At 35.4% G+C, this 288358-nt stretch overlaps 14 protein-coding genes and 3 pseudogenes across 30 annotated transcripts; 10 read left to right on the top strand and 7 right to left on the bottom strand.

Moving 5' to 3' along the window:
- Positions 1-2035: 2035 nt before the first annotated feature.
- On the top strand, positions 2036-36846 carry LOC128208120 (protein sidekick-2-like). Its single transcript, XM_052911481.1, has 37 exons — positions 2036-2569; positions 6363-6641; positions 6924-7220; positions 7682-7790; positions 8209-8423; positions 9149-9302; positions 9713-9960; positions 10969-11127; positions 11589-11882; positions 12109-12261; positions 12534-12716; positions 12970-13265; positions 14192-14427; positions 14728-14828; positions 15619-15717; positions 15937-16128; positions 16492-16652; positions 17042-17254; positions 17631-17868; positions 18460-18575; positions 18852-19041; positions 19871-19969; positions 20222-20413; positions 20829-21033; positions 21351-21454; positions 21881-21951; positions 22299-22527; positions 22800-22915; positions 23375-23561; positions 25721-25855; positions 26184-26339; positions 26565-26690; positions 31421-31603; positions 31904-32035; positions 32470-32638; positions 32939-33092; positions 33339-36846. The coding sequence occupies exons 1-37, from the start codon at positions 2458-2460 to the stop codon at positions 33684-33686; spliced, it is 6651 nt and encodes a 2216-aa protein (XP_052767441.1). The 5' UTR covers positions 2036-2457; the 3' UTR covers positions 33687-36846.
- Positions 36847-44314: 7468 nt separating this feature from the next.
- LOC128242571 (zinc metalloproteinase nas-14-like) lies at positions 44315-50224 on the top strand. 5 transcript variants are annotated; one of them, XM_052959779.1, is made up of 9 exons: positions 44315-44560; positions 45397-45552; positions 46079-46124; positions 46572-46672; positions 47418-47468; positions 47893-47968; positions 48558-48690; positions 49054-49235; positions 49576-50224. In XM_052959779.1, the coding sequence occupies exons 2-9, from the start codon at positions 45442-45444 to the stop codon at positions 50133-50135; spliced, it is 1260 nt and encodes a 419-aa protein (XP_052815739.1). In that variant the 5' UTR covers positions 44315-44560; positions 45397-45441; the 3' UTR covers positions 50136-50224. The 5 variants fall into 5 exon arrangements, with proteins under 5 accessions (XP_052815739.1, XP_052815749.1, XP_052815771.1 ...); XM_052959789.1 differs by having other exon boundaries at positions 45434-45552; XM_052959811.1 differs by having other exon boundaries at positions 44318-44560; positions 46572-46657.
- Positions 50225-51285: 1061 nt separating this feature from the next.
- Positions 51286-53344, bottom strand: LOC128245610 (uncharacterized). Its single transcript, XM_052963818.1, has 6 exons — positions 53247-53344; positions 52745-52792; positions 52349-52424; positions 52074-52099; positions 51889-51915; positions 51286-51714 (listed from the first exon to the last, which is right to left on the bottom strand). The coding sequence occupies exons 1-6, from the start codon at positions 53316-53318 to the stop codon at positions 51502-51504; spliced, it is 462 nt and encodes a 153-aa protein (XP_052819778.1). The 5' UTR covers positions 53319-53344; the 3' UTR covers positions 51286-51501.
- On the top strand, positions 53303-57341 carry LOC128245622 (uncharacterized). Its single transcript, XM_052963828.1, has 4 exons — positions 53303-53650; positions 54354-54401; positions 54776-54886; positions 56668-57341. Exons 1-4 carry the CDS (start codon positions 53540-53542, stop codon positions 56782-56784), a joined length of 387 nt encoding a protein of 128 aa, XP_052819788.1. The 5' UTR covers positions 53303-53539; the 3' UTR covers positions 56785-57341.
- Positions 57342-60454: 3113 nt separating this feature from the next.
- On the top strand, positions 60455-62300 carry LOC128214842 (nodal homolog 4-A-like). Its single transcript, XM_052921523.1, has 2 exons — positions 60455-60812; positions 61182-62300. The coding sequence occupies exons 1-2, from the start codon at positions 60455-60457 to the stop codon at positions 61970-61972; spliced, it is 1149 nt and encodes a 382-aa protein (XP_052777483.1). The 3' UTR covers positions 61973-62300.
- A 13-nt stretch (positions 62301-62313) lies between these two features.
- On the bottom strand, positions 62314-94456 carry LOC128207043 (TNFAIP3-interacting protein 1-like). 8 transcript variants are annotated; one of them, XM_052909866.1, is made up of 18 exons: positions 94381-94456; positions 88423-88473; positions 87836-87894; positions 83120-83421; positions 82410-82516; positions 80496-80981; positions 80096-80239; positions 77177-77238; positions 76160-76334; positions 74095-74180; positions 73601-73778; positions 73022-73159; positions 72504-72740; positions 71683-71751; positions 71065-71269; positions 70613-70783; positions 69479-69507; positions 62314-68783 (listed from the first exon to the last, which is right to left on the bottom strand). In XM_052909866.1, exons 4-18 carry the CDS (start codon positions 83328-83330, stop codon positions 68607-68609), a joined length of 2475 nt encoding a protein of 824 aa, XP_052765826.1. In that variant the 5' UTR covers positions 83331-83421; positions 87836-87894; positions 88423-88473; positions 94381-94456; the 3' UTR covers positions 62314-68606. The 8 variants fall into 8 exon arrangements, with proteins under 8 accessions (XP_052765826.1, XP_052765829.1, XP_052765827.1 ...); XM_052909869.1 differs by lacking the exon at positions 94381-94456 and adding an exon at positions 94094-94211; XM_052909867.1 differs by lacking the exon at positions 94381-94456 and adding an exon at positions 93598-93773.
- Positions 94457-94730: 274 nt separating this feature from the next.
- Positions 94731-108555, bottom strand: LOC128207120 (dynactin subunit 4-like). Of its 2 annotated transcripts, none has more exons than XM_052909879.1 (13): positions 108412-108555; positions 104397-104467; positions 104082-104260; positions 102819-102862; positions 102519-102620; positions 101983-102056; positions 101510-101622; positions 100838-100947; positions 100544-100617; positions 100054-100210; positions 97630-97727; positions 97113-97191; positions 94731-96041 (listed from the first exon to the last, which is right to left on the bottom strand). In XM_052909879.1, the coding sequence occupies exons 1-13, from the start codon at positions 108547-108549 to the stop codon at positions 95907-95909; spliced, it is 1374 nt and encodes a 457-aa protein (XP_052765839.1). In that variant the 5' UTR covers positions 108550-108555; the 3' UTR covers positions 94731-95906. The 2 variants fall into 2 exon arrangements, with proteins under 2 accessions (XP_052765839.1, XP_052765849.1); XM_052909889.1 differs by lacking the exon at positions 108412-108555 and adding an exon at positions 105664-105800.
- On the top strand, positions 105933-137333 carry LOC128207028 (meiosis regulator and mRNA stability factor 1-like). 3 transcript variants are annotated; one of them, XM_052909833.1, is made up of 25 exons: positions 105933-106006; positions 109526-109908; positions 110249-110366; positions 111755-111918; positions 112123-112292; positions 115317-115396; positions 116125-116567; positions 118882-119068; positions 119529-119758; positions 120472-120650; positions 121485-121565; positions 122031-122178; positions 124576-124751; positions 125272-125438; positions 126092-126309; positions 126741-126879; positions 128766-128857; positions 129276-129321; positions 129886-130088; positions 130424-130567; positions 130867-130950; positions 131261-131464; positions 131902-132166; positions 132416-132640; positions 132857-137333. In XM_052909833.1, exons 1-25 carry the CDS (start codon positions 105940-105942, stop codon positions 134191-134193), a joined length of 5550 nt encoding a protein of 1849 aa, XP_052765793.1. In that variant the 5' UTR covers positions 105933-105939; the 3' UTR covers positions 134194-137333. The 3 variants fall into 3 exon arrangements, with proteins under 3 accessions (XP_052765793.1, XP_052765787.1, XP_052765804.1); XM_052909827.1 differs by having other exon boundaries at positions 105958-106073; XM_052909844.1 differs by lacking the exon at positions 105933-106006 and adding an exon at positions 108579-108667.
- Positions 137334-156009: 18676 nt separating this feature from the next.
- On the top strand, positions 156010-156825 carry LOC128214850 (putative deoxyribonuclease TATDN2). The gene is made up of 2 exons (XM_052921536.1): positions 156010-156182; positions 156432-156825. The coding sequence occupies exons 1-2, from the start codon at positions 156010-156012 to the stop codon at positions 156823-156825; spliced, it is 567 nt and encodes a 188-aa protein (XP_052777496.1).
- Positions 156826-157624: 799 nt separating this feature from the next.
- LOC128214859 (uncharacterized) lies at positions 157625-160269 on the top strand (annotated as a pseudogene).
- A 1384-nt stretch (positions 160270-161653) lies between these two features.
- On the top strand, positions 161654-166505 carry LOC128214865 (uncharacterized). Its single transcript, XM_052921558.1, has 3 exons — positions 161654-162341; positions 162804-164347; positions 165662-166505. The coding sequence occupies exons 1-3, from the start codon at positions 162021-162023 to the stop codon at positions 166503-166505; spliced, it is 2709 nt and encodes a 902-aa protein (XP_052777518.1). The 5' UTR covers positions 161654-162020.
- Positions 166506-166656: 151 nt separating this feature from the next.
- On the top strand, positions 166657-170616 carry LOC128214869 (uncharacterized; annotated as a pseudogene).
- A 7110-nt stretch (positions 170617-177726) lies between these two features.
- Positions 177727-198300, bottom strand: LOC128222856 (UDP-GlcNAc:betaGal beta-1,3-N-acetylglucosaminyltransferase-like protein 1). The gene is made up of 12 exons (XM_052932007.1): positions 198233-198300; positions 194163-194279; positions 193352-193454; positions 192298-192362; positions 191850-191915; positions 188368-188463; positions 186621-186716; positions 183097-183221; positions 182312-182447; positions 180603-180671; positions 180125-180199; positions 177727-178216 (listed from the first exon to the last, which is right to left on the bottom strand). Exons 1-12 carry the CDS (start codon positions 198245-198247, stop codon positions 178136-178138), a joined length of 1044 nt encoding a protein of 347 aa, XP_052787967.1. The 5' UTR covers positions 198248-198300; the 3' UTR covers positions 177727-178135.
- Positions 198301-199615: 1315 nt separating this feature from the next.
- Positions 199616-225277, bottom strand: LOC128242187 (N-acetylneuraminate lyase B-like). Of its 2 annotated transcripts, none has more exons than XM_052959270.1 (12): positions 225210-225277; positions 207357-207422; positions 206574-206599; positions 206146-206207; positions 205070-205140; positions 202622-202764; positions 202231-202306; positions 201860-201952; positions 201255-201394; positions 200817-200942; positions 200291-200333; positions 199616-199970 (listed from the first exon to the last, which is right to left on the bottom strand). In XM_052959270.1, the coding sequence occupies exons 2-12, from the start codon at positions 207415-207417 to the stop codon at positions 199807-199809; spliced, it is 1005 nt and encodes a 334-aa protein (XP_052815230.1). In that variant the 5' UTR covers positions 207418-207422; positions 225210-225277; the 3' UTR covers positions 199616-199806. The 2 variants fall into 2 exon arrangements, with proteins under 2 accessions (XP_052815230.1, XP_052815222.1); XM_052959262.1 differs by having other exon boundaries at positions 206574-206605.
- Positions 211048-213830, bottom strand: LOC128242201 (copine family protein 1-like). The gene is made up of 5 exons (XM_052959282.1): positions 213392-213830; positions 213027-213121; positions 212598-212714; positions 212082-212213; positions 211048-211763 (listed from the first exon to the last, which is right to left on the bottom strand). The coding sequence occupies exons 1-5, from the start codon at positions 213594-213596 to the stop codon at positions 211398-211400; spliced, it is 915 nt and encodes a 304-aa protein (XP_052815242.1). The 5' UTR covers positions 213597-213830; the 3' UTR covers positions 211048-211397.
- LOC128242208 (ras-related protein Rap-2a-like) lies at positions 215197-221782 on the top strand. Of its 2 annotated transcripts, none has more exons than XM_052959295.1 (2): positions 215197-215344; positions 221121-221782. In XM_052959295.1, the coding sequence occupies exon 2, from the start codon at positions 221123-221125 to the stop codon at positions 221780-221782; it is 660 nt and encodes a 219-aa protein (XP_052815255.1). In that variant the 5' UTR covers positions 215197-215344; positions 221121-221122. The 2 variants fall into 2 exon arrangements, with proteins under 2 accessions (XP_052815255.1, XP_052815263.1); XM_052959303.1 differs by lacking the exon at positions 215197-215344 and adding an exon at positions 215895-215972.
- A 47522-nt stretch (positions 225278-272799) lies between the features above and the next one.
- On the bottom strand, positions 272800-275717 carry LOC128214877 (ras-related protein Rap-2a-like; annotated as a pseudogene).
- Positions 275718-288358: the final 12641 nt, after the last annotated feature.

A 288358-nucleotide genomic window follows, 5' to 3' on the forward strand; every position in this document is an offset into this window, starting at 1 on the left:
AGTGCCTGCTTTGATATTTCAACCTTAGCTTTATAAAAAGAGCCACTGTTGCTAAATACTAATCCTAAATATTTAAAACTATCAACCACGTCCAATGGATTGCCTTTATACAGAAATTGATAATTACGTCTTCTGCCTTTATGAATAACTAGAATTTTAGACTAGAAAAGCCGACGTAAATCACACGTCTGGCAAACTGACATCGCTTTTCGACACCAGTGCGGTGTCCAAACTTAGCTTAGACTAGGACTTGCCACATGTTACAGATCATGGACTAACGTGTGTTTTACTATCGTGTGCCACAGCTACTGCGAGCGATACCAATTAAGTCACTACATTATATTAGAACTAAATCGCAATCCGGTGCCTCAGTGCGAGGACACACAGACTTCAATATCATGCTTATGGGTCTTGATATTATGATATTCACGAAAATGATACTTCCAATTGCTTTCTCTGCAAAGTGTTTTTTCAAAAACAACCTCGGATGTATGCCGGTACATCTGTTGAAGTAGTCCGTATTTTTTTTTAATAAAAGCATTAATTAAATGTAGTGTTTAAGAGTTGTATTAATTGCTCTCAGTTTAAATTGATTGCCAGTGAAGTGTATTATTGCAAACATAATTACGATTCCCAAGAGTTAAGTCATAAAATTTAACTACTAAATAAGATTACTACGCGATCTATTTGCAGCGGACTTAAACGTACCACTTTTTAAGTATGTAAACCGTCCATATACATCCGAGGTTGTTTTTGAAAAAATGGCCGAGGAGCTCCGAATGTTTATCAAAGACGACTTATTCCACGGTCCTCAAACTGAGTAGGAAAATTGACAAACCTAACCATGAAAGAGCAGGTTACCCCTATCATCGGATTCTGATGCTTGTAGGTCAAAAGTATCGGTTGTAATGACGGCACCGTTTCTACATTCAAATTGATAATACTAAATTGTTTTCGACAATGATATATAGGTGCTCCCTACAGACGACCTACCCTGTCACAGTCCGCGGAATCAACTTCGAATTTATATAAATAATGCCGATGCAGTTGTCCGTAGTCAATTTGCAAATCTGACCGTTGAAATGACATTTTAGTCGCCCTGACATCAGATCAATATTTTAAAGAACGTACTTTATCAAAAGAAAATAGACAAAGGAGTACGTCAGACAGTGTCGAGGGGTGAAAGCGAAAAGGTTCTATCTGCTTCTTTATTTAATGTCACTTAGAACCTTTTCGCATTCACCCCTATTCATGGGTAATAAATTAATTACTCAATGTTTATAAATCGGTGGTGCTTGGAAGTTTAATGTATACAAAGCAATGAGTCTCTTCATATTATATATCATTGTTTTGTTCAGATTAAGCAGATGGTGACGTTAATTAGTCTCACTGATGTCAAATATACATATACTGCCGTAATCTCGTTGGGTTAGACATCAAACCGATGTTTGAGGTGCAAATCACATGAACTGTTAAACTAAACATAAATCCGACGTAAAAAAATTAGCTATAATGAACTTCGTTTATTGTGACAGGCACCACTAATAAATTATTTATTCATTCATTTATTCATTCATTCATTCATTCATTCATTCATTCATTCATTCATTCATTCATTCATTCATTCATTCATTCATTCATTCATTCATTCATTCATTCATTCATTCTATTTATTTATTTATTTATTTATTTATTTATTTATTTATTTATTTATTTATTTATTTATTTATTTATTTATTTATTTATTTATTTATTTATTTTTATTTATTTTTTTATTTTTTTTATTTTTATTTTTTTTTTAATTTTTTTCACATTAATTAAATTTTCCTCAAGATCATTTGTGAAAATAATTTATTTCAAAGACTGTCTCCCTTTTGACAATGCAGATCAGAGATCACGCAGGTCTATTGTACGATGTCCAGCTAACCGTAACCCATACATGTACATACGCCCAAGTACCTGTCATTTCAGACGCACCTCATTGATTGCTCATCATTTCTTGACCAATCAAATTTCGTTAAATTGTCACGTGCGGTCCAATTTCCGTAATTTGGAAAACAATAAAGGTGTATTGAAATATTGTTTATATTTGTAATAGTTAAATATTTTTTTACATAATTCAACTTTTTACATTTGGAATAAAGGATTTACTTTGTCGATTTAATGGACGTTCATGCAGAAAGTGGATTTGATTGTGTTTACTTTGGATATATGAAACATGGCCGGAAATTGACTTAATTACCTGTGAAAATAGCGAAATATCGTTGAACAAGTGGTGAAATTGTACTCAAACGTGTCTATTTTTTTTAAAAGTTATAGTTAGTTTAATTTAAACAGAAGTACAACCACCATCGATATGATGTTCAACAGTCAACACTGACCCGTAATAAACATTATGTAAGTGTCATGGTATTTCGGACTTTTCCATTTCGGACAAAGTGAGAAGAGACACTTGCAATGAAAGAGATATTCCGAGACCTTAAACGAACCCCAGACTGGCTGGACCATGTCTGGGCAGTTTCCACCATTTTGTTGGTAATGGTTTCACAAGCTGACTTCCAAAGTACAGGTGAGGAAAGAGGTGTTAATAAATGTTTACCTATATTACAGGTGTACATCAGAGTACATGCACAGATCGACCATTTTATGTACAGTAAAAGAGTATTCAGGCTATCCGTCTTTAAACATGCATGCAGAAGGCTAATTGAGCTATTTTAGAGGCGAAACATACTCAATATTTTAAGAAACTTACTGTCTATATGTATATATTGCAGTGTTCATATCCGGTGAATATACAGATGTACTTTATAGTTTTGGACATTATTTGTTGAAAATGAGAATGAATGCCTGTATGTTTGAAGTCACCATATTGAAGTATCAATGATTGTATCTAAATTTAGGAACATTTTATGTAGACTGTTTATGTACATTAACTTCTACTTTAATATTTTGGAGACACTTTTGTGATATTGCCCTCCTACATTCTATGTAATTATACATCATTACATATAATTATCTTAAATGTTAAACATGAGTCTGGATAAGGGACAACATACAACTCTGAGACTTATACAGCTTCACGTTTCCACTCTCATGCAACAGTATTAATCTGAATATTCAGTAACAATAAGAAACCTGTTCAGTGTTTCATTTTCATATTCAGGGTCTGATTTATAATGATGAATATACTTATGTTCCATGGTGTTGCTTGTAATTTATAAAAATATATATATATTTTTAGAATCGTACTGAAAATAATCAGTGCAGTATACCTCCATCTGTATGATGTATTTTATATTTAAATTAAAAGAACTACTATGTAGTATGTATTTACATGTTTAGAAAAAAACAGACAAATGAATGTAATTTATTAAGTCTTAAAAAATATCTTAGGATACGTACAAACTCATGAAGCATTTTTAACTAGAATATATGAGCAATAGATGCATGCATTGATTACAAAATAATACATGTTGACAAGTGCATTGACAGGCAATTATCAAAATATTATGCATAACTAATGAAAACAGTGATTGCTTGTCAAATAAGCTGACATGTAGACTATGTCAGCAGTAATCAAATGAAGCATTTATATAATAAGTCTTAAAGAATACAGTATGTATTTATATTAGGGATGCAAACGAATATTCAAACAAACGTTTGTTATTCGAATGTCAAAAACGGTATTCGAATATTCGAAAAATTAGTGCAAAAAAGAGAATAAAAAAGCTTTTGCCTACAACACTGTTTTTGTTGATAAAGTAAGTTTGTCTTGTTTTTACAACGACTGGCCTCTAATGCCAGAGGTGTCAATGTGATGACAATACGCTTAACACGCGTCATATGTCATTTAGGGACATATCGTCAGGTACTATAAAAAGTCCCCTCCCCCAATGTTACAATACTGGCTAGGAATCGACTTTAACACCAATGTGTTGTCTTGGCTGCAAAGTTGTGCAACATAGCTCAAATCGCCGTGATGATATTAATGCCATGAGCTACAATAATGTTGTTATATGTATGTGCTTTAATCGGTCTTCCATGTTTTGTTACAGTGTTCGTGCATTGAAATGTAAATGTATAATAAAGCGATTTAGGATACATTTCCGCTATTGTTGTACAATAGATGAGTCAAATCCACATAGGATTTTTGTTTTACTTTTTACCATTTCACGATTTTGTTTGGGTTTTCCATAGTTATATTTTGTTCATTTTGAGGTCAATCTCAGAACGAGGCTGCTCGTCCTATGGAAAGGCCCTCCATTGGTGCAAAACGCTATTTGACTAGGAATCCATCTAATTTCACATTGTTAAAAAAAGTAAAGGCTACGGAATTGAAATTATTCGATTGTCTTGTCTGTTTGTTCAACATGTATCGCTTTTTTCTTCCTAAAAATGAAAAATAAATCAAAGGCTCATTTGGGGAAAATCCGCCGTGCTAAGACAAAGTAGGATAAAATGTCCAGCTATTACTTTAGCAAATTATTATAGTAATTATCTATATCTTCTAAAATATGTATGTTGATAATCGAATATTCGAATATTTGATCGAAAGAATTACCGAATATTCGAATATCAGTTTTGCCATTCGTTTGCATCCCTAATTTATATATGTAGTGACAAAGAACAAACATTTAAATACCAGATATCATGTATTACTGTGCACAATACACTTTTGACATTCAGTAATGTAAAACAATGAGCCTTTCTAGCACAGACTAAACTGGCCTAAAGTCTGCATGCATGACCTGAATGAAGTTTGTTTATTTAGTTTGTTCATTTAGTTCCAATGTGCAGTCCAGTGATTTAGATAAACAATGTGGTTTTGTAAAAATTGTATGCCACGCAAAACATATATTTTTAATATAATACTAATAGTTGCTATCCAGTTAACATATATTTCAATTATTTAATTCAATAACAATGTTGCAATAAAACAAGAAATTGGGGATATTTTTTTTTAATAAGTAAAGGGGTACGGTTTAAATAACCATGCCAAGTTTAAAATATTTCCGAATTTTTGTTTTGGGAGGGCTTCATATTGATTATAAACAAAAGGGATGCCCCTTTAAAGTTAATGGCAATAACTTGTACATTCATTAGGAAACATGACTCTGTGAAAGGAGTAAAGTGATACAACAGGCTGTAAAAGATATGGTATTGTACCCATTGGCAGCATACATGTGAGAGGGCTATTTAGTGAGGGTTTGTAAATGAATGGTCATAAATGATACAGCTTGAACAATGAGGCAATTGAGGTTATCTAAACAAGACAGTGTCTGGCTTATGTAAAATATGTGTTCCATTGTTTAGCAAAAGCGTTAAGGACTGTGCCTTGTGCTGCTCATTAGCCAGTGCAATTTAAAACAATATATTGTGAATGTTTTATCATGAATGTTTCCTCAATAGAATATAAACATAAAGTAAAATAGTACATGAATGCTTAGTTATTAGAACTTTGGCATATTTTTTTATAATACATACATGTGTTCCTCAATGTTTAGTTGTTTACCATACAAAAACTGTAGTTTTATTACTGTGACTCACTGATTAAGTGATAAATTGTCAGAGAAGTGTAATTGAAACTATATTTGTCTTTATAAATATTCTACTGAGAAGAGCTATAGTATTATTTGATAGAAAAGAATAACATGATATAATGACATAAACTGAAATTATCAGTAAATGTATAATCTTTAAATTTTTATCATCTGTATTTAAAGTGTTATTACTGTTAAAGGTGACAGACCTTTCAAAAAAAGTGTTCTGAAACTGAAAATTTAATATCCTCTGAGACTCAGCGGTCTGCTTTTGTTAAATAATTGGTCTATATTTGTAATGAGTGATCAATGGGTTTGCCATCGATTATTGAGTGGTTAAAAAAGTTAATTTAGTTACCAATAAATGCAACACTATCAGGAGTGCTGATTGAATTTTAACCACCTGGTATTTGATAATTTGCTGAAACAGTTTTGAAATAAAATTTAGAACTTAATTGTTTGGTTATTGAAAGAAAAATAAATACACAATACATATACTATAGAGAAATTAATGTCCAAATTATAATCCTTATGAATGGTTTCATATTTTGAAGCAGTTTTTAAAATGATCCTGATTTAAATACAAGTTGTCTATTTATACTCTACAATAAATTGGTAAAGTGGTCAACATTACATTTTTCCAATTAAAAGACAGTATACTTAAGTCAGCTTCTCATCAATCAAGTGTTTTTTGTAAGTATATACTAAACAATCTTCAACCATTACTTAAATCAAATGCATACTTAATGTGATGCAAATGCACATTTCACCCTGGAGTCAACATAATCAAAGCATTTAAAGGTATCCGATTTGCAATTTCAGATCAGACATTATACCCTCCCACCAGGTTCTATGAGACCCCAGATGGGGGCATGCTGGGAACCCTTTGGGGTGTGAAGACCCTCACTTGTCGATCCAGCAGTAACCCAGCTGCAGAAATCCGATGGCTCAAAAATGATCAGTATTTTACAAATGCCAGTAAATCCTTGTACCAGCTAAGATTAAAAAACATAACAAGATTGGATGAAGGGGAATATCGATGTGAAGCTAGTAATTCTCTGGGGGCCCTTCTCAGTTCATCAGCGAGTGTGGAATTGGCTTGTAAGTTTCATTTTTTCACTGTCAAGTTTTGACAATTGTTTTTTTAAAATTATATATAAAAAAATTTAAAATTATATATAAAAAATACTTAGCTTAGCAGTCTAATTTAATGAAAGGCCAATTGTCTGTCTGCTAATATGTTGTTATGACAGTCTTACAGTCGCTATTTACATCATTGCCATTGTAATATAAACAGTCTGAAGAACTTGACCAAGCATCTTAAAATGTTTGAAAATCATAAAAAAGCACAGAAAAATTGCATACCGTATATTGTACTTTCAGACTTTGGAAAGTTTTCGGATGGAAACCAGACATTTTCCATCAGCGTGCCATCCGGTGACCCAGTAATTATCCCAATGCCGTATATCGAAAGCAACCCTCCAATGCCCTCAATCACATGGTTCAAAAACGGGGAGCTCATGAACACGGACAGCGAGCGGCACCAAATCACGCTGAATGGATCGCTTATTCTGTTAGATTGTGGAACACAGGACAGTAACTCCCTGTATCACGTGAAAGCTCTGAATGGAATGAACAGTGTGGAGGAATCAGGACCTTCATACAGGGTAACAGTTACAGGTAAGAAGATTTAATTTTACCATTTTGTTATGTTACTAGGTGATAATTGGTAAGGAATGAGTGTAATTGTGTAATGCATGTGTCCAATTATACTTAAGATATAAAAAAGTGAGAAATATAAGAGTATATGTGCATAGGTCTCACTGCCTCTCCAAAAAAGCTGCCAATTTTGCCTTGAACCTTTGATATATAATAGCTCTTGTGGTTGTGAGACTACTTCATATTATTATAGAATTACTTGCATGTATTGACTAAATGCAAAATTGAGTGCTTGTCCATAACCATTCTCATTCATCAAAGGTTGGACAATGATAAATTTATACGCAAAGCATCATCGCTCTGGTGTACCAGGATGATCCATAACTGTCAGTCTAATATTATTGATATTTACTTTAAAGCTAACATGCAGAAAAATTAAATCTGACATCCATTTCTACGAACGATTTTTTTTTTTGTTGCAGAATCTGGTATAACTACATTATCTGTTGCGCTGGTGTTTGGTCCAGAAAACAAGACAGCCATCCAGGATAAAGATACCAGTGTCTCGTTTGAATGTGTTTTCAATGCAAGGTAAATAACATAAATGCATTTAGGGGATATCCGAAGAAGAATGATCTACTATGGTCAAAATTAGTTAAACTTCACTTGAAGACCTAGTTCTTATTATCCCCCCCTTCAAAGAAGAGGGGGTATATTGCTTTGCACTGTCGTTGGTCGGTCAATGGGTGGGTCGATCGGTCTGTCAGCAGACCAAAGCTTGTCTGAGTGATAACTTGACAATTCCTGGACCTATTGTCATCAAACTTAACATGAATGTTGGGCATGACCAATAGATGACCCCTATTGTTTTCTATTGATATTATCAAATTTTATTATGTCTGTTCAATTTGGTCATAGCCACACCACAAATAACATGTACATAAATCCTTAACAAAAATATTTTTCATTTCTTATTGATATAAAAAAAACTTCTTTATTATTTTTACAGACCAGCATCAGATCTTGTCATTAACTGGTACAGAATTACCAATGAGAGCAAGCAGGCAGTGATAGGCGGTAACGACTATTTGTTCACGCAGATAACCCGTCGCATCCTGACAATATCCAGCCCGCGACTCGAACACAGTGGACAGTATCAGTGTGAAGCTAAGAAATCCAGTGATACAATTCCAGTGGTTGCTAGTGCCTTTCTCACTGTGTATGGTAAGGACTCGCATAAAGAACTACTAAGTTTATTTTTTATATGTAATTTGAATTTCAGAAAACCAGGGCTACACATTACATTGTACCACTGGAGTTGTTCTTGTGCCTTTCTGAGTGTGTATGCTAAGTGGCAGTTTAGTTAGTGATCAGTTGACTGAAATATTTTTGTTCATGTATATTTTTATTCCATGCAAATGAATTTTATATATATATATATATATATATATATATTATATATATATATATATATATATATATATATATATATATATATATATATATATATATATATATATATATATATATATATATATATATATACACTTCAGGACTGTTGACTTAGTTTAAACATATTGGGTACTTGAAAAGTTTTCATACAAACAGATCTCTGTACATTATGCTGAAATAAAATATACATGTAGATACTTGTTCAGTTCCAGGGCTCAACTCAAGACAGACATTAATCCATATAGGAGCTATGACCTAAAAATGTTACTAGCGTATAACTATGTCCGGTTTTCTGACAAGTGTCTACAAACATGTGCCATACTCTGGGACATGACAATTGAAGTGATATGTTATAATGGACAACTATTACACATGTATTAATGTAAAATACAACTAATAAAAGTAATTGTCGTGAGTAGAATGTTGCATTTTATGAGGTTGTATATGTTCAAGTCACAAATTCCTCATGTAAATAACTGGATATGATTTTTCAACAGAGAGCCCAACATTTGGCAACACCCTTTTCCCTCAGGAAATCAACCGAGACTTTGGCCAGACCGTGACCATGCACTGTACCGCCCAGGGGGTCCCTACACCCGAGAAAGTCTGGTACTTTAACGCTCTACAGCTCGGCAAGGACTTTAATTCAAGGTTAGTCTGATCTGGAGTTTCTTCATTGGCACTGTATGGACAGTTATTTTGGTTGGATATATTTGCAAAAATATATAGTTTCCTTTCAGATAATTATTATGAGACTTTTATAAGAAAACATTTTAGAATCTTTTACCCCATTGTTATTTGCATTAATATTAAAATAATATTTTGAACTCAGACTTATTTAAGCTCATCCAGAAAGATATATTAATTGAAACTAAAGAATATTTATAGTACTACATATCAGCTGTTTTAAATAATATTTAACGTTAATTTAACTGCTGTATTTCTTGGTAGAATCATTCCCTCTGAAAATATTTCTACAAAGAAGTATCTAGACTAAATTTTGGTTTCTATAAACAGTTATAGTGTTTTGTAACAAGTATGTTTGTATCCGGTGTTTACAGTAGTTTCACACTGCACCCTAACGGCTCCCTGACGGTGGAGAAGCTGGACATGGATCATGCTGGCGTGTATCAATGCTTCCTGCGTAACATTGCTGGGGAAACCTCCAAGGCCACGTGGCTCAAGGTGAACTCGTCACCCCCAGAGATGATTATCCCGCCCCAGAACCTGACCATTATTGAAAGGAGTGAGGCGCTGCTTATGTGTAGTACAAGAGGCGCTCCAAAACCTTCAGTTACGTGGACGAAGAGTGAGTGATGAGGATTTTCAGCTGCTGCAGATAAATAAAAATGCGAGGTTTTTCAGGAACACTGATGATAATGATGATGCTGGCCGTCATTCAAATGACCTATAAAGGGATATTATTTTTAGCTTGACTATTCAAAGAATAAGGAGAGCTTTCCTAGTCACTCGAGCGTATAAAGTTTGTGTATCACCTCAAATATTTTCAAAGTCCATTGACATATGGCTTTGAAACTTTGCACACTTGTTCACCATCATGCCCCCAACCTGTACACAGGAGGAGGTATCTCTATCAAGCATTTTGACAAAATTATGCCCCTTTTTCTACTTAGAATTTACTTTAAAGTTTGCGTACCACCTCAAATATTTTCAAAGTCCATTGACATCTGGCTATGAAACTTTGCACGCTTGTTCACCATCATGCCCCTAACCTGTACACAGGAGGAGGTAACTCTATCAATTATTTTGACAAAATTATGCCCCTTTTTCGACTTAAAATTTATGTTGAAGTTTGCGTACCACCTCAAATATTTTCAAAGTCCATTGACATCTGTTCTTACTATTGACCATTCAACAAGCTTTTTTTAATTTACAAGTTTTAACTACACTTTAACAATATCCTCCAGGATGGATATTATTTTATATTGTCAATCACTGAGAATAGTCGAGCGCACTGTCTACTGACAGCTCTTGTTACTAAGTTTTCTCAATAGATAAAAATACACATGGTTGCATAATCCTAAGAGTTATTTCAACATCTTTGAAAAACAACCTCTTACAAGTGATAAGGTGAAGAGATTGTCCAATCTGAGTCATGTTAACTGCAATATAAAAGAAAACTTATTGGTAGCATTTGGTTGTTCAGTGTTATTTGCAAACAAAGTCAAAGTTTGTATACGTGAAAAAGTATTTTGCATAACCAGTGTTTACAAGGTGTGACTGTGAATGACCCTAATATGTTTTTCATGTCTCTAAAATACATTATCCCTATCCATATAATTTTGATGCTTTTCAGCCACAAGTTTGGGAGTGTCAGAATCAGCACAGGGTCTGATCCTGGATAACGGGAACCTCCTGATTGGTTCGGCTGCCTCTTCACACTCCGGAATGTACACATGTAATGCAACCAACAGTATGGGCTCCATCACAGCTTCTGCACACCTTAAAGTTTATGGTAAGATTTTAGTTATTAAATCTATTCTCTTATTATTCATCAGGTCCAAAAATCTTTGCTTCTTTATGAATTTTTAGACTTTAGGTAGAAATAATAATTATGATATTTACAATGAACCATTTTTCATTTATCAAAATCAAATTTAAGTATTATTTTGGCTGATTGAAATAAGCTACTTAAATCTGTTAACTGGATGAAGTTTCGAGTCATGATTTAACAAAATATTGCCACAGTTGTGATTTATTTGCTTTAAATGTGAATATGTATTGAAGTAATAAAATTATTGTTCCAATAAAACATGAAAGGCCAGTGTTTTGTAAGAATGAACATATATGTTTACCTGTATAAATGAATAAAGGTAACTGTATATCTAGGGCATGTGGTTTATAAAATGCTTGACTAAATCTGTTCCTATGGTGTCATCCTCCACTTAACATATGTGTTTGAACTACTTGTTTCAGTGAAAACTACAATAGACCGTCCTCCTCAGAGTGGGCAGTTCATCAAGTCATCAACAGCAGACTTTCTGTGTGGTGTTTCAAAGGACCCTAGCATAGAGGTCACATGGCAGTGGGTGTTCCAAGGTAGATTTGGTGCCTCTGACCAGATCATAACCTCAGATTCACGCCGGAACATAGATCCAGAGGGAAAACTGACCATCAGTGGTGTGAGGCCAGATGATATTGGGTCATACACTTGTAATGTGTTCTCAGCAGGAGGCAATGATTCAAAAACTGTGTCCCTTGAGGTGATTGGTAAGTACATATTTAGGTGTGTTTTGTTTAGTTAAATATTCTTTTTCTGCAAACATTTCCCTTAGAAATACTTTTAGTTGACAAGACTTAGTTTATAAAATGTGACAAATCTGTGCAGATATGCTCGTATTAACCATCAATGTATGGAATACTATTTAGGATTAACAGAAGTAAGTACTCATCCTCATAAATGAAGTTATTAGATTTATCTTTACTACAATTTCAGAGCTTCCTTACTCGCCTGTGATCACAATGGTGACCCTTGACTCACGAGATGTGCGGGCGGTGGTGGTGACCTTCACCCCTGACTATGACGGGAACACGCCTATTACCAAGTTCAGCATCCAGTACAAGGAAGTGAGGGACCCTCCAGATGCAGGTAAAAGTGTAATGCCTTGCTAACTGTTTTGATGTACATACTGGTAGATAAAATATTTATAAACAACTGCTCTATCACTTAATTTATGAACATTATATTGAACATAATGTATAATTTTCTTGATCTTACTTTCATACATCACATCTCATTTTAGATTTGGTATGTACATGATGATGTTTCATCTTTATTGTGGTTATAAATGAAAAATCAATTAATTTCTTACATTTCCTAGAAAGTTCCTTACAAAATAATGTTACACCGTGTTTTTATAGGCGACAATACAGACACTTGGATAACATCGATCACAACAATTTCTTGGGAGGTCCGCCAGGCGACAGTTAGTGGTCTGCAGCCAGCCAGGAAGTACCAGTTCCGTGTGTTTGCATCTAACAAGGTGGGGGAGGGGCCTCCCAGCCAGCCTGCACCTGAACCACCCATTGAAATGCCTCAACAACGTATGTTTACGTTTACTGCCTCTGCATAGTAAATAAGCTTAAGACTCTTGATTAAGACTTCTTTTGCTGTATGTCTTAAAGGAAGAAAAACAATGTGCATTGAATAATTCAATTTTTTGAAACTGTTGGGAGAAAGGATCTCTGCTTGAATTATGATGTGTAGTCATCTTAATTTTGACTTTACAAGCATCTGATATGATTGTTACCTAATACTAAAAGCCTTATATTTCTTTGATGACATACTGTTTTTTAGCCCCAAGTGAGGCACCGATAGGCTTCTATGGTAGATCCACTAGCAACGAGTCAATCACACTCTTCTGGCAACCTCCAAACGTAGACTCCCTTAACGGCATACTCCTGGGGTATGCGATCCGCTACAAGCCGACGGGGTACTTGTGGGAAACTTCGTCACAGAAGAGGAATGTGACTCAATTGCCAACAGGAAATCCCTATTATGAGCTGACAAATCTCGCATACTTCACGCCATATGATATACAGATTGCAGCCTACAATATCAAGGGGATTGGTGTTTATAGTGGCACCATTACTGTAAGTACTCTTTATTATTTTAGTACAACACAGAATGCAATTATTTGCCTACCTTCAGTTAATATACATTTAGTAAACACCTTTAATCTAAAAACATTGTTTATTCGAAATTAACGCTAGTATTTCATCTTTGTTTAATTAAAAATTCTAATAATAATCTGAAATCTCTATTTCAAAATGTTTAATTATCATTATTATAAACATCAGAAATAAATATGAGATCAGCGATTTATTTTGGGTGGTATAGTTTGTATTGAATAGCTGATTTACACAATCTAAATATCATTTGAAATGTCTCTCTTAACATATACACTCACCGCATTACTCACTCGACCCGCTACGGAAAAATCCGGAGAAGGGCCCGGTAAACATGTTTCATATAGATTATGCTATGTAAAGAATGCATGCATATGCTCCCATTTTGTTTTTAAATTACATGCATATTGTTGTTTTAATGAAAAAGTATTGTAGCAAATTATTTCTAATTTATCAAAAAATAATTGAGCATACTGGTATATTTATACTGAATAATCATTAAATAAGACGCAACATGGATCAGTTTAGCTGACATTGCAATCTTTACGACTTAATATTTAACATCAATGTCGAAAACAATGGTTATATGAAGAATACCGAGTTTAATTTGAAAGAAATGAGCATTAAACACGGTATTTCTACCTTATGAGACTATAGTAGACTACAGTAAATCTTTTAGCATTCACCAATCATTTAATATTTTTGCGCTGCCTGATATTAGATACACGGTTACAATCTTGTTATCAGTAATTAATATTTTCCATAAAATTTATGCATTATTTAGTAAGTAGTTAAAGGTTTATTAGTCAAAATGTTTGTTATACATGACTGTGTATGTATTGATTTTGAATAAGAGTTTGACTTTAAATACAAACATCTTTACATGTCAGTATGAGACCCTGGAAGGGCACCCTACAGCCCCACCCCAGAACCTACAGGCTGTTGCCCAGAATTCCACAGCCATTCATGTCACATGGACCCCGCCCAATTCACAGAACCTCAACGGGCGTAACCTTGGTTACAAGGTTGTCTACAAGGTCAAGGACTCTGCTGATCTGCCAATGACCTTGACTGTGCCACATAATGTCTCCAATCCTATAGGCACGCAGATGGTCTATTTAACCAAGTGAGTGATTATGTGTAATTAATGCCAAAAGTAGTGCTTTCAAAATTACCTTTAGAATAACATGTGTAAGAAATGGACAAAACCATAAATTAACCTCTCTACAGGACATGTTATTAATATTGTTAAAACAAAATAGTTTGCCCTGTTGGATTTTAATTTTATTTTTATTCATGAAAACAAATGATTTATGTCAATGTTTTCCTCGTATTTAACTTAATAAATATTGAAATAAATACAGAAAATCACCTTTCACTGGTTAAGCATAAGTATTAGAACAATATTTATTTGTTCACATTTCAGTCTGCACAAGTTCACAGAGTATGTGATCAGTGTGTTGTGTTTCACCGGGGGAGGGGACGGTCCTGTCACAGTCCCTCGTACTACAAGAACGGAGGAAGATGGTAGGTGATTAGAAGCTTTCGAAAAAATATAATTGCTGTTGATTTTGACTTTAAAGCTTCACTCTCACAGATATACCATTTTTATAACTTGTTTATATTTTGTCTTTGAAAGAGCAAATTTTTTTGGCAGAATACTGCAAACCAATAATAAAAAATTGCTAACAAAAGCTCAGATCGCAGATTTTCATATTTCCGTTCAAAAATTAATGTTTTATGGCTTAAACCATTACTAACGGTTAAAGAAAAAATGCATAAAACATCAATTTTTGAACTTAAATATAAAAATCGGTGATCTAATTTTTTGTCAGCAGTCTTATATGACTGGTTTCCATGGATTTTTGCAAAAAAGGCTCCTTCTAGGACATAAAATAAAAAGTTGTCAAAAAGTTCAATCTGTGAGAGTGCAGCTTTAAAACATGGAATTTTACCTCAAAGGTTAAATCTATATTTGTTTCTATGATTTATTTTATTTTTTAAGTGTTTAATATGTGCCACTTCTTGTTAATCAATCAGTTTTTTAATTGAAAACATAACATAATATTAAATCCTAGATTCTTGCCAATGGTTGAAAAAAGGGTTACAGATTTGCAATGATACAAGTAATCAGCCCAAACCAAAAAGTCACCAAATAGGACCATGTAAAATTTTAACAATTGACCGGAAATTGGTGTGAAATTATTGATTAAGTGGATATATATGTACTTTGTAAGTAAGAAGAAAGAGCTATACTCATGGTAAAGTCAGCATCTTATGGTGTTTTTAAATTAAACATGTATGCAATATGTTATAGTGCCGTCCCAGGTGGGCAGTTTGACAGTGTCGGACATCGCTGATAACTCTATGACCATCCACTGGACACAGCCCACTGAGGTCAATGGTTTGCTTCAAGGTATGTTGGCCAGGTTGAATTGTTGAGAATGTAATTTTTGTTTAATGATTGACTTTGGTTTGTAAAACTTATTATTGGCGAGAAAAAAAAATGCTTTTTTGTTTTATTTTATTCTTAAATATCAAAATGTATTCGGCGTATTCAGCCATGTACTTTGCCAAAACAACCAAAATTTGCAAAGAGTATTTATATAAATAATGTTAACATGTGCCTTTTCAGGCTACACACTGATGTATGAGAAAAAAGACAACACAATATCAAGGATGACCATACAGTTGGACTCCTCAGACACATTGTATCGGATCACCAACCTTACTGCTGAGACAATGTATACAATATACCTGTATGCCTCTACAAGGAAGGGACCAGGGCCTACACGATCTGCAGATGTCAAGTCCGGAGTTGAACCAGGTAACAACTAACCACCATTCCTTATAGAGTACTACATTTCTTTCTACATATTTAAGTTAGACCTGAATATGCTTATATTTGCTGTCTTTTGGACATAAAAGTGTGTTAAGTGTTCTTGAAAAAGTGCTAATTATGTAATTACCTAGGCTCAGATATGATCGATAATGGTGTTTTCCAAACATCAAATATTTCATCTACATCTGAAAATTGAAAGTTAAGATTGTATAAACATATGTACACACATAACATTCTGGTGTAGCAACACTATTAGAACTACAATTTTGATTAACCTTGTAAATCTGAGTAAGTTTTCAAGATTCTTTGTCAATATATGTATAATTATGTGCTTGTATATTCCAACAGAGAAGCCTTGGGCCCCAAGTGGTCTGGGTGTGTCTAACATTGAGGCGCGGTCAGTACTGCTGCAGTTCTGGCTAGGGTTTGATGGTCGCACCTCCATCACACTGTGGATTGTAGAGGCACAGGAGGGTCCCGACACTGACCAGTACAAGGTCATTGCTGAGGTACGCTGTGCATATGTACAGAATGTATTTTTTTTTCTGGATACATTTTATTTTTGATGGTATGAAATCAGCATAAAGCTGTTTTATTAGGTACACTCAAAGCTACTGTCAGTGTGTTTTTTTCATGTACATGGATTTTTGGTCTTTTTAATGCCATGTGAAAAAGTTAGACAACAATGCTTTGCTTAGCCAATTGCTATTGAAATACTGAAGATTTGTTATTCATGTCAGGGTTATCAGATGACTTTAATAGTATCGTCTGACTGCATGAGACCCAGTCCAAAGTTCCACTGTGTGTATGAATGTGTGACAGCTTCTCAATTTAATTATTTTCTCTATTAATAACCATTTCACTTTCACCCATGTTCTAAGTTGTTACTTAATTTCAGATCCATGACCCAAATGCCCCATCCTTGAAAGTAACCAACCTGAAACCATACACATACTACCGGCTGCGTATGGTAGCAGAGAATATTGCTGGTCGTAGTCCCCCAAGTGAGCCCACGCGTCTGTTCCAGACCCTGCAAGCTGAGCCCGGTGTTTCCCCTGGCAACCTCACTGTCCGTGCCCTTAATGCAACAGCCCTGCGAGTCAGCTGGACAGTAAGTTTAGGGGCAAAATAAATGTGGTTAACTGCTGCCTAGGAGAACAAAATGAAGTTTCCATGTATATGTGTAGGCTTGTCTTGGAAAATGAACATAGTGCGGTTTTAAATATAAACTCTTAATGCATTTGCCTTAGAGTCAGTGGTACAATGGGTTTAGACATCAAAAAATGTGAAATCTGGTTGAAAATGAGTGCCTCCCAGTAATTAGCGCACTCTTTTGCTGACATATATGCTAGAGATATTCTTGGTTATTTGTTAATCATTATTTTCTTTGAATAATGCAGCCAGAATCCTTTTAATAATTATAAATGATTTTATGAAGAAATTTCATTTTGGGTTATTGTATTTTCATAAGCCTGCCCTTTTTACAGCCCCTTAAGAACAGTGACTGGAATGGGGAAGGAAAGGGATACAAGATATTTTACCGTCGCAAGGCTTCCTTGACAGACGACTGGCTTGTAATGACCCTGGACATGAGCGTGAACATGAACAGCGCAATCCTCGTGAATCTTGAAGAGTGGGTGGAGTATGAGGTCAAGATACTGGCTTATAACGACATCGGTGAGAGTATATTCAGCCGTGTCGTCGTGGAAAGGACTAGAGAATCAGGTATGTTGTAGGGAGGGTGAGCATTGTAAATGTAGATCTTTTAATGCTCTAAAAGGGACGCATAATTATGTTAGTCACACTGAATATTTGTCTGCCATGACTTTTAGGTCTCCACTGTAACTTACTCCATTTTATTCAAACATTTATCAATCTTCACAGGATTTTTCAGCAGCATGTGTTGCTCATAGATTTTGTGCTGTCATTGAAGTCAGGCTCTAGTCTAAAAGGTTAAGGTCACTCTGACAAAGCCAAATCAGGAGCGTTTGTCACATTACTGTGACAGCTTTTGTGTAGGTTAAATAACTGTTGGGTTTTTCATTGTGCTGCACAGAAGGTTCAGCTGTTAATCTCAGCTTAAGTATATATGCAATTAATTATTCAGTGACTGAAACTGTGTGTGAGTCCAACCGTTATTGCTTGTAAGGTCTGGTGTTGATGTTTTAATTGTATCCAAACATAGATTTGCATGACAGCATAGTTGCTTATTGGCCATATATATGTTCAACACACACCTCTAGTAGTTAACATTGTGAAATCTGATATTTCTCAATTTAAACATCAATTTGACCAAGAGCATTTATCTTTTCACAGTACCTGGCAGTGGCCCCCAGCTAGTAAATGCGACTGCTGCATCCGCCACCAGTATCAACGTGACTTGGGGAGAGGTGCCTACCCTCCAACAGAATGGAATGATCCTTGGATACAAGGTAATTGAAGTAGTAAATAAGTGTTCAAGATGGAACATTTGACATTGCCAATATCCTTGTTGTCAAATTTTGCCTAGACGATGATTGTAAGTTCAAAAGCTCACATTAATTCTTAATAATTTAAGAAGAGTTTTTAAATTCTTGCATCATTTTTATGAAGATGTTAAAAGATCTCCACTGGCTATTAATCGAGATTTACATAAAACATGTTATGATTGACAGTTATTGATTTTGTAATAACATCAATCCAAATAACTTATTGACCTCTTTTTAAAGGTGAACTACCGGTCCTCAGAGGCAAATATCGTAGCCTCGTACCTAGACGTCCCAGGTAATACAACCAACAGCACCACAGTTGACAATCTCCGTAAGTTTGTGAACTACACAATCAGTGTGCTTGCCTACACAAGAATGGGAGATGGATTACTCAGCCGGCCAGAGGTGGTCGTACGCACACTGCCAGATGGTAAGGACCTCCGATATTGTTAACTTGTCTGGGGTGGTGTTCATAAAGCTTCTTAAGTCATTTCCGAACTTAAGTCACTTTCCTCAGTTTATTATCGCTTCAGTCATATGAAATGAAAAATAAAAACACATGATTTCTTTTGACCTTATTGGGAAAAAACCTTTAATGTTAAAACCACTAATACATTACTTTTCATTTGAATTTTAAGAAATTGACCTAAGTTAAGAAATGACTTGAGAATTTTTTTTTGAAGAAAAAAGTTATGGTATTTTAATAGCTTTGGGGTCATTATAATCGTTATTAGCATCGTTATTGGCATCATCATGGCATTGTGGTCAATATGCACCATGTTGACCTTGGCAATTACACAGAAAACATTAAATTAAATTAAAACTGGTTACACATATGCGCATGTGTAGCTTGAAGCAAAACTCAGATATCAATAATTGTTGAGTTGTGCTCCTTTTTTCTGAAAGCAAAACAAACTATCAAATAGTAATGTGCGCTTAGGTTCTCATGGTGTCATTTATTAAACCTATTTAAGTTGAATCTATATAATGCAATTATCTAATTATCAAGTTAGTCTGTCAAATCAGCTCATCAAATTCACTTATATAAATGAGGTGTTTTGAAACAAATTAGTCAAAAGAGGATTCTTCTTATATATGGTAAAACTTTTGCCCTTCATTGGAAGAAATTGTAGTTAAATCATTTTTTCACATAGATTTATTCATGGGAAATGAGAATAGTTGTTTGCATACTAAAATAAATTGTCTAAAGTACCTTATAGCCCTCCCAGTAAAGTAATGTTTTATGTTGTTGATTCCAGTTCCCGGTCCTCCTCGTGTGATCTGGTTCCCATACGTGTCATATACAAACGCAACCATTGAGTGGGAGGAGCCCTCTGAGCCAAACGGCATTATACAGAGTATGTGGTTTGGACATTCAATTGTTATGAGTTGTCAAAGAGTTTGACTCAGCATTTTAGATGGTTGTCTTATATTAACTGGAAGCAGTTTAGTGATAATAACTGGCTGTTGTATACTCATATTTTAGATCAAGCCTAGAAATTGAATATCATACTTTCAAGTTGGTAATTTTATGTTCACAAAAAACACTTCATTTTTAATATGGTTTGAGTGCTCAAGTGAAAAACTTATACCCTTTTTACGTGATACAGATTACAAGGTGTTGTGGCGAGTAGCTGGAAGTGATGATCCATTTGAGAACAGGACAGTGGGAGCTGGGGAGCGTAAACAGACCATGGTGAACCTCCAGACACAGGCGTATTACGAGTTCCAGGTGACGGGGCGTACACAGAAGGGCTGGGGAGAAACCGCCACGGTTGAGGTGTTCACCATGAGCGATAGGAGTATGTTATTTGTTTATTTCATGATAACAGTATCAAATACCTTTAAATTGACTGAAAATGGGCCAATTGTTCAGAACTTTGTTGGAGCTAACAATGTTGTTAATGTTGTGGGGTTGTAAACCATAGAAAAGCAATATTAAGTCAAACACAGACTACAAACAGCGGTGGATCAAACTTCCTAAAGTTTTGCCTTAAACAACTTTTTTTGTAAAATGCATTGCACGTTTGTTTTTTTGAGAGTCGTTTTTGCCATAAAAGTGCCAGGTTTTCAGTTTTTGTGAGATTTAAACGTTAATTTTATTCTGATAGGTTAATATATACTACTCTGGAATTTTATTGGATATTCTCTGTGATCTGCAGTATTTCTAACAAAATTTGAGACAACTGTTTAAGATGTACAGTATTCTTTATTCAGACCCGCCGCATCGACCTAGTAAGCCAGAGATCCAAGAGTCATCTATCCAGGCTCGGTCAGTAACTATTAGCTGGAAACCGGCCAACTTTAACGGTTATGGACCCATCCGTAACTTCACCGTGCAGTACCAAAGCCAGCCCAATGGTTTGTGGACCAGTGTCGAGGGAACTATACTTCATACAATGACCACATACACAGTGAAAATGTGAGTGTGATTATTTTTTTTGGTTCAAAATTGGGTTTAGTGCAAGCAGCTTTGCTGATATTATTAAAATTTTGGTCTTTTAAACTTTCACACAATTATGCTCTCATAATGTTTATTCCTTTTTCTGCAATGGACTTTTTTTATGAAGCTGTGTAAAAATTCTGGCACATTAAGTATTACCGGGAATCATTACAGATTTTTTTTTTATGACAAGATGCATGAGAATATTTGTTTCTTGCTTTTTCAGCTCTTTTTACAACACATTTAAAGCAATAACTTGTAATTGAGGATAAATTTGACTTCTCTGCTAATTCTAGGTTAAAGCCAAACACACGCTACGTGTTCCAAGTTGCCGCCACCAATGACGAGGGCCGGAGTGCATTCAGTGACGAGTCTAGTGAGGCTCTAACACTGGAGGATGGTACGTGTTCTGTGTACAGGTTTCATTAATTTTGCATGGTCTTTATTTTCATGATTTTTTTTGTTTTGGCCTTTTTTGTGAGTTTAAAATACACGACTTCACTATCTAGTCATCGAGAGGCATTGCTAAACTCATAGTTTCTCTAGGTTTTAAGTTCATGATAATACTGATTCATGAAAATTGCCAAATTTAAAGTGTTGTAAATTTTAAGCAATCTGTGATATGCACATTATTTTGACATGTGTACTCAATGAATTCAAGTTCACAAATCTTGGGGAATTGCAAAAATAAAGTACATGTAATTATTGTTTTACTTACCTCTTTCTTAATTATATTTGCTTTGATCTCATTTATGTTAAAAATTACAACAAAAATTGAACCAAATTTGGTACCAAGCCATTAAATCTTCCATGTGGGATTTTACAGTACCAGAAGGAGCACCACGGTATGTGAAGGTTGAGAGACTGACTACCACGTCTGTCAAAGTATCTTGGGAGGTAAGGAAGCTTCTTCGGCACCTTGATATGCATAAATGCTTTTTCCACTTTTTAAGCTTGTCTAGGACAATGACTTTGATCTTTTCTATATGATCTTTTCCATATTATTTAGTAGGTTAATGTGCTTATGTTGACTATCATCACCCTCTGACTCATGAAGGTCTTGAATTAATTTCTTAAAAATTCATGTAAGATATGATACATTGCCATTTAATTAACCATATAATTGAATTGCAATAATCTGTTGTACATTCTGACTGTGAGTTCTTTTTCATGTTTTTCATTTAAACAAGAACATGTTATCCTTCAGCTTTAATAATTCCCAATATTAACCTCCCTTATTTCAGCAACCCCTCCCGTCCACATGGAATGGCCAGTTAGAGGGCTACTTTCTTTTATACCGGCAAGTAGAGAACACCAACTACCAGGAGCTAGAGATAGATGACCTTAACACAATAGAGGTCACATTGTCTGACCTACAGAAGTTTGTAAATTATGAATTCCTGTTGAAGGCATTTAATAAGGTCGGACGGGGCCCGCCGAGCACTCCTGTGGTCGTGTTTGTGGGAGAGGCTGGTAAGTTAGCATAGACAGAAAATTAATGAGTGAGAAAATTAATGAGTGCTCCTGTTGTAATCTTTAGAAGGAAAAGATTTGTATCAACTAATTTGTGGGTGTCTTATTCGTTAAAACAATCATTAACAAAACTCATAGTTGAAATGTTCATGTCTAATGTACATTGTAGGTCTGATACGATAAATACTTTAAAAAGAAAAAAGAAAAGCAACAACAATTACCTTTATGTGTAAATCATGCATGCACCATGTACAAAACATTCTTGTTTCCAGCCCCCTCTGCGGCCCCTGTCAGTGTGACTGCAGTGGCAATAAACCCTACAGAGATTGAGGTCTCCTGGCAACCACCCCCTCTCAACACACAGAATGGAGAACTGTCTGGGTATCAGGTACAGAACATTAACAGAAATTTCAGGACGTTTGTTTTTATCTCCTTTGTTTTCAAAGAAAAAAGTCAAGGTATTGTGAAATCCTTTGCGTTGTTGGTGGCATGCAATTCTTTTATTCTCAGCCATAGCTCATTTTTTTTAAATATTTTACATGAAACTCTGTACTGATGTAACTAATGACCAGACCACATGTTTAGCAAGGCTCACAATGTCAGCTTTAATAATTTTCAAGTTATCTCCTTGTTACACTGAAAAAACAATACATTATCAATTGACAGTTGGCATCCGATGGTTGTGCTCATATATAAGGACTATCATGCTACAGCCAAAGTCTTTGTTGTGAATTATGCAGATTCCATGTTTGATACATATTTGGGTGTTTTGAGGTGTTCTGTCAGATGATGATGATCAGCAAGTCATCCCTTAAAAAGCTAACACAAACTTGACTCCTGTTTCCAGATTGCCTACTGGCTCAACTCCTCCAGCTCTGACACAGCAAAGAGGCAGGCAGTTCAGGCTTCAGAGGACTCACTGGTGATAAAGGACCTGGCAATGTACTCAGACTACGGGATCACAGTGCGGGCACTTAACCTGGCCGGGGAGGGGCCACATAGTCCACCTGTACACACAAAAACTAGCGAGGGATGTAAGTGATTTTGCTGATTAAGATGTTGATAACAAAGAGGTCAAGGGTGAGTTTGTGTGAATGCCTTTTTTCTCTTGTCTGAACACAATTGTTTTTTAGCTCGACTATTTGAAGAATAGGTGGGCTATACTACTCGCCCCAGCGTCGGCGTCCGGTTAAAGTTTTAGGGCAAGTTGGGAATTTCACTTATAAGTCCAATACCCTACATTCAATTGACTTAATACTTCACACAGTTGTTCAGGGTTATCACATGATGAGGTTAGATAACTCCATATTATTCTTTACACAGATTATGGCCGCTGATTGACTATGGAACTTGGGTTTAAGTTTTAGGGCAAGTTGGAATATTTATTAATAACTTCTATATCCTTTGTTCAATTGACTTAATACTTCACACAGTTGTTCAGGACCATCCGAAAATGAGGTTACATAACTCCATATCATCCTAAATACAAGTTATGGCCCCTGATCGACTTAGGTTAAAGTTTAAAGGCAGGTTAAAGTTTTGGGGCAAGTTGGGATTTTCACTTAAAACTCCAATACCATTCATTCAATTGACTTAATACTTCACACAGATGTTCAGAGCCATCACATAATGAGGTTAGATAACTCCATATTATCTGTTATACAAATTATGGCCCCTGATTGACTATGGAACTTATGTTAAAGTTTTAGGGCAGGTTTGGCTATTGTTTAATAACTTCTATACCCTTCTTTAATTGACTTAATAGTTCACACAATTGTTCAGGACCATCACCCAATGTGGTTACATAACTCCATATCCTTAATACAAGTTATGGCCCCTGATTGACTTCAAGTTTTAGGCAAGTAAAAGTTAAGGGCAAGTTTGGATTTTAATAAAAAAAACTTCTATACCATTCATTAAATGCACTTAATAAAATTCAAAATTATTTACGACCATCTTACAACAAGAAACATAACTCCGTTTTAAGCCTAAATACAAATAATGGCCCTTGAATTTTTTTATTTTTTTTTTAATTTCCTTTGAAAGGCATATTTGTATATTCTTAACCACATTTTCATAATGGGAAATCAAGTTATTTGAATGACTTGCGTCATTGTTTGGGCGGGCTGGTGGGAGGGCAGCATCAAAGTCACCTTATGTATCAAATAATTTTAGTTAGGTTTGACATAGAGACCAAACTTGGTATTATAACATCGTTATTGTATTCTAAGTCAAAGCGGCGTAGTCGAGCACCCTGTCTTACGATGGCTGTTGTTTAACATTGTAGTGGCTACAATTTTAGACCAATGCTTCTAAAAGGTAAAAATCATTGTCTGAAATGGATGAAACCTTGGACAAGTCTGTATATGGGTCATCTCCTGTCAAAACTAGGTCACATGGTCAAATCTAAATGTTAAAAAAGAAAAATCAAAGTTAGAAAAATACCTTGTATAGAGACTGCTTTTATCATGCAATCTTAGTCAATTTTATAAGAATAATTGCCTTGGTGAAATGCCATGGCCAGAGTTCCAAATATTAGGTGAGCTTTCCATGGTTATACTTTGGTCTTGTTGTGTTTTGAAATCAAAATATCTAATCAGCCAGTAAAAACTGAAGATTGTATTAATGACAATACTGGGTAATATTTGTAATTAAAAGGCTAAATAATATATGAAAAATAACCTTCAATACGATAGCATTGCAAATGATCATGATTTTGCTAAAATTAAACCAGGAGTAAATCGTCAACACACAAAAAACATGAAAATCCATCTTGAATTGAAAGTGATCTTCAGGGATTCCTTACTCCCCTTTCAATGCCAGGAGTACTTGGTAGTCTCTCCATCAGTGATTTTTCAATTCCTATTTCAGTGCCAGGAGTACTAGAAAGTCTCTCGATCAGTGAATCCCAATTTCCCTTTCGATGCCAGGAGTACAGGGTAGTCCCTCCATCAGTGATTCCCTTTTTCCTATTTCAGTGTCAGGAGTACTTTGTAGTCTCTCGATCAGTTATTTTTGCATTCCTATTTCAGTGTCAGGAGTACAGGAAAGTCTCTCAATCAGTGACTCCCGATTTCCCTTTTCTGTGCCAGGAGTACATGGTGGTCTCTCCATCAGTGATTATGAAATCCTATTTCAGTGCCAGGAGTACCTCGTAGTCTCTCATTCTGTGAATCTTGAATTCCCATTTCAGTACCAGGAAAACCGGGTAGTCTTTCATTCTGGAATATAACATTTACCTCCCTGGATGTCGTCTGGGAGCCGCCGGTGAAACCCAATGGCAAGATTGCCAACTATGAGCTTGCTTACACTGAGATGAATGCTGTCGGTAAGTACCAGTACCTCATACAGTAGATTGTTATCATTTTGCAAGCGTTTTATTTTCCGAATTTAATCAGATTGTGAAACAAAGCCAAATATTTAATTTAAGTGTCAGGTGATTGATGTTGTCACAAATAAAAAGCATCACAAAATTTGCGTATCAATGACTTTATGAAATTTAAAACATTTACAGTTGGAATTTAAATTATTAAACTTATTTTAATTTTCTGCAAATGAAAAGTAAACACCTTGGTATTGTAGTTCATATATTATCTGATTGTTGAATAAAATACAACTTAATTAAGTTAACAACATTTACAACTTGTATTCTGCAGGTCGTCAGGTTAGGTTTAATGTGTCAGGCACACTGACGTCACTCACGATAAAGGATTTACTTGAGGAAGTAGAGTACCATTTCACCATCGTCGCCCGCACCAGCGTTGGGTCAGGAGAGGGGATTGACAAGAAAGTAGTCCTTACCTCACCACAAGGTAATGTTGTTTTTCTGTAGGTGTTAATTTATAGTTTCGAGGAAGTCGAGTACACCTCCTTCATTGTCGCCCACATCAGTGTTGGATCAGGTCTGGGTCTTGACATGAAAGTAGTATGTACTTCAACTCCAGGAAGTACTCATACAATGTACATTGTATATTTATATGGTATGTAAATTTTATCTTGTGAACTCTTCATTCATTCAGCTGAATGATACATTTCAGGAGCACCAGCCAAGCCAACGGACCTGACATACCAGATCAACAACAACGATCTCATCCTCAGCTGGCTCGATCCAGCTAAAGGCGACTTTGATATCTATGGACACACCATACTGGCCAACTCCTCAGGTAAGCCAGCCACTTGTTTGACCTTGTTCATGTTGGTTTGTCCTTCATCAGCTGATGATGTAGGTGAAATGCTGTGAATTCCTTTGATCCCGTGTTCGTTACACTGCCCCTCCTTTTTGGGAGTGCGAACTTTCACTTTTAATCAACAATGTGTTTAATTTTACTCACCAAATGTGTCTAACCCAAAGGCTAAAGTAGGCTCAACATCCCAATGTGTTTGAAAGATGTTTGCATTAATGTTATTATTTTAACAATAGATTTTACAAAAGCCACTATGATGGCAAAACTAGCACTAGTTTTCATTGATATTCAATCTGTATTAATGTTATGACAAAATGGATAGCACTATGTGAAAGTATAATTCTGAAATTTGAATGTTGTGTGGGCCTACTAGTAGTCGAGGTAAAGATCAGCTTTGAAGAAGAATTGTGTTATTCTTTTAAACTAGGACATAGCAACCTTATTTGGTAGTCTCATGTGAAACTACATGCATGTTCATTAATGGAAATATACTTGTGAAAAAGTAATTTGAACTTACAAAAGGTTAATATAGCCTTTAAAGGTCAATTATCTCAAAGAAAGCTAGTGTTTGGACTTGATCCATGTTCTTTTATTAAACAGGATCTCAGTTAAATTGTAGGCTACTGGATTTATCCCGTAGTTTTCATTGTTTTATTAAGTATTTAATGTGGCAAGGCTGGTTTGCTTGACAGGTGGATGTTGCTTTGAATGGAGATATCGAAGAGATGGTAGGTAGTATGTAACCACGCATGGCTCCGCTTGCACGATGCCCAGTCACAGCTATCACTATGTCATTAGTCATAATATCATTCAGATTGGTTATTATATTATTTAAGCCTGGCTCCCACTGTCATGTTTGGGTTACGATTGACCATTATTTAGAAAATTGTTGTGTCTCTTTTCCATTTGTGATTCCATTCTGAAAGGAATCTGCCTGAATCTTTGTGAGTTTTGGGTGATCCTGGTGAATCAGGATGAGCAATGAAATTGACTGCTACAATTTACTATGATTTTTTGCAAATGTAGAGCAATCATAGTGCAGTCGTAATTCAATCCAGCGTATCCTTACTGGAATCAGGTAAACATTCATGACCATTCATGGGTTAGCTCAGATGATTATAGTGGATCGTGACTTTTATTATATGATGATTCAGTATGAATGGACAGTACAGCTCTGATTCAATTTGATTTTCTATGCAATTGAGGATTGTAATATATTGAAGCAATCATGAAGAATCGTCATGTCGCCAGGATTTGTAATCGCACTATAAGGCAATCGTCAGCAAGGATTTGTAATCACACTTTAGGGCAGTCATCAGCAAGGATTTGTAATCGCACTGAAAGGCAGTCATCAGCAAGGATTTGTAATCAAACTATAAGGCAGTCATCAGCAAGGATTTGTAATCACACTATAGGGCAGTCTGCAGTGAGGATTTGTAATCACACTATAGGGCAGTCTGCAGTGAGGATTTGTAATCACACTATAAGGCAGTCTGCAGTGAGGATTTGTAATCACACTATAATAGGGCAGTCTGCAGTGAGGATTTGTAATCACACTATAAGGCAGTCTGCAGTGAGGATTTGTAATCACACTATAAGGCAGTCTGCAGTGAGGATTTGTAATCGCACTATAAGGCAGTCTGCAGTGAGGATTTGTAATCACACTATAGGGCAGTCATCAGCAAGGATTTGTAATCACACTATAAGGCAGTCTGCAGTGAGGATTTGTAATCACACTATAGGGCAGTCATCAGCAAGGATTTGTAATCGCACTATAAGGCAGTCTGCAGTGAGGATTTGTAATCACACTATAGAGCAGTCATCAGCAAGGATTTGTAATCACACTATAAGGCAGTCTGCAGTGAGGATTTGTAATCACACTATAAGGCAGTCTGCAGTGAGGATTTGTAATCACACTATAAGGCAGTCTGCAGTGAAGATTTGTAATCACACTATAAGGCAGACAGCAGTGAGGATTTGTAATCACACTATAAGGCAGTCATCAGCAAGGATTTGTAATCGCACTATAAGGCAGTCTGCAGTGAGGATTTGTAATCACACTATAAGGCAGTCTGCAGTGAGGATTTGTAATCACACTATAGGGCAGTCATCAGCAAGGATTTGTAATCGCACTATAGGGCAGTCTGCAGTGAGGATTTGTAATCACACTATAGGGCAGTCATCAGCAAGGATTTGTAATCACACTATAAGGCAGTCTGCAGTGAGGATTTGTAATTGCACCATAGGGCAGTCGGCAGCGAGGATTTGTAATTGCACCATAGGGCAGTCTGCAGTGAGGATTTGTAATTGCACCATAGGGCAGTTGGCAGCGAGGATTTGTAATTGCATCATAGGGCAGTCTGCAGTGAGGATTTGTAATTGCACCATAGGGCAGTCTGCAGTGAGGATTTGTAATTGCACCATAGGGCAGTGGGCAGCAAGGATTTGATATCGCACCATAGGGCAGTCTGCAGTGAGGACTTGATATCGCACCATAGGGCAGTTGGCAGCGAGGATTTGATATCGCACCATAGTGTAGTTGGCAGCGAGGATTTGATATCGCACCATAGGGCAGTCTGCAGTGAGGATTTGTAATTGCACCATAGGGCAGTTGGCAGCGAGGATTTGATATCGCACCATAGGGCAGTTGGCAGCGAGGATTTGATATCGCACCATAGGGCAGTTGGCAGTGAGGTTTTGATATTGCACTGTAGGGCAGTCGTGAGCGAGGATTTTTAATTGTACCATAAGGCAGTCGGCAGCGAGGATTTGTAATCGCACCATAGGGCATCGGCAGTTAAGATTTGTAATCGCACCATAGGGCAGTCATAAGTGATCATCCTAAATAAGATAAATCTGGGCAATATTTTTCTGAATCCATCATGACTAATGCCTCTACAACAAGTCAGCAGGAATCAGGCTGAACTCTTGTAAGTGAGAGCCAGGCTGAAATCATGTGTGGACATTGATTTCATGTATTGGTTTAGTAAAAATGCATGTTGGGAATGCATATTCCTGTAAGTGATGACAATGTTTAGTTGTTTGCTTCCTTTGGAAATGTCAGTCACTAAATTTCAGAACTGTTAAAATCAACACAAAAACTATATTGTCCATATTTTCATTTAATGTTCATACCACCAATTTATCTTTTATTTCAGTATTACCATACCTAGCTGTGCAGATTTTCTTTAGAATTACTAGTTCTTCTACGTTATGGTGTTATTCTCTGTATGATTTGTTTTGTTCTACTTCCTGTTGTTTGACATTTGCTGAGGATGTGTTTATGTCATTATATGTATTGATTGTACGACATTTTGCCATTACTTACATTCTGTTTCCACGCTTACAGCATTCTGTTCATTTTAAGCAAGTGAATCATGTCTGTAAAATGTGCAGCAGTCATATATTTAACGGAAATCTTCAATATATCTATGATTTTGTATTATGCAGTTAAAAACTTGTAAAACTTGAGAAACACAGATGTTAAATAGTTGTCAGCACTCATTCATAGTTGTAAGGTTTGCATGTTTTCAAATAACTGCCAGCCCTTTGTTTTTACGGAAGAAAAGCATTTTTTTTTATTTGCTGACCAGCAAAGCAGATTTTTAAATTCTATTTTATGGTTTAATATTTTATTTTTCATCCAACCTACCAAGTATGAAACATTTACATAACGCATCATGTTTGTGTATTCCCAACTTGCCTGGACTTATACTTTATCATCATTAAAACATACCTTGGTGAATGATTTTGTTTGAAGTAGTGGTTTTTTTAGCTAAATGTAGATTAAAAATTATAAGAAATATGGTACTAAAAACATGAATACACATATATAGTTTGGTTACTGTATTTAGTTCTGAGTTTCAAATTATTAGTTTTATTAGGGACTTATGCACATGATAGATGGGGTAGAATGAAGCAAATTAGAATCTACCTTGCATTAAATGTTGTAGGTATTTTAAAACTATTCAAAGAACTATTGCCAGAGCTACAGATAAGGGGTGTAATTGGAGAATATATGGTTTAAAATGCGCCAATTATGATATAAAGTCAAAGATCTGTTCATATCAGTAGCAATTCAAATTGTTTTAATGGTGTTCCGTTACTACACTCAATTTTCAACCATTTTCGGAAGCAACCATTCTGACCATGTCGAAGATACTGCTAAACCGGTCTAATGAGTCACTTCAACTCCTATGCAGTGATTTCCCTTGATGAGCGTAGTGTTTTACAATGCAAAGGGAAGGAAGCACCATCCGTATTTTTAATTGATTAAATTCTGCTTTTAGGATCAAGCCTGTCTTATGTGAAATACTTACATGTTTTCACTTCAATGTGCCAGTAAACTTTAACAATCACCATTTACCTGTATGGAATGAAACCAAGGTGTACATTACATTTTACAAAATTACATAAGGCTGTACACTACTATTTGAGTAAAAGTTATCTGTTGCTCTGTATTGGTATTGAATGGTAAAATACCAGTGACATAAATCTACATGACTTGTATTTTCAAAGCTGAAAAAATAATGAGACAATTAAAATAAATTGCCTTTGAAAATCATTATATATGCACTCTGTATAGATTTCTCCTAAATGATATGAGCAGGATGTATGCACACATTTTAATCGAATGGTATATGTTGTAACTATTAAATGACTCGTATTTTCTATATACCAATTCGTGAACACATATTTTCCTATTCCAGAAACCTCAGAGTGGACAATAGTTAGTCAGCTACTGGGGAATGTCACTAGAGCTACCATCAACCTACTTCAGTTTAACCCCGACCGCCAATATCAAGTCAGAGTTGTGGCCCTTAACAAGCGAGGGAGGAGCCCCTACAGTGACCCCTCTGAAATATTCAACACTCCCGCTGCCCCTAAAGCTGGTGAGATTTTTCGTTTTCTAATTTATGTTACCATTTTATTTTCAATGGATCATAATTGATATAAAATCATTCCATAATACTTCAGTAGAGTTATGAGTTTGATCTATTTATAGATAGAGAACCACAAGTCTGGACTAGAAGAAAATGCTTATATAGATCATTATTTGAAAATTGTATAAACATTGTTTGTTTTTGTGTAAAACCATTGGGTTTATATTAAAAACTGTGTCAGTCAAGGTAACCCTATGACAATAATAATAAAAGAGCTGGTATGGTTAATGAATTATATGTATATTGCAGTGTCTTCTGCCAAGGCGTTCCACTACCAGCCCTGGTTCCCAGTGATTGTGGCGCTGGCGGGCGGCATCGTTATCCTCGTCGTCATCTCTTTGCTCTGTCTTATCTCTCACAGGAACAAGTCACGCAAGGCCCGTAAGTATCAGAACATGGTGTAGTTAATTATTATTTTACATTTCGTTACATTTAGTATAGCCACTAAAAAAATCTGTTTTTTATTAATATTTGTATTATCATTGTTCATGTTGCACACTTGACTGAGTGTTTTATTTTGTTCATTGGATTATGTCTATTGTGTTCATTGGATAATGTCTATTGTGTTCATTGGATGATGTATATTGTGTTCATTCTCTGGTAGATAATACGTTCTTGTTCTATGCTTCTAGTAATTTGTCACAGATTTGCCTGTTACTTCTAACAGAGCAGAGTAAGCTGGGCCAATGCACACAAATCAATTCTGGTTGTATGTCACAGATTTGCATGTTACTTCTAAGAGAGTTGTGAAACCCAGGCCATGTCTCTGATAGCAATTTTAGTAATATCACATGATTACCTTTTCCTTTGAGTAGAGCAGCGTAAGCCGGGCCATATGACGTCCACATCCAACTTGGCTCCCTCTACGGAGCCTGAGGAAGGTGGATTCAGCGGTCTCGAGATGACGAGGCAGTCAACACATTCCCGCAGACAGAAGTTTGCTGGCATCAGACCAAATGGCTCTGTTAATAACATTTATTCAAGGTAAAATAGCAAAAGTTAAGAAGAATCTTATTCTGGTCAGCAGCATTATTAGCATAAATAATATGTTTGCTGGTTTTGAAATAAAATGATATTGTTTGCACTAAAAAGGCATCTATTTTTTAATCTTTGTAACTGAGGTGAGATCATAATAAACATGATGTACAATAAATAGAGTTAGAATTTATAAGAAAACTTCAAAAGTAATTATAGTAAAAAATAGAGTTCAATAATGCACATACCTTGAAATGGACAGCACTATTCAGGTATTTTTTTCAAACATTGTAATTATATATAATCTAGATCCCCGCCACGACCAAGTCCTGCTAGTGTTGCCTACAACAGCAACAGTGATGATGATACAGCATCAGCAGCAAAACCCCCGCTGCCAGATGATGATGATGATGACGACAGCAGTGTCACTGAAAAACCTTCAGTGGCAGACTCTGATTCAGAGGTATTTGCATTATTCATGACATATATAAAGCATTATGTTTTCAATGCATATATGTTCATTTCAGGTATACCAGGCTACATCATTCCGATGGTTTATGTTCATTGTATATAATGTTTCAATTTTTTGTGTCTGAAGTTTTTGTTACACAAAAAACTAATTTTGATATAATGATTAACTTTTGCAAAGAGAATTTAGGTTCATTGTTTGTGTTGATCTGTTGTTAATCAACATGTTCCTTTGTTTCAGGCAAGTGATGAGGCTAGTGATGATGACAGCCTGTCATTCCCACCTCCCCCATCCTCATCTCCCCCACCCCCTCCGTTCTCCGCGGTGGGGGCCACAGGCTACGCTCCCCCCACATCAATCACCCGTAACATCTATGGGGCGGCACCAGTAACACCAGCTCCAATTAGTTCGAACTGGCAGAGTCCAAATCCAAGTGCCAATGCCAATTCATCGTTTAACGCATATCAGTATACAGACAGTGAGGCTGAGAGTAGCCACTATGCATTCAGTCTGAATGGCGGACAGATTATCATGAACAACACTGCAGGGTCACGGGCCCCTATGCCAGGTTTCTCATCATTTGTGTGATGATAGCTGAAGTGTTTCAGTGATACAAGTTGTGAATAATTATGGTTTTAAATTTGAAAGTATAAGTGTTCTCATATAAGGAATGATGGTGTTAAAGGTTTTGAATTAAGAAGATTATGCTGTTGCTAGAATAGAGATGTTTTGCATTTGGAGCTAAAAAAATTGCTCCTACGTAATTTTATCCAACACAGTAGAATTCCATTTAAGGTTTTTTAATATTTTTAAAACCAAAAGCTGTGGTTGTAACACCTACATGTGTATTTTGAATTACAAGACAGTGACTTGCATGTTCAAGATGCTTGTGTCAAGAAAGCTAAGCATTTCTGAAGTCAGAGTTGGATCATGTTCATAGTGATGTGTTAAGGACAGTGCAAAACAGAAATGTGTTCTCTGATGTAATCTGGATTTTGTGATTTCGTGAGAATAAAAAATATTAGTTGTTTGTAACAGTGTGAAGAGTGTTGCTGAAACTGTAGAAGTGTTAAGTGTGTCTCTCCATTGGAGATGAATAGAACTCTGGAAGTTGTAAAACAACATGGAGAAATATAATATGATGCCTTAGAACAATGACTGTGAAATCATTTCTTTTTATGGGGATTAATGTTTTGCATAATTCTCATGCCAATGAAAGTGCAACAGAATAATCATGGTGTGAAGTGAGGAAAACTCTTCCCTATAAGAAATACTACATGTTCCACTTAATTGAAATATGTGAAACAAATTAATAATTGATTTTCCATAAAAATTAAACCCCATGAAAATCAATGTTCTCACAGATCTGAGCTATGTTATGCAACTTCTACTAAATCTACCTATTTCGATTCAGATAGCCAACCACATTTTCATTCCAAACCAACCATATTTTCCTTCCAATCATTAAAGTATGTAAGGTCATTTCATATTTTCAACCATTCTAAAGTTCATATAGAAATATTCAGTCTAGTGCAAACAAGGAAAAAATTCAACTGCACATTAAAGGGACTCGCAAGTTTGATAGGATCTGACATAGAAATGGTTTGTCAACAAACTGGTTGTAACAATACGGTACTAAGTGATCATCAAGACTTCATATAAAAATGTCTTACGGTGTCTGACCCACAAATAAACTTGTTCTGCTATAGCTCCATTAACCTTAATGTTATTTTTGTTGTTGCCTGCTGTTCCCATACAAATTTGGAAGGTATTTGCTTCTTGATATCTACCGGTAGTATATTAAATGAATGATCCGAAGTATGACTGTATATAATACATGAAGTTTTTCTCTTTGAAAGCCAACAAATTTTTACTGTTATAATATCTTCGGTATTTGTTTAGATTTTTTTGTTTCTTCTCATTTTTTTTTTTCAAATGATACCAAAAAATACAGGATAACAAGTATCCAATATTCACATGTTTGTGGGTTGGATTTTTTAATTTCATATAAAAAGATGTTAGCTCACTAATGTTTTGAATGGTGACTTTGATTAACAGCGTTAGAAAGGCTCTTAAAAATGAGTTAGGCATTGAATCTTCAAGCTTTATAAAGAGTTTAGGCTGTGAATCATCCAGCTTTAGTTTCAAATAGAACTACCGTATGAAATAATTATGTTAATTTGAAAAAATGTGACAGTTGCATGAAATCTGCGAGGGTGTCCCATTTAATGCAGTTGTTTTTTCTGCATAAAAAATCATGTCACCAATGCATGGTCATCGTCATCAAGAGTCTTGTGGAAGATCATTCTAAAACATCAAGAAAAAAAGATTGATTGTGTTGGGTAAAACCTTATCATTCTGTGTAAAATAAAGTCAGGGATTACTTTTTCAATGTTTTTAAAATGAAAAAGTCGATGAATATTGCGAGACGAAAGAAAATGTCACTATTTCTTATACTGGACTCTTTAGTCGACAATGTCACCACAACGTGTTAATTTCCAGCCCTCATATATTTTTTTTAATGTAGAAGTGCAAATTGTTCACGTCATTGACCATGTATATTTAAAATGTTTAGACATTTTTTTCGTAGTATGGTATGCATAATAAATTGGACACCTGTCATCATTGAAGACCAAAGTATGATAGCATGTTAATTTCGGTATGAATAAATGCATGTTAGATGGCATTTATTACACTGAACAGTACATATACTGAACTCTCCTTCTTTAATTTTAACAGGGGATTTTCATTTTAAGATAAGTTACATTTCGATCATGATAAAACTAGATGATATAATCTTCAACTATTTGAGTATTTATTTAAACCGATATAACATTCACAAATTTATGGAGACTTTCACAGATTTATAATGTTTTGCATTTAGTGCAAACCTATATATAATATACCTACCGTATTTATTGCAAGTTCATATAAAATGCCAGGAGCCATATTCATAGAGAATCTTAGTGAAAATTTTCAACTTAGTGAAAAAATAATGTTGTTTTTAGTAGAATTTAAAGATCATTTGAAATATGTTTACACCAAATGAATAAAAATAAGCAAGAAAAAGGTACATTTATGAAAAAAATTGATTGAAAATAAGGGGTATTTCAAATATTTGTTGCTACAGTATCGAAAATATTTGCTTCGTTGAAAATTGTCACTAAAAAGCTTTTAGAATACCCGGTAGGTGCTGGAATAGAATAAAAATGATCTTGTTTCTTGGGAGTCACATTAAGCACTTTTCAAGTGTGGTTTATTTATATTTCCTGTAGTTTACTTAAGTTCATGTGGGGACGAGAAATCATTTGGTATTAGATTTGTAATATAATATAGGCATTTTCCACTGTAAAATTGTGCACAGACATTATGCTAGTTATTAGATGTTGTGGTAGCATTCACTCGTTGACCTTATACAGCTAGACAATTAGACATTCCTATATTGTTATCTTTTTCCATTTTTCATTCCAAGTTCATTTCAAGTTCAGTTCAAAATCATTCTATGACTCTAATAATATTCTTGCCTTATTCATTCTCAAGTCATTTCAAGTCATTACTATTTCATTACTATTTTCAACACCAACCTCCATTATTATTTTTTATGTCATTCAATTCTTTGGATATCGTTCAAAGAATTGTTTTTCTTTGTTCAGTAATATAGAAGTGCACATGTATATGTTGATCTAGGATTACGAATACCGTATTTATCCTTGTAGACATGCATACACTAATAAACAAAGGAGGGGTCTTTTTTGTCTGATTCTGAGACTTGAATAATACTAAATCTGACTGAAAACTTAGAATGCAGTTTATTTCGCTGTTTTTTTCCCAGCAACCTGTTTTTTTCCCAGCAACCTGTTTTTTTTTCCAGCAACCTGTTTTAGTTCCCAGCAACCTGTTTTTTTCCTGTACACGTTCTAGGTAGTTGTATTTAAACTCACTTCCCACCCAACCATTGTACTGCAGTATGTTACACAAAGCTATAATTATAAACAACAATTATTTATTTGGCTCATATGAGTAGCACAAGGGGTGGGTGGGTGAGTGGGAATGATTTAGATACTTCTGTCAAGACCAACATTATACTGTATACAAAAATAACATAACCATATATAAATTCTGTCAACTCAGTTGTTTTATTCTATGAAATTGTCTGACTTTTATATGTTGCTGAGCAACAATGAATTGCTGACATTTTACAAATATTTTCTAAAAATGCATTAGAAGTATTGGATGTGTTGTGAAATGGTATTTGATTTTATTGTTATAAGTTAGATAAGATTGTATGTTTTAAATCACTTGTTTTAATTGTTTCTTAAACATATGAGGAACCTAAACAGTCTAAAAGAAATATGAGAGAAATGATAGGCCAGTTGGGAAAATAGTTCCTATTTACTGGACAAAATGGTCTCCGTCACCTTTTTAGGAATTAATTTTTACATCTTAATTTGGATTAAAATTGATATTTTACATAGTATTGTCAATGTATTGTACAACTAATTGATATACAAATGATGTGAAATATCTGATCTAGTAACTAATAGTATGTGTAGGCCAGGGACATACTTACCTATATAAAATAGGCCATGTAGGCCGAGGCGTACATTTTCCTAGAAGTGGGCCTACACAGTGTTTCTAGCCAAGCTACACCTCTGTAGGCAGATGTTATGCCTACGTCTCACCAGCTTATATATCAATAATTCTCTTTAAAGGTATCAGATGTAGATTAAAGCCTATCATTTTGTCATGCCATCAGTCTTTAATCTATCGAGGGCTTAGCACAAGACTGTTGTAACACCTTCCATTTCTATACTGAGTTACAACGGTCTTGCACTTAGCCCTGCGCAATGTTAAATATTAATCCCTGGTGACGCCATATAGATACATTATCATTCAAAAAATGTAGTGCTAACTGATTCCTTTTATGTTAAAGAAATGATAAAAAATACACTACAGTGAAGTTATGGCAGTTTTGTATTTTTGTTTATTATTTGAACTTATAATAAAACTTTTCAATCTTTTAAGATCCAAACAGCATGTTTCCAATATTTAAATAGATTAAGTATTCATGTATCCTTCCTCTTAACATTTAATGGTTTCAAACGATACCAAAATGGGGTCACCAGATATCAAGATTACCAGTTATTAATCGTCAGATACAGTTACATGTGGTTGGAGGCAATAATGTTTGAACTGTGATTCCATTCCATAATTTACTTGTATTTTTCACATTTCCATATTTTATGTGTAACATATCAAATTTTTGAATTGATTTGTATAATTAGATTTTATTCTGATGTATTTTTGCAACAAATAAACTAATTTAAAAGTCTAACAAATTTTTTTCTGAATGTTTAACTTAGCTCACCTTAAAAAACTTTGATTTTTTTTGTCTTAAACTGCTTGGCCCAGACCCTTGATAGTTTGTATGTGGCATCATACAGTGGTCCTCCACCAAGTTGATTCAAATAATGCCCATGGGGACAACACTGGCCAAACCCTGGGGTTCCCAAGTTTCCTATAGACTTATAGGGAAATTCTTGAAAATATTCTTGTCTAAAACTAAATGGGCAAGACCTTTGATATTTATTATGTAGCATCATAATTATGATGGCTTTCTAGTATGTTTGTTCAAAGTATGCCCCTGGGTTCAAAGCTGGCACGAATTTGAAAACAATTGGATGACCTTGACTGTGACCTTTTGACCTACTTTCTTTTTTAAGCCATATCAAGAACATTTGAACCATGTGTATTGTTTAAATAACAAATATCAATGTCGTCCTCCGATGACATAGACTGTGACATTTTGACTTACTTTCTTAATTTTAAAGCTACAGCAATAACAATTGGACCATGTGTACACTTCTAAAAACAAAAATCATTGCTTGGGTGACCTTAACTGTGACCTTTTGACCTACTTTCTAAATTTTGAAGCTACAGCAATGTATGCATTTTGCAAACATATATCAATGTTGCCCTATGATGAGCTAAACTGTGACTGTTTGACCTACTTTCTTATTTTTGAAGCTACAGCAATGGAATTTGGACCATGTATACATCTTAAAACTTGAGCGATTAAAGGCCATCATGACACTCTTGTTTGTAAACAGTTATTGCATCTAAATAAGGGAATGTTAGAATGGATGCCCCTCTGACCTAGGTTAGGGAAAGTAGTTTACCTGGAAGTATGAGTATGGATCTTTTTCACTGTGGAAGGCCCTTGTGGGTTCACAACCCTTTTTTCCAATTTTCGCAATGTCGAATGTATTTACATGGAACCAATTATGCTGTGAAGAATCTCAGAAAGACGCATTTTATCGATTATTTAAATGTTTTTTTACCGTTAAATAATACATATTGTTAACATTTCTACACGAGTTGGTTATTGTTAATGGCTCGTGTGCCGTTCAGCATGCATGCTTAACACAATTTACAATCCATTTTGCTTACCAATCTTCGTGAAACTTAGTCGGAATGCTTGTATCATTTTATGAAATCCTGGACAGACATTAGGCCAAACCCCGTTAACCTTAAGGAAGCGGTTACTTTTCTCTTCAATCTCGGCTAGTTTTTATATGTATATAAAACAGGTCATGTTTAAAGATATGTGTTTTAACATACACTACAGTCCAGGTTACTACGAGAAACAAAAACATGCTTTAAATGCTGTTGAATCAAGGTTATATTGGAATATGGGGCACGCACACTAAGAAGTCCATCATGGCCATGTCGCTGTTGACTCTAAACTCTATCGTTTCTAGCCGAAACTATTATTTATTGTTTTATATATGAAATATAGGTCAATTTTAAATATAGGTCACTTGGTCAAATATAAAAAGAACAACATTGAATACTTCCAACAGGACACTTTTTTTCCATTAAATGTTTTAGGAATGTTTGTTTTTGTGAAATACATGTATATGTTCTTGTTAATGACCTAAATATTGACATGTTTCAAGTGTTATTATAAATTATGGCCCACATGGCCATGCAAGATAACATACATCTGTCAAAACGTGATACAGCAAAAAAAAAATAATAGAATTAGTATATAAACAACACAATCAATCTTCAGTTTGGATTGTGTATAAGAAAGATGCATCATTAATATCTTTGTAAACATAGCTAAGTTAAGCAAAGTTTACTTCAGTACTAAGATACAAATACAATTTCAAAAGTTCATAATGTTATAAATAATATGAATAAGATTATGGTTTTTCATTTATTATGGTGGCATATTACTGCCGTAAAAAAAACTAAAAACATTTCAGAATTGTTTTGTGTGAAACACTTAATTGGCGCGATAATTATCATGTTATCTAGTTAATTTTTGCGTATTTTTTTCTTTTTTTAAAGATAAATAACAAATACTAAAAACAGGCTTGAAAGTGCCTATATTAGTCACGCGATTCGAAATCAGGTGTATCGTCAGATTTACTTTTAGACATGACAAGATAATAAAAACACATTGGCTACAAAATGGGATGTATGCGGTTATGGGGTTTACTGAAATAGTGACTATTTTATATCAACACGTTCATAAGATTTCAACATAAATGTGAATTTGAAAATTGATTATTAATTATCATTACGCATGTGATTAAAGTAAGGTGACTAAAATACCCTGCCTTACTTACCTACAACAAAAGGCATCAACCAATATCGGGTTTCATTTAAACTTTACTTTAGTAAATATTGCATGATGAAAGCAATGTTTATTTATACGAGTATATAAAAAAAATATCAGTTACTTTTATGAAACTAGCTAATTGTATTATAAATCTATAATGTACATTACATATTCATTGTTTATGACAGGCAAAAATCGTTTACAATTGGAGGCCTCTTAAATATTTTTTTGGATTCGATATTTATTGCCTGTGAAAAGAATTTGTACATAAAGTAAGTCAGGCTTATCGCGCCTACAGCATGACAAGGCTTTCAGCACTTTGTTTTTTACTCTCTTCACCATTGTAAACGTGTGTACATGTAGCAAGAACCATACCAAGTGGTGTATATAAACATGTATACAGTCGAACCCCGTTCGCTCGAACTCCCAGGTACCGGCGAAAATACCTCGAGCCTCGGAAAATTCGAGCCAAGCGGGAATGCTTACATTCAGTGTAAAGAAGCTGGTTCTTTATATCCAGTTCGAGCCATCGATGATTTCGAGCAAAGCGAGTTCGAGCCAACGGGGTTTGACTGTATATTACATCATAATGTCCAGGCTGTGTTGTTTGGAGTCGTTTGTATACAATGCTAGAACATTTAACAGGAAACAGTGTCCTGAATAACCTCATTGAATATCACGAATACTTGGCATGCGAACCAACTGATAAGTATGCATTTAAAATTCAAAAAAAACTTTCTAAGGCAACGCCAAATCTATGTTCTGTTTCTGACGGATTTACCGCACCTATTTTTCAGAAAATGCAAGGACAAGATTCACAACATCGCTCTAGTTCTTCCCTCAAAGTTAACGAGAAGTGTCTTCAAAAAAGATACTCGGCATTGGTAATGGTTTGAATATTTGACCACACTAAAGATTGTTTCTGGTTTATTTGTTGAACGGTAATGGACTTTTAGGCGTTGTCTACTTAAGAAATATAATGCAATACAGTGTTTGACAAAAACGACATAAATTTATTATCTTGCACACTTTTTCGGATATTGAACGCGTTTCAAGTGGAGACGCTTTGATTAAACTATGTCCAGTACGGCGTAGGCTGACCTTCAGCCTTGTCTGATACCCAGCGTACTCTGCACAACAAGTGTACGATAATAAAATGGTAAGGGCAGGTAACCTAGGCTAACCTTCAGCCCATTCGAAACTCCTCGGCCATTATTTTCAAAAACAATAATGTTTTTGAAAATAATGGCCGAGGAATTCCGAATGCCTTCAGCCCTGCTTATCGGCCAGCCAGATCAATTCCGAAATTGTATCATATCTTTAGCATTCTCCTTCTTGTGTTTAGCCTTAAAGCTGCACTCTCACAGATTTACTGTTTTCACAACTTTTTTTTCATATTTTGTCTTGGAATTATAATTTTTTTGAGTAAATATCTGCTAACCAGTGATGAAAGACAGCTGACAAAAGATTAGATCGCAGATGTTCATATTTCCATTCCAAATTTAATGTTTTATATCTTAAACCGTTACTAACGGGTTAAGAAAAATGCATAAAACATCATTTTTGGGACGAAAATATGAAAAGCTGCGATCTGATCTTCTGTCAGCAATCTTTTATCATTGGTTTGCAGATACTTACGCAAAAATTTGCTCGTTCCAAGACAAAAAAAAAAAGTTGTCAAAACGTTCAAACTGTGAGAGTGCAGCTTTAATATATTATCAACCATTCTTTTCTTGGGAAATCGTTCGCGAAAAAAAATTTTCTTCAACTTTTAAACAACCACACCAAGAAGATTTCAATTTACAGTTTTACAATGGGATTTTTAGTTTCATTTAACAATGACCAATGATTTTTTTTTATTATATTCAGTTCATCTCACAGAAAGTCAGGGTGAATTTAGTCGGCCGGAAATGAAATGCATAAGACCGCTTTCTTGTGAATCTTTGGTGAAACACAGAACACTTAAGCCTGTTACTTCAGGAAGACAGAAACATGTTTATCACGGTTATTGTTACTGCAAGCACAAAAAAAGACTTATTGACATTATACACGAGCGCTCGTGTGAGTGTATAAATTGAATGACGAGGAAAGTGGGTGAAGTAACTATTGTGTCCGATTGGGTTAAGGTAAACGTTCTATTAGCAGCGTACGGTGTAAGTGTATTTATTCGCACGCTACATGTAGTTATGCACATGCCAAACGTAACCACGGTCCCCCGGTTCTGGGGATATACCGGGGATAGCCGGCGGCGGTGGCGGCGTGGTTATACCGTTCATATGAGTCAATGTACAGACCAAAAACAAAGGAAACACTCTCAAACAATGTACCAAAAGTTAAATATATCATTGAGTTCGTCCACTAACGATAGCTCCAATTTCTTTTGGCCCAGATGTGTCGAACAAAAAAGTTAATTTGTGTGGCCTTAACACATTAAAATTATAGAAAATGAAAGCCGTTGATTCGCCTTTCGTGAACATCGTAAAAGAACACGTCCCGAAAGCATGCACGTTTCGAATTGATCACAGTTTAAATACGTTACAACTTTATGTGACAATCTAATCATCGCATGCACTATTGTTAACAAATCGATCTAGCGAATGAAATGCCCTTTCCTAAAGATGGTTTTTATTTCGCTGAGAAGTCTGAACAGTGCATGTGCATGTAAATGTTCAGCACACGTTGGCTGGTCGATTCTGCATCCATATTCACTCACTTCCTGTGCTTGTATGTAGAAAAGATTATTTGAAACATATATAGCATTTATAGTTCTCGTGTATAATACCTTTTTGCATTATGATTTTGAGAGGGTTCTCGAAATGTAGGTAAGTTATGCACCAGTCAATTGTCATCCCCCCCTCTAGGTCCGGAGAAGATCGGGGATTTTGACTTTCGGTCCAGCCAAACTGCTGATAAAATTCCCGCCAGAAGCCCCCGCACCCTGGAGACATTCCTCGCTATTTTCGGCGCAAAAACAAAACAACCGCATTCATTCGGCACTGCGTCCCATTTGCCCCGCTATCCCGTGTATACCCCCGGACCTGGGGGGGGGGGGGGCGTGGTTACAATTGACTGGTGCATTAGTGCGATATTCCACACCATGGTACAATGTTTGCTGACAGGCATTTATTTTTAATAGAGAAATTGCCATTATTGCCATTCCAATCTATTCTCCGGCTGAAATTAATCTTTTTTTACACACGAGCCGTTTTTGGTTCAAGTGAAATTGCCTATACAGACAATTATCCGCACACAAGAGAGCAGTGTAGGCGTCCGTTTTGTATAATTGTAGTTTTTGATAATTATTTCTCATTTATTATTGTTCACGGCAAATTGGTGTGGGCCTATAAGATTTTATGCCCATGATAAAGATTCAGAATCCTTAATAATCAATCAAGTGAATGTACTTAAATATGCGATGGAGGAGGCTAAATTAATGTCGCAATACGCAGTAGCATTGTATCATTAGCTAATTCCCATCCTTTGCAATAATCAAACAAAAATACTGGAAAATAGTTTGAAATACCAGTCAATAAATTCGTAAAAACCGCATACGCAAATGTATCTATTAAGATAGATAAACAAAGGAAATGATCATTTATTCGTATATAGGTGTATAACATCAATCCAACCAATCGTCATTCAGACTGTTTTAAGCTGTGTGACAAACTTGCCGCTGGGAGCACGAGGAATTAAAACTATGTCCTCCTTTAGCGAACAGGGACCTTATTCGCCAATCCTCAATGTTGAAAGAAAATCATCCGGGATTGTTTCGTTGCTAGCCGGAGATGGACTTTAAAATTATTTTGTTTTCATTTGGGAGATATAAAAGCAGGTGAGTGTGTCTGTTTATGAAGTTAGGTCTATGGTACATATCTGACCCAGTGACAAATAAATATAAATGTTCAGGGACGGACGGATCGCACTTCTATTTGTAAACATTGGCAAAAACTCGGGCACTAAGGTACTGTGACAGACTCTTTCTTGTTTGTATTTGTTCACTATGTACTTAATCGTTCACAGTCGTAATATTTTGTTGACTAAATCGCCTGAGGATATTTTCTCTATGTTTTTACTCATTGCAGTACTTGTCAGCTGCTCCTGGGAGAGCAATTAATTATTTCCAAGATTGGTCATTGTCACGGCTGTTAATCCTCCAATATATATACCAGTGGGATTTCATGCATTTAAATGACTAAATCACGATCGCAGTTGATAACTTATGGTAAACAAAGACGACTGAACACCTTGTATACAGATTGCATCGTATCATCAACGATCGTGACTTGACGGACATGCAGGAATGTAGTTTTTACTGACAACTCTTGGATATTGTGTCTGAATCGGCACTTAAGAATAACCGCAAATGTTCTCTGCGTTGTTTACGTGGGCAAATCAACATTACTGTGGAAAATAATTATTTATTTTTATATCTCACATAACTTTAATAATTTATCTTGCAATTTTCTGAGAATTGCAATATACTTGTTTCACGGGTATTTAAAGCCTTAATTATTTCATTAACTTCAATACACAGACTTCTTGAAACCACACCACTGTCACTTGACAGTAACGTCACAAATGCAGAAGATCTGCTAGCATTTCTTAATACTCCAGCATAGAAAGCTGATATTAGTTTTTAGTATTGATATCAACTATTTTATATGTCAGTGACAGTGAATATATAAGAAGCCAGAACTGTTTCCAGTGAGCATCATGTCGTTATGGAGACCGGTGCTAGTGACGTTGGGGATACTATCGGTTGTCAGGATGAGAGACACACTTCCGGTGCTACCAGACGCCATTTTAAGTAGCGGGGAGCAAGCGGTAAAACACATTTAATTATATCGATACGCTGCTTGTAAAATAAATAATAAGGACTTAAACACATCTCACCCAGGTTACAGCTCATTTGAATGTTTCTATTTTTCTCGTTCTAAATTGCAGTTCCATCTATGTTAACACGTATCAAGCGCTAAGTCTTTAATGATACTTAATTGTGTAAACTCGCCTATTTTATACAATTAGTGTATAAAACCCTACGTTCTTAGCATGCATGTTTTCACATTGCCAACCAACCGGAAATGTTTATGTGGAAAGCAGGTAACTTTTTGGTGTGGTTTCCTTGAAGCGGCAGCCAATTAGCAGTTATTCATGATTGGATAAACATTGACCAATCAATGAACGTTAAGGACAACTTTTACCAAACCAAAAACTAAACCGGTTTTAAACAATTGGCTCCCGACGGATGTACCTCATATAACCAGTTTCCTCCTAGATTTATAGTTTATATTTGCCGTATGAATAAAAACGAATCACATAATCGTAATATTGGAATGGTTGATCATTTCAGGAACGTCCAGTGCCAATTGCCAACCATGATCCGCTGGAAAATATCGGTACGTGATTGAGGGAACAATTTAAATCGGGCATACTACAGTCAATGCTGTACACCATTGGTCATTAAAGTTTGAACCCATTGGTCATCTTTACAATGCACGTATCGCACGATCTCTTTTTTCGAATGGATATTTCAGAGTAGTAAAATAATCTATTTAAAAAGTTTATGTGTTACAGTTAAGGCAAAATTTGTTTGATTTTGCAAGTAAAACCGCAAGTGTAATTTGTGACATGTACTTATTATTGAACTATACTTCTTGAAAAAATATCGACTGTATATCGCTATCCTAATGTACATAGTGTTTTGAAAACTAACACAATTAAATGCTAAATAAATAACTTTATAACTTCGAAGAATGATTCTTTAAAAATCATATGCCAAATCGCTTGACTTAATAAACTTGCCAAACCAGTATAAGTACATGTATGAATGACCACTCTTGTAGATGTTGAGATGCCGACGAACAACTTCCTGATCGAAGGAGACGTATGGATCTCGAGGCCATCCCCGAGGGCGGAATATCCAGCCATAGTGAGCCTTTTTCAGGTCTTCTTTAGCATCCAAACAATTTCCAGATTGTTATAATATAGTTCGCAAAGGGCGATAACCGACTTCTGTTTTTAATCTTCAAAGACATTTCAATATCAATTTGGGTCATTCTTGGAGACAATGTCGGAAATAAAAAAAAGTTTATTCTGGCATATTCTCTTCTCCAACTAACAGTTCGCTTTGGACGAAGAGTTGATGCCAATTTGAATCAAGTACTTGTACACTAGAAATGGATGTTTCAAGTCAATTGCGTGTAACAAAACAATTAACAGTTTATGTAGCATTTCTCGTACACCGGAGAAAATCGTGCTGTCAACAGTCTGAGTTTTTGATGATTGTTGACTGCCGCTCCGGAGGTCATATAATTTTAACGCCATATCTTATTGAACAATTATGACATTTTGTTATTGCCTTAACCATCCTAAATACCGAATTCCCTGTAAATAATCCTAGTACGTTTATCCTAAGGACACGGTAATCAATTATAAAAACAACAGACACTTTTCGATAAGTTCATGTCCAATTTGAAATAAAACAGTTTTGACATTTGCTAATCAGACAAATTTAGGAGTTTGAAATCTTGTAAGTGTCATAGTTTCTTTTGTGTGAAATGAACTTTTAGCCAATATTTAAGATTAACACAAAGTTCAGGGGGAAAATGTTTTTTTTTTTCAATTCGCGACGTTTAACATGCTAGTAGAATAACTTCCGTAGTATAAAGTGCCGTTCATTTTTTTTTCAGACCAAAGATGCCGGACTTGGCGCGAGAGTCCCTAGCATAAATTCACACCAGGTTTGCAAGACTTATAATAACTATGTTCTCCAAATTGAGTAAGTTATTAAGTAAATGATTTTCCCAACATCGTGCCCAAGTGCCAATATACACAAGTACCTTGACTGCTCAACTGTTTTGGAAGACGTTACCATACGATGCTCAACATTTAATGATCAGAGGGCTGATAAAACTTTACATTGGTCTGGCGTTTGAATGTTGGTGAACGTCGATAAGTATCTTATTGACACATTTTCACTGCCATTCCTTTATCAAAAGGCATCAAATGTCTGAACAGCAAGAATTCCCTATCCAATCAACAATTCGAACTCGTTGATTCGAACAATTACATTAAATGTACGTTTTCACATCATTTTGCAAGAAGCATTATTAATTTGCAACTATAAGTTAAATTAGTTAATACATGTATATTTCTATCCAACAGTCTCGCAATTCCCTGGATTCCCCTGAGATGCTTTGGATGAATCAAACCGTCCCCTACCAATTTGACGTTCTTCTTAGTAAGTGCTGACGGCTCTGTGTTTTTTAGTGATTGTTGAATGTCGGGCCAGAGGTCATCTTCTAAAAAACATATTTACTGGAACCATTCTGATATAGTATTTGCCTTTACCATCCTTACAATGCTCATCTCTGTTAATAATCTCGTTTATCCAAAGAACATGGTAACAAGGTAAAAGCAGAGCAAGCTACATTTATAGTTTATTTCTGTAGCATCTGTGTACATAATAATATTATAATGCATATACTCTTTTGCACATACAACGCAATGTACACAGCCATTATATATACAACTGTATAAAAATGGTTCTCTAGCACAAACGTTTCACATGTTTCAGCCTCATAACTTTGCTTTGAAGCTTGTAAGATCTCATCTCATGACGTCCAATATGCCACTACAAGCCTGGATTCATTTTCTCTGTTGCGATGGAAATGAAAGTGATAGCATTCGATTTTGCATTGCATGAAGATGTTAAAAAATAAACAATACATGCCAAGCTTGAGCACATAACAATGCGGCATTTCTCCTTGCTCGTGCGTTGTCACACAACGTATTTTGTGCAAAGTGTTACAGTTAAACTTTTTTTGCAGACGAAACTGAATTGTTAACCGTAAGGGAGGCGATCTCAGACATACAGGGGCTGACCGGGGGTGACTGTGTCAAGTTCGTACCAAAGCGCCCCAGCGACCGCGACTTCATTTACATCACTTCCAGGAACACCGGGTACATGCACCTAGACAAGATGTGATTATGATCCCTAGTGGGTTGTTGCCGTGTTCCATTGTCTATGTCTGCCCTCAATATTGCATTGTATCTAAATATAGGTCAAATTATGACTTTCTACCCAAATTTGAAATATATCCTGTCTGCCACAATCGTAGATAAACAAAACCGGGCCTTCATTTACTTTATACTTCCGTCGTATGTCAAATCCAACCGGAGGTTAAGCATCCAAGTACGCATTGACTGTTTACTTCTTTATCTGCGTAACGGCGCGGACCAATGATGACGTTGCTTGACGCCAAAATCGCACATAGTAGACAACTTCATGTTGTGTAATGATAGTTTACTATTATTTCGTTTTAGCTGTTTCAGCAAGGTGGGAAGACAAGGCGGGAATCAGACGGTAACAGTGTCACGTGTTTCCGCTTGTGTTACACGTGGCATCGTCATGCACGAACTTTTGCACGCGCTTGGATTCTGGCACGAGCACACGAGAATTGACAGGGATGAATATATAGAAGTCGTGGAACTAAATATACTTTACAGTAGGTTACCACATTTGAGACAGCCTCTGTTGTACACATATAGCACCAATGCGGACCTATGGCCCATAAGTACTAACCACGAGTTTCTTTATGATTTTTAAGTAAAATGATAATATATGGTATATTTAGTTCTGACTTCCATAACTTAATGTAGATATTTATTATGTTCACTACACATTACACGAAAGGTAATATATAACGTGTTCGCTGAAGTTCTTTACCTAGGCTACGGTAAATTCGATTATCGCTGATGTCAGTCAAAAGCTCCTCAACGATAACTTCGATTATATTCGATTATCGCGGCATAATTAGATGTTAATGTATTTTTTTTCCATTTCAGATCACAAGACAGACTTTCATGTTAATAAGAACGCGAAAATTCTAGTCCCAGAGTATGACTACTATTCGGTGATGCATTGTAAAACAAACCAGTTTTCTATCAGCGATAACCTTAAAACAGTTCGTATTAAAGATCCTACAGTAAATGAAGCTTTAGTTGGACAAAGACTTAACTTAAGTTCCAAAGATGTTTTGAGAATAAAGCTTTTATTCGGCTGTGATACACAACTAACAAAGTCGCCATCTAGTCGTGATATTGATCCGTCCATTGAGGATTTATTTGGTGGTGCTCATTTTAATTCGCCGGAATCAACATGGCAGTACCGGGATCATTGGACAAGTGCAAGGTTCAACCCAAAAGTGACTCCAGTTAAACGTTGGCCAACGTCTTTCAATAAACCAGTGTCGGGTAATATATTTAGCGTTACCAGAAATGCATATTCTAGAGGTACAGATAGAACATCGAGAACCACGAGAGTTAGAACATCTCTGTCGACAGCAAATACAAAAAGATTCACCGACTTCTTATTGCAGGACAATGAGAACCCGAGCCTTCGTTAGCTGATCGTTGTCAAACAACGCAGTTCAAATTGTTTTAAATTGTTTAGTTTTAAAATTGTTACTGAGTATTAAATGTTGTTTATCAAGAATTATCTTACCCTTAAACATTGTAATCGAGTGTAATAAAGATTAGATAAGAAATGCTCAAGTTAAATAGCAGTCAAAGCGAGTTTGGCCAATCTTTGACAAACCAAGGGCAATAACTCGAGGGTTAAATAGTGCTATCTGACTGTTGGTCAAACTTTGTCATCTTATTACACCCTTAAACATTTTAACCATATTTGGTAAACATGGGAATCAATATGAAATGCTCTAGCTAGAGAGCGGAAAGGCGAATTTGGTCAAACTATGACCATTGAAATGCCATAACTCTGAGGTAATTAAGTGATCTGGCCGTTGTTTGAACTCAGTCGTGATAGTATGCCAATAAACGGTGTAACCGAGTTTGATGGATAACACATGCTTAAGTAAGAGACCAGAGATGTATTCGTTACGCCGACGACGCGGACGACTCGTCGGACTATAAGATCCCTATATGATAATGTGTCTGTCAAGCTACGCAGGCTACATAGTAAAAACAAAGACAGATCGATAGAAAGAACACTTTAAACAGTTTAAAGATGTTTGGCAATTAAAAAGCATCGATATGCTTTTACATACGTCAAGACCGATAGTCCTATTGTATATCTTGAGTTTATCATTCCTGCCATTGCGTTGATTAGTTATCATTTATAAATACTGTACTTCCCTTCAAATGTCCTTGTTTTCTAAGTAGTACCTCATATTGCTACTTCAGTCCTAATAAATCCAAACTGATACAATGCACCTCTTCATGGTATGTTAACACTATGTTATACGCAAACCTGGACCAAAATACCAACACTAGGGAGCAATCATGGCAATGACATTATTCATGCCATGTCCATCAACTTTAAAGACAAACCCTTGAACATCGGACAATCTTCGCCATGAAACTCGTGCACGTGCTTTATAATACCATATACCATATTCTGATGGAGTCGCATAGGATGATTTAGCACTTTTGAAATAACCTAACCGAGTTTAATTGACAATTGAACTATTATAGCTGGTGTGTTCATTCCTGGCTCTTATTAACCACGTACTTGATATAACTTAACACAATAGAAACTCACATTTCATGTGTAATTTTATGAATAAACAAATAGTTTTACAAACATAGTTCATGTAATTTTGCACGTTTTTAAATTTGAATGTTTAACAAAATGTTCAAAGAGAATATATATGTATCACAGTCTGTATTTCCAGCCATTGTTGGATTGTGCCATTCCCTAAACGAAGGCTCTGCCACATGCATGTCATTCAATACTCCTTTTCCTCCTCCTCTTTATTTCCCGACGGTGGGTCCCATGGTTGTGGGCGTTACTATGGTCCTCCAAGTCATTGTGGTCCCGGTGTAGGGGGTGGTGGGGAACGTGCGGTGGGTGGGAGGCGGCGTGATGGGGGGAGGGGCTTTATGGAAGGCATAGACGTCAGTGGTTATGGCCTGGAAGATGATGATCGACGACACCAGGAATATGTACCAGTACTTGTCTGCACTCTGAAAGAATCAACAATCGTTACATGTGTGTGTGTCAGAATGTTTGCTAAAATATAACCTGACATTGCAAACACATATTTCTAAACATAAATAATGCATGACGGAATAAGGATAGATAGGTGTTCTCAATTGCTATGTATGAAATGCAAAAAATAGTAAGAAACAGTTTCCTACCAATTCACTCTTTCTGTACCACCAATTCTGTAATAAAATTTAAGGCAGTTACACACTAGTATTCATTCAAATGAAACGCATAGAATGACGGCAAGTCAATGCATATTCGTTATGTGTATGTTGTTATATTATAATCTTGTAAAATATATAAAAATAGTTGAGAAATATTGTTATAATTTACTTACACAGACTATACTGACCATTCCACTGACTGAAAAAAACACACACTTATAATTAATAATCATTCTGATTTCATCCAATTAAGCACAATATCTTCGAGAAACTTGAATTGTATATGGTTGTGAGAATTAGGGTTTCGAAATCCTAAATGCATTGAACTAATACATATGATATTTCGTAAACTAGAAGAGACAGATGAACGAACTGCCCTGATTTTAATGTAATTGTTAATATGCATGCGTGTAAACATGACATATTTTTATGACATAACTATACTTACGTAAAAGATTTATTGCAAGCAGAAAGTGTGAGCTATCTTCCTTGATTCCTTGAACTATGCATATAGTAAATGAGATCTGAAAAATAATTTCTTAATCATGTATTTTCAAATTTCGTTGACACAGTGCACCGATCATATACTTATTTTTGACAAAGAAATGTGTGAAACGATTTTAAAAGTGTTTCTAAATAGAGCTATCTATTATTTGGCTAAAACGATAATGCGCTCCACCTTTAATAAGGCCCATAGGAAAATTAGAGTAGTTTCCATCCAAATGATCTAAAACAATACTTATAGGAAGCATTACATTTAAGTATACGTTGGTGTATAGCTAAATACTTGTAATTTAGTATCATGAGTATGGAAACGTTTCATAACAATAGGAACTTGAGATACCAGAACCATCAGTAGCGTCAACACGTTGTATAGGCGGAGAATACATATCTGAAAAAGCATAAACATAATTATTACCTATTACGAAATGATATACATGTACATAGTTCATTTATAGTCACATGTTACCAGATATTTATTAATGTTTAATCTATAAAATGAGAAGAGGTAAATTTAATATGAATTCTGCACGCTGCATTAAAGTACATATTTATTGAGTTCACGGTAGCTGGTCACCTATTAAAAATCAAATAAAACCACACAAACTGCGGTTATCATTATATACAGGTTTAATAAAAGTATCATGTTAACAGCATAAAGATTAGTTTATCATGACTAGATACTAAGTTGTTATCAGTTTTAACGATTGAAATACATGTTCAATCATTAGTAATATAAATATGTCGTATACAAAGATTCTCACATTTAAGTTTTATACCAAATGAGTTAATATATTAGAGATACAAATACACACATTTTGGAAAACAAATAAAATAATACTCACAATCGTTGGAGATACTTCATAATAAATAGCATTCGAATCAACTCCTGTAACTTTTCCCGACGAGTCCGCCATTTTTGTTTGATCATATGACTATGAATGTGAGCTGTGTTATGATTGGTCATGCAGAAAGTATTCACCAATTGATGCGCGTGATACATCGTAAATCAAGGCAGTTCTATTTAACAAATATGGCGGACGTATGATATAGTGATGATACATGAAATGAACTTAAAAGAGTGAACGTAAAATAAATCTTATTGAACGAGCAATAAAGGTTTAAATACCGCCTTGCAATGTCGGAAAAGGACGCCCTGACACCCAAACGGCCGGAAGTGGCCCCCGTGTCCTCGATCCCGGAACAGACCCGGGCAATCTACTATGACAGCACTCAGACTCCAAAACAGGTAGGTAAATATTTTGTTCTTGATATTATCTGTGGTATTGGTAGCATTGGTGACATGTTCATTGAGATATTGAACCATGTTACGTACGTCCTAAGCGTATCATAACTGTGTAACAGTTAAATTATTTTACCCACTAGTATACAAATCAGGGGTTGATCCAAGATTCGACGTTAGAGGGGCGTAACTTAGGGATGTAACCTTTTGACTAGCACCCCTCTCTCAGAACCTAAATTCATTTGGTATGAAGTCTTTGAAAGGGGGGTTGGGGGTACTTCCTCAATAACATTTTAACAACCTCTTGTCCGAAATGGTGCATTTTTGGCGTTTTTATGCCCCTACCCCCTTGAGCCGCTAATGTTAAACATGGTCAACTATCGCTGTATGAAGTGGGTGGTAGTGTCGCTGTATGAAGTGGGTGGTAGTGTCGCTGTATGAAGTGGGTGGTAGTGTCGCTGTATGAAGTGGGTGGTAGTGTCGCTGTATGAAGTGGGTGGTAGTGTCGCTGTATGAAGTGGGTGGTAGTGTCGCTGTATGAAGTGGGTGGTAGTGTCGCTGTATGAAGTGGGTGGTAGTGTCGCTGTATGAAGTGGGTGGAAGTGTCGCTTTTGTTTATTTATTTTTTTTATAATCGATAGATGCATTTTAGCAATTTCAGCCGGAACACTTAGACAACATATATTAACTTCTGTTTGTTCCTTTTCAGAGATGTCTACAAATGATGTTTGTAGGCCTGGTAACAGTAATGGTACTGGTGAGTATTAATCCGTAAAACCCATAGCAATTCACGGCACGTTCTCGTGAACAATCGGTAAAATAAATTACTTTCGGAAGTATTATTTCCTTTAACTCAGTGTCATTTGACATTAACAGTACCATGGCAGCAGCAACAATAAAAACAACAAACACCAACAGCAACAACAACGACACATATCTTTCTATAAGATTTATATTTTCAACATTTTTTTCGAATACATATATCGGCCTCTTCTTGTTGCCTTCAGCTTTCTGTATGTTGTCTTGCTACATCTTCTATTGAAACATTACCTTCAGCATGTGTTAATTACTTAAGACATTTAAAACGCAATTTAAGCCGTTTTAAAGAATTTTATACAATTTTCAATCCAGGTGAGTATGATACTGAGTATCGTGCAGGGGGTGAAGAACGGCTCGTATGGCGCCATCTACTTCATGATGGGCCTCTGTCTCTTGGGATTCGTCGCCATTGAGGTCATTCTGGTAATAGTTTTCGCCGAGTCTTACTCTGACGTCATTTCAGTTAAGACTCAATATCACGAAGACTTAAAGCTGCACTCTCACAGATTAAACATTAATTTTCGAACGGAAATATGAAAATCTACGATCTGATTTTTTGTCAGCAATCTTATATTATTGGTTTGCAGAAATTTATGCAAAAATTTGCTCTTTCCAAGACAAAAAAAAAAAGTTGTAAAAATGGTATATCTGTGAGAGTGCAGCTTTAAGTCAAATCTCAATCTCAACTCATTTTAACATATAACATCAAAATTTATTGAAAAATATATATGTGTTTTTTACACATTTTTAAACAGTATTATATCATTGAATATTATTATTAAAACCTTCGGTCTAGATTCCTAGGGAAAATAGTCAAAAATATACTTGAGTACAATTCATTGCCTTTTAACTATTACTCAAGTATATTTTTTGGCTCTAGAATTAGTCTTCTTTGAAATATTGTCAAAAAACTTTCCATATCACATTCTATGAGAAAATACGTTTTAAAAAGTATAAAAACATGCAAGATTTTCATTCGGAACTCCTCGGCCATTTTTTTTTCTCAAAAAAACAACCTCGGATGTATATGGACGGTTTACATACTTAAAAAGTGGTACGTTTAAGTCCGCTGCAAATAGATCGAGTAGTAATCTTATTTAGTAGTTAAAATTTATGACTTAACTCTTGGGAATCGTAATTATGTTTGCAATAATAGACTTCACTGGCAATCAATTTAAACTGAGAGCAATGAATACAACTCTTAAACACTATGTATGTACCGGCATACATCCGAGGTTGTATTTGAAAAAATGGCCGAGGAGCTCCGAATGGCAAGATTGACAAGAGCGATGGTACCCTTGTCACGGAATGGCACGTTTTGTACAGTACAGAAAGAGTTTAACAAAGTTTCAAACGATCAAACAATACTAGTATCAATCAATTTTAACTACCGAGAAAGATAAAAAAGAAAGGAAAAACGTTCTAATACCGTTGTATGTGCTACTGTACAAGTAAACACACGTAAATACGCTTGTTTGATGAAACTATAATTTGGAGAAATTGATCTCTTAACAGTTTATGTCTTACAAGACAAGTATAGCAAGATGAAGCGAGTCTTGTTGTTTTCCAGACTTTTTGTCGCTCCTTGTACATATTTCATAGTATTCTTTAAGCTTTCAAAAGTTATTAAAACTCCTGCAGATTACAAAAGTGTGTCCATTAAAATCGTGTTAACTCTACTTACCAGAAGTACAATTAAGATAATGCAATAATCAGACTAATTGCATTAAAAAATGCAATCACCATTATTGTTGCAATATATTGTTTGCCAATGTTTGACACAAAGTCTTTGTGGACGCGTTTCGGACAATCAAGACAATTGCACTTGGAGCGCAAACTTTCTCGCCAAAGTTAGTTTAGCCGACCGCGCCCAGAATGGTGTCGCTGAGGATGGCTAATCCCTGGATAATCCGGTCTCAGACCGCAAATTTTTTTGCTACTGTCGCCCGATTGCAATTTATCCGTCTCGTTATGACAGATAATGGCACTTAGCGATTTGTTTTATAATTTGTATTGTATTTCCTTAAAAAGCCTTTGTTAATGTGTTGTTGTTTTTCATAAAAAAAATGATATTCAAAGATACCGCCTTCACTAAACGGCACGTCTGCACTGTTATATTTTACCGTTAACAGTAATCGTAAAGTTAACTTTATATATATATATATATCGTTCTCCACATTCAAACTGTTCTTGTTTTTTTCTAGATCATTTTTATTCGTCGGGAACACCTTGACCGCAGCAAACTCTGGTTCCTGTACTTTGTCGGCAGTATTGTGATCTTGGAGTCTATATTCACAGACGTTCTTGTTTATAAAAAGTGACGAATTTTGTTATTGCATAGATATCCTAATTACACTAGTCTTCATTTATAACATGTACATTAAATATATCTGGGGTTGTATTCATTAAACATCTTAAGCCATTTCTTAACTGAAGTCGGTTTCCTTATATTTTCATAGTCAAATTTAAGAAAAGTATAATTTGTTTTAATAAAAAGGTATGTTTATTACATACATTTAATTCAAATGAAGTATTACAGATATAATTAAGTCATGATATCATATGACGAGTTAGATACTTAACTCAGGCAAAAAAGATTCCAGTTATGATATGACACAATATGTTTTATGATACTGGCCCCATTCTCATTCATCAGAGGTTTGATGATCAAAATATCTTAAGTATTGTTCGCGTAATATCATCGCTCTGGTGTACGAGAATGACTGGCCCAGGCCTACAGAGCAGTTTAAATCAAAGTGTTAATAGTTTAGATGCTGTTAAATGGTGTAGTCTAAAATGTTTGTATTTATTTCTGCTGCTTAATGTGGATGCTCCCATGGTAATTCATAAACTTCCAATAAAATCATCAACAAATGTGTATATGTATTCTATTTATTAATAGACAATACAATTCATGGTAATTTAGGATGAAAACCTACAAGGGTGAGAGTGGTGAAGGTGTCCGCCTCTCAGCCAAGCGGTTGAAGGTTGGGTCCCCATCAGGGTTCCCTTCTCAGGGCCTCTCGAAATGGGCACCAGTTCTGTTTTCTACCCAGGAAACGGAATCAAAAGTGATTCTATAAGCCTACAGCTTTCAGCACAATCGAGGTTAAATAAATGAGTATACACTTAAGACAAACACGAATGGATGTATCGTACCAGTCAATTGTAACCACGCCCCCCGGTCCGGGGGTATACCGGGGATAGCCGGAGAAATTGGCCGTGTTTTTACCTTTCAGGTGGCCCCGCAGTGCCGGGTGAATGCATTGGTTTTGTCTTTGCACCAAAAATGGCCGGGAATGGGCCTTACTTAGAGTCCCTGGGGTGCGGGGCATTTGGTGGTGATTTTACCAGCAGTTTGTCCCCGCAGGATGGGGATCTTACCCGGGCTTGGCTGGACCGAAAGTCAAAGTCCCCGCTATTCACCGGACCTGGAGGGGGGGGGGGGCGTGGTTACAATTGACTAGTGCATAACATTCACCGAATGTCACTAGTTCCAATACCTACAATGACATTTTAAAATGACAATTTGAAATAATTTATTCAAAAGTTGAAATGTGTCTTTAAATTGTCGATAACATTAAATTAACCACAAAGATACCAATTACCGAGCGATTTTGACAACCCAAATGTTTGTGGAAGAAATCCTCTGAAAGCTTAAGTCAAGATACAGGGGATTTCAGTGAACATGATATAACTTTGTGTCTTTTGATGGCGGTAATTCATGATAAGATATATAAATGTATCCACATGACAGCGATCAAAAGGGAGGGCGACCTTTAAAAGAGTGGAATTATTGTCAAAGATAATAAACGGGAAAGTAACGATTATCAACATCTATATATACAACATTCCATCGGCAGTTGGGGATACTACATATCATTCCAGACCTTGAACAATACATATATACCATCGGTAAATCAAAGTAAAGAAAAACGTGACTAGGTTAAGAATATAGATGTTTGTATTTAGACTAATTGTGTTCCATTGATACAACTTAGAAATGAAAGAAGCCAGACCGAATCGGGTTCGTGTGCCGTTCCTACGTTAAGTCTTGTAATTGAGAGATGATATATTGCATTCTGACGTATTTGACCATTTAAACAGTATGTTTCTAGGTCTCGTGTTCATGCCCCTCATATTCTATGCCACATATATTTTTTCTTACATCTTTTAATCATGAATTGAATAATACCCAAGACAATCGATTGATTCATCTAAATCATTAACAAGAATATCAATAATATCGTTAACGATTGTGTTTAAAGCCATTAAGGCAAAACTATTACTTATTGGCGATGAAATGCCAATTATTGGTTGACTGTTACATCTTCAACGTTAGCAATGATGGTGTATATCACCAGTGTTGTTTCAGCCAAAGGGTTTAACAATCCGACCAATCAACGCACTGATAGGTTGGAACCAAACTACTGCTCAGCCCGTCTGGCGAGGAGGACCAGTCTCTGACATGGATGGGAAAACGAGACCGTATCAAAACAGTTCTGATTCAGAATAATACTTTAACAGAATTGAAAAAAATCAAAGCAAAGTTATAGGGAAAAAAGTAGCCAACGAAGTGCGTTAAGAACATATGTTAAAATACTGTTTTATTACATTACTGAGTAGTTGGAAAATCGTGTCAATTGGTCCACTTGTATTCAGTATATTTTTCATTTCATTTTCTCCCAACCAAGTTAAGTAGATATTGGCCTATGCTAGAAATCTTTATCTTGTCCAAAGGCAAAGATAAAAAAGAACGCGTTGTAAAAAAATATCCGTTTTTTCTTCATGTTTTAACTTAGGTGTGTGAAAAACGTTAACCATGGGCGCTTGTTTAAGATAAACCTTGTTTCCGCAAAAGACCCTACGCTCGTGATGGGATGAACATATCTCACACGAGCGGCCGTTGAAGATACTAATAATCTTTAAAAAACATTTTTACATTCCGAATAATTGAATTTGCCCTTGAAAAACAACAACAACTAAATGTAACTTTAACATGCACGACTACTTAGTAGAAAGAACCAAATAATAACAAAAACACTGGACCCATTTTCAGTGAACCGTTGTAGAAGTTTGGCGAGTTGGTTGGGGAAGCACAGGTCATTTTGACAAACTGCCATGAATGTGATTCTGTTTGTTTGTAAGCATTTTCGGGATGACATTCATTCTACCAAATGCATTTAAATGGCATTTAAAGAGTGCTTTCAATTTTTCAAGAAAACATGTAAAATTGTATTTATTTATTTTATTAAATTATCAATATATTTGCAGAATAATTCAAATTAGAGTAAAAGTTCGGCCGATCCGTCTGGATATAACTTGTACTCAGAAGGAATCATTGCCTTGTTAATATGAGATCGTGATCTATGGTGCTTTAATGATAAATATGATTTCACTATAAAAGTATTAACGAAGCACCGTGATCAAATAATCTTCTTAACAATTGGATTATGATGAGATTATCATGATTGCTGACGGCGCCCATTTCGGCGGCCGTCTCTTTAACGTGAGAAAAACATTAAACGCTGACACATATAAAAACAGAATGTTCCAAATGTTTGGTATACCATAATATCAGCTCATACCGTAAACATCGAAAGAAATTCACCACCAAATAATATTAAATCTATTGAAACTATAGTGGGCGGACAGTTGGAGTCATTTCTGATAACTGTTTTCACAGGACTTATTTCATCAAACGGACTTTAACAGGCGTCAAGAGCATTAGGAATAATTCTGAATCAAAACACACCGAAATCGCTCTGGAGACAGCTCGGGATCGAATCAGCAGATAGATAACAGAGTGAAATTTGGAGAAAGTTTAAATCCTCCTAAAGTAGGGGATTTAGATTCCACATCTTTGAAACTGAATCTTTAAACGTGGGCTCTGAGACAACCACCCATATGACACTCTGGAGAGGACGAACCCATAAATAACATTCCAGTGACTTTGCAATATAGTTATCAGCTGTAAGCAAATATACAAGAATGTGCAGACTGTTTAAAGCAATCGTGCTCTGTTCTGTGCTGGAATTGACCGCGGTGTTAGGCTTTGTATTAAATGAAAATGCAAACGTAAACATAGGTACGGAATCTCTTTTGGAGACGCTGAGGAACATCCGAGACAATGAAGAGTTGGCAATAAAACCGGAAGATTTGCGAGCGCACATAGTCCAACAGACCCACGCACAGACGGACATCCACTCGCCGTCCGTGGGATTCATGATCGGGGTCTTCGAGCAGCTTCTTCAGGGCGACAAGATGGCGACCGTTCTAGGTCACACAGACGCACATACAACTCACAGGCTCCATCAGGCCGACACTGTTCGCAGCTTTAGTACCATACGTAAGTTTAACCACATTTAATTTTAACAAAAGTCTTTTTGTTAAATGTTTGATTTTTTTATTGTTATTTCAAAATCACTTCGAAATTTCTTAAATATTTTATTTGAATTATACTAATGATAATTTCAGCAGTAGGAATACAAATAGCCACGTAATTACTGTGGCCGCTTGTATAAAATAAATATATTACAAATCCAATTTTGGGTAAAACTGTCAAAGCAGTGTATTTACTTTTCTGTATGTCGGTTTCAACTTTGTAAACGAGGGCGGAATGGCGGGATTCAAAGCAATGCCTTCATCATTTTCTTGCATTTACTGTGTTTTTTTTCCTTTATTTTCCCTTAATTTAATTGTTACATTATTATTTCAGGTCTGGAAGACGAGAGCGTGGGTTTCAACATACCGCCACTCCCGAACCACGAAACTATCAGGTTGATGGAGTTGCGTTTCCTTGGCAACGGGTTCACAGAGAAACGTCGACGTATGACACTCAGGGTGCGCAAGAACAACAAACTAATTCATAAATACAAAATGTTCATGAAACGCGGGAAATCAAAGTTTGTTTTACCCGAAAGTGCGGCGTCTATAGTAGAAGATTACAAAGGAAACATGTCAGTTAAATTGGTGATACAAAACTTAAGAGACATGGCCAATTTGGAGCCCATTCTCGTGATTTACTCAAATGACAATGGCCTAATGAAATCTGCAATGAAATCTTTAACGCAAAACTCAAATGATGATACAAAGTTAAATACTGCGTCGTCAACCCACAGGCGATACAGAAGGTCAAGTTCAAGACAGGAGAAGAAACGTCGACGAAAACCTTGGCAGGGAAAGGTTGACAATGCTGAGGTGTGTAAATTAAATGACTTTAAGGTAAACTTCGATTTAATCGGCTGGGGACCTTGGATTATTCATCCAAAAAAGTTTAATGCGCGTGCGTGTTACGGACAGTGTCCAGAACCCATGGGTTCGGAATACACGCCAAACAATCACGTGATGTTACAAACTTTGATGCGTTTGAAACGCCCCCTTGCTGCGCCGGCACCTTGTTGCGTAGCAACTAAAATGCGCCCTCTAAGCATGTTATATTTAGAATATGACGACGTCGTCGTACGTCATCACGAGGACATGATAGCAGCCGAATGCGGGTGCAGATAATAGTTTCTATGCAAACACATTAACAAATCAAGTTGTGCAATGTTTTTTTTACTTACTTATTGCTTGTCAAAATATACATTTAAATGTATCAGTGTCATATAACATTATCATCTTTCATTGTGAAAAAACAAAACAAATCCGCGTGTCTGGTGTAATAACAGAAAAGCGCTGACCACATCCGACTTGTGACATGTATACATAAAACCTCATGTTCGCTAGTAACGTTTGTATACAACTATAGTTGGCAGGTCACGTAACAAGTGCTATCCATTGTATTGTTTTATATACTCATTCTGTGTAATAATTGCTTGCCATAATAAAATAAATTAAAAATAAGACTATTCAATTTTTATTTGTTTTTATTTCCCTTTTCTCCCAAAAAAAGAAAAGAGAAAGGGATATTAATTGGGGAATACAACGTGCATACATGTACAATGTAGATATCTATCACAAGCGGCACATCAATCAAGGGAAACGGTGTTATTATAAAGTATGAACATTGTTACATTGAGTTTGAAGTAATTATTTTACAGCTGTAGCTTGTTTTATTGGCTGAATACATGTAGAAGAAATTAAAACGAATATTAAGTTGAAGTAAAAAGGCCCTAAAGTGACACTAGACACATTTTCCGAGATAACACTCCTATTTGTATATTCTTAAATCGAATAGTACTCAATAATAACGAAATCGTTGTTCGAAAAATGTAATATGGGCTGTTGCAATACAAATCTCAAATCAAAATTCTGTTATAATATGAAATAACAAACAACAAAACAACAAACTAAATGAATGTTTCAATTAACTAAAGAACGAAAAAAAAATCAAATACGAAACAGCTAACATTGACATAAAGGAAATCTTCTTTACAGAATGGATGAGTAAGATTAACTGATTTTTTCCCTTATTTAATAAAGTATTATTTCTACAATTTTTGAAAAAAATAATTAGCTATTGGTGTAAATATCATACGCAGTTTGGCTGGTAAAAGTACGCGTGGAGTCCTCCACACACTTTTACCAGCCCAACTGCGTTCATATCCCCGATAATAACATTAATACCAAAATTCTCTCTTCAAAATTTTACACCACAACGTCCATTCCTTAAATGAACTGCCTTTCGGCAATTGCGAATATTTTCCGATGAACGAAAGATCTTAGAAATGTTTGGATCGCAAACTATCGCATAAAAATATACATGTAAATTGAATTTGGTCATAAGAATTACAATATAAACAAAATTCAATTGACATGTACATTTTTATACATTATATATAAACCAACATGTAAGAAAGTGAAAATTCATAATATGTGAAATGTATTGTTGTCATTAGTGTTTCAAGTTGACGTTGAAAAGTGATTTGAAATGATTGATCTTTCTCGCGTTGATAAACTGTTGACGGTAATGGTCGGACCATTCTATTTACAGTATGGGCAAGACAGAATAACTGAAAGGTTTTTTTAAATGCAATTAATTATTTTTCAAACAATTCTTGAATAAAAAATGAACTATTTAAATGTACGTAATGAATTGCGGGATTAATATCATTATCGGGGATATGAGCCCAGTTGTGCTGGTTAAAGTACGCATGGAATGCATCGGACTCCAAACTTTAACAAGCCCAAATGCGTTCATGTCACCGATAATGACACCGCACTACACACACTTTAACCAGCCCAGCTGCGTTCAGTTGGGCTGGTTAAAGTGTGTGGAGTACGATGTCATTATCGGGGATATGAACGAAGTTAGGCTGGTTAAAGTACGCGTTGAATGCATCGGATTTCACACACTTAAACAAGGCCAACTGCGTTCATATCACCGATAATGACATCGCACTACACACACTTTAACCAGCCCAACTGCGTTTAGTTGGGCTGGTTAAAGTGTGTGGAGTACGATGTCATTATCGGGGATATGAACGGAGTTAAGTTTTTTAAAGCACGCGTGAAATGCATCGGACTCCACACACTTTAACAAGGCCAACTGCGTTCATATCACCGATAATAACATCGCACTACACACACTTTAACCAGCCCAACTGCGTTCAATTGGGCTGGTTAAAGTGTGTGGAGTCCGATGTCTTTATCGGGAAATGAACGCAGTTGGGTTGGTTAAAGAACGCGTCGAATGCATCGGGCTCAACACACTTAAACCAGACCAACAGCGTGCATACCCCGTTTATGACATCAATCCCGCAATTCATTCCTAAAATATGGCAACAATAGACGGTAGCATTGTGTGACGTCATTTTGTTTACTTTGTGAAGTCGTTTGTCTACACTTTATTGCATAAAATACTGCGTAGCAACATTGCCTGAACTGGAATGGAAATGCTTTTTCGTGCTATATATCACTGTAGTTTCCAGATATTTCAAATTAATCCCTAGTATTCAGCCTGTATGACAGCCTGTGCTTTATTCACCAGTAAAACACTCACGAATATGTTTAGGAAATTGAGTGTTATACCGGTGGAAGGAGCAGTTTAAATTTTGGCTTCATGTTTTCGCATTTTTGCATCGAAAGAGCAAAGATAAGAAAAACGTGCCAAGTGGCGGGGTGAAAATGCGAAATAAGAATGCAGCGCATTTTCGCTGAACCAATTGGCGCGTTTCGCCCAGACGTACGGCTGTTTTTCACATTTTTGCAGCTAGAAAGGTCAAAACAAAATTGACAGAAATCAGCCACCATACAAAAAGATACATATAGTAATCAAATCGTGAAGGCTGGATCTTGACAAAAAATAGTGGTATTTTCACGCTTATATCACGAGGGCCGAACATGAAATGTATACAGTGCTCTTATCACCCCTATATCGAAAACAAGTAAAATGCATTTCTATTCTATTTGTTTTTGGATGTTATGGATGAGTTTGTAACGCACTTTTTATACAGCGTAGAAATGACGTCATATAATACTACCGCTAACTTTGATGTATTTTACGTTTATTATATGATCTTACAAACAACCTGTGGCCATGATTATTTTTAAATAATTCCAACAAGGCATTTCCTGGTGGTAAAGTGTTGTCTTCCAAAAAAGTATGTCAGGTGTCACTTTATCAGCTTTTGTCTCTGCACTACATACAAATAATTAATATTAAGAAGCTCCACATATATACACATCTAAACATATAAAATACCTTAAACCACTTTTATTTTTCAAACAACTTGACAATATTCTGACTTTCTGATAAGAAAAGCATAAGGATGTTTGCCTTTACCAAGAAACAAAATGAGATCAAAATGCCTTTTAAACTAACACATGATGTCATAACTGTTAAAAACGTAATTTGGAACTTATTTCGTGAAACGGACATATTTACAATGCATACATTAACTGATGTCGCAAAGGTTAATTTACATATTATAAATAAAACATTACTTGATTATATCTCTTATAATAGCAATTAAAAATAAAAGAAAACAGATTTGTTTTGTTTGTCTGTTTAAAAGTACTAGCATTACAAATTAGGACAGATATAATGAATCACACTGTCACTATCATGTACTCCCTATATGGCATAGAGTGGAAATAAAACAAATTACAAGTTACAAATGACAGCATTTTTCCAGCCTTAAAATCAAATTTACAAATGCATTGCTAAACTATCACTAAAAATACCCCATACATGAAAATTATATTCTATATGTATATTCCTTATATGTATTATAAAAAATAACCATATAAACTTATTATAGGAATTAGTTAAGTGTTACAAATTTCTTATTCCACTCCGTCTATTATGTTATTCATATTAAATTTTAGTGTTGCATCACATCAAAATAAAATATGTGAGAAAACAGCATTAAACATAATTATTAATTTCATAAAACTTTTTATTATAAAGATTGTTTCTATACAACACGACACAACAAAAATATATATAAAAAAAAACAAAAGCGAATCCCCTACAATTCAAGACCTTTTTTTTAAAATAAGCCCTTTCACAGTAACCCAATGCCTAGTAGAAACACCAACAGAATAACACCTTTATTCCAGCCATTTGCAATATTTCCAAAGGTCACTGCAGCAGTAAGTCTACATAAATCTGCAAGTTTATGCGCTCAGTATCTCAGTTACTAGTAAATCCATAATTGGCTTGAGCGTAAACATTTGTGACACAGTTCCTATACTTAAGTCACAAAACTTGGCCATGACTCTTGCACACTCAAGATCTCTTGAACTCAAAAAACACAGTAAATCCCAATAGCTTTAACTTCTCACTATAGACCACTATAAAAGCAGAGAGTTACATATCCTTGTATCCAGTATTGGTCACAGTGTCTCTTAATTACCAAAATTAGCACTGAAACATTTTGTGTAGCTTTAATTTCTCACTATAGAACACTATAAAAGCTGAGAGTTAGATATCCTTGTATCCAGTATTGTTCACAGTGTCTCTTAATTACCAAAATTAACACTGATACGTTTTGTATAGCTTCAATTTCTCCCTATAGAACACTATAAAAGCAGAGAGTTATATATCCTTGTATCCAGTATTGTTCACAGTGTCCCTTAATTACCCAAATTAGCACTGACACAGCATCTATCTCTCCAAATATTTTATGTGAAATGTCTTTATGTCCATATAAATGTGTATCTTAATACAATAATGTTATGCTGATAGCTGCATTTAAGTCTGATTAAACAATAATAATGTCAATCCCCAGTAAGTGTATCCAATACATACAGTATGTCAATTTATGTCTGAAACTATTATAATCACTTTGTCCTTTTCCCTTGAACTATTCACTTATCACCAAACTCCTCTTTGAGTAAATTAAAGTATGTTGAGGCATTGAAATCTTCATATAGTCTTATGTTGAGGCATTGAAATCTTCATAATCTTCATATAGTCTAACAGTTACATCTACATGTAGTCAAGTTCAACTGAGATAAGGTGTCACATTTGGCCACAATAATGTAGATATAGGTCTCAGCCTCATATCCTAATAATTACATCAACTCTGAAACCCAAGGAAAATACATGTCCAATATAATTCCAGGCATGTCAGAATGAAATATAGCGAGCCCAAAACAGGCTGCTTCCATTAGAGATGAGAGGAGCTCTCTCGAATCTCCGGCATTGGTGGATTAGGGCTCCTATCTGTATCTGGTGATTTTAACTATAGCATGGCACATGTTGGGCATTATCATAAACAATTAATGTTACGTTGATTAACATGCAAAATCGAAAAAAAAAAATGTAAATTTTCATTCCCCATTCAGTATATATGCATATCATTTACAGGAGAAGGAAACAGCAAAACAAGCATAAATTTGTTGAAGTTATTATCTTACATTTGTCTATGTCTCCAAAATATGAAATAATCTCTACTCATTTTTTGTTATCACTGTTTAATTGAATCCACATTTACACTTTTAGTGTAACAAATGTGTTGCACAGTCCTACTCAGCATCTTTTTTAAGATGTTTCTTTGTCGAAATATGACTTTCAGAGATTGAGAGAGCAGGATAAAAAGTGATGAAGACCCGTGTGGTGATGGCTGACACCTTATCTGGCATACAGTATACGAATCAATGATAATAAATGTACAAATGTCAGCTTAGTAAGAATGAAAAAATAACATAAGAAAATACAGGTCATACATTGTTTGCTTGTTATAACAATCACTACAGAATGTAAATTTTGTCATCTTCTTAACACAATCAAACAAAAGTCTAACACCCTTGCAGCTGGTCATTAAACCATAAAATATTACACAAAATAAGAATAACAACAGCAATAACAACAAATCATTTAGACAGTCTGTCTAAATCCAAATATGAATGCCTCTTTAAAAAAATACATTGTAATAAACATCATGAAGCTCAAGTACTGTGAGGTCAACTCAGTTTGAGTTTGGAACGTTGCAGTATTCCAATTGCATATTTCTTTTATGTCAGCTTGGTGACTGACATATTCACACAATACTTGAACAGCACAAGCATTGATTTGAACTCTCCTACCTCCCTTTTCTGTCCAACAACCTACAGGGTGTTTATAGTTAGGAAAACTGTCTGCTGATGAACAATTGTTAATACATTTCATGTAATTATTACTACAATAGACTCATATGTAAACTGGGCTTATTCTGTTATAAAGATTGTTAACTGATAACAACCTCCATATGATTATTATTAATGACTTGACCATAGTAGGTAATCATATGGTTTTCACTACCATAACTACCCTTTTAAATAAAGTGTGTGACAAATAAAGCCAAGAAAAGTCAATCAGTCCATATAAAAACGGTTATCACACAAGTAAGAACAATATAACAAGGTTAGACACCATGTTATATATAATTTATAATAAAACTCAATTTGCCATTTTTGTAAGACAACATATTTTAAATGATTATTGGGACCCTATAAACACCCTGAGGCTCTGATTCACATAAGGATTTAGAGAAGCACATATATTACTCCTCTCGGTGTATACACGTGTACATGTATATCGAACTATGAAACGGCATCGATATTTTCCGCTCACTACCGAAATCAACCATCCCCATGTATATGTACATGTGTATGAAGTGATCTGTGCACGAGTTGCACACGTTCACCTCTCTTTGGTAACGCATCTATCTCCACATGTAGCAACATGTAAGTTAATTTAGCGTCCTCTCATCCTTCAGCCAATCACGTTGACATCTCTTGGAGGTGGCCCTGCTGTGAATGTGTATGGATGTTGCTGTTGTTGTTGCTGTGGTTGATGCTGTTGTTGTTGTTGCTGTGGTCGGTATTGTGGTTGTTGTTGTTGCTGATTGAGGTGTTGATGCTCCTGCGGATCACCTCGGGCAAACAGTTTCTGCAATGGGACAGGAAAGCATTCAATACATGTTACAACAAAAGCACTGCCAGCAGATTTCAACGCTTACCCATTTATATCAGTTCTCTTAGTGATATAATAGTAACAGTCATCGAAATTAGTCTTTTGGATAAACAAGCCCACATTCATATACTAATGCTTGGCATTACGTTTTTGAACAAGCAAGAAGTTGAGCAAGCCCGAAAAGCATTTTTCCAGTGTATGCCTTGCGGGCTTGTGCTAATTTCGACCACTGTAGTCAACTCAATATATATCCACAAGGGTGAAGTAAATAGCTGTACATGATTGTTATAATTATTACTGCCGTGTACATGTGTATCAAGTTTCATGTCACTATTGTGAATGGCCTCAAATCTATGCATTTGCACACCAAAAAAGGCATTGATATTCCAATATCTTCCAAAACTAGCAAGGCTGGTACATATTGTTTTTAAACAATTCAGTCCTGGCATATTGCGTTTACTTTGTTATTAAAATGAAACTTGAGACTTAAGTACAATGAACCAGTAAGTACTTTTCCCCTTTATTATATCAGGAAGTGTTTCATTACTATTCAACTTAGGCATAACTTAAATCTTATCTACAATACAAACAAGCAACTGTTTTCCTCTAAAGATAACATGGGCTTATTTAAGAAGTAAAATTTTATAGAATTAAAACCAGGAAGTACAGACCTCAGATCCGCTGAAGTTAAAAGCCCCATCTGAAAATAAATCAAAAGTAAACATCAAAATTGTAAAGTTAATTTTATAAGAGTACTTTCACTTAACATTAAAATTAAGAATACAGTAAAAGAAGAAAGGAAGACATGAGTTATTATATTTTCTTTGTAAACTTGACGGTGATTAATAAGATCACATGAAACTGAGAAATGCAGTCATCTGACACATGAGGACACTTGATCAACTGTCTGGAACAGTCATATCAAATCATGTGAATAGTCATTACTGTTTTTAAGGATGTAACAGTCACAAAAATGAATTTGTGTGGAACCTATTTCACATTTCACATTTTCACATCAGCTTTGAAAATCATTGTTGAAATATGAAATGCAACATTTGCTTATTTATTTTTTTATGATTTTATACATACAATTTACTCTATACGTGGGTTTTTAAAAAAATAAGAGGGAAAGTGCAAGTATTTCCTTAAGCATAATTAGATGCGCTTACACTTCTCTGATATGTAATAAGAATAAAGCTTCTGTATGCCTCAAAAAATATATTCATAGATCTGTTTATAAGTGAAACAGATAACACCATGGGTGCTGCAGTCACAAGAAACTATATATAAATCTAAGGGTTGATTGCATTTTATGCTGTATGAATGCAGTAAGGCATGCAAGCAAATTCCATAAAACGTTCATACAGCATAAATAAAAAAAAAAAAGGGAAAAAATGTGATCAGTACTTCATTCAAATTTTATAAATGTTCATTAAGAAAGATTAAAAATTTAGCAGTATCTTCTGCAATTGAGTATTTGTCCCTAAAGCAATGAAACTGACAACATACATTGGTAAAAAATAAAAAATAGCTGATACTTGTTATATTGTATATCATTTGTAAAATGACGTCTCACTACCATAATCCAATCGAAGCGCAATATTGAACTAACATTTATGTCATATCTCATTGCATGTTATACTATTTTTATGTTGAGGTTCATCTATACAAAAAACTTGGCGAATGTAAATATATATATATATACATATATGACAATTGACAAGTTGACAGTATATTTCTCACTTGAGTCATAATTACTATAAAACCTATGTCTCTCACTTAACCATAGGTGTTCATGTACATACTAGGCTGAGGGCTTTGTATGTATCCACAGATCTCACACACTGTCCGCCTCGGGTAGTTGATGTAAGTGCACTGTTTACACGACCAGGCGCCCTGCATGTGCTCCATCTTGGGCTCATCCCGGGTGACAGGCATTTGCAACACCGGGTCACGGGCTTGGGTGTATTGTGAGTCTGTGTGAGGGACAAGAAGTAGAATCAATCATTAAAAAGCAATGAATGATATAATAAAATACACATTCCACATAAACAGACTTTATATTGTGGAACTCCAGTAATCAGTTGGCGGATGTTTCAAAATTCATGTATTACATTACAACCAAAAGACAGGAATTTCTTTTGTGTTTTAATTTGGTTTTAATTTAAAATACTTTTAATGCATTCCATATCACTTTCTATAACACTTTATATAACCCTTTTATGGTAACCTTGAATCAATAACAATCATAACTTACGTTGCACAGGGGGGGCTCTAAGACCCTGTGTCTGCGGACTCACTATGTACTGTTGTGGGTGGGGGTGCACAATGGGTGGGTTTCGCACCTCTTGCCCAAACAAGGTCTCTGACCTCTGTGTTGCCCGTGGAAACGGCTCCAATCTGTAATCCACTGGCATTGCTCCATACTGGGGTGAAGGAGGGACCTGATGTCGCAACATTTCCTGCACACGAAGAAAATATGACAATCCTTCAAATTTATTTTTGACAAAGTATGATTTTCAGTTGATATAAGTCTTTTAAAACAAACACCATTTCTTTTCCACCATTTGCCTAATCAATATGAAGGAGGTGACCGTAGATTATTCAAATACTATGTAGTGCACAATGAACTAGTTATACTGGTAGATCTGTATCAAATTTTATTTGAAGTAAATTATAGGGTTTATAATTTAAAATAATTTGCAGGGGTGAATCCAAGGTTAAATCATCAACAACTATCAATAATTGTTTTCATTAAAATTATAAAGTTTTAAATTAAAGTTTTTATAAGGAACTGTATTATTTCTTGTATTTTAATGAGATGGTAGGAAATAAAAGGGGCAGAACTACAGCATCTCTTCTGTTCATTACATACCCTCAGTGTGTCATTGTCTCGTCTTAGTTTCTCATTCTCATCCTTAAGGTTCCTTTCTGAGTCCTCTGACTGAAAATATTAAGGTAAAAGTATGGAATATAAAACATACAACAAAATATTACATGTATACTTTCTCATAAAATTAGATAATGTTGCTACATCTCTAAAACTAAATACCTTTTAGCCCAATTGTGGCTATGTATCAGAAACTGATAACAATCATTTCTTTCATGTTTTTCCATGAAATATCTGTTTTTATATTTTCACTTCTCTTATAGCTTTTGGTTCTTGTATTATTTAATCTTGTATGCTGGGCTGAAAAATCACCAGAAATGACTTCACAATGTATGTTTCACACTTGATTTTCCTCTTCATTAAAACATTAATTAAATTGTCATTTTTCTCAAATATTTACAGAATGGAAACATAACATTTGATGAATTTCAGTGTAAGATCAAATTTATTTCACTATTGACCACAGAAAATTATATTTACAATCCTGCCACTTGAGAAAAGTTTGCTTTTTTTGTGATCACTGTGAATTATGAAATATGGATTTTACTCTAAAGTTCAACAAAGTTCCACAATATAATGTAAAAAACCCACTCCTAACATACTCTAAGTATAGAGATGAAGGGATGGCATCTACAGTTCAAATATATCATACACAACCTTAACTATTCAATGTGTTCAATACCATTTCATTCTAAAAAATAACAGAACAACAGTATCTTAAATAGAACAAATTATTATATTTTCCGATGGTATCAAATATTATTTTCGTTTTTAGATGATCCTTAAAAAAAAACATGAATTCTCACTTTGACTTGAAGGGCAGTGTTTTTCTGTTCCAATTGTCGCAGACGTTTCTTCAGGCTCTCACATTTAGTACGAAACTCCTGCATCAATGCCTGTGCTTTGGCGCGATCCTGCCTCTCCCGGTCGAAATCCTCCTGGAAAACAAGCACCTGCTGACGCAGTACGGTGAGTTCTGTCTCGTAGTCGTGGCTTCCAGGAGGCTGGACAGAGGCAGAAGTGGCTGTAACTATTGGCCTTTGCTGAAAATGGAGAGAGTAAAATGAAGATTTAAGTTAACATTAAACATAATGACTAAAGGTTGTTGGTTTTTATTATATCATATTAAAAATTTACTTGAATGGTTTTAAATGACTAATTCAAATGTATACAACATTTAATTAGTCCTTTATATAACAGTTCATTTTAAAATTTTATTAACTGCTCTTCAATAATAACAACTAGATGATTACTTTTTCAAAGTACTAGTGTGCATGGTAAACAATATATCTAGTCATTTGACAAGGTAACAATCAAGAAGTACCCTTAGTTCAGTATCTAGTGCCTGGTTTTGTCGTCGTAGACTGGTAATTGTGTCTGTCAGTTCTGTAACCTGGGCCTGAAAGCATTCCACCCGGTTGTTTACTGACTGTAGTTGGAGAAGAACTTCCTCCTTTGCATTCTTAAATCAAAGGGTCAGTTTTTGTTAGTCATATTAAAGAAGAAGGATTCAATTATAATAAATCTTTACCAATTCATTCAGAATGAATGTATGTTATAAAATCTGCAGATAAAATAAGGAGTACATAAAGCAAATTACAGATTTTACATTTAGTAAAACAAGCTCTTGGGAAGTAATGCTTGTTTGTAAAATGAGAAAAAAACTTATATCTGGTGATGTACTTATACCATGCACCACAGTATCAGGCCTTTCTAGTTGATAACTACAATCACGAAAATACACAGCTTAATCTTTCAATATACAATAAGGTACATGTTAACAAGTGTCAGATATGGTAAACACACGCATGTTAAACTACATGCACATGTTTCTCATGTACAATTCACATGACAGATGTCCCAGTTTAATTCCGGACACTAAATTAACTAATATTCAACACACCTCCTCCTCTTCTCTGTTTTTCTTTGCTGTCATCAGCATCTTCTCGTAGTCACGTATTTTTGTGTCCTCTGCTAGTTGCAGATCGACTTTTTCCCGCTCCAAGCGGTCACGCTCCTGTTCCAAGCCTTTGATCTTGGAATCAAAGTGAGTCTGCAGCTTGTTCCATTCATTCGACCACCTACAATTTTTTGATTTTGTTATAACAGGTGTTATTCTTTATTATTTAAATATAATTCTTTTGCAATTCTTGGTCAAATCTAATTCTTCTGGGCTCGGGTCCCTGATGTTTCAGTTGTTCTAGTAAAGCTAAGAGGCAATGTCACATAGTGAAATTCCAGTAATAAAAAAAAACTATTTTTACAATTAACATATCTATTTTTATTTTATATACATTTTTGAAACAATATTAAATTGACTGAAGCAGCAAGCAGTCGTTTATTTTTGTCCAACAAAAAGTAACAATATTGACTCCTACAACTATTGTTTCCACCTACCTTTGGTTAGCCTCTAGTAGCTGTTGGTTGGTCTGTTTGAGGGCTGCAAAGTCGTCCGGATTAGATGTGTGCTGCTTCATTTCGCTCTGTACAGGGAGATTATGTTCCATATTTAGTGTTTGATATGCTTTATTGACAAAAAAACAGTTTTTAATTCTACTAAAGTATTTCACTACCCTGCCTTAATAAAATTTAGACCTGTGTAGGGTTTGGTCTTAAAAAGCTTTTAATTATTTTTTTAAACAGTAACACTTTTCACTTCATTGTTATGTTTTGTATGTATGAAGAACTGTTTCATATGTCAATACAAAGCAATAATGTGCTATCAATTTATTTTGGACTGAAACATTACACAACATCTTGTAACTTACAATATTATGAAGTCATCCAAAAAATGTTTTAAAGTTTATATATGTATATAACTAATAATCAATCTAATATGAAATACACATGTACCTCTGTTATTTGAAGTGTATATTTTAATTCCTATCTGTGTTTGCTATTTTATGCAGGGTTAGCATTTTGTATTCATATTGCAGGTTTATATAGCAGCTTAAGTAGTAAACTCCATTAAGAGTCGGTTTTACTCCTGACCTAATTTTCTAATTATAGTTACTTGTAAACTTGACTGGGTTTCCCGCTTGTTCTTGTTTCAGATATGCAATCGGTTTATCTTCATAAACAACATTAATATATATATCAAATTACTGTTGACTTTGGTATTTACTACAGATAAATCAGAACTGGAATTATTCAGTTTCAAATTGATTTAACTACAACAGAATAATGAGAATACATGTAGTAATCAAATACTACGCAGTGTAATATGAACTAGATTATACTGGAAGATCTGTAATATTTTATTTGAAGTGAAATTATAGGGTTTATAATTTCAAAATAGTTTGCAGTGATTTGATTTGATTTGCGCCCCTCCCTCTAAACAAAAGGAGGGGTAAAATCAACAATAACTATCAATAATTGTTTTCATTAAAATTTAGGAGTTTCATTATATTAATATCAAAATCCAAACCCTCTCATAATGGCTTAAAATTAATGAAAGTGGTCAAAATAAGTACTAGTAATATTCTTTCCAGGCTTTAATTCAACTTCACAATTTTGTTTACTATTGGTCATTATGAAACTTCATTACCTATGTATGTTCATCATTTCAAAGTAAAACAAAATTGGATTTGATGTTCATTTCCAATAATTGAAAATTTAAAAGCTGTTTGAATAAAGGTATCCCAACAATCAAAATAACAGATTTTGTGAAAAATTAAGGCTGTCCTATGACTCACTTTTAATTGTCTTTCTAAGCAGTATTTTTTAAGCTGGCATAAAAAGACACAATTTTACATTAAATCATGTAAGAAAGCACTTTTGTCCAATATGAGCCAAATGTTTCATATTCGAACAATGGAAATAGTTTTAACTGTCATGTTTCTACTGTTGAAATGCACAACTGGTAAAATAATACATACCCCAAGTATATATTGGGACCCCCATGCTGGTACTCAGTAAATTTGCAATGCATTATAACGTGAATTGACTGATTTGCAAGCGAAATAACACTGATTTCTAGTTTTTCATGACCCCTTTATATGTAAAGGAAGATCCACTTGTGTACTAAACACTAAACATATAATTTTTTATGTGTCTTAAAGATAAAAAAAACTGGCTGATCGTAACCACTATGTATTCAATAAAGTGATCAAATCTGGGGTAGGGGTACACACAATGCAGTAAAAATGTAAAAAAATGTTTAACTATGGTAGATCCAGAATGTACCGGGTATAGCAAGTTTTTAAAATCTTTCATCTACAAAACCTATAAAGATGGAAAAAAGCCAAAGACCTGAGACGGTAAAAACATGTTTTGATTCACTGTTATATGTTAGAAAACACAAAAAAGAACATGCCTGACACTAAGTGGTTACTCTTCAACTGGTTTTATTTGCCCTATAGCAGAGCTTATTGATTTCTTTCATTATGAATACAAATGTCAGAACTTGGACTAATTCATGCAATGTTTGTCTTTACATTTGAAACAAAATTACCCAACATACCTCTACCTGCGGTTGTTGCTGGACATGAACCCAGCCCCCTTGGGACGGGCTGGGGCTCTCCGACTGACCCCTAGCCCCACTGCCTGATGACTGTAACTCGTATTTCTCTCTCTCTAGTGTCCGAACACGCTCTAGGAGTCTATGGTTGTCATCTTTAAGTTGTCGCTTGGATTCCCTTTACAAAGATGTGTTAGTGTCTGTTAGCAATTATTCTTTTTCATTCATCAGACCCGTTATCATTTGGATTACAGCCCTATTGTCTTAATGAGTTAGAAAGATGTTAAAAAAATGTACATCATCATAATCATCATCATCATCATCATTATCATAATCATCATCATCATCATCATTATCATCATTGCCCCCACCACCATAATCATCATCATCATCATCATCATCATCATCATCATCATCATCATCATCATCTTCATCATCATCATCTTCATCATCATCATCATCATCATCATCATCATCATCATCATCATCATCATCATCATCATCATCATCATCATCATCATAATCATCATCATCATCACCACCACCACTATCCCTATCATAATCATCATCATCATCATCATCATCATCATCATCATCATCATCATCATCATCATCATCATCATCATCATCATCATCATCCCCACCATCATCATCACTTTACTATTTATATATATGGTGCCTCACAGTCTGTAACCCCTTAATATTGTAAACATGGAAAATTTATACAAGGAAGTTTATTTTTCAATCAACACTTAAATCTATGCACGTACAATTTATGGCTATAAATAAAATATGAGGTTTTCTGGAAGTTTGGAGGAATTTCAACATGAAAAGAATATAAATTGATGTTATTTTTTTTTTATAATATATAAAAAAGATTCAGTGCTATTTACAATGATTTTCTTCCATCAATGTTGATTGCAATGAACCTAAGGTGTACAGATTTTCAAACATTTTCAACAATATTTTCTCTTTTTATGGTAAGATTCCACAACCTTCCTGAACAACCCTTATACTTACTCTGAGTCCTTGTTTTTCCTTATAAGGACGTTGAACTTTTCCATAAGAACTGAGTTTACTCTCTGAAAGAATGCTTTTAACTGTTAACTTTGAAAATATACAATATACTTGTAAGGTTCCAATGTCAAAAGAATAGGGTAAGTAGTACAGATTTTGTTTATGGAATTTGCTTAGAAGAAAGCCCATCTACTCAGTACAGTAAAATTGGCCCAATGTGGAAAGGCCCCATTTTTTATATTAAACTCCAGATGAGAACACTTTTGGGTCATAATGGCCAATAAACATGATCCCATTTCCAACATGATGGAAATTAAATTTAAATTTACCTTGCGAATCTACAACTATAAAACTAGGCAATATAATAGTGATTCTATCTTATTCATATGCATATTCATGCAATGTATAGACAACAAGAGCTGTTGTAGGACAGCGTGCTCACTCAACTGTCTTAGAAATGAATGCATTAATGATGTGTTATGTTGCCTGTTAAAAACGATCAAGTAAAAACAGTCAATCAACGGCCATCATTATTATCATATGTATTTAAGTTAATAATTTAATATGGAGTTACATTACCTTATAGTGTGATGGCCTTTTAATGAACATTATTTGATATCGGAGTAAAAACCTCAAGGTGCCCTAAAACTTTAACCAAATTTAACCAAACCAAACATCGTCCACCAAGGCCCATTTTTGTCTTTTGGATAACATGGAGTTATGTTACCTAATTGTATGATGGCCATCAACAATTGTGTGTGAAGTATGAAGACCAGTGAATAAAACAGTAAAGGAGTTATTAGTGAAAATCCCAACTTGCGCTTAAACTTTAACGTCGATGAAGGGCCATAATTAGTGTAAAGATAATATGGAATTATGTAACCTAATTGTGCAATGTCCTTGGATGACTGTATAAAGTTCATTGAATGGACGGTATTCTTATTCTTCGAAAAGTCAAGCTAAAAATCTGATGAAAATTATTGAACCTTACTCAACGCCCATTTCATTTTTTGTATAAACTCCATTCTTAAGTAATAATGGAACTAAAAACGATTTCTTTATGTTTACTTTTCTCATTGATTAATCAATAAACAACAGTTAACATTAAACCACAGTGAGGAAGTTGACAGTGAACAGGAATGACATTATTAACATTGGGCCGAGTGTTCAGAACTTTTTTAGAGTAAACATCAAAACATTCACAGATACACTTATGATCTGCAGTATTTCTAACCAGATTTAAAACAACTGTTAAAGGTTAACAAATATGTTGCTTATCACGTTGTGAACTTTAACCATGTAAGTTCTGAACAATCGGTCTATAGATACTTAACTTAAGATGACCATAAAATTTGTAAATATCAATATTAAACATATGGAAATATGTTATACCAAACATGCTTTTTGAACCCTTGTTAAGTGGAAGGCACTTGGGATTTTTTTAATGAACTAGAGCTGTCAACGAATATCCCCACATGCTGTCTGGTACTCAGGAACAGTAAACTATTTCTTTGAAAAGGGGTCATAACTCAGTCGAATATCAGTGGTTTGTAACCAAAGTTTAACTTAACCTGTATGTTATGGTGTTTAACATGATTTCATTGTGTAACAAATACTTTTAAATCTGCTAATATTTTTATGGATTTGGATAACACATTTTTCTCTATTTCTAAGTTGAAAAAGGGGCCATAACTCTGTCAAAATGAGTGGTTAGTAACAAAGTCAAACTTGACCAGTATGTTATGTGGAAGAACATGTGTAGAATTTTTTTATGTTGACCCTTTCATGAATTATGATCCAGACAAGACAGACAGGCCGACCAACTGACTGACCGACCAGCCCATTATTGTATACTCACCCTAACTTTGAATTGTAAGGGTGTAACAATTTAAAAGATTAAGCGGGAACTCAAAAAGTACAAATCTTACAGACATATTTCGCTGTGCATTAAGAACAGAATGTTGCCATGAAGATCTATGAGCTTTATGATAGAGTATCTAGCTGTTGGCTCGTGATTGATGGTAATTGTAAGCAATGAAGCCCCTTTGAATGTCCGTTTCAAAAAGCCACTTCATGCATTGACAGGTATATTCAGATAGTGCCAATCATGATTTACCTATGATGACAGACATATTTAAATATATCGTTGTGTATTGTCTTTTGACTTAATGCGTTTGTCCCTCCAATCATAACGTGATAGGCCAGCAAAATCAAACTCTAAGTGTTGAAAGTTTACATAGAACTGATGCAAAAGCTGTAATGTTTGAAGGTTCTCAGTTCTACAGCACAGAAAGTAAGTACGGTATGTCTTAAATATGTTCCATGCTTGTCAAAGTTTTATTTTCCTAAGTGAGTGTTAAAATTGCATAATTTATAAAATAAGTGTTACACTCATTAATAATAGATAGTATAGAAATTTTCAAGGCTTGGTGGTGAATAATTCATGTTAATATTTCAATGTATTATAACATTTAATTGTACACTGACGAAAAAAATGACATATTTTTTTCTATGAGTTTACAAAGGTCCACTGGCAAATTGACTGCATTTTGGCTTGTTGTGACATGAGAGCCTTTTCAGACATAACAAGATATCAGCAAAATTAAAGACTAGAAGAGCTGGGAAAAATACCCAAGCACTATTGGAAAAAACCCTTCGTTCTCGACATTCCCAGCATAAAGAATGGATACACGAGAGAAAACTTTCCAAGGTTTTAACCAGTACTGAGTACTCAAAATTTCGCAGAACTACCCTCATAATGCTAATAGTCAGGCAAAGGAGCTAGGGTACCAATTTTTAATATGTTTTTGTATGACACACATAACAAATGCTCTACTTCTGAGCTATTGAATCAATTTTGAGTTTATATGCAATAGTTTGGAACTACAATGTAAGAGACAACAAGAGGAGGTGTAACTGTACCTTGTACTGTTTAAGGCGTTCCATTTGCTTCTGTACATTGCTCATTAACATCATGACATTAACAGAGTCTGGGCTGCCCTCGTCAAGTTGCCGGAGAGATTGGGTGATCCTCTCAATATCTTCATCCTCGTTTGATATTTGACTCTAGAAGTGCACAATTATTATTTATTATTAGAAAAAGGGTTAAGCTTAATTGAGTACCAATATTCATTCAACCTTCTTTAATAGTTAGAGGGTTAGTAAAGTAGTAACAATTATTATATAATTTATTATATCAGGGAGCAGATTAAACAAAACTCCTAGTCAAGTTCTATACTTTAATAATGCAACAAACCAGAAAATGGAGATTTATTTTTAATAAGAAATTGTCACTAAATAGTTAAGAACTTATGATACATACCTGTGTCATTTTTGGAGGCATTTCATGGCTAAATGTCATAAGATCCTGGCGAGAAGAAAGACGAGCCCCAGAAAGGTCATTACTGGATACATTATGGAACCCTAGCCCTGTTATGGAACTAGAACTATCAGGCTGTGAATCCTCTGGAGGCATGCTCTCCTGCATACCGACCGAGTCACGAAATGGTAGCCGAACATTGTTAAAGTCATTTGATTGAAAAGATCCATGTATCAACTTTGAACCTCCGCTAGACTTTGAAGGCTCAGTATTGACTACATCAAAAAGGTCCTGCGTAGTGACTTTCCTGTCACTTTGGCGTAATATATCCTCAGAGATTGCTCCAGTGTATTCAGTGCTCTCAATTGGTTTACGCATATTCTGTGTGTTTGTTCCTTTGAGTTCACCTCGTTGAGTCCATTGTGCAAGGTCATGTCCATTGTTCGGGCCAAGGTCGTTTCCAGGTGTAGGGGATTCACTTTTGTGGGGCTAAATGGAACAAGGGACAAACATGTGATTATAGAACGATACATGACATTTATTATTTATATTCAAATAAACAAATCCTTTATTAGATAAAATTATCGTCATGCAGATTATTTAAAATCAATATCTGCTGATTGATAAGATATAATTGAGAAATAACTGATAAAAGAGATATTCAAGGAGACACGTAATTTAACATTGCATCAGAAGCCAAAATTAGGAATCGCATAATGCAGCTTCAACTGTCATTATGGTATTTGGTGGTCACTCCTCTTACTGATAAATAACTGATCACATTAGTAATATTGGTCCTTGAAACAAATGCAGTGGTCATGACTGTTTATGTGAAAGCAAGCATTTGACACTTAAGCCTGACATTTTTTTATTTCACAGTCAAAAATAATAGGATAGAAAGCTCAGTATCATTTAAACACGTGCATATTGCACTGAACCTGTCTCTACGTTGCCTGGGTACATTTACACTACTTAACAAAGAAACTACAAGAAATTTTCAAAAATTTATCCAAAACAGAGAGAAATAAAATATTGGCCAGCAAAATGTATGTGATGGTTATAAAAAATAAGAGCAGCAGTCTGAGCTGGTTGAAAGAAATTAGGTTAGGTCAGGAAACAAAACTTTTTTTAGACTTAAGTAAGAATTGATATGTTGAACAATATACCTTATTTACTGGTTATATTAAACTGGTCCACACCTACTAATGGCATCAATTTCTTCAGCCATGTGTCAAATTGGCATCAATTTCTTCAGCCATGTGTCAAATTACATAAGGGAATTAACTTATCATTACTATAGCTGCCAAAGCAGAGGAGTGACAGTACCCCAAACACAGGAATTGCAAACAATTTCTTTGTAAGAGGCCATACCAGGTTATTGTACACTGCATTTCATTTCCACTCATCATGCTTGACCAAAGTATATTGTATAGTTAAAATTAAGCTGCTGACAAGAAAAAGTAACAAAGGGCAATAGCTATGTCACTAGCTAAAATAGAGTTATGCTTCCTCTCATTGTGCTTTAAAATTGTACAAATATTTAAAGGTTAAATCAAATTCCATTTCAAGTTATGCTCTGGACAAGAAAAAGAAACAATCGGCAGTAACTCTGTGATTAACTAAAATAGTATACGTTCTTGTATGCTCTTATTGTTTGTAACAAAGGGCAATCACTCAAAGCACTGCCTTACTTCTCATTATGTTCTATCATCGTATAAAGTTAAATTAAATTCCATCAAAAAGTGTTCAAGTTAACCTCTGCACAAAGAAATTGCACCTGACCAACAGACCAACCACAAGGTGGCTCGATTGTATCCCCTTTAAACTTTGTTCTTCAGGGGTATACTAAATAACACAATACCTTACTCTGGACTACAGTATGATACAGTATATTCTATACAAATAATTCAACATTACCTCAGTTTCCGTCTTCATGGTTGGTTTGTCTTGTAATTCCTTAAGCAGTTGATTGTGTCTCGTCTGTAAGGCTTGAAGTTCGTCTTTGTACTCTTTCAGGATGTCACCTGCCAAACACAAACATGAGAATAAGGAACTACTTGTAACACGCTGAATTATTACCGGATTGTAATGAGCTGTCAATGAACTACAGAAGCACTGAAAGCTCGGGCTTATGCTTTGATCAAAGGGCAAAACTAACCAATTATTAAAGACAGAGTTATGGGCCTTGATACACATAATTGGGGTATGCATCACTTGTGTTATATGTATTTAGATTCATTTCATATTTAAAACATTATAGTTATAAGCAAGGTAAAAGTTTTTGCAAGATGTGAACAACACTGCGGCTTTGACTATACAACTTTTTGGGTGAAAACAAGGTGATCAGTAATGAAATGCATTTTACTAAAATTTCTGATGATGCAGGGTTTAGCATTAAAATTCTGTACAGGATATATAATAAAGAACTAATTTTGTTTCTAACACGTGCTTGCTTCCAACATTTACATAGTGTCCTGTTTGCTTGTATAAACATCATGCTGGTATTATTAACTATTTCATAAACAAGTATCAAACAATGACACAAGATAAAGTACAATGACACAAGATAAAGTACAATGCATTTCAAAATTGTAAAAACAATGAAGAAAACTGGACCAAGTACATACTCAGTGTTAGGTAGGACTTGACTTTTCTCTGAAGTAAGCTGTTGTCTTCTCTGGTCTGCTCCAGTTCTTCTGTCAGTTGTCTTATCTTAGCTTTAAGGTTGTTTATTTGACTTTCAAGATCCTCTGAGTCACTGGTTTTACTGTCTTTGAAATAGTTTAGTGAGGTTTGAACTTCTTTTGTTTTCACATCGACATCCTTGGTATTAAACATTATCTTTTTGATACATAATACACTAATAAGTCCTTTTCTTTATTCAAAAGTTTTTTTGTTTTTTTTTAAAACGAGCCTCACAAAAGTGAATCTGAAAAAATAGAGTGGTTAAATACAATTCACATCTTCGGCTATTAACATCCTGGTAACATGTAGTAATGGCAAAGTTATGGGGAATTTAAAAAGGTTCAGGAAGCAAATACATTCTACTATTAAAACCTATTAAAACCAATGCGTAATGAGATTCAAATATAAACTTAAAAAGTTCTATTTCATGTGAAACTCACTGTTTAAAGAAGTGAAATATCATTTTTATTTCACTGATAAAACTCCATAAACCACCAAAAATCATAGTATTATAATCATGTGTGTTTTCATTATACATGTTGCAAGCATGCAACTCATTCACATTTCACACACTGAAAACCAGGGAATGATGAAATCTTGAAATTACCTGCAGCTGTACATGTCTCTCTTTAAAATGTCTATATCCGGTGAAATGTTTATCAGTTACACTAGTAATACCAACATTTAATTTAACGTTTAATTCAGCCAAGGAAGCCACAAGTGGCATTTTTAATACTTTGTATTTGGCATTATCAAACCAGGAAAATGGAGGTTCCCAATGAGAAGGAAATGCCCATTCAAAGTGATATCTACCACTGAGCTTTCTGGGTTGTCCATATCTGGTTGAGTTTCTATATATGGGTCTTGTGTTAAAACCTTAACAAGCACAATAGAAAAATTCACTTACAAAGAATCAGTTTTACATTAAAAACTAATAATTCAATTATGATACTTTTTTTAAAGTTAGCTTAAATTTCTGGAGCTTATAACAAGCATTATGTTTTTAATTTCATGACTGAAACAATTTTCCAGGCATGGCAAAAGAAGTGTGGCATAACTACACACCTTGCCCCCAGTACAATACCTTCAAATTGATACCGGTAGTCAAAGGTTGTCCAACAAAGCCATGCAAACGAATAAACAATACTCAAGACTGTGTTTATGCAAAAATTTACATACATATATGCCAGCTTGTATGTGTATACACAATCAAATTGACCCATGCAGAACAAACAAAACACAATTGCATCATCAATGCAAGCAGCAGGGTAACCACTTATGCTCAGCAAAGATTTTTCTCTTCAAAACATTTGCAATTTTCATGTTGGCATATGTGTAAAGAAAAAACAAATTGATAATTATATGCCCTGTTTTGTTGGATAACATTGAACAATAAATGTTCATGTATACATGCATGTACTAGTTATACGGTGTTAAGGAGGCAAATGTGTTGATTTGATGATGGCATAGTGCACTTTAAGTCTGGAAAAATTGGGTGAAATTAGCAGGTAGTTGGTTTGTCAAATGGCATGTTTTATGCATATTGGTTTTAAAATGGCATTAATGTTCGATGAAGCTGTATATTTTCTTTAATAATCATACTATCCAAGGAAAGCCAGTTTGGTTCAGATTTGACAGTTAGCTAGTAAAGGAACACTGTTAAGACAGTTTTTGCCAATTCAAGGGTGAAAACACTCAAGTGACAGAGGCTGGTTATCAAACCTGGCTATATATTCTGTCCATACAAATGCTGACCAAATTTGGTAAGGATTGTAAAAAAAGGCTGCTAAACTAAAGAATTTAGTTAAGTTGATCGCACAAGCTTATGATGTACTTGCTGCTATCTTGCCGACTCAAAATAAATCTTCTCTTATCTTTTAAAGTCCAATCTGAGGTTATTTATATAATTGAAGGGTGATTACTCTTGAGTGACTCAAGCGATATGGCTGGTTAAAGTTCTACTGGTTGAGAAGCAGTTTCCGACGGAAAGCAGTTTCCGACAAATCGCTTTTTCGCGTACTTTCTTTTGATCTTCATCAAGAAGGTATTGCAATTCAATTACCAGTATAGTTACTAGGCAATCAAAAGTTGAAGTTTTTACCGAGACACGTAAATAACTTTTATTATTATTTAATATTTAATGTTTATTTTTCAATTTGTACACAAACTTGCACGTGGGGGATCGTCATGCGCAGCGCATTGCGCATGCGTGTGAACCTAATTTGTATATCTATGAATAGCTACAAGGTTGTCCTTAATTGACTTATACAAACGATGATCATTGTGTACATATTTGCGAACACTGTTGTCATGCTAGTTTCACACCAACATTCACTAGAATGATTACAAACACAAGTTCTTATTAGAAATGAAACAAAATATCATTGTTATTTAGTGTCTGCCTGATTTCCAGAATGATGATTGACTGGCGTAAGTTTTTAGGCTTAGTTTTTGGTAAATGCTGAAAAATTAAATAATAGTTCTCGTATTATAGTCTTCTATTTAGTATATTGAATAAATGGATAAAAAAACACACAATAGGCACCCAAAATCTGCCGCGTATTTGATTTGTCGGAAACTGCTTCTTGTCAACAGCTAATTAGAACAGTGTAAGTACCCTCTTGGCGCCCCCATTAGATAATATGTGACATCACACATGTGAAAAATATATCGACAATAGCAGCTTGAGCTGTAGTTATCTAAAATGTGAACAATTTAAGTAGGAATTTCAACACGTATGAATAAATCATTAAACACTTGTAAAAACTGTCGGAAACTGCTTCTCAACCAGTAACAAAGACACAAACTGAACAAGTTCAGATATAATTGTAATACGTCGCTTTTTTGTTTATTAGCCTAACAATAAGACATTTTTTGTCTTTAAGGTAATTGGTGTGTGGTCGTGGCCTCTGAGCAGTTGCACTCATACGCACCCTGTCCCTATGTGGACGCTGGGGGCCAATAACAAGCAATCCTTCTCTCAGATGGGGCTTAGCTACAATAATGAGCGATCAGGGATACTTGTTTTTTTTATTATTTTGACATTTCTTAAATGTATCCCTATAACGAGTCTGCCATATTTAAAAAAAATCGTCAAAAGACTCGTTGACGGCCATTTAGGTGGACTAAGATGGGGCTTAAAATTGGTTCAGTGGGACCGAAATTAAATTATTTCTCTCCCAAATCACACGTCATGTAAAATTCAATACCTGTAAAGTACGACTCGTTCACTTCATAAACTGATAATCAATCGTAAAACTGACATTGTTTCCATTTTCATTTCCGTCTTCGTCTGCATCCAGCTGTTTACTTTAATGATAATGAAACCGGAAACTAACAATTTATGGGAAATTCCCATGGTTACGTTCAACTGATCTTTATTTAAAAGGTGGATACTTGCTTTAAAGAGCTCTGTCCGAGTGTATCGGGAGCGCGTGCGCTCTGGTTCACATCTTGTTCGATGAGAAAATGTAGATCTTATTTAACCTATTTGTGCATTTAAACATGTGACCGTTTGTTTGCGAGTAAGTTTCCGACATCTACTACGAAAAGGAAATGCTGCGCAATAGCTGCGCGCCAAGTTGCTGCGTGTCAAGTCGCATTGACTTTACAGTACACACTGTACAGTGCCGAAGACACAGTTATTCAGCCGAGGAATGTCTTACAAAATTAAGTTTCGTTGACAAATTATTGCTACTTTTTAATACTAAACCTATTTCTAGAAAACAGTTTCGGTTCGGAATATAAAACAAAATCAAAACGGATATTTCCGGATGTAAATATATCGTAATAAACATAACTTTACCGTTCAACGTGTTTTCAAGCTTACTCCATGGGTATCATTAAACACAAATATCCACAAATGTGGGTTTTAAACACACTCCGGCCATTAAATGGCCAGAGGAAAATAGAGAGAGCAATAGTTCGACATTGAAAATGTTCATGCATATAATTATATCGAAACAAGAAAATCCCCAATTTAAAAATAGGACATGCGTAATATCCTACGTTGTTATTTGAATGGCGGATAACCATCTTTTCAAACTCAAACCATTTGCTGCATGCTGGTAATGAAAACTCTGAACAGTGGGTTGTTTTAGTATTTAAAAATAACTTATGTGACAACAAATTGGCATGTCCTCACCACCATTGTCCTTCATGCCCCCCCCCCAGGGGGGGGGGGGGGGGGAGGGGGTCTGTCTTTCGAGCTCGTGATGTCAGCGGTGAAGTTTCCTTGGTACTTAAGACCGTGCCCAGAATCAGTGAGTAGTGTCCGCCCGGTTAGCTCAATCGGTAGAGTGTTGGACTGTGAATCGGACAAACCGGGTTCGATTCCCGGCCGGACCAAGTCACTTCTGTTGTGATTGTTTATGAAGTCCTTTTTACGACCATTCGCACTGTACCACTGCCCCTGGCATGTACAACAGTTGTCAGTTCCTTGCAGAGGTGAAGGCACCTAGTACTGGTTAACCGCCTGATAGTCTGCCCAGGATAGGTGTGCGGTGGTTGAACTGTCACTCTGGGACTCTTCAATGTGCTCACGCCGGGAACCGGAGTATAAACTACTAACACCACCACCAGTGAGAAGTTCCGTCGGACTCGGAGCTGATCTCACGATCACCGGCAATGTGAACATGTATATAATAATAAATACAAACCTGTATATACGTCAAGGAGGTAGCGACATCTATGGAAACTCAGGGCTCCCGTTTATTTCCTGGAAAAAATGAACTCAATTTTATGCCCTCAGTATACAGTCCATGTGAACTTTTAATGGCTTAATGACAGAAAAAATAGGCATGTGATAAAAACAAATCAAATTAAATACGCTATAAAAATAAGAGGAGGTCTACGTTTACGTTTTAGTCAATACTTGTTGGATCGCTGGAAGGGACGTACGCCTAAACTTACCCCCTCTTATTTCAAACCATGGACCGCCCCGTAAGCTGATTATCTTTGATTTCATAACTGTGACGTAACAGCCACATAACTCTCCTTATTGGACGGCAGTTAGGATGCGGGATTACCTTAAATGTCATGCTGTATTTAGAACTTATTATTATACTTAGAAAGAACGTGGAACAATAAAGAACTGACATTCGAACGGTTGTTGTTTAATAACTTAAAAACTTCCAACAGTTTAAGTGAACACTTAGAGAGTTCTGTGGCTGTTACGGCACATAACACAGACATAACAACGTTTATATGTGCGTGCATTAAAAACTAAATGAAAATGGAATGTTACCGTAGCTTGCGCCGGGAATTCTGCGTAGGTTTTAAAAGTCAGCGCCATTTGCTGAAAAAAGAAAGTGTAAAATATTTCAGAAGCTAAAACAGAAATCTCGTTTTGTTTAGAACAAGATTTATTACAACTCTTTAAACAGAAATCAATATTACCATTACCTGGATAATGAATAATTCCATGGTCACCGGCACCAGTTCTTAATAAATTTAAACAAACTTAATACAACGACTGTAACAGTACTTCTTTTACTTAATTGGTTGTGTTTGTATCTTGTATCTAGGCAGTTATTTGGTTATACTAAATTGTAAATATCGAAAGATATACGGTTGCCGAATTTCAAACAGTTGCGTTAACCTGTTTTTAGTTTTAACAATAGTATAATGGATCAATAGACATGCCATGATATCATTTCCCAAATTAAATTTAATGCCCGTTTATCAACCCCCGCCGAATCGAAGGTTACGTCAGGGGATATTGTCCTAGAGTTGTCCGTCCGTCCGTCCACCAATTCGTCACATTTTACCTAGAACCATATCGTGCTCGAATTGGTCAGACGATGTTCAAACTTGGTCAGAATGTCCCTTCATGAAATCTAGACCACTTATAAGTGTTGGTCACATGAGATAAAAACTAGATCACTAGGTCAAATCTTAGGAAAATATTTTGACCACACTAGAGACATTATATTTGGTCCAACTTTATCAGAACGTTTTTAAACTCTTGAAATAACTTAAAACAAAAACAAAACAATCAGGGAATTACATTTATGTTTGGAGCGCACTAAAGACATAATATTTGGTCTAATATTCATGAAACGACTGTTTTCCTCGATTAACTCTAGGATTGTTTGAAACTATGCCATCTAGTGTCAAAAGATGGTCAGTAGGTCAAATATAAGAACTGATGCTAGGAACATACTATACAATTATGAAATTTAATCTGATTATTTCTTTCATAAAATAAATGACTAGTTTGACTACTTGGTCGCATGTGGTCAGAAACTAGGTTACTAGGTCAAATCTTTCAAAAATCATGTCCGAAACCAAATACTAGTATTGAGAGGTCAAACATTGTTCAAACTGTGGTCAGAATCTTAATCTAGGTAGACTTTAAAAGTGGGCCATATGGGGTCTCAAATCCAATGTTTGTAAGAGTCCTTCACTCTGAAGCCGTATTTCATGTTTTGATTGGACTATTTCACCAACAGATGGTTTGATTTCCATGCCATCTACTTTGTCTAATCTAGGGAGTGGGGGGGGGGGGGATTTCCATGCCATCTACTTTGTCTAATCGAGGGAGTGGGGGGGGACTTCCATGCAATCTACTTTGTTTAATCGAGGGAGTGGGGGGGATTTCCATGCCATCTACTTTGTCTAATCGAGGGAGTGGGGGGGGGATTTCCATGCCATCTACTCTGTCTAATCGAGGGAGTGGGGGGTGGGGTGGATTTCCATGCCATCTACTTTGTCTAATCGAGGGAGTGGGGGGGTGGGTGGATTTCCATGCCATTTACTTTGTCTAATCGAGGGAGTGGGGGGGGGGGGGGTGTTAACTCGACGACTTTGCTTGTTGGACCAACATTTTCCCTTTGTAAGGGGGCGTTTATATGGCCATTGAAAAAAATGTGTTGAAAAAATACATAAATTATATCGATAATGCTTTAATTTTTATATATGACTTGTAATAGAAAAAGTTGTTTAAAGGCATTCGCGAAGGTGCTCTAGACAAAATTAGTGAACAGGTGTTATGACTGATTTATTCTCGACGATAAGTCGGCCCAAACCATACCAAATATTAACCCTAACCATTTCACAATACTCATGGGCTCGTCATGGAAATATGTTAATAAGCTCATCGAAGCTTATCTAAACTCTATCAATAAAAGTGAGTATAATATGTCGACTCGTAACAAATCCTAGTATGAAATAGTTATGTGATTATTTCGTCTTCTTAGCATTTCAGTAGGAAGAACATTATATATTTAAATAGTTTAAACATATTTATTTTACAATGATTGCGAAACAAGTTATTACAACATTATATTAATCACTCTCGTTGGCACGATTTTACGCCAGAGTGTGGTCTTGTGTTGTGGGGGAAACCGGAGAACCCGGAGAAAAACCACTTGTCCGGCTTGGTGACCACAAACCAAACTCACATGCGACCAAGCCGGGAATCGAACCCGGGTCGCCTAGGTGAGAAGCGAGCGCGCTAACCACTGCGCTAACCGGACAACAATTTATATTTAAATAGTCAGTGCGCACGAACGAGCCTTAAAATAGCATAATAAAACCAAGAAATGACTAACTAAAAATTGTTGGGAATATGTTTTTGTTACTAAGGTTTTTATTTACTTAATAGTTTTTTCGTTATCAGAGCTTTTCTAAATAATTTTATTTGAATCTCGCGATATAAACGGGGTATAACCATACCGCAATATTGAACATCCTAATATATACATGAGTAAACTGGACGTAATAAAATACTCATTTTCAATTGGCCAATTACTTATTTAACTGCATAATGGTTATATATTGAATAGCTATTCAAATTTTCTTTCCACGCGTAAAGGCGGTGACTCGAGTCTCTTACACATTTGTGTTTAATAACAATATAAAAATATAAGGTCAATTTTAACTTTTAACTACAATGTGACATACAAACCGAAACAGTTCTGACTAACGCCATGTTTGTTTCTTATTAACTAAACTCAGTCATAGTGTCTAAAAGAAATAAGTTTAAATGAAAAAAGTAAAATACAAAAAATAAGAAAATGATCAGCATGTGTAACTATGCGCCAAGAGAGAGCGAGAGCGAGAGAGAGAGAGAGAGAGAATATGGCAAAAAAGCGAGTACCTCCAAAATAACCACTGTAGTTTCTTATTCCATGTTCAACAATATTCTTGATGATTTCATTCAAATTAAGGACAAAATTTGTTCAAAACCCAACACCTAATTCTATCTTTTTACTTCCTGGTGTCTACGTGTTTTAAAGGTCGTTACATAATGTTTTCACATACTGCCATAGCATGCTTGTACTCGCCAATATGCGTCTTTAAAGGGGCTGTCTCACGTATGATAAAATAGCGAAAAAAAAGGAGAAAATTTTCGAAAACTTACATAAACTTGGCATCGATGTGCACAATTCATTGAAACTTACTAACTGAAGTACCACATAGTTTACAAATTATTTAAGTTTAGCAGTTATTTCGTATTTTTCCATTAAAAAATATTACTGGGTATGTCTACCAGGTAGAATTCATTCCTTATGCGTGATTGGCTAGTCGGTGTTATCACGTGATATTACCGAGGTAGGTGTAAAGCTTAATTATGTCACCCGATTGGAATAAGTGTTTAAAGCTCAGTGAGTAAGACGCTGGACTTCAATTTTGGCGACGCGGGTTCGAACCCGGTCTCCGACACATCTTTTTTTTTACATTTTGGTATTTTTTTACAATTATGATATCAAAGCGTAACACTTTCTATTAGATAATTGTCCTGAGATTCGTTACAGAAAAAACTTTTTTTGGTGTCTGTGACACAGTCCCTTTAAAGCTGCACTCTCACAGATATACCATTTTTACAACTTTTTAATTTTTGTCTTGGAAAGAGCAATTTTTTGCATACATATCTCCAAACCAATGATATATAAGATTGCTGACAAAAAATCAGATCGTATATTATCATCTTTCCGTTCGAAAATTAATGTTTTATAGCTTGAAACTAAGAAAAATTCCTAAAACACCATTTTTTCAGCTTAAATATAAAAATCTGCGGTCTATTTTTTGTCAGCAGTTTTATATAACTGGTTTCCATGAATTTTCGAAAAAATTGGCTCGTTCCAATACAAAACTAGGGACCCCAAACGCAATCCCATGAAAGGTATCCATAAACTCTTCCTATAGACCAAGTTTGGTCAAGATATGTCAACCCTAACTAAAGTTATTCAGTTTTTCTATTTTTAGTAACAGTGACCTTGACCCTAGGGACCCCAAACGCAATCCCATGAAAGGTATCCATAAACTCTTCCTATAGACCAAGTTTGGTCAAGATAAGTCAACCCTTACTGAAAGGTGAGTTTGACGCGGCCCGCCCGAACAACGACGTTCGTCATTCTTATAACCAGGTTTCACTTTGTGAAAACCTGGTTAAAAATGTCAAAACATTCAATCTGTGAGAGTGAAGCTTTAAATGAAATGTGACCAAAAATGTGATCGTTTTCAATAAAACACGGCAATATGTCACATTAGTTGCCTATAAATTGGTCAATCGGAACTACTCGGCTAGTATCAAGATATGGCGAAGCTTGCCGGAGATGGCCGAGTTGTTACGATTGATAAATTGGTGTCAACGCTGTTAGTTCTCTTTATGGATACTATTAATAACTGATAACCTGTCCAAAAAGCATATCGAATTATAAATTTGATGCGGTCATCAAAACAAAATAGAGTGCCCTTCATTTGGAAGGGGGAACAGCCATAAGTCTGGACTATAATGAATCGTATCAGAATTACAGGGTAGCTCCACCCGCGGATGTGAGTCAGTCAACCACCGTGACTTTCGGTGAATTCTAAAAAACAGTACGCATTAACTTAGTTCTGACACTTTTTTTACTGATATTTGGGTATATTCTATTAAAATATGAAGTAATGGTTAAACAAACAATAATACATATTCACACACGCGGGTATCTCGAGTCACTACAAGTTTTGTGTGTAGTTTTAACTCCATTGTGACGTATACAACATAACAGTTCTGACTACCGCCCTGTTTGTTTCTTTACTAAACTCAATCATAGTTTGAATATAAATGAATTTAAAAGGAAAACAGAAAATCTAAAATAATACGTAAAAGTGGTATTACGCAGTTGTGTCTGTAAGTATCACCAGATGGTGCGAGAGGGAAAATGATCACATGGAGAGTGAGTGATAAGTTGATGATGAAAACGAGATCGCTTACCTTTAAACCAATTACTGTAGTTTCCTATTCCTTTTTTCAACAATACTCTGGTTATTTCATTAAATTTAACGAAGCAATAAAATCCAACACCTTATATAACTTCCTGGTCTACTTTTGTTATTCACCGTCTTGACACGCTTTATTGTTCTTATCAATATCCAATTCTAATGTATGTGAATAAACGTTTTACATTACAAGTTTCATCTCCATACTTACAAGTGTCCGAAATATGCGTATATGTTGGTGTCCACACTGTATTTTAATACTTCTAGTTAGATAACATTTACATTGATATATATTGGATAAAATCTATCCTATCATAAAAGCATACGATGGTTCAATTTAAAGCTTTTGTAAGTATGTTCTATGTCCTTCTATAGTACGGTCTTGAAAATAATATGTTACGCATTTTCATATGGAAGTGACAACACCCAGTAAAGTCAGAACTAAATGTAGAACCACCCACCAGGGCACTCCAATTGTGAGTCAGTCAACCACAGCGATACTCAGTGACTGTTGAATATATTTGGATCAATAGGTATCCGAAATATGCGTTATTGTGCATATGTATATATATATATATATATATATATATATATATATATATATATATATATATATATATATATATATATATATATATATATATATATTATTATATATACATGTATGTATAGCATATTCAGCTTCTGACTATAATGCAAGGTCTTACCTCATGACTGGGAAAAATCAGCCATCATGATAATGTACAGAACAGTAGGAGCTTAGTTAGTACCAGTATCAGCCCATTATTCCAGTTTCTTTTTCAATAGTAAACACCTGGTATACTTAGGATGAGCGCATATTGGCCAACATTTTACCGAGGTAACAAGAAATTTCTTAATGAGAGCTCCATCTTGGTACAGACACAAAGACGAACAAATACCTCAAGGCAAAATAAGAGTTAAATTTTATCATTCTAGAGGAGAAAAAGAAAATGAGGAAAACAAGATCAATTACCTTCAAAGAAACTTCATTGTATATTCTATTGCTTCAATGACAGTCTGGATGATTTCAATAAAACCAAGAAAGCATTGCTCAAAATCCAACACCTAATCACTTCCTTGTCAAGTCGAAACACTTCAGAGCATTATACAAGGGCTTTCCCTGTGACAAGGGAAAATCAGCTAACATTTTGTACAGAACAGTAGGTTCTTAGTCAACACAAGTATCAATTATTCAATAGTAATCATTTGATATATCTTTAAGAATAAGCAGCATCACACAAAGGTATCCTATGATCAACTTCTTAGAATCTACAAACTGTCAATGTCGCTAGCTAATAAACAATATACAACGAAAAACACTCATTAAGCAATAAAATTTTATTTAAGTGAATTCATAACATATAGAGCACAGTACAATCAGCACAACATTATATATGTAATACATACATGTTGACAATTACATTCAGGAATAAGACCAAATATCCACAAAAAATGCAAACTGTCTTTCATAGAAAGTACTTCCTTTTTCATCTAAACATGATTTTAAAGTATTAAGTTTAAGCACATTTTAAGGTCATGGGTACATTGAGTTTTCAAAAAGAAGGGCTTGACAGACATTCCACATAAAGCAAAAATGCAGAAGGTGACAAAACCTAAGGCAATAGAGAGAAAAGTCTCTGTACAGAACGGAAATGTGGATAATTTTAGTATATACCAAACTATTAAATTCAACACCCGAGATAGACCATTACCATAATGACTACACCTTAACATAAGCTATTCAAAAGCATTGCTGATCACTTATGCATACAAAATGAAATGCAAGATCACAAAGTTCTACCAATATTAAATGGCAATTACAAGAAAGTAAATTTTTATTTTTTTTCATAATGGAGCCACTTTATCAGAACATGTCACGCAAGATAAAATTTTCCATTTGAGTTTTTAGATAAGTCAGAATCTAATTTTAAACAAGTCGTTATTAGTCAGTTTAGGAAAAGCTTAATTGATTTCTAAGTAAGACCTTCAATTTATTTTGTGGGAAATCACTTCACATTTAATTGCTTATCTTGTAATCAAGAGATGTTGTTGTAGGCCCATTGAGAATGACCTCATGTGAATACATCAAATGCACTATGAAGGATTTCTATGAAGTATTTTACTGGGCCAGTTTAAACCCAGTTTGTCCTACATACTTGTAAATCTAAATAACACATACAAAATACATGATAGGAATCAAGTCTTAATGTTTATTGCACAGTATTACATGTCATTCTATTCCATAATATATTTATAAGCACACAATGATGAACTCCTCACACCAATATAAATCATTCATCTACATGTAGGTAGCATGATTTGTTCACACAAGGATAAACACATTTAAATCTATAAATCACAGAATTTATTTACCTCAATAAATGAAATCTTAAATTACTTTTTATTCTTATCTTATAAAGGCTAACAGATTAATCCTTTACTCAACTCAATAAGGTCTTCCTTCTAAAAGGAACATTCAAAAATCAATTCATTTCAGAGTTATTTTCCCTGTTGTAAGAGGGTCCCAAGGTTGACATTAATCCTATGTTCCAGCCAGACTGTCTGTTGTTCCTGGTTCTCACTGGGCAGGGTGGTGGCTGTGCTTCTGTAGTTGTGCTTTAAAATAAAACACACCTGAAATATACAACATGGTACAGAGTTATTTCTCCTGTTATGAGATGGTCCCCAGGTTGACAATGATCGGTATTTCAAGCCACTGTCTGTTGTTTCTGGTCCACAGTTAGAGATCTGTGTTTATGAAAACAACAACAAAATATTACCAGTTAAGTTTAATATTAAAGTGATACTCATATTTAAAATCAGCACACATTTATAACAAACATACATTTTGAGTCATAAACCTTTAACCACTTACTATTATTGCATTAATGGAAAATATTAATTATTGATAAAAGGATTGTAGCCGCTGACTGGTGGGTCCTAAAAATTTTACAGTGATCAACTATCTTCTCCTTAGGTGTACATACGGTATTTTCTGCAACTTTCTTTCAAATTATACTGAGTATTCTTCATAAGAACCATTGTTTTCGATATTTATTCATCCTTTTCGGTAAATCCAATCAATTGCATTATGTTGTACTGCTATATGGGAGTAAGAGTGCATCTTTAAGCCTTTTGTTATAATTGTCGGCACAGTATTTTAATGTGCACTATTTGTAACAAAATTGTTTTCTTTATGTCAAGTATTATTGACATTCCAATGTGTTGAATCATAATGAAAAATGTTAAAGTCTTTTAACCTTGATACTATTAAGGCCAAATATGTATCATTACACAAAACTATAGACAACTCAGTTTGTGATTCTATCAGAAAAAACAAATACCATGTATGCATAATAAGAAAGACCCTTTGATAATATGGATGTTAAATAAATAACTGATTGATGGATGCATGTTTTTCACTTCAATTATTCAACAAGTCAATGCAACTCGTTTGTACAATACATATATCAATTATTTCTTAACTTGTTTAATGCTTAATTCTTGGAATTTTAGGCGACCACTTTGTGTAAGTCACCCCCTCGTGAGAGCACTTGACTGACACCCAGAGGTCGGTACTTCCTCACTGCATGTGCCATTCATTAGAATTCAAACATATTTTTGTTGTTATTTCTGGGGTATTTAAATGTCCTGATATTTACTGCATGCTCAGTTACTTTATGCCACAAGTACAAGCTTGGATACCTTCACATCTCCCTCTGGCTGCAGAGGTGTCACCTTGAATATCACCCCTAGCTTGTTGGCCTTCCGAAACGCAACAACACTGAAACATACATGTTGAAATGAGGCTTAATCTTCATAAATCTCCCTTGAACAAGTACCTTTCTTCACTACAAACTGCGCAATATCTAAATATTCAATCTCATATTAAACTGTACAGTAAGTAAAACAGTATGAAAGTCAATATATAGATATGCCTATCCTAAAAAAAATTAAAAGGCCATATTATTCTCCTGAGATACATCTATCAAATAATTTACAATATTGAAGAACAGTGAATGAGTATATATATAAATCACCAAACAAATCAGAACAACCTTTGTTTGAGTATAATAACAGACTGAACAACATATCTGACAAGCAATGATGTAGTTGATAAAATGAATTCTAATGAAATATACCATAAGTTTGGGTACCTTCAACAAATGTTGATTAAATTAGTCAACAAGTGAATATGACAAAAGCAGATTCATCTGCTGACCTTGAGTCGTCCTTGAACTCCTGCTGGCTGGACATCTCGTCGTACATGGTTGCATCATCACGATGGGCTAATACAAGCTCTTTCTTGGGAACATCAATCTGGAAAACATTCAATATTTTTTTTTTGTCAAAACAATTCTAGATTTATCCTGAACATTTAAAATTTGGGGTTAAGCTAGAAAGTCTTGCTAATGTGTCTTTAAGAAAAAGGATTCATCACATTGAAACTAATTCTTACTTTTGTCATGATTTCCATTACAAAAACAAATAATTAGATACCCTAAGCCTAGATTATATTAAATCAGGTGGCCATTGGATAGTGTCTTTTTCGTGATGAATTGTCCATATACTCTGACTATGTAAAGGATAATATTTGAATCAGGAAGAACTCATATATTAATAATTTTCTACTGACATAAATATATATAAGACATGGTCATTGTTTAAACATTCTTCCGTAAGGTAGTAAAGTTAGTATTTAAAAACTTCAAAGCTATGTCAGCAAGTGGGATGTAATATTCATATATAGTTATTTTAATTGACATTCTGATAAGAAAGTAAATTAGCACTCCCGAGACAAATATATAGTTTAACTGCATAGTTTATGAAGGTTGATTTAGTGCTTGAGTTTTGTTGTGGTAACAACCTATTTTCCCCCAAGTATTACAAATACACCTACTCCATAAATCTCTGTAATGGGCATTGACTATTGTAGAAGACTTTGATAAAAAAGTTTTTTATTCAAGTCAATTCTGAGAGGTGTATTATTCACTTCCTTTATTAGTTCATCAGGAAACAACGTTAAATTGAGTATTTGAATAGGTTTTATATTTGCAACTTGATTCATGATTGTTTGATAAATTTCAAACTTAAAACCCTCACAGACTTAAAACAATCTGTATTACTGTTTAGATCTGTTTATAAAGGGTAGTGGATAGATCATCTTGAACATATTCATGTCTTCTACTCAAATCTACTGTATAAATAAACTTAAATCATTGCTTAACAGTTGACCCAAAACTACAGATATGAAATACAATACTGGTAATGGTAAAAGAAAATCTACGTCATTGCATATATATATCTATTTTAATGACATAATAAATTTCACAACACAAACACAACAAACTAGATTCAGGGATGAACAATGAAATGAAAAAACTCCCATACAATGTGAAAAGAATGTTCTATGGAAGTCAATGGGTCTTTTCTTTCTTTTATTTGTTTAAGCTCATTCCAAATTTTTAAATGTAACACGAGGTGTATACTACTATTCTTATTTTCTAAAATTCATAAGAATGACGAAATGCTGTTATCTTATCCTTTTATTCATGAAACTGAACTTCCATAGAAAGCATTGTTTCATATTTAAACTAAGGTCAAACAAGTGCATTGTAAACAAACATTACAGGACTGGAGCAAAACATTAATGAAAAACAAGTATGGTTTTGTTTTAGAGATGTTAATAAATTTGATATCTTATTGACTACATAGATAACAAATTTTAAAACAAACATGATATAAAATAATCAATACAAACCTGGCATGTATTCAACAGGTATCATAATAAAGATTAGGTCATGGTGGAAAACTGAGATATAGATTACAATGTAATTAATGTACATGTATATACCCAATATAGAAGCAGTTCATGTGTTAATTCTTTGAAAATTGGAGTCCTTTACTTTAATTGTATTTTATACGCACATAACTGACAATGTATTTGCCTTATAATACAAACAGACAGAGCCAACTATTGGGAAAATGTTTTGTCGAAGTCAGGTATATGCATGTATATGTAGGTGTCATACATGGCACTACGACAGTGTGCCATATAACATATGAGACTAAATGACTATGAAAAACAAATCCCCAGTAATGAATGACCAGGAGGTTTATAAGGCATAATTATGTACACTGTTCTATGTGAGTAGCTTGGATGTATACAATATATTTAACATGTACAAAGGATGACCAACATTGAAGTTTTGCACTTTGATATTTCTGTCACTGACAATATTGTTTTGAATTTCTGTGAAAAGCACAGGCTTTATTCTAACAGTATCCTTAATGATTAAACAATATGTGAAACCCACAGAATAGTGTTACTTTAAAATAATAAAGAGTAACCCACTTATTAACATGACTTGCTTAAATGAACACCAACACTGTACTTATTGAAGGATTAAAAATATATATGTTAACGATTATAAGAAAAGTGTTGTTAAAAAACTTAGCTGTACTACATTTCGACATGGGCTTGACACATTTCTGTACATTATTTGATAAATTGTTAGGGCGTGCATGTGTACTAGATGTGTACAAGTTTCTTTATTAGTTTAAAAATTGAGGAGAGTACAATTATAATACACCACAACACACCTTGGCTGTGACATGCAACATCTAGTAATATATAAACACAAACCTTAGCAGTGACCTCTTCCCCAGCATTGCCCTCCACCTGGAGGAATTGTATCTTGGTGTTGGTGTTCACTGGATTTGTAAAGGTCAAGGTCACCTTGGTATCTTTCTTGTGGCGAAACTCTGCTCCCGGCACCACACGTATCTCCGGGATGTGAAGGCTGGGGAATGTAAGGTATGTTCTTGTAATATTAAAACAATTTTAATTCATATGAATTCAGTTCAAATCATGAATGCACCGCCTTGATGCTATGGCTCCAGTATAGTCTTACATACTGGTATTGACATTACCAGTACATGACATGTAGTGTAATTTATGTTCCAAGAACAATATAGACCAGTAATATCTAAAATAACCATGTGTAAATATTCACTAAAGACAGCTGCAAGTTTTCAAAACAATATTTAACTATTTCTTTCATCATCTTTTCAAAACAGTAACTTCTTGGTTTGTTTCATCAACTGAAAATTTATATTTATCAACAATAACTCACATAGCTATCAGTTGAATCTTGAACTTGGTCGAGAGGGGATTGAACTCTGGCTTGCTCAGATTGTGTTCACACTCCTGAAAAAATAATTTTCGAAGTGTTTTAAATTTTAACTAGTTAAAGGGTATAAACACAGGTACTTTTTCAATGGCACATAGTAAAGTAAGATATATTTATGTCAAAACTAAACAGATGAAGCTTAAAAGCTTTTCACATCTGCATTAATTATTTTACTTAAGCACCAATTTCTAAAGCAGAAGCAGTTGACAACTTTCAAAATGTGAGATAAAACCTGACCTTGCAGCGTAACGACCTGCGTATAAGCAGGTGCTTGTGTCCAGGAAAGAGGTCACCTGTCTCTGCAGGCTGGAACTCCACACTTGACATACGCTGATGCATCTTAGTCTCTGGAAACATTACAGAACGGTGTAAATGAAGGGTTATTGAATAACAACATGACGGCATATACCTTTTGTATAAAGCAGATCTCTTTGCTGTTTATTGCTTTCCACAGGAAACAAATGTTCTTTAGACTTTTTTTTAGACAGAATTCATGAATTTTGAAATTCTCAATCACAATTCCTTTCTCTTTTTAAATAAAGATTGTCATAAAGTCTGGATTAAATTTGCCCTCACTTCCAAGCAAGTTAAAATAAGAAAATATTGGTATATATGGTGTAAAAGAAGAGAAAAAGCATATAATTCACAAGAGCATTGCAGAGCAAACAACATTGCATGACTGTTATTGTTTTCAATAGTACAAGGGGCATTAATTGACAATTATTGAGTTATGGGCCTAACCAACAATACATGAGCATATTGTTTCCGACAACATGTATACCAAGTTTCATTTGATCTAAGACGGTTTAAGAGTTATGGCCAAGATAAAAGTTTTGGAACATGGTTGATGCAGACAAAAGGCATTCACAATCTTCCAGTTTAACATTCCCAATTCCTTTATTTTCCTACTTTTCTCAAGAGTGATGGGCTTGGTGAAGAAGTCCTCATCCAAGGGAGGAAACTCATCCACTGTATCAGGCTCCTTCAGGATAGTCACAGTTACCTCCTCATTCTCCTTCAGTCTGAAATAATGCAAGGAATTATGCACATGCCTAGCATACAAATAAAAGTCATTAATGTTGCATGATCTATAAATACCTACTGATGCGTTTGTACCTTTTCACATTTGACATAGAAAAACAACACAGTACAAAAGTGTAAACATTTTACCTCAATTATATTTATAATATTACATTTGAATCTAATAAAATTTTAAAATGTTTCGTGTATCGTGCTGTATTAAATGTATTTAGCCAGTTTTGTGCATTGCTAAATAGACAAATGTAAAGGCAATGTAAATGACTCAGTGAAAATAGAATGAAACACAAATAAATTCTATATTATTCATGCTTTTAAGGCAGTACTTAGAAATCAATACTTACGTGCCAGTTGTAGGTGGCATAAGTCCTTTACGCTTGGCAGCAACAGACACCATCCCATACTTGTCCATACTCGCCTGGTGCAGAAAGAACTCTTTCAATACATACATAATGATACATAATGACATATTCAAGTCATCTGTCTCTGCAATGATTTAACTTGCTTGGGAATATATATTGGGAATATAAGCATGACATGTCCTAGTTAATGTCAATTGAAAAATAAAGATCCAAAAATACATATTCATACTCCAATTACAACTAAATAATGAAAACAGCCTATAAATGGCAGTATTGAGTAGATGCTACATACAATGTATAACCAACCCCCACTGCTGTTAGATTATTTAAGCACATTTTACATCCCACCATTGGTGGGTAGAGGGATTGTAAAAATTTATTGATTAATTATCAATATATCAAATAAAGACACCAAACTTAACCCAAAAGAAATGGAATGCAGAGATATTAAACATCACAGTGTCTCTAATTTCAGAGAGATATCTTCCCATATTAATTTATGACAGTGATCTACTTACAGCGTACATGAGATGGCTGCGACGGCGCACATACTTCTTCCTCTCCTTCTCCGCCTTCTCTCGCTGGGCGAGCTGCTGGTAGTGCTCCAACAGACTTGATAACTGTCAGAGAGAAGCAAAGCAATGACAGAATTAAAAGTGCTCCAACATGTACTGTTATGATAAGAGATTATGTTAATTGACAAATTATTACTGATATGTCTTATCCTCTAAGTCTAACAGAGTTGAACTAAATGGCAGTATTTTGAAAATTACTTGTGGGACCAAAGAAATGATTTCAATAGGCAATAATATGCATACCCTAGCAGCATAGGGATTCTCCATGTCTTCCCAGCCTCCACTCACTGAAAAATGATTTAAAACAATTATAAAAATAAATCAGGTTCACAATGAAACATTAATTATTTTAAAAAAACATATACTTAACAACTTTTGTAATTGGTCAGTTTTAAAATTCCAATACATACAAACATGTAGGAAATCAACTAAAAATAGAACAAAAACAAGAGCTGTCACAGTATGTGACAAATGCCCCCGAATGTGACATTGACCTATGAACAAGGTCAGTACATGAAAAGTTAAAGATCAAACAAATACAAATGGCAAGTTATTTTAAATTGCCTCTGAACATAAAAAATACCACCCATACTTGACAACCTACATTCTTATGTCCTTATATTCAGCATTCCATTGTGACTAAACACTAAGTGTATCTTTCACCTTAGAGGTAGGGACATGGGTCTTGCACGTGACACGTTGTCTTGGTATGTCGAACACATGTGGCAAGTTATTTTCAAATCTGTCCATACAAGAAAAAGTAACAGCCCGGACATAACAACCAATACTCTGTATCCTTATATGCAGCACTCCATTGTGAATAAACACCTAAGTGTGACCTTGACCTTAGAGGTAGGGACACGGTTCTTGCACACGACACATCGTTTTTGTTTTGTCAAGATTTTGTTTTGTGAAAAAAAAACCCAGAGCAGTTTAAACAACAATGAACAGCTACCAATTTCAATTAAACTTTATTGCAAAATTACTTTCCCTTTAAATTGACTATAGCAGACAATTAACAAAGCAAAACAATATTTCATCTGCAACACGCTGTTGATGTGTTTAATTAGAAAAAAAAGAAGGTATTAGAATTGTTTTAATCCATATCTATGTGACGTTTTTGGTTTTAAGGGTTATGATTTAAAGATACAAATTCTCTAATATTGTTATTAATCCTCAGTGAAATGTTAGCATTATGTTGCAAAGTCATTACTTATGCAATGCATACAGGATTATTACCTGAACCATATTTAAATCACTTCTTTTTATTTTAGAAAAAGGTAAGGTGACCAATTAGAATATTTGTTTAGTGTAAACCAATACTATGACACCACATACAAAGAAAACATCATTACAAATGTATATGACAAACTTTACCCAAGTGTCTATCCACAACAATAACATGTAGCTTAATGTCTTCATCTTTGTAATTTAAACAGCATATGTGTATATGAGGTTTTTTTTAAATATTAAACCAAATACATGATACTGGCTGTAGTCCTATACCTGTGGGTTTGTCTGGTATGCCACCATCCCTTGTTGTCCAGCGACAGAATCCACAGGCAAGGTAGAACATCTTCTTGGGTGTGGACTTTCCAGGGTCATCTGGGTTGGAGACCATCTGGCTGGTGGCCCGTGGAGTCAGGGTGTGCCCACAGCTTGGGCAGTCAAAACAGTTTACACACCTGCAAGAGTACACAAGATGAAGAGAGATTAAATATATATAATAGATAATAAATGGACAATTTTATAAACAACTTTTGCAATCAATATCAAAACACCAACTTTTGAACTGAATGATCAGAAATGTTCTCAGCTCACCTGTTTTTCTTTAGCTTGGCTTCTGCAGATGGCATATTCTCTAAACAGTTTGGGCAATAGGGAGAATCAACCTGAAAATACATAGTTCAAATCACGGGTGACTCTAAAAATGATAAAGACTGGGTCACAGGAATCATGCTTGTTTGCCATTATACAGTACACTCCTCGCGGAACTACCACTTTCCTCGGTCACTCCGAGGGTTTTTCAAATTCATCCAGACATCCGCCGAGTACGTAACTGCTTTCCTTGCTAAAATCAGCCCAATTCTAGAATTTGGCAAATCTGAAGACCTGCTCCATGGTTAGGAATTATGAAACAAAAATTGCATTTGGTATAATTTCCTTAAAATTCCATGTGATATTTTGTACACTTAACATAATCAGTGGTAATAATGATGCCTCCTAGTCTCACAAGGGCCAACCTGAATCCATCAAAATGGATCAACTCTTGTGTGCATCTGTTCCAGAGACCCATGGACACTGGAAAGAAGCTGTAAAAATAGGCTGAATTTTGCTTTTTTCTTGCTTACAGCGGAAGAATTTGCTGGTTGTGCCTCCTTGTGGGTTCCTTGAAGGTCTAAGTGGAGGAGAAGGCTGGATTTAAACATGGTTATTTCGAATCTTGTGTTTTTAGTGCTTAAGGATTGCCCTCACTATCTTTCAACATCTTGTTGATACTACATGTCCTGGAGTATATGTGTTTGACAAAGTGAGTTGCCCTTCAATCAACAATCTCTAGTTGACCAGGCACTCAATATATGTCACGAGGTCAAAAACAGGTATGAAAAGCGCAAACTTTTCCTTCTTGATGACGTTGTTGTCAATAATATGATTAATCTATAAGATATTAAGGAGATGGATACCAACAGGTACTATTAGTTACACTGTCAGTTGCTGGGGGGGGGGGGTATATCACATACCCACCCAGCTACTAACAGTGTAACGAATACATCTTACCGAGTACCTTTAATAATAAGATTATATTAAAATATAATGTATTTGTTATGAAAATATTCAGTGACGCTTAAATATTGTCTCAAAATTATATTTAAAGAAATACAAAAAGTTTATGTAATCAAGTTTATTTGGAATGAATACAATAACAATGTAAAAATAGTAATAACATTGTTTGACAGCATATATATATTCTCACTGAGAATTTCGCAGTAAGGTTACATTAAATTATAACTGTACAAGAAAGATGTATCACAGTTAATAAATGTAATACTAAGTAAAACAACAACAGTTAATTGATTTTAACAATTACTTGAAGGTAACTCCTCAGCACATTCGCAGATTTCTTGTTGCATCAAAGCGTCTCTTCTGAATTTAATTTTAACCTTTTTTGAGAGATTCGTCACTTGTTGTGCTTGTAAACTGTTTTTTAGTCGCCATTTTGTAACCATTGACTCATGTAAACAGTCCGTTACACACAACAGATTGCTTGAATACAATGGATATTCAATAACGTGCATGAGTTAGCTACCCTACAGTGAAAAAATAAGCCGAGAGAGGTTACAAATTTTTCGGCCGCCATTTTGTTATGTCTTTTGCAGAGTATGAAAGTTACAGTGGGTGGTATGAAACATACTGGAAATTACAGGGGGCGGGTATGGATTATACACATCGTGCACGTGACCTCTCTAGGCCAATCAGATAGCGTCATTCATGTAGGAGGTGAGATATATGGCTATACTTGTTGAAAAGAGTTTTACCATGGATGGTATACTGACTCTAGAGAATTGAACGTGTACTGTGATACTTTCTGAATTTCTGAATCAGCCATTCACATTCCAAGTCTTAAGGCTGTCAAAGTCATTTTGTAGCTGTTTGGCATCAGGTTATTTTAAAATGTTATGATAAATCACAATGTCATCAACAAACAGGTTGACAGTTGACTAGATCCCAGTGAGCATATATATGATACTGAAGGAAAACAATATGTGACATGACATTGCTAAAGATGATGTGCTTGAGCATTTTGCAAGCTTTATCCCGTAGGACAAGATCTCTCTTACTCTGATCATAGCTTCCTTAATTTAATAAGGAAAAATTTGCGACAGCTTTATTCAGATCATGGGTGTAGTTTTCCTTCCTGGTGGGTCGATAAGTTGAACCAATAACTAGTTGTTCTTTGGTGATTCAATTGTTTTGAAAATAGTTTGGTTTCAATCTAAAAGTTCACTGATAATATTGTAAAAATAGTATTGTTCTTTATAAGAAAAACTCTTCTGCCAGTCTTGTCAGTACTATTTTAGAAGATACCAGGGTTTCCACCAGGCCTTTAGGACTTGTTAGGCAGCTTGCCTTCATGCGGCGAGGCTAATTACCGACATGTGTTAATTGCACCAACATGCCGAATTCCCGCAGCAAAAAACCTTATCAAAACAGTAATCAATATTGAGAAGACTCAACTAAGGCTTTTGTAATAGTTTACTGATACTGTGTTGACCGTATAATAGCCTGCTTAGCTCTATAGTAATGGTTGGCTAAACACCAAAAGGCGTGTCTAGAATAATTTGCCTAACGCATTCACGTTCATGTCTTTGCACAGCTCTAAAAATAAATTGGCATCAGGTGTGAAATACAAAGGACCAGGGCTTCTAAAAGTCAGGAACCTCAACTGGTCCGGACCCGGCGACAGCGACCCCAACCCACCCCCCAAAAAATGCCCTCCCAATCTGAAAAAAAGTCCAAGAAATTTCAGAAAAATTATGTCACACATTTTCGCGATGTGAATTCTGTCAACTTTTTTTGCATCGTGGTAATTCATAAGCGATGCTATAGAGCCATCATAGCCGATTTAAATAGTTATTGATAACATTATTCATGAAATAGATTCTCATCAAATTCTGCGGTGTTTCTAACAAGGAATACTGTGATCGTAATTAATTGCAACTGGCGAAAGAGCGGTACGAGGACAAAAGTGAAGCAGTGTTAAAATTTATTTGCATAATGCTACTGCTGTGGATCAACATTCAACTTAATTTTTTTAATTAACATATATAACTATATGCATACTCAGGTCTTCTATAAGTTTGATATTGACAACGGTTTTTTCATTACATTCTCTTTAAATGAAGTCAGCGGCACTTCACAGCTTTCAGACTGATGCATGATGCTGTTGATATATAATAGCACAAACAGGTTAATTAATTCAGAATTTTAATGCTTTCGCAGATTAACAATGACAATTTCATAAAAAATATAATGATAATGGATTTTCGTAGCAAAAGTGTGACGATTGTTCCACAAGAAAAATAGACGGTGAATCTAAACATCTGACATCACTTTGATGTAATGAAAAAAGAGAAGTCAATAAACACAGACAGTTATAGCCCTCACGGTTATGTGCCCTAGCTACAAATGGATGTACCCTGGTAGTTAATGCACCAGTCAATTGTAACCACGCCCCCCCCCCCCCAGGTCCGGAGGTATACCAGGGAAATGGGCCGTGTTTTTACCTTTCAAGTGGCCCCGCAGTGCCCGGTGAATGCGGTGGTTTTGTCTTCGTGCAAAATATAGCAGGAAATGGGTCTTACCTAGGCTCCCTTGGGTGTGGGGGCATTTGGCGGGGATAAACTATCAGTTCGTCCCCGCAGGGTGGGGATTTTACCCCGGGTTGGCTGGACTGAAAGTCAAAGTCACTGCTATTCCCCGGACCTGGGAGGCCATGGTTACAATTGACTGGTGCATAAGACTGTGATATGACATTGTTTGTAATACATTGACAAAAATGGCTGTCACTAGAAAAAAAAAATGCACACATTGAATTAGTGTAGTGCATTTTTTTTTCTTTTTGACTGAAATTGACATTTTAGGAATAAGGATTGTGAATCGTATTCATAAAAGAAACATGCTATATAGAAATTGAAACTGACTGCGCTAAAACAAAAAACAAACAGTCTTAAATGAAATTAAACAGATATAGATATATAGACTAATTAGTCCGAAAAATATACATGTCCGAATAAACTAACATTTCCCTGAACAAAATTTCACAGTAACAACTCACCTCATGCAGTACACAATCACCGCATCTTATTTTGTAACAATGTCGACAAAGATAGAGACGATAAATGGACTTCCATTTTCCACAGGCGCACAAATATTGCACGATTTTGTTATCACACAGGGAGAGTATACCTGTCATTTTGGTGACGTCGTGTAAAATACTGTCGTGAAAAACGCAAAAAAAAATGAAAATGGAAATAAAAAGTTACTTAACAAGTTTTTAACATTTTGAATAATCGGAATCATGTAAGCTTTAAGTAAGTCATGAAACTTATACAAAAGTAAATTACTTTAAACTTTTCACCCATGAGAAACACTGTCATCAGTTGGACTTGTTATTTATTCTAAAATATCTACCTGTCACTATCTATCTTGTGTCAGTAGTGAAAACACTGTCAGGGTCACTGTCAGTAGGCCTTTCTTTTCCCAGGTCAAAGTAAATACACATAATGCATATGAATACAAATGTACTGCAAAATCTGTTGCAGGAAGATTTGTTAAAAACTCTGGGTGCGATGCACCAAGCATAAACACTTTTAGTGTATAAACTAAGTAATCTATAATAATGCACCTGTCATATGTAACCACGGCCCCCCGAGGTCCAGGGGTATACCAGGATAGCGGGGAAATGGGCCATGATTTTATCGTCCAGGTGGCCCTGTAGTGTGGAGCGAATGCAGTGGTTTTGTTTTCACTCCGAAAATAGCGGGTAATAGGCCTTACCTAGGTATCCCAGTGTGCTGCGGCATTTGGCGGGGATTTTACAAGCAGTTTGTTTCTGCAGGGTGGGGATTTACCCAGGATTGGCTGGACCAAAAGTCTAAGTCCCTACTATTCACCGGACCTGGGGGGGGGGGGGGGGGTATAACTTGTGTGGTGGACACATCAGGTCTATGAGAATCCTACTATTTTCATGGCATCCACACCCAAGCCTAACATTACTGCATGCAAACCTTTCATTTTTGGCATTATAATTTGTAGCATCAGTCAGGTTTGGGTTTGAATGTAAGTTTAGATAAAACTGTAATGCTTGAACAGTTACAGCTGCTTCATTTTAGCTTGAGCTTGTAACTTCTCAGTTCATATTAAAATGTTCTGTTTTCTTTACCTCTTAGAATGTAGTAACAGAAATGAAGATATTTTGTCATCAACATTCCCCATACCAGCCCTGGGCTGCCAGTACTGCAAAGCCATGGAACAAAGTCAACAAGCAGTGAGAAATGACAACTCTAGTGAATCTTCTTCTTGCCAACCTACTCCAGGATCGCAGACTGTAGATGTAAACTCTGGGAATGACAATCCAAACCCGAGAGGCATGCCAGTTGGTGTTTTCTGGGACATTGAAAACTGCAGTGTCCCTTCTGGCAAGTCTGCCCTTCAGGTGGTCCAAGTTATCAGGGAGATTTTTATCGCAGAGAATAGAGAAGCGGAGTTTATGTGTGCATGTGACACACACAGAGAAAGCAGGACTGTTATACAGGAACTTAATCAAGCTCAGGTACAATTCAGTAAATTTCTTTAACGTCCATGCTAGTTGAAAACTGTATGAGCATTTGGATTAATTACAATTGTGGTTTGTTAGACAAGTAAATTATCATTAAGAAATTATGCATGCACAATGCAAATTTATGTTAGAAGGCATGTGTGCCTATTATCTGTGAATGATGAAACTTAATTACAAGATATCAATATCTGGGGACAACATGTATATAGGAATTGAAAATTTTGTCCCATCCCATGAAAATTTTTAATATATTTTTATCTGTTTATAGATGTTTCCAATTTCAAAACGTAACTTTTATAATGTCAATGTTATATAATTTTTAGCCTCATTTCAGATCAATGTGGTTCATGTGGATGCAGTGAGCAAGAATGCAGCTGATGACAAGATACGCCAGACACTTAGGCGCTTCTCTGACTCCCATAACCCTCCTGCAAGCATTGTCCTTATAAGCAGTAAGTACTTGATTTTTGTGTCGCCTAATAAGACGACATATAGGGGTTACTTTTGTCGGCGGCGGCGGCGGTGTCGGCGGTGGCGGTGGCGGCGTCGGCGGCGTCCGCGTCCCATTTTCGCTTGTCCGGGGTATATCTCCTAAACTATTAGTGGTATCAACTTGAAACTTCATATGTACATAGATCTAATTGAGGGCAAGTGCAGTGCACAAGAACTGTTACTCTTGCTTCCATATTTTTAGAGTTTTGCCCTTTGTTATTTTTCATGCTTAAAGTTTTGTCCGGGGCATATCTTGTAGAATATAAGAGTTATCAACTTGAAACTTCATATGTAGATAGATCTCATGGAGGGAAAGTGCAGTGCACAATAACAGTAACTCTTGCTTTCATAGTTTTAAAATTATTGCCCTTTGTTAATTTTCATGCTTAAAGTTTTGTCCGGGGCATATCTTGAAGAATATAAGAGGTATCAACTTGAAACTTCATAGCTAGACAGATCTCATTGAGGGCAAGTGCAGTACACAATAACAGTAACTCTTGCTTTCTTAGTTTTAAAATTATTGCCCTTTGTTAATTTTCATGCTTAAAGTTTTGTCCGGGGCATATCTTGAAGAAAATAAGAGGTATCAACTTGAAACTTCATAGCTAGATATATCTCATTGAGGGCAAGTGCAGTGCACAATAACAGTAACTCTTGCTTTCTTAGTTTTAAAGTTATTGCCCTTTGTTAATTTTCATGCTTAAAGTTTTGTCCGGGGCATACCTTGAAGAATATAAGAGGTATCAACTTGAAACTTCATAGCTAGATAGATCTTATTGAGGGCAAGTGCAGTGCACAAGAACCGTTACTCTTGCTGCAATATTTTTAGAGTTATTGCCCTTTGTTAATTTTCTTGCTTAGGTTTTGTCCGTGGCATATCTCGTAAACTATAGGAGGTTTCAACCTGAAACTTATTCCGTAGGTATATCTGATTGAGGGTTCAAATGCCACCTACACTTGAAAGTTAAATGGCAACATCATTGTCTATAAATGAATAAAATGCCAATCTAACAGCTATAATGTCGACAGTAAATAATTCGTCAGGCGACACATCCGACTCGCGGAGTTCTAGTTTAACCTTTCAATTTTACTATACATTTTGTCAACTGACATGAGCATGATAAGCAGATTTAACAAAAAAGGTTGCCATCTCATAGTAATAGTCTCTCATAGTCTGTTTGAGTACAGCTTTGAAGCCAAGATGAAATATTTTCTTGATCAAACTTGAACACAAATTACCCTAGAATTGGTAGTTATTTAAGCCCATTGAATATACCTTAAAGAGTAACGGTTGATAATGAGATTTAGTCAAGTTGTTTGGTAGAAAAAAACTTATTTGTGTCTAAAGGTGACATCAACTTCTCCACCATCCTATATGACCTGCGGTACAGGAAGAACCTGAAGATTACCTTGGTACACGGGGATCATGTGCATGAGTCACTAGTGGCCTGTGCACACCACACTGTCAACTTTCATGACCTCGTGAGCCACGTGCAGGCCAGGCTTGTCAAGGTATTGTAGCTGATATTCTGAGGTTCTATAAACTTTTTTTTTGTTTTGTGTTTGTTGCTATTTTATGAATGTACAGTAAACGCTCTTCTTTTGTCATAAAATTAGGATAGAGGAAAATAATTGATTCATCCACTATGCCAAGATAAGATTTCTTACCAACAATAAGAATATTCCATTTTGTACCTTCTACTATGGAAATTTCAGGAGTGTAGCAGCTATGTGTGTGTCACAGTGACTGGGTACGGGGTGGAGAGGGGTGTCTCAGCAGTGAGAAAAAGACTGCGTCATCTTGTGGCCAACACTGGGGGGCGAGTCGTCAGTGTTAATGAAAACCAGGCTATCATCAGGTTCCCCTCACTCGATCATGCTCACAGGTACCTTTATCTAAACCAGTTATTGAATTATTCAATGGACACAGGATTTTTTTTCTGTCTAAAGCTTATTTGTAAGTTCTTAGTTGTGTACAAAGCAAACATCAAATCGAGGCTTACTTTTCGTGCGTGCGTGTGTGTGTGTGTGCGTGTATGCGTTCGTCCGTCCTACATTCATTTCTTTGCATCTCCTCTTACATTTCTCATGCCATTTCTACCAAACTTTCACAGATTGATGATCATAAAGTGAAGCAGTGCATATTGTCAGGCTTTCCCGATTCGACCATTTTTGAAAGAGTTATTGCCCTTTGCTTATTTTACATTTAAAATTGGTTTCTTCACAACTCCTCTTTAGTTTTTCATGCGATTTCTACCAAACTTTCACAGATTGATGACTATATAGTGACGCAGCGCATACTGTCGCCTTTCACGATTCGACTATTTTTTCTTTATTTTACATTTAAAATTGGTTTCTTGGCAACTCCTCTTACATTTATGACTATATAGTGACACAGTGCATATTGTCAGGCTTTTGCAATTTGACTTTTTCTGAAAGAGTCATTGCCCTTTCTTAATTTTACGCATTTCTTATGTTCCGTAGAAACTACCCTTACCATTGATTGGCTTTCGTTACAAAAAATGCCCCCATGAGGCGGGGGATATAGCTGTCTGTGACCGCTCTTGTTTATCTTATCAATGCAATGTTTGAACAGACACACTTTTATTCTGTCTTGCAAAAACACTCTTAATGTCTGAGTGAATCTGTCTTGTTTGTAGACTTTTGTGGAATGATTGATTTACAAAATAATGTGTTATTTTAATATTGCTAATGGAAACTTAAGTGTTCATAAAAAAATAAATAGGGAAAATGTTATAAGGGAATGTCTGACTGATCTCATTTTGGCGACAATTCTTTCAAACTGCAGTGTTCAAATTCAGGTATTTTATCGATTATTATGGACAAAGACCAAACACCAGAACAGAAATATGTGTGTATATATATATATATATATATTATTCTATTTCTAAATTCACCATTTTTTGTTCTATTATGATTTGATACATGTGCCAAAGTTGAAGGCTAAGGCCTCTTCTCCCAATCAGCTAGAGAAAAAAACAACTATGATAAAGGAAATAAATGCAGCAAAAAAAACATTAAAATATGATAATATGTTTTTGACCCTGAAGCACATAATATCTAGTAGATTGCTTCAACTTAAGAGGTCCTTAATTAGTGTTTTTGTTTGGTGTTGTTTTATGTGGAATGTTACTCATTGATATTTTGCAGAAAGTCGCAAACCAATTAAAACCTCACAATAATACAACCATCTTCAATAGTTGGAATGGAAAGATGATAATTATATAAAAAAAGTTATATTTTTTTCTTCAAAACATTTATAACTTTATCAACTTCAAAAACCAAATTTTCTATTTTCTCAAAGGTTTCCAAGGAAACAACAAATCCTTCATTCGTGCATTCACCTGTAAGTTGTTTCTTACTCACCCCAACAGGCCATATGCTTCAATATATTCTGTGGCCACAGATAATGGTTTCTACCTTTTTTTTAAATATATATTATGTGGCCACAGGAAACAGTTTCTACATTAACTCCGCCCCAACTGGCCATATGTTTATATACTCATACTGTAATGTATAATCATTCATTCCCAACAACCTTACGTTTTAATATACTGAGGCCACAGAGAATAATTTTTATCAAATCTCCTTCCCAACTGGCCATATGTTTTAATATACTGAGGCCACAAAAAATGGTTTCTCCCACCTCAGATAAGTAGATCCAAAAATTTGGCCATGCTTGAAATCCTTATCTTGCCAATGGGCAAAGATAAAACAAGTACCCATTTGGAACTCCTTTTTTATTTTCATCACACAATTACCTCCCTTGTTGAAAACCGTAGTCTGTAGCATCATGGAAACCTTGTCTTGTGGCTAGACAAATTTATTATTTCTCATTCAAATGGTACCAAAAAAAGGTTTTCATACTACATTCAAGAAATAGGCTGCACTCTCTCCTCAGCTCTATTTTAAAAATGATTTGACTATTTACATAATCTGAATCACTGCTCACATATATCCATGACAACCACGACTTATCACATATCTATACAAAATTATTTTCACGACGCACAAAAGAGTTCAAGCGAAAAAATACAATTTAACTTTATTATGTATATAACTGTTATTGGAGAAAAAGCATCTTACATGGCCGCTTTTGTACGATAGGTTCATCCCGTGCAACCCTCGCATAGGTTGTTCTACGGAAACTCTGTAAACTGGATGAACATATCTTACACTCTCGGCCATGGAAAATACTTATATTCTACCTCATCTCCACCCCAACTGGCCATATGCTGTTTTTTTAAATTTATATTATGTAGCCACAGAGAACGGTTTCTACCTTGTCTACACCCCAACTGGCCATATGTTTTTTTTTAAAATATATTATGTGGCCACAGAGAACGGTATATACCTTAACTCCAACCCAACTGGCCATATGTTTTTTTAATATATTTTGTGGCCACAGAAAACTGTTTCTACATGGACTCCACCCCAACTGGCCATTATGTTTATATAATCATACCACAGAGATCATGCCAGATTATGTTGACACAATGGATGAAAATATGGCAAGGTATAACAGTACACAAATAATTGTCCTGAAACTGTCCCCATGCTTTTTGTGTGCTAGACCATCTTCAATGGAGCATGAGGCATTCAGACCATGTGCTTTTGTGCAGTGAGATTACCTAGTTTATAACTGCTGATTGATTTCAGCAACAATACACATAGAATTACTATTAATATCCTTTCTCTGGAATTTGATATCAACTCACCTCAAACATGCATGAGAAAACGCATCAGTGGTTTAACAGTAAGAGGGGAGAGCGGTATAAACAAGGCCAGAGTGGAGGGCATTTTGAGAAGGGTGATAGAGGAGGGGGTTCAGGAAATTTAGGAACTAGGTATTTGGGAAAGAGGACATACAGAAATTCTCGCTGTTATAGGGGGCGCCACAGAATGCAGGGCCAGGATGTGTATGGGTCGGCAATCAACGTGGAATACACCCACCCCTCATATCATTATGGTGAGTAGGGTACACGTAAACCTATCAGCTGATTGGAAAATTCTTTAGATTTGTTCTAATTAATTGATACACTTGTTAAACATATGTGATTATGAAAATATACATTGTACCTTTGTTAGAAATGAAGTCTGTTTATAAGAGGTTTTTCTAGATTGTTGGATCAAATTAATTGTATGGTTCTCAATTTGTAAGACAATAGAAATGAATCCAGGTAAAGCTTAATTTGATCATATTAAAGTAACAGATTAACCAATGTGTGGATTTACACATTCATTTTCAATTTCTTATTGCAAAAGAATCTAAAAAAATATTTCTGCACATAATTATGTTTGATTTTCTTGTTTACAATCAATTAGGTTTCCTCATAGGTTATCAGAAATAATTTTCATTGCATGCTCAGGGAAACAAAAAGTCTTCAAAATTCTACAAACAGTTATTTGTTTTAATGCCTCAGATTTGACAAAGGAAGGCATGTTTATTCCATATTTTTCTATTATAGACATAAACAACCATTCAATCCATTTACAGTTGATGTGTAAATTTAGAACACTTCGACTTGACAAATTACACATATATAGTAATTTTTAATTAACACAGGCTTGAAAGAATAGGAATTTGTATCTTTGTAAAAATGTGTTCCCCATAATATGGGATTTTAAAATAAACATATTCCTGCTGACGATGTGAATTCTTCTTTTGTGGTTTAAGTCCTAACCTTTTCTTTTTAGGATCCTATTACAACCAAAACAGAAACAACAATAACAACTGGAACAATAAAACCAACACCAACAATGGTTATTACAATGGAAACAACGTCAGCCCAAACCGAACTCGACCTTATTCCCAGTCTTACAGACAAACGCCACCGATGTCTGAAACACAACAAGGCCCTGTGCAGCCAAAAGCTGACATTCCTTCTGCTGACCTGAATTATCCAACATCAAACACTGACTTATCCAATCGCAGACATGAATACCAATCCCCTGCTCTGCCCCACTTCTCAGCCAATCAGAATGGCCCCTCTGCTACTGAGGGTGACGAGCACAAAGAGGTAAATTTACTGGATACTCTTCTTCGTGGAGGTACAGAGGGCTCATCGCAGGATGATCACAGCACTGCATTACAGGGGCTGGTGAAAAAGTTTGCAGAAGGGAATAAATCCAGTCGACAGGTAAACACAAAACGATCTGCAACTTTACTATGAACTCAATAAGCCATGTAGCTGATAATGAAGGTAGTTGTATTTGTATGACTGGTGTTCATGAATTATTTGCATCCAATTTCAATCTCTGTATTACAATAGACACATTAACTTATTTCTTCCAAAGGAATGGATTTATGTTATGGAACCCAAATTCACCCTTAAACCACTTTGTTGATCTCTCTGACGGCCCATGTGGGTCAGATGTTGATGCTACAGCAACATGTCTACCATGAGGAGCAAATTTCTACTCAGTTCTTGTTATGCCCCCCTTCGAAGAAGAGGGGTATATTGCTTTGCACAGGCATGTCGGTATGTCGGTCGGTCGGTCGGTCCGTCGGTAGACCAAAGCTTGTCCGAGTGATAACTCAACAATTCCTGGACGTATGGTCATCAAACTTGATATGGAAGTTGGGCCTGACCATTAGATGACCCCTATTGTTTTTGGGGGTCATCGGGCCAAAGGTCAAGGTCACAGTGACCTTGAATGGTAAAAGGATGTCCGATTGATAACTCGACAATGCCTGCACCCTTGGCCCTCATTCTTGACTTGGAGGTTGGGCCTGACCAGTAGCTGACCCCTATTGTTTTGGGGGCTCATCGGGTCAAAGATCAAGGTCATAGTGACATTGAATGGTAAAAGGTTGTCCGAGTGATAACTCAACCATGCCTGCACCCATGGCCCTCATAATTGACTTAGAGGTTGGGCCTGACCAGTAGATGAACCCTATTGTTTTTGGGGATCATCGGGCCAAAGGTCAAGGTCACAGTGACCTTGAATGGTAAAAGGTTGTCCATGTGATAACTCGACAATGCCTACACCCATGGCCCTCAAACTTGACTTGGAGGTTGGGCCTGACCAGTAGATGAACCCTATTGTTTTTGGGGATCATCGGGCCAAAGGTCAAGGTCACAGTGACCTTGAATGGTAAAAGGTTGTCCATGTGATAACTCGACAATGCCTACACCCATGGCCCTCAAACTTGACTTGGAGGTTGGGCCTGACCAGTAGATGACCCCTATTGTTTTTGGGGGTCATTGGGCCAAAGGTCAAGGTCACAGTGACCTTGAATGGTAAAAGGTTGTCCGTGTCATTACTCGACAATGCCTGCACCTATGGCCCTCAAACTTGACTTGGAGGTTGGGCCTGACCAGTAGATGACCCCTATTGTTTTTGGGGGTCATCGGGCCAAAGGTCAAGGTCACAGTGACCTTGAATGGTAAAAGGTTGTCTGAGTGATAACTCGACAATGCCTGCACCCACGGCCATCAAACTTTAATTGGAGGTTGGGCCTGACCAGTAGATGGCCCCTATTGATTTTAGGGGTCATTGGGCCAAAGGTCAAGGTAACAGTGACTTTGAACGATAAAAGGTTGCCCGAGTGATAACTCAACAATGCCTGCACCCATGGCCCTCAAACTTGACTTGGAGGTTGGGCCTGACCAGTAGATGACCCCTATTGATTTAAGGGGTCAGAGGTCAAGTTCACAGTGACCTTGAAAGCAAACTCGACAATTTCTGGACCTATGGTCATCAAACTTGACATGAAGGTTGGGCCTGACCAGTAGATGACCCCTCTTGACTTTGGGGGTCATTAGGCCAAGGTCAAGGTCACAGTAACCTTTAACACAAAAAAGTTAACAAATCTTCTCCCAGTGATATCTCAACAATGCCTGAATCTATGATCATCAAACTTAACATGTAAGTTGGGCCTGACCAGGAGATGACCCTTATTGATTTTAGGAGTCATTGGGTCAAAGGTCAGGTTCACAGTGACCTTGAATGCGAAAATGTTTCAAGTGATAATTGGACAATGCCTGCACCCATGGCCCTCAAACTTGACTTGGAGTTGTGTCTGACCTGTAGATGACCCCTTATGATTTAAGGGGTCATTGGATCAAAGGTCAAGGTTACAGTGACGAAAAATGCTTGTCTGTGATAACTTGTCAATGCCTGCACCCATGGCCCTCAAACTTAACATTTAGATTTTTGGTGACCAGCTGATGACTACTATGGATTTTGAGGTCAAAGGTCATGGTCATAACACACTCTATCCTCAAACTTTGAATGGTCATAATCTTAAAACTGCCTCAACGGCATACAATGTTAGCGACAAATCAGCTGTCATTTCCGTCTGTGCATATTTCATTCAATTGTCCATATAATCCTGACAACATGGCGCTCGGGGGGGGGGGGGGGGGGGGGGGCATAATGTTTGACAAACATCTCTTGTTACTATGGCTACCACTGCTATAACAACTGCTACTCTTACTCCTGTTTCAGATGTTGATGCTGCAGCAGCAAATTTACCAGGAAGAGCAGATGCCCCTGGGTGGGGGAGACTCCACCCAGTTCTACTCCCACTACACTCAGTACCAGCAAACACACTTTCTTGGCTACCAGTCATGGCAACAACAACAGCAGCAGCAGCAGCAGGAGCAGGAGCAGTCACAGCAGCAGAATGGATACTGTAAGTATTTAAAAACATGTATTTCTGCTCTTTGAAAATAGTTTTATTTTATATTTAAAATATATAATTAGTGTTGCGATATGATCACTTTCTTTTCATATTTGCTGATTGATAGTTATTAAGGGTCATAGTCATTGTCTTTGAACTAAATCTGATTGACTTTTCCTTTTTGGATGAAGTATAAATATTGAACATTTTTTCGTGGTTTCCTTTTTTCAAACTTTTTTCGTCAAGTTGCAAGTTTGTGTTTAAAAATTTAATAAATGTGATTGTTATTGTTTAATTCATAAACTAGGTTCCATGCATTGATAATAGATGACTTAGCACTTGTTCACTTCAATCAAAAGACTTGAAACATAAAAGAAAATTGGATAGTGTTTGTATTTTTTTATAAGAATGTAAACTTCTTTTCTGCTTGTCCTTTATGTTAAATCAAAGTATTATCTTTCTTCTTCTTCAGATGACAACTACCGTAACAGCTACCAATCACAAGGCCCACCACAGCGTGGATTTCAGCCAATCAGATCCGCCTCTCCTAGTGAGAGTTCACTAAGCTCCGCCTCCCCTGTGGACTTCAACAGTGAAGAGTTTCCAGGGGCAGTAGACCTTCTCATCAGCAATCTGGACTATAACATCAGTCCCAGAGAGTGGAAACACATCCTTACCTCTAACTTCCACCCACACATCAAGGTATGGTGCAATGATGGTGTAAATAATTTGGGTTCTTATGAAAACAATTGTGAATAAGGTTTTACCAGTATAATTAGATATTTCATTGATTGCACAAGGTTGAAATGTGTTTTTTGGTTACACCGTTTATGTTATGGTTTGGATATTTTGACTTCATAAGCAACAAAAAGGATTGACTATGTGACAGCAGCTTTATGGACTGATATATATATATTTATATAGATATAAAGGATCTCTCACAAGTCGTCAAATAGTACACACTTTTATTCTACTTGTCCAGGAAATATGATAGTAATCTCACCTTAAGCTTTCTAATTTCTTGAACAAGGTGAAAAAAAATGTTTATTACTATTATATGATGTCTAGGGTCATTTTTTTTTATCACATGTTTTTTCTGGTAAAAACGGCAAAATGCATACCTGTTTGACATTCACTGATTTTGAATGCAAAACCATAAAGCAATGCCACTTCCCTTGCTACATGCATTGCAGAAATATACTGGTAGTACTTGCTCGATTATTAATCTTTTTTTTTTCCAATTAAACTGTTAACAAACATGCTTAGTGATATGTTATCTGACCAATATGAGTTGAGCAATGTAATAAAACATATGTGAAATACAGAAAAATAAGTGATGTGTATTTTAAACAAATAAAAAAGTTTGAATCTTCTGTAATTATCGCATTTACATTACTTGCTTGTCCTGTTTCCAGATCTTGCACATTGACGTGTACCTGCAACCAGACAACACGTCCCTCGGTGTGATCAAGGTCGGAAGTATGGAAGAGGCGAGGTTTGCCATCTCCCAGTTTCACAGGAAGAAGATTGGTTACAAGCGTATACACGTCACCCTCCGAACAGACACCGCAACCACGCCTGAGTCTTCTGTCAGGTAAAATAATCTTAGACAAAATTACAAATAGCTATAGTACTTCTGAAATTATGTTAATATACCATTTAGGTTTTTTTTTGTTTGAGTTTGTAAACTTGTCTGTTTTTTTTGAAGACCTGGCATAGCCTTAGTGTCGTCATTAGAGGTGTACACATCTTTGGGCATAAACTCTAACCATTATAGTCATGATTTTAAAACCATTGAAGATAATCAAATAAAACTTTGTTCACATTTTGCTAGAGATGGGTTAAGCCAGACCCCTAGCTTTAGCTCAAATAATCAGTAATTCCCATTGTTGGACTGGAAAAACCAACAACAGATGAGAGTTGATGTTTTCTCACTGTTGTTATTTATAACTGGCATTCTGTTTGGAAGGAATTTACTGTATTTGAATAAGGCATTGGCTGGTTTGAATACAGCTTCATGTATGAACTGATGTGAGTCAGGCTACTGTCTTGGTAGAAACCTTAACTGGCCCCCCGGGAGTCTTCAATATGAGAACATTACACAGGTTATACCAAAGCGAATGTTTTGAGCCTTCCTTAATCTGTTAAATTATAACAGAATCATATTGGTTGAGAAATTGGTAGGTCCATATTGAGAGATGAAAAGATCTTGGGTGAGAGGTGGATACTGCAAGTGTTATGAAGTCTGTGAGGTGTATTTGATTGCATCAGTTTCACACTTCATTTTCAGACATGAGTGTTGAACCTACGCAAATGTACAATTAATTTATGCAAAGGTTACACTCATATGTTCAAGGCTTGCTCAGTTTGCTACAGTATATACATAATTTGGAAATTACCATCTTTAAACTTGTACTTGTATTTCCAGATCGGAGGCTATCGCCCTGCTGTCTGAGGCCAAGGATAATGTACTACCACTCTTCAAGTTTATTGAACTCTTCAACAAAAGGTCTGTTAAAATTCAAAACTATTAAGTCTTTTTATACTCATTTACTTAAGCTGGATTATATAGATGGCTGTAAGTCTATATGAATCACTTCTGCATCAGTTTCATGTGAATAACAAGTAGACCAAGTATCGGACCCATAATTGCAAACAGTCTCAAGCATCAGTTCAGACTTTCAACAGTTACTGTGATTGCTGTATATATAACCACTATTTCATTCCAACATCATTTATACATATTTTGTAAAAAGAATGCAATAGATTTTATTTGATTTTTCATTTTAAATTTTGCTTTTAGACACTGGAGACTGTTCATAATCAGAGGCAGAGGCCCTAATTTCTAGAAAATTCTTAAGCATGAATTGCATCTTATTATCTGTTAAAGCTATACACATAGTTATTGCTGTTGGTCATGAATGTTTATTTGATTACTTAGACATATTTACTCATTAATGCATGCTTTTGGCAGGTTTAATAGGTCAGTAAGTGTGTCAGAACTGTACAAGATGCGGGATACTATAGAGATTGTGGAGAAGGGCGGGGCCGGTCGCATGATTCACTTGGCCCCAGGGCTGAAGAGAGCTACACCTGAACCCAGCAATGCTGAAGACACAGAGGTATGGATTTGGGGGGGGGGGGTTAAAGCAAAAGGGTTTTATCTTCTTCTTTGTTGAATAAGTGTTAGGACATTTTTTCTCCCCTTGGAATCATGGTGTGCGCACCATGAACAAATGATTTTAACCAAAAAAACATAGTTTTTAATGACTTGATATTTTCTTGTATAAAGAAAACTTGACATTCATTTTTAGCTCCACTGGCCGAAGGCCATGGAGCTTATGTCGTCACAGATTGTCCGTCGTGAGTGCGTGCGTGCGTGCGTGCGTAAACTTTTACTTTAAACGACATCTCCTCTGAAACTGATAAGCGGATTTTGACAAAACTTCACAGGAATGTTCCTTTGGTGGTCCTTTACCAAAATTGCTCAAATGGTTCCGGTCCATTGCACAATATGGCCGCCAGAGCTAAAAATAGCAAAATCTTTAAACGACATCTCCTCTGAAACGGTTCGGCAGATTTTGATGAAACTTGACAGTAATGTTCCTTGGGTGGTCCTTTATTAAAATTGCTCAAATGGTTCTGGTCCATTGCACAATATGGCCGCCACAGCTAAAAATAGCAAAATCTTTAAACGACATCTCCTCTGAAACGGATGGGCAGATTTTGATGAAACTTGACAGAATTGTTCCTTGGGTGGTCCTTAACCAAAATTGCTCAAATGGTTCCGGTCCGCTGCACAACATGGCTGCCAGGGCAAAAAAATAGAAAAACCTTTAAAGAACATCTTCTCAGAAACCGATGATCAGATTTTGATGAAACTTAATAGAAATGTTCCTTGGATGGTCCTTTATCAAATTTGCTTCAATGGTTTCGGTCCACTGCACAAGATGGCCCCCAGAGGTAAAAATAGAAAAACCTTTAAACGACTTCTCCTCAGAAACCGATGATCAGATTTTGATGAAACTTGACAGAAATGTTCCTTGGGTGGTCATTAACCAAAATTTGTTAAATGGTTCCAGTCCACTGCACACCATGGCTGCCAGAGCTAAAAAATAAAAAAAACTTTATACGACTTGTCGTCGAAACCGATGACCTTTTTTCGATAAAACTTGACAGAAATGTTTGTTTGGTGCTCCTTTACTCAAATTGCCCAAATCATTTCGGTCCACTGCATAACATGGCAGCCAGAGCTATTAAAGTAAAAAAATTTTTTAAATAACTTCTCCTCAAAAATTGATGATTGTATTTCTATGAAACTTGACGAAAATGTTCGTTAGGTGGTCTTTGCTTGAACCTTTTGGCCAGTGGAGCACAGGCACTGATGTGCCTCTTGTTTTAAGACCAGTGTGGTGTTATGGCATCATTGTTTAATTTGATAATGGTTTATCATTGAATTAAGCGCTATTCTTTTATACTAATGTATGTTGTGGATAACCTTTCTTTAGCAGTAAAAACACAGCTGCAGGAAAATCGTGATGAAAAATTATTTAAAATGTAAATATAAGGATTGCAGTTTAGTGCATGGTCATGCTATATATATATATATATATATAACTGCGCTTCATGGAATTTGATTAGGTGCTGTCCTACATTCATACAGCATGAACACACCAACAAATGTTAACACTTCTTCATTGTGACAATGACAACTTCGATTAAAATAGGAAATATGTAGATTTGTAAACATTAGCTGAGCCTTTATTGAGATGAGATATATATCATGTTGTTACAAAAGCTCTCTCAAGGGGAACTGAAAACCAACACCTTCATTTCATTGACACTTTCATTTTAATACATAGCATACAGGTTAAAAATGATGAGCTATTGTCGTCACTTGATTGTCGTCGTCGTCATTGTAGCAGGCGTTGGTTAAGTTTTGCGTTTAGGTCACTTACATGGAAACTATCAAAGCTATCACTTTGAAACTTGGGAACCTCATTCATCTAATATCCTTCTTCACATTGTACCGTAAAGATACTCAGTCACCTGTTTTTTTTTGGTAAAAAACCTTTTGATTGATTTTGAGAATTGGATTCTTCAATTTTTGTTGGATTGATTTCATTTTTTTTCACAGACAACAAATGGATAATGCACTTCAATATATCAAGCAGACTTTTGAGTCACACATTTGGTAGGCAGAGGGTTGGGGATATTTTAGTTTTTTTGGACTTTGTAATTTTTAGCTACCGGTAGTATGATTTTTTAAGTTCAGGCAACTTACATCGAAACTATCAAAGCTATCACTTTCAAACTTTGGAATACCTGGTCACTGTCAAATGTTCAATATGAAATAAATAAAGCGTAAAAGGATAAAATCAGACAAGGTTTCAGCACCCGCAGGTGGTGTTCTTGTTCATTTATTAGTTTCATGTTTTAATACTAGTAATGTTGGAAACTCGCATATGTTTTTATCATTCTACTTTGAATAATTGTGTACATGTCTGACCGTATTTCAGGTCCAACAGATAACGGAGGTGGCCGTCTGTCACTACCATTGTCCAGAGGGGAGTTCCATGTACAAGGAGGCGGTCAACATGAGCATTCTGCCCAATGTCAAGGTCCAACTGAAGACCTTTGCTCCTCAAGTCCATTCCCTGCTTATGTCACATGATGGACTCATTCCCTTGATGAGGTATTTGCTGAATTTCACATTTTGTTTTAGGGAGTCCTTTCCTGTTTTGTTTTTTTGATAAACACAAAAGTTTTGTTATCTAAAAGAAATGCAAGACTGATAAAAAAATTGCAATTTTTAGTATGAATCTGCATGTTTTTTTGTTTTTAAAATAATGTTTCAATGATTAAAGATGGATTTGTAGGCCATTGCTGTTCCCAATTCCAACAGTGGACCTGTTTTCTGAATAAAAATTTACAAGTTTGAGCTTTTCTAAATGCCTCTGTTCAAAAGACTTATATACAAGACATGTTATGTTACACTACCAGTCCACACAAAATACAACAAGTCCAATGCATAAGGTAGATGAAATCTAAATGATTTTGGAGCTTTTACATTTTGCACTGTTCAGTTTAATGCTGTTTGGGCAGACAGGCCTTAATAACCTTTAAATCCAAATATAATTGTGCATATACTAAATGTACTTTACCATAGGTTTCCAAAAGAGCATGTTTTATAATTTCTGTATGCTTTATTGCAGTTTTCCAGCCTGCTTCAGCGCGGAGATCACGCAGCTCGTGTATGTGTATGAAGGTGGTGTGCCGCTGGAGCATGTGATCAGCTGTGTGCCAGGTGTTCAGATTGTAACATCCAACACCGGCCTCAAGAAAGTCATCTGGGCAGAAAACAAACCCCCGGGATCACCGGGTATAGATAATATCTAGTCTTGAAGTTTACTATTTGTTATGAAGACTTATTATTTGTTTTATTGCAAATTCAAAGCTACTTGAAGATACTGCTATTGATTGATTTACACTATTGAAGGTAATGATATCAATGTACATTTTAAGCTGCCAATAAAAGGAAATAGTTTGTAAGAAACTGATTGTTTTTTGAAATATTTGTTATTTTTCCACTGTAACTCTTATTAATCATAGGCTACAGTATAAAGGGATAAAATTATACCGGTATGCATAATAAGATGTTATCCAAGCCTGTTTTTACCCATTGCTGGAATGATTTAAGTAATAAAAATTGACTTTTACATAGCACTTGCACTTTTGTTGAAGAGTGTGGGTGCAGATATACTTGGTGCCAAAATCTCTTTTAAAGATATTGAAGCCTGGAATCACCCGTTCAGTTACGATGGGTTACAATAGGGAAAATAGTATTTTAAACTTGGTTTACACTAATGTTTTGTTGTATCCATGCCCTTTAAGTAAAGTGCAAGTTTGTGATCGTTTTAAAACTTAAAAGTTGGGTTTATTGGGCAAGGGGTGAAAACGGATGGTTAATCTTGTAACTGTGTTATACTTCTCAAACAAACATGTGGTAGTTATTGTGTTGTTGTTTCTGTCCAGAGCCAGGATCTCCAGGATGTAATGGCTCAGTGAGCCACCATTTGAGCCAGTTTGGACGGGAGATGGTTGATCTGCTCAAATCCCAGCCGAGCTGTCGTCTAGCTTTCAGCAAGTTTATTCCCTCCTACCACCAACACTTTGGGAGGCAACTGAGGGTTGCGGACTATGGGTACTCACGCCTGGGTGACTTGTTTGATGCCATTCCTCATGTTATCCAGGTGAGTTTTTAGGGAACTTGAAATACGAGTTTTATTACACATCAGTCTTTATCATTTTCTTGTTTTAACACTGAAGTCTTTTATTGTTGATTTCAACATCTAGCTTGTGCTATCACAATAAATGATAATTAAAAGAAAGGTACCTACAATGACAATATGTATAAACCAAAAAACACACCATTATATAAGATATATGACACACAGTCACCACTGACGGTCAGATTGCATTGTATGCATTAGCCAGTCAGCACCTGAAGGTGTATATTGTGTTTTTCATCTGAAGGTGAAGGAGACTGGAGATTGTAATGTGCTGTTGTTGACCCTTAATACTCCCAAAAAGAGTTAGTCAACCACCTGTTGCTAGAGTGTTCATAATGGGAGATAATTCTACCTTTGAATTGATTTAAACTCTTACTGTATTATACCTGCAGATGATTGGTATGGGAGACCGTAAGGTGCTGTCGTTGGCTCACAAGACCCAGGTTAAGAGATTCACAGCTGACCTTCTCAAGTTACTGAAGAATGCTCAAGGGAGACAAGTCTACCTCTCTGATCTTACTGAAGAGTTCTGTATGTAGGATAGGTTACATCATACTAATATTGTGGGATTTGGTCAGATAATGGATTTTGTAGTGATACAAGATGTAATTTGAACAACATGGTAGATACATGCAATTTGTTCAGTGAACCTAATTTTAAAGCTGAAGATTTAAAGTACCACACTATATAACTAAGAGTTATATTGCTTAGAAACTTTGAAAGCAGGAACCTACTGTAAATGACTGGGTATAAGACAATAGGGGGTATACATGTAAGACGCAGGCAAAAAATCCGTGAAAAATCCATGAAAAAACTTAATCTATGTTTTGAGTTAAAGGACGCATAGAAAAAAATGTCAAAATGTCTGCCGTGATCGGCCACCATGTTTGTTGACAGTGACGAAAAAAATGTTTTTCGTGAAAATGGCGATGGTTATTTCTAAAACCATACAATACTAATACAAAGCAAAATATGTTTCTTTGTTTATTCGTTTCATGTTATATAAAAACCTTACAATTTATTTCAAATTGTGTCTGGATGGCACTGAAAAGTACCTTTTATGACAATTTGTAAGATTTCTTTCAAACGGTATATCGTAAACGATAACCTGTCAAGAATGAAAAGTTTAGTAATGCAAAAATCTTATATTGTACAGGTTTGTTCTCGAAATTTCAACACCTACAGAAAAGAATAAAGAACGTGGCAAAGTGCGAAAAAACAAGACCATTATCGCAACAGTTTGTAGTAGTGGTATGTTAAACAGCTTTAAAGGCAGTTTTTCACACCTTATCGTACAACTGACAAAAAATATTTTGACAGTGCACAGATTTGCTTCTTTATATGCATGTTTAATTATCGTTATATTCAAAATAGTATTGAATAATTTTAATAATTTTAATCATACAATATTTTTTTTAACTATAATCGTCTTACGCTATTCCGTATCCCGATCTTCATCTGCAGTTTTAACCCGTATATACTCAATCAATATGACGCGAGTAACATCCTAAGTCTACATAAGTCTTTACAACGCTCGGCCTGAAATCGACCTCAGAAAAAAAGTTTAAAAGCTTGTTACTGGTTATTAGACGCAGGCATTTTTTAACATCAAAATCTGAGGGGGAAAAGTGTGTCTAATACCCAGTCATTTACGGTATATGTATATTTTATGTTATGTATTTCTTTGGACCTTGCGATCAAGGATAACCCGTGAAAGTGCAAGCACTTATTTCCAACGGGGTCCTTTGTTTTTGCTGAAGGGACAGCACGCTGAAGAGACAGTGGTGGGATACAAGGAAGTCCGGGTGCGAGACCCTAGCTCTTTTTCGAAGAGACCCCTTGGTTCTTTTACGTGCTCGGTGTAAAGCACCGATACACGGGGTACAACTTTCCTGGGTTAAACCAGTACTGAGTACACCACTTTTCCAAGCACTACCCTTTAAATGCCAAGCGCCAGGCAAGGGAGCTACTTGTACCAACTTTTAACGTCTTTTGGTATGACGCGGCCAGGGATCGAACCCACGACCTCCCGCTCCGTAGGCGGACGCTTATCCACTAGGCCACGGAGACGGTCTTGTTGATGTTGATGGGCTTGTTGTTTATTAATGTCATTGTCGTTAACTTTTAAAGGCTAAATAGATATGTGAGGTGCTCATATGTTTAGATAATTAAGTACAGTTGAATATTGTCTGAAATCTTATTAGACATAGTGCAGACCATGAAACCTCCAGGATAGTAAATATTTAAAAGTGAGGATGTTTACAACTCTGTGAACTTTAACAAAGTTCTGAACAATCAGCCCGATGTTTCTTTCATTTGATATTTTGATATCTGCATTGCATATTATAGAGTACTTAATCTTATCTCAATATTGAAATATTTTATTCGGATTTAACACATTAACTGTCTACCAACAGGTAAACTGTTCAACCGTAGCTGGGATGTTGTGGAGTATGGGATATGTCACTTGGACGACATGTTGTCAGAGCTCCCTCCTAATACTGTACAGGTACGGAACCACAGAATGTGTCTTTCCACATGTAAGATGTTCAATTGTAACTGGCTTGACAACATCTTGTCAGCTGCCCCCAATGTGCAGGTAAGAAAAACCTAGATAAGGCATTTTAATTTAAATCACAGGTCAGGGGCACATTTCATCACTGATACAAACTAGTTGATTTCCTCCAATTTGTTTTTAACTTGATTCAAGCAACTGTATAGGAAAATATTATACTAACATAGTAAAATGAGCTGTAGGCATTTAAATTGACCGAGATATATATTGATCAGTGTTAGGTGATATCTTAGGTGCTTGTATAATGTTGAACGGTCTTCAACAACTCTGGACTTTGATATCAGATCTTGATTTTATACTTTGACTGTTTCAGAAGTCCTTTTGTTACTGAGATATCATTAAACTTTTTCAGGTGACTTCAGAAGGCCACAACACTGTTATAGCCCTACCAAGAGTTGGTGAGTGCAACATAAGATTTGCCAGTGGTATTAATGTAAACATACACGATATTTTACATAGTACAATGTTACTCTAGCTGAAAATTGTTAAGTTTCCCTTTGGGGTTTACATGTACTTTTAAGTGTGTCTGTATGTAGAATTTGCATCAACCATGGCCAATTCTTAAAAAAATGTTCCAAGATGTTCGACTGAAACTTGAGAGAAAATGCACTCGTAAAGCAAGGCTTTTAACTCTAGCTTTAATTATTGTCGAGTCATCTCACTTCATGTAGATGAAGTGAAAAAAATTTGAGCATTGGTGGCACTCCGCAACAATCTTTCATTTTAACATGTTTTTGTTTAGAATAAAATGTCTGAATTAAATTGGCATAGTAATGAATAAAAAATTCTAACTATTTACCAAATGGTCTGTAGCCATATACCATCTAATATCCTTGACTTCTTTAGTTGTTAAACGAAATAAAGATTTGACAACTTGTGCCTGGTTAATCATTCTATAAAGTACTCATTCATGATGCCCATTGATAAAGCTGTATCGCCATATTATTTCTATTTCCCCATAGAGCCTACAGACGAGGAGCTGGAGAGGATCAAGCAGTTTTCTTTAGAGATTGTGGATCTGTTAAAACATAGTGACCACTGCCGTATGCCATTCACGAAGCTCGTACCCTCTTACCACCATCACTTTGGGAGACAGTTACGCGTGGGTGATTATGGGTATACCAAGCTGCAGGACCTTCTGGAGTCTCTTAGTAATGTTGTAGAGGTACATACATATGTTATAATCGTGTATGTCGCCCTATTTCTCAAATATACATGTGTTTGTCATAGATGTATAGAGTGTCTAATTGTGTTCCTATTCTATCATATGCTCTACGCCAATAACAAATAGAGTCTGGTTTTTACATAAAAACACATAGATTAAAAAAGTTTATGAAAAATGACAAACCTGCATATAAAATGGAAGAAATTAGAAGTTTATAATAACTTTTAAAAGAGATTGGAAATCACATTGTGAGGTTATAGTTAATTTTGTTTTGTTTTAAATATTCAATTTAGCTTGTTTAACTCAGATATATATATATATATATATATCCGCAGTTGGATGAGGAAGTTGAAGAGCGGATGATAAGGTTGACAGAGAGTGAGTTACGTAAAGTAGTCGGGGATCAGGTGGTTGCCATGTTGAAGGAACAGCGTGTACACTGCTGCCCTCTAGACCAGCTTACAACCAACTACCAACAGGTATGACACATTTTTAGCTTGTCTGTTCCAGGACTCATCATCCTCACTAGCATGTAAAAACCTTAAATTTGGCCACAATTCAAGATATTCAAATGGGAAGTGGTATATACAGTTTTGTTCGAAAGTTTAGTCATTATTATTATCTTAAGTACACAAATGGTGATTAGGAGTTTGCTATGATGAGGGATCAGCATGCATTCTGCTGTTTACCTTATTATAAACAAGATCATGCTAAAAATTCAAAGTTTATGGCTGTGCATAATATCTGCCACATAACATATCCCTATGGTATTATACAGATGTATGGGTTCCCCCTCCCACTGGCAGACCTGCATGTAGAAACTCCACAGCAGCTGGCTACCAAACTCAAACATGTTGTCAAGGTGCGTAAAAATTGATTATTTTTACCATTTTCAAGTTAAAATGTTTACTTGCATTAAATAGAAATGTAATGAATTAATCAGCAAATTAGTTGTTATTTTAAGTTTTAATCCTTGAAAATTGTAATCCATCATGAAAGCAGTTTTCAAGAAATAAACATCAATTTATTGTCATAGCAATGGCGTCTTTGTGTATATCTGTGTGCAAAATTTTGAACCATGGTCAGAACTGAAATACCATTTGAAACATACATTTGTACACAGAACATGTACAGATTAGAAAATGCTAAATTGCGTATATATATATTTTCAGCTGGAGGTTTATGATGGTCGTGAGTACCTAGTACTGTCTGATCGCACAAGTGCCCCACCACTTGCCCGCCAGGTTCTACAACTCCTGATGGATCAGAGTGGTGGTTCCCTCCCTTTAATGGAGCTGTGCAGCAGATACAAGACCACTTTTGGGGCAGAGCCCAACATCACCAAGATAAAGGAGGAGTTGCTGGACTATGTTCAGGTATGACATTGGACATGAATACATGAAATATAATTTCGTTAACAAATATTATTTTGTTGTACGGGCAGGGGTGGTATTCATAAACCTTATAAGGCATTTCCTAACTTAATTCATTTTCCTAACTTATGTATCTCTCTTATTTTATGATAAGTTGATAATATCTGAAATACTTTCTCTTCAACAGACTTATCAAAAACACATTCTTTTATTTTGAAAACAATTAAACTTTTCTTTTAACTTGACTACAAAAACTATAGGGAAGCTAACAAATGACTTAAAAAGTTTATAAATACTGTACCAGGACTCAGACAATATGATATCCTAAATTTGTATGTCATGTTGTACAGATGAACAAAATTAATGTCTGGACAGAAGTCTGCTAAATCATGAACTGATTTGGTATTTTTGAAATAATGTCACTTTCCTTCCTCCTGCAGATAAGTGGTGATGATGAGTCTGGAGTAATTAGCCTGACCCCACTCCAAACCCTAGCCCGGGATCTCAGAACCCTGCTACAAATACATGGGAAAATCACCCTGTCCCACCTGGAGCGGCTGTTTTATAAGCGCTACTGTGTGGAGCTGAAACCAGCTTTGTACGGGTTCCAGACCACTGTTGCCCTGCTCATGGCTATTCCTCATGTGGTCACCATCAAGGGAAAGGGGAACCGAAGGATGGTACACCTCTCTGGGGACCTGCAGGGTGAGTAGTATTGTGTGGTTGAAAATATTTATTATTCTCTTTATTATAATATGTTAAGAATGTAATCTTTAAAACCATTTCTTTTACATTCATAGAATATGATTTAAGATGTCAATTGTTATCAATTAAAAAAAGAAAGGTCTAATTTCATTGTAGTTTCTTCTGAAAAAAATCAACATGAACCATCCATCTGTAATCAGTTGTTTTGTACTTATTTAAACATACTTGTAAAACTTTGTTACATTTCAGGCACTCTGCCAATAATAGACGAATCCTACAGCAGTCGGCCAGACTCAGATACGCCTTCCAATGACTCTGGCTCTGCCCTCACAGATGATGACACACCCACAGAATTGAAGTCTCGCCCCCAGGATCTCCTTGATGAACATGTGCCTTTCGGAGTGCCCTCCCCTGCACTCAAACCTGACAGCATGGGCTCACACATTGACCTGATTAAATTTGATATAAATCCAGGTAATTATGTTAAATTTGTATTTTAAAATATTCATTTCCATTCAAAATATATTTGTAAGAGATAACAAAAAAACATTATTTAACTATCTGTGGCAGTCCAGGGCTTGATATTCATTCTTTCATGTACATATCCTTTTAATTTGATAAAAGTTGCAATGTAACAAAGTTCTTGTGATAGTGTTATGTGTCTTGAATCTATATATTTTTGTGTTTCAGAATATGCTGACAGTATCTTTGCTTCTATAAGTGAGGAGGACCGAGGGCATCAGAAAACTCCGCTCTGTCAAACACCCACATCCCAGCTATTACAACTTGCTGCACAGTTCTTGCCTCAGACCCCGCCCCCAGACGAGCCCCTAGGTCCTTCCCCAACCCCCCAATCAACCCTGGAAATCTTGAAGCAGGGGTGGTGGTCAGCCAGTCCAAGTCAGCTGCAAGAGGTTAGTGCCAGCATCAAAAATGCAGGGATTGTTGACCAGATGGCAGCCATTAAACTCATTGAAAATAAATCCAAAGAAAATATGGAAGGGCAAGGAGAAAATGAACCAAGGAGTAAAGAAAGTCAGACAAAAACTGATAACTTGAAAAAGGTTGACAGCAGAACAGAATCTGCAGAGTTGTCAGATGATGAAACAGAAACAAGTGTTGAAAGAGGGCAAGATCACAGGTGTGCGATTCAGAGTCTGTCCGCTACGCTTGCTTACTTAAGAGAAACAAGTAGTCTTACAGACCATATTCCAGATGGTCAGTCAACAGGTAGCAACAGAATGAATGCAGTAAAAGTACTCAAGCGACCAGAATCTCCTTTGTGTCTCATTGAAAAAGATGATGGTGACAAAATCAAAGCAGCCGTAAAAATAAAGAAGGAAAAACTTTCTGATGACGAAGACACAGAAAAGTCTGTCCTTTCTCCGCCACTAGGGGCTCATCCATTGCAGCCTGGCTCATACTGGTATTCCAAACAGTTCAAAAGCAAAACGTCATCACTGGAACTCCCATCAAAGAGCCCGGAGGATGTACGCAAAGTGCTGGCTTCTCTCGCCCTTCCAAAATCTAGAGAAGTAGCTATGGACTATAGCATGGATGGAAACAGTCGGGAGTTTGAAGCTGCCACTCCTCATGCCAGTATTGACAACAGTGACACTCTAACTGATGGATTTCCTGATTTCAGTTCCGAAGTAATAAATGTTGATTACAGTGCCTTGGTAAAAGACTCTAAACAATACAACAACAATCCTACTACCAAAGCCGACTCCGAAAGAATAATTCCAGGAAAAACAACTAAACATGATTTGGATCATAAGTTTGGTAACTGTTTTGCTGATGACTGTATGTGTTATGAAGTTGTCTTTCGTCAGGACCAGCCAATCGAGACAAGCTCGATTAAATCTGATTCAAGCTTCACCACGGAGAGTCCTGAAGTTTCGCCAACAAAATCAAGACCTTCGAAACAGAGGCTGAGCACAAGTCCACTTAGTGATGAATCAGGAAATAGTTCCATTAACAAACGTAGGTCTAGAATTGCAGCCAAATTTGGTCAGCTTGTTGAATAAGACTGATAAAGTGAAATTTGAGGCTGTTGATATTATTTCGTATTTTAATGCTTTGTCTCTTCACTTTTTTCTTTACTTTTTTTGAAAAAAAAAGAAAAAGATTGAAAAGGGACTTTTGTAAATGCATGAAATTGTTGCAAGACAAATGAACACAGGGTTTGTTGATTCAACTCCAGTTGTTCTTTGCTTGTCTTGAGAGGTATAGTGGGGGCTTCTTGGCTGTATGAAAAGATAAATATATACAATGATGATTCAACGGACAATCAGCCTCACCTTATCTGCATGCGATCATAAGGAAGTATATTAAGTTCTTTTGATTGCAATAACAAATTATGAAGATAGGATGAAAATCATACAAAAAAACACTGTGTTGATAGAAAACAACAACATTTGAGCAGGAATTCTAAAACAATGTTGTGTTTGGAAAATTGTAATGTAGAATACATCTTTTGTACACATTGACTTATCAATAAATTCCATTACTGAATGTAAATACTGACACTTTTGGACTCACAGTGCCAGTGTATTGTATATGTATATATTATTATCTTATTCTTTGAAATTGACTTTGCCTTAAACCCGGCAAACACAAGTGATGAAACTTGTTGCCTGGTTACGGTTGTTGTGTGGATTTATATTTAGAGATGTGCTGGAATTAGTAGTGCTAGTTACATGATTGTTTACAATATCATGTTGTAAATATGTTTTGAGGCTAAAATTACATATTTCCTTTGTTTTGTGATTATCTAAAAACATTGTTATTGCCTGTACTTGGTCAAAGAAGACTGTGGTTTGAAAATGACTTATATTTGCAATTAAACTTGTATTTATTACCAACTTTAATCAGATAAACTTCATGAAAACATTGCAAGTAACTTACTTGAATTTGAGATTTAAGATGACATATTCCCTGAGAATATTAAGAAAATTGTGCTTCAAATGCTCGTCAGTACTGGTTTCTCCAGGAATAGAACATCAAGCTGTCTTGTGATAATATATCATTTTTTGTGTGCTTACATGAGTTATCACATATATTTGGAAAGCCCCATATATAGCTTTTACTTAGGAAAGATAAGGCTTGATTTTTGTGCCTTAAGATGAAACCTTGTCTGTACATTTTAATGTGTGTTGAGTGCTTTCATTTGAAGATATTCTATTGATGAAATTGAGAAATATGTTGTTAATGCATTCTTAAGTGCATATGTGGATATATGTTGATGATTATTTTGACGCTGTTTAAGTAAATAAACATTTAGTATTATCTGGCTTGTAAATATTTTGATTTTATCATTTGGTTATGGGTTTTTCTTTTCTTTTTTGCTCGAGTTATAGCTTAGTGATTTGTGGCAACAAAATGTTATTGATTTAACAAATTTTGATGTTAAATGAATGAAAGAATAATTATGAAGTAATACATAAAGACAGCCCATATGTTTGAAGACAGTAAATTATGTACATGTTTTGATTATAATTCAATGTTTTGCTTAGGTATTTTACTTAAATAATTAAGTTTCATTAAGATCACACAATAAATTACTTGTGCATGTCTGTAACTGCATGTCTGCATGTATATTTCTATACACATACTTTTTAGTGGTCTGTTTCATGAGGCTCTTGTATTTGTTATTTGATCTAACTGACGTTGTGGCAATATATTTATGAAAAATGCTGTACATCATTTTGTATATGTTACTTTTAAAGGGACTAGACACCAGAAGATTCGATTGCAAGAAGAAAAGAAAATTTTCATAAACTTGACATTGTTGTGTACAACACAATGAATCTTACCTACTGATGTATCCTATCGCTTACAACATATGCATCTTTCGCAGTTTTTGTGCATTTTTCTTATTTGAAATTTACTGTGGTTGTCTACCACATCAATCCCAGAAAGTTAAAAAATACCTTCAGTATATTTATGTGTACTCAAAAACAGATATTCTTTAAACTGTGAAACCATTCTGTGCTATTTTTAAATACAAGGAAACTCGGATGAGACAGCAGCATGATTGTTGCGTATATTCGTTTAGTCATGTACAATGATGTATTATTGGCCTCCTTCTAGCTTGCATTGATGATTCTAGACTTTTGAAAACATAGTGTATTTCCCATTTTTTGGATCATCTAGTTTCTAGTCCCTTTAAAGCATTTGATGTACAACTTACATGTTAAATGATAATACATATGTATGTTGCTTGATACTGTAATTATGTATTTCATGAAATGGTAGATTTTTTTTTAATATGTAAATGTACATATGTAAGACATGTGGAGGAGAAGGTCTCTAAGGCCATACTTTATTTTATTTTGTTTGGCATTAACCATAGTTTTTGAAATTTAGCACCTCTTAAAAAACACAGGCAGATATTGAACAAAAAACAATGTCATGCCAGTTGACGACACTTCTGTGACTTGGATAACTGGTTCTTCTTCGTTAATGGCTAACCATCAAATATGCCATTTATGGCCACTGTTTAAAGATGGTGAGAACATTTTCCAATCAAGGTCGATTCTATCATCTGGTTGGACCATTAGAAAATGGCAACATTTTTGCTTCCAATTAGGACTGGTCTTCACAAAAACATGTAATCTGTTTACTTGCTGAATTATTGTTAAACACTACAAGAAAATGAAAATCATTGGGATACAAATGGGTCACTGTATGCTTGCATTCTTATTCATGCCATTCAGTGGTTTCCAGGGCTGTTTTGATAATGGAAACGATAAAACATATGCAAATTATACTATTGTTGTCATGTAAGTAAGTATTGTTATCTTCTGTGTAGAGGATTCTCTTTTTTTGCTTATGGAGTTCGAAGCCTAGATGCAAAAAAATACAAATGTTTAAGTTGTAAATAGTTTTATGAGTGAAAAATTTGAGGAATCTTTATTAAACAATATTAACTAGTAATAAAAGTGGCTGCATTTAAGGCAAACTTTATAATAATCATGTCCTGATACAAGATGTTTTGAAAATATTAATGTACATGTAAAGTTAAATTCAATTAATCCCATTTATTTTGTTCACAAATTTTGAAAAAGTAACTTGTTTTGTAGATAAGTAAACTGATATAGACTTACACATGGAACTACATGCATTTGTCTTAATTAGAATATAATTGTGTTTGTTCAAAAATAAACAAAATGTTCCTCATATGTTGTTTTTGTTTTAAATAAGGCTGTCTGATCCGTACATACCAATGTGCATTCATTTATTTGGTTTGATATTCTTCATGTCTTACAAGTTAATTTTATATAGATATTGGTCATGTTTGGTTAAAACTAGGGTACCTATATAGCTGTCACAATGGCTGTTCCATAAGTGCAAATGTGTCTGTCTTGACCAGGCTGTTATCTAGACCATGCATTAAATGATTTTCAAACAAGAGGCCCACGACAGCCTGTGCTCTGCTCGTTGATATTGGTAATTTTTGGATCCAAAACATGTACATACTATTAATAGTTAATATACTGAACCCACCTTCAAAAGAAAGCAATTCGTCAACCGAAAATTGACCTGGTTATGTATGCAAAGGAAGAGTTACATTATCATAATACAAAAATCTCTGTACAAGTTCTGTCTCCCTATGAGTATACGTTTAAAAGGATTACACTATTTCAAAGGCCCTAATCCAGTCATAGATGGATGGATCTGGCTGGTTTTTGAAACGAACTGAGCTCTCGTTGAAAACTAACTACTGTATAAGTTTGATTGAGAAACAATTAAATGGAATACTTTTACCCTCACAAGCAATAATTTTCGAACAACACATGAACGCCACGCCTTTGTATAGGCTCTTCTGACATTGGCCTCAGAGGTTTAATGTCAAAAGGAGTACTGTTGGATTGACTGATCTTGGCTTAACCTTGCCATGAAGGGCAGCATGTCGCAGGTTTTGTGAATCTTTACCATGAAGGATAGGATTTGCAAAAAACCTTGCCATGACTGTTCCCTATGGTGGGGCGGGGTGTTGCAGGTTCTGTGTATGTGCTTGTTTGCAACCGTGCTGAACCTTGACCGTGCCTAATGGCATTGTCAAAAAACTTACCATGAAGGCTCACCATGATGAGGCTGCATGTTGTGCACAAAACCAATGTTTGTACCTCAAAAGTCAATGTTGCACTTAGAGGTCATAAGTTTAAATGAAGTGCACCACTGTTTTAGATATTACACATAGTCGAATGCTACCAAATGCTAATTTGTCATAAAATAATGGAATAATTATAATCTGCGGTTCAACTCCATGTTATTCTGTTTTGCAATAGCAGGGAAGAACATCATGTCTGTATCAAAGGCACTTTCAACAGGCTCAACATGACACCATTTGACATATATGATAATGTGGCTAGCAGCCCTAAATTTTACAATTGTCATCCACTGTTGAAGGTAAATAAGTGTAGATCAAGCTTGCTCTTCACATTGAGTTTTTTGTTTGTTCAAGGTCACTGTAGCCCTGAAATTTGACCTGCTGACATCAAAATCATGACCAACCTCCCTCCTACCTTTCAGGAATGAAGGCCTTAGCATACTCCAGTTATCAATCAGAAAAGCTTATTGTGTTCAAGGTCACCATATCTAACCTCAAAATCAATAGGAGTCGACTTAACTCAAAATCAATTGGAGTCGTCTGCTGGTCATTACTAACATAGTTTGATGACCTTAGGACCAAGCATACTCTAATTATCAATCAGAAAAGTTGTTTGTGTTCAAGGTCAGAAAGACTGTGACCTTTAACTTCAAGACTGAATGTGGTCATCTGCTGGTCATGACTAATATCCCTACCAAGTTTGAGGACTGTAATATGAAGCATACTTTTGTTATCAATCAGACAAGCTTTATGTGTTCAAGGTCACCACTATGACTTTTTACCTAGTGACATCAAAATCAATAACCTCCCTGTCAAGTTTTAGGAAAAAAGGTCCAAGCATACTCTTACTATAAATCAAACTAGTTTTTTATGTTTAAGGTCACCATGACCACGACCATCGACTTCAAATAAATATGGGTCACCTTTTGGTCATGGACAAACTACCTATCAAATTTGAGAACCGCAAGACCAAGCATGCTCTAGTTATCAATCAGTTTTTTGTGTTCAAAGTCACCACAATTGTGACCTTTGACCTACTGACATCAAAGTCAATAGGTTTCAACTACTTGTCATGACCAACCTGTCTATCAAATTTCGGGACCGTTGGACCTATTTACTTCAATATCAATAAGAGTTATCTGCTGGTCATGACCAAGATTGAGGACCATATGACAAAGCATACTATAGTTATCACTTGAACAAACAAAAAATTGAGTCCAAGATCACTGCCACCCTGATCTACATACCTCAGAAACAAAAGGGGTCATCTGCTGGTAAGTTTAAGGACTGTAGGACCAAACATATGTTAATAATCAATTCAACAAAGTTTAATCTACCTGGCATGTGCACAGCAATACGTCTTCTCTTATTCAAGACCACCACATCTGTAACCTTAGACCTACTGACCTAAAGATCAATATGGGTTATCTACTGGTCAAAACTAATCTCCCTACCAAGTTTGAGGACCTTAGTCCCAAGTGTTCTCTTGTTATCAATTGGACAAGGTTTGATCTACTGACCAATGGACCAACACTTGACACTTATCCCAGCAATGAATTGTTTTGTTCATCACTTTACCATTTAGCCTATAAAACAAACTTTTCGTTTACTCATGTTGATTTTAGAATAAAGATCTTTTCACAATGAGTTTTTACAATTTTCAACACAAGAAGACCTCCACTGAAACTGGTCTCAAATTTGACCATATAGACTTTTTATGCTACATGTACATGTATCTAGCTTAAATAGTTCTATCTAATTCCTCACTGAATGTTGTTGCTGTCATGTTTATGGACATAAGATTCTCAGATGCCATTTTGATAACCAGCATTATGGACCCTGTCATGACGTTATAATGGTTTTGAATTGATAAAACTTAAGTTGACAAAATTTGACCAAACTATGTAAGCTATCTGACATTGAGCAACCATTTATAGTCTATATGACCCCAAACATTCTGAGGGCGGATGTCTATATTTTACCTATCTGCCGACCCAACAATTTTTCTTGAGTAAATCATTTGATTATAAAAACGTCAGCATGGATGGGATACAAAATGAAGCAAACATGGTTTATAACAAGGTTATTTATTCAAGTCAAGTCAACATGTTTGTGCTCTCAAATTCGTGTACAACATAAACATAATGAGGTAAGTAATAAGGATATTGTAAATGTAAAGGCTCAATTAATCATAGAAATAATATATAAAAGATGACAACATATCTTAAATATAGAATTAATATCAAGTACATAATCTGTATCAGAGATATTAAACAGGGTTATACCATCATTATTTTTTTAATACAATAGGCAAGTCACGTAAAAGTTATAAGGAATGCTAATTCTGAACAACCATCAAAGTACATGTTAAAGACAATAAATACATTTACTTACAATTAAATCTTATAAAAAATAACAGGTAAAACTGGTAGAATAACAATAAACATCATGTATAACAAATATATATTACAACAAAACCTGTTCAACAATTCTGTGTCATAATAACATCTGCCATTTTACTCAGATTTAAGAAATCTTTTATTATTTCTATTAAACAATTTCTCCAGTTTCATAACACCTATTTAGCAAATTGTACCAACAATAAACACAAACTAATACAACATGTAGTTAAAAAAAGATTAAATAATTTTACATAAACAATAGCCAAAATCAATGGTGAATAAAGCATCTTTATACAAAAGCAACATAGTATATAGAATAATTACATAATACATCAAGAAATAAGCAATAAATATTGCATTACTCTACAGAGACCAGAGAGTGATGGGACTTGCCACGTTCATGTGAGAACAAATGTTCTATAAAAGCAGCATATCAATATCTAACAAGAGTGCTGTGTAGTGATCCCCAATGATCATCTGTTCTTGTTTTCTCGGTCAAACAAGGGAAATAACTATAATACTGAGTCAGTGTTTTGCATCTTATAATGCATGTTTATTGTCTCAGGTAGCATGTGTACCAGGTGGAATGGTTTAAGGGTTGAATTTTACAGCCACAACACCATGGCTATACCTCTACTTTATTTCTTTGAAAAACAGATAAAAAAAAGGGCCAGAATCAACTTTCTTGACAGCAGTGTGACAACTACGAACAATGCCCAGTCAATGTCTAAACCTTACTTTCATTTTTTTTTTTTAAATTAATCATAATTAATTCAAATACAAAGATGTAATACAAAATGACAGTATTCAAGGGGAAAGACGTAATTTCGTTTCATGCAAACTTTGAGCAAAAAAAGATGTTTCATGGCAAACAAAATAGCAGATTTGGAATGAAAAGTACTGATGCTGGTACCAACTTTTGCCTGGTAAGCGGACTTTTTCTTTAAATTTTGAAAAATGTATGCGTCCAGTGTGTGGCAAAAAACATTCTTCGATCGACATCTTAGTTAAGTATCATAACTTTAATGATAAAAAGGTTATTGAACAAATTGTGCCTTAGGAGGCAATGTTTATAAATAAGTGTGATGACTTTATCTACAATTTTACGTATTTTCTCGACAAATATGGCATATATCTGCTCTTGATACGACCCAAGGAACCCAGACGACAGAGTTGTTGATGTGGACAGGAAAAAGACTGACTGACTGAAATCTTGAAGAGACATAATAGCACATGCAACTTCCTTCGGTATGCAGATGCAACAAATACAGTCAATCAGAGGTCAGAAGTTTCCCTTGACAATAGTGAAAACATTCCATTGATAAAATGCTGTCCTCCATCATTGGATGAAATTTACAATGCATGTTCTATCTTCAAAAATAAGCTTTGTGTTAGTGATGAAGAAAGATATCAGCTTGAGCAACAAACAATAGGTCAGTCTGACAGTAAGAAGTGGAAGGATGCCAGGCGTTATCGATTGACTGCCTCAAATTTCCATAGAATATTCAGACGTAAAGCAAAAAACAGCCCAAAAGCCACTGTAGAAGCCTTGTAGATCAAACAAACAAGTGCCATGGCATTTGGTTTGCAGCAAGAGGACTTGGCTGCAAAGCGGTATTCTAAGGAAACTGGTGCCAAGGTAGTTAAGAAGGGCCTCATGGTGGACAGGGAGTACCCTTATCTGGGGGCCTCTGTGGACAGGGTTTATATTGCAGAAAACAAAATCGTAGAAATAAAGAACCCTTCATCAACTTGAGGAATGACATTGGCCGAGGCTGCAAAGAAACTGAAGTGTCTCAAGCACAATGAGAATGATGACATAGTTCTGAACCCCAGTCAAGAATATTACACTCAGACTTTGTCATCTGTACAAAGGACGATATTCTTATTCATGAAGTAACATTTGACTCCATATTCTGGGAAGATTGTAAAAGAAAGCTTGTTACATTCTATGAAAATATTATGGTTCCAGAAGTTGTCTTCCCCAGAGTGAAACATGGCTTAGAGCCTCATATGTATACTGGCTTAGGTCACAAATCCGAACACTTTTTGAGGTTTTTCACAATATCTTGGAGAGTTTTTGTTGTAGTAAGTTAAAATTGTGTATGAAACATCTTTGGTTAATGTGACAGCATCTGAGAAAGTACAGATTCACGATCTCATCAATTTTATGTCGAAAATCGTTCATTTTATAGACAGTAAATCACCCTTAAATTTATGTTATGGAGGGCATAAATACCGAACACTTGAAAAGTGAAAATACATGGTCATACAATTATAATTAATAATGACGATTATTTCGTCTAAAAATAATCGCTGTTATTGTTTTGATCAAGTCTACTTTCGTTTTATTGTTATGGTATTTCGGAACACCTCGGATGCCAACTTCCTTTTCCGGTTTCACACCGATCATCATATTGAACAAAATAAATACTGACTATAAATTCAGCGGAATCGCATACATTATGCCGGGCAGAGGTAAAGGCAGGAAGAGGAAAGCTGTAGAGACCGTTGAGGCACCCGTTGAGTTGGAAAGCACGGGTAATAAAGGTCAAACAATAGACTTCCAGAGCATTATAGAGGCGTCTGGCGTCTTGCCCAAAGTTGTAGAAAGTACGGTGAAAGACGGTCAGTCGGAGGCAATAGCAATTGAATCTGAGGGGTTTGGTGGTGGTTTCCCTGGGTCTGGCCTCAATAGAACCAGGTGTTTAAGTGATGAGGTTTTTGGACATGTTCCCATGTCGCTAAGGGAAAAAATCTGGAAGGACCAGTACGTAAACATTTCCCTTTTATTGAAGGGATCTTCTGAATTGGAAGAATTTTGTAGTGGTGGAAAATTGTGCATTGGTAATGATGGTTCAATTGAGTCTAGGCCTAGGGAATGCAAGGGTAAAGTCCATTCGATTGAGAAATGGACAGATGCATTTTTGATTTACATGGCGATGTACGTTAGTGCGTACACAAGGGAGGCACCCAATTTGATAAAATACATGTGCAATTTGCGGGAGGCAGCCATTAGGCATGGCGGGTTTGCTTGGCGTTCGTACGACCAGCAGTTCCGCCTTCGGCAAGAGGTACACAAAGCATCATGGGCGGTTATAAACCATGATTAGTGGTGGAGGTGCACGTTAGCGAGGGACGAGGATGATACTAAAGTGCAGCCGCTGGCGTAGCCACAAAGAACTTGGCGCCCATGTCTTGATTTCAATAAGGGGCAATGTGGTTAGGCTAGCTGCCGATTTGCACATGTCTGTTCCTTTTGCGGGGGCACGCACCCCCTTTCAAGCTGCTTTAAGAAGCAAAACCAGTCTGGGCCCAGTCCTGGGCCCAGTCCCCCTTTTTGTCCCTCTGGCCAAAATGCCTCATTCAGAGCACGGTTTCAGAGACCAACATGGTCCAAGCCAAACAGTACAGCCACTAGACCAACCCAGTAATGTAGATATTTTGATGTTGGCCCCTTCCCCAATAAATTTCACAAACTTGAGTATCGCTTTAGACTCTTACAATCATGAGCATTCCCAAATTTTAAAAGATGGTTTTAAGAATGGCTTTAGTATTAATTATACTGGGCCACGACAGGCTCGGAATAGTAAAAATTTGAAGTCTGCATTGCAAAATGTTTTAATTGAACAGCAAAAAATAAACAAAGAAATATTGGCAGGTAGAATTGCTGGTCCGTTTAATGAGCGGCCCATGCCAAGGCTGCAAATTTCGCCTATTGGTTTAGTTCCCAAAAAGGCTGAAGGGGAATTTCGTTTGATTCATCACTTGTCTAGCCCAAAGGATTCCTCTATTAATGACTTTATCGATCCACAATTATGCTCAGTCCAATATACAAGTTTTGATGAGGCAATTCACATGATTCAAGACCTTGGTAAGAATTGCAAACTTTTTAAAATGGATATAAAGAATGCTTTCCGAATTTTGCCTGTTAAAATTACAGATATAGAGTTGCTGGGCTTTACGTTCAACGAGAAATATTATGTAGACAAGAGTTTACCAATGGGATGTTCTATAAGTTGCAGTCATTTTGAGAAGTTTTCTTTCTTTTTGGAGTATTTTGCTAAGAGTAGAATGTCAAATGGAAAACTGATACATTATCTGGATGATTTCCTTGGTGGGGATCGCAGTCAACAAGGCTGCGCAGCGGCTATGCAGTTCTTTACTGAGTGTTTGCAATGGTTGTCGGTACCATTAGCTGATGAAAAAATGGAGGGTCCGGCAGAAATTATGGTCTTTTTGGGGTTAGAATTGGATACATACATGCAATATGTTGGTTAGAATTCCAAATGAAAAAATCTTGGAAATAACTGAAACAATCAAAAACATTTCTCGCAAAGTCCAAAACAACGCTTAAAGCCATGCAATCGCTAATTGGTTCTTTGAATTTTTGCTGCAGGGCAATCATAGTAGGCCGCCCCTTTTGCAGGCGACTTATTAATTCAATTTGTGGGCTTACGAAACCCCATCATCATTTGCGAGTGAACAAGGGCATAAGGCTAGATCTAGAAATGTGGTTAGAGTTCTTCTCTAATTTCAATGGCGTCTCATTGTTTCATGACCGATTTTGGTCATCCAATGTGGATGAGCAATTGTATAGCGATAGTGCAGGGGGGAAAGGTTTTGGTGTCTATTTCAATGGTCAGTGGGCTTTTGCAGAATGGCCAAAGTGGTGGCATGATGAAGGAATCACACTGGACATTACCACTCTTGAGCTATTTCCGATATGGGTTGCATTGCATATTTGGGGTTTGTCTTTAAAAGGAAAGAAGATTATGTTCCATTGTGACAATATGGCAGTGGTCAATATTATTAATAGTATGACATCAAAATCTGATAGAGTTATGATTATTATTAGGCAGATGACTGTGATGTGCCTTAAGCACAATATGGCTATAAAGTCTTGTCATGTGCCTGGTAGTAAGAACATTTTATGTGACGCATTGTCTCGTTTGCAGGTCGAGAAATTCAGAAGTTTGGCCCCTCAAGCAGATCCACAGCCTCAGTTAGTACCAGACTTTCTGTGGGAGATCTTCAGCAGGGATTAGTAAAACTACTTGCAGCCAGCATATCCCCAAATACTGAAGCCGCTTACAAAACAGCAACAAATGCCTTTAACCAATTTCTATTGGAGTTTCAGTTGTCCGCAGCTTGGCCAGTGAATTCCCAACATGTCGTGCTATTTGTTGCTTATTGTTTTGAAAAGGGGTTGGCTCCCAGCACAATTCACACATACGTAGCTGGGGTCAATCATTTTCACAAGTTAGCCGGGGGATCAGACTTAAAGGCAGTTTTTATGATAAAAAAATTACTGGAGGGTTGTTAGACTTTGAAAGAAAAAAGATACTCATTTACCTATTTCGATCAAAATTCTCATGAATGTCTCTGCGATACTGCCATCAGTATGTTACGAAGAATTTGAAGTTAAAATGTTTAGGGCTGCGTTTTTGTTAGCATATTTTGGCTTATTTAGGGTTAGCGAAATAGTTGCGTCCTCAAATTTGGCTGGGAATAGATCTATATCATGGCGAGATGTATCAATGGGTCATGAGAATAAGCATCTCGTTATTATTTTGAGGATATCTAAAACAAGCCAATGCGGTGCACCGATAACGCTTAAAATTCCAAGGGAGACATATGCGGAATTATGTCCTGTCCAAGCAGTTCAGGATTATCTTGCCATTAGACCAAATTTTCAGGGTCCATTCTTTTGTCATGCAAATGGGGCACCCACAACTCTGGGGCAGTTTTCAGCAGTATTGGCAAAATCAATTGGTAGGATACTTCCAGGGTGTAAGACGATCAAATCCCATAGTTTCCGCATTGGTCGAGCGACACAACTATTTGGCATGGGCTTATCAGGGGACAAAATTAAAATGTTAGGCAGGTGGCGCTCTGACGCATATAAGAGCTACATAAGGCAATAAAGTTAATTAAATGGTTAAATTTTGGTAGTATTAAAACATGAATGGTTAAAATTAAAGAATATTTCAATGTAGAATTATATTATTTATATAACTTCAGACGTTTGGTTGGTTGGTGACTCCCTTATTCATTGGGCGGGTCATTACGCTCAGGAGAATGGACGGGAAAATTTGGGGCTTCGACATCAACTGGACTGGATGGGTGTTAGGGGGATGCATTGGCAGCAGTTCACACACAAGATGCAATTGAAGGTCCTTTTTTCGGAGCCACCAAAGGTTATTTTCATCCATTTAGGGGGAAATGACATTGAATTATTGACAGTGTGTAGGATCATGAATAAAATTAAATCGGGGTTCCGGTACATGCGGGCTGCGTTTCCTGATTGCCAGCTCATCTTGGTGGATATTCTGCCTATGCTTGTTTGGGCATCAGGGAGCCCTGAGGACTGCAAAAGGCGCCGACTCATTAGGCATGGTCGGCTTGTAGCGTCCTCTTTAAAAGGTCACCAGGTGGGAGTGGAGATTGATAACACCACCCCAGGTTTCTTTAGGCCGGGTGGTATACATCTCAGTCAAGTTGGTCTTGAGATGATGCTTGATAACCTTAGGGATGCTGTAATACGGGTTTTTTCACAGTAAATAATAAACGCACGACTACATGTCTGAGATTCGGATAAATTTTTGGGGATAAATTTTGGTGTTAAAATTTATTGAGGCGGAAAAATTAAGGCAGCGGACAGTCAACTTGGTATGCACTATGTTTCAATTTTTGGGAATAACTTGTAATAGTAACTAGGGGTTTCCCCTTTCAGAGGCTCGACTTAACGGTTGAGAGATCCAACGGCTGGGGTTACAACTGTGTTACTTCAAAATTTAAGTTTTTTGAGGAGTTGAGTTTTGCCCGGATATTTAGATAACTCCCAGCTACTCCTTTGGCAACTTTGTATTTTTGGTAGGGATATTTGGATTGGATATAGGGATTGGAGGATGGATTTGAAATGCGGATTTGGATATAGCACTGCGGATTGCACTGTGGAATGTGCGGGATTGTGAGGAGTATGGATTTGGGAATGGGCTTGTCCCTGTAGCGTTCATTGTTTCATTTCAATAAGGCGGGTTAAGTGCATATCAGGTTTACTGTCGGTTGTCTTAGCTTTGGTAGGGCCATTAAAGAGCAGAGCCTACCTTGGGGTTTATGTTGCGGCCTATATACTCCACATATTACATTTACTTATAACCTTTTTTGATATTATTTTGATCTGTGATGGAAGAGCTAGTCATAATAAACTCTTGACCTCTCATTTGTTTGATATTAAACATGTAATAAATATTTGAACTGTTTAGGAATAGTTATTTTAGCTGTTTTAAACAACAAGTCTGGATATGGTATTGTTGTTTATTTTAGGAGTAACAGACATGGCATAATACAATAATAAATATATTTTTAGACTATATATGAAAGAGATATAAGATTGCCATTGGCTCTGGTGTCACTGAATCCCTTGTGCAATGTTCAATTAGCCTTTGGTTTTTGCATAGGCCATTTTATAGTGTGCATGTGCTTGTCCTTGTACCTTGTAGTTTTCATTGTACTATCAAACTTGTAACCATTGTACCATTGTGGTCGGACACTTATTTCTGTTACTAACATACTAACATGTATTCTTTAAGTCAAACTGGATGCTCTTGAATGAAAACCTCTTTGCTTCTAATTTAACACTCTAGTATTGCTTCTGATAAACGTTTCTGATATAAAATAAAAAAACAACATTTTTGATATAAAATAAAAAAAGTAAATTATTTAATCTTCACAATGTTACTTAGGCCACAACAAATTGATCATTTGTTCTACGGATTTTGCCCAAAAAAAGTAGGAGCGAGCGAGCGAAAAAAAACAACAACAACTTTTTTTTATAAATTTCAGGCAATTCAGAGGCGAGCGCAAGGCGAAAAATAAAAAAAAATATAAAAAGTTTATGACCATAGGTGCAGGAATTGTCGAGTTCGCTTTCAAGGTCACTGTGACCTTGACCTTTGACCCCTAAAATCAATAGGGGCCATCTACTGGTCAGGCCCAACCTCCATGTCAAGTTTGACGGCCATGGGTGCAGGCATTGTTGAGTTATCACTCGGACAACCTTTTATCATTCAAGGTCACTGTGACCTTGACCTTTGGCCCAATGACCCCTAAAATCAATAGGGACCATCTTCTGGCCAGGCCCAACCTCCAAGTCAAGTTTGAGGGCCATGGGTGCAGGCATTGTCGAGTTATCACTCGGACAACCTTTTACCATTCCAGGTCACTGTGACCTTGACCTTTAGCCCAATGACCCCTAAAATCAATAGGGACCATCTTCTGGCCAGGCTCAACCTCCAAGTCAAGTTTGAGGGCCATGGGTGCAGGCATTGTCGAGTTATCACTCGGACAACCTTTTACCATTCCAGGTCACTGTGACCTTGACCTTTGGCCAGATGACCCCCAAAAACCATAGGTGTCATCTCCTGGTCAGGCCAATTCTCCAAGTCAAGTTTGAGGGCCATGGGTGCAGGCATTGTCGAGTTATCACTCGGACAACCTTTTACCATTCAAGGTGACTGTGACCTTGACCTTTGGCCAGATGACCCCCAAAAACAAAAGGGGTCATGTACTGGTCAGGCCCAATTCCATGTCAAGTTTGAGGGCCATGGGTGCAGGCATTGTCAAGTTATCACACGGAAAACCTTTAACCATTCAAGGTGACTGTGACCTTGACCTTTGGCCAGATGACCCCCAAAAACAATAGGGGTCTTCTACTGGTAAGGCCCAACCTCCAATTCAATTATGAGGGCCATGGGTGCAGGCATTGTCGAATTATATCTCGGACAACCTTTTACCATTCAAGGTCACTGTGACCTTGACCTTTGGCCGATGACCCGCCAAAACAATAGGGGTCATCTACTGGTCAGGACCAACCTCCAACTCAATTATGAGGGCCATGGGTGCCAGCATTGTTGAGTTATCACTCGGACAACTTTTTACCATTCAAGGTCACTGTGACCTTGACCTTTGACCCGATGAGCCCCAAAAACAATAGGGGTCAGCTACTGGTCAGGCCCAACCTCCAAGTCAAGTTTGAGGGCCATGGGTGCCAGCATGGTTGAGTTATCACTCGGACAACTTTTTACCATTCAAGGTCACTATGAACTTGACCTTTGACCCGATGAGCCCCAATAACAATAGGGGTCAGCTACTGGTCAGGCCCAACCTCCAAGTCAAGTTTGACGGCCATGGGTGCAGGCATTGTTGAGTTATAACTCGGACAAACTTTAAAATTATTTTGCCATTAAAGGTCACTGTGACCTTGACCTTTGGCCTGATGACCCCCCAAAACAATAGGGGTCATCTACTGGTCAGACCCAACCTCCATGTCAAGTTTGAGGGCCATGGGTGCAGGCATTGTTGAGTTATCACTCCGACAAGCTTTAAAATTATTTTACCATTAAAGGTCACTGTGACCTTGACCTTTGACCCGATGACCCCCCAAATCAATAGGGGTTATCTACTGGTCAGGCCCAACCTTCATGTGAAGTTTGATGACCATACGTCCAGGAATTGTTGAGTTATCACTAGGACAAGCTTTGGTCTACCGACGGACGGACGGACAGACGGACCGACATACCGACATGCCTGTGCAAAGCAATATACCCCTCTTCTTCGAAGGGGGGCATAATAACTGATGAAATCCTGCTGTGGGGACTATGGCAGTCTGAGGAAGATGTATAAAGTGCAACTGAACGATTAAGTACAGATAAAGATAAAAAAGCTGCACTTTGTGCACAGCTCCGATTCAGAAAGCATATTTTGTTACAAAAAGCTGACTGCAGTGAAGTGTATGCTTTTTCCAGAACTGTAAATGGGAAAAATGTTAAGTTGGGTGTACAAGAGTTGATACAAAATGTAAAGAAACTGGTTAAGGACGCGTTCAACAGCTGTCATCAGAATCAAGAAACTGGTGACTCTGTACCTCTCCTTGTTGGGCAGAACATTAGCCATTGCCAACTGGTCGATGAGGAGCGTGTTTGGTTCAGTGGCAAGATAATTTCCCAAGTTAGTCTTTGTATAAAAATATTGCACCTGGAATAATACTGGTTTATATTAATTAACCACTTGAACATGATTTCTAACAATTTATTTCTTTGCACCCCTTAGTACCCATATTCACCCATATTAACCAGCTCATCATAGCTAGTATATCTATAATGCATATAGTTATAGTATTTAGTTACTTTCTGAATATGTGTTTTAATTTTTTTACCAGCACACTAACCTATTTTAGAACCTTTTAAAACTATTGGTGAAAAAAGTTCAATATTATCATCTAAGTATTTTATACCATAAATTAGTTTCAAACTCAAATTTAAAATACATATGTATTTTGTTGTTTCACACTTAACTCTATTAAACCTTATTTACATTATTATTGGAATATGATTGGTAAATGTTTTCAGAATAATAGTATCTTGTCACAATTATAAAAAAACATTTAATATGTTTCAGGTACCAGGGTATCCGGTGTGGTACAATGTGAAGTATGTCGGGGACCCAGCCATCTATACCTACAAGTTGTTAGAGGACTATTAACAGGGGGACCTGAAAATCATTGTTTAGATGTATATTTGACTGTAATAAACATTCAAATAACTCTGGATAGAAGTTTTTTTTTCAAAAAAGTAACAAAAAAGGTGCATCACAATATAAGGCAAAAACGCTCAAACTTGGCAGACTGAAGTGTAAAAAATAAAAACTTCAAATCCCTCTATTTTTTTTATTTTTTCATGAATTTGAAAAAAATAAAAAGATTTCTTCATGTTAGGACTATACAAATCAATATATACACAAATATATCACTAAATTTGATTTTTACCAAAAACCACTTTCATCGCTACTAGTAAGAGTAATTCATCATTTGAGCATTTCTAAAAATTGGGTCAGGTCTATATTTGAACCTCTTGAAGCAAATGATAAGATTGTAGTGACTTTAACATTGAGAATTAAAAACTGAGAAATGCATTTTAGAATTTAAAAAATAACTTACGGAAACATGTTCATTTGTTGTAAGTCGAGTGTCGTGTATTTTAATATAAGTTTTGCACTCAAAATCTGATTTAGTTATTATTTAACACTAAATTTTGAGTACAAAACAATGAATTACTTAAAACACACATAATTAATTATTGCCTTCGACGCTGTGAAACTGTTGTTGTTTACTGAAGACTATAATCCATTGACTATGACACTGATTTTCAATTAAAAATGTGTATTTTACATTTACGAAAACTGAAAATATCCTGCAAGGTGCAAATTAATACCGGAAATAAATAACAACGGTGCTTCCTGCAAAATTTTCCCCACAAAAAAGACTGTCAACAAATATCGGCTGTTATGCGGTTACCCGGACCTGATTTTGTCCTGACACGAGCAAAGTTTGCTCGCGGGGAATGAAAGCATGGAAATACCTTCAAAAAAGGGCGAAGTCGACGTTGCAGGTTTAAATTTTAAGTAAAAAAACTTTTTTTTTTTTTTTCGTTTTTCGAATTTTAGGTGCGGCAAATCCGACGAACAAATGATCAATTTGTTGTGGCCTTATTTATTAATTCTATAACTGGAAACTTATTTAAATTGTGAATGCCTTAAATATAAGTTTGATTTAAGCAATATATAGTGGTTTACATTGTATATATTATTTATTTATTTTTGCAGGTGCCTGGTTATCCCAAGTATTTCAACATAGTGTATGACGAGGATCGCTCGTACACCTATAAACTGCTGAATGACTACAAGGAAGGGACACTGGAGATCATTGTATAATAGCTGGGAGCTGTAACCTGCAAGCTGACATAATTAAAATGATATAAATCAATTTTCCTTTGAATATTACATGTAGTCTAAGGAAACGATATATTGAAATCCGAAGGTGATCGTCTTTGAAAACTTATAACTTTTTCTGTGATTGTGTCATATTAAAATGGATTACATTTTTGTTTTTGTCTTGAAATTCCCTTTAAAATGATATATAACATTTGCAATTTTGGAAAAAAAATGAAAATTGTTTGTTTATGCTACAGGATGGTGTGGAAAGAGTAGTAGCTTATGGTAGTTATGCTCTGACTAAGGAGCAACGCTGTTATTGCACAACTTGGAAAGAGCTGCTTGCTGTCATAAGATTTACAAGGCAATTTAAGCACTATTTGCTCAGTAAGCCTTTTAAGGTCAGATTCGACCACCCGAGTCTAACTTGGTTACTCAATTTCAAAGAACCACAAGGTCAACTTGCTAGATGGATGGAGGAGTTGTCCCAGTACAACATGGTACTGGAGGATCGTGCGGGTAAGAAACATGTTAAATGCGGACGCGCTTTCGTGTAGACCTCATCCGGGCGTATGCCCTTTATACCAAGTAGGGGTACGGGTGACTAACCTCCCTTGTGGTGGCTGTAAGTATTGTGTGAGAGCTGATAGCCAATGGGGTATTTTTTCACAGGATGTGGATTATGCGGTTTCTTTGGCAGCGCAAAGGGCTGAGAGAAGGTAGTGCCTTCAAGCACCTGGAGCCCGTGAGCGACTGTCAAGGGGGAGCTGCAGCCTGAATGGTAGTGCACCACCGGGGATGACCCCGCAGTCACAGGGTGATAGTGCGCACACTGAGTCAGAAAGTACACAGGTACAGTTTAGTAAGTGCCTAGTTTTGGGTAACAGTGGCAAGGCGGGAGACGAAGAAGGTTTACTTAGGGTTAATAGTGACTTTACAGTATCAGCGGCAGCAATATAGGGCCGAAGGAGGATACAATTGCATATAGTTGCATACCAACAGAAGGAGAAACAGGGGATGTGGAGGTATACATTGAGATAAGTAGGTCAAAAAATGAATCCAATGTAAAAGTTTATGGTATACAGGTGCCCAATGGCATTCATACTTGTTGGGGTTTTGATATAGAAGACTTGCAAAAGTCCCAGTTCGAGGACTCTGATCTTGCTATTTTGTTAAATTGGTTAAAGGACACAATAAGTCCTAGTGAGCGGGATCCATTTCTAACAAGTTCATGTGCTAAGGCATATTGGCTCAATAAAGAGCAGTTTCTACTAATTGAAAATGTTCTTTATAGGTCTATATATCCAAGAAGGATGAGGATAAATACCTAGTGATCACACGATCATTACGGGAGGAAGTTATGATGCTGAACCATGACATACCATCTTCAGGCCACCAGGGAGTAGCCCCCACAAAAGCGCGCCTGAAAGAGAAGTTTTACTGGTATCGTATGGGCGATGACATCGCTAACTATATTGCTACCTGTCCACCGTGCAATCAGCATAAGAAAAAGGACAAGGAAAAAAAGATATGGTGTTACTCCTTTAAAAGGGTATCAGGCTGGAGCGCCGATGGAAAGAGTGCATTTAGTTTTTTTGGGTCCCTTACCTGTCATTGCTAGGGGTAACCAGCATGTGTTGATGATGGTCAACCAATTTAATAAATGGGTCGAATGTGTACCATTACCAAACCAAACAGCGGAGGTAACAGCTAAGGCAGCTGTTGACCAGTTTTTCTCTAGATTTGGGTACCCATTTCAGGTCTTTTCAGACAATTTTGAGTCAAACTGCTCACAGCCATTTGTGACTAGAAATTCATAAAGCTAGAACAACCCCCTATCGCCCAGCGGCAAACGGGCAGGTCGAAAGGTACAATCGTACGCTAATGGATGCAGTGAGATACTATATACGAGATTCACAAGATCAGTGGGACCTACATTTACCTCAAATTGCAGGGGCTCTTAGGAGTGCTGTGAATCGTAGTACAGGATTCACTGCAAATAAACTCATGTTAGGCCGTGAGGTAAATACCCCTGCATATCTCATGTTCCCGCAATCAATGGGTACTCTGGTTTCAGCAGATACTTATGTTGCTACTCTAGTAAAGAATATTGAGGCAGCATATGAGGTGGCAAGGAAAAACTTAGACACATCTCTCAAGCGCATGAAACAAGACTATGACGTGCGTGTGCTCCAGAGACCATACGCTTAAGGTGATGTGGTGTTTGTCTTGGACAGTGCAGTGATCAAAGGCAAGTGGCGGATGCTTTCGCCGCGCTGGAAGGGGCCAGGGGTGGTTGTGGAGATACTTTCTTTTTCTCTTTTCAGAGTACAACTTCGCAGATCTCTGTTGGTGGTCAACCATGATCGTATCAAACCTTACAGGGACAGACAGTTGCCTGGGTGGATCTTAAGAGTTGCTGAAAAACCCACAGAAGGGGTCAGGTAACAGGGTGGTGGATAATACCCTTTATTGCATTTGTAGGCAGCCGTGGCAAGGTCGCTTTATGATTCAATGCAACGCCTGTGACAAATGGTTTCATGGGTCATGTGTAGGTGAAACGGCATCGGACGCCCCTACTATTGATAAGTACTGGTGTAAGCAGTAAAATCTCAATATGTACCATTTTCTATTTCCAGACATGGCTGAAAAAGACGAGATTGTCATGCCGGCGAGAGATGTTCGGATATTTGATAATCCTGACATAGTGCGGGTGGCCTACATGATGGAGAGGGTGAAAGAGGCATTGGATGAGGATAAGCTCCTTCGGAGTCCCTTGCATCAGGACATGGAATTGGTAATGGCGCATCTGTCAGTGTCTCCGGGACGCTTGCCACAAAAGGCCTCTAAGACAAACGCGGAGGCCTCCACGCCAAACCACCAGCTCTGAGGTCTTCTCCGAGGAGGGGGGAGGAAAGGGTCGGGTTCCCACACTCCAAAGGTCACCTGTAAGGCGTGGCGGTAGAGGATCGGGATCCCAGACTCCTAGATCTCCAGTTCGGAATGTGAGAGGTAGAGGACGGGGGCAGTCAAGGAGTACTGTGGAAAGAAGGCCTGTGCCTTCTTTTCGTTACGGAAAGAGACAATATGAGAGCCGTTCTCCTTCAAGGGACCAACGTTCTGCGAAGAAAAACCGGCAAGGACTGTGTGTTGTATCGAACTGTGATGTCCAGTTGTCTCAGGCTCATGCATTTCAGAACCATGTGCCGGGTATCTTTAATGAAAATCAGCACATGAATGAAGAGGTATCGGCGATTCAAGTAACTGCGCTGAATGTGATGGCCCGGATGTTGATTGGGTCCAGTGACTTGGAAAGAACCATGCGAATGGTGAACATGTCCATGGGACCATGTCCATCCTTCATGTTCAGTTAGCATCAACGCCAGTGCGTTGACGGGGTATGAAAGATCTTAGGGATATCTGCTCCGGATACTTGTGATGTGTTTTCGCTTACATCTCCGGCGGATTTGGTTCATTGGAGAGCACAGCTAGTGCTGTGTGATCTCCTGGGTTGTGAGAGAACTGCGTCCCTTAGAGAGGAATTCAGGGGAGTGATGGAGTTGGAGAAACCCCTTGGGTGGGACAGTCACTTTCATTTGGCCAGTATGGCCAGTAGGGCGCGTCTTCCTGTGATGGACATTACTACCGTGCTAGAGTGTCAGCCCAGTGATAGTGACTTTGCCATTAAGCTGGAGGGGGGCGTGGCTGTGTTCTGTGACCCGAAGTCGTATCCAAGTACCCTTTATGAACAGGGGCATCTGGACTGCCTTAGGGATTCACCCTAAATCAACCTTTGATATGTCGGAGGATGATTGGAATAATTCTGAAAGGTGTTTGGCTCTGCCAGGGTATGCGCACTCCGAGAAGTGGGGTTGGACTATACTCTGCCGCCGAAAAAATGGAATATGCAACATCGAGTTCTTGACAGGACATTATGTAAATTGAGGGGGAATCAAGTTATGGTGTTGCATGCAAGGGCGAGGGAACAGGAGGACAACCTGTGGCAGCTGCTGTATATGCTAAAGGGAAGGGTGAAGCCCAGCCAACGTATACATCTTCATTGTTTAACGGGTGATCGGGAAACCGTGGATTTGTTGGTGACGGAGTTCCCCAATGTGTGCTTTGGCTACACAAGTTTGATTGCTAGTTGCTCAGAGACAACTAAGGAGGCACTACGAGCCTTGGATCCGAGTAGGCTGCTGCTAGAGACCGACTCTCCATTCTTCAAAGCGAAGGGGGCTAAGTTAGGGAGTCCACTACACCTGAGAACCATGGCCAATGCCGTGGCGCGGTACAGGTCGGAGTCGTGGCAGGAAATACTACAGCTAGCTTGCTCCAATGGCAAGCGGCTGTATGCGCCCTCACAGTAGGGGGTGGCGTTGCCTCTACTCAAGCTGGGTGAGGGGAGGCGAGAGGATCATGGTGGTACAGCGACTATCATGATGGCACAGCAGTGAGTCATGGAGCATTCTGGTATCGTCTGCTATGGAATACAAGGTAACACTTCTTTTTTAAAATGGGGGTGGGGAGTGTAGTGGTTGTTCCTCAGCAGGAACTGTTGAGTGCTCCACCGGGATGATAAGCGTGACGGTTCCCGAGCGGGCACTGTTGAGTGCACCGGTGTTTAGGTAAAAGGGTCGGTGTTACTGAGTTGGAAGGCAGGAGAGCAGACGTGCACAATTCAACTGACTGATTTCTTTTGCTCAATAATATCTTTAAAACTTCACGATATTAGGTGAGATACATTAATTCAAACAGTGACTGTTCAACCCAGCCTCCTGAAGAACTTGACCCAAGCCAAGACCTGTTTGACCCAAGCCAAGACCTATTTGACCCAAGCCAAGACTGATTTGAACCTCAGGTAAGTTTATTGTCTTGACTGTTAAACTTAAAAAGTGTTTATTTTTGTCATTTTTTTTTCTTGTTGGTAAATATTCCAATAGTTCACATAGCCTGTAAGCCGAAAGGCACATTGTTGCACATATGTTTCCCCTTACTTTTAACTGTCCTTACTGTGTAAATATAAACATTTATCATTGCTATGTTTATATTTTGAATGATTATGTTGATAATTACATTTTTAATGTGCTTAAACAAACTTGTGGACAAAACCATATATGCTTTTTGAGGACAGTGAACAGAAAGGCAGTTTAGTTACCTCTTGAGGAAATGATAAAAAATGTGAAGGCACTGGTCAGAGATGCATTCAGGAATGAACGACAGCATCAAGTGACAGACAATACTGTCCCTCTCATAGTTGGACAAAAGATCCGCCATTGCCAGCTAGTCAATGAGGAACAGGTCTGGTTTGATGGGAAAATAATTTCTCAAGTGTGTGCTAGATTAATAGTGAGACATGACAGTCTCTATTACATGTGTAGCTTCTTTTCTAATGTAATGCTTTTACTATTTTATTTATTTATTTATTTACTGATTTGATCATTTTATTGTATATATACTAAATATTTTCGTTTTTTACTAATATCCTATATCTTACTAATTGGATTCTTAACATCTATTTCTAATTATAAAAAGTAATTATTATACTGAACAAATGTGACTGTAAACTTTCATTATCAAAGAATGTTATTAATTTCTATCTGACTGTGTTTTAATAATACAGTGACTAAACTTCCAAAAATAAGTGATTGATTGATTGATTGATCTGGAACATTCAACATTGATAAAAGTAATTACATTTTATTATTGAAGTCATGATTAAATGGTTTCTTTTCATCATTATCTCATTACAGGTTCCAGGCTATCATAGTTGGTATAACTTCAAGTATGTGGGGGATGCAGCCATCTATACCTACACACTGATGGATGACTACAAGCAAGGGGACCTTGTGATTGCTTTGTAGAACTTTATAGTAATTAAATCTTTCATGAAATTTTAGCTTTATTGATGTCTGAATGTTTAGAACTTGATGAACTCTATTTTTTTAAACATTGAGGTCAGTCAGTGCCTGTCTCAATAATAGTGAACATTTTTTTTTTGTAATGGCATCCATTTTTAACAGAGTATTATTATATTACAAAATAATAAATAAAACTAGCATCATGCATTATATCTATGACAAAATACACACAAAACAAGCATCTGGATAAATTTGACTTACAAAAGCAAGAAAAGGGGTTAAAACAATTTAAGAGATTTAGGCTTGCATCTGGTTTAGGAGAAAAAGATCGTGAAAGAGTGAAAGTTAACATTTGAATATATTAAATGGGGCCAGAAGCAGAAGAAGTTGTGTCATCCTTTAATCTTTTGAATGAAAACAGCAAGAAATTTGACCCTCTAGTGGAAAAACTAAATCAGCATTTCATTCGAGAGAGCCAAATTCAACCAAAGAACACAAATGTCTGGTAAAGCGTGGACAGTTTCATCACAGAACTATACCATTTGGCAGAAAATTTTGAGTTCAGGTATTTACACGATAGTTTAACCCTTTCATTTGCGAGAGCACGCTTTCAGGCGCACTTTTATAGTACAATAGGGTATCGTTTTTTATGGTAGTTTTCACAAGGTATAAAATATTCTGGACACCGGTTAAACTGGTAAACATTTTTTGTCAATATAACATAAGAAAAACACAATTTTAAGGTTCGTACGAGGTGTAACAATGACTAAGAGGGTTTGGTATACTGCGGAAGAGGCTCGGTGAATTATTATGTTATTGCCAGATGATGATGAAAGCGATGACTCTAGTTTTTCGGGGGAAGATGGTGATTTAGATGCTGGAAATTTTAGCAATACACCGATTGACAGTTTCGCACTGCGCATGCATAGTATCGGAAGTTTGGTTAGAGTTATCTTGCCTGAATTGCGAGTAAAATAATCAACAAAACGAGCAAAATGGCACTGTGAAGTCCAATGGGTCTTACTGGCTAAAGAAGTGGAAATCGCAGTTGTGCGATGTGCGTGGTTGTTAACATAAGGACAAACTATGCTCATCTGAACCACCATTTAGGTAAGTTGTGAATATGTATGAACAATTGGTGAAATATCCGACGAAAATGGCATTATCTCCGCAAGTCATGAGGAAGTCAAAATAAAGAAATGTTCAATTATTTCTTTGTGGTTTTATATTAAAAAAAGGAAAACATATGTATTAATTTTCTTATTTGATAAATACAAAAATGGAAACTTCCCAAACACACTGTCTATTATTGTACTTACATTATATTGTAGACTGTAATAATGAGCCTACCTTATTTAAGTGAGTTGTCTACTCAAAGATTATATTAGTGTGGACTATGAATTTAAAAGAAAAACATTTCCAACCAAAATGAAGAATCCAGAGCGCAGAGAAAAATAGTAGAATATGTTCAAGACACTTCATTGGTGGAGAGCCCACTCTGCAGAACCAACTTCCAACATTACATATTGGGTATGAGGGAGCTGAGAAACGAGTGAAAAGAATGACCCTCTTGGAGGCGACAAAGCACAAACCTACTAAAAAAGCTCACGCGAAAGTGGAATCTACTCCCCCTCAGCAGGATATTTTTTTCGCAGTACCTATTTATGCCAGCGATCCAGAAGTTGAATCAATGCTGAAACCCAAGCTGACTGTGCCTTGGATTTTCACAATCCTTGCCCTCTTTCTTGGACTGTGTAATCTTGTAAGTGATCAGAAAATGAAAAATTGCTAAACTGCAAGCAGAAGTGGATTCGCTCAAAAAAAACAGTCAACTACTTGAAACACAAAGTGTACTGTGAAAACATAATAACCACTGATTCTGATACTAGTTTTTATACTGGTTTGCCGTCAATAGGAATTTTTAACAAACTTCATGCTTTTATCTTCGGATAGTGATTCGGATGGGTCTATACCAAATCAAGTTCCAAACCTTTGGTCTGATCATGGCACCAGGGGTGGTAGGGGGCGTGGTAGGATGTGTGGTCCTAGAGGTCGAGGTCAAGGTGTTGTGAATGTGGGAAATTTACCCCACCCACCACAACCCCAGGGACAAAATAGTGTTCAAAGATGGGGTGTATTAGACCAGCAGACTTTAGTGGACCACCCAGAGTTTCAGGGGATACATTGACCATCGGTGCCGTTAGGTATTGACTCTAATCCTGTTGATTTCTGGAGGCAATTGTGCCCTGATGAGTTAGTCGGCAGCATTTGTTTAGAAACTAACAGAAGAATAGGAAAGTGTGGGATGGTGACACAACTTTTGATGAAATTCGTGCATACCTTGGTGTGCTCTATTGGACGGGGATTCATCGGCTGCCGCAGTTCAATGATTACTTCAGTAAGGACTATGTTCTTGGTGTGCCCGCTATTCAAGCTGTGTTCAATCAGAGGAGATTCTGGCAGCTTTGGAGTAATATTCACCTGGTAAACAATGAAGATGCTATACCAGCTGGACAGGTCACAGTCACGATAAACTGTTCAAACTGAGACACTTTCTGGAAACTCTTCGAACAACTATTCGCAGTCACTACTACATCGGTCAAAATGTTTGCATTGATGAACATATGGTCAAAGGAAAAGGCAGGAACCTTTCAAACAATACATGCCTGCTAAGCCTGTCAAAAGGGGGACTAAAATATGGTGCTTAGGCTGTTCTGATTGTGCCTACCTTTTTCATTCCCAGCTATATACAGGTGCGACAGCTGGTGGTGAAAAGGGACTGTCGTACAGAATTGTGTTTGACCTTGTGGCACCAAATTTAGGAGAGCCCAATCATGTTTTATACTTAGATAACTTTTTCACTGGGCTGGAATTAGCCAATGATCTTCAGAAGAGATCTTCATACACAGTTGGCACAATTCGAAAGCATAGGAAGGGCTTTCCAGAGGTCTTGAAAATTCAGGATCTCACCAAGAATATGCCAAGGGGACAAATGCACACATGTTCGGATGTAGCAGAGGGACTTACCTGTACTGTCTGGCAAGACACAAAACTTGTAGCCTTTCTAAGCAATGCTTATTATGCCCATGGAGATGGAATTGTTGCCAGAAGAACGATTACAATCAGAACATGGGTGCAATCGATTTCTAGAGAAAATTGACAGATTTCCTATTATCAAACAGGAAAATTCAAAAAGCATTAAACAATTTGCAGACTTGTTAGATATAGCAGTGATAAATCTAAAAGATGGTTATAAAACAGAAGATTTGGAGAGTAATTATCTGTACCAGCAACTTTTTAAAAAATTACCAGAAAACATGATTGCTACATTTGAAAGATGGGTTGATGAAGGAAAGAGGTCTGAAATGATAGAAGTACTGAATGTATGGATATTGATGGAATCAGAGTTCAAAACAATAGCTAAGGAGACAAAGTATGGACTAGGTCTAGATACACCCAGGGAGTATAAAGAAAAGTTTCTTCGTAAAGGAAATAGATATCCTGCTAGAAAACAAATGTGCAAAGTATGTAATTATCAACATGCAATAGAGGAATTGCACGAGCGGTAACAATTTACCATAACACCGGTTGATCCGCCATCTTGGAGGCTCTCGCGTAATTTCAACTTTCTTCAGCAATTTATCGCACGATTTTCTTCAAATATATCGGTAAATCAATACAGATGCAGATTTTATTGACACAACATGTCTAAGAAACTTTCATTTGCTACGGAGTATAAAGATAGCCTGGATAGTGTTGCCAAAAAGCGCTACGAGCAGAAGATAACCATAGTGGGTGGGGTAGACCCTTACGCAACTGATTTGGTTTGGTCAAAAGATGTGGCGTGCCTACCCTCAGTTACGCATATAGACATCGTTCACTATTTACTCTTTACCCCTAGTCCATACACGAAAGAAGATTTGAAAGCTTGGAAATCACTTGATGCTGTAAACCAACTCTGCAGTGGATGGGTGCAAGAGAGATCAAGTTACAAGACAAACAACCATGTCATAGTCACTGCAAAGGTATATAACTCAGCATTAACTATAATAATGTCTGTAAAACAGTGTAAAATTTTGAATAAATTGTTTTATTTCACTCACATTTTTATGTGTAATAATAGGTAAGTTGGCAATGTAGTAAACTAGGGGTCCAGGAAACAGTGCACCCGACATGGGATGCAAACCCATGACCCACGGTATTACCAATGTGTTACAACATTGATCTGTCTACCCACTGAGCTTGCGGGCCGCCTGTCTTGAGTCAGTATCGATAGTCACTTCACTCCTACCAGCTTTATTTCTCGGTAGGATCATATTCTCACCCAGCCGCCTCTGACTGCTATAACCAGTAAAATTAGAGAAGAGAGTTTATCTCATGTGGGCTCGAACCCATGATCCCCGGTATAACCTGTTCCTTGCTCTACCGAGCTAGCTGGGCACCTGTCATTACTTATTAATATAATATTATCATGGATTTCTTTTCAGGTATTACATTCACAACGACTTAGAGAGAAGCCACTTAGACCCTGGGTCATAGTGAAACCAGATGGTGTTGTGGAGGGGGCCCACTGTAATTGTATGGCTGGTCTTGGAGAAGCATGCACCCACATAGCAGCTCTTCTGTTTTCAATATCTGCAGCTGTGCAAATAAGAGATTCGCAAACGTGTACCCAGTCCGCAGCATATTGGAAGATTATACCAGCATCAGTGAAGACCATAAGGTATAAAACTGTAAGCAACATAAACTTTACCTCAGCAAAAACTGCCAAAAAACATTTTGATGATAATTTGCAGTGCATGAATAATGGAGAAATCCCAGTTACAAACACCCCTTCAGTAAGAAAAGTTAAAACACCTAGAGCATCAGAGGCAGATTTCATGTCATTCTGTCAAAAACTGTCAGTGTTAAAATCTAAACCAGCCGTACTATCAGTCATAGAGCCGTATGCTGCAGATTATGTTCCAACATGTGAGAAACGAGACTTTCCTTTAATACTTAGTGAACTGAAAGATCCGGATATGATTGGTGAGCCATTGTGCACAGTACAATCTAAATGTAAAAACATAAGGGTTTCATGCAGCAAAGAACAATCCGAAAATGTTGAGGTTGAAACTCGGCTGCAGTCAAAATCAAAGCTATGGAACCAGTTCCGAGCTGGTAGAATCACAGCATCAAACATGCGAAGTGTGGTTTTTACAGACCCTGACAAGCCATCGAAATCTCTTGTAAAGAAAATATGCTATCCAGAGACCCAGTGTTTCCAGACTGAAGCCATGAAGTGGGGAACAGTGAATGAAAGAGTGGCTCTAAAGCAGTTTGTGGAGTATACCAGCCCAAAGCATGAAAACCTGCTAGTGAGAGAAAGTGGATTTATTATTTCAGAAGATCTACCCTGCATTGGTGCTTCACCTGATGGTATAACTGCCTGTGACTGTTGTGGCAATGCATGTATTGAAATTAAATGCCCCTTTAATGCTAGAAATGATAAAATTGATGAGAACACATGTGATTTCTTAGTTTTAAAAAATGATCAACTCCATTTAAGTGAAAATCACAAGTACTATTACCAGATACAAACTCAATTAGGTGTATGTAAACAGGAAATGTGCTTCTTTGTTGTTTGGACATTATGTGATTTATTTATTAAAGAAGTGAAATTCAATCCAATTGTTTGGGAAGACATATGCAGCAAGTCAAAAGGTTTCTTTGAGTGTGCGGTTTTGCCAGAATTAGTTGGTAAAGTATTCACAAGCTTGCCAGTGCCAGCCAAACAGCCGGTATTGAATACTACTGATAATGTCAAGCAACCGGTATTAAAAGCAATAGAAAATGTTCAGTGTTCTGATACCCAAATGAAACCTGTCTTACTATCAGACTGCGAGGAAAGATATTGTTATTGCGACCAGGTTGAATCTGGTAAAATGATAGCATGTGACAATAACGATTGTTCAATTGTTTGGTTCCACTTTACTTGTCTTAAGTTGGAAAATTCCCCAAGAGGAAAGTGGTACTGCCCAGACTGTAGAAAGTTACCTGCATTCAAAAGACTCAGAAAGAAATGAATTGTTGTCTGATTTTTAACCCTGTACTGATTATGGACCCATGGATAGTGTGTGATGTATAGGGCTTGTTGGAAAAATATTGATATATATTAAATGTGTGTATCTGAAATAATTACGCACAACATAATTATTTCACATCATGTACTTATGTTCATATCATTTATATATTTGGGATTGTCAAGCATTCAAAGGCATGTCAGTGAAACAAAGGTGGGAAAAGGCCAAGGAATTAGGTCTGTGTTTCAGATGTCTTCGAGATAACCATCGTGGGTCCAAATGTTAAAGTACAAGAAGGTGTGATATTGATGGTTGCACAAAGACCCACAATAGGATGCTTCATGATAATAAAACCTTGAATGTTGATGCAAATACCTTTCAGCCAAGTCAAAATATGAACAGTGAAACAAGGACATTTGCTACTCCTTGTAGGGACAATAGTTTTATTGCTTTAAGAACCATACCTGTGATTGTGCCAGCACATGGAAGAGAAATAAAAATAAATGCCCTCCTAGATGATGGAAGTACGAAAACTTACATTAATGAGCATATAGCTTCTGAATTGGGATAAGAACGCATAAAGGAACATGTCAAAACTCTGGATTAAATGTCTGAAAGCAGTCAGTACAAACTTTGTGTCAAATTTGAAAAACGATCAGCTTTGTTCGGTTCACTTCAGCAACAGAAAATACACAAAAGAAAACCCTGTACTTTGTGTTTACCATAAACAACAAGGAAAATATCTTCAAATTATCAAAGGTATGTCTGAGTCTGCCTTCCTCATGGTTTGCGGATTCTCAAATTAAAGTACTATGGCGTAAGAGAAAATGCACTTTACTTTATCAAATGCTATTTAAGCAATGAGCAATCATAGTGTTAAACTAGGTGAAATTACTACTGATTTTAAAGAAAATTATTTACTCTGTCATATTCTGATTTCGATTTAAATGAAGTTTAGAACAGGACAGTCTCTCTTTTATTTTTAGCCAAATCGGACCAAATTACAAAAGATACAATGGAAAAATAATAAACTGGTTCTTGGATAACAAAATGCAGGCAATTATCCAGATAATTTTCAGGAAATAGCTATAGTTCCAAAACCTAAAGAATGCAATCTAACCATTCTGAGAGAGGAAAGTATCATCACATGTGAAGAAGAAGTAAAAATATTAGGTGTTACATTATGGACTTTAGATTAAATTTAAACATAGCAAAGCTTTTGTTGATTGTATAAAATCAGCAAGTCTTTTATGGTTGAGTTACTTGATATAATTTATGTGCAGATGTGGAAATTTGTGGGGTAGAGATAACTGCTCTAACAACCCAGAGACGAGGAGAGTTTTTTACTCTGAAGAGGCCGGAGGGAGTGGACGCCTGACCATATCAAAGGGAGTTTCTTACTCTAGTGATAAGTCAGCGAGTAAAACTGATCTAGTTCCACTCAGCCAGGAAACTTTAGCATATGGAAATGCAATGGAGGATGTGGCCTTGCATTACGGATACATAAGAAATCGCACCTGTATCATACAAGGCTGTGGAGGTAATGCAAGGTATCCAAAAGTTCATGCCTTCCAGGATCATGTCCCAGGCATTTTTGATGAGCGCCTGCCCCCCGATGATGAGGAGGTTCTTGAAAGAAGAAAGCGGGGGTTGGTTCTTATGACAACCTGGATGCTTGGGAGGCCAGGGACTTTGGATGAGTTGGTTGAGTGCCTCCTGATGCAGAGAGTGTTAGAGTTTGCAGATAATGTCTCTGTTTCAGACAGATTGAAGTTACATATGGAGGCTTTTTGCCGATATGTAGGACATTCGATTCCCGCCAATTTTACAGTGTGCCCACTCAATTCTATTGGGGCGGTACTTCATTATAAGGCATTGATTATAATCTTGGCGACGTTCCATCAGGAACAGCAGACCTATCTGAGAACAATTTTTGACGGGCCAGCAGATTTGATGAGGGATCCTCTGCCAATTGCCTACGATGCACACTTTCATCTGGACAGGCTGAAGAGCAAGTTGAGTCTGCCAAATTGGGCCACGTTGGAGGCCATCTGGTCTAAATCAGAAGTCTTGCCTGACATGGAAATAGATCTCATTGGATCTTGTGCAAGCTTCTGTGATCCTTAGACGTGGCTCATCTGACAATCCGAAACAATCAAAACAGGGGAAATCCAGGAAAAGAACTGCTGTTCCAACTGACAGCCTCTTCAGAGGTCTGACGCTATATAATGGACCCAACCTCCCACTCACCCCCCAATTGGACACTGTTGATGATCCAATGGACCTACCATTTACTACTACTTCTCCTCCAGTGGACTACGACTCTGAAATTCCGCTCCAACAACCCCATCATCAAACCGCTGGTGTTCGACAGCGATCACTGCTGGACACCTTTGCCGTGCCAGGACAATCTTCCCTGCCAAACCAGGGCCTTCACAACCCGATGAACATTTCATCCGATTCCAACAGTGACGATAACGCCCAGGACATGCCACACTTTCTTCAGGTCCATTCCACAAATTTGTTAACAGGTAACGGTGTTCAATTTACAGAACCTATTAGCAAATCCCTAAATCAACACGTAAAGACATTTGGGCTAACCGTTTCATTGATTTTGCTTTCCACCACTTCTCTATCGACTCCTCAATATACTCGACAATTAGACAACAACTCCAACATCTCTTGAAACAAAAGCTGGGAAGGATTTCTGTGAAATTGCATCATGTGTCTATAATTTTATCAAAATCACAAGTCTGCAAGGATGCAAGCATTTCGTTTTTTATTTAGACAACTGCTTCTCTCAAAATAAAAACAGGCAATATATTGCAAAGCTTTGATATGCATTAAATAAATTTCAACTAACATCAAATGAGCATAAATATCTTGAAAAAGGACACACATTTAACAAGAATGACAGTGTGTGTGCTGCTATCGAGAATGCCTCACGACACATGACAATCTACACAACACCTCAATGGGCAAGTATAGTTCAATCAGCGAGGCAAAAAAAGCATTACTTTGTCAAGGAAATGTCCTTTTCTGACTTTATAAACTTCAGAATGGTAAGTGAATGCCTGAAGAATTTCGACCTAGCTGAAGGTAGAGAGAAGGTAATTATCAGTGGGATCAGGCACCTCAAATTGATAAAGGAACAATGAAGTAAATACTTGCTTAAGTATGATTATGACTCTGCAGATTTTTTGGTTGTGAATCTTATTACAAAGGTTTGCAGGGCCACTGAAAATACACCAAATGCAAATGAAATTCCTCTTGCGCAGCTGAGAAAAGAAGCCATTCCAATCAACATTGACCAGTACAATGACCTTATCAATTTGTGTCTTGAAAACTTAATTCAAAGGCCCCACCATCTTTTCTATGCCTTGCTCCCACATGGAGATGTTTTGGCTTCCAAAAGTTGAACAGTTATCAAATAGAATAATTAGATTGACCACCACAGCAAAGCTTTTGTTGATTGTATAAAATCAGCAAGTCTTTTATGGTTGAGTTACTTGATATAATTTATGTGCAGATGTGGAAATTTGTGGGGTAGAGATAAGTAATGTTTTGAAACAGAACAGCTTTGTTCCAGTGTTTACTGTCTTGGTTAAGTGGTAGGTCAGCAAACAGATGGCAAAAAACTGAAATAATTTTAAATATTTGAGGATGAATCTCTTATTAAAGATATTCAAACAGTTTTATTAAAGTATATTCAATTTGTATAATGTATTTGTTATAGATTAATTAAATAATTTCATTTGAGAATATCTCCACGCTTGAAGGACTTATATTTTGAAAACAAACAATTTCCAATGCAAAGGGATATTGAACAAGATACAATAGGAACTTTACAAAAAATAAATGTCAGTGGAAAAACATGTATTTTAAAGAACAAGAAAGAAAATTTTACATCAGGGAAAACAAGATTAGCTCTTAATGCATGGAAAATAACAAAATGAGTATTCAAAATAGATATACTGAAAAACTAATTCTTAAAGTAATTGTAATAGTCCACTTAAATTATGTTTTTAATCTATATTAAAGTAACTTACATTCCATATTTCTGTCATCATTTCATATGGCTCCTAGCTTTACATATCTGTAGCTTTACATGTCCTTTAGTATTAGTTTCGTGTTCGATGATATTATTATGTCCCTTTCATGTTCTTATAAAATTATAAGATAATACATACAAAATATATATTTATTGTTATAACTTATGAATCATTTTATATTCATTATAATTATACTGTTTTGACAATTTTTATTTGTATGTATACTTATTACCCTATTAGATTGCAATCTGGGAGTTGAGCTAGTGAAGGGTCCCGAACCCTTGTGATACAATCTCACTCCAAAAAGGACCAAAAAGAGGTTAAAAATCTTGCTTTGGTTTAGTCATTACAGGTTGTTACTGAAATTAAAAGGGGGGTTGTAGAGAATAAATTAAAAAAACTTAAAAGAGTTATATCTAGTCTAGTTTTCCTTTTCCTAGAGATTAAAACATACACTTCCGTCCACACCTCAAGCCCGAAGAGCCCCGGTTACATTATGTTCATTTGTTTCATAGTTAATAATGGAAAGGAAGAGAAAGCTCTCTCTAAATTCTAAGTCATCACCTGCTAAACACTACAGTATTTTTTCCGCAGGAATTTACAATGACTTATGATAAGAACAAAGAAAAAGAAAATAGTAACGACACGATCTTGACTTAAAATAAAGGCTTGAATCACTCACTGTACAGTAGAAAATCTGTAGGGGGCCAAAATTGCCTTAAATTAGGAATTATTTCAGAAAATGATTTCAACGGAAGTCTTTTGTACTTAGAAAAAACTTAACAGAAGAGAGTCTCAAAGATTTGAGTGAGCACAAGGATGCTAAAAGACTGATAGAGGACATGATTAATGGTATGTTGCTCACAATTGACCTTACGACAGCGGCTACTAAGCCATGCCCCCTGATATCAAGGGAGCCAACTCTGTCTATGTGAAGGAAGCAATGTTGTCTCGCATCAGTTCGCATTCCGATATTCCAAACGATTTTGGGCCAAATTATCTTATCTTATATAATATTATATATTGTGACATTTCACTACAAAAAAAACAGAAAGCAAAGGGATTTGTAGCTGGCTGTTACATCGAAAAGCTTGATATATATTTAGAGGACAATGATTTCTTACGTAAATGGGGTGAAATATATCCCAGTCAGAGAAAATTGCCATGTTATCAAAATTAACATAGAAACAAAGGAAAAGCATGTGTCGCATACTGCAAATGAAAACAGGGGAAAGTTTAGCTTATATCACACCGGTCATTCTTACAATGTTGTTGAAAAAAAGATAATAAATGATCTTCCAATGATGAATGGGGAACTCGGAAGTGACATTAAATTACAGTTAAATAAATGCCTGTATATATAACCTTAAATTTTATAGTATGAGCAGATATGGTTTATTTTGGTAATACATACAGAGTTTCAGCTTCAACTGAAATACGGTTATTTATTTTTTGGGTGATGACAGTCTGCAATATTTGCATTGCGTAAACATTCACATGCTTTGTTTCTTGTTCTTGCAGGAATTGTGGAAATTAGCAATCAAAGCACAGTAGTAAAGAGCTCGACCTGTACAATATATTTTATCAAGAGTTATTTTTCGTATCTTTGCATTGACAGACTGGAGGTCTATGACAGGAACCATAATTTCCATAGGAAAGATGATCTTCAACCAGAATTTAATATAAGCCTTCCCAAGACCAGTGTATACAGAGAGGTGAATTCAGATGCTAAAATGGCACCAATAACAATTGAGAAGGCCATCAAATACATGGACCAGTACCAGGTGGAGTTTGATGAGAAGGTAAAAGACATGTATGATGACAAGTTTCTTCTTTACATCTGACTTTACATCTGACTGTTTTTGTCTTTGGACTTTATTTCGTGGGGCATGTAAAGCGGAAATGAGGAAAAAAGTGAACTATGTTGTAGACATTTCTTTGCCTGAGAATAGATATGTTTATGAAGTACAGTGTGAATGTGGAGCAAGAGAAGGCCCATTTGGACATTGCAAGCATATAAGAACATGATATATGCATGTTGTAAATTTATTACAGATGGAGAATTTAAAGTTGAAACACCCTGCACCGAAAAATTGCAGTCTTTCCACAAAGCGAAGAAGCACACAGGTCTCCCCAACCCCCATCAGGCTAGAGACTAAAACTTGGGTGGTGCAGATATTTGCTGACATTAAGATTTTGACCCTCGGCCTCAAATTTTTTGTAAAGTTACTGGTTATCAGGTCTTCTTTTACAATATCTGTATGAATTTTCAGGGTATATTCAAGACACCGATTTTTCAGACATATTCAACCAAGCCAATATTCAGGCCATTTCCAAAGATCATGATTATTTTGAATCTTCTCTTGAAGAAAATTTCCTTAAACAATGTAAGTTTACCAAACTAAGTTACAAGGACAGGGATGACATTGAAATCAGGGATATATATAACTTAGCACTGGCCCACTTGCCAATGGCGAAATATTTCTGATCTGGGCGACTGAAATTTTAAAGAAACCTGTCCAACTGGAGCCCGATTTTTTCGTAGCAGTACCCTATAAAATGCTCCTGGGTGCCAAGAAGTACCTCATGCAAAAGGGAGTGGGAAGATAACGTAACTGCTGCAGTTAATCATGCATCAGAAAAATCCAATACTTGGAAATTATGTGGAAATTTCTCGATGGCACATCAAAGCTGGCAAGGCCAGAAAAATGTAAATATTTTGAAAATTAGGAAAAGAATAAACGGCCAGTCCACAAAGTCTTGCTGGAATGGGCAAATGTTCAGTATGATTTGTTCTTGTTGTATGTCAGCTGGTCAGACAATGATATGAGTGCTAGTTTAGTGTTCAAAAAGCTACTCAGTTTTACTGAAAAAAGAGGTTAGTTCTACCTTTTAAAGCAATGTGGTAACTGAAGTTAATAAATATATTATCTGTAACAGTATTCATTATGTTATTATAGTGTTTATCGTAGGAATGTGTAATAAAATGTGTACACAAAATGTTGGGCTTGTTGGTTGATGCTGGGCTCATTGATTTTAAAGGCTATGTGCCCAGATAGCTAGTGCTCCAGAAAAGTTATATCCCTAGGTGTGCACTAGGGGATAGAACAAGAAAAAGAACGAGAAAAAAGAATTTAGATATCTTATTTTACCCGTGTGTGTACCGTGACAGAAAGAACTGACTTGAATGTCCTTCGTTCGGGGAAAAGGTTTAAAACCAACAGAAGCTATATGCCATGGAATCCAGTATAAAAAGGGAGGTCATTCATCAATACAAAAGTAATAATAATGTCAACATTAAACCTTGTGGCATTTTTGTTTCAAAAAGCCTTCCATTTTGAGGCCTTCTCAACAACAGCGCCACCTATAGTGTGATTTGGGGCAGATAACCCACTAAAGAAACTTATTAGCGCAACTAATTAGCATTTAATTTAATTGATATAGTTATTTGTCAAAATGTTGAACAATTAATGTTATTCATTTGCTGCACTGTTCATAGTTATTTGTGTCACATTAGTCTTCAATATAAAAAAAATGCACTGCAAAATTTTTGAAAGGTACTATGTAGTGACTATGTCAACACCATTGATTTGGCTAAAGATATGTCTATTTTTAAGGTCTGAAATGAAAATTCTGAACTTTTGCGAATATTTATGATGTATTAGCCGACTAATCATATTCGCATATTATACATTTCCGATAGTGCCCATCATCGGAAACATCCGATTTCTCGTTCGCACATTTCCGTCATGACTTCAGAGTCGTTACTCGTATTCGCAATATTGTTTATTTTCATTGAAAAGAGTGTCACAGATGCTAGTTGAAGTATGGAATATTAATTAGTATAAACAATGGGACGATCTCGGTGATGTGTTGGGGGATGTAGCAATGTGCCGGGAAATGGTATTAGTCTGCACACATTTCCCAAAGAAGAAAAACTCTGGAAACAATGGATTCGTGCAATTCTGATGACAGGGTCTGAGTGTTCAAGGGCCAGATGGCAAGGTCCCTCGAAAAGCGGTTCTACAAATGCACAGCTTGTGTGTTCTGAGCATTTTGAGTTAATAATGTTCACGATGACTTCCAGAACTAAATAGAGAACTGCCCAAATATTATATTATAATATATTATATTAGTCCTAGCAAATACTGAAGTTAGCAGAGCAGAAAGATGCAATTGTGGAAATGTACCAAACTTATGACAGGAACGTCTGTATCCTGCAACTCAGTAGCAGACTAGCTATATTCAAACATTTTTATATGCTTTGCTATTTCTTCATTGAATATTAATAAATGTATAATATGGTGATACTGCCTGCTTTGTTATGTTAACACAAAACATCTACTATTATATAAACATTCCCAGGGAAAACAATGACGATTATTTCGTCTAAAAATAATCGCTGTTATTGTTTTGATCAAGTCTACTTTCGTTTTATTGTTATGGTATTTCGGAACACCTCGGATGCCAACTTCGTTTTCCGGTTTCACACCGATCATTGAACAAAATAAATACTGACTATAAATTCAGCGGAATCGCATACATTATGCCGGGCAGAGGTAAAGGCAGGAAGAGGAAAGCTGTAGAGACCGTTGAGGCACCCGTTGAGTTGGAAAGCACGGGTAATAAAGGTCAAACAATAGACTTCCAGAGCATTATAGAGGCGTCTGTCGTCTTGCCCAAAGTTGTAGAAAGTACGGTGAAAGACAGTCAGTCGGAGGCAATAGCAATTGAATCTGAGGGGTGTGGTGGTGGTTTCCCTGGGTCTGGCCTCAATAGAACCAAGTGTTTAAGTGATGAGGTTTTTGGACATGTTCCCATGTCGCTAAGGGAAAAAATCTGGAAGGACCAGTACGTAAACATTTCCCTTATATTGAAGGGATCTTCTGAATTGGAAGAATTTTGTAGTGGTGGAAAATTGTGCATTGGTAATGATGGTTCAATTGAGTCTAGGCCTAGGGAATGCAAGAGTAAAGTCCATTCGATTGAGAAATGGACAGATGCATTTTTGATTTACATGGCGTGTACGTTAGTGCATACACAGGGGAGGCACCCAATTTGATAAAATACATGTGCAATTTGCGGGAGGCAGCCATTAGGCATGGCGGGTTTGCTTGGCGTTCGTGCGACAAGCAGTTCCGCCTTCGGCAAGAGGTACACAAAGAATCATGGGCGGTTATAAACCATGATTTGTGGTGGAGGTGCACGTTAGCGAGGGACGAGGATGATACTAAAGTGCAGCAGCTGGCGCAGCCACAAAGAAGTGGGTGCCCATGTCTTGATTTCAATAAGGGGCAATGTGGTTGGGCTAGCTGCCGCTTTGCACATGTCTGTTCCTTTTGCGGGGGCACACACCCCCTTTCAAGCTGCTTTAAGAAGCAAAACCAGTCTGGGCCCAGTCCCCCTTTTCATCCCTCTGGCCAAAATGCCTCATTCAGAGCACGGTTTCAGAGACCAACATGGTCCAACCCAAACAGTACAGCCACTAGACCAATACAGTAATGTAGATATTTTGACGTTGGCCCCTTCACCAATAAATTTCATGAACTTGAGTATTGCTTTAGACTCTTACAATCATGAGCATTCCCAAATTATAAAAGATGGTTTTAAGAATGGCTTTAGTATTAATTAAACTGGGCCACGACAGGCTCGGGATAGTAAAAATTTGAAGTCTGCATTGCAAAATGTTTTAATTGTACAGCAAAAAATAAACAAAGAAATATTGGCCGGTAGAATTGCTGGTCCGTTTAATGAGCGGCCCATGCCAAGGCTGCAAATTTCGCCTATTGGTTTAGTTCCCAAAAAGGCTAAAGGGGAATTTCGTTTGATTCATCACTTGTCTAGCCCAAAGGATTCCTCTATTAATGACTTTATCGAACCACAATTATGCTCAGTCCAATATACAAGTTTTGATGAGGCAATTACCATGATTACCATTCAAGACCTTGGTAAGAATTGCAAACTTTTTAAAATGGATATAAAGAATGCTTTCCGAATTTTGCCTGTTAAAATTACAGATATAGAGTTGCTGGGCTTTACGTTCAACGAGAAATATTATGTAGACAAGAGTTTACCAATTGGATGTTCTATAAGTTGCAGTCATTTTGAGAAGTTTTCTTTCTTTTTGGAGTATTTTGCTAAGAGTAGAATGTCAAATGGAAAACTGATACATTATCTGGATGATTTCCTTGGTGGGGATCGCAGTCAACAAGGCTGCGCAGCGGCTATGCAGTTCTTTACTGAGTGTTTGCAATGGTTGTCGGTACCATTAGCTGATGAAAAAACGGAGGGTCCGGCAGAAATTATGGTCTTTTTGGGGTTAGAATTGGATACATGCAATATGTTGGTTAGAATTCCAAATGAAAAAATCTTGGAAATAACTGAAACAATCAAAAACATTCTCGCAAAGTCCAAAACAACGCTTAAAGCCATTTTGGGGGATAAATTTTGGTATTAAAATTTATTGTGGCGAAAAAATTCAGGCAGCTGACAGTCAACTTGGTATGCACTATGTTTCAATTTTTGGGAATAATTTGTAATAGTAACTAAGGGTTTCCCCTTTCAGAGGCTCGACTTAACGGTTGAGAGATCCAACGGCTGGGGTTACAACTGTGTTACTTCAAAATTTAAGTTTTTTTAGGGAGTTGGGTTTTGCCCGCATATTTTGGTAACTCCCAGCTACTCCTTTGGCAACTTTGTATTTTTGGTAGGGATATTTGGATTGGATATAGGGATTGGAGGATGGATTTGAAATGCGGATTTGGATATAGCACTGCGGATTGCACTGTGGAATGTGCGGGATTGTGAGGAGTATGGATTTGGGAATGGGCTTGTCCCTGTAGCGTTCATTGTTTCATTTCAATAAGGCGGGTTAAGTGCATATCGGGTTGACTGTCGGTTGTCTTAGCTTTGGTAGGGCCATTAAAGAGCAGAGCCTACCTTGGGGTTTATGTTGCGGCCTATATACTCCACATATTACATTTACTTATAACCTTTTTTGATATTATTTTGATCTGTGATGGAAGAGCTAGTCATAATAAACTCTTGACCTCTCATTTGTTTGATATTAAACATGTAATATATATTTGAACTGTTTATGAATAGTTATTTTAGCTGTGTTAAACAATAAGTCTGGATATGGTATTGTTGTTTATTTTAGGTGTAACAGACGTGGCATAATACAATAATGCAGTTTGACGATGATTGCTTTCACTGTGGGAATACGGAGCTGGCTGTAAACGAAGAAATCACACGCATGAAAGAAGAGTTTGGCATAGTTCATCCGATTTGACAGACCTGTCATTGAAAAAATATGTTTTCGAGACAATTAAGTTAAATAGACTTTCTCCAAAGTCTTTTTTAAAAAAATCTGCTTTATACTATCAGCTAAGATGACATTCAGACAATAAGAGATTGGAATGAATATTTTTAATTCCATCCTTTCCAAAATAGTAATATTCCTTTGCCATTGATCATTGCCAGTACCACAAATTAATTGATCACTTGTTTCCTTTTGGCATTTATCAAACCTTTTTCAAACAGTCATTTTACCCAGGGGATTCCCCTCCCCACTGGGGGATATGGCATGTATGCCTTGAATAAGATTAAAGTAGTATCATCTCATGTATCTATTTATAATTCAAATTAGACTGTGTGGTTTCTTGTATTCAACTGTATTAATGATAATAAATAGGGAATAATATGTTAGTCGGTTGATCCATGGTGTTGTATCGCTTCTAGATGCTTGTAAAAGAATTCATATCACACAAGACCGAAGGTTCACAAGCAAGATTACAGACATGTGAAAATGAACTGAAAAAAGTGAAGGCATCTGGACAAGTACTAGAGGTAAACAAATTAAGAAACAATGACAAGCTGTTTCGGTATTGCACAGGACTAAACATCGAGGTCTTTGAATCATTATACAAGTATTTGGAGCCAAAAGTAAAAGTAATGAAGTACCCACAAGGTGAACCGACAACAGTGTTCAAGCAACATGCAGAACACTTCAAGCGGAAGCCAGGGAAAGCAATTGACAAACATCACTTAAGCAAGAGATGTTCTTCACTCTTGTTAAATTGAAGCTTGAATAAATTAAATAAGAATATTTGTCGATTGTACAGACCTGTACTATTTTACTGTATGGAATTACTTTGTTGGGGTTGTAGCTATCAGCATACACCAATCGACTGGATGAAAGGTTCATTGGAACAATCAAGGGTCTGGAGGGGATAGTGAATGTATCTGAAGTGCATCGAAGAGCCCAGCAGATAGGAGAAGAAATAGCGCCTGCTGGGTCAGATCACTGTAATCACCAATTTTTCCCAAGCAGAAAGGACCTTTACAATCATATCTACAAAACGATGGCAGATACCGGGGACCTGTCTTCCAGCGACCTGTCTTGTCCTGTGTTCGGTGATACAATTTATAATTAGTTGACTGAAGCTATCCTTCAGATATTTATTCACTTGTTTCATCGTGTGTGTGTGTCTGTGTGTGCGCTAGTGCGCGCGCGTGTGTGGTTAATGACCACATATATTCATGATAAAATAATATGATTCTGTTTAGGCTGATATTACATGTTTATAGTATTTTCTTCATTGTTATTCATAAAGAGCAACAATAAAACTCTTTTCATACATATTATAATACGGTATGCAGAATGGCATAAGTCATTCAAACACGCTCAATTGAGTAATGCTAATTTTAAGCTTGTTATTAGCCAAATTTGTGGAATGTCTCCTAATTGTTGTCTTGGTTGCTGTGCTATATAAATTCAGTATCTTATTCTCTTCAGGACATGATACTCATGCCATTGATCACTTTGTTAACGGATGGTTACTAAATGACAAATTAATTTATCAAAGGTTACAAAATGACCAGATCCCACAAAAAAATAGGGGAAGTGACAACACAAAACACTTTGCCCCTTAGATCTACAAAAGAAAAACATTCGTCTTTATCTGGAACCAAGACACTAACTTCTATGTTCAATGGACCGAGCCAAGATAGAGAAAGCTATAAAAGCCGAGGTCCTTAAATAAGGATAATCGGGAGATTTTGCCTGATAAACCAACTGAATCTTCCAACAAAACTGGTCTTTCTTACTAAAAACTGAGCCTTGTAGAATATTGTTATCTAATGAAAACTATCTCTGTCCCCTGTTAGACATGAAGTATAAAAGTTATTACAATCAGGTTTTAAAAAAAACACTAACATGGCTTGGATTCATGTCTATTCGTTTGTTATTGAGATCAAGTTCCTTGTTTAATGCTGTGTAGCCAACCATGCGAAGATTATATCACTGAGTTAATCATTCACCAATCACATTCATGAGAGGCTCTCTTTGAAAAAAAGAGCAAGTAATTCTTAGAAACAGTCCTGGCTATCAATTGGTTGATGTTGAGTGATTCCTACTAATGTATGAGAATGTCTCTTTTTATAACTGTGTAACAGAACCCGTTACTATTCAATACATTTCTGTTCAGTCATATGCATTGTTGTATAAACAATGCTGAAATGGACAAGAGGACTGGGACAAGGATGCGATTTGATTTTAGACAAACCTATCACATTTTTAGTCAACTCTATCACGTTTTTAGTCAAACCTTTCACGTTTCAACGTATCAGACATAATCAAGCACTACATCTTAAATTGGCTATCCAATGTGACGATACCAAAAGCAGCTAAGCTGTGTGTGTGTGTCAGTTGAAGTGGAAGAAGTCAACACCTTCTGTAATGTTCAGACTGGCAAGATTCTCTTCAAAGACACCCTCGGTTAACCCCTGAAATAAATTATTTCAATTCGCACAATTGGCACAAATGTTAGTCAAATTTTAATCAGAAAGAACATACATTAAAGCGATTACATCATTACTGTATTTAGAAAAACATACTGTTAATATGAAGTTCTAATGCTAAATGTCACAAATTTCTCAGTACCTTTAACAAAAAGAGAACATTCAAACAAAACATTCAGCCCTTCACGAACGCTTATCCAACAAAAATTTATGACCAAGATGAATAACTGAACTGTAATGCTAAGAAGTGTAACCCAGTCTATTTGTATACCTGAAAGGGTTTCTCGATATAGGCAACATTAAATGGTAAGCAAATGTTATCAACCAAGGCCAATCACAACACCAAGGCTATCACTGTGGCAAATGAAAACACCAAAGCTATCACCTCCACCAATGAAAACACCAAGGCTATCACCTCCACCAATGAAAACACCAAGGCTATCACCTCCACCAATGAAAACACCAAGGCTATCACATCCGCCAATGAAAACACCAAGGCTATCACATCTGCCAATGAAAACACCAAGGCTATCACCAACGCCAATGAAATCACCAAGGCTATCACCTCCACCAATGAAAACACCAAGGCTATCACCTCGGCCAATGAAAACACCAAGGCTATCACATCTGCCTATGAAAACACCAAGGCTATCACCTCTGCCAATGAAAACACCAAGGCTATCACCTCCGCCAATGAAAACACCAAGGGTATCACCTCCACCAATGAAAACACCAAGGCTATCACCTCCGCCAATGAAAACCCCAAGGCTATCACCTCCGCCAATGAACACACCAAAGCTATCACCTCCACCAATGAACACACCAAAGCTATCACCTCCACCAATGAAAACACCAAGGCTATCACCTCTGCCAATGAAATTACCAAAGCTATCACCTCTGCCAACCGCCAATGAAAACACCAAAGCTATCACCTCCGCCAATGAACTCACCAAAGCTATCACCTCCGCCAATGAAAACACCAAAGCTATCACCTCCGCCAATGAGAACACCAAGGCTATCACCTCCGTCAATGAAAACACCAAAGCTATCACCTCCGCCAATGAAAAACGCCAAAGCTATCACCTCCGCCAATGAAAACACCAAAGCTATCACCTCTGCCAACCGCCAATGAAAACACCAAAGCTATCACCTCCACCAATGAACTCACCAAAGCTATCACCTCCGCCAATGAACTCACCAAAGCTATCACCTCCGCCAATGAAAACACCAAAGCTATCACCTCCGCCAATGAAAACACCAAGGCTATCATCTCCGCCAATGAAAACACCAAGGCTATCACCTCCGCCAATGAAAACACCAAGGCTATCACATTTGCCTATGGAAACACCAAGGCTATCACCTCCGCCAATGAAAACACCAAGGCTATCACCTCCGCCAATGAAAACACCAAGGCTATCACCTCCACCAATGAAAACACCAAGGCTATCACCTCCACCAATGAACACACCAAGGCTATCACATCTGCCAATGAAAACACCAAGGCTATAACCGCGGCCAATGAGAACTCAAAAGCTATAAGAACACAAAAGCTATGAGAAGAGATTAAGAAGATCATATTTTTTCATGCATTGTTCAGGTGAATTTTAAGTTTAAATTGTACCTTTTCCTTAAGATTAACAATTTTCACTGTCTTATTCCACCGGTATTTACTTTTATGCTTAATCATTTTCGACCAGTCAAATTTGGAAAGTTGAGTTTTTGAAAAAAATGAATAAACCTTTTTAAAACAATATACTGCTGGCATAAAACAATTTAAAATTTTATTCCTAATAAGATAAAATGTTCTTAATATGCTTTTGTAATATTGTACCAGTAACCTTCTCTTTTCTCTTGAAAATGATCAAGAATATGAATAAACAAACTATTGCTTACCATTTTCACACAGATAACAAATGGTGGTCTAGCATCCTTGAAATGCATCACAGGAATTTTGGGCTTGGGCTTCATCTGCAATTACAGAACTTCATATTGATAATTTATAATATAAATGAACTCTATTTCTCAAACAAACATGAAATGTGTTGGGACCCCAAAACTCCAAATTTCAAGATTGGTACAAATAAATGCTGAGAGAAGTTTTACATATGGTAAGTTACTAATAAGAATCTCTAAACCTAGAAAGGCTGAAGCATTAAAAAAGACCAAGTTTGGTGAAGTTTCTTGACCAGTAAAATGGGCACAAGTCTGATTAAAATCAACTTTTATAGCTTTCTTTTCTAACAAGATAAACTAAACATGTATAAATTAAACTACATACATGCTTTTGTCCGAGGAATTTGTTATTACTCGGCACTATCATTACAATGTATCCTATTTCAGCCTTATCATGTACCTAGGATAAGTAACATACCTTGGAATCCTCATATGTGTAAAACCCCTTTTTGATTTTATTTTCATCCACATCGCAAAAGGCAATCACCTGTAAAAGTGTTAAGAATGCTTATCACAAATCCTCAAATCTTATGCTTGTAAAACAGTAGTAAAACAATAAGAACAATATAAACATGCTGGACAGGCATTTCCAATGAATTTGGCCTGGTTGGAATAAGTATATCTATCATGTGATGATTTTTTTCTGGCATACCATAAATTGGCTATTTGTGTAAAAACCCTAAGAAAACTTTAAGATAATTTAAGATGGATGTTGACATCAAGTAGTTCCTATATTTAGTTTTTTAATTAAAAGCCTTGTCTAAGTATAAATATATATCATTGTTCTTTATCAAAATGAAATGTTATTTTCATAAACCATACATTAAAATAAAGTTGTAATTATGACCAACTGGCATACCAAGTATGAAATTCATTGGTGCAAGCTTAAAATCTTTTGTTATTAAGCATAAACCATTTTACAGTTTAAGGTCATCGCTATTCTATCATTTTTTACCTAAAGGTCACTGTTACCTTGACATTAGATCTACTTATCTCAAAATCAATAGAGGTCATTTACAAGTCTTGACCAACACGCATAAAGCCACCAATAAGTCACCATGACCTTAACTTTGACATACTGGTCTCAAAATCATCAGAGGTCATTTACTTTACCCTGCATACCAAGTTCCTGGGCCCAAGTATTCTATAGTTATTGAACGGAAACAAAGTGTGACATACGGACTGACAAGTATGTGACCGACTGACTAATGAACGGGGCAAAATCAATATGCCTCTCCTCGAATTGGGGAGACGTAATTTTCCAGTATGGCTAAATTCACCAGAAATGCCTATCCTGTGTAAAAAAGGTCCCATTTGGCCTTCGAGATCACTAGCAACCACAGTTTTCTACTTCTTTTATAATACTTTCATTTATTCTTCATTAAAATTAGTCTAAAATTACTAGGCATCATGATGTGGCACACGTTGCATTTTAAGTGTCAAATTTAACACAAATAGAGAATTTAAGGAAGAAAGAAAGAAAAAGAAACATCATGTGTTTCCTATCCACACCAGAAAATCTGACCGTTTGGCATGCTGCATTAGCTGGTAACTTGAAAAGCCTCGTAATGGGTTTATGCAAATGCCCTCCGATTAAATTTTCCTGTCCAGATGAAAACTCATCATAGATATCTTATAACTGTGACACCTTAAATCTTCCCTTTCTTGATGAATGCATAAATCTTGACCAGAATCCAGACATGAGGTAATGATATAAGCTACAATTTCTCTGCAAAATTGTCTACCATGAAGGGTAATAATAGGGAGACAGTTTACTACCAAGTCTGCAATTTGTAATTGTTAGATTATTAGTTTATAACATATGAGAAACTAGCTGCATGCTCATTGTTTCTTTGAAGCAGTTAAAGAAATTCAAATTCTCAGGAGATGATATCCACAAAATATGAGGGATATGAACATTTATAGCCATTTTCAAAAGTGCTCCTCCAAAAGAGATAACCATAAAAGGAAGCTTAAAAACTTAAAGTACATTCTTAAAGTACATCTTTAAAGAATTATGAATGAAGAAAGCCTTCTACTTATTTAATAATACCATTCAAGACTGGTATTCTAATAAATTGACAAGTTAATAGAATACTTGATCCAGGTGGAAGAATTAAAACATACTTTAGCCTGGTTTTCTGGTGAGAGAGACCTGTAGAGTTTTCTCCCCTGCTTCCCAGCATTCCATATGGTAAATTCCTTCCATTTAGAGAGAACCTGTTGTTGAAGGAATGTCACCCTGTGCTTCCATATGGTATCTCTTAAAATAAACATGTACACATACAAACAAGTTGTTTTTTTGAAAAGATTTAGTTGCCATACCAAAACCTAAGTCATTCATAAAAAGGAACGAGCATTGTAAACAGAAGCATATAAAACCCATTTCCAAATGTTTCAGACCCGATTAAAACATCCTCACAATTCAAGATTTTTATGTAATATGACTTCTGACAAACTTAACTTTGAACTAAAACTGTTATGATGAACACCCCCAGATGCCACCTGGTTAAATGTCGAGTTGAAAAATCAACCAGTGAAATGTAAAATAGGCTCAATATATTTAGCGCTACATGCAACACAAAGGAACTCAGACCATTTAGTTTTATTAATTTATGTGCCCAAGCTCCTGTTAAACTAAGAAAAATGTTAAATAATGCAATAAATTTAGAAATTAATGCCACACAAGATTTTTCAGACCATTTTTTTTAATGTCAAGGGCCATAACATTCGTAAGAATCAGTGAAATGTAACAGAAATGGCTGATGCACAACAGCTCATGCTAAACTACATTACTGTGGTGTATTATGTGTGTAGGTGCTATTTTTCAAGAGACGTTGGAATAGGATGCAACCTCCTTATTTCTATGTGGGCGTATAGTAAGTTAGAACCAACATTTACAGGTAACTTACTCTGAGATTGAGAAAGTAGCTGCCCCAGGGTGGTATCTATACATGAGCAGATCCCTCTCTACCCGATACAGGCCCCCACCCAGCTCCAGGTGCTTGTAGAAAAATAAAAGGTCCTCTGGCACACCCTTTAATAAACAATATACAGGCATACTAGTGCTATACAGCTAACAAAGCACATTATCTGTACATAAAGAGTTGGATGATTTATTTGGCATCCTGTTTCACTAAATCTATAAACAAGGAATCACAGGAACCACATCGTAGAGATGCATGTTTATACACCGAACAAGATGTGACATAGGTTGTCAGAAAAGCATCCTATTATAAAGTTCTTTTTGTCATACTCCTCTTTTGATTAATTCTATCTTTTAATGCACTGTTTGTAGTTTTAACCAACAAAAATGCACTCAGCAAACATACACAACACTTCCCAGAATGAACCATTCAGAAAATGATGCTATTCATCTTTCCCATTAATCATTAAGTGCATTTTACTCAATAAAATGCAACTAGTAAACACTTTAGAGAGTTAAAGGCAGCACTCACCCTACTATGCTGATACCCAATCGGAAATTGGCAGTCAAGTAATTTTGATATTATTCTACAGTAACTTGTGAGGCTGGGATCAAACAGCGAAAATTTTTCATCATGTGATGAGTCTCTCCTATGGACCTAATAGAGAACAAGAGGCCCAAAAGGGCCTATGCTCTACTGGCATGGCTCTTATTGTCATTTTCAATCCAGAGCATGTACGTTTGAGTAATAGGCAACAAATATATAGTTCACTTTTAGTGTTTGGGTTAGCTGAAAACGCTGCACGTTCAACATTTGAGGACAGGAATGTGGTAAGCAGATGAGTTGCATGAACTATTTTAATATGTGACAAGTAAAGGAGATCTGAGGGTAAAAAATATTTGCTTTCAAAACTGTACTCATCGTCAAAATTTCATTTCTGTAGCTTTAAAAATAAAAAGTTGGTCAAAGGTCAAAGTCAAGGACATCCAAGGACAACATTAATGCTTGTTTGCAAAACTGTTCACATGGTCAAAATTTCATTACTGTAGCTTTAAAAATTAATAAGTAAGTCAAAAGGGGTGGGGCCAGCTTTTGGCCAAGGGGCATTATTTCAAATGTTTTCAACTGCATCACATGATGCTCCACAACAAACATCAAAGGTATGGGCCTTGTGGTTTGAAACAAGAAGATTTTGAAAATATTTCATAAGTATCTAGGAAAATTGTGACACCCAGGGCAGTGCCAGTTTTGACCAAATGGGCATAATTTGAACAACCATGGTAGTAGACCACTAAATAACTAAATAAAGCCTTGTTCAAAATAGCAAGGATTTGCATAGTGGTTTCAGACAAAAAGGTTTTTAACATTTCCCAATTGAAGGGGGGGGGGGGGGGAGTCCGTCCCTTACAAATAAAAGAGAACTCTTCCCTGGGCCTCCGCCAACGTCGCCGGGTTCGCATTTGCCGCACTGGTCCCTTACAGGACAATCTCTGGGGGGGGGGGGACTGTAATGACCATAAGGAATAATTTGAACAAACCTTCAAAAGCAATTGTGACTTTACATGTAAACTTGGCTAAAAATAGACTTTGCGCATGTAGACTTGGCTAAAAATAGACTTAGCTTAAATTAGCATTTTTTATACTTTCAAGACCCATAATCCAGGCATGCATGGGCAGATCTGGCTGGTTTTCAAAAGGAACCGAGTTCAAATGGATATCTAAATACTGTACAAGTTTCATCGAGATACAATCAAAGCTAAAGACTGTATCATGTTCACAAGCAATTGTTTACAGACAAACTTTTTTTTTAATACTTTTAAGGCCCATAATCTACGCATGCATGGTCGGATCTGGCTGGTTTTCATAATGAACCGAGCTCGATTGGATATCTAAATACTGTAAAAGTTTCATCCAGATACAATCAAAACTGAAGACTGTATCGTGTTCACAAGCCAGTAATTACACAATAGCATTTTTTATACTATCAAGGGCCATAATCTAGGCATGCATGGGCGGATCTGGCTGGTTTTCGAAAGGAACCGAGCTCTAATGGATAATTATCTAGATAGTGTACAAGTTTCATCAAGATACAATAAAAAATGAAGACTGTATCGTGTTCACAAGCTAGTGTTTACACAATAGCATTTTTTTATTTTATCAAGGGCCATAATCTAGGCAGGCATGGGCAGATCTGGAAAGGAACCGAGCTCTAATTGATATCTAGATACTGTACAAGTTTCATCGAGATACAATCAAAACTGAAGACTGTATCATGTTCACAAGCAATTGTTTACAGACGCACGGACGCACATACTACGTACACATAACCATCGCATAAGCTCTTTTGGCCTTTGGGCAGTAGAGCTAAAAACCTCTCCCTCAGCTTATGATAGGGAGATTTTGGACAGATTCAGGAGACTTCTCCTCTCATTAAGTCTCTTAGCTTGATCCCTTGCAGGGTCATTCTAAGGCACATTTCTATATAAAAGAATAAGAAGTACTAGGTAGACATGTTTCCAATGAAAACCTGTTTAATACATATGAACATTGAATATTACAATTACCCTTTAACAAGTTCAAGTGTTTGGTCCAAATTTTAAGCATAATAATTTGTAAGCAGAGCATAGTTATATGTTTTAAATCTTAAATCTAGTACATGGTCAATTCTTTTATAGGGTCAGACCTTGAAAAAGAGCTCTATTGGTAATAGTTATTTAAAACAGGGACATAAATACTCTATTTTGTTGGAGATCATGAGAAAAGCTATTGGAAATTGAATAAGTTAAGGCATAGAATTACAGAATTATGTTCAAATGAGAATATGCCAGTTGAAGTTTAGTGTTTATTCATGAAAAAACAGGTTAAGAACCAAAGACAAAACCAGTTTTATACAAATGACTGCTGAACATCCTAGACATTAACATTCTTTGAATAAATTTTGTGTCTTTAATTCAGAGCAAGGATCACATTAAATGGCTTCGTCTTTTGACATTTTAATGATTAAGACTTTGATGCATACTTAAATAGGAGCATCAAGATGTCTGTGCATTTAAATTAAGTCTGATATTCAAATTAATCCATGCAGCTCTGTTTCTGGCTACAACAAATGTTGAAAATAGCTCTCTTGTGTATACAATTTCCTTAAATAAAAATGCCAAACCCCTACAGAATAGACTTAAGTACTCTTCAGTGATGACACGAGTAAACTCAACCTATTAATAATTGTCTGTGAAGATGACAAAAACAGACAATGACCTTTAAATACCAAACTGATGGGATATATTTGGAGATGTGGCTGCAAAGGTTACCTTACCTCCCTCACAGGCCATAGCTTTTATAAGGTGTAAATACCAAGTGGTCATTCAATTTGCTGCATCACATGATTTAATAGCCAAGAATATGAGTTATTGACTTATTTCACTGTTTCTGGATGGATTTTACTTAAAACTCTCGAAAAAAAGATCCCCCGATGCGTAACAGCTGTTGCTAGCAAAGGATGCTATAGTTACCTTTCCTCCCTCACAGAACCCTCCCCCTATGTCAAAGACAGCTCGACTACAGAACCACGTGGGCATGATTACTGTTGGACCGTGGGAGGTGTAAGCCTGCAACGATGAGAGATCAGCATTCATTGCATATGAAGCCGGAATAAGTATCTTAACAATATGAATTTATTCCAATTATTAAAAATCATATATCTTTTTATACCATATCTACACAATATTACTCTCTATTAATGTTTACGGTCATTAATTAGGCAATGGTATCACCAGCAAACACCTCGGTAATAAATAATATAGTAGCCTCTAACAAAAACAACCATTCATTTGTAAAGACTGATCCGTGTAATGTGCAGGGGTTCAATGCACACTAGCAAGAATCATTTACTGTGAAATCATTTATATTCGTTGGCATGAAATTTCGTGGTTTGCCGAAAAATTACAATTTCGTGGGTACTTGAATTCGTGGTTTTTCATTTTTGAAAAATGAAATATTCAAAACTGTATCATCTCCACGCGCCGGCCCGTGGTTTCCGTCTTCTACGTCACGCGGTTTATGACACTCGCTTAAGTGGTACGACATGCCAATTAGTGCATATAATCATGCCAATTATCGGTTTAATTGGAAATTAAGGTCATAAAAGAAGATGTACCCTGATCCCAAATATAGATAGGCGAAGCCATTGAATGCCAATTAAGAATTTAAGAATGTAGGTTCGTATATTTGAGAAAACAATCCCTCAAGATAGCTGATGTTTACAAATTCAATCACTTTTGAATATCATCTCATTTCAATATTTATGCACACGTTTTAGTTTAATAAGGATATTGAACGCGTTGTTGTGTACATTGTCAGTAACCTCCAATGTAATCGATTAATTACTTCATTAAAGAAAAAAAATCGAGAACCGACACTCATCACTCACATCTTGTAAACCTGGTAGATTTTCATGAACAGCACATATTAAAGCACGTGCTTCTGTCATTTGGTCAATAAAAACACATTAAAATGATTTGGTTTATTATTTGTTAAAGGCATATATAATATATCAATAAAGCAATGATAGTAAGATATACAGTGAGACAGATATTACTCATGTATACTGTGGATTCTTTAACGAATAAACTAGAGTATGTACATAACATGGCAATTGAAAAAGAGAATAAAGGGTCTTTATTTCGTGGGATCTTGAATTCATGGATCACCAAACCCACGAAAACCACGAACATTAATGTCCCACGAACATTAATGATTTCACAGTACAAGAATAGGCAATACTAAATGAGTAATTATTAATTATGGTTTAATTAATGATTAAGTCAGCTGCTGGACAGCCACTGCAGATGTTCTAAGTAATAGTTAGATGACATGAAGTGAATTCTTAATGATTAAGAATGGGCAGAGTGAGTGTAGCGAGTGAGTCCTTAATCATTAAGAATCCACTTCATGTCATCTATCTGACTTAGAATACAACCTCATTGGCTGATAAATTATCGACGCAAAATCTGACGCAGTGAGTGTGTATCGGATGATTGGCAGTAGGCGGATCTTTAAACATGCGCGAAAGTTGAAATTCTTAATGATCAAGTCTACTATTTAATGGTTGACTGTCTGCGATTTCATTGGCTGAAAATGTAGGTTGTATTCTAAGGAATGGTAGACTGACACTTTATTTGAAAGCAAAAAGTGATGAGCATTACATAAAGTTGTGGATTCTTTTCCCATTTGTTTTGTTATAGAAAGTATGAAAACTACCTGTGTAAACAGTTGCTGCTGGTTGATGGTGTTAGCCCAGTCTGTAAACCTGGCTGTGGACCCTTCTGGCTCTCTGTGGAATCTACTACCAATAATCTGCAATAATAAGAACAATCTTAACAAGCCTCGCTATATACAGTGGACTCAATAGTAGGATGGAAATCATCAAGAATAGGGGAAAAAGAGGCTGTAGTTTCTTGTCATTAAAATTTAGTTAATGGTATAGATCCAGAGTCTGCCTGGCCCATTTTCATTAAGTCTCAAGATTCAAACATGAAAGGGATGTGATTGACCTGGCAGCTGGAGGGATGAAACCATTTCGGGCATGGGTTCTTTGGGCGCTCTTGGGGGTCAAAAGCACACTGCCGTAGAAAAAAAACTGGCTTTTAAGAAGCTCTTTTGAGGGGACTCCTGACTTCAAATTTGAAGCAAACTTGAATATCAACTAAAACAACCAAAAGCAACCAAATAACTTTTTTAATCTTTTTTTTTGGGGGGGGGGGGTGGGGGTGGGGGTGGATGAAGGGGTCTCTGGGGCCATTAGAGACAAATCACATCCCTGTATGATTTTTTTTACCGTATTTTAACCTGCTTTTAGAAAAGCTGCTATTTTAAAAACAAGGAATACAATTTACAGTCGGTCAAAAGAAGCCATATTGAAGACTCACTGTAACATTTTTATATCTAAGTCTTAATGGGTGTTTTATAAATAAATAATTAGAACTTGACAACTTAGACTATATGCCAACAAATACAGGAATCATAAGGATTGAAAGACCTACTGAAATTAGAAGAAACTTTCTAAATTTCCTAGATGATAGTATTTTGTTTCAGCATATGATTGCAATATGTTTAACTCATGAGTGTGCCCAAAAAATTATATTTCACCAGAAGCATAATATTGATTTTACTTAATAAAAGTACCAGGGTAAGTTTATCATGACAATTTCCTTTTGAAGTTCAAAAACCCTTAAGAATGTTAATATTACACAAATTATCAATAAAAAAAACACAACAACTAGCGAGCTTAGGATTTAAGATGTTTCAAGAAATTGGGGACAGATTTCCCTACAAAATATAAGTACAATCAACAATTTAACAAAGAAATGTGATTTATAATAATTGAAACAATACACTTTTACATTCAAGTAATTACTTTGATCATGTTTTCTCCATTTTATTTGAATGGATATAGCCGTTGCCATTAAGTAATGCTAGTTAAATGATGTTCACAAATATTCTGTCCGCTTTTGTTTCCCTCTTATCAAACAGAAAATAATAGATGCAATTTCCTTCTACGTTATATTTACAGACAGGACACATAACAACTTTATTGCCTTACAAGCAATCAGAAAAAGCTGTATCGCAAACATTGCATCTACAGATGTAAATGCAGAAATAAAACAATAGTAATTGTTATTTGTTATATGATACCCTGATAAATGACTCCATTGTCTTCCATATAATAAGTCATAGTTGAAAAATATCTGAATATTCCAGACAGATCTATAAACATCTTAAAAGTTTTTGCAGTTGGTTAAAGAATTTCTGAGATTTAAGCAATTTTAGAGAGAAAAGAATATCAATTTTAATAGAAAGAAATTGCATGTTTTCTCCCTGTTTAAAGCATTTTTTTCAATGTCTTATTATATGTAAGTTATTTTGCTCAATTTCATTGCACTCTTAGGGGACAAGTCAGTTGGAAATAAGACAAGTACTGTAAAACCAAAATGATAAATAACACTCAGACACAAGGAGAATACAATACTTTTTAGATAGGGGATTTCAAGGCTGAACAGTAATAATGCTCCGAAATAGGGGGGGGGGGGGGGGGGGGGGGCAGTGATTACAATTGACTGGTGCATAACTCACAAGCCTTTTTTGACATCTCTATTTTTACAAATAGGCAGCAGAATCCACTTTCCAGTGTTTCTGCTCTGCACCGACTCTTGCTACAGCTGATAATAAATTACTTTGGGTTTTGTATTATAACAGTTCACCTTTAAGGAAAAAAGTACCTGGTGCAGAGCTTAAGACTTCCACCATTGGGAGATTGAGTTCACCTTTAAGGAAGAAAGTACCTGGTGCAGAGCTTAAGACTTCCACCATTGGGAGATTATTATTACTATGACTTAGGGATTTTCAAGTAAAACATATATCCCACAGGGGGAAGGCAATTATTTAAATAGTACATGTGGTGGGTACCTTTTTATCGCTATTTTGGGCCCCAAAAGGGTAAATTTGCTTCCGTAGGGATGTGGCATAATTCAAAAGTGCCTTCCCCCCATGGTTATATGTTTAAATGGAATAGCCCTTATTACTTTTATCTCAAACTACAATAGTTAAATCAACAAATGCAATTTCAATCCGCATGATATGATCAAGCCAATTTGTAACCAACAGCTTTGCATTTTAAGACGTGGAAAGCTAGAGCAATCCCAGAAGTGATGATTACCAATACAACTTTACTATTCCTGCTGAATCTAATCTGATTCTGCAGAACGCTGCACGAAACACATTTTTTGCACATGAATAGTTTAGCCATCAAACAGGATCACATGAGAATTGTTTTCAGCAACTACACATGCAGTCATCAGAATTTAATACTTTATGATCAACAAGCCCGAATCACATTTTAACTTGGCTTTGGTAAATGTAACATTAATTAGCCAAGCTATGTAGAATTCAAATCTGAGGCATTTTCGGCTAAAACATTGCTAGAGCAGTGTTTATCAGCTTCAGCTTATTTTGACAACTGAATATGCAGGCACATAGGAAGGCTTAGGAGGAGTTGGCGTCCTCCCTTTTGGATGGGGTCTGAGAAAATTTACAAACATTTATAATAAATGGTGTGATCAGATGCATTTTTTCACAAAAAAAGTACATGCAATTGGTAGTAGAATATGAGACATTGCAAGGAACACATTCACAGTCATGTTTGACAAGTTCATATCAAATGTCAACAATAACATATTAATATGACAAAATAATCAATTTAACTTTATATATGTTTTTGAACATATTGCATAAGATTTATGCATAAGGGCGGAACAAGGGAAGTGTTCAGACTTAGATTATAACCGGTTTTCTGCTGACAGGGACTTAAATTGTACCATCATCTCTGATAAAATATATAAATTTGTCATTCTTAGTCATTAAGCATGGTACTTATTTGAGGTTTATAGAGTATTCAATTCTGAATAAACCTGAGAAGAATTCAGAGTTGTTACAGATTATCCATGATGTAAGGTGTTCTGTTACCAAGGTGACATACATCAGACGCTGGTTACATGACAGTAATTGGTGAACATTCTATTATATCAAGGACCTCAACAGTGTTTCATCATTATAGAAACATAATTAATAAAATGGCAGTTTTAACTTTTCGCCGCTCCTCAAATATTATAGCGGTGGATACTGCCCCAGCTCCTACATCTCTGAGTCTGATATGTACAATGTATAACATCATAGTCTGAACTTACAGCATCTGGATGAGCCACACAGGCCTTGTACTGCTCCTGTATCCGATCAGCATGCATAACATCATCCTGCAGGGAGAAAAGGCATGTTAGGGGAAATCTTCAAAGAAAAGAGTGTTTATTTGTAATTGGTAACCTCAGTGCATTCATCAATTAATTCAACCAATTTGTGCTAACAATTAGATTGTAATGAAAAATCTAAAGTGCATGGTTTGAGCAATTTAATCAGTCAGTTCACAAGTTTTTGTTCTTTGTTTTTTTTGTTCAGTCAGTAATGAAATAAATTATTAACTTTTACATGCAAGTAGTGAATGGTTAACTTGCGTGCTAAGCAAGTATATGTTTATTGTGTACAAATCTTACTTGAATAATAATCAGAAATAATAATGTTATACCCATGTATATATCCCCCCCGCACACACACTTAAAGGAAAAATCCCATCTTACTTACACAGTCAAGGAAGCACAGATATTTTCCACAACTTTGGCTCACAGCTTTATTCTTGGCATAACCAACTGAAATGGAAAAACATACTAAATGGGAAAAGTATGTGAATAAATTGCCCAGATAATTTGGATATGCACAAAGCCTTTGAAGGAAGTGGTATTGTTTCAATGACTTTTCAAGGTAACTGTGTTGGGCATACATATACAGTTAAACTGCAATAACTCTAGGCAGCCAGGGCTTGACCTAAAACCTTGAGTTATCCGATGTTTCGCGTTATCCAAAGTTTCCATTTTTGTCCTTTATGAAATGCCTTTTTTTTTTCAAAGATTGAAGTCAAAATACATCTTAGTAGTATATATCTTATACATATATAAAATAAAACAAAACAGACAGAGCACATACACACCATAATGGTAAGGTTTTATTTGTATTCACTAATATTCTAACAATTAAATTCTCATCATCATCTTTTCACCATTATCTTCTCAAATGTCCTTATCAAATAATATTGGATATGTGTAAACAGTGATTATCGGTTTTTGTACCTCATCAATTTTCCTTTAGACTGACATTGCAATTTTGATGATTTGCAAATTTTTTATCACCTGTCAATCATTTGTTTATTTTGGGACACCCTTAAGCTTTTGGGAAAATTTGTAAAATTATGACAAGTCTTCTGCCAAGGAGAAAATTATTAAATATTAATATCTTTTCCCTTTCAAAAGACCGTTAAAGGCTGAAATATCATTCCTTGGGGTGTAAATATCTATTGCAATGAATAATGACAGATAATATTTCATACGGATCTCCGAATGTGATGAAAATCAATGACTTCTGAATTCAATTATCCCCAAAACTTTACATCACATAATTTATTAGGATGTTGAATGAACCAGTGCAGGTAAAAAGAATGGCATATTTTTTTTTAATGAGATTTTTTCTGAAGATTGGGAAAAATATCATATTTTTTGCTTTGGGTATGGGTCCGACTATCGTGGGTACAATAGAAAAGCCCTGGCCCTGGAACATTTTTAACATTCTGTCGCCTGCTTATTACCTCCTCTAGGGCCACCATCATCTTTGTGAGAGCCAATCATAACTTCTATGGATTTCTTTCCAAGTCTGTCCTTCCATTTTACTATAATGGACTCTGATCCATCCTGCAAGTTAATTATACAATAACAGACATTAAATATGATATACAAAATTTATTACAACCAAGGTTATGGGAAATTAACAATGCTCAGCCGTCTGGGAAATAACCAGTATTTCCGTAATCAGAAAATACAAAAGCTAGATTATAACTCAAACATTTTTCATTATCATTTGTGAATATGTGAATTAACAAACTACAAACAAGACATTTATGTTTTTCTTTCTCAAAGGACCAAATTGAAGTAGAGTTATTGGTATAGCATTTTGATCTGATAGGATGCATTCTACAAGAGAGGATTCCAACCTAAGAGTGGATTTATGCAGAATATGCACAAACCACAAGAGTCAATTACTACCACCAGGATAAAAATGCAGTATAACAATTCTTATATTACATGTATACATACATGACTAGTTTTAAAAACTTTTTTGACATCATTTTAACATAGCGCAATAAAACTTGCTTGCAGATTTACGATGGGTATAAAATGAAAAACAACTGGTTTCTTAAAGAAATACTAATATATACATGTACACAAATTCAATTTATGTTCACAATCCAAGAATTTAAACTAGTAAAATTCCACATGCACATAAGCTTAATGAAGAAGTATTTGTTTTGCAGATTGTTTCATTGATTTTACTTTAAAGTAAAGGTAAAAACATTTTAAACTGTTGTTGTTTTGTTGACTTATTTTAAAACTATGGCACACCTGGCACGAGTCCAGGTAGATGCTCAGCTGCAGTGTCCCTGTGAATGTCTGGGCCTCAATCGATTGTAGACAGTCTTCCAGCCACTCTTCCCCATTGTGTACTGGCAATATTACACTCTGATGAAAACATTACAGAATATTTACACTCCTAATACGCTTTCATAAATGAAATGTATACATGTTACAGTTGTATATCCTTTCAATTGTAGTCATATTCCCAAGAAAACAACATCTTCCGAATACCTCTGATTGTACAAAAATGACACATGTGATGACTCAAAGACATTTTATCGCATTAATATGTATGTGGTATCAATGAAACAGGTGATATCATTGAGGCAACTGTTCCTTAAGAAGTCAAATTTATACTACATGTATGTTCAAGTGACATATAAGCGTTATTTTCAATATTATAGTTTAATTTCTTTGACAGAACATTTGTGAAAAATGAGTATTCCAATAATGATGATGTTGTACCGGAATAATACAGTTTTGTCTGGATAACATGAGATAAGCAGGCAAAAAAAATAATTCTGGAAATTGGGAAAATATGAGATTTTTCCCAAATGTGAAGTAGCCTTATTTCGGCCCCTAGCAAAGAAGGTGAAAAAGCCCTGAATCGTGATCTTGACACTTTTCAAAATTTCATATTGGCATACAATACACTTTAAGTAAAATGTTATCTTAGCTCTTTGAGATGTTTACATTTTAAGAATAAATGTTGTAGTTTTAGTCTGCATTTGCTTTAAAGATTGCAAATATTGGTCAAAGATGGATGCAAACTTCACCAGCAGTTGGTGAAATATACTACTTTTGAGACCCCCTTACAGCTCTACCACACAACCGGAGAAATTAAATTGTCATAATATAATTGCAATCGTCTGGTAACACAATGCTGGAGGGCAGAGATATTAACACCGTGTGTCTGCTATAATGCGGCCAATTGGCAATATCAGCAATAATTATTCCATTATTTTCATAACATCCATAAAATGTTAACATCATGGGTGATCAGGGTGAGACACTAACATTATTCACAAGATCTGAATTTCAGGTAGTCAAGCAAAAATTAGGGAAGTCCAAAATTATACAATGGGGCCTATTTTTTCATAAACACGCATACTTTGCAGACCATTTTTTTATCCTCATTCAGTTTCAGCCATCAAAACTGTTAGCTCTCACCCCTGAAAGATATTTTCTTGCACTTTCATATTTTTTACTGTTTTTATTATTATCATCAATTTTTGTTTGGCGAATATCCAAGATTTCAAACAATGTAACCTCAAAATTTACTGGCTTAAATTTATTTTATGACAATTTATAGTAAAAATGAAATTCAACAAACCAGTGTCTTGATCGAAAAAACAAACATACCTACTGTACTAAGATATTTTTTCTCTTTCTAAATATAGACATACTGTAGTCTAAAATAATAGATGTGTTATACGGGATTCTTCCAATCCCTAACGTCTAAACGGGAATGTGCAAAAAACGGGGGTGTTTTAAAAATATTGAAATTGTTTTAAGTGAAGTATTTTATGGTTGAAATTGATCATAAACCGTTATATTTATATTTTACCATGTAAGTGAAATGTTATTTTGCACTAAACAAGCATTTAATGCATTAAAACAAGTTGTTTACCTTTCCAATAAAACGAAAGTTGACTGACACAAAAACAATTATGCGAAGGGGAACAACTCGATACAATCGTAATAACTCGGCCTCCTCCGACAAAGCTTCGAGATAGACCTCGTTATACAATCGTAACAACTCGGCCATGGCCGAAATGTTCCGAGCGATTTAAAACTGTGCCCTGAAGCCTTGCAGGTGCCCTTCATGTATATATCGTTATGTTTTGACAGAATGAAATGAAAAAAAGCCGTCAAACTCATAATTATAAGTTGGATATTTATTTTTTTGTGTACGGAACTAATATAAAATAATATTATCTGGTAATATTTCTTGTTTTTATGATATTTTATAGACTCTATATGCTTTAACCCGGAATCCCGATCGGAACAACTACCCACTTTTGATACTAAACAATTTGTACGTGAAGGATTTGCCATATCAAAAATCTAAAAAAAAATCCACCAACGTACAATTATTTGGACTAAGACATACTGTAGACTGGTTTAAATATTGATCAAAGGCTACATGAAATGCAAGCAATATTCAGTAAACAGTCTGGGTTGACCATAACTGTTTGGCCATCTCCAGCATAGATCAATAAAACAGAAGCAGCTTAATTTGCTCACACCTAGTTGAAATCAGAAGACTAGCACATGCCCACCTTCAATGGCCATATAAACAGATACATTTACTGACAAATGTTTGATAGTTATTTGTGATATCTAAATTGTAACTATTTTGGAGGGATAAAGACAATGTTGGTGAATTTCCTCTGAGGCCAAAAAAAAAAATAGGTTCGTTTCCGGTCTCCTTCCCAAAAAAAAGAGGGTAGGTAGGTAGGCATTTTTTTTTTTTTTTTTTTTTTTTGGGGGGGGGGGGGAAGTGATCTAGAATAGAAGGCGGCTGACTTTTATTCAAAAACAACCATATTAACTGCGTATGAGACAATTTTAAAAGGTACTAAAGCATAAAATGTAAATACAAGTCCATTCATTTATTAAGAACTGTATAATGTGTATTAATTATAATGTATAGATATACATTTTCTAGAATATAAATGCATGTATTGTTGAACATGTTTGTCTGTATGACAGATGTCGAAAAAGAGTGTCTCAGATTTGTCAATTTTTCATATTTACCAATTTCACATTTGTGCTATAATGCTATTCTTATATTTGATAGAATATTAAAATTCCAAACATTGTCAGAAGCTGTTTTTGTCACTTCAATGATCTCCGAAGTACACCTGACCCGTGTTCACAAAGCGTTTCCATTCTCAACTGAATTAAGAGTATGAAACTTAATTTCTTATTTAAATCTCAAAAATATGTTTAGTACTAAATTTAAGACACCAACTATTTGAAAGTGATACCGTAATTCACCTAAGAGTTCGGACACCTTAAATTAATTATTTTTTTCGCTGTCCGAAAACATAGAAAATTACCATTTTTACATTTTATTTACATGTTTGTTTAACCTGCCTTTTTTCTTCATGTTTGCATTTTACCACTTATTAATTTATCCGTAGTAATCAATGGTCATAAACTTATTTATTAAGCCTGTAGTGAAAATCCTTCATCAAGTTAATTAAAACACCATTTTATACATGCATTGAACTGAATAAACACATTCTATCGGCTTCAGATCAAAGAGTCACACTGTGTGACGTCACATAACTTACAGTTATACCCACGAGGATCTCGTGGAGAGCATGGACATTGCTATGCAGGATTAATATATAACTGTACGATTATTGACTGACGAACTCGACATGGGTGCCGCCATTTTAATAGACTGCTTATCAAATTACCGAATTCGAAATGAGACCAAAGAATTAACGGAAAGGAAGTACCGAAAAGTACTAAATATGCGCGCAGTTAACTTTTACACCAATAAAAAGTATAGGGTCGGCGCGGAAATAAGAGGGTTGGTCGGGCGACCGGAAACAGACCTTTTTTTTTTTTTGGCCTGAGCATTTCACTGCTACATTTATTTATTTAAAGTTTAAACTTTTGTGTCAACAATTTAACACGATTCTAAACTATGACCAGTGATGTCATACATGCGATCCTATGCATATAATATACATATTATTGGTAGTTAAAAATAGCTAGTGAGGTTTTTTGTATAAAAAGTCTCCAGTCTCGTGTCCCAGTATGTGCACCCACCCCAAAATGGCGTCTCTATGTTACCAGAAGCCCATAGAAAAAAGTTTTTTATAGAAAACTAATAAAATTAGTGAATGGTATTGGCTAATGCATCAACACAACGCACCTAAAACATGTGCTTGAACCCTCATGGCTGGCATTGAAAACTCGCGAAAATATATGACAAATGCAAATTTGGGGATTTTAGATCAGTCATTTACATAATTGGTGACTTTAAAGGGCATAATTTATTATAATTTTCACGTAAAAATGGTGCTGTAGATACTGACCACATCCACGGACATTCCTTCTGCAAATTTACATGGATTTCGATCACGTTTTCAGCTCATGGAAAAATTGGAAACAAGGGACGTAATTATTCGCGGTTTATTTTATAATTCCCGTTCGGTTTTTCGTACCTATAACAAACTAAAATTATCAGAGCAGGTGGTATCTTAATCAAAACCTTGGACAATCCTACTCCCAGATGAAATTCCAGGGGCGTTGCTAGGACTCAAAAAACTTGTAGGCCAATTGGTTCTATGTGCGTTTGGAGACTTTTATATGTGCATTACACAGACTTAATTATATTTGCAATTACATGTATTACAATAAAATCAAGCAATACACCCATTCGGTTGTTTTTGAAAAACATGGCCGAGGAGTTCCGAATGGCAATACACCCTGCACGTCTTTAAATAAACACCAAAATTTGGTTATAAGCCAAACTTTTTAGTTGTTCAAAGTTTTCCAGTAGCTATAAGTTTGTTTTTTTTTTGGTTTTTTTTTGTGTGTTATTTAATTTTTCATATTTCAACAAAGTTGTCACGAGGCCTACAATTACGACCTCATGATATGTAGCTACGCCACTGAAATCCAGTGAATATAACATTCAAATCAAATAAAAGGCATGGAAATATTGACCAGGGTTTGTCAGTGCATCCCTGTTGTGGGGTTTACCTATGAAGTGTAATAGTGTATGTATATATAGTGTTTACAAACGGTGTTTTTGTTTTTATAACAAACTGTTTTCTTCTGGGTTGATTTGTGTCTTTTTTACACATGCGTTACCTTGTTTCCGGTTTAAGATAACCATATCGTATGTTTCCTTTACCATTTTGACAATGACACCTGGGTCAATTTTATATGGAGCCGAGCACTGGGTGCCGCCATCGCCCCTACCGGACCCACTATTGGCCTTCACGTTTGTGCTTATTTACAAACCGTCCGGTATTCTTCATTATAAACATTGGTCAGCACCAATTTGAGTTAATACATCGATGTAGCATCATCGCTAGGCTCCCCCTTATTATACATGTTATATTTGAACGTTGAATTTGTGATTTTTCATTTCACAACTCAGTCACAATTTTGCTGTTAATGAACATCTAAGCCATTTGCTGCAACATGTATAAGTAATGAGATATGCATCACTGTTTTATGTCCAGAACACTTACTTGTGGAAAATAAGGTTTATACGAGTGTCTTAAGACCGAATCAGATATACATTATACAGTACGTTTCCTGAATGTAACGACAAAGAAAAGCAAATATGCCTACGACCTTGAACAATGTATAAACACATTCATTTCAGTTCAAATAAAAATACAGTAAGCCGTTGTTTTTTTAAATGCCACTGTGGTGATGAACATTTATTTGAATAAATACAACGCTTGCAACTCGATCCTTTATTATGTTGCCATGCATTACAATAATATGTTATATGTAATGCATATGAACGAGTGAATTTACAAACGCCGAACTGTGCACATTTACGGAATTATATGTATACATCATCATTCAATCATTGTCAAACTTGAGAACATATCGATAAGCAAAAAAGTCATTGAGCCGTTGGCCGTGCTCACTGCTCCCTTGGCAGCGCAATTTCCACCAGCCCGGCGGCTCGAAAGTCTTTCTCCATCGCCTCGTATTCTGCCACTGAAAGTTGACGTAATGGAAGTCGAACAGATCCCGCGTCAAGGCCGGAGAATATCTTGAACATCGCCTTGGCTACGTTGATACCACCTACACGAAAATATATACATCACACCAAACTGAATTTGATATCTAAAGGCAATTCTCTGAAGGTGCCATGGGTCGACACATTTGAATTATGGTATTAGCTGTACAAACGATATCTGTCGGACCATTATCAAAATCATTCTTCGATATGATATACCTTATATATACTACATTTACGATAGCAGCTTTGCATTTAGTTTTCAAATATATTTCATAACGGATTTTTTTTGCGTTTATATTGACTTTGATGTGCTCTTTGGAAATAAAATGCTGATTTCACTGATGATTATTAAAGATAACCTAGAAAAAAACCCTAAGCGTACCTCCATACTTCACCCTTATGTTGTTGATGTTCTGTGCCACGACCTTAAACATGACAGGAACTGGATGTAAACAGAGTGGTCAATAACTTAATATACAAATACAGTCGAACCCCGTTGGCTCGAACTCTCATGGATCGGCGAACATACATCGAGCCTCAAAAGATTTTAACCAAGCCGGAATGTTTATCTTCAGTATAAAGAAATCGGTCCTTTAAATTCAGTTCGAGCCAACGAGGAATTCGAGCCAAGCGAGTTCGAGCTAACAGGGTTCGGCTGAAACGGGACCAATTAAAATAAAATTATACCTTTTGTTGACCGTCAGTTACATTATATACTATTAGGACTATTTCATATCCAGCAATAAACTACATGCAATAGAAAACAAATAATTCGTACACTGTCGGGAAGATACAATTCCTTACAATAACAATGGAATTGAGACATAACGATATGAAAACAATGTGCACTTTCAAATATAAATTCGATACTTTTATGAACAGTCTATTTATTGAATACAAATTTTGACCTGGAACTCCCTTGCTTTCTCGACCTGGCCGGCCTGGTAAGCAGTGCGCATGTCCCGGAACAGGTTGCCTAGATACGACGCCACCACTACTCCCGGGATACCAAGGGCCAGGGCACTCAGGTATTGCTAAAATTATCGGTACAAGACTGTGTTCATTGGATATCGAGTAAAATGGTTGTTTAAACCCTTCTGAACTATTAATAACAAAAAAAGCATATAGATGATAAAATATTATTTGTAATATTGATGACCAACAGCTTTCAAAAACACAGTATATTCACAAAATTGTCATAATTTCAAAAGTTCATTTTCTTCGGAAAACAAATACAATTTGGAAGCAGAAAATACATCGACGTTAAATTTGTTGTTTGATACTCAATTACTCATGTTGTATGATAATTATAAACCATGGGCTGACTTGAGTATATAAACCCTTACATTGTCAGACCCGATGAGGACCTGACAGCCCTCCACAAATGTGCAGTTATGCGAGGCCGGAAGTTCTCTCGATGAATTCTTCAGTCCTCGAAGCGTTGGGATCCGCCCCTTCGCCGCCTGCATGAATTCCCGCTGGTCAACTGGCGGAAGGAAGTTAGATACATCGTCATATGTATACATCATCATATGCACTTCTATAGGAGTTACACATGAGGCAACATATACTTATAATATGTTTTGTTCTAAGTTATGACACTAAAACCAGAGGACATACAAAACAGACTTACACAGGACAGCTCTGCCAACATTATATATTAAAACTCCAGCATCAATGTATAACTGCAATAGGTATTGAGGTAACCGGTTTCGCACTTTAAGTGTATTACTGAATATTGTCCTGAGGCCACCGACTTCACACCTTAAGTATATCACTGTAATACGTATTGGGGCTACCGACTTGGCACATTCAGTTTATTCCCTTTGGTCATACTGCATACATGTGTACATGTGTGTACTTTGTAAATATTTAATCTTTCGAATGTCTCTTGTCGAATTGCAAACGAACGAAAACTCAGCCTGTGAATAGTGCGTGTCGTGCAACTTACTATAGACGCCAGTACAGAAGTTAATGTCGTAGTAGTAGAAGGGAGTTTTAGGGGCTGCCCCAGCTACGGCTGCCATCACGTCCACCAGAACGTCTGTGGAAAAAAACAAATCATACAAACAAATAAAACACATTGTGTTTGTACAGTATTATAATGGTTTTCTATGTTTTTTTTGTTTTTTTTTTATGTTAGATTGCATCCATGAATGTTAAGTTTAATAACATAACTCATATCTTTACACTACTACTTGCTAATTAAAACTTTTGTATTCCATGCAGGTTACTCATGTTAAGGGCATGGGTAACGTGATGGTACACACGCATTCGTTAAAGCAAGTCCGACAATAATACGGCCAATCGACCAATTCATACCGATGTTTTCAGGTTTGTAGTAGGATGGGCTGAAGGCTGCGATGGCGGCGACCCCGATTTGCTCCGCGTGTCTAGCCTGAGCAATGTCAAATGAAACATTTTAACCTATTTTTACATGTTAAGGCAGATTTTATAATTAAAATAATCCATTCATTAATTGTATTGGCTACAATAATTACATATGCAGCGTTGAATCAATCGCAGTTTAATAATCTTTGTTAACTACAAAGGGGAAAATGGTTACTCTGAAATAAATATGCAATGCTAGCTTAAAGTGTTTAGACCTCGAACACAAATGCATCATCTTGCATACTCGCGATTGTATATAATCTGGATTGTGTGATCATTCTATGTTTAAACCAACTTCTAGAATGGCAGTCATGTTTCGTACCAGCTCTTGACTGTCCTTGATACAGTTTGCACCCACGTGGACGACCACTTGCAGTCGCCCCTTTGCCGCCTTCATCCAAGCGTCTGCCAGCTGTTTCCTCTCCTCGATTGTCATTGACATCCCCTCCGCCAACGACCCGTTAACTTTATAAAACATGGATTTCTAAAGAATATTCCTATTTTAAAATATTTCTTCTTTTTTAAAAAAATGTGAAATTTTCCATTTTTCATTGTCAAAATAGGCATCGAATTGTTGCTGCCGGGATGGCGTAATGATAATTACATTGTATTTGATGTGTATCAGAATACATATTTGTGGCAATATTTAAATGATAAAATGTCAAGGTACAGATAGTTGTATACGACTATAAACCCATACTATGATCCCACCGGAATATATTTTGTCAAACCGGAAGCAAAATTAGAAAAAAACCCATTCACTTGCCCTTATAAAAGGTTCCACCATTTTCAATGAACGGATTTCAATATAACATGGCAAAATTGAAACTATTTCTTCAGTAACCATCTTCACACAATTCACAGACATAACATAACGGTAATTGTTTTTCGATTGTACTTTCAGGTCCTGATGTGTCACACATGTTCCTGGCGTATTTCTTTCTTGCACGTTTCATTTTTCATGACAAAAGTAAACTTTAACAGTAACAATAACAATCCAAGGGCAATTATTATGGCGTAACAGCTACTTTGCAATTCTAGTTTGTTCGTAAATGTTTCAACACCATTACATAAAACAACTTTCAATATTCAAGAATTGCTTTTGATGGATGGAATTAAATAAAATTTATACACTTTATTGATGGTTGTGTCATTGTTCTACTTAAATTTCTCTGTCCTACCGGAATCAAGTGTAAATACTTTGTTAATTTGAGTTTAGTCATACCTTTTGTGTAGGGGTATGTGGTTATCATTATTGTGCAAACTGTAAACGTTAACAAGATAAAAGAAGATACAAGCAACGCAAAATAAAGATTACTATTCCACTCAAACCTTATATTTTAATGAGTTTAGTTTAATTTCGGTTCTATTCGACCTTGGAGTAAGATACATATTAATGATTCCAGCTTTTGATAATTAGTTTTGATTGAAATCGATTCGAGTCCGCTGGCATAACAGTAACGAAGAGTTAATGATATATCAGATTCAACATTTAATCAAAGAAAAACAAAATTCTTTAGCTTTCAAATTATTTATATCTTCATATTAAGATCATGCAAACCATAGATTCGTAGTTTTTACAAGCAACACCGTCCTTGTTTTTCGTCTTAAGTAGTCATTATTCGTGATACGTTTTTATAACTTTTATATTTTATATGTAAAATAAATATTTTATTTACCATATTCAAAATTTAACCACACGAAACAATATTGCCATTATTTTCAATCTATATAAGTTAAGTAAACGTTTTAAGAAAAATGCTAACATTATTGACGTGCTTTTTAATAACGCCTGGATTAGCTTTAAAGCTGCACTCTCACAGATTTACCATTTTCACAACTTATTTTTTTGTCTTGGAAAGAGCAAATTTTTGCGAAATTATCTGCAAACCAATGATATAGATTGCAGACAAAAGATCTGATTGCAGATTTTCATATTTCCGTTTGAAAATGATTTTTTATGGCTTAAACCGTAACTAACGGTTTATGAAAAATGCATAAAACATAAGTTTTTGAACTTAAATATAAAAACCTGCGATCTACTTTTTGTCAGCAGTCTTATATATTTGGTTTCCATGGAAACAAAATAAAAAAATTCTCCTTTAATTAACCTGCATCGGAACTGTCTATTGTTGCCGATTAACACTGAACATTTTGTATTTAACTCGCTGCTACACTGCCAATCATTTTTGTTACAATATAAAAGGTATTTTCTTCAGCTCCATATCGGTGTATAAGTTATAAAAATGCCATGAATTGTATTAAATGCATGACGATTTTTGTTAATCAACATCTATATTCATTTGATACCGCACCGCTGTAAATCATTATGCGCGCCCTGCTATGGTTATCAGTGTCAACTCAACGGACGATAGCATAATCAGACTAACTTATGATTTATAACTTGGTTTCCTCTCCCTTTTCTACTCTCAAACGTCAAGACCAAATGTTTATATACACCGTTGACACTAACACAATAAACTAAATATTTGCAAATATTCTATAGGAAAATCCAACCACCACCCCTAAAATACCCGGCCCTTCCAAGACACTTGATCGTAGTGTAAATTCGTCTGTTTGAACAGCGGCGTCCTAAATGACTTCACTAGTTTCATCTTCACCGAAATAAATCGTCATTTGACCAATCACAGGCGCACAGCGCCATTAACGTAAAATGAAGGGTATAAAGAAGATACTGCGTTTATACGGATTTGAAGGCATTTGAAACAAAGGAATCATAATTCTAGTGTATAAATTGCAAGATACTCACCGAAGATGCCTTTGAAGTGAGTATTGACCATGTAGTCAGCGTACTTGTCCAGCAAGTCGAAGTTGATTTCCCTGGTTATGACAAAATTATTTCGGTTACTCAATTTAAGTTACCTTTCAATAAGCATATTTTCTAAATTTAATATAAAATACAAAATATGGAAAAACGTTTTATCTCAGGGTAATTGACTTTCATCATTGTTTATGTCAAATGTCTTCAACCCCAAGTGACTGAAATTGCGACTGTGATGCAACCTCATGGCTTGCGACAGACTGGCGATCACTGGGATCATTTCAATCAATTCTGCCCATAAGTATAATCTGGATATGATCGTCGATCATTCCATTAAAGGTTTTGCAAATTGTCAGTGATTGATCGTCAACTTATCGGCAGCTTTTCACTGCAGATACAACTGGTTGAGACTGGTCCCTAACTAGTCACATACTGTGTGACTTGTTGCGACTGATTGGTGACTGGTCACAGTAAGGTCGCCACATGGTCGCAAAGCAAACACTCTTGACTGGACGATACGATATTAACCTTTTGCACTTAAATTTCATTTGTTAAGGGAAAGGTATGAAAAAAATATTTATTTTGTGTTATAAAAGAGTGTTGTTTTTTTAAGAGACATAGGCCTTAAGTCTAGACCCAATATCCAGTGCAAATCTATGTTAAACACAGGCCAGGTCGTACAATGTTTGTACTACCTGTAACAGTCGCTATGGACTGTGCTTATCAGTAAATCTATTTTTAGCTTATTGGCTGATTAGAAATCCCTCCTATAATCGCACAGTGGAAACCAATATTCGTAACACCGCTAATACCTCTAAAACCACTGAGTGACCAAATCGGTCGCAGCCAGTCTTTTGTACATGCTTGAAAAACTGGATGTGACCGATGGGGTTTCGAACCTTGTAGCGACCTCATTGAAAACTTTCAGAGATCTCTTAAACCATATTGCGATCGTCCATATTTGTTTCCTCAGCAAAGAGGTGCAGCCTTAAGGTAGCAATGTCTGCTGGGATGGGAATCATGTAAGATTGGGACAACTCACTGATATTGTTCTATATACCCACCCATCCTCCTTCAACGGCGTAAACGGAGCAGCTATTTGGTCATGTAGACGAAAGTCAGCCATCTGTAACACGAATTCATTTGCTTTTTCAACGGAACTATTGTGTCACTGTGGTATGTTGGCGTATTACAATTTTTAAGTTTTATATAAACAAATTTCAAATTATTCTAGTACTGCAACAAACTGCAAAAGAATACAGTAAGTCTTCCACAGTAAAATATCACTACCCGCAAAAAGGTTGAATATGATAGCAATGTCATAGGTCCGTGGCATATAGGTCCGTGGCAATGTGTGAAAAAAGTGTTGTAAACTTTGACAATAATTAGAGGGCAACATGGTCAAGTATAAGAAACATAATAAACAATATATAAGCTTACTTAAATAGTAGTAAATATAAACAAAAATAAACAAAAGAAGTTTAATTATTACCTTTAGTATCCAAATCCTATCAGCGTCTATACCTCAAGGTAAAGTGTAGATAAAAATGCGTACTCATGAGTTTATCTACATGGACAAAATTGTTATCATTAAACTGCTTGAGGAGCCATGTAATATGTTAAATGCAATCTTGCGATATCACAATTCAACCTTTACAACTCAATGTCAATTTCAAACCCACATATATGCGTACGTAACGTAAACGTGACGTTACAAAACCTCCCAATTGGTTACGCACACTTCATTGCTTGCGCTTAATGTACAGACTAACGTTATTTTGTAAAGAAATTTAAACAAATAGCAATTAAGAGCTGTCAACATCACCACACTAGTTTAATATCCCGCATTTTGATACATACCACCGGTCTCTTTTAGGACTAGCTAATGTCTAAAGATGAACTATTACACCCAAATAAGATTTACCAGTTTCAATACACTTGTTTAAAATTACGAAAAAGGATTAATAGATGCCGAAAACAATGTTTTTATGAAGGATACTACGTTTAATTTGAAAGAAAGGTGCAGAAAACATGGTATTTCTACCTTTTGAAACGATATCGTAGATCACAGTATTTCTTTTAGCATTCACCAATCGTTTATTTTTTTTTGCGTTTTCAGCTTTTAAATATACGGTTACAAACTTGTTATCAGTTATTAAGATTTTCCATAAATGCATTATTTAGTAAGTAGTTAAAGGTTTATCACTCAAAACTTATGTTTGTTAGACATGTGTATGTATTGATTTTGAATAAGAGTGCCACTTTAATTATTTACCCTGTGTCTTTATATGTAAATAAGTTGCACCGGTAGTTTCCACCTGGTTATAATGTGCCATGTTTTCTACAAAGATAAAAACGATATTATATTGTCTTTAAAATAATAATAGACGAATTTCGAACTATTTTCAATGCTTTGGTATTCTCTGTCACGATCACATCATTTGTTTATGTTTGGCAGCTGCATCGTAACCTTACTGTTTTCTCTCCATCAATATAGACACACATTCTTATTATGCATATCATCAGATGTAGCAGATCATTCGTAATTCAGTATTTTCAATGGGGACTTAAAGCTGCACTCTCACAGATTAAACGTTTGACAACTTTTTTATTTTTTGTCTTAGAACAATCCAATTTTAGCGAAAATTCATGGAAACCAGTCATATAAGACTGCTGACAAAAACATTCGCAGATTTTATATTTAAGTTCAAAAATTGATGTTTTGTGCATTTTTCTTAAACCGTTAGTAACGGTTTAAGCCATAAAACATATTTTTCGAACGGAAATATGAAAATATGAGATCTTACCTTTTGTCAGCAATCTTTTATCATTGGTTTGCAGATATTTACGCAAAAATTTGCACCTTCCAAGACAAAAAAGTTGAAAATACGTTAAATCTGTGAGAGTGCAGCTTTAAGGCCGAAGCAATAACAAATGGGTACAAAAGAAGCAACTTTGATTTCAGCCTTCAGGACCGACTAGCTTTCTCTTTATTCCCCCAAGCTGTGTCATCAGTGATCTTAAGTACGCCAGAGTTAAACGTGGCTGCAATATTAAACAATATCTTCCTATTTTATCTTCACGAAATATCTGTTAGTCAGACCGTTAATATGATGCTAAGGCAGCTTCCTTAAATCTGTAACCATGAAACAGATCATGATGATAATGCACCAGTCAATTGTAACCACGGGCCCCCAGAGGATAGCCGGGGAAATGGGCCGAGCTTTGCCTTCCAGGTGGCTCCGCAGTGCCAGGTGAATGCTGTGGTTTTGTCTTCGCAAAAATATAGCGGGGAATGGCCCTAACCTAAGGTCCCTGGGGTGCGGGGGCATTTGGCGGGGATTTTACCATCTATTTGTCTTCACAGGGCGGGTATTTTACCCAGGGTAGGCTGGACCGAAAGTCGAAGTCCCCGCTATTCACCGGATCTGGGGGGTGTGGGGGGGAGCTTTGTTATAATTGACTAGTGCATGATGTCATCAGTAATTTGATGAGGACAAAAATTTAAATACTAGTATTTGTTAAAAATAACAAGTTCGATTAAACTTTTATGACCGAATTTATCTTTCTCTTCGATTCCAGAAGCTATACCATCTAGTATAACTAGTTATGTCTTTTAAGGAATTTGGCTTTTAAAATACACCAGAGTTATATCGAATATCAAGTGTCGAAACAATATAGCATTCAGATTCTGAACTCTACAACTCAAGAGTCGTTGCAGATGTAATATAACAGCACGTTATCTAGAAAGGTCGCAGACACAAGTTAGACATTGCAATCAATCAAATTCTCATCCGGTTTTAATTGTATGTCTAAAATGCAATTTCGAGCTTTTAGTTTTAGCTCTGCAATCCTGATCTAATTTATTTAACATTTGAAGACTCAATTACCAGTAACAAGCGATTCCATTACGATGTTCTACTTTTTCACAGAAAAGCTGACATATCTGCCAAGGCCGATTTTACAACCTAATAAAAAACGAAACACAGGAAACAGATAAGTGAAATAACCGAGTGACTCAGTTCTAACCGTGACAAAGTCGCACTGATGTTAGTTATTCCGAGACAGTTTGCTGCAGCTTTTTAATCATGTGTTTGTTACGGTTTTTGGGTGAAGTATAATAATGTTGAATCATATTCTTTAATGGTACTTGTCTCTCCTTATGCAACTACTTGCAAGTGATCTCCATGCTCAATATCGGCACAAAATAAACTCTCAACATGGACTGTTATGTGACATAAATTCTGTACGCCTGGATGACCATTAAGTAGTCAAACAATGTGTTTGTAACAGCTTGACGGCGTTATGAATTGAAAAGTCATGGCGTTTTTATGATAGAGATTGTTTTATTAGTACGAGAAATCTTGCAGTAGTAATGTACATCGATGAGCTAAGCAAACAAAACAGTTAACAAGAAGCTTATTTAAAAGCAGGAGGGTCAGCGCATATTTACATTTTCTTTAAACCACACAAGAGTGTATATAGAATGTCAGGTCTCAAAATAACACTGAAATTAGGTTCGGCACTTGTCTTAAAATACATCAGAGTATTATAAAATGTAAAGTCGCGATATAAAACTGCATTCAGATTCTGCACTTTGCAACTTGGTCGTTGCAGATGTATTATAACGACAAGTAATATAGACACCTTATGCAGGGGCGGGTCCAGGATAAGACGCTAGAGGGGGCGTAAGCTTTTGACATGCGTCCCTCCCGCAGATGCGTAGGTAGCGTTGTAGGTTAACCGATTTTCTTGATCACACCAACAGTTACTTTAATACTTATAAATGAAAATTACAGGGACAGTTGAATAGCAAATACAACGAAGAAGTTGTTAAAATGCACAATGCTAAGGTCAAAGAGACAGCAAACGAGAAATACAAAAATACAAAACGAAACAGACAGACCACACATGCAACACCGCTTACAAAACCATACAACTGGTTTATTGATATATATTGATATTCACCAACGTTCCGGTTTTCCGACAACACAAAGACATTAACTATAACGGTATTACTATTAAGAGTTGGTCGTGAGTTAAGGGTCGTTCAATCCAAAGTGTCATGTGAACACCACTGTCTTACTATCCAACGAGTGACGTATTATACTATTAACACATACTTGTCTCTTAGCTGTTTAATTTTCCTTGGAATTAATCCTTAAGTGCAATTTCTTGCTTTGTAGTACATGCCGCAGAAACATATCCCGTTCAAAATGTTCATGAATTCGCTTATCAAGGGTAATGGCTTAATGAAATATTTTGTATTAAACGTGTAGGTTTTAAGTATCATAAATATCGTTCCGAAAGAATTGTAATGCAGATCAGCGTCAAATCCTTTGAGTGAACAGTGATGATAGACCTTGTACACCACTATAACCCGATATTCAGTGTGTTTGTGATGACTTATACATTCCGTGTTGATGCTGTCTTTGACTAACGGTCAATTGATCCTGGTGTCATTTAACTCGACATTGGGCACGATTTTGTTACTGTTTGTCTTAAACACATTCTTCAACATCTCGTTGTCTATATAAAGTTTATTTATCAACTCTGATTTTAAGAGAAGTGTCGATGTTTTGTGAATACCATGATGTCGTTGTCACCTGCGTCGGCGTGCAGAAGCTTTCTACCTTGGCCATAACTTATATCACGTTCAAGATATTGGAACTAAACTTAGAACATCACACGATCATTGTCGGAGACAAGACACACAGGTGTCGTATATGCATAGCAAGGTTCATAACTCTGGTTTACTTTTCTGATGCTTACTTACAATTCATAGATCATCTGAACCACATTCGCTCATTTTGCATGGGTTCACATTTTCTGTACACTTTTTGTAAATAATTGTAACACTTACTTTTTATTGCAACCAGTCTGTACAATTATATACAAGTGTATGACAAGAATAGTATATGTCACAGAAAATACATATTTCATTGCTATTATACTGTTTTTAAATATGTGAGTTCATAGTAGCTTTATTCTATTTGACAATAGAGTAAAAATTGCAAGATCACAAATATCCATCCCAATATGATATTATTCATATAAAATTATAAATGTGTTAACAGAATCAAAGAATGTGTTCATTATTTGATGCGTTACATATGGCTACAGACAGTGTTGCACAATAGCTACCCATGCGGAAAGAAAGTTATACGGTGTAGCATACTAATTAATACGATGAGTTGACATGTACCTTCTTCTACCAAAGAGGTTTAGTTTCTGAATCAATCTAGTAGTGAGCAACATTCATACAAATAAGAACCAATGTTTCTTGCAATTCTAGTTCACACCACCAGATAGAAATTTACAAATTCACACTATGATCCTTTCGAGAAGAGGTTTCCATTTTGACTTCTTGATAAAGTTTGTCCAATAGACCGAGCTCTTTGATTTCTCGGTACTGATCAGGGATTTCCATGAGTGCCGCAAGCGCTAATGCGACATCCGGATTTTTGGCCTTGCTTGTGACCTTGTGATAATCAACGAACTGGAGGTTGTCGAACTTCCTTCCCCGGATTCTGTCGTCCCAGTCTTCCATCACGCCCCAGGGTCCGTCCCCGACACCGATGACCACTATAGAGAGTGGGTAGTGAGAGGCTTCTATAATGGCGTCATGGGTCAGCTTCTCCTCGACCACCTGGCCGTCCGCCACAATGATTAAAATGTGGTACTGTAACGTATTAATTTGAAAAATATTTTAAAAACGCTGGAAACAACAGAGAGAAACGAATTTTCACGATTAATGCGATATTCTTAAAATGGTAAAATTATTAATTCAAATACAAACCATACGAACACTCAGCAGAGACACAAATTGTCAATGAGAAGTCAAAACGGTCAATGTGACGTAAGCTGGACTCTTAAACGGTCATTTGATACATTATTTTGAGATAAACCTTGTCTTATAATTCAGATAAACCAAGGTCTAGACTGCTTATCACTGCTGGACAATGACTTATTGAATACTGTTTCTTAAGATATGTTTTACCTTTAACGTTCTTTTGACGGTGTTTATCGCTTCGTAGATAACAGGGGCGAAGTTGGTTGGCCCTGACAATTGTATGTGTTTGGTAACTTCATTATACGCATTGAAAACATCGTAAAATGTTTCACAACGTTCCTGAGATAAGCCAAACATATTAATTACATGTATGTATAAGCTATAGTTGTTGTATGCTTCTTCATGACAATTTTATAGCGCCTCCGCTAAATGCTTCGGCGTTTTGCATGCATTCTTACACTGAAACAGTATTTTCCATACAGTGAAGTGTATGTGTACATTAAGTGATCGATGCTGTTTTGATGATTCAGACATCTTACTCGGTAAAACAAATACTTTCAAGGTGATTGAATTGTCAAATAACATAGCGAATTAGTACTTTAATGGTAATCTCTTTATTGAACAGGAAATCATATATACTATTAATAGTTTGCTTAAACAACTATTCTACAACAAACTTAAATTGCTTTTTTTATAATTCAAAAATCCATGTTGACTGTTTACCTGCGAAAGCCTGAATGTGCCTTTGTCTTTAACCTTCTTGTCACCAAAACCCACTATCAGTATTTCATCAGCTTCTTCTTTAAATGGTTCTAATGTCTCACCAAGTGCTAAAATGACCTTTAGAACAGAGGTAACATTTTTTTAAATAGTGTTCACATGCCGTTTTAAGCGATTTAGTAATCAATATTATCGATGAACATTTTTTTTTAAATATATAACAGATATATATTGCGAAATTAATATATTTTGATATATTTCTATTTATTATCAACCTCATTCTTTCCATCATAAACATCCTCTGAACTCATAACTACAAAACATAACTTTGAAATATTAAAAATGCTGAAAGTACTACTTATATCTAAAATGTATGCAAACTGATGTTTCAAATAAATCATATAATATACTTCTTATCTAATATATATTTACCCTCTGGTAGGGGTTTACACCGGTGAGGTCATGTAAACTCTTTCCCTCGTTCGTATGTTGCCCCTGGGATATGTTGCTCAATGTGTAATCTATGGCTAAATATTAAAGTCGCATTTCAAAAATAAGGACGATGTACTTGTTCGGCATGAATAAATTTAAAGAAAGTTTACAACGCTTATTCACGATATCATAAAGTTTTAATGATGCTAGAACCTTTCTACCGTATCTAATGAGTAAATTCAGGCAATATTGTCGACATTGGTTAATAAAACAAGATTTTGTTTTCAATATACGACTGAATTCCCTTCTTGTCAAATTGAATTCCGAATGTTAAATTATTGCATTATCTGATTAAGTGTTCTTACCTATCATATAACTACATGTCTTTATGTCTTTGAGAATTTCTTTCCGAACCTCATTATAACTTTGAAATCGATCCTCTATGACAACAGCGCTATTCTCACCATCTGCTTCGTGTCCAAGGGCATTAGAATGGTCTGTTGCACCCGTAACAAATAGAAAAGATCTTGATATGGAAGAAGCCGTAAAGTTGTCTGTAAATCCGCTCATTTCTATCACTGATAAACTCAATGTTTACAATATACGTTTAGCTTTCGAAATACTTCGTTCAATTTTAAATTACCGTCTTCTCTGCTTTGTACACTGAATGTAATATCAATCGTCGCGCTTATAAACTAAACTGGTAAAACCCCAGCGTTATTTTTAACATTTTATTACGTATTAAGTACTTCCAGGTTTATAACATCGGAAAACAAAATTTGGTTGCTTTAATGAACCCAGATAAAGTATATATATATATATATACTGCCCGAGTTTCGGCGGTTGACTTCTGAGCGACGTGCAAAATCCTATAATTATTAATCAAAAAACACATTATGAATAAATTACAAATATATGAAGCCACACGTGCCTCTATGTGACTTAAAATATGACACAGAAAGCTAAGATATGAATACACGGAAGCATATATCAAGGTGTTAACAACATTTACCTGCATTTCTTCAATGCAGTCGATTAGTTTATTGTTAGTCAGTTATCAGTTAGTCACAAACTCTTTCCTTAATTTAGTGACTTTGCAACAACGGTACAGGAGAAATGGTATGCGGAATACAATTGTGTAACAAACATTTGCACGATTTCCGTGATATACTCTGACATCGTTATTGTTGACTGCCAAGATGGTTCGGGTCACTTCGTTTTATAACTGACCTTGTATGATGAATAAATCCCTCTTATTCATGATAAGAAAAAAACACAAACAATATCTGACTTGTTCGATTTTTTGTATGGGGCTATACATTTAAAAACATATTCTTTTCAATCATATCTACAGTCATAGCATTTCTGTCATAGAACAGTTTTTTTTGTTTTCTTTAGATCAGAAAAGTTTTGAGAAACCTAAATTCTATGATTGTGTCCAAGGTTCTGCCCAAAGTAATATTTGTGTCAGTATTTGGTTATAAAATGTCTTAAATAAATATATATATATAACAGGGTGTGTGTGTGTTAGGGGTAAGTTTACGAGCACTCATTCTGAGCTATATAACAACGTAAACTAAATGCAACATGCATGCAGCAAATTTAAAAGTTTCATTCTCAATTGTTTTATAAGATGAGCCCAAGCTGAAAGTTATGACTTTATAGTTACATGTGTGTGAATGGCAGCAACCACTTTGTGACATGCCGTGGTACTTAATGATTCTTATCTTCCTATGTACACAGAAGCAATCATTGACTTCATTTCCAGGGCTATATAATATCTATTGTTTTGCTTAAAATATCTTGTCATATGAGAAGTTTCCCATAATCAGGAAGTCATGCGCAGAACTTTGCGTTCTTATAAGTTATTGACAAATAATTTAAAATCATATCAACGTATTGCTGTCTTGAAGAAACGAAAATGATCATATCAGTTTGAGAGCGGAAAGATAATGAGGGAAATATCGATATGTAGAGCGTCTGACTTCCGGATAACCCTGTAATCGCTCAACGTGCCAGCGGATGTCATGACTAGGATCAATGGCACCGACTGGTCCTGGGAAAATGGTTTGCATAGTAAATAGAAAAACAATACTCATGCTTTAATATAAGTTGACAGTCTCCTATTTGCCCTTTCCTGTAGCTTCCATAGTTCATTTGGTGGCACACACAAACACACATTAGAATATTTTACAACTCTTGAATGTTCTAATCCGAGCTGAAATGACCATGTTTTAATTGGTGGAATGTTTTGATCCTGTAGCGTTATTAATGGAACAGTTTGGATCAGGATATAGAGGATATTTGTTCATTTCAGTGTAAGATCTTTTTTTATTTCACGAGTGTCATAGACAAACATATTTTCACGAGTGGCAAAGATCATTTTCGGAGTTTTATTAGTATTATCAAATTTTTAACTTCTGTTATTTCACTGATAAAACTATATATTTCATCGAAAAGAATGAAAGAAATGTTTGAAAGTATTAATAAATGCTGGGACGAGAGTTTGCGTGGTAAACTTACTGTAATCTCAAATTGAATTCGCCTTTCACTGACTGTTCCAAGGAGGTAATTCTCAATGTATTGATATAGCTATTTTTATGATGTGTGGATTATCTGCGATTTTTAAACGTTTTGTTTCTCTTGTTCAGTATCTTTTGGGCACTTATTCCATGAATTATTCGAACTGTACAGCATACATAAGGGTTATTGAGTGAACTCTTATAGACGCGACGCTGTGAACGGATCAAGTATATATTCAGTTATGTGCATTGCTATACATTTCTGTCTTAAAATAAAGATGGCCCAAAAAGGTTAAATGAAAGGATAACGATTGTCTCATTATTGATTGGATTAAATTGTTGTATCGTCAAATAGTGAACCTACGATGATTCAAAGAAAAGGGACTTAGACGGTCAGAAATTCTTGCAGTAACACGGGCTGTATGTAGGTATATGTACGAGTACCAGCAGGGAAGTTGAAGCCGAAGATTATAAAGGTTTAACTCTTCGAGCTTAGTTAATCATTAAGGACATCCATACTTATTTTATCATATTTGTGAATACTCCGGCTTGATTTATATAATCAGTGCTGAATTTTTGGTACATCACGCTGATGATATTTTCATCTGGCAACAACACAGTGTGTTTTCAATATAACCATGTGTTTATAATAACTGACGATATGATATGTATATTTTTTTTAAATTATTCCCATCTTTCTCTGTCGGTCGGTTTAAGAAGGTGGGTTTGCTATACGAAACAAGGTGAATGGATCAGTTAACATTGTCGGACTAAAGAGAATGTCGTTATATATTCAGGTGTTGTTATGGTCATGTTTCACTGCACGAGCAAAAAAGCTTGTGCGTTTTGATATTGGACTTGTATTAATACATAACTAAGTGTTGGCATGTATTTAAAATACTTACAGGTGTGTTTGAATTAAAGAAAGTTAAATGTACAGTTTCTTCCTCTCCTATTACATTTCTTGTTGTTACTTATTTCGATGCCTTGGTAGCCACTGCTACAAGTTTCCATTGTTATCCGTATAACTTTGAGGCAAAGTATAACTTCAAAACATGCCTCTATTGAACAACTATCGAATGTACAGTATTACATTGTCATCTGCTTGACAGACTTCTCGCATTGCTAGACGCGACTATTTCGCATTGGAATTATTTCAGAATTGATATCGGGGACTATGTCTAATAGTGAGCAAACCTTTTGTTTAATTATGTTGTTTGTTAATGTTAGTAGTTTGTAAATACGTTTTCGAGTTCCTGAAACTATGCAGAATACATTTCTACTTAATACTTGAAGTGTATGTTTTGTTTTGTTATGGTTTCTTTTATTCCATAACGGTATGAAAGAGACAAGGTATAACAAAATGTTCTTTGCGGTATAGAAGTCATAAAGCATAATCGATTTGATATATTTTTCTGCTCATTTCAAACTTTATAACGTATTGATAAAACTATTCTTCTTGTTTTTATAAGTCGAATGACAAAAAAAAAATCAATATACATTGGACATCTGATATCCTTTAAACTGACCCCAGTTGGTCAAATGGCAATTGCATCAGAGACATATAATATATTAAATAAATTACAGTCATACAGTTTGTAAACTATTCAAACAATATATAGCTTCTTTGGAACAACTCATGAAATTTACGAGGTACAATAAATGCTAGATATACAAATTATTGCAGTTTTAAGTGTGTGAAAATTTTGAAAAACACAAAAATCCCACGTAAAGATTTACTTTCTACTCCCGATTCTATATATGAGAAGGATTGCAATATAATTATGATTTTGATAAGAATATAAATTATGAAGGTTTTTCCCAAATTTACATTTTATACATGGAAAAGCATTACTTTTGTAAAGGTAATTCAGACCATTGAAATAAAAGTGACATCCGTATTATTATCTAGACCAATATCAAATTAGCACAAACACGTTAATATAATAATAAATAACGTTTAGTATGATTGCATGCGACTGTAAACCTTCTAAAGAGCTGAGGTCAAAGGCAGTTTCTTCTAATCTATTCGGTACAACTAGCTTTGGGGGTTACCATGTACATAAGCTTTCACCATTATATGTAAGCCATGTAAAACGGGTTCGTGTTCCGTTCATATTATGGAAATAATGCTGTTCAATAAGCCCTTCTTAATATTGCCTAATGAATATTCATGTTTAACTCAGAATCAGGCTCACTAAGCAAGCTGACGAGCTGCTTTCCTAGTAACTTGTATAGTTATGCATGACGAAGGCAATAATACCAGCATTTTATATACTGTGATTTGGATTTAATTCCGCGTTTAGTTTTGTAAAGAAAATATGTGAAAGAGTTCCGGACAAAATCGATTGATAAAAAAGTTTCAAATAATACAGTGAAAGCTTCATCCTAAATATCAAAGGTATGTGAAATAATTTTGTGTTACATTCATTGTATATGTATACTGATCGGGCCTGTAAAGCGCAAGCATTTGATACACAATTATAAAGACTGAACAACCATAGCCTGTTTATAATCAGCTTAACCCTCTACATCTCCATTGAATTATATAATCAGCTTTTTATACTTTATAATAGGCCTGTTTTTTTGCAAGAGGCATGATTAATATGTCAATAAGCCATATTATGACTTAAGGTTTGCGACGTCTGTGCTAGCTGACAATTCATAACAATATCGTGTTTGATTCATATATTAAAAAAAAATGCACATTGGTAAAATACAAAAACAAATGTATATAATCGTTTAACCATTTGCCCAAAACAAATCATGCAAATGTTCATTTTTTAATAAAGTAAAAAGTGAAAATTCATTTTATAATTTTGTTTGTAACATTTGCTTTAAAATGTGCAATCTCGTATTGATAATTGATTGGAAATACAGAAAGTCCCGAGATAAGATCAATCGTCTGTTTAAATGTACATACACTTGATGCCGCGAAGACCTCAAACAATACCATGCATCACACACTGAAAAACCTTCCCTTTTTGCAAATGTTATCACTGTCCACACATGTCTAGATTGTTCGTAGTTTTTTTATTATCGTTTGTTTTTAATGTGACCCCCTTTTGTCGTCAGCGGTATTATTATATATCTGATGTTGCCTGTGATTACCGGTGGTCCTAGAATTTAGCATAACTAAGACCAATTGTGTTAACAGAATGTGCGAATGCGTATGCGTGCATTTATCTTTTGCCTAATCTTAAATATATGCGTTATAACATGTATTCTTTGTATGTAATATTCTCAAATATAAAGCGCAGATTCACAGATAACAATAAATGATTAGATATGCGGCTTCACCGCTAAAAAGTTTCTCTCGAGATGAGATCAATCGTCAATCTAAATGTCCATAAACTTGATGCCGCGGAGACTTTGCACACCACAATGTCCTACGCAATCATAAACCTTCCCGAAACTATGTAAATATATTATATCACACTTGTCTAGATAGTCTGTGTGGTGCATTTTTTACGTGACCTCCTTTGTATGGGAATACCAGAGGTCCTAGAAATCGCCATACCTATTATAATGCATAATTGTTAGTAAAATGCTCATGTGTGCATATATGTATCATGCTATATGTAATATAAGTTATAACGTTTAATAAAAGTATCGATTTAACTAATTTCAACTAATGTATTGACCGCATGTTGTATTTGCTTAACTTTGTATGAGACACTTTGTGTATACTTAAGACTGCCTGTCTGGGCTCAGAAACTTTTGGCTTTGAATGAGTTATCAACATTGCGATGCTCATGAAAACAGTTTCAAATTATTTGTACAGGAGTTAAGCATAAAAGTTTGTTCTTGTTTTTAAAGAACTTATAAATATGTTATAAATGTATTTCTGAAAAAAAAATTGTGCATTTTGCTTTCAAAAATATACATTATATCAAAAGCTTTTTTCTCAAAAGTTGTATATGCTTTACCATGTAATAGGTACACATAACTTGATTGTTATCCAAAATTTGGTACCGATAACTAGATCAGATTATGACATATAGATGGGGGGGGGGTTAATATGGGCAGATAACTTTGGATTTGACAAACTTTTTTCCCTGGGTGAATCATGTATTAAATATTAATAGCACAAACCAACTTGTCCTATTCAAAACTAGAATATGCATATGCGTAAGGTCCTGAAACTTATTAGTGGGGTTGGTCACGGTCAGCAGATGACCCCTATATTTGTGGTCATTATATCAGAGGCAACAACCGCATGATCACACTCATCATTATCTTTCAAAACAGGTATTTAAAAATACAATACTTGTTAGCTTAATATGTATTGCTTGAAAATTGCAAGAAATTCCTTATTGTCGTATTATAAACATATGAGTTACCACGTCAACTGATCTTTAATCAGCTATTTGTATATCTGTAAAACCCATATTCATAGCTTTATATTATCCATTTACATAATTCATTGTCCTTAGGACATTTTCATGGTTTACTGGCAACTATAACTCATTAACTTCTGTAGCAACATTTAGAACTTGCCAATAACCTGTATTCAAACTGTCCTAAAACGTGGAAGGGCTGTTGGTAATAACTTTAAATTACACACATGCAAATGACTAATTGGCTGCAACTACGGGGGCGCGGCACACATTTTATCTAAACACATCTGGTTAACCACTGTAGTTGCCTTAATTTTTATTTGTGCAGAAAAAGCCTTGTTTTGCCCTTTTGCTTTGGTCAAATGCCTTTGTCTCTTTCAGTCTATTAATGACCGCAATGCTAACAGCGCAACATAATCGCATAGTCTTTGCATTTCCCTATCTAATTATATTTTCTTGACTTTCCCTAATACTTATGTTAAAACACTCACATAGTTCACTCTTCCACAAATCACCACACTGTCCATTAAGAAATGCTAATGCTCGACATTAAATCAGTTCCGATACAGTGTAAGTAGGGCAGTACATTTATTTTAGCATTTTCATAAGAGGTAGTTGCTACTTCTGTCTATATCATACTAAGTAAGTGCGTTTCCCAAGCAACTACGAACTACGAAAATAATTATTAGATTAATTTATTAAGTCGGAATTCTCTCACTATTTTCTTATATGTGAAATATACCCAAATCGAGTTATGCATAGGTGTTTCTACATTTTTTCACATCATGGTGGTATTGTCTTACCAATATACGGGTAGCAAGAAAGCTTGTGTATTAAACTGTAGAACGGCGTCCTTGAGATAAGAGTTGAATACGGCTATGATAGAAATGACTTGCCAGTAGTAAAAAACAGTTCCATATTGAGAGCATTTAATTCAATAATATATAAATATGTTTTAAATAATCTCTCCAAACGCATGGTGAAACAGCTTGATATCAGCAAAATGACCATTCAAAACAACACACTCTGGCTCAAGTAGAGAAATGTTTTGAGTGCATTAAAACAGTAGTAACAAAACGGATTAACCCGTTATAGTAGTTCCAATCCGTCAAAATTAATCGCTGACTTTAAATGTTATGAAATCAAATCATTTTACAAAATTGGTAAGTATTTTTATATGTCTGAAAAATAATCTAAACAACAACTTGAAGTGTATTTTTTCCCATTTTCAGCAATGCCAATGGAAAGGGACTCTAAAATGCAGAACTTTCGGGTCGTAGTCATGGGGACGGCTGGCGTCGGGAAAAGTTCTATTATAAGCAAATTCATGCACGACAAATTCACTGAAAGCCATAAAGAAACTATAGAGGAACTGCACAGACACCGGATGCGGTTTGAAAGTGTGAGTGTTGATATCGACATTCTGGACACGTCCGGCTCTCATCAGTTCCCTGCGATGAGAAAACTTGCAATAGCTACAGGAGATGCTTTCCTACTCGTGTTCTCTGGTAACGATCCAGAAAGCTTTGAAACTGTTAAACAACTTCGAGATGAAATAAGAGAGCAGAAACAAAAGGGACAGTACTCGATTGTTGTTGTCGCAAATAAAACTGATTTAAACATTGAGGAAAAGCACTCACATGCGGTGACCGAGTCGGTTGTATGTATGGACTGGGGAGAAAAGTTTGTAACTACATCCGCGAAAACAGGTGACAATATTGATATTGTCTTTCAAGCCCTTGAACATGAAATTAGAGAAAGAATTACGCTGGTAAAGAAACGTCTCTCTTTTTTCAAAAGGATTTCAATGCCAGTGATGAGAATAGCCAACTCGGAAACGGCAAGGACAGGACTTATGAAGATCAAATCTCGAGCACATTCGATGGAAAATTGAAAGAAAATGCGCATCTATTACACCAATTGTATTACAAACATTTTATGTACAAAGCGTACATCACAGTGCTATAATTAGTTTTTTTATATATACTATACGTATATATATTGTTCAAAACTATGCATGATTTTATTGTTTACAAGTTCTGGCATAGTAGATCTAGCGGCCTGTTTGTATTTTTTAACTGACATGTTCGAAAAAAACCCAGACATATTTACTGATCCTGAAGTACCAGCATATGAGGTTGCATTTTATTTTTGCATTTTCCCCCCTTATTAAGGAAAAAAAGTTATTCGGAAGTTATGCAGACACGCATGAGACTCTGTCATAAACCCTGTCTTATCTAATATTGACCAGGCATAACTTAAAACATACACGACGACGGTTATAATTGTCATTTGAATATCCTACTCCGCGTTCCATAATAAGGCGACTTCGTTTACGAGTTTGTACTTTCCCACTAAAAGGTTGCCATACTCAATTAGGTCAATTTCACAACCTAATGAAACACGGAAAAAAGCGAGAAACGGCGATAAACTGATCAAGTTACCGAGACAATTTTATATTGACACAGATTTTACCCGCAAATGTTCTTGTAGCTGAACTGAGCAATATTGAAGAAATTTCAGAAATATTTCCTTTTTTTTATCTGCCAATTGTATTCATTGTAAAGTTATCGTGCTGGCCTTCGTCAAATAATTTAAAAGTAAACACAATCTAAATAGTGCATTGTTTTTTTGTTCACCTTTAGTCTATTTGCCTTACTTCGAATGATATGTTCAAATCTATTTATACCTTACTTTATATATAATATATTTGAAGAATGATACAAATATGATTATATTACGCAATGTATGTACAGGTACTATAAATCATTCTGTGCACATGTTATGTGTTTGATACATACAGTGTATGATATTATCTTGAGTGTTTTTACGTATATCTCCCGAATGAGAAAGGGGTTATCTATTTAAAATGATATTATTTTCAACATGTTTTTAAATGTTATAAAAATGCGACATAAATGAACATACCGGTGCAGATTTCATAATATGTAAAGATATACTTTCAGGAGATAACACGTTTAAAAGATATCGCCAATTAGGTTTGGATTCAAAAAGCACCCTATTTGTAAGAGAATTCAAGTCACTAGTTGTTTTCAACAGCTTTCTAATTTAATAAGAAGCCAAGATGCATTGCAGATTAAATAGTCTTGGACATTTTTTCACAAACACATATTCGTATTGTTGCAATACTTGGAATGTTTCTAATACAAACTCGTTCTTGGCCACGACATTATTAATTCATGGGAACGAGGGTCAGTTTGACAACTAAGTTAAATTCGTACAATTAAGGTCTTTGATCCACTTAGCTTCGGCGAAACACATTCTCAACGCTAAAATATTTCCCTAATTAAAAGGTTGCATCATTTTGGAATTGCATCCACAAGAGACAACGACAAATACCTTCGCCCGTGTGTAAATGTGCCAAACATCTTGGAAAATAGTATCCACTGATATATTTCTCTTTCGTGTAGCATTAAATGAAAAGCTCTTGTTCACAATTATTTGATACTAAGCTCATGGAGCAAAAATGCCTTAGAGAATAAACATTTACACTATCTACATACCAATCTGGATTGCAATTAGTTTACGCAATGTTATGCGAGTGTAAATATATAGGATTTTGCATGCTATTTCAATTCATCAAATAAACAACTTACAATACAAAGAGATGATCCAGGGCTTTATGTTAGATGGGGCGCAACCTTGGACGAGCAACGCGTACCCAGAAACCGAAAAAAACTCCAAATGTGGTATTTCTTTGAGGGGGTGGGGCGATTTTGGGCTAACTGTAGTCTAAAATTCAATTGTAATATCTATGCATATATGCGTTAACACATTAACATATAAATATCGTGGAGAATTTTTGGGCTGAAGAAGGAACCTATACAGTAGTTAGTACAGCACTTTCTCTTTTAAAAAGTATTTGTATTTTAGTATGTTTTAACTTAATCAATTCACCAGATTTATGCACTAATTAATTCAAGATTTGAGGGACAAGGCGAGTAGCCAAACACTTTTCCAAGAATCTTGGTTCTTTTCGTCATCTTACAAATCATTTCAATGCAATAAAATACTATATTGCCCCCAGTAATGCAGATATATACTAAAGCAATGAAAAATGCGAAAAGAAAATCACAAGAAGACATAAATATATGATGTACCAATAATGGTTATATGATTAACGTTAATATATGCAAGTGTGATGCCGATATACAATCTGCCAATTGTATTTAGAAGGTATTGGAAGTGTACACATTATATTAAACGCTATATACGGGATAATAGGTACATTTTTAGTTATTTATACAAGTAAACAGCATCCATAGTTGTATTACTTGAAGTGTAGCTGAGGTTATTGAGACACTAATGTAATTAGATGTCGCTGTTTCAGTGATTGGGTCAATTGCTATTTACTGACAGTCAGTCACACCTATATGCCAGGCAACGGTCTCTATAACAAGAAAATACACAAAATTAAAGCTGTTTGAGGAAAATAATATCCACAGTATCCTCATTAAGAACTGTGCGCAATACATATACTGAACATTGTTTGGATTGCAAACAAATCAGACATCATTATAAACGTAGTTAAATAAAACAACAATAAAAGCATATGCAGTTTTAAGAAGTTCGTTTTCGACACAATTTTAAAGTTAATACAGAAAGTGAAATCAAGGTTAGCAAAGTCATTTACGAATTGACCAGACAGCAATTTCGCGAGTTGTGCTAGTATGCATAACGCGTTTAAATAAGCATCCAATTTCTTTGAAAACATTGCTGCAAAACATATATTTCTAAACATAAATGGTTTTCACAAGACAATTCCCCTGTTATATACATTATATTCCGAAATGTACGTTGTTTGCTGACATCAGGAACACCAAAGTGTTTTTTTGGCCACTTGGATGCATAACTCTAAACAACATCCCCAACTATGGATGACTAAAAGTTCTACAGTTAAACTTCCAAAGCATTTTAAGCGTTTCTAACATCAATCATCCAAGCATATATTGAAAGAAAGGCATTTTAGTTTAATCTTATTTAGTTTAAAAACGATTGTGAAACAAGCTATTGCAACTTATATTAATCACTCTCGTTGGCACGATGTTGCGCGAGAGTGTGGTCATGTGTTGTGGGGGAAACCGGAGAACCTGGAGGAAACCCACTTGTCCGACTTGGTGACCACAAACCAAACTCACATGCGCCCAAGCCGGGAATCGAACCCGGGTCGCCTAGGTGAGAAGCGAGTGCACTAACCACTGCGCTAACCGGACAACCAAAAGGCATTTTGAACCATATTATATTTCTGTAAGATATCGGGGATAAATATTAGCGACACAGAATATCTACATAGTACGTACCTACAGTTTATACTATCCTGCTGATGACCGGATAAAACATACCGAATAAACCTGTCTATATCCCTAGCGGTAGCAGACGTGTGACGTATGCATATGGGTTTTGACAATTTGTAAATCCCCTACTCAAGTATGAATGCGTTGCCACATTATGTAATGCGTTCTACAAACGCCCGTTTATAATATATTCATTGATAAGACTACTCGTCCTTATCAGATCTCGGCACCTGTGCAAGTGCTACATATGTGACGTCCTTTCGTGATAAGTGAAAAAATTGACGATTTTCTGCGTAAGTGATAGCATATATACGGTGGCACAGAAATGTAATCCGCAACACTTAATTCATATTGTGGCCACAACTTAGTAACTTGAGGCCACGACTTAGGAAATTGTGACCACAACTTAGTAAATTGTGGCCACAACTTAGTAACTTGAGGCCACAACTTAGTCAACTGTTACCACAACTTAGTAAATTGAGGCCACAAGTTAATAAGTTGTGGCCGCAACTTAGTAAATTAAAACGTGGCGAAGACCCCACACGACGAAACTCACAACGCACTTATCAAAATTCGAATTTTGCAGATATTGTTACAATTAAAAGACAATATTTATAGGAAAAACAAAAGAAGCAAGCTCAGTAGCCAAAAGTTTAGACATAGTCCACGTTTAATGGCACAGGGTAAACGCCAAAGACATAGAACACAATAACAAAACATCAAACAAGAAACATGGAACAACAGCAAAAAAACCCATAAACAATGCCAGATAGTAAGAGAATGTAGTGTATTCTTGGTTTTACGTATAAGCACATATCTGATATCTGTGATTACCTGGTGTCGTCGCAATATTTTTGCAATATTTCAAATTGCAAACTTAGTATGTATCGAAACGTTTCGCGAATACTCACTTCTTTTACGCTATTCATTTTGTTATAGCATTTGAAAACAAGTATACACGAGTCTTTAAGTGAAAGTTGGAATAACAAATAATATAATATTTATCTGTTTGTTACAAATGTTTTAAAATAAATATATTTGTCTTGCTTTTTGTGTACCGTCACTTTTTGTGTTTGTCTTCCTTTTCTACGTCATATTTCAATCACGTGGATATTGCTACTAGTATTGTCCTTTAAGGTCACAATGCATTTTTTTATGCGACCATTATTTTGAACATATTTCTTTGAACGATACACTATATAGTTCATACTACAATTGAATGGATGCATGATTATTAACATATCTCTGTACAAAAATGATTTCATAAAGTCTTTATGGACGAGTTTATCTTTTTAGTTGCATTGTGAAGTTTTCTAAACTTAAGCTGGTGACAAAACTTATTATAAGACAACTACATTAGCAACACACTGATATAGGTAGCAAACTTCCACTGTAGCAAACCTTGAAGGCTGGTATTGCAGTTCTCCATTGACGCTTCATGTACAGCATTTTATATTGACTAATAATAAAACTCAATTAAAATCAAGCCAGTCATGGAGTATATAAGGTACCTTTGACATGTAATTCAATATGAACGAGTGTCAAAGTTTATTAGAGTTGGATCGTATTAATTACGTTGTTCGATATTAAGAAATATGTCAATCAAAATGTATTTCAATATTACATAAGGGTGTTTACTTTACATTTTCAAATGATATTTTTTTCCGAAATTTAAAGGGACTTGCGCAAATAAGTTCCCGGTAATGCATCTGAATACACTTATATTATACTTAGTTTGATACCGAAATCGCAGAAAAAATAATACAACTATGTATGAAAAGAAAATCTGGTTTAAGTCGGGTGCCAACCCACGCTGATACAGTTAAGAAAATGATAAAAAAAACCTGATAGCATAACCACTCGGCAAAAGGGCCTCATACGTACCTTATTCGATATTCAATATTTATCAAATATCGTTAAAAATCACCACGTGATAATGTCAAACAACCAATGACGCTACATCCTTTTGCTGAATTACGATAGCAACTAGTTAGGAAATCGTGGACTTTAAAAACAATATTTGAGCGTATATCCACGTTTATTGAACTGTTTAAGCTGTCAGTATCTTAGTTTTAATCATTCCGATGATTGGATACACTTTACTTCGATTTAAATAAAAGAAGAATATTCTACAAACCCTAGTCCCTTTAACCCATTTTGGCACCCAATGTCGCATTATTACGGAGAACAATACAACATTTGTTTACAAATAGTTATTTTGAAATAGATTCAAGTCTTACATGCCTATGTTACCCTATACATTTATAATTTTAGAGAAATAGGCCTGATACCGGTTTGTTTTTCTTATAAAAGTGACTCGCTCATGGTTTGTAATATGCACTTTTTAATTACGAAATAAAGTGCGGCAAATCATAAGGAGTGTTAAAACAAAAATACCAACCGCTGGAACCCTTCAGCAAATGTTGATATTTGCTAAAATATCGTCTTTGAAGACAAGTGTTTTCTTTTTATTTCTCGACTTTACCGGCGTGGATATGAACCCCACTAAAACCAAAATACATTTTTTATGCTATAACTGTATTTTTTTCTGCAATTTCGATATCATAAGAGTAGAATAATGATACAGTTAGTGTTTTCAGACGCATTACCGAGAAAACTATTTTTTGTTCCAAAAACATGAGCGAGTCACATTAAAACAGTGTAAACATTATTTGCACTGTTAGATGCATAAGTTCCAAGATCAGAGTGGCGGCTCACCACGCAAAACGACATAGGCAATAATCTGTGATCAATGATTTATAAACCCATATCTGGAAAATTAACTACGAGTGCCTCAAACAGTTGTAAACAGTGTAATCTTTGAGACAGTGGTATGAAGGTATGAAGTGTCTTACAATATAAGAAAACACGCGATCTCAGATGTGCTTTCCAATTGGCGATTTGTCTAGACTTGGGTTTTTGAAGGCCAGACATGTTTTCCCCATTTTCAGATAGGCGATTGGATGGCTGTTTCCTGTTATCGGTTGCTGGAATTGAAATATCTGCGCAAATTGAGCAGACACAAGTTAATGAAAGTAACCACGTGAATATAAGAGAAAAATCGGTTAAACTTTCAGGAAAAAATATTAATATCATCATCTCTGTGAATAGCTCCTATATAGCTTCACTTCTAACATCTCGAAAGGCTGCCACAGGTAAGCAGACAATTGGTATCTTCGTGCACATTGCGAAATTATTTGGAAATAATGAATACGATATTCATTTCATAAAAAATGAGGGCAATTGGCATTTAAACAGTAAACACAAGTTACTATAAAGTAACAGTCTGATGAAACATGCTATTAAAGGGTTTCGTGTCATTTATTGTGCAATGTGTAAATGTTGTGACATCAAAACTTCCCGATACGTATTGAATGAAAGCATTGTTGCTGTTATCACAAATACAACATCACAACACCTACCATTTCCTTTTGTAATTATTTTTAACGTAGTATTCCTTAATGGTAGAAACATACGTCACGCGCACCTGCTGATACGGTTTCTAGGTAAATGTAAATATTTTTTTTCCTTTTTTTACACTATATCGCGACATAGTTCTTTAAAAATCAAAAGCGCAACGAACAACTCTATATTCTTTGTAATCATAATAATGGGAAAGTCAAAGTAATGTGAGGTCATTGTTGTTCTAATTTCACTAGTTACGCAATATGATAGCTTCCGGTAAAGGTGAGCTCGCACATTTTTTTTTTCATTTTTAAAAAATAGGTGCGGTAAGTTCGCGGAACGAAACATCAATTTGGTATGGCCTTATGCACACAGAAACCCACTGAGGGACTGTTTGTTTGAAGAATTATAAAATTCGAAATATTTCAAATAGTGACATCATACTTTTTGATGACATCACTGTTTTGTGATGGAAAAGAAATATTCCGTTTTATTCATGTGGTTTAGATGAAAATTGAACATTTCTCTCTTCATATTTAAATAAGATCATAAAAGCAAAATGAGACATAAACGTTGTTATTGCTGAAATGTAACCATTTATAACCAATTGTAACCAAGTAATTATTATTTCATGTTTCAGAAGAAGTTTGCAACCGAGAAGAATATCGAAGTTTCCTAAAGTTTCCTAAATGCAAGTTTGGACGAGTCGGTATAACATTAGGAGTAATATGTTGTACAGAAGAGTTCAATCAGCAAGTTCCGAGAGACGGACTGAATATATGATAATAGATACGTAAACAAAAATAGATGCAAGTATGAAATGAAGTTCTGTAGTTAAACTGCTCCTGGAGAAGACATCTGTTCCACTGGACATTTCAGATTTGCTTATGAAATTCCACGGTAACTACCCTAGTAATAATATAATAATATACATGACATTTAATTACACGAAAAAGTCATAAACATATTTTTTCGACTGATTTTAACTCTACAGGACCATAAACACTATTCCATAAATAATAGTTATACATCAGCCGGCATATTTAGTCATTTCAAATGGTACACCTTTTTGATTGTTCGCCAGTTTAATATGAATGTTAATGTAAATGTAAATCATATAAAAACGTATATATTTCATCACAGCAGAATGCAAAAGTAAAAACATTTCTTACAAGCTCAAAACAAGCATTTTCAGCAGAGCGGATGAACCACTGACCCAGACATCCCTGTGAAAACATATTTCATTACGTACGAAATTACAACTACAAGAACATCGCGGCGAATTTACTTCTAGACAATGAGATTTATGTAAAAGATACATCAATGCCATTTGTAAGGCTAACTTGTAAATATCGTTCAATTAATTTCCGTGCTATAGATCTTGTGAGTTCTTTGTGCCAATTCAGAGTTTTATTCTGACAAATTGCAGTTATGTTGTATGACATACTGACAATGCTGCCAATACATCCTGATATTGTATATTGAGCAATTCCGCTGTCATTCTGTGGTTACAAACAAATGAGACTATAACTCCATATGTATGATTTGACCCGCACTGTCCGGGTTCATAAAATCCGCTATATGATGTTTAGTCTGGTTAACGTGTTTTAACGCGTACATATAGGGTTTTAATAAAGCGGAAAAGCGTTCGTTAGAACTGTACAGTATTTTACTGATTGAAAAACAGCTTTAAAAAGCTTAAATCCCATTTAAAATGCGTGTTTGTTTTCGAGAATTGATACTTAACAGCGGAAGCATTCCTGATTGTTACAATAAACCTATAAAACACATACGAATCAAAATTTGAGTTTAACCACATATACATATACATATACATAAAAAGGGTTATTTAATAATAAAGAATAACATTATCAGCCGTATTAACAGCTGCACTTGAATGATCAGCTGTACGTGACATGAAAACAAATATTTGCATGAAACAATTCAATATATCTCAGACAAGGTATACTTATTTTGGTGTGCCCCCTTTTTTAAAAAGGTTTGCAAACGTCGATAAGATTGGTCGATGCGTATCCTCCCTATACACTTTTCAGTCTTTACAAAGCCGCGTTCAGGGACGGGGGGGGGGGGGATACTGTTGACAGCTTATATTTTTATATTAAACTAACTGGAATCTTGATATTATACTTTCGTATATGTTTAGCAGTTTATATAAGCAACGAACTGTATATAAATTTTACGCCATGCATTGCTATCTAATAGAACAGTTTTTTTTCTTTTGTCTTTCATATACAAAAACACATTAAAATTCCATATGTTGGTTAACACCGACCGAGAAAGAACATAATTGTACTTTAAAACCTTCAAAGAAAGAATTGCATTTTTTATCATATCAACGTTATGCACATCAATTCCAAACAAAAAACAATAAGATTTTACTTTGAAGGGAGCAAATACAATATTTTTCAAGAAAACTACATTACTACCGAGAAAACCAGAAGCCCAAAAGCGATCGGATTTTATTTTTCGCGCAATACGATAATACCTTATTCTGATAACGAACTAAGTATGTAATTTGGTCGGAAAGTGTCGTCTGTATTGGACATTGACGATAAAACGTAAGGGTAACAAAACAATATTCAATACAGTTAATTTCTGCATGAATTTGATTCCCATCAATTCCTCTTAGTAGGCTTTAAGATAATTTAGTTACAGTTGCCTTCAGCATTTTCGGTAAACTAAATTCATCCAATTCAGAAAATGGACAGAATTGTCAAGATTGATGTTGCTACTAAAGTACTGAAACCTTAGCAATAGAAGGCAATTGAAAACGTTGAATTCGTATGAATCGGGTGAAAAAACCACAAGAAACACAAAATCAAACCTTTGTTTCAAATATTTAAAATGCTGAAAAATAGGTTTGCAAATCGTATATTTGATGATCCATAACTGTTATTCCGGCTCGATTGATTTATTTGCAGGTGTCTGTACCTGGTAATTGTGTACTTGAAGTAAATAAATAAATGTGATGATTTTGTTTACTATAAATGACATTGTGTTTATGTTGATTTTGCCATTAAGATTTATGATCTAAAGAAAGTTCAGTATGATTTATTGCAACCTTGCAATCTTCGAAATTTAGTTAATTTTGTAACAGATCATGTCATACCCTATTGTTGTCGTAATTCTTTTTGTTATCTACAATATCATTATTGAAGTATAATCTAAGAAATAATATGTACCTCATCTTTACTATGGAGGTGAAAACAAATTGACTGTCTGTCACTCATGCATGGTTGCGATAGTAATATTAACGAACTCTTTGTCACTTAAAGCGGCTGTACTCTGTATGATGAAATAGCCAAAAAGAGAAAATTGTCGAAAACTGACATCAACTTGGTATCGATGTGTACAATGCATTAACACTTAGTAACTGAAATACCACATAGTTTACAATTAATTTATTTTTCGCAATTTTTTCGTATTTTTCTATTAAAAAGATAACTAGGTAAGTTTACCTAGTAGAATTCATTCCTTATGCGTGATTGGCTAGTCGATGTTATCACGTGATTTTACCCAGTTAGGTATATAGCTAAAATATTCAAAACGTTTAGGGTAAGACTTCGCAGCACAGTAGATACAACACTGGACTGCAATTTTGGCGACACCGGTTCGAACTCGGTCTTCAACTCGTTTTTTTTTACATTTTGGTATTGTTTTACAATTATGATATCAAACAGTAAAACATTTTATTAAATAATTGTCCTCAGATTCGTTACAGAAACCCCCCCCCCCACCTTTTTTGGTGCCAATCTGGTGTATAGTCCCGTAAACTATTGTCAATAGCCCCAATTGCCAATATGTAGAAAGATACCTACTATTTCATCTTCACATCAAATACATTATCAGTTAGGCCTATGTCGCATTAACTACACAACTGCTTGGATGAAAATATGCCTTGTACAAGACCAACAAAACGAGATTCAACCACGTTAAGCACTACATTCTTCAATCAGAATTATTTTGAGGTACTTAATATAAAGCAAAACGGATTCTACCACTGAACTGAACAGCCCACTTCATTTCCATTGTGTCTTTTCGTTTATTGCCTTTTGCCTACTTCCAACGTATATGACCTATCTCTACTTCCTGCATTGGTTATAAATATATATATGAGAACACTACAGAAACAAGTACAGTTGTCGAAACATAAACCCCTTTTTATGGCACTGGGTCAACGCCAAGATTCCACAAACAACACACTAAATATATAATATACATATTAAACATAGTAGGGGTGTTTATCAAGGATTGTTAGGTACCGCCTTGGAACGGTCAGTAAAATGTAAATTTACTGTGGGTTTAAACTAGTTTTTGTGCACAACCTCACTCTTATCCCAGCAATCCAGAATAAACTAAAACCGTAAATGGTAAATCTTGTCAAAGTATGCATCTAACTTCCAACAATATAATTAAGAGTAAAATATTCTACAAAACGTTTAAGCATTTAAATAAGCATAAGCTGCTCAAAAGAGTGACATAGGCGAGACAACGTATCAGTTTCAAAACTGTCTTCTCAATTATGGTTTGATTATTTTGTTTTGTGCATATGTCACTGGTATGTGGATCAGATTATACTCAAATATTGCAATCTCGAAGTTAAAAACATTTTATTAAATTAATATTTGTTTAAACCAATAAGGCTTATATGTTTACGTGTGTAGGTATTATTGGTGCGGGGCTTAGTGCTCAAAGTGTGATGACCATTGGAGCAAATACAGATTTCCCAGTATGAATCAGAAGAGAAATCCTTGTAGTGAGAAAACAGCGCCCTTCCATTACAACTTTCTTCCGCAAAAATATCTTTAAAGTTATAAACTTCGAAATTATATACACCATTCATGCAACAGCAGAATAGTTTTCTCAAAATCCGACTTTTGTCTGAAGAATAGTTTTTCAGACATGTTAACGTAATGGTTGAATGTTGTTAATAGTAGGTATGCGCTATGCTTAAACTAGTACCTATTGCTAAGATGTGATAGTAAAAATGTTAACATATGCCATCCCTGTATGGCAGCATTATGTCTTTAGAAAATATAGTTGTCGAAATTGACAAAACAAACCAGACATAACGGACCATGATAATATACCATATGCCGAGATAAGCACACATAGTAGGCATAACGTTAAAGCACACTTATGTTGCAATAATGCGTTGTTATACAACATCTACATTTAGTACTGTCAAATGTATTGAACTGCCAAGTGAGTATAATTTCACGGTGAATGGTTTATTTATATGTTGTCTTTGGTATACCCTCCGTACTTTTTACGAGAACTAAATATCGAGCTGAAATCAATATCATAACATTTTATTTTTATTGAAGCAGCTTTTATTGCTGAAATGTAATGTTTCGTTTTGTCAGAATCATTTGTAATCGTTCGACTGATGTTATATCGATAAAAAATAGAATTTCAAAATAATGATTATGGCCGGAGCCGAACTTGCATCTTGTAGGTTGTAAGTAAAGTATAACACTACCGAGGTATGCGGGACTGGTTGACACGGCCTCCAAGATGCCATGCATGGATTGTTCTGGATCCTACAAATGCACGATTTCAAAAAAGTACCATAGCAGGCTGGACATCTATTTTATCCAGCTATTGACATGATAACATATCATATTTATTTCGGTATTTTTGGTGTCATAACTACTTATTCAAGTTTAAATACCATGCCGCGTTTAGCGTCATCTGTACTTTGATTGGTGTATGTTGAGGCGAATCTAAGATAAGGTACCCATAAATTAGAATAAATCCCTTGATAACTCACTGTGTCGCTGACCATTTTAAGGCCAGAAGCCCAGCAATTGACCTTACGACAGGATTTGATTGACAGGTCCTATCAGCCAATTATAATATAGCGCTGATAAGCCGTGTTGTTATCCGCCATTTTGTCCATCAAACTGACCAGAGTCCGTCATCTACATGCGCTGGCATTTCCTCGCCTTTTTAAGTATTATGGTAAAAAGGTGTTTTTATGGCACTTGTAATTCGGTAAACTGGAAGCCAGGCCGACTAAAGATGGCGAGCAATTCGTTCCGTATTCGAAACCAACGAGTAATTTAGAAAAATGCAAGCGCTAGATCAGACTCTGTGGAAGACCTCACCAACTGCTGAACTTGGAAATTTTGAAAGATCGTTCAAAGGCGAAACATCTATACGTCTGTACAAAACTACTTATTTGCTTATAAGGGGGGGGGGAATAAATCCGCTAAAAATTATTTAATACTGAAATTGTCCGTGCATGACCTAAATTAGTATTACTATTTTATAAACTATAAACATCGTACATTTATGCTTTGGCTTGTGTTATCAAATCGGCATTAATGACCATTTAATATTAGGTTTCAACATGGACACGATTGATTTCATTCAAGATAGAGGTATATTTGTTGAAACCGTTATGTATGCTTATAAACTGCTTTGCTTTCAAAGTAAATCAGGAAATATCGTACAACTAAATTTTTGTCCGAACCATCACATTCTTCCGAATCTCATCTACTTGTATGGTTACTATATGTAAACAATGGCTATTGTAGCTGTTATTTCGACACATTTCATAGATTTCTTATTTTCATATCAACACTCTGTCGACGGGAAACGCAATCAAGAAAACCCTGACCCTCAAGCAGCTACTGTATTTGACCAGCTCACACCAGCTAGACCTCCTTCAAAAATCAGATTAATATCTGAGCCACCAAAAAAAAAAAAAAACAGAACAGAATGGTCTGAATCGTTAAGGTATTATTTTCTGTATAAATCAATTTATTTCAATGTACATTTAAATCAATTATTAAGAACTTATTTCTGCCAAACATGTGCTGTAAAGACTTAGACATATTATGAATAAAGAACAAGTCAAACATGTACATTATTTCAATGTTATTCTTATATTTGGTGCCATTTACGTTAGTCTACAATATTTAATGATAGTTCATCCCATGTTCAGCTTCCGGATCACATGCACATATCGATTACCAGTATTCTTAAAGTTACACTGTCACAGATTTCTGTTATGACACTTTTTTGTCTCAGGATCGGCTTATTTTGGCATTCTTTGAATTAAGTCCTAGTATAAATCATAAAGCAAACTTCTTCGAGCAAAAATATGATAAATGCAATCGAATCTTGTGTAAGTTGTCAAAGCGATCTGTGAAAGTGCAGCTTTAACAGTGAAAAATAACTTCTGCTAATGCTATATATTTTAAAATACATTTGCCATTGCAATAAAGAGATGTTGACCTACAATATCATACTTAAAGCACCAAAGAAATATAAAAGTTTAAGTAATGTTTGCTAAACAGCAATGTATTTAATAAATCTGATATTAAATATGCAACAACTGGTGTTATACTCCAGAACTGAAGCTAACACCATAGAGGTATATCCTTCCAAGAATCCATCAAAACAACATGCTGAACAACTTCAAGGACTCTCTTCAAAAGACCACACTTTCCTGAAATAAATAAAAGATGCCAATATTAAAATAAATCAGTTACATGTATTGTTAAATATTTTAATACTAGCTGTAAATTCTACTGCCTTTGATGTTTGATTTCTACATGTATATCATAATGAAATATTGACAAGATAATAGCTAACTGAATGTTTTGTGGGTGTTTTTTTTAAATAGTCCATTACTTTTTTACAGCAAAGCAAAAAACTAAATGTGATGAACAGCTTAAAAACAGGTCCTACCGATTATTTGTAAAACTTGTCATCACTGGTTTTCTCTTGCGATTGGCATTGCCTGGACTGGCAAATATCATGTGTGTGTGTGTGTGGGGGGGGGGTGCGGTTTCTAGTCTTATGCTAGGTCCCCTGTGGCGGTAGGCTTGTTGAAGACAATAACAAGGGGACTTTCTTATATCCATCAATCAGAATACTTCAATGGTAGCAACGGTAAACAGCAGGAGACACTCCATCAGCCTGAACAGGTTAATGGGGGGAGGGTAGTGTGTGTGGGTTAGAACCAGCTGCCCGGTCAGCTTAGTTGGGCAGAGCGCCGTACTAGTGTTCCGGTGGTTGTAAGTTCGAGCACCACACCGGTAGCTCTTTTCCTCCCAGGTCTACTTTTACAGCCAGAGTGTGTGAACATGTTCCACAATTTCTGTAAGATCAAAATTCAAAGCATCTGAATGTTTGAGCAATGCAAAAGTAACAGATTGGTATCTCCCACGATTGTCACTTGTCAGCTATTACATAATTATTCATAAGGGGGAGTGTTCAGTCGCTGAGAACTGAAACTTTTTAAGCATAACCCTAATAAACCATATCTGCTCGTACTATAGAATACAAGGTCATATATCTGGCATGTAACTGTCATTTAATGTCACTTCCGGGTTCCCCATTCGGGCCATTTATGATTTTCTCATATTGTGCGATGATTTAGTCTTTGTTTCACAATACTGTAAGAATGACCGGTGTTATTAAAAGTTAAACTTACCATTGTTTGCATTTACAGTATGCGTCTCACACACGCTTTTCCTTTGATTCGATGTCAATATTGACAACATGGCGGCTATTCGATTTTCTCTGACTTGGATAGATTTCACCCCGTAAATGTTAGATATCGTCATCCTCTAACGATATATCAAGCCTTCCGATGAAGCAGCCATATAAAAATTCCTTTGACTACTACGTTTTTTCGCAGTGAAATGTCACATTTATGATAATTTGTCAGGAATATCGGAAACCGAAACGACGCGAGACGCCATTGCTTCCTTGGTTGTTTGACGGATATAGACAGAGTTCGCTCCCTTGCTATCAGGGGGGCGTGGCTTAGAAGCAGCTGTCGTAAGGTCAATTATTAATATTAATGAGCCTTAGGCAAAATGAGTCAGTAAACATGTAAAAACCTTTTCAGATAGTAATATGCATTGTTCTAAAACGTATACCAATGCACTTTTAACCAATATATTGATGTGCTGTTGTCTGTTTATACGTTGGTGAACACCTATTATGTATATACATGTTGGACATCATTTATATACTATGTATTGAACTTTGTATATAATGTACTGTGTGCTAATATTCATGATGTTTTCATTGATTGCTGGTTATTTAATGCTTGTGTCTGTATTGCTGAATTGCTTTTATGAGCTTCTTATTCACTATTGTACAACGCCATTGAATATGTAATTATTTGTAACAAGTTTCAAGTTTCAACCTAATCTCAGATTGATCTCTTGAATTTGGTAGAAATATCAGTGTCCCTAGTCGAGATAGGAAATGTGCATTGTGTAACTTAAACGAAATTGAATATGAATTTCATTTTGTTTTAGTTAGTTCAATGTAAAACGCCATACGACAAAGTATGTTTTTTGCATCATTACTTAATTTTGATTATAGATCTCTGTAAATAAAATTAGCTATGTTCTGTATCAAGGCTTTTAAGACAAGAGACTTAAATGAATAAAATCTCCCACAATTGCACAATCATAACTAGCTTTTGTTTACACGATATTGTATAGCATGATTGTTAACAGTATACTGCAAACATTTTCTTTTCTCTTTTTCTGTTTCATGCATGCAATATATTATTGTGTTCAAGCAGTTTGTGTTCTGTTCTGTTTAAATATTTGACTACTGACATTTCCTCCGTAGTTGCCATTGCATTAATGACTGTCTTTTGAAATAAGGAAGAATCAACCTTCATGAGTTAGTATTGCCCTTAAAATCTCCTGCATTAAAATGATTCAAAGGATTGACCAGTTGAAAGCTTATAGATAATGACTCATGAACAATTTGGTGAGTCACATATTATGTATGCTTCCGAAATCATTTCCCCTGGATTAGACTAAAAAAGAACATTTCTGTAAGACTGAATCATGCTATTTATTAAATTTAAACAGCATTACATATAATAAGAAATTACAAAATTATACTCATTGCTTCGAAATGTTCTCCTTTTAAATTATGGCCCAAACACATTGTAATGTTTGTCCATAAGGCTGACTCATAACTGTTATGTACTCAAGCCTCCATTACAAGGAAATACAACAAGTTTGTGTTGTCTGAAGATATTTGGATAATATTTTGTTTAACCCAATGTGCATATTAAGGAAACGATTAAAGCCATTAATGGCATATTGACCTTTATTTCTGGCTGCAAGCCAATTCTGTCGTGTAATTTTACCAAACTTACGCAAAGGGATTTATAAACATGTCCGTCTGCTTCGGTTAGTTCAAGGACATCAAACAAGCAGTGATAGATTACGAAAATAATTTGTATCAGTAGTTTGTAATAAACGTCTGAAGTATTGCATAGTCTTGAAATTTAAACATGAGTAATGGGTGTATGCGACCTTTTTAAACTACTTTATCTTGTAAATCGTCCCAAACGAACTTTGACACCTGGTATTTATGTTTTAGAGAACTATTAAATGTTTATGTAGAGCAAGCTCCCTACCTCTGGTTTACTCTTCTAGTGGTTACTTATAATGCTTGTAGTATCTAACAGAAAAATATGCGCAAGACTTGCATGGTTCCATCTTTTCAGGACAGAGTTTTGAATAATTTTAAACTAATTATAGACAGAATCATAGAATGTTTTCAATTTACGATTTATTAGATATGGCTACATACAATGTTGTACTTCTACTACTACTTCTACTACTACTACTACTACTACTACTACTACTACTACTACTACTTCTACTACTACTACTACTACTACTACTACTACTACTACTACTACTACTACTACTACTACTACTTCTACTACTACTACTACTACTACTACTACTACTACTACTACTACTACTACTACTACTACTACTACTACTACTACTACTACTACTACTACTTCTACTACTACTACTACTACTACTACTACTACTACTACTACTACTACTACTACTACTACTACTTCTACTACTACTACTACTACTACTACTACTACTACTACTACTACTACTACTACTACTACTACTACTACTACTACTACTACTACTACTACTACTTCTACTACTACTACTACTACTACTACTACTTCTACTACTTCTACTACTACTACTACTACTACTACTACTACTACTACTACTACTACTACTACTACTACTACTACTTCTACTACTTCTACTACTACTACTACTACTACTACTACTACTACTACTACTACTACTATTACTACTACTACTACTACTACTACTACTACTACTACTACTACTACTACTACTACTACTACTACTATTACTACTACTACTACTACTACTACTACTACTACTACTACTACTACTACTACTACTACTACTACTACTACTACTACTACTACTACTACTACTACTACAACTACTACTACTACTACTACTACTACTACTACTACTACTTCTACTACTACTACTACTACTACTACTACTACTACTACTACTACTACTACTACTACTACTACTACTACTACTAATAATAATAATAAGTATAGTTTGTGAATCAGGCTAGTAGTTCGCAGCATTCATACTTATAAGAACCACAATGATTCTTGCAATTTTAGAAGTAAAGGTAGATTTCGCGACAATTATTCTTCACACCAGTAGACAAAACATTATAAATGCACAATAAGATACATTCGAGAAGTCGTTTCGTCGACTTATTGATAAAGTTTGTCCAATAGACCGAGTTTTTGATATTTCGGTATTGATCAGGAAACTCAATTTTATGTTCTATGTCTTTGGCGTTTACGCTGTGCCATAAAACGGGGTTTATGTTTACACTTTTAGCTACTGAGCTTGTTTTTGTAGTTTTTCACACAAGTATTCAAACGATTTGTTCTCTCCTTTATACATTATATGTTTTATCATCGTGCTTTAAAGATATACTAGTAAAAAATGCTTACAAAGTTCTCCCGTTCTTCAATATTTTAATACATCAGTATTTTAATACATGACCCTCGAATCCATGGGTCGAAAACATTGATAAGGTTGTCGTCAACATATGGTCTGTGCTCGAATGTCTCTTCTTCAAAAAAGTGTTAACAGTGTGCTTACAGTGTTGTATCGTTACATCCAACTGCCACATGTTATAAACTTGGTCAATGTTTATCAGGCTATTTGACCTATCAATTCATGTAACTATGATTTGGTCAACCAATGATGGTGAGTTACTGATATTTTAATTCCTCTTCGGTTGGACTGGTACTCAAGGTTTTTTCCGTTCAAAACACTTTTTGACAATAGAGAACGCTGGTACTAGTTGTTGTTTTACTTAATAAGGATTGATAATTGGATCGTAGTCTTAATCACAAATAAATTAATATAAATAAAAACTTCGGTAAAATATCTCCGTTAACCCAAATTTGGCTTGCATTAAAATTTGCAAATTAATAGGTTTGTACCTTTTAATTACACAAAGCTCCTGCAGTAAGCACAGCTTCTACCATCAGTTAATGCGACGACTTTATGTATTTTAGCTGAAGTTGCTCGTATCAGACTTTCTGATAATCCAATTTGCATGTTTAGGAAATGATTAAGCCTGAAAATGGCATATTGTCCTGAATTTCTATTTGTATGCCACTTCCGTTGAACTTCCGCTCTCGTATATTCTCGAAAATGTGAACAACCTGTCCTGTTTCTCAAAGCATTGAACTTTTCCAGCCAGTGTTCGATTGTAGAAATATTGCTGCTTTAACAATTTAATTATTTCTATGACCGTTTGACTCAGTCTCTTTTAAAAAGAACGATCTGATAGGGGATTAACTATATATGTTCCAATAGAAAACCTATGCAAATATAAGTGGGTTGGTATTATATTTCATTAGCGTCATCTCAAGTTATCTCATCTAAGTTGTTACAGTTCAATGACAGTTACACGTGTCGAAGGGTGAGAAAAGTGTGTAGCCAGACCGGGGCTCGACCCCGGGACCCCTCACTATCAGGGCAAGTGCTCTACCGACTGAGCTACCAGACCGCTTACACACCTCCTCACCACCTGTATAGGTATCGGTACCGTGACATATGTATAAGTCATTGTTTATTGACCACCGCCTACTGTAGATTTATTTTTTGGTCTGTTTTAATGCTATCAAGGTTTTATTGAATATTGAAAAATTATGTATATATAGGTATTTTTATAAGAAAAAAACATTTTAGTGTACACCTTTTTTTCCTCTTCCTTTCATTTCTTGCATCAAGTCATTTGGATGCCGTAATTTCCAATGCCGATAATTACCTTACTTCTCAGAAGGTTAAAATATCCGTAACTCTTACAGATTAACTTCCGTGTTTTCCATGTGGCTTCGAGAGTATTACTTTGTCATCTGGCGTGCTTGACAAACTTCTCGTTTTGCTGAATGCGACCATGTCGTCTTAGATACCCAAGAATTGATATCGGAGACTATGTTTATAGGAAGCAACCTTTTCTTTGTATTGTTGTTCGGGGTATAGGCTTCCTTACATTCTGTTTGAAGTGTATTATCACATTTTTTTGAAAATGAAAAAAATGCTCAGTGTGAGAAAAATTATGATTTTCAAACTACTAACCCTTTTCATTAATTCAATTTGAGACATATGATATGCTTTGAACTTCTGACTTTAGTTTCTAATGCAATTCGCACATGGGAGGTATGATTTCCTTTAAATTTCTGACCTCAGGTACTAATAGCAATTACATCTGGGACATATGATATCCTTCTCATATCGAAAAATAATATCACACAGAATGCAAACAATCTTTGATCATGGAAATAGTAATTGAGTTGACAGACAACTTACCCCAGTGCTTGTGTACTAAGTAAGAGGAAGAATATATATAGAGATGTATCATTAATCACGCAATACAACAGACCTTATCCATGCAGCGGTTTGCATTTTTTTACCTTAAACAAACTCCTCTGATGAAGATATTTTTACATTTGGATAAGAAAATGATCAATTCGGGGAGATAAGTTATATAACAAACACATTGATTATAAATTTCATCAATCATTCTAAACTTTATGTCATATATTTAAGTCATCATTATGACCATTGACATAGAATGTTAATACTTACATGAAACATAACTATAAAATCAAAACTAGTAGTCGTAAGGTTAAGCATACGCCCCGTCCAATGACACAGGACCAAATTACACACATCATAAATATAATAGATATAACTTGGGTGTTTGTCAAGGATTGTTTGGTACCCGCTCGAACAAAATGTAATTTTACTGCAAGTTTAAAATAACTCATGCTCAAACCTTTCCATGTTATCCTATGCTTTGCGGAGGGTTAATCCCGATCCGATTACACTTTCTGAAGCAAGCGTGGCCCAGGGTAATTTTTTTCGACCCGCAAAGCATACAAGTGAATGATACTCTTTTCCTTGCATACCTAAATATTTAGCAAATATACTTTGAACATGTGATTGCCGAGTAGTCAGTTGAAATCAATGCGTATAGTTCCAAGAAACTTTGCTCATTTCCAGTTGAAATATTATTGCGTGATTTGATATAACAGATGTATATGTGTGTTGATCGTGCCTTATTTAGCCACTATTGTATGATGATGTATAGCTTAAGATGTTTTTTCAGAGCGGGTTGGACAAACGCATGTCTGTTATACAATATACCATATTAACTTGTATAACAGCAAACTGTGTGTTTTATTAATGTATAAATGTGCTCCGCCTAAGTTATGTAAATAAATACTTCAAATTCCACAAACCGTCTCTTGGCAATCGCCATGAAGTAAATAGATTTTCTTTGCTCTGGAATAACAACTCTTGAAAATATTTAATAACCGCCGCTGTGCCAGCTTGGCTAATAAACTTTATTGTGATAACAATACGACCTATGTGACCTTTTTGAGAATGGCATTTGAAAACATCGTTTGGACTCATGTATTCACAGCTATTCATATTGAGGAGTACCAACGTTTTAAAACTCTTTTAATTGGACAGTGTTTCAAAATAAATAATGCCATGAAAAGGTGTAAGCAAATGAAGATGTTAACCTTCTGGAAAATATCATTTCAAACATCAAAACTCGTGCTCTTCTTTTATTTCTCGTTTTTGTTTTTTGTTATAATTGCAGATAAAATGCACAAAAAAATAATAATAAGATACGCGGATTTTTCGATGATCAGTTTTTTTCCCGAGTTGAGACGTCTGTTGTCTGTCAATAAGTCAATGGTGTCTTAATTGTTCATAATTATGTATCTCATAATTATGAGATTTGCCAAAGTTTAACTTTTTAAGACTTCGTCTTTGGATTTCCGTTATTATTATTACTTTTGATATGATGATGATACAGACAAGAAATACAAACAATTATATATTGAGCATTACGGACATAATTAGGTCACTAACTTTTTTGTAATTGAAGCACGAAACCACATAGGTTTTGCAAAGCTTTTAAACCAATACAAACTATTTTTGTTTTCAATTAACTTTCCGATTGGAGTGTTTGTCAACATTTTAATGTCACGTGAAAGGACAAAAATAAAGTCAACTTCTTAAAGATAAATGTTGTTACAGGATTTGGTTAGTATATACAATGTGAGTAGCGTTAATTCTGTTTTTTATTATAATAATGTTAAACAATACCAATTTTGCATAAGAGCGAAATAAAACATTTAAGTAGTTTGCAATTTCGCGCAAAAAAACAATTTATTCAAATGTTATGCTATCAAATTTGTTAACAAATAAATAATATATACATTTATATGTATTATTATGCATATGCAATAATGCTTCATGTTCAGTAAAGTTATTATGGACTGCCTTAAACTGCATTTGTAACTTACAAATAAAAAAAAATCAGTGTTTTCAAAAGCGCACACTGAATGATTATTTGCCAAACAATAAATTTTATCAAACATGTACTAGTATCTAATTTCAGGCTTAAGGTTCATCTACACAAAATACAGCAGCATGTTACTGGTGTCAAGGTGCACAACACAAACCAGAAATACTTGATGACGTGGACTGATACACTCCATTCATGATATAGCTGTAATAATTAAGTACACACACACATTTTACATATGTATCCCTAGGGGCGGGGGGGGGGGGGTGGTGGTGGTCATAATTTTCTTAAAATCACTTTTGGTAAGCTACTTTAATACTATTTAAAGGTAAGTCCATCATTGTATAGCATTGTAATGAAAGGAGGACCTATAAAATCAATAAGTGAAACACTAGATCTACTGTCATATAACTTAACATTTCTACATTTGGTTAAATTTATTTTTCATATAAATTTGCCATTAAGTCTAATCTATCGGTATCTCTGTTTCTTAATATCATTTAACTTACCAAAAAATAAAGCAAAAGAAATAACTGCTACAGCTTGAAAGAAACACTACTGAACTGTGTGGTGGCATTGGTGGTACAGATACTTTCAATTAAATCTAAATCGTACTATGATGTTGTTTTTTTACAAATACAAACTATCATCATTTTATTTGCAGTAATGCTGAGAACATCATGATAGTATGATACATGTTCACAACTGTATTCGGTTAAAAAAATTAAACGATCCCCAAAGAGCCTAAATGCTTACAATTTGATTTTTTCATGTTCTTATCTACTAGTACGGTTCCTAAAGTGACCATTGATAAAATTGTTGTTGTTTTCATGTCAATTTTCCATAGATTGTGCTCGAAGATTATCTCATGACTAGCAATGAATTCCTTCTTATAAATGTCTCTTAATTTATTTTCAAGGACTTTGAAGACAAGGTCAATGTTGTACGAGTTTGGCAGATATTGTTAAATACTCCCCCCCGGTCCATACACAAAACCAACTATCGTGTACTGTCCGTGGTGTTTCTGTTCTCACATTTTATACCGAAGATGTATAACAGTTGCAAAACTTTCAGGATTAGCAGAAAATACGAGTAGGAATACATCGCCTGTTGCTACAAGCTTTCTCATCACATGGAACTGATGAGAGCCAGACGTGTCTCGAATGTCGATATCAACACTCACACTTTCAAACCGCATCAGGTGTCTGTAAAGTTCCTTTAAAGTCTCTTTATGAATTTAAGAGAAATTGTCGTGCATGAATTTGCTAATAAAATATTTTTTGAAAACGTCAGTGGTTCCCATGACTACGACCAAAACAATCTGCTGAATGGAATCCTTTCCTGTTGGCATGGCTGAAAGTACAGATGTTTTTAATAGTAATGTCAAATCTAGTCATAGGTTTATTGCCATATTGAAGTAGAGCATTGCAAAAACATAACGACACATTCTAGATGGCATTTAATGACAATATAAATAAGGTGAAAGATGAAGCCAATATAAAAACATTTAATACCACATATCATCATAAGAAGAAACGTATAGATAACTATATCGGCATCACAAAACAACAAAATATTAAATGTTGTCATATTTTGTCATGGCATAATATGCCTGCGTTTTATTTAAGAGGAATATCAACACAATGAAAATACTCAGACGAGCAGCCCTGCAATAACATCATTAAAAAGTTGGGTATTTAGTGGCACAATGGCCGAAGCTTAAAAGACACTAAACGGAACATACAATGCCTCAAAACTTAGCTTAACTTTTTAACAAGATGACAATAGAACACGTGTCCCAGCATGGATAAGAACAAATATGATATGAAACTTTTATCAGAACCAGCATAGTTTAAGATTTTGAATGTAAAAGAAAACAACAATCATGTCATAATGCATTTGCTAAGATTAAGGCTTTGAAAATCAATATGATACGAGAAATTTATCTTAGATATTGTTTAAAGTCCTAGTGCGCCACTCTAATTGCCAATAAACAACAATCTTACCATAATTGCGGAAAGACAAAAACAGCGAAATATGCTTAATAAAAGATGCGCATGTACCATGAGATTTTATATATTTCTTATTTACTGTCGAACATTGACGTCTCTATTAGAAAACATGGTTATTAATGAAAGGCTGAGCTTTTTGTTTTATACAAATGCGATATGAAAATGCACGGTTTAATGGCGCAAGATATTTAGATAACGGAACAACAAAACATAACTGCGAGTTTAATATCATCATCTAGGTACTAAGCTAAGGCCAAACTTTTCAAGAAATATTTGAAAATAGCCGAATGTCATGGCATGTATTAATCAAACTCATTCTGTTCGATTTTTTGGAAAATGTTTCAGGCATGAACGAATTAATTAAAAATGTATCTAATGTATTTGACAATCTCTGCAATATATTTCCTCAGGGAATATTTGAATGATATCCACAATATTAAGAGGGCACAACTATTATAAACGACTTCAATGAATAATACCTTTTTAAACAACTATAGTGTGACTTGAGCTCTTTGCATATATATATTGCTTTTTAAAATCAATTTTATGAATGTAAAATTATTTTTTTTAAAAGAAGAATGCACTCATTTATCAAAAAAGTTATATTTGACACGCATCTTTAATAAATCATGCAATTTAAGATGTTTAAGATATACAATGTACAGGAAATTCAGCAGAAAAAATCACACTTTGAAAACGGAAAGACAAGTTCCAGCAGACTTCTTATTGGAAAGGAAGCTTTACAAGGGCATCGTGCGAGTGCATTATGAATTATCCTTAAGTAGTATTTGTCGATATTTGCACTTTTAACTTTGACAAACGATAACATGCGTTTTTGTGTGGGCAAATTATTTGTCGTAAACATCATCCTTCAAAGAAGTTTGCCCTATTCCCAGGAGATTGTTCATAGAACTATACAAGGGCATTTGTTCATACCATAATCGGGGCACGAAGCGTTTGTCTCACAAAGACATTTTGCAAACAGCATCATCTTTTCCTAGTTCCGTTAGAAATATGTGTTTATTCCTGCAAAGACACACATCTATATAATTTATATACCGATCTCGCTATAGATACAATCTGTGTATCATTTTTATTAACCGTTCTTGCTCATTTATTTTTAAGATATAAAAACCGAGTTGTTTATTTAGAGAAATGCAGAATCCAATAATTGATAAGTACTAAAACTTTAACAAAACTTTCATTATTAGTTGGTTTGGTTGTCTCCAAAATATGTAATAAAATGAAGAATGAAGAACCTCTGATAACATATACATTAAATTAATTCCAACTAAGCTTCCATGACATTCAAATGTACAATGCTCTCTTTCTCATCTAAATAAGTTTGTTAATAATTGTTTTCATTTAGATCATGTTTATGTTAGTGTTTCTGTTTGTATTTGTGTAACTGAAACGTACTGAATGCAAATGACAGCTGCATGGTTAATGTTTGTCCTGGCGGATAAAACGTGTGTGTCAGGCAATATCTTTGTTTTTTACATTGTATAAACAAAGCTATTAGTGATGTAGTGTGGCAAACAGATGCGATTCACCTGACGATGATATGTCTAAGTTATATTTTTTTTTATTTTATATGATTTTTGATACCATCTCTAAGTATGATAGGCATATCAGATATCCTAATTGAATACACCAATAGCAACTGGGCCAAATGTACGTATTGTTGACAACTGATTTTTCCTGCAACTTTTAGAACCAGTTGAATGAGAGGTATGCGATAGGTAAGGAATAATTAACAGTTGGTCGAGCTATTGGTCTGTATCACATCGAGTTAATTGCATAAAGTCCATGTCGAGTGCGATGTATAATTACGCAAGAAACAGAAGTGATGCAATCATACAGATTAACGTTATATTTCATTGAGTTGCGTCCTATTGGGCAAAAACGAATTGTTTGTTTTAAACGGATATGAAATCGATATACAACGTTCTTTTTCGTTCGTATAGCCTGGTGGTAGTTGATCTGTGCACGTGCACTAGGCTACTGAGTGTTACGAAAAATCTTACTTAAGTGAACAGATATTCGAATATCACTTCAGAAATATTATCCATCAATAGAAATCCTCGTTCAGGTTGCGCTCTAGCTTCAGGCACTTCTATTTTCTTGAGAACATTAAAACTGTACAATGTGATATACATATGAAACTCTTAAAAAGTGTGCAATGATTCCATAGTACTGAAATAAACTTAAACATGAGAAACAGCAATTATAGCATAATTAGAGGAACAGCACTAAACAGGCCTGTTATGTATTTGTGTTGGATTTACTTTCTAGTTATCTGTTCAAGACGACGAACGAGCCTCGAAAAATGAAAATAATTACCTTTATCAATCAAATCTGGTATTGTTATCCTCTGAAGCAATTAATGAGGCGGAACCAGACGCAACTATTTACGCTCCTATAAAGCTCTGAACCCGAGATGATTCTTGAGTTAATTGTTACGTTAAGCAATGTGAGATGTCTGTCAACCATCCCAGACGACACGACAATACATTTGACAATAGACGACTATGGGTCTCAAATAACTGGTACTTTTAAATATCATTCTCGGAAATAGGAAATTAATGTGGATACAAAGGCGTCAACGGTTGACGTTCATAAACTTTCAGTTGCGTATATACTATACACAGTTCCAACCATATTAAATAATCAGGATTAAATCTACCCATATCGACATGACGTGATTTATAGTTTGTCCCTCTTACAATAAATTGACTTAACAATTAACACATCTACGTGACATCCGTCCGCCTATTGTGCTTTATTTCATAATCAATAATCAACAATTTCAGTAACCGTTTATTACCAGTTTTAGTAACCGCCAGTAGACAGCTGAAGTTAGCTGACCGTTGTGTAATGACCGTCAGAGGTCAAGTTTAGTTACCGTCAATTGACAAATTTATTTACCGCCAATAAACAGTTTTAGTAAGTGTCAATGAATAGTCAATGAAAAATTTAGTGACCGCCCATGGACATTTTAGTTACCGTCATTTAACAGTTAATCCAAATGAGACTGCTGTTTTCATACTCTTTATGTTTTTGTGTTCCCAAAAGATCTGTTTACAGTATTCTTTAATACCGTATTACTAATAAGTTTACTATTTTATAGAATATTTTCCGTTTAGATTGTTACTTTTCGCAAAGAACAATCATTTATAAAGTTCTTATGGTTCACACGATGTATTGCTCAGTTCTACATTTACTGGAAATTTCATGTATTGAAATGGTTTAATATGGTTTAAACCCCCAGTAAATTTACATTTTACTGACCGTTCCAAGGCGGTACCTAACAATTCTTGATAAACATACCAATTATTTATATATATAGTATTTATGCACTGTCCTGTTTGTAGAGTTTTGTGCTGTTCTATGTTTCTTGTTTGTGATTTTGTGTTCTATGTCTTTGGAGTTTGCCCATTGCCACTAAACCGGGTTTATGTTTAAACTTTTTGCTACTGAGCATGTTTCTGTAGCTTTTTACATAAATATTGCAACCAACTAAAAATTGTATCTAGTGTGTATAACTGACTCTCAAATACATTTACAGTTTCCAATACTGTATCCTAGTTCAAATTGGTGCAGTCGATCTTCTTTGAAACATGTGGCCATACGTTAACCGATAACATGGCCAAATCTTGTAAGTCGGGCTATGTCCTTCTTTAACAAAATTAAGAAAGAAATAATCGAAATCATGTTATTGCGCCAATTTTGCAACAGTCGTCCGAATTTGTGAACCAGTGATAGTTTTGCTCCTTCACAGTGGAAATTGTCTAAGTTATATTTCTGTTTTTAGGTAATACGATTGATTTCAGCTGTTTACCTTCGAGGCAAGACGTAAATGAGTTTTCTAGAACTAAAATGAAAGCAACGTTTTGCGTTTGACTTAAGGTAATGGGAAATTACAATATCCATTAGCTATACAATACAGCAATGAAAACAAAGACAATGTTTGTTTTTATACACTACAAAAAAAGTTTCTTAGAAATAATTTACATCTGAGAAAATAACATTTTGCTTTCATGAAGCAATTTGTCATTGAATTTCCCACAGCTCGCATGTGTGCAAGGATAAATCGTTTGCAAGTAGGCGTTAAAGTTGGATCCAGGAAGATAATAATTATCATTGTTTTCATAAACCACTCACTGGCAGTAAAGTTTGTACGTACAACACACATTTTAATAAGATAAATGATAAAATAATAACCCCTCGAATTAGTCTAAACAATATAATAGCTAGGAATAAAGAAGAATAAAGAAACGCGATCATATAGATTTGTCCCCAATGTTCTGCGCAGTCTATAATTAAATTCCCAATGTTCTTTATATATATATATATATATATTTAAATATATTAAAATTAATAAACAAAACTAGAAGGTAATTTAAAAGAACGAAGTGAGTTAATGCTCAGAAATGCTAATCAATGTTATTGCTGAAGATCTTAATATGCATCCGTTTGTGTTGTTCACAGGATTTTGCATATCATCATTAATATTTGGAACTGACAATATTCGTGTTTCTGTTTGTGTGGTTTACGGATGTTTTTAAATAAACAACAGGAGACAGTAAACATAAAACGCTTGTGTGTGAATTACCTCGAACCCGCAACTATGAATAGCTTTTGCAGGCTAATTATTTTTCTCAGATTTGCATTCAGTAGTCTCATTACTTTGGTCTTAGTACGTTAGAGTTCCCCTGAAGAAACACGATTAAGAAAAATATCGCCTTCCATTAATGTACCAGACTGAAGTATGCCATTTCTATTTGATGAGGATTAGTATCAAGTCAATGTTCATATTCTTCTAGTGAAAATATCAAACACTAAATACCATAAATGTAAGTCAAACCCTGGTACTTATTTGTTAACAAACACCTCTAGGAAAATTATATAATTTGAAAATGAGTTCGCAAAGCAAAAAACGAAAACTAGATAGAATCTTAGTTAAAACAATAACTAAACTCGCTTCTTAACAACTAGTTAAACACCCGTTTTATATTGCATTTTCCATCAGGTATAAAACTCAATAAAGGTGCCGCCATAGGATCTCTAAATAATTATCAACAATATAAGAAGCTATGCCTTTCAGCAAACAGTGCATTCAATGTCAAAACCGCTTGACTTAAAAGCCTGCTATTTAATGCAGACAGTGCGTCATGGACACCACATCGATTTTACACTTACCACAATCTTGAATGATCAACTCAGTCATAAAAATGTCCTTTAATAATAATTTTATATCGTTGAAAGTTTAACATTCATTCATGCTATAATTCCTTCTATCTAAACATATGAAAACTTCGGACAAGAGGTCCATTGTGTTATATAGGATACGCCACAAGGCGTCATGATATACAGATTTTGAACTCTGTGAGTTCAGAAATTTTATTAGTAAGGGAGTCTTTGGCGACCGTAATAACATATTTCATGCACAAAGGAGTAAAATTGTGTATTTTATCATGATGAGTGACATTATCTCTTACGTACTTTTCCGGTATTTGTTTTTTAAAAAAGACCTCCCCGTTCCACCTACTCTGATGATTAGCCAACTGCCGCAAACTGACAAATCAATGTCATTTCTCGGCATTCTTTCATAAATGTAATATAGAAAAATACTTGAAGGTCAAATCAAACCTGAAACAAGGTACCATGTGATAAATGATGATATGTTTCAATAACACAGTTTGTCTTTTGTTACGCAACATGCATGACATTAGACAAATGTTGCATTTCGTGTATGTTGTCACTTCTTATGAATTTATGTGCTTGTTATCGCCGATACAAGACTACCGATCAATTGCAACAAGATTCAGTACTTTAAGAAAACAAACTGCATTGGAATAATGTCAGTGAGTATAATTTAGTGTGTAATTGGAGCCTTTTATGGAAATTGAATGTTCAAGCCCAGCATAACGCCATGAGCTAAAGATTTGAAAACATTATAACTTTTAGTATTCATGTTGTGTCATTAACAATATATATGATTATGTTTGGATCTGAAATGAGGCTCATCCGCTCTATGCACAAATACAGTAAGCAAGATAAACATTGCGACAAGCATTTTGTTCATCAATTTAAACATTTGTGCCCCATTTGAATTCTCCTTAACTATTTTGATAGACATTTTTCTTCGAAACTACAATGTGTTATGAAAATCTAATGAGGATGACGTTTTTAATTTTGTACTCTTGATAATTGTTAAGACAAGTGTAAGGCTATGGCCATAAAAACTACTGTAGTTTTCATTATATTTTGGAAGTCATGAGCAGATAACATTTATAAACTAACAATTTTAGTTTAAAATCCAGTCAAAGTGTGGTATATGTTGAAAAAATGACATATCTAGTGACTACAAACATATGGTATACATAACGGCGCTTGGTAACGTCACACACGAAAACATATGAATTATATGAATTAACAAAAAGGCTCCACAATGAATGATTAAATTGATTTGAATATAAAAGCATTTGGCGCCTATCAATAAGCTGCAAATTGCCATTCTTTCAAAATATTGCAAATCCAGTAGTATAAATATGTTAATTTCTTTAGTCATTATACTTCTTTTCTATCGTGTCTTTCTAACGTAATATTGTATAAACAAATGCCTGTATCATGCTGAAAGACCAGCACTAAACCCCTTCAAATGAAAAGAGCTATCCCCATGGATTTCTTTCAATGTACCCTAAACAAGATAGGAACAACTCGGCCTTATAACATTTATTACACCATGAAAGCACGTCCTCTACGATATTGGTCTGAACGATGTTGGTTATCACTGCACCACTACATCGTGGCCAGTGTGCCAAAGAAAGGTGTCTGTGTTTTTACTCTAATGGCACATGACATGAAACATGGCATAGGGCGTATATCAGTTGTTCAATAAGGCATTTCAGAGAAACCAATGGCTGTTTACGATTGACAGACGCAAATCAAGTCAAGGATCGGTGGGGTATCGTTAAGTGTAAGGAGTTATGCGGCAACTGTTAGTTCTGTTGTTTAAGGCGGTTTTGCTATTCAGCGTTTGACAATTAGTTATTCGAGCATAATGGTCGGCAGGAATGAGTTGAATTAGGGTTTGTAATCCACTAACTTTAATTGTGTATGCTCTGAATTTGCGTTAAGCTATTGATTTTCAGTGTTTTGACCAATTTAATACTAGATGTGGCAGATAAATTCGAAACAGATGGTGGAATTCCTTAGTAATACGTGTGGTCAGGCTGTCGGCTAGTATTTGGCCACTTTTTGCGAGGGGATTCTTTTTGGCCAACGGTTTTCAGATAACTCTTGAAATGGTTATAGCGTAAAGGACTCACAACTATCGAACCGAGTCTGCAAAGTACTTTATAATTGGCACTAAAGTAAGTACTAGTACGAAAACGAGATCACGTACACACATCCCATATCGTCATCTTAATGTTTACCTTGCATCATCGCAAAAGAAATATACGATTCAAGGTTTAGTTCACACAATAGACGGTCATATGCCTTATTAATCAAACACTATAATGACCAAGACGAAACACCACAGCCGTATACATCAAGTTAGGAAACTCGGGCTGTATGAGTGTTGGCAAATAAACGATGTTATTTAAACTAACGGTTTAATGGATGAAAAGAATTAATTACAATGTAATCAGCAGGTTGATGGCAGATGAAAAACTGTTAGACCAACTTTATTCACAGAGACAAATGTTCCAGACATGTCAAGGAATAAGGACATCTAACGTCGTTAAAACAGATTAAGTGGCTTGAAGAGCAGATCAATTTCTCAGAGAAAAGGTATATTATGTTGTAATAAAGAAATGTAAAACTGATACGAGATCGGTTAAGAAAATGAGAAATCTTCTCTGTAGTTTTTATGCCTTTTATAACCTTTACAGAGAGGAAAACTTTGCTAATGTAGTGAATAAACGGTATAAGTGTTTTTCTCCTTCTTACAACATTCGTGTTTCTGTTTGTTGGGTTTATGCATGGTCTTAAATAGACAACAGCAGACAATACAAATACAACGATTGCATGTGAATTCCCTCGAACCGCGCAACTATGAAAACGGTAATGGAGACCCTGTGTGCATTTCCTGGAAATAAACCCCTGTCCTCAAAGTAACAATATGATCTAAAAATCTTTGCAGGCTAATTATTTGTTCTCTCATATTTGCATTCAGTCGTCTCCTAACTATGATCTTATTACGTTAGAGTTCCCTTAAAGACACACTGTTAAGATAACTATCGCCTTCCATTATTGTTGAAGCACACCCGACTGAAGTAGGCTATTGAAGTATTATGATGATTAGTATCAAATATAATGTCATATTCGTATAAAATCGTCGTGGAAATGACGATCTTTATAACATAATATTATACCTTACATATATGAGTCCCTTATTTGCGTATATAATGTTGATCGGTCCGTATATCAATGTATTTTAATAAAAATCCAGTTTTTATGACGTCAGCGGTCCATATCATGTTTTTGGCCGGTCCGAACCTCGCCAAAAATATAATATGGACCGCTGACGTCATAAAACTGGTGAGTGCTGCTTGCAGTTTTCACATGGACATTTTTTTCGCAAGTAAACATTATTAGATTTGTTAGATAAAACACATCAAAGGCGCTTTAAAATTATTAAATGGAAAAAAAGTGTTCGGTATAATATAAGAAATATAACACACCACTTCGGGCCATATGACATTATAAGGACCGGCCAGTCAGCCCCCGAAGGTGAATGGACCTTCGTTGGCTGACTAGCCGGTCCTTAAAATGTCATATGAACCTCAGTGGTGTGTAATATTTCTTAAATATCAAACACTAAATGTCAGAAATGTAGGTCAAATCCCTGTACTTATTAGCTAACAAACTATTCTAGAAAATTATATAATTTAAATTGACTTCGCGCATCAATACACGAAAACTTATCATAGTATCTAAGTTAACACTAGAACTTAACTCACTTCATAACAACTAATTAATCAAACGTTTTATATTGCATTTATGATATCAGCAACGCCTGGTCATGTCAATCAGGTATAAAACTCAATAAAGGAAAATATCATCAGCTTGGGCTATTTATGGCTGGTAATTTATAATCTCCTATAATGTATATATAAGACCCACATATTTAATTTGGTCCAGAAGCGTGACGAATCTCTGAAACATGGCAATTGTTTTTCCTTGATCGACTCCCTGATATGTCCCAATAACCGCGGGGCTACAGCCACTTCTCCTACCACCACCACCATGCCCACCATGCCCTAACTTCGTTTATCTTGTACGGATTGCAAACGTATTATACCTATTTTATTAAATTGTTTATATTTAGTTTAGTAGTTTTAGAATTTCCAAACGAGCGCAAACGAAAGTATACGAATTCAATTTATAAAATATGTACTTTCGGTTAAAGCAACAACACAAAATGACTTTTAGCTCTACTGTCGCATTGCATTTTCAATATAATTAAATACTGGCTAATAAGTTTTTTAAGTATGTTATTTTAAACTGATAAATATGTAAGAACCATCTATAATGTTTTGAGTAATGATGTTGTATTTTTTTTTAAATAAAACGAACTGGGCAGTACATGTTATAATACGAGACGTATATGTTTAAAATTTAAACAGCAGATTGTCCGACTCGTTAAGAGCGTTATTGTATAGAAACATTCCTTTTTTAATTTAAGTGTGTGCATGTACAGAAATTCAGCATTGCTTTAATCCAGTTCTGATTATTGTCTGTTAAATATAAAAGTTGGTAGATGAAATAATACAGTATTGGAACAAAGACTTTGCTCACATTGTAATGTCTTAGAAGACGAATTTCATTTTTTGACTGAATGCAGCCTTTATATAGATATAAGATTTAAATAAATTGTATTCAACGATGTTATCGTACTCACCCAAATATTTATTAAACCATAGAATTGCTGAATACAGAACATATTGGTTTGTTAAAGAGTCTCTCTTTTTTCGTGTAAAGAGCATTTGCTCAGAGAAATAATTTTATTACTTTTCATACATGGATATTATATGTCTTAATACCAACTATTAAATATTTTAAACTGTTGTTTCTATTTATGTTATTTTAAAGAATCTCAACTAATTAAAACACTCCTATAAACCATCAAGCAAATGTTTAAAGGGACTGTCTCACAGATTGGCACCAAAAAAGGTTTTTCTGTAACGAATCTCAGGACAATTATCTTATAGAATGTGTTACGCTTTGATATCATAATTGTAAAAAAGAACCAAAATGTAAAAAAATAATTTGTGTCGGAGACGGGTTCAAACCCGCGTCGCCAAAATTAAAGTCCTGCGTCTTACTGACTGAGCTATTAAGGTTTATTCTAATCTGGTGACATAATCTGTTTTAATGGAAAATACGAAATAACTGCTAAACTTAAATAAATTGTAAACTATGTGGTACTTCAGTAAGTAAGTTCCAATGCATTGTACACATCGATGCCAAGTTTATGTCATTTTTCGACAATATTTTTTTTCGCTATTTTATTATCTGTGAGACAGCCCCTTTAATATTGAAAGTGATCATGGACTATCACAGTCTTTTTCATTGATGTATATATGTGTGATGTAATGTATGGAAATAAACTTGTGTTCTGTGTTGTTCCGTGCAGGGCTTGCCATTGATTGGAGTCTTACATAATGTATGGTCAAACACTAACATAAGACGCGTGTTTGACACTTGCAATTTAGGAGCAAATAACTGGTAGTACAGCGATCACTTTATTCAAGCCTATACTAAAATTATGGTTATATCATATACAAAATATGGAACATCAACACTGAATATGAAAGTACCCAGTTTATACACCCATTAAATAAAAAGGTGATTTATTAAATAATATTTCTTGGTACTCTTAAAACATTGATGCAGTTTCACTTGTTCTGGCATGTTTCAACTAAAGTCCTAAAGAAGTACAGTAAAAAATCGATAACATTTATTACGCTATAAAAGCGCGTCTTCTACGATATTGGTCTGAAACGATGTTGGTAATCACTACACCATTACATCGTGGCCTGTGTGATAAAGAAAAGTGTTTGTGTTTTTACTCTAATGGCACTTGTCATGAAACGTTCCATAGGGCTTATATAAATTGTGAAAAAGGGCATGTTCAGACAAACTAATGACTATTTACGGCTGACTGAGGAAAAAAAGTTGAAGATCCCTGATGTCTTGTTTAGTGTAAGTTGTTTAGTGGCAACTAAAGCTTTTTGGTTTGGGGCGGGTTTGCTATACAGTGTTTGGCAAATAGTTATTCGATCATTATTGTCGGCAGGAATGGGTTGAATACTTAGGGTTAGTATTCAAGTAATTGTTGAGTACTACTTTTTTGAAAATTTCAATTGTTCATGTGTTAAATTTGTGTTAAGCTTTTAGTTTTTGACTTTTAGTGTTGTGACCAAATATATACTAGATGTGGCAGATATTTTTGCAACGGATGGTGCATTTCTTCAGTAACAAGTGTTTTGAGACTGCGGGTTTTATTCCGCTGTATGTGATGGGTTGCTTAATCAAATGGCCGAGGGATATCAGATAATTTTTGTAGTGGTTTAAACGATTTTTTCTACCATTTACTTTATATATACTTCATTACGTTAGTCCTACAGCACTCATAAATATTGAACCGAGTCTGCAGTGTACTTTAAAAATGGTATTTGAGTAAGTACTAGTACGAAAATAAGAGCGAGCAGCAAATCCCTATTCGTCGGAGGAATGCATACCCTGCGTCATCGCATTTCTTTTATTCGACATAAGGCTCATTTCACATAAAGAACGACCGAATACTTTCTTAATGAAACAGTAAACTGACCAAGACGAAACAGCACAACAGTCATAATCTTAATAGGGAAATTGTTTAATGGCAACTAATCGATGTTATTTAGGACCAACGGCTTAATCTGTGATAAGCATTAATTAATCAGCAGGTTAATGGCAGATAACCGTTTGACCAGCTTCATTCGAAGAGACACATGTGTCAGACATGTCAAGGAATGAGGACAGCTGATGTCGTTAAAACAGATTAAGTGGCTTGAAGAGCAGATCAATTTCTGAGAGAAAAGGCTTTTATGTTGCAATAAAGAAATGGAACACTGATGAGAAATCGGTTAAGAAAATGTTCTCTGTAGTTTTCTGCCTTTTTAAACCTTTACACTTGTGGTGAAGTGAAACAATTTAATAAGTGGTTCGGTTTCACTAAGAGCTGTCTGCTTTGTCAACAAATTAATGACTTTTATAAATTTGATAAATGTCGTACGTTAAACGTATTTGTTTTAAAATGTAATTAGTAAAAAAATATTATTATATTAATACAAACCGTTTGCTAAAAATAATAATGTACATCTTTTATTATACTTATGTACTCGTTTACTTCATGAAATGATTATGTATTGATGTATTTCTTTAGCTATACTTTTTTGACGTCTGTTTTTATTTGAAAAAAATATTTGATTTCTTTTTAATTTGCAAGCCAAAATGTATTGAAACGTCATAGCGACTGCCTTATACGTTATCTTGCTAGTATGGAAAAGAGAATCACAAAACACTAAAGCTAGAATATGGGGTTGGCTGCCATTGCTCACTGATGATATTTACTGTAATTTTGAAAGCGCTAAAAGAGTTGAAAGTATGATTTTCCTTTTTTGCAATTCTGTTCACTGACGATAAAAATATTTTAAGTAGCCATCAACTGTAACCATAAGTGCCTGTCATTACTTTAGAAGAAGTGACTTTAATTGATTATTTTTAATACATTAAGCTAGTTTAATTTGTATTTGGATAGTAAGGAAAGGTATGTTAGTCAACACATTTCCATTTTCTGGCTTATTATCTATAATAATCCAAAAACCATCGGTTCCTGACCAAGTAAGTTAAGATTCTTCGGCTTGCTTTCAAATTCACATTAGACTTCAGTATAAATGGTGATAATTAATAAAACAGCTGAAATAAATGATAGCAAAACCATTTCTTAATTCCTGTTACGAACATTATTTGAGCACATCGAACGTGCTTCTATGTGTTTTGGAAATTTGTAGATTAATTATTGCCTAATTATCAGATCGAGAACAGTGTAAAGTCCTTTTAAGAATCCTTTTCTGATACAGGTTGTATTTCTGCGGGAGTTCTCCAAAGCTCAACGTTAGATCCATTGCTATTCTCTCAAATATAAACAATATTTTCGACGCGAAAGACAATCAAAACTAAATTGTTTCAATTACGAAACGATACTACACACGTCTTTTGTATTGCAAATTTACGTAAATTGGAATTTTCTTTATAACTTAAAATACTGGTTAGATCAATAACATGAAAAAAACACCTCGCCCTATAAGGTTTTGATATGTAAAGGAGGGTTGCCTATTTTTTTTACCAGATTAGTGGCTTATATTTTAAACTATTCTTGAAAAAAGGTACAAAGTTATAGAAATACATACAGAAATGCTAGTGCGAGCAATTGCTGTCACGATATTCCAGTCGATATATTTACTACGCTCAAGTGACAAAGTCATCCGAAAATGCAACAGTGTCCACTAGCGCTAAAAGAGGCCAAATTTCTGATCAGTTTGTAAATTCACTCATCCTCGTTCTGATTATGGAATCCCACGAATGAGAATAAATTGAAAGAGGCATATGAACATTTTTAATGCTACAAAATTGTACCGTGCAGTGTTAAAATAAACAAAGTACTGGCCTTGAACGAATTCTGATCGCAATTATATAACGACAGGAATCTCCGTTCATTTTCCAATTCAACGGGTTTTTCATATCTGCTTTAAGCAATATTCCGCAAACTCGAAAGCTATATTCATACTTCGTGCTAATGGATCATTTAGTAGAAACTATAAACCTCTTTGTCGACGTCGTACTCAGAATCAAATCAACATTTACATTTTTATACTATTTGTTGGAAATCACTGGAGGAAGGTCATGACGTGTGTGTGTGTGTGTGTGTGTTTGTGCGCGCGCGTGCGTGCGTGCGTGTGCGCGTGTGTGTGTTATTTCAAATGATTGGACCTCATCATACCAGAGTTATTTTGTCCAAAGTCAGCGTTTTGTTATCGATTAGATGCTTGATCCAACTCGCATTCGTAGGAATCCTATTCATTATAGACTTAAAAGCAATAACTATGCTATACCATTCTTATGGCAGCAAACACACGGTTCTAGACAAATGCCATTAATACACTTCTTGGTCATACTGTCCAGGAGTTAATGTTACAGAGATTCCAATTGCTATCAGAGCTTCTTCGTAGAAATTGTTAGGCTGTTGTTCGTAAAATAATTAGCGGTTTGGATTATTTTACTCGCTTTGCCCATTATCTTGGTGGACTGTTTAGTACCAAATCAGTTGTCAAAGACACCATGTTACGAAGTTAACATAACGAGTTCCTTCGATAACCATACCAACAAATACATTACTTTTTAAGTTTTAACTTGTCGCTTGTATTATATATACATCCTACCATTCAGGTGTTGAATCCATAGAACATTTATATTGAGAATGCTACGAAACATGACAGTTGTCCAACAAATCAAATAATCAACAACCATATAACATTTTATTCAATAAACGTGAGGCTTTAAAGTATGTAAACACAATACAGACATATTTGTAACTTTCTTTATGTTTTACTGAAATGACTATAAACTCGACCAAGTGTAACTATAGACATCAATCCTTTACCGCGTAATGATTTAACTTAAACTAAGAATTAAAATATTAAGCAAATAGCGTTAAAATGATAAGTACGAAACACACAAGAAAGAAAGATAAGTACTGAAATTAATGTAAACAATTGTTAAAAATGAGTTTCTGAGCGTGTGTGCGTGCGTACGTTCGCGCGTGATGAATAATATGAATAAAACCGTGTTTAATAATACCCACTGCAAAAAATAAACGAGGATATAGAGAAAATATACCTTCAATTAGAGACAATAATTTGGTCAAGTTGGAAAATTAAAAATATTTTTTTTTAAATGTCCTATTGCAATTTAAAGAGCAAATAGTGGATAATAATAGAAATGCCAAGAACTGGAGACTTGTATTGTTCAATAACATTACTTATAAATATATTGCATTTGAGATCACGTTTATACGAAATGCTTGTCTGCAATCAATAAGATAATCATAACTTATTGCGGCCGTGAACTGTCACACGAGTGTTAATGAGGCTCTTTTTGCTAAATGTAAGGTCTACAAATTGTATTACAGCATCCCTGCAACTGATGAACGTCTATCTGCGGAAGTAACATATTGACTGAGTTGTCAGTATGTCCTATTACATGGCAGTAATTTGTCAGCCCGAACACTGAATTGGTCTGAAGAACTCTCCATAGCAGGAGGCCGAATATTCGTTAAACGATACTAACAAGCTGATCCACCAAATCCTTACCAGAAAAATACCGAAACGGTTATAAATGTTAGTAACAGGGATTCTGAGGCAATGATTAAAAAACAACGCTATTCGGGCAAGTCTTATATGTTTGCTCGTGTGTTAATAACGAACATCCAAAACTAAAAAAAAGAGAAAGAAAGATCGGATTCCACTTTTCGAGGATAGCAAATTCATTTTTTTCAGAGTAACTAGAGGTGATGGGTACTGCTATAAGCAGGCAGATTGTCGAATACTGATGGAATGATGACAATATCGATTTTATATGAGTTTAATAAAACTGTCGATAATTATATTTAAAGGACGGTAACTCGGCATGATAAGGCGGTCCGCAAACCTGCCAAGCGTTCAGTAACCATGTTTGCGGAGTACGTTTGCTGATTGGTTTCCCGCTTGCAGTGTATGCGCTGCGCTGCAAAAGGGATACAAAACAAAACGTTTGCTTGCGTTTTGTAAACGCATGCCTTACTGAACCACTGCAGTTCATGTGTCGAAATAATGTATTACTGCGCATGAAACCATGCGGCGCGTGAACGTCATTTTAAGGATGGTGACGAGTCGACAAAATATACTCGTATTAAAAATCATATGTTTGTGTCATAGTTTCTCTGGTTAAAGCCATGCAATGTGTCATTCAAAGCATTAGTAAACGTGTAATCATTTTTGTTGAAATGCAAACGAAATATTTTGTATTCCGTGAGAGACTTATTTGGAAGCAATATGATAGTGGTGCAGTTGTTTACAGTTGGTTAATACTAAGAATTTACATTTCCCACTTTGACACGTTAAATACGAGTTTTCTCGGATAGTCGCATTATTAAGTCGTTCTGTTATTGCTCAGTTTGCGTTGAAGTAGTTCTGTCAAGTATCCAATGTCAGGAAGCAGGGCTCCAGTCACTTGTTCGAGAGGGGCTATTAGTTGTCTTTAATAACACAATTCTAGACACACCATTACTCGGGTTGCACTTTTGAGACAGCTGTTTTCCACTTAATATCAAATATGCTTTGCAGTGACATGCAAGAGAGAGTTTTATTTGGCTCTGTAAGATTTAAATGTATGAAAAAATATATTATACTGTGAAACTGATGTAATTTGTTTGAAATTACAGACATTTCCGAAGCTTGCCTTAAATACAGTTAAAGGGAGGTATCCTTGCTGTTACAAGAAATTAGGTCAGCCCAATGGAATAGCTGTATGTTTTAACCACCACTGATGTATTTTACCTCACTTGATTTATCGATGGACAAAACATTTTGCCAATGACGTTTTTGCAAGTTGATCGCCAAATTGTATTTATCAATCCTAAACAAGGTACGCAGGAAAATGTGCGTTTAACAGTGTAAACTACATTGACAGCATTTTCAGTAGATATAAGAAAAAATATATTATAGAAAATGTGTGATATCGAGAAAATGTGATATTATAATATTGAAATGTCAACACAAACAGACAATTGTAAATATTTGACATTCATTTCAATATATTCAAATTTAGACCATATATCGTGATTATTGAAGTCAATAAAAATAGATGCAGATACTAAACACTACCTGGGTACAACATGGCTACATTCACAACTCGAAGCTGTAAGAAACAGGGACTGTTATTGAAACTGCGATTAGGTCTTCACAAATGTTGAAGAAACGTAATGTATTCCTGGTTCAGATGTTTGTTACGATTTTTTAGGCTACACATCGCTTCTCCTGCTAGTTAGCTTTTAAATAAATAAGGTGTGAGAATATTCACGAATGATAAGACTTATTATACCAACGGGCAGGCAGGAAACTCATATATCTGCATATTTTCCTCGCATATAATTATTATTTATTTGTTAGTTTATTCTTAAGAATTACCTATAAAACATTGGGATTTTTCATGGAGCTAGGCATTTGCATACAGTTAATGTATGCTACCAAATAAATACACTTCGTCGCCAAATCTAAAACTGAATGAGGGGTTGTGAAGTTGTTTTCAGAAAGGCTTTTGGGTGGCTGTATGAGAATAACAAGGTAGGATTCTGATTTTGCAATGTTTAATTTGTCAACCAGATTCATACTTAGTAAGACAGATTTGTACAAAAAGTGTGCTCGTTATACGATAAAATTTCAAATACTGTCCGCTTTAACTGCATTTTTGCCCCGCAGAAAGGCTCTTGTGATTATCAAATTGATCATCATTTGTTAGTATGAAACGATTCAGTTTTATAAACCGGCTCCTCTTTGCCTTAGGCCACTTTATAGATCATTCAGAAATCCTACTATTCACCATCAAACAAGATTATTCCAAATGTTAATAAAGGTGCTCACGATTTTTACTGACCATTTTCTAGTATTTGCTTACACTAACAATATTTAGTGGCCAACATTGCGTCGCATTAAACGATTCATTATATACCTATAAATATTCTGTCAAAAATAACGCATGTTTAACTGAAAAATACAAATTATCGGACAAAAAATCCCGTATTACGCAATGTAGCTTTCTGTTACCGCATTACACACTAGACCCGGACTTCTTTTTTCGATCGTACATGTTCGGTTATTTCAACCATTCCGATTTGTTTAGATTGACCTGGTTTACTTATAATATAAATAAATCGTTTAAAAGGTAAATTATTTGTTCAGTTGTTTATGACAGAATTTCTTAATCAAGTAAAGAAATGTTAAGCAATAAAACGTTGGCAGTACCGGCTCAATCGGATGACATCTCCGCCCCAAAGCAATCCAATATCGCAAACCAAACGTAGACGGATTCGTGTAATTGATAGTGAGAGTGATTGAGTGTTCTTAATATAATTAGTTCCATGAATAAAACTCACATTAACCTGTTCAATATTCAAACCGTTTACTTGTTTTAAAATGACGGAAGTTTACTTTCGTATTGGTCAGTTCATAAGTGACGTCACACAATGTAGCGTGAATTATTTATTTTCATACGCCAATCATATTTTGTATTGTACATTTATACTATTTTGTCTAGTTGCTTACGTGTTTGTGGGTTCGATGAAAATATAACGTTAACATAGTTTGCTGTTTTTATTGAGAAATAGTTTGAAGGTATATAATAAAAACCATCGGTCTTGTGCGATACAGATTCTTTCACAAGCAAATCAAAGTGATACAACATCACGGAGCAACCGACTAACATAATATTCCCTATTTATTTTCTGTAATTACATACTTACAATCTGCAATGGACAGTGTGTAGTTTCAGGTTGTTTGTTTGCACGTCTATCGAGTTTGTATTCAGTTGTTTCCCATTAACGAGATAATATACTTAGTCTTGTAACTGGATATTTCCAAGCATTATTCATTGCACTAATAGCTTTTTATCGTACTTAAATTATCCCTGGTGAACTGCAACACCTCACAAGGAGTCGTCATGTTGGGGATTGATATACATGTATGTCTAATTACCAAAATAGAATTACTATTAATAATTCGGTCGACTATCGCAAAATAAATACTAAACGTGTGAGACACATTTATGAAAGTTTAAACATCATGTTGTACTAGGAATCATTCAATGAAATTGCAATATGAAATGGTTAGCTTGTCATCATAATGTGCTCTGCGAAATCGTAATGTGATTGAAAAGTTGGTTATGTGCAAGGACGTTTGCACGTAGTGTACTGAATCTCATGTTATTAAGCACTATCTATTAAACTCAGATGTCAGGTTCACTCTGTTTGAAAAAAACAAACATGTACAGGTGATAATTTGCATATAAACCATTGTAAGAGTGGAGTGCTATCTGCCTTTGTGCTGTTTTTGTTGTATCTTTCTTACTGAGTTGTTTAACTTTACACTATTTTGGCATTTCGGGAAATTTTCTGACATTATAAAACTGCATTAATTCATAGTTGTTTGTGCATAATCATTGGTACAAGTGATCCTTTTGATTAATTGGAAGAAAAAACACTCTTTGGTTATATGATACTAAATTATGTAACACCAAAGCAGAAGATCATTTCCATCGAACGACTCTGGTCTACATGAAGTAAGCAACAGTATCTATGTTGAAAATGTACTGTTATAGACTCAATAAACAAAAAAATGTATTTACTGGCAGGGATAAAGGCTGCCCTTGTGATGGCAGATATTTAAACATTTATCAAAACATGTATCATATAACATGTAGCATATATCCGCATCATGCTTGTTGTACAAATGTGAATGAGTTATTAACTTTATTGATAATATTTTAAGATCCGGTGAATTTTTCAAATGAAAATAGTAGGTTTTCAGTTTCGAAAATGCGTAGAAAGAAAACAATTATACCACTATATTATACCTTACATGAATGTGTCCCTTCTTTGTGTATATAAAGTTGATCTGTCCGTATATCAATGTATTTTAATTAAAATCCAGTTTTTATGACATTAGCGGTCCATATCATGTTTTTGGCCGGTCCGGACCTCGTCAAAAATATAATATGGACCGCTGACGTCATATAATATGGACCGCTGACGTCATAAAACTGGTGAGTGCTGCTTGCAATTTTCACAACGACATTATTTTCCCAAGTAATTATTATAAGATTTGTTCAATAAAACACATCAAAGGCGCTTTAAAATTATTAAATGGTTAAAAAAGTGTTCGGTATAATATAAGAAATATAACACACCACTCCGGGCCATATGGAATTATATAGACCGGCCAGTCAGCCCCCGAAGGTGAATGGACATATAAACCTTCGTGGGCTGACTGGCCGGTCCTTATAATGTCATACGACCCTCAGTGGTATGTAATATTTCTTAAAGATTTTTAATTTACAATCTGCAAGTGTAAAATTTATAAACAATGCAATCTGTTTTTCCTTTTAGTTACAACAGATAAAAATGCCTACAAAACATCTGTACTTTTTTGAGGCATCTTAAAGTAATACTCGATTATGCAAGGCCTGTGATATTGTCATGGGGTCAATGCACACTTAATATATAAAGAATATTCAAGTCAATCACAGAAATTGCGTTTTGTAAGTTATTGGAAATCATTTCTTTTCTATCTTGAAGGAATGATAATGAGAACAACCGTATCAATTGACACCATTAATTCAATGAGTCCAATGTCGATATGGAGGGGATATAACTTCCGGTTGACCCTATAAACGTACCACTGGATGCTTTAAAGTGGATCGATATCACCAAGTTGGCCCTATGATTGTCGATTGGGTTTCTTTGAGAGTAAAACAAAGTAAATATCAGTAAAAAAACCTCTTGTCAATGAGGCCCGAACGTTGGTTTGAACGTCTTGCTACTAGCAGGATCGTTGATCGTAAATATATTGATGTACAGTATAATTATATTTATTTCTGTAAAGTAGCACGGAGGAAATGTGTTAGTCAGTCAGAATTCAAAGGTAACTTAGGTTCTTCTATCAAGAGAAGTAAAATTCGATAGGACTGATTTAAATTTCTGTAAAAATAAGAATATTAAGACAGTATTTCAATCATTACACTTAGACAATGCAGTAATTTAATGATAACATTTGACAAGCCTTATGTTTTTTTTTTGTCGAATCAAAAGATAATTATCGGTAAGATCTTAATTTATGAAGAATTCAGCAGCAGTATTCACAAACATAATGGAGCATGTGCGCTGTTTCGGGGAAAACATGAGTACATTTGAAAAATAAAACATTATATTTTTTAAAAACCATGCTTTGCACGAAATGTGCGTTAATTAAACATTGCAGTCGGTACGTTACGGTACCTTCAAGTAGCTTTAAAAGATTGCACAAAATAAGATTCTCCTATCAATCCTGAATTTTTAAAGACCATTCACAACTTTAGACATACTATACGAATGACGTGAAGATACATCTTCCATTAAAAAGCGACTCTTTCTCACTGAAAGCGTGACGGGTTCGTCAACTGTACAACCAAATAAATAACATAGAACCGGAGATGTCAGTTAACATATCAAGAAACCTTAACAAATGTGTTCTCGAAAAAGTATTTTGGCTAAAGAGAGCAATATTGAAGTAATTGCTTATATTCGTTTGTCGTAGTTTCGTGTCAAATGTTCGTGTTATCTTTAAAAATATAATTTTAATTTGAACAAAAGTAGACTAGTGCAAACTTTCTCTTTGCAAACATTTATAAAATATATTAATTTCATAAAATATACATGATCATTGATTCAATTCAATAAAAAAGATCGATACAGATTTTTTTAAATACATTATTAACACGATTATTTACATTATGGTATCAACGTGATCTGAATGAAAGCAAATATGGGAACATATCTAGCATCCTCTTGATTGTTAAATTAATTCCACACACACGTCATAATAAACATACATGTGCAGTTACCTGCCCTGATATCCGTTTATAAGATAACAAGTGAATTGATTGTCAAAATTTAAACCTTATTTTAAAGTTAATATATTGTAAAATACAGAGACAAGCCCAGTAGTCAAAAACCCAACAATAATCCCTGTAAAGTGGCACAAAGCAAGGGCCCTACCAGCACCAAATTACATACAAAAATGATAAGTTGTCCACAGGTTATGTTTTTACTAGTTTGCACATTTGACAAGCAAGCATCACTTAGCAACACTCATTTTAGACGAGGAAACGCAGGATTTTAATTAACAGAGGAGGATACGTAGATAATATACGTTTTTTTTTTCAAAATACATTTGATGTCTGGTGCTCAGAACTTTTTTTACTTAATATATAGAATTATTATTCTAGTATATATCTTAGACTGTTAGTATTTAAGTTGGTCTAGACATAATCATAACACCAGATTACGCACTATTTTATAGGGAGAACCAAAGACTACACAATTAAACATTTCCTAACTACCTTAAATCTGACCCTAATTGGTTCAAGTACGAGTTGAAATTACTGGAGCAGGCATACACGTTGCTAAATGGGTTGTGTTTTTCGGGACAGTAATGAGACGGATTACAGTGCTCAGACCGCTGAAAAATGTTGTATGTTCATTTAATGGATTCCTTAGTACCATCGTGGAAATCTACCCAAAGTCATCTCCAAAGGTACACATGGGAAAAATTGCAGTTGTTTTTTATTACAATTTCATCAGAGGAAATTTCGGAATCTTGGGTAAAATATTTTAAGCATGGTAAATGCTATTTTCAATATAACAAAATGACATGATTCTCATTAACAAAAATAGACTTTCAATCGTTTTCGGTAAAATGATTCAAGAATAATACACAACGAGTGACTCGCCAATTCGTTATTTCAAACAGGTCCCAGTGGATCTTAAGGGCAATATAGCCGACTTAATGAGAACTTTGCAAAACGCAAGCGCATTCAATTATAGAGTGCAAACTACAGCTACAAGCCTAGTAGTCGATTAATGAATCACAAGATTTATGCCCTAATGAACAAGACACACACAGCCTCACAAAACAACATTGACATGTATATTATAAGAACAAGGCAGGAATTTAACACAGCGTTAAACGACAAAGCTTGTAAACAATAGCGGGTTTTGGTGGGGCGGCTCAAATTCCTCATATCCTGAACGAATAAACTAATTTAATCGCGGCATTGACCTTTTATGAAAAATTTATGTTCCACCGTGTTTTTTCTTTCATTGTGCGTTGAAATGTCAAAGGCTAGCGGGAAAATGAATTGGCCAAGTATATCTTGACTGTTTGGAATTGCATATTATGTTGCGATTTTGCATAATGTTTCCAAAAAAAGTTAATAGATAACAACATTTTACACAAGCATTCAAAACTGGCGAAATGTCACAAACAAAGATATCGAGCATTTCCATGTGGTTGTAACTTATAAGGGTTTGCAATGTACACATACTCACATTGATATACATGTATACGTAGATGTCTCACCCTCGTGTAACTTTTATTACACACGCACCTGGCTGTGACAACGTCCTAGTAATACCTGGTGCTGTTTATAAACCAAAAGAAGTTTTCGCGATGAAACGATATGTTTTGCATAATTTCACACATAGCCCAGCTGTTGTAGATACACTTTATTGCACTTTTGCCAAAGGGTACTCATTATTCGTTTTTTTTCTAAAAAGTGTTATCTCGTAACTGCTACAAAAACACAAGTAGCCTAAACGATACTGGTAACAAATTGCATTTTTTACTTATATTTTCAGTGTTTGATCCTTACAGGAGGGAATATATACATTGTAATTTTTACTCAAAACCTATTAATGTCTTGAATTTTAGAGAAGCTTTAAACTGTAAGAACCCGGATATTTTAAGAAAAACAGAACTTTGTTGTGAACAATCTTAGTAGACAATTTTAAACGAAATTGATCATGAGTTTTTTTATCTAACTACTGTATCTATTATATTGTACCTTATTCAAATAAGTTGATTTTATAAACCATAACCTATTTATTAAAAAAAAGATGTTATTTGAACTAGCCAATGATGAATAATTCCATACCGGTTGTTAAGCCGTAATTAATCAACCTCCTTATACCGTGTCCACATGTAGTATTTTTGGGTTACCACATGCTTTTACTTAAATGTAAATTGTGATTTAATAAAATAAAATTGAGTTGTGTGAGTATTAACGTTGGAAAAAATCTTCTAAAATGTCGAATCAGATATTTATTACTCTTGATGTACAGCGCAGTGTATTTATAACAAGAGACACGTGTCAATTTATATTTTTCAATTATATAATCAATATCTTCTAAGTAAGCATTGTTGATATAAGGCTAATTTTACTTAACGTGTGCCTTATGTAAGAACAGTTTTCGTTGTAAACGAAGGTATAACTTGGTTTATGGGATTTCTTTGTGTTTCTTGCTACTTAAACACCGGAAGTGGTAGACTGACAAACAGTCAAATCGATAGCATACTTTATGTAATTGACCGTGACAAATTTCTAGCATTTGCTTTTAAAGTTCAGGGGTAGAGAGAGATATGAACGCTCGGTTACTAGCACTAGCAATAATGTATTTGTCTTAGTGTTCGACTCTGAGCTGTTTAAAGTCGCATACGCACTTATTTAAATGCAATAAATAGTACAAATGTCTCTTTTCAGGATCATATCAAACACCATAATCGTTGTCGAACCGGTAAAACAAAGACAATGTTATATACTAATGAAGAAAACAAATATTGATTGGAAATAAATCACAAAGATAAAACATATATATAGTGAGGTTTTAAGGACTAAATCATGTTTTCCCGGAAAAAGACTCGTTTATCGATAACTTTATCCTGCACATTTATTTCACGATCGGTTTTATTGCTATCAAATGTTTTATTGAATATTGCAAAATTATAAAGATGAAGGAATTGTTTGATGAAAAACTTTTCAGTGAGCATCTTTTTCCTCAGGACCTTTCCAATTCCAATGAAATTCCTTGCATCAAGTCATTTGGATGCCTAAGTTGCCAATACTGCTAATGTCCTTATATCTCAAAAGAATAATCAGCGACTCATACACGGTCAAATATGTGTGGCTTTGACGGTATTTCTTTGTCATCTGGCGTTCTTAACAAATTTCTCGTTTTTCTGAATGCGACCATGTCGCCTTAGATACTCAAGAATTGATATCGGAGACTATATTTGATAGGAAGAAGCATCTTCTTTGTATTGTAGCTTCGGAGTATATGATTTCTTTCATTCTGTTTCAATATTTATGCAAAAAGCTACAGAAACAAGCTCGGTAGCAAAATTTCAAAACATAAACCCGGTTTAATGGCACTGGGTAAACGCCAAAGACATAGAACATAAAATCACAAACAAGAAACATAGAAGAACAGACAAATCTCCACAAACAGCAAGTCCTATACCACATTTAATTCATTTAAAAATAAAGAAAACGCTCGGAGTGAAAGAATTTAGTCTTTGCAACACTGACTTTGAGACAGAGGAATCATACAAGATATTTCCCTAGCATTTCTAATTTAATAACGTTTGGAAACCCAGATCTGCTTGATATTTGTTGTTGTGGAAAGTCAATCAAGTATCAAACACGCGTTTCATGATGAGTTGCAAAAGGTTTATGACAATTTTAACCAGGTTTTTACATTTTGAATATATTGGGTTATTAGAATGTCGAACGTCGTCGTTTGGGCGGGCGGCGTCAAACTTACCAATGAAACTGAATAACTTTTGTTTGGGTTGACATGTCTTGACTAAACTTTGTATATAGCAAAATATTTAAAAGACCTTTCATGAGATTGCCATTGGGGACCCTAAGGTTAAGGTCAAGGTCACTGTTCTTAAATAAAAAAAGTTTAAACTGAATAAATTTACTAAGGGTTGACAATTCTTGTCTTAACTTATTATTATTCATTTAAGAAGAATTTATGGATACCTTAGATTGCGTTTGAGGCCTCTGCGGTCAAGGTTACTAAAATAAAAAAAACGGTTGAAACTGAACATCAACGAAGCTCTTTTATCAATCTTTGAAACCTGGTTTTGTCGTATTTCTTGTTACCTTTAAACAGCTAATTTGGAGAATGTCGTCTTAAATCTTCTAACCCATTTTACTAATGCCAATTAAATTTGAGAAATATAATCTCCTGAACTTTTGACCTCAGTTTCTAATGACAATCACACGTGGGACATTTGATATCCTTTAAACTTCTGACCTCAGTTTCTAATAGCAATTACATCTGGTACATATGATATCTTTCGCATATCGAGAGATAATATCAGCATGCAAACAATGTTTTATATTGATGATGACAAAGGTTAAAGTGTTGACACACATCCTATGTACTAAGAAAAGAGTGAAAATGTTTAGCAAAGTAGCATGAATCAAGCAATACGACACACATTATCCTTGCAGCAGTTTGCATCTAATATATTACATAAACACAAACATCTGATGAAGATATATTTTCACATTTGGATAAGAAAAGATAAAGATCAATTCGAAGACATGAGTTATATAAACAATGTTGATTATAAATTATAAGAAGCATTCTTAAATTTGTTTCATATAATTTATTAGAGATCTGTTTGACAATTGACATAGAAAGGTTTTTTATGTGACCATTGATAAAATAGTTGTTGATTTCATGTCAATTTGTCAAAGATTGTGTTCGAAATAAGAGCTTTAATAGACCCGATGTTGTCTTTTTCCGATTTAGATTTTCTCATCACTGGCAATGAAATCCTTTTGATAAATTTCGGGAGTTTCTCCTCCGGCTTAATTTTATCTCTAATTTATTTTAAAAGACTTGAAAGACACTGTAAATATTGTCACCTGTCTGGCAGACGTTGTTACATACTTTTCCTCCCAATCCATACACACAACCGACTCGGTCAGCGCATGTAAATGCCTATCGGCTGTGTCTAAATCAGTTTCATTTGCAACATGAACTATCGAGTACGATCCGTTGCGTTTCTGTTCTCTTATTTTATCCCGCGGAGATGTATTACAGTTTGAAAGCTCTCATGATTTTTAACAGTGTCTACGAGTAGGAATACATCGCCTGTTGCTTCAGCCATTGATGAGAGACGGCCGTGTCAAGAATGTCGACACTCACAGATTCAAACTGCATCCGGTGTCTGTGAAGTTCCTCTATAGTTTCTTTATGGCTTTCAGAGCATGAATTTGTTGATAATATAACTTTTGCCAACGCCAGCCGTTCCCATGACTACGACCAAAAAAAATTCTGCTGAATGGAATCCTTTCCTAGTGGCACGGCTGAAAATACGGATGTTTTAAATAGTTTTGTCAAATCAAGTCGAAGGTTTATTGCCAAATTGAATTAGAACGTTGCAAAAACATAACGAAATATTCTAGATGACATTTAATGACAATATATATGAGGTGACAGATGAAGCCAATATGAAAATATACGCGTGGACCCAGAAGAAGAAGAAGCAGAAGAAGAAGCAGAAGAAGAAGAAGAAGAAGAAGAAGAAGAAGAAGAAGAAGAAGAAGAAGAAGAAGAAGAAGAAGAAGAAGAAGAAGAAGAAGAAGAAGAAGAAGAAGAAGAAGAAAAAGAAGAAGAAGAAGAAGAAGAAGTAGAAGAAGTTTAATATAATGGAATTACTCGGATGAGCAGCCCAGCATTTAAAACATTAAAAATGAGCTTATTTGGATGCACAGTTTTATCAAAGCTCAAACATATAGTTATGCGAATTCAACCTCGTCTTGGAAAGTGCTCTTATAAGTGTATAGCTTTATTGTACTGATCGAGCTTATTTACTGTCGAACATTGACATCTCTAATGGACAACGAGGTTATTAATGAAAGGCTGAGCTTTTTGTGTTTTACAAATGCGATAAGGAAATGCACGGTTTATGGCGCAAGATATTTAGATAACGGAACAACAAAACATAACTGCGAGTTTATTACCATCATATAGATACTTAATGTAAAGCCAAAGATTTCAAGAAATATTTGAAAATCCCCAAATGTAATTGCATGTATTAATCAAACTTATTCTGTTCATTTCGATTCCTTTGAAAAATTTTCATGAACGAATAAATTAAAAATAAATCTGATGTATTTGGCTACCAGAGCAATATTTCCTCAGGGAATATTTGAATGTCATCCACAAGATTGAGAGGGCACAAATAATGTAAACGACTCTAATGAATATTACCTTCTCAAACAGGTATGTTTGACTTGCTTTATAAAATCAAATTTATGAATGTAAAATGTATATGTTTCAAAAGGTATGCACTCATATATCAATAAAGTTATATTTGACACGCACCTTTAATACATCATGCAGTTGAAGATCTTTTAAAATGGACATTGTATAAGAAAATCAACAGGAAAACGTCCAATTTTGAAAACGGTAAGCCAAGTTCCAGCAGACTTTTTTTTGATAAGATGCGTTAGTCAAATTTAACGCTCTGCGAAAGAGGAAGGTTAACAAAAGCATTGTTCGCGGGCATTATGAATTATCCTTAAGAATTATTTGTCGATATTTGCAGAAATTTGCCTTATTCCCAGGAGAAATTTCATAGAACTATACAAAGACATTTGTTCATACCATTATCGGGGCACGAAGAGTTTGTCTCACAAGGACATTGTGCAAACAACATTCCTTTTTTCTTTTTCCGTGAGAAACATGTGTTAATTCTAGCAAAGACATACATCTAGATATCTATATATCTCTTTCTATACATATACAATATGTGTATCTGTTAAAAGCTCATTTATCTTTAAGATAGTTGTTTCTTTATGGAAGTGAACAATTCAAAACTAAAGAACTAACCAAATACCTTAACGAAACTTATATAATTAGTTGGTTTTGTTGTTTCCATAATATGTAATAAAATGAAGAATGAAGAACCTCTGATAAAATATACATTCAATTAATTCAAACTAAGTTTCCATGACATGTCCTACAATTCAAATGGACAATGCTGTCTCTTTCATCTAAATAAGTTTGTTAATATTTGTTTTCTCCTAGATCCTGTTAGTGTAAGTGTTTCTGTTTGTATTTGTGTAACTGAAACGTATTGGATACAAATGACTGCTGCATGGTTTACGTTTGTCCTGGCGGATAAAACTTGTGTGTCAGGCAATATCTTTGTCTTCTCGTAGTGTATTAACATAGCCATTAGTGGAGTAGTGTGGCAAACTGTTTTTTTCGGCATTTTTAAGAACCAGTTGAATGAGAGGTATAATTAAAAGTTGATCGACCTATTGGTCTGTATCACTTCGAATTGCTTGCGTAAAGTTCATATCGAGTGAGATGAACGCAAGAAACTGAAGTGATAAAAGCATACAGATCAAACGACCAACGTAGTATTTCATTGAATTTTGTCCTATTACACAACATTAACAACGAAGGGTTTGTTTTAAACGGATGAAAAATCAACATATAACGTTCTTTTCCGTTCGTATAGGCTTGTGGAAGTTGATTTGCGCACGCGCACTAGGCTACTTTGTGAAACGGAATCTGAACAATTCTGGTGCATATCCTTTAATCATATGCTTACCTTTGTTTTCCGTGTAATATACCCATTACGAATATTTTTATCTTACACATGTGTAAGATAACCTATCAGACATTTCTATTGGTCAGACTAATCACACGCAACCTAGATATCCCTCCACATTGTTTGTAAACAAAATGGTTTAAATGCCAACAAATACTTACCGTAATAATGAAGCTGTAAGACTTCCGGGAGAGAAATGGCTAACAAATTATATTGCCAGAAAGCATCTTGTACAAAAACTTTCTGATAACAATGTTCCGCCAACCAGATAATGCAGATTACTAGTCACAGTCAATATCCAGTCAGTCAACAAATACAGCCACAATACTGACAAACACCACAAGAACATTTCAAACATCTCCATCTTGACCAACACAAGCAATATGCAATCAATGCCATTTGCTTGCCGATTTAATTAGCTGTCGGTTACCGAAAACACAAATACGAATTCCGCAGCACAGACATCTCATGACACATCCCATGGCGGCTAGAACATCATGTTCTCTGGAAACATTCCTGATGGATATTTGCTTGCCGATTTAATTAGCTGTCGGTTACCGAAAACACAAATACGAATTCCGCAGCACAGACATCTCATGACACATCCCATGGCGGCTAGAACATCATGTTCTCTGGAAACATTCCTGGTGGAAATTAACTTTTTCAACATCAACATCCATGCAGTACAGAGTAAGGCTTCGCCGTTATCATCTGCATGTTGTGAAACACCATGTACACCAAGAAAACGCTGCAAAATCATCGTAGAAAGCGACAGCGAATAACTTTTTAATCCGTGCACACAGTAAACCTTGACTGACCGATGTAGGACATAGGTCACACCGCGTAAATGCATGTACTCTGAGTGTGACGTCACCAAATTGTGTACTTATTGGTGTTTTTTGGTTAAAATCGTTCGTTATTCATGTTGTTGGATATTTTACTACACATTTTTATATTTGTGACTTGTTAAGCGCTTTATCAGATTTTAAAACTTGATAACTGCTAGTTACTTTTGTCATTTTAATTTGGAACTATTTATATGGCGCATCATTGACATTCTACTCTGAGTACTTTGGCTGTCAAACAATCGGTTCAGAAAGTGGAACTTAATTGGTAATAAAAACACCGTTTTAAGCATGTGATAAAACAGATCTGACACTCGTTGTCATTTAATTCAAGAATTTTATTAAACTCGTCCATGAAAATTGTTAGTAAGCTCGCCAGAGGCTCGCTTATTAACAAATTTCATGAACTCGTTTAATAAAATCTTGTATTAAATGACAACTCGTGTCGATCCTATATATGTTTACTGACGTCATTTGCCCGGCAGAGCGATGTGCCATATATATTTGAATATCACCCCAAAAATATTGTCCATCAACAGAAAGCCTCGTTCAGGTTGCGCCCTAGCGTCAGGCAATTCTATTTTCTTGAGAAAGGTTAAAACTGTACAATGTGATATACATATGAAACTCTTAAAAAGTGTGTAATGATTCCATAATATTGAAATAAACTTAAAAATGTGAAACAGCAGTTATAACATAATTAGAGGAATAGCACTTAACAAACCCTTTTATGTATTTATGTTGTATTTACTTTCTAGTTATCTGTTCAAAGCGAGGAAGGAGCCTCGAAAGATGCAAATAATTACCTTTATCGAGCTGGAGCCGGAAGCAACTATTTAGGCGCCAATTAAACACAGTCTCCGAGTTCATTCTGATGTATATAGTTACGTTAAGCAATGTTAGATGTCTGTCAACAATCCCATACGGTTACATATTTGACAATAGACGACAGTGGGTCTCAAATAACTGGTACTGTTAAATATCATTCTCAGAAATAGGAAATTAGGAAATAGGAAATTAATGTAGGTGGATACAAAGGTGTCAACGGTTGACGTTCATAAACCTTTAGTTGCGTATATACTATAAAAAGTTCCAACCATATTAAATAATCAGGATTAAATCTAGCGGATATTCATATCAACATGACGTGATTTATAGTTTTTCCCCCTAGAATATATTGACTTAACTATTAAACCTACGCGACATCCGTCCGACTATTGTATTTTATTTTAGAATCAATATATGTTTTTTTATCGTTTTAAAAGTTTGCCTTTCCCTGTTCTTGTTTAAATTACCGTCAATGAACAGCAGTAGTAACCAACAATAAATCGTTGTTTTTACCGTTCATGGACAATTTTAGTAACCGTTTAGGGAGAGTTTAAGTAACAGCCAGTGGAGAGTTGAGGTTACCTTCAGTGCACAGTTGAAGTAACCGTCAGTGGACAGTTGAACTTACCGTCAGTGGACAGTTGAAGTTCAGTGGACAGTTGTTGTTATCGTCAGTGGACAATTGAAGTAACTGTCAGTGGACAGTTGAACTTACCGTCAGTGGACAGTTGAAGTAACCGTCAGTGGACAGTTGTTGTTACCTTCAGTGGACAGTTGTAGTAACCGTCAGTGGACAGTTGAACTTACCTTCAGTGGACAGTTGAAGTAACCGTCAGTGGACAGTTGAAGTAACCGTCAGTGGACAGTTGAAGTAACCTTCAATGGATAGTTGTTGTTACCGTCAGTGGTCAAGTTTAGTAAACGTCAATGGAAACATTTAGTTACCGTCAATAAAGAGTTTTAGTTACCGTCAATAAACAGTTTTGGTTACCGTCAATAAACAGTTTTAGTAACCGTCAATAAACAGTTTTAGGAACCGTCAATGAACAGTCAAAGTAACCGTCAATGAACAATTTAGTTACCGTCCATGGACATTTTAGTTACCGTCATCTAACAGTTAATCCAAATAAGACTGCTGTTTTATACTGTTTACGTTTTTTCTGTTCATGAAAGATCTATTTTTACAGTATTATATAATTCCGTGTGCACTAATAAGTACACTTTTTTATATAATATTTTTAATTTGATTGTCATTTTTTGCAATGCACAATCATTATTAAAGTTTTGAAATGGTTCAAACGATTCATTTCTCAGTTCTTCATTAACTGGAACTTTCATCTATTGCAATAAACTCTAAATTGTAACTACAATATAGTGTGTATAACTGACTCTCAAAAAATATTATGTATCCAATATAGTGTCCCAGTTCAACATAGTGCAGTCGATCCCATTTGAAACATGCGGTCATACGTTTACCGATAACAAGGCCAAATGTCGTAAGTCAAGCTATGTCTTTCCTCAATTACGAAGTTAAGAAATTAAGAAAGAAGTTGTCAAATTCATGTTTTTGCGCTAATTTCGCCGTGGTCATCCGTATTTGTGATCAAGTGATTTTTTTGCTCCTTCACAGTGGACATTGTCTTTGCTATATTTCTGCGTTCAACTAATATGATTGATTTCAGTTGTATACAAGACGAAAATATGTTTTCAAGAATTAAAATGAAAGCATCATTCTGTGCTTGACCTAAAGTAATGAGAAACTGCAATATCTTTAAGCGAATCAATACAGCCATGCAAACAAAGAGGATAATTGCTTCTAACACTAAAAAGAACATAAATAAAACTAAAAAAGTACAAAAATGCATGACCATAAGTGTTCGGCTGTATCATTATGATATAAAAAATCAAATTGAAGATTCAATTGTTGAGCAAATCATACCGTCCTGGAAAATATACCCGATATTGCTATACTGTAAATATGATTGCTTTTTCGGTAAGAATAGTTTGTACACTTCGAATATACTTTTGATTGACTGCTATTCAACGATAAAAATGTCTATACCAGCATGTTTCATAGTATTTGGAAAAGAAAATGATTCAATATAAATAATGGTATTTATAATTAAAAAGCCTTTTCAACACTGTTTTTACAATAACTTCTTAGATATCTGTCTATTATCTATCACATCTGGGAAAAATAAGATTTTGCTTTCATGGAGCAATTTGTCATGGAATTTCCCACAGCTTGCTTATGTGCAAGGATAAATATTTGGCAAGGTGGCGTTTGAGTGGGAATTGGGCAGATAATAATTATCATTGTTCTCATAAACCATTCCCTGGCTTTATCATGTGTACGTACAACACAAAATTGAACTGCATAAATGATAAAAAATAACAACGCAATAAATCTAAACAATATAATAGTCTGGAATTAAATAAAGATGTGCGGTTTTATTTTTTTGCATTTACAAGATACGCGAACATAAAGATTCGTTTCTGATGTTCTGCACACTTTATACTTAAAATTCTCAATTCAATCCGTCGCATATAAATGCTGTTCTAAATTATTTTTGAAAAAATATATATTGAGACAAACAAATATGGCTAGAAGATAAGCAAAAAAAGAAGTGGGCTAATGCTCAAAAATGCTAAATCAATGTCATTCTTTGAGATCTTAATATGCATCCGTTGTGTTGTTCCCAGGATTCCGCATATTATAATCAATAAATGGAATCTTACAACATTCATGTTTCTGTTTGCTGGGTTTACGGATGCTCTTAAATAAACAATAGCAGACAATATAAATACAACGCTAATGTGTGTATTACCTCGAACCGCGCAACTACGAATAGCTATAGGGTGAAAGAGACCGTGTGTGCATTTCCTGAAAATGAACCCCTGTCTTCAAAGTATCAAATATGATACAAGAATCTTTGCAGGCTAATTATTTTTCTCAGATTTGCATGCAGTCGTCTCCTTTTTTTGAACTGTTTACGATATAATTCCCTTGAAGAAACACGGTTAAGATAGCTATCGCTTTCCATTAATATTGCAGCACACAAGACTGAAGTAACCTATTGAAGTTTTATGATGATTAATATAAAATAAATGTTCATATTCGTATAGTGAAAATGACGCTCTTTATCACAAAACGTCAAACACTAAATACCATAAATGTAGGTCAAACTCTGGGACTTATTTGTTTACAAACAACTATTAAAATTATATAATCTAAAATGATTTCGCAGAGCAATAAATGAAAACTCATCATAGAAACTAAGTTAAACAAGAACTGAACTCATTTCTTAACAACTAGTTGAACAAAAGTTTTATATTGCATTTACGATTTCAGCAACGCCTGATCATCTCCATCAGGTAAAAAAACTCAATAAAGGCGTCGCCATGGGATCCCTTTATAATTATCGACAAAAAATAAGAAGCAATGCTGTTTAGTAGTATAAACAGTGCATTTAATGACATGTTAGAACCGCTTGACTTGAAAAGCCTTATATTTAATGCAGACGATGCGTCATGGACACCACAGCGAGTATAGACTAACCCCAGGCTTGAATGATCAGCTCAGTCAGAGAAATGGCTTTTAATAAAAAAACTTTATATCGTTAGAAGTTTAACATTCGTTCATGTTATAATTCCAGCTATCTTAAAATATGGATAAGATGTCCATCGTATTATATAGGATCCGCCGCAAGGCGTCATGTTATACACACTTTGTTCCGAGGAGTTCAGAAATTTTATTTGTAAGCGAGTCTCTGGCGATCGTAATAACATATATCCTTTACAAACTGAGTAAAATTGTGTATTTGTAATTTTTATGGATGACGAATGAAAATAATTCTTTAAAAATGTACTTTTTCCGCTTATTTTTTCTTTAAAAATACCTTCCCTTGTAACCTGTTCTGATGGTGAGCCAAATGCCACAAACTGACAAATCAATGTCATTTCTCGGAGTGATATTGTTATGTTACATAAATGTAATATAGAAAATACTTGGTGGTTCAATCAAATCTGCAACAAGGTACAATGTGATCATTGATGATATGTTAAAATTACGCAGTGTGTCTTTTGTTACGCAACATGTATGGCATTAGACAAATGATGCATTTCATTTATCTTGTAGCTCTTTGTATATAAACGTGCTTTGTTTTTTTCCGCCAACAAGACTACCGATTTATAGCGACAAAATTCAGTACTTGAAAAGAACACACTGTATTAGAATACTGTCAGTAAGTGTTATTACATGTAAGTGTATTTTTGGAGACTTTTATGGACATAAATATTCTTGCCTAGGAATAACGCCATTAGCCCAAAAGAGCTGCAATCATTATAACATTTAGTATTCACGTTGTGTCATTAACAATATATAGCTTTACGTTTGGATTTGAAATGAGGATAATCCGCTATATGGACAGATACAGCAAACAATATCAACCCTGTGACTAGCATTCTGTTCAATAAAACATTTTGCCACACTATACTTTTCGTTTACTATTTTGATAAAAAAATCTTTGAAACTACGATATGGTAGAAAACCCTAATGCGGCTGATAATTTTAATTTTGTAACTATTGATAAATGTTGAGACAAGTGTGAGGCAATGACCATACAGACCTGTTTAAGCTCCATGTAGTTTGATGCATGTGTGGTCTGTTTGTTGGGTTTGTATTTGTGTATTTGGTGTTCATACGTTTGTGTCTCTCGTTCATTGTCGTTCTGGCCATTGCCTTGTGTTTCAAAACAGGATTTAGTTTTGAATTTACGACGAATGTAGTTTGCATTGTATGTTTAAAGACATGAGCAAATAACAGTTAAAAACTTACATTTTTATATTTAAATCCAGTCAATTTGATGTGTTGCGTATGTTTAAACCCTTTGCCACTGAGCTTGTTTCAGTAGTTGTTCACATAAGTTATTAAATTAAAAAAATATTTTTATTGCATACAGTGCTCGGAAATGTCACACATGATAACATGAAATATGGATAAGGCTCCACAATGGTTAAAATGATTTGAATATTAAAGCGTATGTTGCTAAATTGCTAAATCAATAAGCTGCAAATTGCCATTCATTGAAATCTAACAATTTCCAATAGCAAAAAAATGTTAATTTATTTACTCACTATACAGTTTCCATCGTGTCCTATTTATATAATATTGTATGAACAAATGCCTGTTTCCTGTTAAAAGACCAGCGCTAAACCCCTTCAAATGAAAAGGGTTATCCCAATGGCCAGTTTACTAGTTTATTTGCCATCAATTTATTTTAATGAACTTTGATAAATTCAGAAAGAAAATACGCACAAAAGCGCCTCGATATTGATCTGAAACGATGTTGGTAATCACTATACCTTAAATCGTGGTCTGTGTGACGACAAAAGTGTCTGTGTTTTTACTCTTATGGCAGTTTTCATGAAACGTGTCATAGTGATTATATCAGTGTTGCAATAAGGCTTGTTCTGAGAACCCAATAACTATTTATAAATGACTGAGGAAAAATAAGTTAAGGATTTCTTGGGTCTTGTTAAGTGTTAGTAGTTTAGTGCCAACTAAAGTTATTTTGGTTTTGAGCGTATTTGCTATTGAGTGTTTGGCAAATTGAATGGGTTGAATACTTAGGGTTAGTATCACAGTACTAACTGAGTACTACTTTTTTGCAAACATAAATTGTCCATGTTCTAAATTTGGGTTAAGCTTTTAGTTCTTGACTTTCAGTGTTGCCATGGAACTTTAAACCATGGATTGGCAACTCTCGTCTCGAATATATACATGTAGGAAAACATTTGAGTTGATAATAGTCCAATGGAATCTGATTAAAATCACAGTTATTAATTAAAATTAATTCTATTACGAACAAGGCATAATGGTAAGGTTGATTATATGAATCTCCGTTTGAACACGAACTGGCTTTAAAGGGACGACTATTTGATCTCTAAATAAAGATCTATACATCAATTATCCTAATTTAATATTAATTTAATCAAGTACATATTAGGTAATTAGATAATTAGAGAAAATATAATGACGACAAACTACTAAAATATTACATGCGTCATGTCGGTGTTACAAAATAATTATCAGAAGAGCTGGCGGAAATAACCGAAGATCACCAATCGGAGTTTCGACGGAATTTTCCGATATTTGCCGAGCCCGCGTTAAGGATTGTGGGTAAATTATTATTTCTTATCGTTTCACCGATATCGGGCAGTTGCCAATCCATGGTTTATAGGTCCGTGGTGTTGTGACCAATTTAATATATTAGATGTTGCAGAGAAATTCGCAACGGATGGTACATTGCCCGTTAGTTTTTCAGTCGCTGTATGTGATGGTTTTCTTTTTCAGATGGCCGACGGATTTCAGATATATGTAGTGATTTAAAACATATATTTTAAACCATTCACTTTTTATATACTTCATGACGCTATTCCTAATGCGCCTATAACTATTGAACCGAGTATTCAGAGAACTTTAAAATGGGTACATGAGTAAGTACTAGTACGAAAACAAGAGCGAGCAGCAAATCTCTAGTCGTCGGAAGAATGCATACCCTGCGCCATCACATTCCATTTATCCGATAATAATGTGAAAAACTCACAAAGAACGACCGAATGCCTTCTTAATCAACTAGTATTATAACAAAGACGAAACACCACAGCTGCCATAATCTTATTAGGGAAAAAGTTGTACGAGTATTGGCAACTTATCGATGTTATTTAAGACTAACGGCTTAATCTGTGATAAGCATTCATTAATCAGCAGGTTAATGGCAGATAAAACACTGTTTGACCAGCTTCATTCGAAGAGACAAATGTGTCAGACATGTCAAGGAATAAGGACAGCTAATGTCGTTAACACAGATTTAGTGGCTTGTAGAGCAGGTCAATTTCTCAGAGAAAAGTTTTTTATGTTGCAATAAAGAAATGGAACACTGATAAGAAATCGGTTAAGAAAATGAGAAATGCTCCCTGTAGTGTTTTGCCTTTTGTAACCTTTACAAAGATGAAAATCGTACTTGTGATAAAGTGAACCAATATTATAACTTGTTTGTTTTCACTAAGACCTGTCTGCTTTGTCAACAACTTAATGACTTAATTAATATGGTAAATGTCGTAAGTCACGCGTATCTGTTATAAAATGTAATTAGAGAATAATTATTATTTCAAATATAACATTTTCCCTGAGAAATAATTATGTACTCCTCTTTATATACTTATGTACTTGTCATCGCGTTTTTTGTGTTCATTGTTACATTAGGAAAATAACTATGTATTGATGTATTCCTTTAGGTATACTTCTTTGACGTCTGTTTTATTTGAAGAAATTCTTTGATTTCTTTTTAATTTGCGAGCCAAAAAAGTCTTGAAACGTCATAGCGGCTGCCTTATACTATACGTTATCGTGATACTATCGGAAAGAGAATCACAATACACTAAAGCTAGAACATGGGGTTAGCTGCCATTGCTAACTGATGTTATTAACTATAATTTGAAAGAGCTTTAAGCTTCGAAAGTAGGATTGTCATTTTTTATAATTCTGTTCACAGGCGATAAAAATATTTTAAGTACCCATCAACTGTAACCGATAAGTGCCTGTCATTAATGAAGAATAAGTGATCTTAATTGATTATTTTTTAATAAAATAAGCTAGTTTATTTTGAATTTGGATGGTAAGGCAAGGTAACACATTTTCATTTTCTGGCTTATTATCTATAATAATCTAATACCATCGGTTCCGGACCAAGTTAGTTGAGATTCTTCAGCTTGCTTTCAAAAACGCATTAGACGTCAGAACGAATGGAAATAATTTATAAACAGCTGAAATAAATGGTGGCAAAAACATTTCCAAATTCTAGTTACGTACATTATTTGAGCACATCCAACGTGCTTTTATGTGCTTTGGAAATTTGTAGATTAGTTATTATCTAATTATCAGATCGAAAATAGTATAAAGTCCTTTCAAGAATCCTGTTCTGATACAGGTTCTAATTCTGCGGGAGTATTCCAAAGCTCAACATTAGAACCATTGCTATCTCATATGTATAAACCATATCTTCGACGAAAAACAATAAAAAATAAAACGTTTCGCTAATACGAATCGACACTTAACACGTCTTTCTTATTGCAATTTTACGTATAAAAGAATTTATTATATAACCAAAGTACTGGTTAGACCATTTTCCAGGAAAAAAACACCCTCGTCCTATAAGGTTTTGATCTGTAATGGAGGGTTGCCTAAATTCATTCAATAAATAACAACAACATAAGATTAGTGGCTTGTATTAAAAACTATTCTTCGGAGAAGAAAGAAAGTTATAGAAATGAATACAGAAATGCTAGTGCGGGTTTGGTGTCACGATATTCCGATCGATATATTTACTACGCTCAAGTGACAAAGCCATCCAAAATTACAACAGTGTCTTCTTGCACGAACAGAGGCCATATTTCTAGTCAGTTTGTAAACTCACAAATCCTGATCGCAATTATATAACGACAGGAATCTCGGTTCATTTTCCCGTGCACCGGGTTTTTCATATCCCTTTTAAGCAATATCCCGCAAACTCGAAAGCAATTTTCATACTTCGTGCTAATTATCAATTGGTAGAAACCTCTTTGTCGACGTCGTACACGGAATCAAATTACCATACATTTTTATGTTATTTGTTTGAAATTACTGAACGAAGTTTATGATGTGTGTGTATGTGTGTGTGTGTGTGTGTGTGTGCGCGCGCGCGCGTGTGTTAGTGTTATTTTAAATGATTGGATCTCATCATACCAGAGTTATTTTGGCCAAAGTCAGCGTTTTGGTATCTATTAGATACTTGATCCAACTTGCATGCGTAGGAATCCTATTCATTACAGACTTCAAAGCAATACCTGTGCTATTCCATTTTTATCCCAGCTAAACACACGTTTCTAGATAAATGCCATTAGAGGGAATGCGATGCTTCTGAGTCATACTGTCTTGCAGGTTATGTAACAGAGATTCCAATTTGCTATCATAGCTTCTTCGTAGAAATTGTTATGCTGTCATATATATTATTCAGAGAATATTTCAGCATTCGTCCGAGTTCGTTAAATAATTTGAACGGTTTGGATTCTTTGAAAACTTCAGATAAACCTAAGCAAGGGCAAATGGACAATTGGAATTGAAACAGTTATATGGTAATATATACAATATAGAGAACACCTTACGAAGTTTTCATAACAAGTTCCTTTTAAAGCAATACCAACAAAGACATTACTTTTTGAGTTTAAACTTGTCGCTTGTAGAATATGAACATTTTACCATTTAGGTGTTGATTCCATAGAACACTTATATTGGGAATGCTACGAAACACCACAATTGTCCAACAATATAATAATCAACAACAAGTAACATTTTATTCAATAAACGTGAGGCTTTACTGGGTAAAGTATGTGAACAAATACAGAAATATTTGTAACTTTCTTTATGTTTTACTGAAATGACTATAAACTAAACCAATTGTAATTATAGACATCTATCCTTTAACGCGCAATGATGTTACCTTAACATAAGAATTAAAATATAAGAGCAAATAGGGTTAAAATGATAAGTACGAAGTTCACAACCAAGAAAGATAAATACTGAAATTAACGTAAACAATTGTTAAAATGAGTTTCTGAGCGTGCGTGCGTGCGTGTGCGTGCGCGCGCGTGTGTGCGCGCGTGTGTTTGTGTGTGTCGAGAGAAAGCATAGAATTGTTATATTATTCAAAGATGAATAAAAATGTGTTTAATTGTACTCACTGAAAAATATTAACGGGAATAAATAAACCTTCAATTAGAAACCATAATTTGGTCAAATTGTAAAATAAAAAAGAAAATAACTTAAATGTCCTACTGCAATTTAAGGAGCAATTAATAGATAATAATAGAAATGCCAAGAACTGGAGACTTGAATTGTTCAATTACATTACTTCTAAATATATTGCATTTGAGATTTAAGGAATGCTTGTCTACAATCAAGAAGAAAATCAAATTAATTGCGGCCGTGATATGTCACACGAGGGTTAATGAGGCTCTTTTGTTAAATGTAAGATCTACAAATTGTATTAAAGCATCCTTGCAACTGATGAACGTCTATCTAGGGAAGTAACATATTGACTGAGTTGTCAGTAGGTACTATTACATAGCAGCCCGAACACTGAATTGGTCTGAATAACTGAAGAGCAGGAGGTCGAATATTCGTTAAACGATACTAACAAGCTGATCCACCAAATCCTTACCAGAAATATACCGAAACGGTTATACATGTTAGTAACAGGGATTTTAAGGCAATGATTAAAAAACGCTCTTTGGACAAGTCTGATTTTGTATGCTCGTTTGTTTATAACGAACACCCAAAACTTATAAAAAATTTAAAGGAAAAAAAGAAAAATGATCGGATTCCACTTTTAGAAGATAGTAAATTCATGTTTTCAGACACACTGAAAATGATCGGTATTGCTTTAAGCAGGCAGATTGTCGAATACTAATGGAAACAGAACCTCACTGTTGGCTTGAATGATGATAATTCAAGTTTATATCAGTTTAATAAAACTGCGTAGAATTATATTTATAGGACGGTAACTCGGCATGATTACGCGGGCCGCAAACCTGTTATCACGTGTCGAAATAATGTATTATTGCGCATGAAACCATGCGACGCGTGAACATCATACATTTTAAGAATGGCGACGAGTCGACAAAAAATACTCCTTTAAATATCATATTGTATTCCGTGAGACTTATTTGGAAGCAATGTATAGTTTTGTAGTTGTGTACAGTTGGTTAATATGAAGAATTTACATTTCACACTATGACACGTTAAATACGATTTTTCTCGGATAATCGCATTATAAAGTCAGTCTGTGTCTGCTCAGTTTGCGTTGAAGTAGTTTTTCAAGTATCCAATGTCAAAAAGCAGGGCCCGAGTCACGTGTGCGAAAGGGGCAATTAGTTGTCTTTAACAACACAAGTCT

This window comes from Mya arenaria, chromosome 2, assembly GCF_026914265.1.
Source record: "Mya arenaria isolate MELC-2E11 chromosome 2, ASM2691426v1".
Lineage (NCBI taxonomy): Eukaryota > Metazoa > Mollusca > Bivalvia > Myida > Myidae > Mya > Mya arenaria.

Bases quoted from the DNA above. Each gene is read 5' to 3' on its own strand.
- LOC128208120 (XM_052911481.1), top strand. From the start codon at position 2,458: ATGAAAGAGATATTCCGAGACCTTAAACGAACCCCAGACTGGCTGGAC. The intron at 7,221-7,681 runs GTAAGAAGATTT...TTTTTGTTGCAG, and splicing joins ATACAGGGTAACAGTTACAG to AATCTGGTATAACTACATTA. The intron at 22,528-22,799 runs GTAAGTTAGCAT...TCTTGTTTCCAG, and splicing joins CGTGTTTGTGGGAGAGGCTG to CCCCCTCTGCGGCCCCTGTC.
- LOC128242571 (XM_052959779.1), top strand. From the start codon at position 45,442: ATGTCGTTATGGAGACCGGTGCTAGTGACGTTGGGGATACTATCGGTT. The intron at 46,125-46,571 runs GTACGTGATTGA...CCACTCTTGTAG, and splicing joins TGATCCGCTGGAAAATATCG to ATGTTGAGATGCCGACGAAC. The intron at 47,969-48,557 runs GTAAGTGCTGAC...CTTTTTTTGCAG, and splicing joins CCAATTTGACGTTCTTCTTA to ACGAAACTGAATTGTTAACC.
- LOC128245610 (XM_052963818.1), bottom strand. From the start codon at position 53,318: ATGGCGGACTCGTCGGGAAAAGTTACAGGAGTTGATTCGAATGCTATT. The intron at 52,425-52,744 runs GTATCTCAAGTT...ATTATTTTTCAG, and splicing joins TGACGCTACTGATGGTTCTG to ATCTCATTTACTATATGCAT. The intron at 51,715-51,888 runs GTAGGAAACTGT...TGATTCTTTCAG, and splicing joins GGTACAGAAAGAGTGAATTG to AGTGCAGACAAGTACTGGTA.
- LOC128245622 (XM_052963828.1), top strand. From the start codon at position 53,540: ATGTCGGAAAAGGACGCCCTGACACCCAAACGGCCGGAAGTGGCCCCC. The intron at 53,651-54,353 runs GTAGGTAAATAT...GTTCCTTTTCAG, and splicing joins GCACTCAGACTCCAAAACAG to AGATGTCTACAAATGATGTT. The intron at 54,887-56,667 runs GTAATAGTTTTC...GTTTTTTTCTAG, and splicing joins TCGCCATTGAGGTCATTCTG to ATCATTTTTATTCGTCGGGA.
- LOC128214842 (XM_052921523.1), top strand. From the start codon at position 60,455: ATGTGCAGACTGTTTAAAGCAATCGTGCTCTGTTCTGTGCTGGAATTG. The intron at 60,813-61,181 runs GTAAGTTTAACC...TTATTATTTCAG, and splicing joins TCGCAGCTTTAGTACCATAC to GTCTGGAAGACGAGAGCGTG.
- LOC128207043 (XM_052909866.1), bottom strand. From the start codon at position 83,330: ATGTTTAATACCAAGGATGTCGATGTGAAAACAAAAGAAGTTCAAACC. The intron at 74,181-76,159 runs GTATGTTGGGTA...CTCCCTGTACAG, and splicing joins AGCAACAACCGCAGGTAGAG to AGCGAAATGAAGCAGCACAC. The intron at 68,784-69,478 runs GTCTGTACTTCC...GTCCCATTGCAG, and splicing joins TTAACTTCAGCGGATCTGAG to AAACTGTTTGCCCGAGGTGA.
- LOC128207028 (XM_052909827.1), top strand. From the start codon at position 105,977: ATGAAACATACTGGAAATTACAGGGGGCGGGTATGGATTATACACATC. The intron at 106,074-109,525 runs GTGAGATATATG...TTTACCTCTTAG, and splicing joins TAGCGTCATTCATGTAGGAG to AATGTAGTAACAGAAATGAA. The intron at 129,322-129,885 runs GTGAGTGCAACA...ATTTCCCCATAG, and splicing joins TATAGCCCTACCAAGAGTTG to AGCCTACAGACGAGGAGCTG.
- LOC128207120 (XM_052909879.1), bottom strand. From the start codon at position 108,549: ATGACAGGTATACTCTCCCTGTGTGATAACAAAATCGTGCAATATTTG. The intron at 104,468-108,411 runs GTGAGTTGTTAC...ATGTATTTTCAG, and splicing joins GTGATTGTGTACTGCATGAG to GTTGATTCTCCCTATTGCCC. The intron at 102,057-102,518 runs GTAAGTAGATCA...TTTCTGCACCAG, and splicing joins GCAGCCATCTCATGTACGCT to GCGAGTATGGACAAGTATGG.
- LOC128214850 (XM_052921536.1), top strand. From the start codon at position 156,010: ATGGAGTTGGAGAAACCCCTTGGGTGGGACAGTCACTTTCATTTGGCC. The intron at 156,183-156,431 runs GTATCCAAGTAC...GTTGCATGCAAG, and splicing joins GTGTTCTGTGACCCGAAGTC to GGCGAGGGAACAGGAGGACA.
- LOC128214865 (XM_052921558.1), top strand. From the start codon at position 162,021: ATGTCTAAGAAACTTTCATTTGCTACGGAGTATAAAGATAGCCTGGAT. The intron at 162,342-162,803 runs GTATATAACTCA...ATTTCTTTTCAG, and splicing joins ATGTCATAGTCACTGCAAAG to GTATTACATTCACAACGACT. The intron at 164,348-165,661 runs GTTACCTGCATT...ATTTATGTGCAG, and splicing joins TACTGCCCAGACTGTAGAAA to ATGTGGAAATTTGTGGGGTA.
- LOC128222856 (XM_052932007.1), bottom strand. The intron at 186,717-188,367 runs GTAGTTTTCATA...TCATCGTTGCAG, and splicing joins AGCAGCAACTGTTTACACAG to GCTTACACCTCCCACGGTCC. The intron at 180,200-180,602 runs GTATGTTACTTA...CTGTAATTGCAG, and splicing joins ACACATATGAGGATTCCAAG to ATGAAGCCCAAGCCCAAAAT.
- LOC128242187 (XM_052959262.1), bottom strand. From the start codon at position 207,417: ATGGCACATTATAACCAGGTGGAAACTACCGGTGCAACTTATTTACAT. The intron at 206,208-206,573 runs GTAATAATTAAA...TTCGTGTTACAG, and splicing joins ATAGGATTTGGATACTAAAG to ATGGCTGACTTTCGTCTACA. The intron at 205,141-206,145 runs GTGGGTATATAG...TGTCATAACCAG, and splicing joins ACGCCGTTGAAGGAGGATGG to GGAAATCAACTTCGACTTGC.
- LOC128242201 (XM_052959282.1), bottom strand. From the start codon at position 213,596: ATGAGCGGATTTACAGACAACTTTACGGCTTCTTCCATATCAAGATCT. The intron at 212,214-212,597 runs GTAAACAGTCAA...GGCTTATCTCAG, and splicing joins GCACATTCAGGCTTTCGCAG to GAACGTTGTGAAACATTTTA. The intron at 211,764-212,081 runs GTAAAACATATC...AATACGTTACAG, and splicing joins CCGTCAAAAGAACGTTAAAG to TACCACATTTTAATCATTGT.
- LOC128242208 (XM_052959295.1), top strand. From the start codon at position 221,123: ATGCCAATGGAAAGGGACTCTAAAATGCAGAACTTTCGGGTCGTAGTC.